General features: G+C 45.8%; 3 protein-coding genes, 2 long non-coding RNA genes and 4 pseudogenes across 7 annotated transcripts; 4 read left to right on the forward strand and 5 right to left on the reverse strand.

Annotated features, from left to right (window-relative positions):
- The first annotated feature begins 28,185 nt into the window (after positions 1 to 28,185).
- Positions 28,186 to 203,813, forward strand: LOC125525393 (polyubiquitin-like; annotated as a pseudogene).
- On the forward strand, positions 39,945 to 45,513 carry LOC125525391 (glycine-rich domain-containing protein 2). 3 transcript variants are annotated; one of them, XM_087535372.1, is made up of 9 exons: positions 39,945 to 40,095; positions 40,627 to 40,818; positions 41,359 to 41,476; positions 41,676 to 41,927; positions 42,237 to 42,692; positions 42,929 to 43,473; positions 43,851 to 44,046; positions 44,192 to 44,347; positions 44,540 to 45,513. In XM_087535372.1, the coding sequence occupies exons 2-9, from the start codon at positions 40,661 to 40,663 to the stop codon at positions 45,281 to 45,283; spliced, it is 2,625 nt and encodes an 874-aa protein (XP_087391498.1). In that variant the 5' UTR covers positions 39,945 to 40,095; positions 40,627 to 40,660; the 3' UTR covers positions 45,284 to 45,513. The 3 variants fall into 3 exon arrangements, with proteins under 3 accessions (XP_087391498.1, XP_087391499.1, XP_087391497.1); XM_087535373.1 differs by having other exon boundaries at positions 39,964 to 40,095; positions 40,611 to 40,818; XM_087535371.1 differs by lacking the exon at positions 39,945 to 40,095 and adding an exon at positions 40,115 to 40,227.
- LOC147961187 (uncharacterized) lies at positions 57,689 to 62,996 on the forward strand (annotated as a pseudogene).
- Positions 63,266 to 63,890, reverse strand: LOC147961188 (uncharacterized). The gene is made up of 2 exons (XR_015610745.1): positions 63,770 to 63,890; positions 63,266 to 63,510 (listed from the first exon to the last, which is right to left on the reverse strand). It is a non-coding gene; the product is annotated as an uncharacterized LOC147961188 (long non-coding RNA).
- LOC147961189 (uncharacterized) lies at positions 64,227 to 65,442 on the reverse strand. Its single transcript, XR_015610744.1, has 3 exons — positions 65,297 to 65,442; positions 64,391 to 64,490; positions 64,227 to 64,266 (listed from the first exon to the last, which is right to left on the reverse strand). It is a non-coding gene; the product is annotated as an uncharacterized LOC147961189 (long non-coding RNA).
- LOC147961190 (uncharacterized) lies at positions 176,414 to 177,498 on the forward strand (annotated as a pseudogene).
- A 3,165-nt stretch (positions 203,814 to 206,978) lies between the features above and the next one.
- On the reverse strand, positions 206,979 to 207,451 carry LOC147961191 (uncharacterized). Its single transcript, XM_087537798.1, has one exon. The coding sequence runs from the start codon at positions 207,396 to 207,398 to the stop codon at positions 207,129 to 207,131; it is 270 nt and encodes an 89-aa protein (XP_087393924.1). The 5' UTR covers positions 207,399 to 207,451; the 3' UTR covers positions 206,979 to 207,128.
- A 33,935-nt stretch (positions 207,452 to 241,386) lies between these two features.
- Positions 241,387 to 241,695, reverse strand: LOC147961192 (uncharacterized). The gene has a single exon (XM_087537842.1). It carries the CDS (start codon positions 241,648 to 241,650, stop codon positions 241,387 to 241,389), a length of 264 nt encoding a protein of 87 aa, XP_087393968.1. The 5' UTR covers positions 241,651 to 241,695.
- A 5,361-nt stretch (positions 241,696 to 247,056) lies between these two features.
- LOC125526569 (uncharacterized) lies at positions 247,057 to 247,986 on the reverse strand (annotated as a pseudogene).
- Between the last annotated feature and the right edge of the window lie 40,372 nt (positions 247,987 to 288,358).

Below are 288,358 nucleotides of genomic sequence, written 5' to 3' on the forward strand. Positions count from 1 at the left end.
TCCCAATCTTCAGAGTTGCATTTAATTCTTTCCAATAAATCTCATTTGAATTCAATAGTCTTCATCATAAAAGAACCAGTACAAGAAGTATCAAGCATGGAGCGATTATCGAGAGAAAGTCGAGCATAAAATTTTTGAATAATAATTTATCTTGAGAGCTCATGATTAGGGCATGAATATAACATTGACTTAAGACTACCCCAAGCTAGAGCGATGCTTTCTCCTTCACGAGGACAAAATTATATATATAATTACGATCATGATGAACAAGATGCATAAGATAAAACTTCTGATGAAATTCCAATTTCAATCGGTTGTAGTTCCATGATCCCAGATCATCATGATACGTCTCCAATGTATCTATATTTTTGATTGTTCCATGCTATTATATTATCAACCTTGGATGTTTATATGCATTTATATGTTATTTTATATGATTTTTGGGACTAACCTATTAACCTAGAGCCTAGTGCCAGTTTCTGTTTTTCCTTGTTTTAGGGTTTCGAAGAAAAGGAATATCAAACAGAGTCCAAACGGAATGAAACTTCATGGAACTTATTTTTGGAAGGAAAGCAACCCAGGAGACTTGGAGTCCACGTAAGGGAAGCAACGAGGAAGCCACGAGGTAGCGGGCGCGCCCACCCCCCCTGGCGCGCCCTCCACCCTCGTGGGCCCCTCGTGGCTCCCCTGACGTACTTATTCCGCCTATATATCTCCATATACCCTAAAACGATCGGAGATCACAATAGATTGGGAGTTCCGCCGCCAGAAGCCTCCGTAGCCACCGAAAGCCAATCTAGACCCGTTCCGGCACCCTGCCGGAGGGGGAATCCCTCTCCGGTGGCCATCTTCATCATCCCGGTGCTCTCCATGACGAGGAGGGAGTAGTTCTCCCTCGGGGCTGAGGGTATGTACCAGTAGCTATGTGTTTGATCTCTCTCTCTCTCTCTCTCGTGTTCTTGAGGTGATACGATCTTGATGTATCGCGAGCTTTTCTATTATAGTTGGATCTTATGATGTTTTCTCCCCCCTCTACTCTCTTGTAATGGATTGAGTTTCCCCTTTGAAGTTATCTTATCAGATTGAGTCTTTAAATATTTGAGAACACTTGAGGTATGTCTTGCCGTGCGTATCTGTGGTGACAATGGGATATCACGTGATTCATTTGATGTATGTTTTGGTGATCAACTTGCGGGTTCCGACCAAGAACCTATGCATAGGGGTTGGCACACGTTTTCGTCGTGATTCTCTGGTAGAAACTTTGGGGCACTCTTTGAGGTTCTATGTGTTGGTTGAATAGATGAATCTGAGATTGTGTGATGCATGTCGTATAATCATACCTACGGATACTTGAGGTGACATTGGAGTATCTAGGTGACATTAGGGTTTTGGTTTATTTGTGTCTTAAGGTGTTATTCTAGTATGAACTCTAGGGCTGTTTGTGACACTTATAGGAATAGCCCAACGGATTGATTGGAAAGATTAACTTTGAGGTGGTTTCGTACCCTACCATAATCTCTTCGTTTGTTCTCTGCTATTAGTTACTTTGGAGTGACTCTTTGTTGCATGTTGAGGGATAGTTATGTGATCCAATTATGTTATTATTGTTGAGGGAAATTGCACTAGCGAAAGTATGAACCCTAGGCCATGTTTCAATGCATTGCAATACCGTTTGTGCTTGCTTTTATCATTAGTTACCTTCCTGTTTTTATATTTTCAAATTACAAAAACCTTTATCTAGCATCCATATACCACTTGTATCACCATCTCTTTGCCGAACTAGTGCACCTATACAATTTAGCATTGTATTGGGTGTGTTGGGGACACAAGAGACTCTTTGTTATTTGGTTGCAGGGTTGCTTGAGAGAGACCATCTTCATCCTACGCCTCCTACGGATTGATAAACCTTAGGTCATCCACTTGAGGGAAATTTGCTACTGTCCTACAAACCTCTGCACTTGGAGGCCCAACAACGTCTACAAGTAGAAGGTTGTGTAGTAGACATCACATCACATAGCCTAAACCATGTCAATGCCTTTCCCTTCAAAGATAAAGGGAAGACCTTCTTCTTGATAACATCCTCAGGCATATCCTGCAAGCTTAAATAATCCACAAACTTCATCCACATAGATTAGGTGCAAATCAGGATGCAATGTTCCATCTCCTGTAAAAGTATTAGCTAGCAGTTTCTCTATCATACCCGAAGGAATTTCAAAGTAAACATTTTCAGTAGGTTGAGGAGCAACTCTTTGCTCTACTGGTCGGGGTGAAGATACCCCGAACAAGCCCCTCAAAGGATTATGTTCCATAGTAACAAGTGACAGTAAATTTCAGCACACTATATAAATTTTTCCTTACCAAAAGCGCTTCACTCCCCAGCAACGGCGCCAGAAAAGAGTCTTGATGACCAACAAGTATAGGGGATCTATCGTAGTCCTTTCAATAATTAAGAGTGTCGAACCCAACGAGGAGCAGAAGGAAATGATAAGCAGTTTTCAATAAGGTATTCTCTGCAAGCACTGAAATTATCGGTAACAGATAGTTTTGTGATAAGGTAATTTGTAACGGGTAGCAAATAATAAAAGTAAATAAGGTGCAGCAAGATGGCTCAATCCTTTTTGTAGCAAAGGACAAGCCTGGACAAACTCTTATATAAAGAAAAGCGCTCCCGAGGACACATGGGAATTATCGTCAAACTAGTTTTCATCACGTTCATATGATTCGCGTTCGGTACTTTGATAATTTGATATGTCGGTGGACCGGTGCTTGGGTACTGCCCTTCCTTGGACAAGCATACCACTTATGATTAACCCCTCTTGCAAGCATCCGCAACTACAAAAGAAGTATTAAGGTAAACCTAACCATAGCATGAAACATATGGATCTAAATCAGCCCCTTACGAAGCAACTCATAAACTAGGGTTTAAGCTTTTGTCACTCTAGCAACCCATCATCTACTTATTACTTCCCAATGCCTCCCTCTAGGCCCAAACAATGGTGTAGTGTCATGTAGTCGACGTTCACATGACACCATTAGAGGAAAGACAACATACATCTCATTGAAATAAACAAATACCAAATTCACATGACTACTCATAGCAAGACTTCTCCCATGTCCTCAGGAACAATCGTAACTACTCACAAATCATATTCATGTTCATAATCAGAGCGGTATTAATATGCATAAAGGATCTGAACATATGATGTTCCACCGAATAAACCAACTAGCATCAACTACAAGGAGTAATCAACACTACTAGCAACCCACATGTACCAATTTGAGGCTTTGGGACAAAGATTGGATACAAGAGATGAACCAGGGTTTGAGATGAGATGGTGCTGGTGAAGAAGTTGATGGAGATTGACCCCCTCCCGCTGAGAGGATCGATGGTGATGATGATGATGATGATTTCGCCCTCTCGGAGGGGTGTTTCCTCGGCAGAACAGCTCCGCCGGGGCTCTAGATTGGTTCCGCCAAGGTTCCGCCTCGTGGCGGCGGAGTTTCGTCCCGTGAGCTTGCTTATGATTTTTTTCCAGACGGAAGACCTCATATAGCAGAAGATGGGCACCAGAGGGTTGCCAGGGGGCCCACGAGGCAAGGGGCGTGATACGTCTCCAACGTATCTATAATTTTTTATTGTTCCATGCTAGTATATTATCTGTTTTGGATGTTTAATGGGCTTTACTATACACTTTTATATTATTTTTGGGACTAACCTACTAACCCAAGGCCCAGTCCAAATTGTTGTTTCTTTGCCTATTTCAGTGTTTCGCAGAAAAGGTATATCAAACGGAATCCAAACGGAACGAAACCTTCGGGAGAGTTATTTTTGGAACAAACGTGATCCAGGGGACTTGGAGTAGACATCAAGAAAGGAGCGAGGAGGCCACGAGGCAGGGAGGTGCGCCTGGCCCCCCTGGGCACGCCCCCACCCTCGTGGGCCCCTCGCAGCTCCACCGACCTACTTCTTCCTCCTATATATATCCATATATCCCAAAAACATCTAGGAGCACCACAAAACCCTATTTCCACCGCCGCAACCTTCTGTACCCAAGAGATCCCATCTTGGGGCCTTTTCCGGAGCTCTGCCGGAGGGGGAATCGATCATGCAGGGGTTCTACATCAACACCATAGCCTCTCCGATGATGTGTGAGTAGTTTACCACAGACCTTCAGGTCCATAGTTATTAGCTAGATGGCTTCTTCTCTCTCTTTGGATCTCAATACAAAGTTCTCCTCGATCTTCTTGGAGATCTATTCAATGTAATTCTTTTTGCAATGTGTTTGTCGAGATCCAATGAATTGTGGGTTTATGATCAAGATTATCAATGAACAATATTTGAATCTTCTCCGAATTCTTTTACGTATGATTTGTTATCTTTGCAAGTCTCTTCGAATTATCAGTTTGGGTTGGCCTACTAGATTGATATTTCTTGCAATGGGAGAAGTGCTTAGCTTTGGGTTCAATCTTGCGGTGTCCTTTCCCAGTGACAGCAGGGGCAGCAAGGCACGTATTGTATTGTTGTCATCGAGGATAAAAAGATGGGGTTTATATCATATTGCTTGAGTTTACCCCTCTACATCATGTCATCTTGCCTAATGCATTACCCTGTTCTTATGAACTTAATACTCTAGATGCATGCTGGATAGCCATCGATGTGTGGAGTAATAGTAGTAGATGCGGAATTGTTTCGGTCTACTTGTCGTGGACATGATGCCTATATACATGATCATGCCTAGAAATTCTCATAATTATGCACTTTTCTATCAATTGCTCGACAGTAATTTGTTTACCCACCATAATACTTATGCTATCTTGAGAGAAGCCACTAGTGAAACCTATGGCCCCCGGGTCTATCTTCTATCATATAAGTTTCCAATCTGTTTTATTTTGCAATCTTTACTTTCAATCTATATCATAAAAATACCAAAAATATTTATCTTATTATCTCTATCAGATCTCACTCTCGTAAGTGACTGTGAAGGGATTGACAACCCCTTTATCGCATTAGTTGCGAGGTGATACGTCTCCAATGTATCTATAATTTTTTATTGCTCCATGCTATATTATCTACTGTTTTGGATGTTTATGGGCTTTATTGTACACTTTTATATCATTTTGGGGACTAACCTATTAACCCAAAGCCCAATGCTAGTTTCTGTTTTTACCTTGTTTTAGAATATTGCAGAAAAGGAAAACCAAACGGAGTCCAATTGACCTGAAACTTTACGGAACTTATTTTTGGATCAGAAGAAGCCCAGCAGACTTGGAGTGCACATCAGGGGATCTACGAGGAGGCCACGAGGCAGGGGGCGCGCCCTCCACCCTCGTGGCCCCCTGACATACTTCTTCCACCTATATATCTCCATATACCCTAAAAACATCCGGGAGCACAATAGATCGGGAGTTCCGCTGCCAGAAGCCTCCGTAGCCACCGAAAGCCAATCTAGACCCGTTCCAGCACCCTGCCGGAGGGGGAATCCCTCTCCGGTGGCCATCTTCATCGTCCCGGTGCTCTCCATGACGAGGAGGGAGTAGTTCTCCCTCGGGGCTGAGGGTATGTACCAGTAGCTATGTGTTTGATCTCTCTCTCTCTCGTGTTCTTGAGGTGATATGATCTTGATGTATTGCGAGCTTTGCTATTATATTTGGATCCTATGATGTTTTCTCCCCCCTCTAATCTCTTGTAATGGATTGAGTTTTCCCTTTGAAGTTATCTTATCGGATTGAGTCTTTAAAGATTTGAGAACACTTGATGTATGTCTTGCCGTGTGTATCTGTGGTGACAATGGGATACCACATGATTCACTTGATGTATGTTTTGGTGATCAACTTCAGGGTTCTGCCCATGAACCTATGCATAGGGTTTGGCACATGTTTTCATCGTGATTCTCTGGTAGAAACTTTGGGGCACTCTTTGAGGTTCTATGTGTTGGTTGAATAGATGAATATGAGATTGTGTGATGCATATCGTATAATCATACCCATGGATACTTGAGGTGACATTGGAGTATCTAGGTGACATTAGGGTTTTGGTTGATTTGTGTCTTAAGGTGTTATTCTAGTACGAACTCTAGGGCTGTTTGTGACACTTATAGGAATAGCCCAACGGATTGATTGGAAAGAATAACTTTGAGGTGGTTTCGTACCCTACCATAATCTCTTTGTTCTTTTCCGCTATTAGTGACTTTGGAGTGACTCTTTGTTGCATGTTGAGGGATAGTTATGTGATCCAATTATGTTATTATTGTTGAGGGAACTTGCACTAGTGAAAGTCTGAACCCTAGGTGTCGTGGAATTGTCACGACAGATGTCCTTAGTGTCAGGACTTAGTCGCGAGGCCAACGCATCTATGTGGTAGCTTGAGAGGGGTTGAGCAGGATGAGAGACGCGATGTTTTTACCCAGGTTCGGCCCCTCACGGTGGAGGTAAAAGCCTACATCCTGCTTCATTGATATTGATGATGATGATCCCGGTTACAAGAGTGCTCATACTCGAGAGCTATTGTCTAAACCTAACTTGTCCAACTTGTGAATCTTGTGAATCTTGTCCTTTGGGGAGCCCTGCCCCTCCTTATATATGTTGGAGGGGTGGGTTACATGTAGAGTCCTATTAAGATTAGGACTAGTCTATCTCTAATACAAACCGGATACAAGTCCAGGTATTAACTCCTTGTAAGATAAATGTTCCTCATGCCTTTCCTCTTAAACCGGCCCACCATTAACATAAACCGGCATGCTGGGCCTTGGGCCTTGTCATCCATCTGGAACACGCGCCAGGTCACCAATGAGTCTTCAGGCTCGTGAATCGTCATACCAGTAAACCGCCAGACACGTGAACCGCCAGACATGTAAACCGCCAATCACGTAAACCGCCAATCCTCTGGCGGTTTACCAATGAAACGCCTAGTCCGGCCGGGTTATACTTCCGGCCAGTTTATGCCGCGGGGTATATCCCCGACATTAGCCCCCAAGTTTAGCTTGGATTTATCCATGGTAAACTTATGCTGCAAAATAAACACAAGAACAAATTTGACAGGTTATGCTCCGGGTTAAGAATTCTTGTAAACCGGTACCTGATCACCCTTAAGTCCTTGTTATTTCCTCCTTCTGGGAAGTCTGGGTCAACAAACCAGCTTCATAATCAATTTGCCGACATTGGTTTGTCACAAGAAATATTGTGAAGAATAACTCCTTTGACTCAGCTCCCAAAGCGCCGATTTTAAGAAATATGGGTCTTGAAATACTTATCTGATATTCAGCCGGTTTGAAGATGTAAAACTTGTCGGTTTAATATTACCAAAATGGTCGGTTTATAAATATTGATGGCACCGGGTCATAATTGTTGTCAACACCGGGTTATGTAATTGATCTTCCTGATTTGCTCAAAACTAATAAAATGAAGATGTTCCTCCTTTATATGCATAATACCTGTAGCCCCCAAGTCTTAAGAGGAGAACATAGTGATAACTTAAGACTTGCTCCAATAAGTATTTCAACCTTGAAGAAATCCGGTTTGTTCATCTCAATCATATAAACTGAATACTCCATATATGTAGCCCCCAAGTGCCGGGTTGTCATGCTTGCAGCAACCTGGGACTTGTAATTGCTTATAAGAACTTCAATCAGTGTAACCCCCAAGGGCCGGGTCATTATGCAATAATGAGCAGGGACTTTGTAAATATAAGCATGTAGATTTTAGCAGTCATGTGTAGCCCCCAAGGGCCGGTTTAGTAAGATAATACTGAACCGGGACTTGATATATACTTTACTGAAAATAACATCTTATAATGTAGCGTCCATCGTAGGGCTTGAACCCACGTCCACAAGGTTAAGAGCTTTGTGCTTTACCAACTAAGCAATGGATCCTTCAATATTATGGACGAAAACTTGTGTACCTTGAATTGTTGACAGGAGCAATTGGTAGCCCCCAAGGGCCAGCTCATTATAATATGATGAGTCGGGTCTTCAATAAGACTAATAAAAATGACTTTGCATTAGCCCCCAAGTGTCATGATGCATGCTTGCAGCGACATGAGACTTGCATGTAATCTTAATTTGAATAATGTAGCCCCCAAGTGTCGGGTTGTAAGCCTGCAGCGACTCGGGACTATTCCTTCCATGGCAAAATAAATCATATTCATCGACAAAATAATATCCATTGCGCTAAAGCGACTTTAAAAAACCTCAATCATAATATTAATAACCATAAAAATCCAGCCATGTTGGCTATTCAAGATAATATAATCCGGTATGAAAATCTTATTCATCCAATATCATAATGAAAATTCAGCCAAGTTTGGCTATTTGAATAATATAACCCAATCATTTATAATCGCATGATTCCAAATGGCGCAATCCAAATATATACTGGTGACTTATAGTCCAAAGCCATGCCGGTTTAATAAACACCGGATAATTTCTCATTATAAACTGGCGATTTATCGTCTTAAAGCCAGGCCGGTTTAATAAACACCGGATAATTTATCATCATACTGGCGACTTATAGTCGAAAGCCAGGTCGGGTTAGTAAATGTCGGTGATTTATAATCATGCTTTATTCAACCTGTTTCTGCATACAACAAGTTTAAAGTGTCCAGGCGGTTTACCGTCGGACGGGTCATAATTCCCAACATATAACCCAGGTTTATAACCAAGGCTGCACTTAAGAATAATCAAATATGAAATATATCATACCTATGACATTGAATCACATCGTTGGTTTACCAACTTTTTGGAATAGGGGTAATAACCCAGATTTTGAGTACTGGTAACTCCTTCCATATTGTGTCGGTTTATGATAAAAGCGTACCAGGTTGTGATAAATACCGGTTTAACCACATATAATACTGGCGACTCGTAGTCAAACTAGACCGGGCTGATAGTCTCCGGATTATAATTTGATCATGTACTGACAACTTGTAGTTGAAAGCCGAGCCAGGTTGATAAACACCGGTTTACTCCATAATAGGATGGTAACAGAAAATCAAACCGGGCAGATAGTCTCCGGATTAAGATTTGACCGTGTTCAGTCAATTTGTAATTTGATAGTCGAACCGGTTTAAGAATTGTCGGTTTAAAAACGCAACAAAAGAAATATTTATCAAAACAAAATTTCAAGCAAAGGCAATGATAAAACCATTTGCAAAAAGAGGCTATTGAGCCAATCAAATGGCGTTACTATGGTCGGACACGACCAAGCCCCCGATAGGCGTAGCTATGGTTCAAGTCAGCCAGGTCCCCAAATGAAACAGTGGCATTATGCCGATCAAAAGGCGTGGCAATGGTTCGGGTTCGACCAAGCCCCCAAGTGATTCTGTGGCCTTAGGCCGATCAAGAGGCGTGACTATGGTTCAGACGTGACCACAAGTCCCCAAGTGATGCATTGGCATTACGCCGATCAAGAGATGTAGCGATGGTTCGGGTTCGACCAAAGCCCCCAAGTGATGCTGTGGTACTAGGCCGATCAAGAGGCGTGACTATGGTTCAGACGTGACCACAAGTCCCCAAGCGATGTTGTGGCTTTCCGCCTACCAAATGGCGTTGCTATGGTTCGGACGCGACCAAGCCCCCAAGTGATATTGTGGCATTGCGCCGATCAAGAGGTGTGACTATGGTTCGGATACGACCAAAGCCCCCAAGTGATCAAGAATATGATAAGCCAATTAAGGCATGATACCCATGTTTGAACCGCGCATCATGGCAGCAGGTCCTCTTTGGCACCCTTTAACTTTTTGCAAGAGATAAATCCTTCTTGAACCGGATGTTAAACCGGATATTGAGAGCTTCAGAGCTTCATGGAAGACATCTTTCCCTTGAACCAGATTGTAAACCAGAATACTTTCTGATGACCCGGAAATTTTCTGACGGCCTCTTAAACTCGAACTTGCGAGAAGTTAATTCCTTTTTGAACCGGAAATTCTTAAACCGGATTTGAGAGCTTCAGAGCTTTGTAATTTAATTTGTCCTACATTGAAGAACTTGCAAGACAAAGTAATGGCTCCTCTTTTTTTAAAAGAAAGCAATATATAATATAAAAATATACTGGATGGATTTCACCTGATGCGTCAGGTCAGAGATTATAACCGCAGAGTTGATGATCACCGGGTGAAGCTGAAATTACTCACAGGTGAATCGGCCGCGGGAGCTAAGCAGATGAGCCAGCCCGGTGTTGTAAACCGGCGCGGATGAGCAAATTGTCCTCCACGTTGTAGACCGGCCGCGAGGGTGGATGGGCGAGTTGTCCACGGTGTTGTAAACCGGCGCGGGAGTTTGCCGAGTAACGACGATCACCCGTACCAAAAGATGTTGGCGTGCCTCCATCTCCGAGGTATAATATCATTTTTTTGTTATAAATAATTGCCCTGCATAAACAATATTGCACACCAAGGCAAAAATAAACTTGTTCTTTGACAAAAACAACATGTGCTAATAAATCAAATTTGGATGGATATCACCTGATGTATTCTGCGGCTGAAGAGGCCTGCGGCGATCCGAAGCCTGCTCCTGCGGCTCGGAGACAGTGTGAGTCTGTGCCCTATAACCAACTCTCCCTCCGGGTCGTGGCTGGTTCGACCATTTTTTTTAAACGCGCTAGCAATCCGGCTTAGATCGGTGTACTCTGCTATGTAGCAACTTTTTGCAACTAGTGATATGCCTCGGCGGCCGTGACATCTTGTTTTTGGTCTTCCTGAGAGGAGTCAATGACCGGTCAAATATATTTTTTTTGAAGCTAATGACCGGTCAAATATGGAGTTGTTTGTTTGGCCTCCTGAGTTGATGCCTCCGTACGTTGTTGTTTTACCGCAGCATGACGAGGCCGCAGCGGCAAAGGCGGGCCGGCTCGTGGCAGCGGCAGGCGATGACACTCGCGACCCGTGGCGGGAACCGAGTCGGTTTAATAGCGGCCACAAGAACGGCCCGGCCCAAGACAGCAGCTGAAGCAGTGCGAGGTGGCGGCTCTGTCGAGGCCAGCGGAGATGACGCCGGCTCAGGCTGCATCGGCGAGCGCGACGAAACCAAAACAAAAAACTTGCGAGATGTCTCTGTTTCCTACCATGACACACCAAAAAGATCGATCCGACTTCCCATTGATGATCGTCCGGCTGTCTGAATCGGAATAATTTGTTGATTTGCTCAATATAGTAAGCTGAGAAAAGTCCGATCCGTATCATACTAGTAGCTTCATATGGTAGATTCACTAAACCTGCTCAAAATCCGTGCCAAGGTAAATAATTCCCTTGTGGTTGGCTGCCATTGATCCCACAGTTCTGTACATGGACAGATCCCATTGACTTTGTTTTGGCTATTCTTTCCGTCACGTCTGTCTTTCATTGACACGATGATCAGGCCTGGATCCAACCTTCAGTTTTGCTGCAAATCGGATTGAACCGATGACTTGTATTTTCCTTCAACAGATACGCATCTGGTCTCGTGTGCTGGCGCATAAACGCTACCCTAATTTTATTATCTGAAATCTTGTATATCTCGCTTTGACTGATCGTTGATGATGTTATCTTCTGCGCCGGCTCTTTTTCATCCGGCTTATCGCGAGCTTCTCGATCCCATGAAGAAATCCCTCCAAGAACTCAACACCATCGTGCGCAGGCCCCATGGTGGGCGCCAACTGTCGTGGAATTGTCACGGCAGATGTCCTTAGTGTCAGGACTTAGTCGCGAGGCCAACGCATCTATGTGGTAGCTTGAGAGGGGTTGAGCGGGACGAGAGACGTGATGTTTTTACCCAGGTTTGGCCCCTCGCGGTGGAGGTAAAAGCCTACATCCTGCTTCATTGATATTGATGATGATGATCACGGTTACAAGAGTGCTCATACTCGAGAGCTATTGTCTAAACCTAACTTGTCCAACTTGTGAATCTTGTGAATCTTGTCTTTTGGGGAGCCCTGCCCCTCCTTATATATGTTGGAGGGGCGGGTTACATGTAGAGTCCTATTAGGATTAGGACTAGTCTATCTCTAATACAAACCGGATACAAGTCCAGGTATTAACTCCTTGTAAGATAAATGTTCCTCATGCCTTTCCTCTTAAACCGGCCCACCATTAACATAAACTGGCATGCTGGGCCTTGGGCCTTGTCATTCATCTGGAACACGCGCCGGGTCACCAATGAGTCTTCAGGCTCGTGAATCGTCATACCAGTGAACCGCCAGACACGTGAACCGCCAGACATGTAAACCGCCAATCACGTAAACCGCCAATCCTCTGGCGGTTTACCAATGAAACGCCTAGTCCGGCCGGGTTATATTTCCGGCCGGTTTACGCCGCGGGGTATATCCCCGACACTAGGCCTTGTTTCAACGCATTGCAATACCGTTTACGCTCACTTTTATCATTCATTACCTTGCTGTTTTTATATTTTCAGATTACAAAAACCATTATCTACTATCCATATTGCACTTGTATCACCATCTCTTCGCCGAACTAGTGCACCTATACAATTTACCATTGTATTGGGTGTGTTGGGGACACAAGAGACTCTTTGTTATTTGGTTGCAGGGTTTCTTGAGAGAGACCATCTTCATCCTACGCCTCCTATGGATTGATAAACCTTAGGTCATCCACTTGAGGGAAATTTGCTACTGTCCTACAAACCTCCGCACTTGGAGGCCCAACAATGTCTACAAGAAGAAGGTTGTGTAGTAGACATCAAGCTCTTTTCTGGTGCCGTTGCCAGGGAGGTTAGCGCTTGAAGGTATATCTTTAGATCTTGCAATCGAGTATTTTAGTTTCTTGTTTTATCACTAGTTTATTTTATAAAAGAAAATTACAAAAAATGGAATTAAGGTTACCTCATATGCTTCATCTTTTTAATATCTATCATGAAAATAAGGATTCTGATAATTGTGCTCAAGTGCTAGAAGAAGAATGCATTAGAATGTTTGGCACTAAATATTGGAATAATGAGCATGATTTCAATGTTGTTAGTATGAATTCCTTGAATATCCATGATGCTAATTATATGCAAAGCCACAAGTTTGGGCAAGCTATGTTTGATGAAGATGATATTTTTTGTCCCCCAAGTTTTGATGAGCAAATTTATTATGATGAAAGCATGCCTGCTATCTATGATGATTATTGTGATGACACGTATGCTTTAAAGAATAATGATAACCATGAAATTTGTCATCTTGATCTTAATTTTCAATCACATGATAATTATTTTGTTGAGTTTGCTCCCACTACTATTCATGAGAAGAAATTTGCTTATGTGGAGAGTAATAAAAATTCTATGCTTGTAGATCATGAAAAGAATGCTTTAGGTGCTGGTTATATTGTTGAATTCATTCATGATGCTACTGAAAATTATTATCAGGGAGGAATATATGCTTGTAGGAATTGCAATAATATCAAGTTTCCTCTCTATGCGCTTAAAGTTTTGAAGTTATGCTTGTTTTACCTTCCTATGCAAGTTGATTCTTGTTCCCATAAGTTGTTTGCTCACAAAATCCCTATGCACAGGAAGTGGGTTAGACTTAAATGTGCTAGTCATATTCTTCATGATGCTCTCTTTATGTTTCGATTCTTATCCTTTATGTGAGCATCATTGAAATCATCATGCCTAGCTAGGGGCATTAAGCGATAGCGCTTGTTGGGAGGCAACCCAATTTTATTTTTGTTCCTTGATTTTTGCTCCTGTTTAGCAATAAATAATTTAGATAGCCTCGTTTAGATGTGGTTTTATGCTTTTAATTAGTGTTTGTGCCAAGTAGAACCTTTGGGAAGACTTGGGTGAAGTCTTTATGATCATGCTGAAAAAACAGAAACTTTAGCGCTCACGAGAATTGCTGCCATTTTTATTTGGAAAGTGATATTTAGTTAATTACTTTTGAAGATGATTAATAGATAAATTCCTCATGCCCAGCAATTTATTTGAGAATTTTATGAGTTCCAGAAGTATACGTTTGATCCAGATTACTACAGACTGTTCTATTTTTGACAGATTCTGTTTTTCGTGTGTTGTTTGCTTATTTTGATGAATCTATGGCTAGTAAAATAATTTATAAACCATAGAGAAGTTGGAATACAGTAGGTTTAACACCAATATAAATAAAGAATGAGTTCATTAGAGTACCTTGAAGTGGTGATTTATTTTCTTATACTAACGGAGCTTACGAGTTTTCTGTTAAGTTTTGTGTTGTGAAGTTTTCAAGTTTTGGGTAAGGATTCGATGGACTATGGAATAAGGAGTGGAAAGAGCCTAAGCTTGGGGATGCCCAAGGAACCCCAAGGTAATATTCAAGGATAACCAAGATCCTAAGCTTGGGGATGCCCCGGATGGCATCCCCTCTTTCATCTTCGTTCATCCGTAACTTTACTTGGAGCTATATTTTTATTCGCCACATGATATGTGTTTTGCTTGGAGCGTCATTTTATTTTATTTTGTTTTGCTTTCTGTTTGAATAAAATACCAAGATCTGAAGTTATTAAATGTTAGAGAGTCTTCACATAGTTGCATAATTGTTCGACTACTCATTGATCTTCACTTATATCTTTCGAAGTAGTTTGTCATTTGCTCTAGTGCTTCACTTATATCTTTTTAGAGCACGGTGGTGGTTTTATTTTGAAGAAATAGATGAATTCTCGTGCTTCACTTATATTATTTTGAGAGTCTTAAATAGCATGGTAATTTTCTTAAATAATCCTAATATGCTAGGCATCTAAGAATAGTAAAAACTTTCATATAGAGTATTGAATACTAAGAGAAGTTTGATGCTTGATGATTGTTTTGAGATATGGAGGTAATAATATCAAAGTCGTGCTAGTTGAGTAGTTGTGAATTTGAGAAATGCTTGTGTTGAAGTTTGCAAGTCCCGTAGCATGCACGTATGGTAAACGTTGTGTAACAAATTTGAAACATGAGGTGTTATTTGATTGTCCTCCTTATGAGTGGCGGTCGGGGACGAGCGATGGTCTTTTCCTACCAATCTATCCCCCTAGGATCATGCGTGTAGTGTCGAGGTTTTTGATGACTTGTAGATTTTTGCAATAAGTATGTGATTTCTTTATGACTAATGTTGAGTCCATGGATTATACGCACTCTCACCCTTCCATCATTGCTTGCCTCTTTGGTACCGTGCATTGCCCTTTCTCACATTGAGAGTTGGTGCAAACTTCGCCGGTGCATCCAAACCCAGTGATATGATACGCTCTTTCACACATAAACCTCCTTATATCTTACTCAAAACAGCCACCATACCTACCTATTATGGCATTTCCGTAGCCATTCCGAGATATATTGCCTTGCAACTTTCCACCGTTCTGTTTATTATGACACACATCATCATTGTCATATTGCTTTGCATGATCATGTAGTTGACATCGTATTTGTGGCAAAGCCACCCTTCATAATTTTTCATACATGTCGCTCTTGATTCATCGCAATCCCGTTACACCGTCGGAGGCATTCATATAGAGTCATATCTTGTTCTAGTATCGAGTTGTAATCTTTGAGTTGTAAATAAATAGAAGTGTGATGATCATCATTAATAGAGCATTGTGCCAAAAAAAGAAAAAATTCCAAATAAAAAAGGCCAAAAAAGAGAGAAAATAAAAAGGGGCAATGCTACTATCCTTTTACCACACTTGTGCTTTAAAGTAGCACAATGATCTTCATGATAGACAGTCTCTTATGTTGTCACTTTCATATACTAGTGGGAATTTTTCATTATAGAACTTGGCTTGTATATTCCAACAATGGGCTTCCTCAAATGCCCTAGGTCTTCGTGAGAAAGCAAGTTGGATGCACACCCACTTAGTTTATTTTGTTGAGCTTTCATGCATTTATAGCTCTAGTGCATCCGTTGCATGGCAATCCCTACTCCTTGCATTAACATCAATCGATGGGCATCTCCATAGCCCATTGATTAGCCTCGTTGATGTGAGACTTTCTCCTTTTTTGTCTTCTCCACATAACCCCCATCATCATCATATTCTATTCCGCCCATAGTGTTATGTCCATGGCTAGCGCTCATATATTGCGTGAAAGTTTATAGGTTTGAGATTACTAAAGTATGTAACAATTGCTTGGCTTGTCATCGGGGTTGTGCATGATTAGAGCATTCTTGTGTGAGAAAAATGGAGCATGACTAAACTATATGATTTTGTAGGGAAGAACTTTCTTTGGCCATGTTATTTTGAGAAGACATAATTGCTTAGTTAGTATGCTTGAAGTATTATTATTTTTATGGCAATATGAACTTTTATCTTGAATCTTATGGATCTGAATATTCATGCCACAATTAAGAAGAATTACATTGAAATTATGCCACGTAGCACTCCGCATCAAAAATTCTATTTTTATCATTTACCTACTCGAGGACGAGCTGGAATTAAGCTTGGGGATGCTGATACGTCTCCAACGTATCTATAATTTTTGATTGCTCCATGCTATATTATCTACTGTTTTGGATGTTTATGGGCTTTATTATACACTTTTATATCATTTTTGGGACTAACCTATTAACCCAGAGCCCAGTGCCAGTTTCTGTTTTTACCTTGTTTTAGAATATCGCAGAAAAGGAAAACCAAACGGAGTCCAATTGACCTGAAACTTCACGGAACTTATTTTTGGATCAGAAGAAGCCCAAAAGACTTGGAGTGCACATCAGGGGATCTACGAGGAGGCCATGAGGCAGGGGGCGCGCCCACCCCCCTGGGCGCGCCTGTTGGGGATCGTAGCAGAAATTTAAAATTTTCTACGCATCACCAAGATCAATCTATGGAGTAATCTAGCAACGAGGGGAAGGAGAGTGCATCTACATACCCTTGTAGATCGCTAAGCAGAAGCGTTCAAGTGAACGGGGTTGATGGAGTCGTACTTGTTGTGATTCAAATCACCGATGATCCTAGCGCCGAACGGACGGCACCTCCGCGTTCAACACACGTACGGAACGGAGACGTCTCCCACGCCTTGATCCAGCAAGGAGGAGGGAGAGGTTGAGGAAGAGAGTCCAACAGCAGCACGACGGCGTGGTGGTGATGGAGTGGCAGTTCTCCGGCAGGGCTTCGCCAAGCTCACGCGGAGGAGGAGAGGTATTGGAGGGGAGGGGCTGCGCCAGGTTCAAGGGTGTGGCTGCCCTCCCACCCCTCCACTATTTATAGGTGGGGAGAGAGGGGGCCGGCCCCCCTTAGATCCCATCTAGGGTTGGGGGCGGCGGCCAAGGGGGGAGGAGTGCCTCCCAAGTCAAGTGGAGGCCCTCCCCCTTAGGGTTTCCCCTCTCCCATGCGCATGGGCCTTGGGGGGGCTGGTGCCCTTGGCCCATTAAGGTTAGGGCGCACCCTACAGCCCATGCTTCTATATTGGACGTGGTGGAACATTTTCCGGACCTTCGGACCCCTCTGGAATCCTCCGTAACCTTCCGGAAGCTTCCCGGTACAATACCGGAAAAAACCGAACTTTTCCCGAAACCTGAACAACAACTTTCCATATATAAATCTTTACCTCCAAACCAGTCCGGAACTCCTCGTGACATTCGGGATCTCATCCGGGACTCTGAACAACATTTGGTAATCACATACAAGTCTTCCTAATAACCCTAGCGTCATCGAACCTTAAGTGTGTAGACCCTACGGGTTCGGGAACCATGCAGACATGACCGAGACAACTCTCCGGCCAATAACCAACAGCGGGATCTGGATACCCATGTTGGCTCCCACATGTTCCATGATGATCTCATCGGATGAACCACGATGTCGAGGATTCAATCAATCCCGTATTCAATTCCCTTTGTTCAGCGATATTGTACTTGCCCGAGATTCGATCGTCGGTATCCCGATACCTTGTTCAATCTCATTACCGACAAGTCTCTTTACTCGTTCCGTAACACATCATCCCGTGATCAACTCCTTGGTCACATTGTGCAAATTATGATGATGTCCTACCGAGTGGGCCCAGAGATACCTCTCCGTTTACACGGAGTGACAAATCCCAGTCTCGATTCGTGCCAACCCAACAGACACTTTCGGAGATACCTGTAGTGAACCTTTATAGCCACCCAGTTACGGTGTGACGTTTGGCACACCCAAAGCACTCCTACGGTATCCGGGAGTTGCACAATCTCATGGTCTAAGGAAATGATACTTGACATTAGAAAAGCTTTAGCATACGAACTACACGATCTTTGTCCTAGGCTTAGGATTGGGTCTTGTCCATTACATCATTCTCCTAATGATGTGATCCCGTTATCAACGACATCCAATGTCCATGGTCAGGAAACTGTAACCATCTATTGATCAACGAGCTAGTCAACTAGAGGCTTACTAGGGACATGGTGTTGTCTATGTATCCACACATGTATCTGAGTTTCCTATCAATACAATTCTAGCATGGATAATAAACAATTATCATGAACAAGGAAATATAATAATAACCAATTTATTATTGCCTCTAGGGCATATTTCCAACAGCGCCCTCCACCCTCGTGGCCCCCCTGACGTACTTCTTTCTCCTATATATCTCCATATACCCTAAAAACATCCGGGAGCACAATAGATCAGGAGTTCCACCGCGAGAAGCCTCCGTAGCCACCGAAAGCCAATCTAGACCCGTTCCGGCACCCTACCGGAGGGGTAATCCCTCTCCGGTGGCCATCTTCATCATCCCGGTGCTCTCCATGACGAGGAGGGAGTAGTTCTCCCTCGAGGCTGAGGGTATGTACCAGTAGCTATGTGTTTGATCTCTCTCTCTCTCGTGTTCTTGAGGTGATACGATCTTGATGTATCGCGAGCTTTGCTATTATATTTGGATCCTATGATGTTTTCTCCCCCCTCTACTCTCTTGTAATGGATTGAGTTTTCCCTTTGAAGTTATCTTATCGGACTGAGTCTTTAAAGATTTGAGAACACTTGATGTATGTCTTGTCGTGCATATCTGTGGTGACAATGGGATACCACGTGATTCACTTGATGTATGTTTTGGTGATCAACTTGTGGGTTCCGCCCATGAACCTATGCATAGGGGTTGGCACATGTTTTTGTCGTGATTCTCCGGTAGAAACTTTAGGGCACTCTTTGAGGTTCTATGTGTTGGTTGAATAGATGAATCTGAGATTGTGTGATGCATATCGTATAATCATACCCATGGATACTTGAGGTGACATTGGAGTATCTAGGTGACATTAGGGTTTTGGTTGATTTGTGTCTTAAGGTGTTATTCTAGTACGAACTCTAGGGTTGTTTGTGACACTTATAGGAATAGCCCAACGGATTGATTGGAAAGAATAACTTTGAGGTGGTTTCGTACCCTACCATAATCTCTTCGTTCGTTCTCCGCTATTAGTGACTTTGGAGTGACTCTTTGTTGCATGTTGAGGGATAGTTATGTGATCCAATTATGTTATTATTGTTGAGGGAAATTGCACTAGTGAAAGTATGAACCCTAGGCCTTGTTTCAATGCATTGCAATACCATTCACGCTCACTTTTATCATTTGTTACCTTGCTATTTTTATATTTTTAGATTACAAAAACCATTATCTACTATCCATATTGCACTTGTATCACCATCTCTTCGCTGAACTAGTGCACCTATACAATTTACCATTGTATTGGGTGTGTTAGGGACACAAGAGACTCTTTGTTATTTGGTTGCAGGGTTGCTTGAGAGAGACCATCTTCATCCTACGCCTCCTACGGATTGATAAACCTTAGGTCATCCACTTGAGGGAAATTTGCTACTGTCCTACAAACCTCTGCACTTGGAGGCCCAACAACGTCTACAAGAAAGAAGGTTGTGTAGTAGACATCACGAGGTTCTTATTTGTTTGTATAGGTGCGAGGTGACTTGCGTGTAGTCTCCTACTGGATTGATACCTTGGTTCTAAAAAACTGAGGGAAATACTTATGCTACTTTGCTGTTTACCCTTTCCTCTTCAAGGGAAAACCAACGCAGTTCTCAAGAGGTAGCAAGAAGGATTTCTGGTGCCGTTGCCGGGGAGATCTACGCACAAGTCAAGACATACCAAGTACCCATCACAAACTCTTATCCCTCGCATTACATTATTTGCCATTTGCCTCTCGTTTTCCTCTCCCCCACTTCACCCTTGCTGTTTTATTCGCCCTCTTTTTCCGTTCGCCTCTTTTTCGCTTGCTTCTTGTGTCGCCGTGTGTTGTCATGGCTAATCCTTCTATCATTGTTAGTACTACCGATCATGAATTTCTTAATTTTAAACAAAGGGAGGGGGAAATCTAAAAGATGCTTGGAACAGATATATTAGGAAGGGGGAAAATTTGCAATGCTCAGAATAGATCTACTAGGAAGCAATCCACTTCCGTTCTTCTTTGCAATTTTTATGTAGGCATCACTCCTTGGAACAGATATATTCTTGATACCATTACCGGAGGGAATTTCTTGGGTATCCATACTTTTGATTCTTATAATGTTATGATAGATTTGTTTGGCCCCACCTCTTTTGGTTAATGGAACTATTTTAACTTTAGAACATGTGATGAAAAGGCTTGAAATTATTGAAAATAAAGTTGCCTCTGTGGAGTTGATTGAAAGTTTGGATAAAAAGATCCACAACCAAATCACCCAATTTGGATCTAAGGTAGGGGTTACTCTGAATTTTTTTAAAGAAAAAGAACCTATAGTTAATGAAAGAATAGATCAAGATTCCACAAGAATTGGTAAACTTGAGGATATTATTACTAATTTAGGGTCTGCCTTTTCATCCGTTAAAAATACTCCAAATCCTCCTACTACCAAGATTGCCAAATTAATGTATGTTCCTAAAAATAAGGGTGAATCTTCTAGTAAGGAAAATGGGGATCTCAAATCAATAAGTGTTCACCCCAACTTCTTCAATATCATTAAGGAACCTTTTGCTACAAATGAATTTCTTAATTTCTTGCCTAGGAGTTTGATCATTAATAAAAAGAAGGAAACTTCCAAGGGTTATAAGTGTTCTATTGAAGAATTACATACCAAAGATGATAATACCTAGATCTATTCTTGTTTTTATGCCTAGCTAGGGGCGTTAAACGATAGCGCTTGTTGGGAGGCAACACAATTTTATTTTTGTTTCTTGCTTTTTGGTTCTATTTAGTAATAAATAATTCATCTAATCTCTGCTTAGATGTGGTTTTATGCTTTTAATTAGTGTTTGTGCCAACTAGAACCTTTGGGAAGACTTGGGGGAAGTTTTTGCGATCTTGCTGTAAAAAACAGAAACTTTAGCGCTCACGAGTTTTGCTGCTATTTTTTACAGAGGAGTGCGATTAGGTTGATTATTTTTGAAGATGATTAATAGAAAAATATATCACGTCCACCAATTTATTTCAGAATTTTTGGGGTTACAGAAGTATTCTAAACCTAAAGATTACTACAGACTGTTCTGTTTTTGACAGATTCTGTTTTTCGTGTGTTGTTTGCTTATTTTGATGAATCTATGGCTAGTATCGGAGGGTATGAACCATAGAGAAGTTGGAATACAGTAGGTTTAACACCAATATAAACAAAGAATGATTTCATTACAGTACCTTAAGTGGTGGTTTGTTTTCTTATACTAACGGAGCCCATGAGATTTTCTGTTGAGTTTTCTGTTGTGAAGTTTTCAAGTTTTGGGTAAAGATTTGATGGGTTATGGAATAAGGAGTGGCAAGAGCCTAAGCTTGGGGATTCCCAAGGGACTCCAAGGTAAATTTCAAGGACAACCAAAAGCCTAAGCTTGGGGATGCCCCGGAAGGCATCCCCTCTTTCGTCTTCGTCCATCGGTAACTTTACTTGAGGCTATATTTTTATTCACCACATGATATGTGTTTTGCTTGGAGCGTCTTGTATGATTTGAGTCTTTGATTTTTAGTTTACCACAATCATCCTTGATGTACACACCTTTTGGGAGAGACACACATGAATCGGAATTTATTAGAATACTCTATGTGCTTCACTTATATCTTTTGAGCTAGATAATTTTGCTCTAGTGCTTCACTTATATCTTTTAGAGCACGGTGGTGGTTTTATTTTATATAATTTATTGATCTATCATGCTTCACTTATATTATTTTGAGAGTAGTTTAAGAACAACATGGTAATTTGCTTTGGCTATAAAATTGGTCCTAATATGATAGGCATCCAAGATTGGTATAATAAAACTTTCATAAAAAGGTGCATTGAATACTATGAGCAGTTTGATACGTGATAATTGTTTTGAGATATAAAGATGGTGATGTTAGAGTTTTGCTAGCTTAGTAGTTGTGAATTTGAGAAATACTTGTGTTGAATATTGCAAGTCCCGTAGCATGCACGTATGGTAACCGTTGTGTAACAAATTTGAAACATGAGGTGTTCTTTCATTGTCTTCCTTATGAGTGGCGGTCGGGAACGAGCGATGGTCTTTTCCTACCAATCTATCCCCCTAGGAGCATGCGCATAATGCTTGGTTTTTGATGACTTGTAGATTTTTGCAATAAGTATGTGAGTTCTTTATGACTAATGTTGAGTCCATGGATTACACGCACTCTCACCTTTCCATCATTGCTGGCATCTTTGGTACCATGCATTGCCATTTCTCACCTTGAGAGTTGGTGCAAACTTCACCGGTGCATCCAAACCCTGTGATATGATACGCTCTATCACACATAAACCTCCTTATATCTTCCCCAAAATAGCCACCATACCTACCTATTATGGCATTTCCATAGCCATTCCGAGATATATTGCCATGCAACTTTCCACCATTTTATTTATGACATGCTTCATCATTGTCATATTGCCTTGCATGCATGATCATGTAGTTGACATCGTATTTGTGGCAAAGCCACCATGCATAATTTATCATACATGTCACTCTTGATTCATTGCCCTACCCGGTACACCGCCGGAGGCATTCATATAGAGTCATATTTTGTTCTAGTATCGAGTTGTAATCATTGAGTTGTAAATAAATAGAAGTGTGATGATCATCATTAATAGAGCATTGTCCCAAATAAAAAAAGGGGGAAAAGGCCAAATAAAAAAGAAAGGCCCAAAAAAAGGAATAAAAAGGGATAATGCTACAATCCTTTTTTTCACACTCGTGCTTCAAAGTAGCACCATGATCTTTATGATAGAGAGTCTCTTGTTTTGTCACTTTCATATACTACTGGGAATTTTTCATTATAGAACTTGGCTTGTATATTCCAACAATGGGCTTCCTCAAATGCCCTAGGTCTTCGTGAGCAAGCAAGTTGGATGCACATCCACTTAGTTTCTTTTGTTGAGCTTTCATACATTTATAGCTCTAGTGCATCTGTTGCATGGCAATCCCTACTCCTTGCATTGACATCAATTGATGGGCATCTCCCTAGCCCGTTGATTACCCGCGTCGATGTGAGACTTTATCCTTTTTTGTCTTCTCCACATAACCCCCATCATTATATTCTATTCCATCCATAGTGCTATATCCATGGCTCACGCTCATGTATTGCGTGAAAATTGAAAAAAAGTTTGAGAATACTAAAGTATGAAACAATTGCTTGGCTTGTCATCGGGGTTGTGCATGATGAGAGCATTCTTGTGTGACGAAAATGGAGCATGACCAAACTATATGATTTTGTAGGGATGAACTTTCTTTGGCCATGTTATTTCGAGAAGACATGATTGCTTAGTTAGTATGCTTGAAGTATTATTATTTTTATGTCAATATTAAACTTTTTTCTTGAATCTCTCAGATCTGAATATTCATGCCACAATAAAGAAAATTACATTGAGAATTATGCTAGGTAGCATTCCACATCAAAAATTATGTTTTTATCATTTACCTACTCAAGGATGAGCAGGAATTAAGCTTGGGGATGCTTGATACATCTCCAACGTATCTATAATTTTTTATTGTTCCATGATATTATATTATCTGGTTTGGATGTTTAATGGGCTTTATTATACACTTTTATATTATTTTTGGGACTAACCTACTGACCCAAGGCCCAGTGCAAATTGCTGTTTTTTGCCTATTTCAGTGTTTCGTAGAAAAGGAATATCAAACGGAATCCAAACGGAATGAAACCTTTGGGAGAGTTATTTTTGGAACAAACGTGATCTAGGGGACTTGGAGTAGACGTGAAGAAAGGAGCGAGGAGGCCATGAGGCAGGGAGGCACGCCCCCCACCCTCGTGGGCCCCTCGCAGCTCCACCGACCTACTTATTCCACCTATATATATCCATATACCCCAAAAACATCCAGGAGCACCACGAAACCCTATTTCCATCGCCGCAACCTTCTATACCCAAGAGATCCCATCTTGGGGCCTTTTTGGAGCTCCGCCGAAGGGGGAATTGATCACAGAGGGCTTCTACATCAACACCATGGCCTCTCCGATGATGTGTGAGTAGTTTACCACAGACCTTCGGGTCCATAGTTATTAGCTAGATGGCTTCTTCTCTCTCTTTGGATCTCAATACAAAGTTCTCCTCGATCTTCTTGGAGATCTATTCGATATAATTCTTTTTGCGGTGTGTTTGTCGAGATTCGATGAATTGTGGGTTTATGATCAAGATTATCTATGAACAATATTTGATTCTTCTCTGAAATCTTTTATGTATGATTTGTTATCTTTGCAAGTCTCTTTGAATTATCAGTTTGGTTTGGCCTACTAGATTGATCTTTCTTGCAATGGGAGAAGTGCTTAGCTTTGGGTTCAATCTTGCGGTGTCCTTTCCCAGTGACAACTGGGGCAGCAAGGCACGTATTGTATTGTTGCCATCGAGGATAAAAATATGGGGTTTATATCATATTGCTTGAGTTTGTCCCTCTACATCATGTCATCTTGCCTAATGTGTTACTCTGTTCTTATGAACTTAATACTCTAGATGCATGCTGGATAGCAGTCGATGTGTGGAGTAATAGTAGTCGATGCAGAATCGTTTCGGTCTACTTGTCGCGGATGTGATGCCTATATACATGATCATGCCTAGACATTCTCATAATTATGCACTTTTCTAGCAATTGCTCGACAGTAATTTGTTTACCCACCGTAATACTTATGCTATCTTGAGAGAAGCCACTAGTGAAACCTATGGCCCCCGGGTCTATCTTCTATCATATACGTTTCCAATCTATTTTACTTTGCAATCTTTACTTTCAATCTATATCATAAAAATACCAAAAATATTTATCTTATTATCTCTATCAGATCTCACTCTCGTAAGCGACCATGAAGGGATTGACAACCCCTTTATCGCGTTGGTTCCGAGGTTCTTATTTGTTTGTGTAGGTGCGAGGTGACTTGCGTGTAGTCTCCTACTGGATTGATACCTTGGTTCTCAAAAACTGAGGGAAATATGCATGCTACTTTGCTGCATCACCCTTTCCTCTTCAAGGGAAAACCAACACATTGCTCAAGAGGTAGCAGGGCGCGCCCAGGGGGGTAGGGCGCGCCCCCCACCCTCGTGGATGGTGGGTGGCCCCCTCTGGTATTTCCTTCGCCCAATATTTTTTATATATTTTGAAACATGCTCCCGTGAAGTTTCAGGACTTTTGGAGTTGTGCAGAATAGGTCTCTAATATTTGCTCCTTTTCCAGCCCAGAATTCTAGCTGCCGGCATTTTCCCTCTTCATGTAAACCTTGTAAAATAAGAGAGAATAGGCATAAGTATTGTGACATAATGTGTAATAATAGCCCATAATGCAATAAATATTGATATAAAAACATGATGCAAAATGGACGTATCACCAAGCTGGCCTCGTTCCAATCTATAAGGGCATGTACAATGGTTGATAAGATAGTGTTATCTTAAGTATTGCATGCAATTTAGAGATGACAAAAAAAGATGTCTATAATGGATCATCTCTTAGCCTTATCTTCAATAACTAGTCATTCCTAGAAACGTGATGAGACATATTGTGCTAAGAGATCATCTCTTGTCTTCTCTTAAATAAGAGAAGGCATGCCTTTTCTTAACAGTTCTCTCTCCTCCACCTCATCATTTATCATACGTGGCATTCCTAAGATAGCACCATTGTACATGCCCTAAATACGCGCACCCAATCGACTCGCTTCCACCAATCCACCAGACCCCCTTGTGCCGATCGAAAACATCGCCGCACTCCTCCGTCAAGGTATGCGTCCTCTTGACCCTCCTTCGGCGCTCACCTGTTCGATTCTCGGTTGGCTTCATGTTAAATTTTGTAGACCTAAATCGATCTAGCATCCTATCCTTGTGATTAAACCATCGATCAGCTATCAAGATCTCTAGATCCATTAGCATTGAACTATGAGTAGTAGATCAGTCGATAGTAATGTGGATCCATGTAGATTGCACTCGGATGCTGCTCTTTGTACATTGATTGAACCAACTTGTTGGGAAGGGTTGATTAGTGTTGCGACATCATCACATGTCGTTTGTGGATTGCAACTTATACTCCCTCTGGTCCTAAATATAAGTCTTTTTAAACATTTCAAATGGAATACAACATATGGATGTATGTAAACGTATCTTAGAGTGTAGATTCACTCATTTTGCTTCGTATGTAGTCACTTGTTGGAATCTCTAGAAAGATTTATATTTGGGAATGGAGGGAGTATATGCACATGTCTTTTACGTCGACCCCAAAAATATCTCTCCTGCTAAATGTTTCTGGTTCGCCTCATCTGTGCGTTGCTCTTTGGCTCTTCCAATCACTAGTAGAAAACAGAGCTTTGGTCACAGCTCGATATACATACTAGTCCCAGTTGCATTACGAACCGGGACTAATGTGAGCATTAGTCCCGGTTCGAGCGGTTAAAGGCATTAGTCCCGGTTCAAATGAGACCTTTAGTCCCGGTTTAAGACATGAACCAGGACTAAAGGGTGAGATGCCCTTTAGTCCCGGTTCGTGTCTCAAACCGGGACTAAAGGGGATCGTGTCTCAAACTCTACCCCTCGCCCCCCCCCCCCCCGGTGTATCGTCATTTCAGTTGTGAAAAAAAACAAAAGAAAATGATAAAAACTTCAAAAAATAAAATCCTTCGAGATGTAGTTATATTACTACATCTACTAGTTAGGAAAATTAAAAGAACTTAAGTTTGGACATGTTTTGCAAAGAAGTGTTATGTAAAAGTAAAACGGCTATAACTTTTGCATATGATGTCGAAAAAAAATGTATAATATATCAAAATATTTAGCACGAAAATCCGCATCCGATTTTGACCGCCATAGGCCATTTTGCAAATTTTTAGAATCCTCAAATTCTAAAAGGAAAAAAAGTTATGCTCAAATTCCATTTTTTGAATTTTGGTTAAATATGGTCAAGCTATGGTCAAACTACTTATTCAAGAAGTATTAGTGTTACTAAATAATTATTCAAGAATATTAGTGTTACTAAATAATTATTTCATTTTTTGAATTTTGGTCAAATCTGGTCAAACCGTGGTCAAACTATGGTCAAACAATGGTCAAACTACTTATTCAAGAAATATTAGTGTTACTAAATAATTATTGTTTTTTAGAATAATAGTTTCAAACTCAAAAAGTGAAACGTGTGACTTCATGCTCAAGCTAAACTCCTGAGGGTTAATAGGATTGACATCTTACTATTGTTAGGAAAACAACAAGTGCAGACTTGGAAACGAGGGGGAATAGAACCTGGAAGTTAAGCGTGCTCAGGCTGGAGTAGTGAGAGGACGGGCGACCGGCCGGGAAGTTAAACGATTTGGAATGATGAGGGGTGATTAGAGGTTAGAGGTTAAATTGAGCAGTGATGAGGGGTGATTAGAGATTAAATTGTAAAATAATTCAGAAATTTAAAAATTGGGAAAAAATAAAAAACATATTTCGTAAAATTTCCTTTAGTCCCGGTTGGTAATACCAACTGGGACTAAAGGTGGAGCTCCAGACAGCGGCCACGTGGAGGGACTAAAGGCCCTCTAGAACCGGGACAAATGTGCATTTTTCTACCAGTGAATGGTCAACGCACATATGTTAGCACAATCTGCTTAGTCAATATTCTTTCACGATGATGTGATTACTATTTATTGGTTTTTATTTAAAACATTGGAGATAAACCTCAAGAGTTGTATCATCAACCTTACTATTCCATGATTATGTGGTTGCTATTGGTAGCTGTCGATTGTTTACTGCGGATTTACTCTTTTGTCATGAAAAGATTTAAACTGCATCCTTACGATTTCTGACTTTTCTTAAGCACTTGACTGGATTATTCTGTACCTACTTGGTGAATTAACCTTGCCGGTTTGCAAATTCCCACGATGCAGATGCAGATCTTCGCGAAGACCCTCACTGGCAAGACTATCACCCTCGAGGTGGAGTCCTCCGACACCATCGACAATGTTAAGGCGAAGATTCAAGACAAGGAGGGCATCCCGCCGGACCAGTAGCGTCTGATATTCACAGGCAAGCAGCTCGAGGACGAACGTACTCTTGCTGATTACAACATTCAAAAGGAGTCCACCCTTCACCTGGTGCTCCGCCTTCGTGGTGGCCAGTGATTTCTTTGGAAAATTGTTTCATGGGTCCTGGTAGTTGTCTCTATGGTTATGTGTGAGTCGTGTCATCATGTGTTACTATTGTCAGTGTCTTAGTTCTGTATTTTGTGTGCGAACATCTGTTGCTGTTGTGTAGCAGTGTGGTCTCTGTTATGTGTTTTAAGTGGGAGTGTGGAACTTAATCTTCTTACTCTGTGATTGTGGTTTCTCAAATTCGTCAAATGATCGGAGGTTCAGATGGTAACATGATTCATCCTTGCTGAAGGAGGTTCATGCGGCCAGAGGTCAGCAGGCTTCAGTTAGTTCCTTGGAATGTTGACGGAGGGACTCCGCCGTCATTAGTTTCCTTCCACTTTAGATAATAATATGTCGTCATTTTGTGTAAATGCATGATTGCACAGTTCCAAAATCGTGATGCCAGACACAACACCACACTTACTGAATGATTAATAAGACCTATCAAGATTCATAGAAGAAAAAACATCACTGAAGTACTCAACCCAAGTTTACATTGAAAAAATTGTTGAAAATCATCTTGTTCTTCTTACACACAACACCACACTTTTCTCGGTGTTGTTGGGAGTCCGACGTGGTAGACGTCAGCTCATTTCAAATGTCCGGAATAGTCTGGATAAATTTGGTGACCATCACCAAAAGTGTGTCCGATTCAGGCATTTGTGGATGATTGGTGATCCCGTTGAAGTTGTCTTTAGTTTCCTTGTGGTGAAACCTACCCAAACTAACCCACTCGAATTCAAGTGGTACTCGCATTTTTCTGAATTTGTTTCAACTTCTTCGATGCTATTTTTTCAGTGGTATGGCGTGTCCGTCAACTACGAGCAATGACCGTGCCATGAATGGCTCATGTCCCAGCCACCTTGTTTGCTACCGTTGTGAATCTCACCAGTAAAACTGTAGCTACACTCAAGCAATGATTATTTTGTCAAGCCTCATGCCAAGGTCCCCTAGTTGCCTAAGGCCTACCACTGCCATTGATTATGAGGTGTTTACATCAAAACTAAATCAATATTAAAATTTCTCGACTCAGTCTCTCAAAAATGCTCATGTCATTAAAACATCTCCAATTGATAATGTAAAATACATCATCATCAAAAAGTGGTTAGAGTAAAATTTACGTCACCAAAAAAGTGGGTTTTTACATCACCAAAACATCCAACTACAACAAATAGTTTAAAATAGGGCAGACATGAAAGCCGCTCCAATAGATGATGTAAAATATCTTGTGCAAATTTGGTCGAACACCTTGTGTGTGAGGTGGAACAAACCAGGCAGCTGCATGTCGGAGCATAGATGGTAGTTGCGGCGGTGACAAGCAGCTGGCGAAAGCGTCTCCTATGCCTCCTTGATGCTTGTCGGCTGGTGGCTGGCCCTAATTTCGACGACACACCACCGGCGATTCAACACCGACGATGCCGACCAAAGCAGTGGTCGGCCGGCTTGGTTATGGTGGTCGCGCAACTGCTTGCAGTGGCTCCGGCAGCCAGTAGCCATACTCTGACGACGACCACGAGCTACGGGAGCCATCGGGGTGCCAGCACTCTAGCCAACAGCCAAATCTATCGAAACACGGCGCGCCGTCACTTGGTGCCATGTTTTAAATCACGAGCAAATCTTGAGTAATTTCTTTTACATTTAAATCATATGTTGGAGTCTGTACCTTGGTGATGTAAAAATCAGCTGCTTTCATATCTGCATCATCTATTGGAGATGCTCTTAGGAACCCAAAAAAGAGAGGAGATACTCTTAGGAAGGGTTGTGTTTTTTTACAGAGTAGAGATTTCATTTCTCAGATAATAACAATGTTAGTTACAATAAAAGACAAAATGAAATCAGCTGAGTCATCTTCCCAAACAGAAGAATTCTTCATCATATACGCTTGTTTAGCCAAAGCATTTGTTGCGATGTTTTTGCTTCTTGGTTGCATGGAGAAAATTTCACCTCTCCAAAGTCATAAGGGAGTTGAGCGCATTCAACAATCATTGCTGCTTGCGAACCATTGAATCTATATGGATCTTTGTTTGCATCAATTACAAGTTCATAATCTGACTCAATGTTAGGACCCCGATTCCAAGTCACATCGATCTAGCCGGTAACACCTCATATCACTTTGCGGCCTCACACATGGTATTCCCACGGGTGTCGCCTTACCATGGCCCGGGACCGTTTGCTCCTTTTGGCTCACGTATATGATAGTGTCACTAGCATCCATATGACAGAGAACCCGGGCCGACATGACTAGTCGTGAACCCAAAGTGGCACTAACTTACGGAGACAGGCATACATGAATCAACATCGAGCATGTCGGTCAGCAGCGTGCGAATCCGGGCTGTAGCACTGGGCTAACAGGACTCCGGGAACCCGGGCTGTAGCAGGCTAGGCAGGACTCCGGATGTCACCGCGTGACATTTCCCCGAAGGGACAGACACATGAACGAAGTGAATCACATGCCAGCCAGTCAAGTGTTCCAGAGCAGTAGTGCTGGGCTAGCAGGACTCTGGTGAACCGGGCTGTAGCGGACTACTATGGCTCATGGAAGCACAAGACTACATTTCCCCATAAGAGAGGCTACCAAGGATAAACAACTAGGTTGTCGGATCCCACGCATACCAAGCATTCCAATCATACACACAATATGCTCGATATGTGCGAATACAACATGGCATCACAACATAACTCTACGACTCAAGTATTTATTCATTAGGCTCCGAGGAGCGAGATATTACAAACATGGGTCTCATGACCCAACATTCAGAGCATACAGGTCAAAGCACATGCGAAAGCTTAACATGTCTGGGTACAGACATCTACAAATGAAAAAGGCTGAGAAGCCTGACTATCTACCAGATCCTGTCGAGGGCACAAGATCGTAGCTGAGGTATCAAGCTAAACTTCAAAGTCCACACGGAACTACTAGCGGGACTGACGTCTCTCTGCAAAACATAAAATAGGCAAACGTGAGTACAAATGTACGCAGCAAGACTTACATCAGAACTAACTATATATGCATCGGTATCAACAAGGGGGTGGTGGAGTTTTAACTGCAGCAAGCCAGCTTTGACTCGGTGGCTATCTTAAACTATGACTGCAAGTAAATCTTTTGAGGTGGTGCACACGAGTCCACATATTCACCATATCAATACACCACTATGGATCCGCTCCCGTCTCCCTACGAGAAGGCCATCCATAGCACTCACGCTTATCTTGCGAGTTTTAGAGTATCCACTTCAAGTTATCTATGAACTGTTATAGGCAACCCAGAAGTCCTTTACCACGTACACGGCTATTCGAATAGATCATTTATAACCCTGCAAGGGTGTACTTCTTCACACACGCTCTCGCCACTTACCACCATGTACACGTTGTGTATCTCGGCAACCTTCAAGCGGAAGCCTGGCGAGGGAGTCGGCCACGACCTGACTAACCACACAAGTCTCTAGTCCAGGTTTATCGCCTATTCAGGTTCTATCCGCGAGGAGATCCGGCCGGAGTTTCGCTCACAGCCCCAAACGATGTGTGCAGGGTTCCCGAGACACCAAACGGGCGCCCAGTACACCGTGCCACGGTGTAGCTACCGCATCATAGCCCACCCCTAGGGTCAGCGCTATGCACGGCCGCCAACACATATCCTATAAACACCAGAAACTAGCTGCAACTCCTGGACAGAGGACTAGGGCAGTTAATAAGTCGAGAGGGTCAATTAAGGATCCCAATGAGTGGTAGTAGCTGTTCATGGATCACAAACACAGAACTCGGTTCCTGAGAACGGTTTCAATGAGACAACCCACCACGTACTCCTACATGGCCTCTCACCGCTACCTTTACCAAATCGTGTTCACACACTTAGCTCACACACAGTAGGACATGTTCATCACCATTCCAATTCATCCCCGATGAATCAGACCTGACTCAACTCTAAGCAGTAGCAGGCATGACAAACAAGCATGAATGAGTAGGCACATCAGGGCTCAAACAAATCCTACTCATGCTAGTGGGTTTCATCTATTTACTGTGGCAATGACAGGTCATGCAGAGGAAAAGGGGTTCAACTACCGCAGCATGTAACAGTTGAATCGTTGTTGTCCTAATGCAGTAAAAGAGAGCAGTAGCGAGAGAGTGGGATTGTATCGGAATGAAGAAGGGGGTTTTGCTTGCCTGGCACTTTTGAAGATAGTATAGCTCTTCATCAGTGTCATCGAACTCATCATCGGAATACGTCTATCGAGAGGGGACAAATGCCGGCAACAGAGAAGGAGAGCACAATCAATGCAACACACAATATGGTGCATGATCATGACATGCCAATATGCTATGTTTTGAGCTAATGCAACTAGCAACATGTTAAATGGAGTTGGTTTGAACCCTAGGTTCAAATTCAAACTCCATATGTGAGGGTTTAAATGCCATTTATATGATTTGGCCTAAACAACAGCCATAAGTTGTTTTAACATGCATGAAAATGGTACAGATGGATAGATTGGATTTTTCTGATCATTTTTCATATATAATTTATTTCATTCTGAGCTACGGTTGATTTTATATGATTTTTAGAAGTTTAAAACATTTTCTGGAATTTCCCGTGAAAGAATAAATCCAGAAAAAGAGTTATTGCGTCAGCATGACGTCGGGGTGACATCAGCAGGTCAAAGGCGCCAGCCCAGGTCAAACCTGACGGCTGGGACCCACATGTCAGTGAAACAACTAACTAACAGAGTTAGTTAGTGTTAGGTTAGCACTAACCTAGGTTAATTAGGGCCTGGGCCCACATGCCAGTGGCTCATCTAATTAAATAGGTTAATTTAACACTAATTAAACCTACACTAATTAAGTAGGGGCCTGGGCCCACCTTTCGTTGACCCAGGGGAGTCAAACCCTAGGTCAAACGAGGTCAACTCGCCGGCGGCTCGACGCCGGCGACGATAGACGCGGCGGAGGGACTCGGAAATGGGCCACAGGGCACCATTTTGGCCGCGGTCTGTTGCGTTCGAACGCACGCAGTGGCGCGCATCGAGTGGTGGCAGCGGTAGGTGCTGGGGTGGCCGGAAGAGTGGCCGGCGACGAGGTTCAGCGGCGGCAGCAGCTCAAGCATCCTCGCGGTGGCGCTACAGAGCACAGGAGGAGGCGCTGCGGGTGTCTACGGGCTCATGTGATCGTGCTGAGCACGATGGTGTGCTCGGGCACGAGCTGTGGTGGCTGTGGCCACGACGGCGACGTGCGGGGGCGGCGGCGAGCTTCGGCCGTGGTGGAAGACGGAGCTAGCGGACGGGAACGGAGGGGGCAAGCACAGGGGGAGAATCAGGAGCTCACAAAGAGTGCAGAGGTGGCCTCAGCGTGCTCAGGGAAGCATCGGAGCGGGCGGGGCAGCGAGAGGGATCTCCGGTGGCCGACGACGAAGATGATGAAGATGGCGTCGATGCAGAGCCTTCGGCGGGGCGTGGCTGGAAGGAGAGGATGAGGGAGGCGTGGCGATGCTCGTGGACACGTCGGGGAGGCGAGGGGAGCACGGAGGCTGCGGCGTTACGGCGGCGCGGCTGCGGCTGCGCTCGGGCACGAGAGGGAGAGAGAGCAGGGAAGAGGTCGGGAGAGAGTGAGAGGGTTCCAGGGGGTGCGTGGCGCTGCAAGAGACGTCCAGGGGAAGGAGGAGGCAGCCAGGCAGGGAGGAGGTGGCCGGCGTGTGGCTGCGCGTGCCGGGCACGCGCCCCTGCCTACTGGCGCGAGGAGGAAGGCAACAGAGGGCTGCGGTGGTGGGCTGGGCCGGCCACTTGGGCCGCCAGGTAAGCCCAGGTGAGGTTCCTTCTCTCTCTCTCTTTCTGTTTCAGTTTTCTATTTTTCTGTAATCTTTGTGGCTTTTCTAAAAATACCTAGACCCTTTCAAAAATCACCAAACTGCACATTCCCACTGTATAGAATATATCCAACATGGAACATTTCAGTTTAGGATTACTTGGGCATTTAAAATATTTACTAACATTTAAATGCCCAAATTCAAATAACATATGATTTAATCCAGTGACCTTTGGATGACCTAGAAATTTGTGCACCATTTTTGTCAGAGGTTCTAGACCACGACAAAGATCATGAACATTTTAGAAGGGCATTTTGGGTTCATTGAAAATGATTTTAGTAACCCTAGTTGGTTTAAGGGGGGTGCTGGGGGTTCTGACATCCCCATTTCAAGTTTCTGAGGAATTTAAAAATGATGCAACACCAGATGCTAGCACTAAGCAGTACCAGAAGCTAGGGATGTGACACTCAACCTCTACCCTCGAGAATCCCACATGAGCTGACAAATTAATACCATTCCTGAGAGCAATTGTTTCAGCAGAAGCCACATCCGAAAGATGTGGAACGAACCATGTTGCATCTGCTACAAAACATCATTCATCTCTGATGACTGTTCGAGTAGCTCCTGATCGATCTTCTATGTGGAATGAGACATCTACATTAACTTTCAAAAAGTCATGCAACGGTTTGCACCACTTTTTCGGTCCCTTCTTCCTTTCATTCTTCTTTTTAGTCACTCTCCGGAATTTTGTGGCAATTGCTCTGATGGATGTTGTTGTTCTACCTACTGGCAGTACTGATACACCCATTGTTAGCTGTCAGCGTTGCCACCATAGGTACCAAGATGCCACAACCACAAGCTCAGACCTCCAATACTCTTCCCTGAGTTCCGATGTCTACTACACAACCTTCTTCTTGTAGACGTTGTTGGGCCTCCAAGTGCAGAGGTTTGTAGGACAGTAGCAAATTTCCCTCAAGTGGATGACCTAAGATTTATCAATCCGTGGGAGGCGTAGGATGAATATGGTCTCTCTCAAACAACCCTGCAACCAAATAACAAAGAGTCTCTTGTGTCCCCAACACACCCAATACAATGGTAAATTGTATAGGTGCACTAGTTTGGCGAAGAGATGGTGATACAAGTGCAATATGGATGGTAGATATAGGTTTTTGTAATCTGAAAATATAAAAACAGCAAGGTAACTAATGATAACAGTGAGCGTAAACGGTATTGCAATGTGTTGAAACAAGGCCTAGGGTTAATACTTTCACTAGTGCAAGTTCTCTCAACAATAATAACATAATTGGATCATATAACTATCCCTCATCATGCAACAAAGAGTCACTCCAAAGTCACTAATAGCGGAGAACAAACGAAGAGATTATTATAGGGTACGAAACCACCTCAAAGTTATCCTTTCTGATCGATCTATTCAAGAGTCTGTAGTAAAATAACATGAAGCTATTCTTTCCGTTCAATCTATCATAGAGTTCATACTAGAATAACACCTTAAGACACAAATCAACCAAAACCCTAATGTCACCTAGATACTCCAATGTCACCTCAAGTATTCATGGGTATGATTATACGATATGCATCACACAATCTCAGATTCATCTATTCAACCAACACAAAGAACTTCAAAGAGTGCCCCAAAGATTCTACCGGAGAGTCAAGACGAAAACGTGTGCCAACCCCTATGCATAAGTTCACAAGGTCACGGAACTCACAAGTTGATCACCAAAACATACATCAAGTGGATCACATGATATCCCATTGTCACCACAAATAAGCACGTGCAAGACATACATCAAGTGTTCTCAAATCCTTAAAGACTCAATCCGATAAGATAACTTTAAAGGGAAAACTCAATTCATCACAAGAGAGTAGAGGGGGAGAAACATCATAAGATCCAAATATAATAGCAAAGCTCACGATACATCAAGATCGTGCCGACTCAAGAACACGAGAGAGAGAGAGAGAGATCAAACACATAGCTACTGGTACATACCCTCAGCCCTGAGGGAGAACTACTCCATCCTCGTCATGGAGAGCACCGGGATGATGAAGATGGCCACCGAAGAGGGATTCCCCCTCCGGCAATGTGCCGAAATGGGTCTAGATTGGTTTTCGGTGGCTACGGAGGCTTCTGGCGGTGGAACTCCCGATCTAGGTTTCTTTCTGGAAGTTTTGGGTTATATATGAGGTGTTGGAGTTGGGGACAAGTCAGGGGGGTTCCCGAGGCAGCCACGAGGCAGGGGGCGCACCCCCACCCTCGTGGTGGCCTCGGGACTCTTCTGGCCCACCTCCGGTACTCCGTGGGCTTCTTCTGGTCCAAAAATAATCTCCATGAAGTTTCAGGTCAATTGGACTCCGTTTGATTTTCCTTTTCCGCGATAGTTAAAAACAAGGAAAAAACAGAAACTGGCACTGGGCTCTAGGTTAATAGGTTAGTCCCAAAAAAACATATAAAATAGCATATTAATGCATATAAAACATCCAAGGTTGATAATATAATAGCATGGAACAATCAAAAATTATAGATACGTTGGAGACGTATCAAGTTCTCATCTATAATTTGGTTCAAGTTAACAAAAACCGACATGTCTCGGCATATGGCCTTCCTGTTCGCCTTTGTTAGATCCAACTCTTCCTAAATTTTTCTAACCCTCTTAGAGTTGAAAAGATAGTGTTGAATATCCTTGGCCCCCCTCAAGCAGATTGGACATTGTGCTTGTGTTAAAACATGTCTTTTTCTCAGTACGCCCTTACAGGGAAGGATGTAATACTTTCTAGAGGAAATTTTTATAACCTTAGTCGTCGCCTTAAGTTTCCAGATGTCAGCCCAAATGGGGTTTGGATTTGCTCAACCATGGCCATCCTTCGCATGCATACGCTGTCCACACTTATGATCCCATTCCCTATGATAAGCAGATTGAACAGAGAATGTACCTGACTTAGTATAATGCCATGCAACAAAGTGTCATTCCCTAAACATTCAAAGGGATTTGTAATATGTGATGCACATCAACAGGGTAGAATGTATCATGGATTAAATCTTCATCCCAGTTTCCAGTATGTGGGTCAATAAGGGCGTGTTTTGTTACCTGCACCATTTTTTGCCACTTTGCACGTGTGTCTCAAATGGGCCTGGCTGAGGTAAAACAGGCCAAAAACTAGCATCCACACATACTTTGGTTGCCCGCATCTAGGCTTTCTGCATAAGGGAACCAATATTGACCCGCAATTTGGTTGCCTGCATTACACTGGGCGCACAAAACTACACGGTGTTTGGTTGCAAACTGCATAAAGTGTTATCACCACTTCTCACTAGTGGTGACCTTACCACACACGACCTGAACGTAGTTTTAGTCCTAGTTAGGAAACATATCATAATTCATCCTAGCTACTAACAAATATCAGTACAAATATAATAGTCAAATGGCTCAATAGGGTAAAGTTCATCAATGCCAAACTAGTTGGAAGTCCATCCTTGTCTTCTTTTTATTCTGCTGATGTTGTCCCTTCTTCTTCTTCTTCTTCAGATCCTTGTCTGGCCTCTGTTTTCCAACATTGCCTATGCCCACCCCATCCCTTTTTTCTTCCAGGCTTCACTGTCAAATGCCTCCACACCATGGCCAAAGCTGACAACATCATCAAGCGTCACCTCTTCCTCCTCCGGCACCAGTTCATCACAACCACATTACAAGATCCAGTTACGCAGAATGCAACAAGCAAGAATAAGCTTAAACTGGGCGGGGAAAGTGTGGAATGGCTTTTGATCCAGGGTCATAAACCTATTCTTCAAAGCTCTGAATGCCCTCTCAATTGTAACTCTAAGGCTGGAGTGTCAGTTCATGTGGAGTCCTGAGCTAGTTCCTACCAGCAAACTCGTTCAGATGGTACCTGATTTTCCTGAAGGGTGGAAGAGCACCTGGTCGACATGCATTGCTAACATCTCCTAGGTATAACTTGCCATGAGTATGTTGATGCCATTAGGTCGACTCATGCTATCACTTAGAGTGTTAGCATCATGTCTTGATCCTTTCCAGCCAGCCAACACGATGGTACCTATTTTTTCTGAAGGGTGGAAGAGCACCCGGTCGACATGCATAGCCAGGATCTCCTAGGTAGAACTTGCCATGAGTATATTGATGCCATTAGGTCAACTCATGTTATCACTTAGAGTGTTAGCATCATGTCTTGATCCTTTCCAGCCAGCACATATGTGAACTTCAGATCGAAGTCAACAACAACAAGAACATTCTTGCTTTGTGTAATGCTTTCTACCCTTGTATGTTGCAGATTGTGACATTGGCACTCTGGCAGTGATATGTCTATTGCCCCAATGCAATCCTGAAATGGCATTACAAGATGGTGTTATGGCTATAGCAGAACAATACAAGCATATCATGACATGAACTACATACTGTCAGTGCTCACCTTGAAGTATGGACACCATCTTGGACTAGTGTGAATCTTGTTACAAGTCCGGCCCGTTGGTGACCTGATCATTTCTCCATTGAGTTCCCCAACATCATACATCACTTGCCTGAAGTACCTGGAAATGGTCTCCATTGACCTCCTGAACGTGTTGTGCATAATCCTGAATCTCTGGTTATGACCAAAAACATGAAGGAACGTGGCTACTTGCTCTTCCACACGGGTGTGGATGCTATCTTGTAGTAGCCCCTGCTCCCGAAGGTCTGCACATGCCTGGCGAAAGGTGCTCTTTTCATTTGATGCATCCACATAGCCTCTATGTCATTGCAGTTGTAGATGTAGTTCAGATTCAATATCCTCTCCTGATCCCAGATTAACATTGGACCATAACATATGACAGGCTTATCACCATGACGAATAGCTCCCTTGTGAGCCATGCCTGAATCACAACTATCAGTGTTGCTGCCTAAACTACCAGCTTCGTTCGTTCGACCATAACCTAGGCGACATCGAGGGTGCGGTGAACAATGGAGAAATCGATCCTACACCCTTCCTAACAGCCTAGCAACCAACCTAACATAGGGGGGGGTTCTATGTTGCTTACCCGCTTTGGAGATAACGACGAGGAAGGAGGGCCCCTGGCTGAGTCGAGGAGGACCAGACAGTGGCCAAGAGGAAGGGGATAAGCAGCTCCTCCTGCTGGAGAGTGCTACTATTGCGTCCGTGGCGCGCCGCTTGCACATATTTGAGTCGACGCCGCCGTCGGTGCTAAGAATAGAGGAAGTGCTTGTCCTAGAGCTAGTGGTGACCGAGTAAATGGGGCGATGAGGCTAGATTGCACGCCATCTCGCCTCGACCGATTTCCATCTCCCGCCATCTCCACTCAATTTCCCCTTGCGCCGTCGCAAGTGGCGCTGCCTCCCTTTTGCGCCACACTCAGCCTGGCTCAATGAAAACTGCCGATTCAAGGGTTTCCAGTGAGTCAGGCTCTGTGCTACTTTAAGGTTCGTGCCGATGCGAGTTAGGCCTCTTGTTTGCAACCAAACACATTTTTATTGGCCCAACTAGGCTTGGTTAGAGGTAATGCAGGCAACCGAACATGTCCTAAGGTCTTCTACTTTGGATAACAGATTTTGCCCTCTCGGAGTGATAATCTTCCTGTTGTTACTTGTTGGAAATCATGAATCTCTCCATATATTGAAAGGGCTGTGTTTGTTCATAAGGTAAAAAATTGCATTGTGAGTTTTAGAAGGAAAAAAAAAAATCCGCAGCCTCCTGAACTACCCGCTCGGCTCGCGTGCCGGCTGAGCCGTGTTGTAATCGAGCCGGTCCCCTTTCCCTTACCCACCCGCATCAACTCGCCCCCGCTGATTCCAACCGGAAAAATCCAAGCGATCGATCTTCAGCTCCCGCGAACCTCCCTCGCCATCAAGGTATGCGCACGCCACCGATTCCCTCTTCCCCCAAGCTATCTATCTCTTCTTCTTCTTGCGGGGTTCGTCTACGGTCGTCGATTCAGTCAACGCTGCGAGATAGATGAGCGTAGAGACAGCATGCCGATTTCCGTCCGTGTAGATCGTGCTATTCATGTTCTATATACGATTCGTTTATGTGCTGGTAGATCCAATGCTTTTTTTTTTCTAGTTGTTGAGGACGAGTGGTGTATGCGCTCTCGTTCAGTTTTATTGCTGTAGATTTCAGTCGACTATTGTTGCTGTCCGCGGTAGTTAATCTAGAGTTTTTGCTTGGGTTTGAACTGATTAATGTTGGACCTGCCGTTGTAGATTCTTGTTTATGTCTGCATCATCAGATTATTTGTCGTCCAACGCACAGTTTCTTGATTTAATTATGCCAAACTCTGTTTCTACCTTTTTCACACACAAAAAAACTCTGTTTCTACCTTTCTGCTCATCTGGGTCATAGCTTGCAAAAACCTCTTACATTACAGGTTATCCGAACTGCAGGTGGGTGGGGTCGATCGGAGGAAGGGGGGAGAAGATGGACGCAGAGCAGGAGTCGCAGTGGGCGGCGGCGCAGGGGATCGGCATCGGCGAGGACCTCGTCCCAGCCGCGCTGCGGCACCTGGAGTTCCTCGCCGCGGTCGACCGCCGCCGGTGGCTCTACGAGGGCCCGCTGCTCCACAGGGCTATACGCAGGTATCGCCATCACATTGGCTTTTCAACAACACAACTTACACAAGAGACCTTTGAGTCTGAAAACCAGTATATTTTCTGAGGTGTTCCATTCTTTTTCTGTCGGGGTGTTATTGATGAACAGCCTCTACTCTCTAGGGTGTGTCGGGAATAAAATTTCTCAGTATCGTTGCCATATTTCGATAAATTCTTGGTGAATTTCAGGATAACTCTTGGCGCAATCACTATTTGGAACATTGTCCATGTCTCCTGACGAACACCTGCTTGAGGAAAATTAGACAAAAACCACTAGTTTAGTTTACATTAATATAAGTTGGTGGAAGAGTTTCTGAAACCATCATTCGATCTGTGTTTTCAGTTCCAATTTGTTGCTACAAGTCTGGCCTTATCTGGAAATTTTGGCATGAAAATCTGGCTTCTTATTTAAGTTCAAAGTCCCTATCATGCTGAAATAAGTGATACTATGAAAAAAATCACTCATACTAAATTAATTTATGTTCTGTGTCGAATAGACTTTGAATTATTAATTTGTTGTGGTGCTAGGTACAAAGCTTGCTGGCTTCCTCTTCTTGCCAAGTACACTGAGGCTTCTGTTGCAGATGAGCCTTTGGTTGTTCCGCTCGATTGTGAATGGATATGGCACTGCCATCGGCTTAATCCGGTATGAGTATCTAAGTTATTATTAACTCACAGATGCTTGTGTGTCGTTCAAAATCTGTGAACACCACATTTGAGAACTAGTATTTGGCTATTTGCATCTCTTGCATAAAAAAAAATACTAGTGAACATGGTTGGAAATGTCTAAATCAAAATCATCTTGTTATTTCTGGTTTTGCTGTGCTGACAACAATATCTTTCAGACTCAGTACATAAAGGACTGCAAGAGATTATATGGCAGAATACTGGGCACTAACAATGTCAAGTCCTCCATTCAAGCAAAGTCCAAGGATCAGGCTGAGAAAGTTTGGACTGAGTTATATCCTGGGGAGCCTTTTGAGTTGGAGTACACAAGTCCTTCTGACGATTTTGTTGACGTGGGTGATGGAACTGCAGGAGGCATTTCCTATGATTTGATCTCAGCTGTTAGGAGACAGTCTTCTTTCGTCTACCAGGTAGTTACATTACTAACCTTTGCTCTGATATACTACATATAAGACAAGTCAATGTGGTAGATTACCCATGATTGAACGACTGATATCTAAAAATTAGCTATTCTAAATTTCACAAGCAGATTGATACCTGATTTTATTGGCCCAGCAAATGTTGGTGATAGTTCAAAAGTTGTGTCACTGTTGATCCATACATGTGGAAGAAAGCAATAGAAAAGCAGTGCTACTGCCTTTTTGTAAAAGGAAAAATATGCAAGAACAATAAATAAAAAATGTGTACAGAAAGTCAGTGAGCTCCTTTGTTTCTGGCAGGTTGGAACACCAAACATGCATGATCATCGTTTTCTTGAAGAAGCTCTAGCTCGATACAAAGGTTTTTTGTATTTGATCAAGCTGAATCAGGAGAAAGGAATGAACCTCTTTCGTGTGCCAACCTACGACGTGGATCTAATGTGGCACACCCACCAACTGAATTCTGTTACCTACTACAGTGACATGCTGAATCTTCTTGGGAGAGTTCTGGAGCATGATGACACAGATGATGACCGAGCTGAAGGAAACAAGCTCGACACTGGATTTTCAGGGACCACTGAGCAGTTCGAGAATAACTTTGGTCTGAGATACTGGAAGGTTGGCGCTATGTACCGTGGAAGCCTGCCATCTCCTGTGACATCCGTTCCTCAGATATTTAATAGTGAGGATGATAGTGTTTTTGGTGTCGATAAAGCAGAGAAGCATCTTACTATTCTTGAAACAACAGTTGTGGAGGTATGATGCTCTTTGTACATCTTATTGTTGTCCATGAATGAAGAAATAGTTACACAAGTACAATAATTTCGGTTTTAAAGATGTTTCTTATCTAGTAAATAACCCAAAACATGGTACGTTGTACTATTAATATTATTATTGATTTGGAAGCACGCCTGATATTTGATATTGAGCACTTCTAATGCCAACAGACATTTACTGAATTTATGAACTCAAAATATTTTCATTCTTTGCAGTTATATTTACAGATTGTGGACATCAAGAATTTACCATCTGCAATTCCAGAGAAAAGTGTGTACGTGTGGTTCACCAAGACTCAACCAGATGTATTTATCAGTGATGGCGGCAGGTTAGATATTTCAACGAAAACAGGGAAGAGTATCGGAGCTGGTTTCCAATGTGAACCGACTGGCGAACTCATTCTTACAGCAATGGTTGATCAGGCCTATTTTGGGGCCTCGTCATCGAAGAAATCAGAACCATTGGGGAAGGTTTCGATCTCTCTTCAAGAGCTTACACAGCCTGATTCCAAGCTTTCCTTTGAGAGGTGGTTTGAACTGAAAAGTCGTGGTGCATATGCTGGTTCCCCTCCTGTCAGTCTTCGTGTTGCTGCATCTTGTACTGTGCCAAGGCAGGCTCCACAGGTTCTTAGCATGGTCAATGTGAAGCCTTTCTCTCTGAAGGCCTGTCTATTGCCACATTACATCAAGGATCAAAATATGAGCTCCTGGACTCGCTTCGTGTATGACTGTGGTACTGAACTCATTCGTCTTCAGATAAGGTATTTTTGTTTTTACCGTGGTATCAATCATACGTATCAGTGAAGAACTGTACATTGAGTCTAGAAACGCATTTGTATGCTGATTAGTAAGTCCTGCATGATACTTACTGGTAGTTTTTTCTAGAAACAAATAAAATCTTACTATATGATACATTGATTGCTAATAACATATGGTGTTATTGCATCTTCCTTTCAAACTACAAATTGATGCTTTCTGCAGGAATCGATATTCAACTTATATAGAAGTATTTGTACATTACCTTCAAAACAGATCCAAATTTATTCCAGTGGACACTGAAAAGTTTTATTTGCCTATGTTTAAGAAAGAAATATCAATTTCTTCTGATCTAATGAGAATTTCCTCCTCTTTACTTCAGGGAGCACAAGGCCAAGAGTGGCATGGCTCTCATTCGAGAATTGGTTGGAGTAACAAAGTCATCAAAGCAACCATTTCAGCTTGCAGAATTCACGAAAAACAAATGGTCTTTTAACAACTCCAACTTATCCATCACTCATGACCTGAAACCAAGCAAGGATGGCTGCATACATGAGCTCAAATACGGCAACAAACTGGTAAGGACAACTGCAGTCTACAGCTCATTTCATACAGGCAGTCTGTTCGCTCAAAAGATAGTTATTACATCAAGTTATATGTAAATGAAAAAACGTTTATGCATGTAACATACTTACAGTTCTGGTACTTCTTTGAACAAAGCAGATCAAACTATACAGGGGAAGGAGACTAGCATATGAACTCAAATGCTGCAGTCAGCATGCTGAAGATACTACAGCAGTTACTGCTGTGAAGTTCTCAGCTGAACACCCCTATGGCAAAGCAGTGGCACTACTTGACACTGAATCAGAATTTATCACGGTACAATGCTCAGCTCTGATGTCATATCCTTCTAAGTACTCCCTCTGTCCCATAATAGTATAATTTTTTTATTACAACCAATGTACTCATATGTCGATTGTAATAACATCTTATATTATGGGACAGATGGAGCAGTAAAGATTAATTTCCTTGCATCTCAGATATACTCATGGTGTTCTTACTTAAATTTAGGTTGATGAGGATTGGTTTCTGCTTCCCTGGGTCGCAATATCATTCTTGTTCCTGAATTCCATTGGCAAAGATGGTGTGAAGCTCATCGAAGGTGCCATGGTACATAAAGCTGGAACCGTTGAGCCTGGTACTACAGTGACTTCTGAAATGGCGAAAGGTGGAGCAGCAGGCGCCACTGCTGCGCAATGTGGCCCTTGTGGCACGGCTGGTGGCAGTGACATGGTCATGGCAAGTGACGAGGCTGGTCATGCTAGCTGTGACGGGTCAGTCACTTCAAGCGGCAAGGTGGCTGATTCTAAGTGCGGTGGTTGTGGATCAGACTCTGGTGGTGGAAGCGGTGTCTCTGTGGTCACCATGAGCAACAAGAAAGGTCATGCGAGCTGTGGTGTCGTTGCAGGTGGCGAGAATGGCCATATTGAGTCTGCTGGGTGTGGATCGGGATGCAGCAGTTCCTGCGGTGGCAGCATGGTTATTGAAAGCTCCCAGGAGGGGAACACCAAGTCAGGTGGCTGCGGTTCAGGTTGTGGTGGTGGAGGCTGTGGCGGCATGGTCATGGAAAGCGCCAAGACTGGCTTCGTCAAGCCAGGCGTTTGTGGTTCGGGCTGTGGTGGTGGTTGTGGCAGCATGGTCATGGAAAGCTCCAAGACTGACTTCGCCAAGTCAGGCGGTTGCGGTTCAGGCTGTGGTGGTGGTTGTGGTTCGGGCTGTGGCGGTGGTTGCGGCAGCATGGTCATTTCACAGTAGTTATTGCCTTCCAGTTCCATGTCCTTTGACCTACTCATAGAGCTGTGGCCTGTGCTTGTAAATAATATTGAGGTTGGGTGTTGATTGGTTCAGTTGGTGGCGTGGGAAGGCCTGGGTTGTTCCAGTCCGGTAACTGGGCAGTGCCTATAATAATTCTATAAAAGAAAAAATTGACATGTTTGTACATGGTTTCTCTGCAGTTTTTATTATGAAGTACAGATTTCATGACTTGTTGATCTGTTCATGTAAAGATGGTGAACTGCCTTGTTTTGTTTGCAATTTCCAACTACACCCATCTGTCGCAAGATTTAGATGACCACTGTCAGTCTCTGACTTTGTTTTTCTGTTCATATATGCCTTGTTGACTTACCCTTTCTTTGCAATTTCCAAGTATGCTGATGCAGATCTTTGTGAAGGCACTCACCGGCATGACCATCATCCTTGAGGCTGAGTCCTCTGACACAAGGCAAATATACAGGACAAGGAGGGCATCCTGCCGGACCAGCCGAGGCTTATCTTTGCTGGGAAACAGCTCGAGGATGGGGGGATGCTTGCTGATTACAATAACCAGAAGTTGTCCACCCTCCACCTGGTGCTTAGGCTCGAGGATGCAGATCTTGGTGAAGACACTCACCGGTAAGACCATCACCCTCGGTTGAGTCTTCCGACATGATTGACAATGTCAAAGCAAAGAGGAGAGCAACCCCCCCCCCCCCCCCCCCCCCCCCCCCAGACCAGCAGCGGCTGATCTTCGCCAGCAAGCAGCTTGAGGATGGGCGGCATTCGAACATCTAGGAGGAGTCCACCCCCCACCTGGTTCTCCGTCTCCGTGGTGGTATGCTGATCTTCGTCAAGACCATTATTATACCCTAGAGGTCGAGTCCTCTGACACACGAGAAGGCCAAAGTCCAAGACAAGGAGGGCATCCCAGCAGACCAGCAGTGCCTGATCTTCGCCAGTGAGTTCTTTGTGCTCTGGAAGTTTGATTAGTCAGTATGTCTGTTGCGCCTGGTGGCCTCTTCCCCTGTCGTTTCTCTGCTTGCATCAAGTGTGTGTGATGTGCGTTTTTCACTCAGAACTCCAGTCCTGCGCTGTTAGTGAGAACGTGTTTAGCAGCTTTTTATCTGTCATAAGTAATTTCTTATAACCTTGATCTTCTTATCCTGTGATTATGGTTGCTTTGTGCTGGTCATGTGAGATCCTTTCTGCTCATCATAGATGGTAACATGTTACTATTACAATGAAATATATATGTTCATGTTCATGAGTCTCTTGTTTGTTTGCTGACCAGTCTTGGTTTTTTGTAGCGATTGTCTTGTCGGTTCCGCTGTTATAGTCTATAGTTCCAAACATCTGCTACCGGCGTTATTACTATATGATGTTAATAGTTTGTTTTTGTTACTTGTAATGCATAGCATCTTCGTTTATTATTTGTGTCACGCGAGTGACATTTTGGTCAGAATGGACGATCGGTACAGTGAAGAGTGCAGATTTCCATCAGACGTATATTCGTATAAGCATGTTTGTCCTTCGTGCTGAGAGCCTGAGAGACACGGGAGTGTTTGCAATGATCCTACATCTACGAAAGGTCCTATGTAGGTTTACTTAATATTTCCTACTTATAAAGATTGAAACTGATGATGAGTGCACACGTGGGACCAACAACTTTCATCAATAAACAAATGCATCCCTACCTACATGTGGACCAATAAACCAGGACCAAGGTAGTAGCAACCTTTCAAGAGACATAATAAATGAAGAAATATACTTTTACTCATGTGCGGGACCTATCACAAATAAAGAAGTACACTACTACTTTCATGTGAGACCAACATATATAGAAGGCACAAATAATATATGCAGAAATGCGACTCCAACTCAAAATCATGCTCTTGTTTTTTAGTTTCTCTTCCCAACCAAGTTCTTTCAGTTCTATATCATAGAACCTGATAAGAAAATAGGCAGTTTTTCAATTAAGTTAATCCATGAATAAATCATGAGCATGACATGGACAACATTGATAACACACTAATTACGATCTAACAGAGCATGTACTACGCATATAGTAGAAACATCTACGCATATCGCTAGTACTGCTACAACAGAAAGAAACACGAGAAGGATAAACGATGTATACCCTCCAATCGGCCACAGAGCGGTGGTGGCGGCAGCAGCAGCCGCGACATCTTCGGCGGCCTTCTTGTCGGCTTCGGCCTTTTCAGCGGCGGCACGGTCGGCGTCGGTCGACATGGTGATGACGAAGGTGATGTGGACGTAGATGAACAGAAGCGAGCAGTCGCGTGGTCGCTACCAAAAAACCTAATCGCCCCTCTCCCGTATAGGATCCGGAGAGGCGGGGTTTCGGAGGCCTGTTCTCCCGTCAACCGTGTACGCGATGAACGGGACGGAGTCACCGCGGCAGCAGCAGCAGAGGGACGACGTGGGCGTGGAGGCGGAGATGCGTTCTGTTTCGTGGCGGCTAGGGTTGGCAGCGCCCCACATATATATGTGCGGCTGAACCCACGTCCAAGTCGGTAGCCCACGATCCGACGTCTCAGATCGTGGCCCCACCTGTCAAAGACTCTCCGTTCCTGACCGGCAAAAAGAAGCGCATAGGAGTGAGCTCGGCTCGGCTCAGTCCCGCAACCCGCGACGCGTCGTGACGAGGCGTGGCGTGGCGAGGCGAGCGGAGGAGGAGGAGTGCGTGAGGGCCTCATCTCTTCTCAAGCTCCAATAGCATGATGGAGAGGATCCCTTATAAACCACTCCAACTCTCCTTCCACTTCTGGGGTGGGACTAAACTTCCCACCACCTTGTCATGCCACCTACATGGGCCCTTAGAGATCAAATATGAAATTGTCATATGGGCTCTAGGCCCATCTCATATTTCAACAATCGCCCACCAGATCTCAGGGCCCACTTTGTCCTTTGTTCCAAATGCTGTTTTGATATACCAGCATCTCAGTGAAGACCGATTAAGGTTGAGCTCCACCTAGACCAAGTAGTTGCACTCCTTCACAACTGAACAATGGACTATGCCTTGAATTGTCAGTTTGGCGTCAAGAAGTTTCACCACAAGTCTCACTGATACGAGGCTGCCGAAGGCCGACCCCTCGGGTGGAGCATATTAGTCACACTCCTGGCCTGTTCATGAGCTTGCTAGAGATCACCCCAATCTCATAGACTGTGACTAGCAGTCGGGCTCATATAGGTGTGTTCCTCCAAAGATCGCTCTGTAGGATAGCATCTTGCTTATGCATATAAGCCTTGGAACACATTAAGAGAGTAGTCATCCTTCCATACGGTTTCCGAGAGTATTGCATCACCAACGGAGTGGGTAATTAAAGTTACTCTCCTCAGTTCACCACTGGCTTGTTTTCCCAGGTCCTACTTCACGGGATCTCCGATCACATAGGTTGGGTTACTACCAAGGCAACTCATGTGGGTCTCATACCCATCTCCCTTGATGCGCTATCTATCACAACACGTGATAGCCCTTTAGTAAAGGGATCTGCCAGATTCTTAGCCGTTTGAATATAATCCAATGCTATCACTCCGGAGTTCCTCAATTTTCTGACAGCTTTCAATCTCATTCTTATGTGTTTGTTGGACTTCATGTTGTCCTTTGAACTCTTCACCTTGACAATAACTGTTTGATTGTCACAGTTCATAAGGACGGCCGGAACCGGCTTCTCAACCACTGGCAAGTCCATCAACAGATCTTGAAGCCATTCTGCTTCGCCACCCGATGTGTCTAATGCTGTTAATTCTGCTTCCATTGTCGATCTTGTTAAGATCGTTTGCTTGCAAGACTTCCAGGAAACAGCACCACCTCCAAGAGTAAACATATACCCAGTTGTGGCCTTCATCTCATTAGCATCAGAGATCCAATTCGCATCACTATACCCTTCAAGTACCGACGGGTATCCGGTATAGTGAAGTCCATAGTTCATAGTACCTTTCAGATAGCGCATAACTCTCTCAAGAGCACGCCAATGTACATCACCCAGTTTGGAAACAAACCGGCTCAGTTTGCTAATAGCAAATGCAATGTCAGGCCTCGTTGCGCTCGCTAGATACTGGAGTGAACCAACAATCTGAGAGTATCTCAATTGATCTATAGTTGTGCCTTTAGACTTTCGAATCAGCACACTAGAATCATATGGTGTTTGAGATGGTTTGCAGTCCGAATATCCAAAACGACTCAACACCTTCTCAACATAATGGGATTGCAGAAGTGTAATCCCACCTTCATCATCTCTCAATAGCTTGATGTTCAAGATAACATCAGCCACTCCAAGGTCCTTCATCTCAAAGTTCTGAGATAGGAAAGACTTAACTTCCTCGATCAACTTGAGATTAGTCCCAAATATCAGTATGTCATCAACATACAAATACAGTATAACTCCTTCGCCCCCACCATAGCGATAGTATACACATTTGTCGGCCTCATTAACAACAAAGCCAACAGATGTCAACGTTTCATTAAACTTGTCATGCCATTGCTTAGGCGCTTGTCTCAGGCCATACAAAGATTTCACCAACTTACACACCTTTCCTTCCTGACCATCCATCACAAAGCCATCAGACTGTTGCATATAGATTTCCTCCTTTAGCTCTCCGTTCAGGAAAGCCGTCTTAACATCCATCTGATGAATGAGAAGACCATGTGAGGCCGCAAACGAGAGTAATACTCGAATGGTGGTCAGTCTGGCCACAGGTGAATAGGTGTCGAAGAAATCTTCTTCTTCTTTCTGGGCGTAGCCCTTGGCCACAAGCCTAGCCTTGTACTTTTCTATCGTACCGTCGGGCCTAAGCTTCTTCTTGAACACCCACTTGCATCCCAATGGTTTGCAACCATAAGGACGTTCAGTAAGCTCCCAAGTCCCGTTAGCCATGATGGAATCCATCTCGCTACGGACCGCATCCTTCCAGTAGTCAGCTTCTGGAGATGCATACGCTTCTGAAATAGAAGTGGGATTATCCTCCACGAGGTATATGAAGAAATCATCACCAAAGGTCTTTACAGTCCTTTGTCTCTTGCCCCTAACAAGGGATTCCTCATTATCCTCCTCAGGATTTTCATCATGTGTTTGATTATAATATTCCATCGGAATGGCAGGTTCAGGAGTCTCCTCAGATTCCTGTCTAGAAGTGCTTTGTACATCTCTCATGGGGAAAATGTCCTCAAAGAATGTAGCATCTTTAGACTCCATAATTGTACCGACCTTCATGTCAGGTACCTCAGATTTCACTACTAGAAATCTATAGCCAACACTATTCATAGCGTAGCCCAAATTAACACATTCCATAGTCTTTGGTCCAAGCTTACGCTTTTTGGGATCGACACATTAACTTTCGCCAAGCATCCCCAGGTACACGTAAGTACGAGAGTGTTGTCCTTCTCTTGGTCCACTTCTCATAAGGAGTGATCTCGTTATCCTTTGTCGGAACTTTATTCAGGACATGACAGGATGTCATTATAGCCTCCCCCACCATGCCTTGGATAAACCCAACGTATCTAACATGGCGTTAACCAAATCAGTTAGAGTACGGTTTTTCCGCTTGGCAACCCCGTTTGACTGGGGTGAGTAGGGAGGCGTCCTCTCGTGAATAATGCCGTGTTCCGCACAAAAGGCATCAAACTCTTTCGAGAAGTACTCTCCACCACGATCTGACCGGACTCGTTTAATTTTCTTTTCAAGTTGATTCTCAACTTCTGCCTTATAGATTTTGAAGTAGTGTAGAGCCTCATCTTTAGTATTTAACAGATACACATAGCAATATCTAGTGGAATCATCTATCAAAGTCATGAAATATTTCTTTCCACCTTTAGTCAACACACCACTCATCTCACAAAGATCAGAATGTATGAGTTCTAGTGGCGCCAAGTGTCTCTCCTCTGCTGCCTTGTGAGGCTTGCGAGGTTGCTTAGATTGCACACATGAATGGCACTTAGAACCTTTGGCTAAAGTGAAACTCGGGATTAAATTCGATTTTGCTAGCCGCGTCATAACACCGAAACTAATGTGACAAAGACGTGAATGCCAGACTTCAGATTCATTAACACTCAAATGAATATTGTTCACGACTTTATTACATAGATCTGCAAGAGAAAGGCAGAACATGCCTCCGCATTCATAACCTTTTCCAACAAATAGTCCATATTTCGTAACAACTAATTTATTAGACTCGAATACCAACTTAAACCCTTCTCTACATAGAAGGGAGCCACTAACGAGGTTCTTCTTGATGGCGGGGACATGCTGCACGTTCTTCAGCTGCACGATCCTTCCCGAAGTAAACTTCAGATCGACTGTGCCAACACCAAGAACAGAAGCACTCGCGCCATTCCCCATCAGTACGGACCCGTGACCCGTGGCCTGGTAAGAAGAAAACAATGAAATGTCAGCACACACATGAACACCTGCACCTGTGTCGACCCACCAATCAGTGCACGGCCAAACTGAAAATACAGCAAATAAATTACCATACCCAAATGCACCACTCTCATTGTTGCTCACAATCATATTGACAGACTTGGAGTCCTGCCCTTGCTTTTTATACTTGTTTGGGCACTTGTTGGCCCAATGTTCAAGCGAACCACAAGTAAAGCAGCCCTCATCCTTCTTGTTCTTCTTGAAGGTCTTCTTACCCTTCTTCTTAAAGTCGGCACTCTGTTGGACACCATTCTTTCCCTTGGGCTTGTGGGAATTGGAGTTCTTCTGATGCACCATGTTGGCCACAGAAGTTCCTTCGACCCCTTTTCCGTGCGAGTACTTTGCCCTTGAATTCTTCTCAACACTCAGATGGCCAATGACATCCTCCACAGAGAATTCACGCCTCTGATGTTTCAGAGTGGTGGCAAAGTTCCTCCAGGAATTGGGAAGCTTAGCGATTATGCAGCCCGCGACAAACTTGCCCGATAACTCGCACTTAAGAAGCTCAAGCTCCTTAACAATGCATATTATCTAGTGAGCCTACTCCAATACAGGACGGTTTTCAACCATCTTGTAATCATGGAACTGCTCTATAATATACATCTCGCTCCCTGCATCGGCAGCCCCGAACTTCGATTCGAGCGCCTCCCACAAGTCCTTGGCAGACCGCACATGCAAATATGCGTCAACCAGCTTATCTCCAATCACGCTCAGAACTGCCCCAAGGAACACGACAGTGGCCTCCTTAAACGCCTTCTCCTGTTCAGGAGCAATCGTTCCTGTGGGAGTCACACCGGCGACCCAGAACACGTTCATGGCCGTGAGCCATAAGGTGGTTTTAGTCTGCCAACGCTTAAAGTACGTCCCCGTAAACGGGGACGGTTTCAGTGCAGCAGCAAAACCAGAATTCGAAAAACTCCTACACACATTAGGTTTTTGGATTGATAAGAAAATAGGCAGTTTTTTGATTAAGTTAATCCATGGATAAATCATGAGCATGACATGGACAACATTGATAACACACTGATTACGATCTAACAGAGCATGTACTATGCATATAGTAGAAAGAAACACGAGAAGGATAAACGATGTATACCCTCCAATCGGCCACGCAGCGGTGGTGGCGGCGGCAGCAGCCGCGGCATCCTCGGCAGCCTTCTTGTCGGCTTCGGTCTTCTCAGCGGCGGCACGGTCGGCGTCGGTCGACATGGTGATGACAAAGGTGATGTGGACGTAGATGAACAGAAGCGAGCAGTCGCGTAGTCGCTACCCAAAAACCTAATCGCCCCTCTCCCGTACAGGATCCGGAGAGGCGAGGTTTCGGAGGCCTGCTCTCCCGTCAACCGTGTACGCGGTGAACGGGACGGAGTCGCCGGCGGCAGCAGCAGCAGCAGAGGGACGACGTGGGCGTGGAGGCGCAGATGCGTTCTGTTTCGTGGCGGCTAGGGTTCGGCTCGCCTCAATCCCGCAACCCGCGGCGCGTCGTGGCGAGGCGTGGCGTGGCGAGGCGAGCGGAGGAGGAGGAGTGCGCGAGGGCCTCATCTCTTCTCAAGCTCCAATAGCATGATGGAGAGGATCCCTTATAAACCACTCCAACTCTCCTTCCACTTCCGGGGTGGGACTAAACTTCCCACCACCTTGTCATGCCACCTACATGGGCCCTTAGAGATCAAATCTGAAATTGTCATATGGACTCTAGGCTCATCTCATATTTCAACAGAACCAAGAGAGCGAACAAATTGTAAGTCCCAAACGATGATAGGCCTTGTCCTCCTATCCAATCCACGACCTTGTGCCTATTCTCGTATGTTTCAACATTTGAAATGTTGTGTATTGCAAAGGACCTATTATGATCGATTAAGATTCTGCAATTCATTTCATCATATTTTTGCTCTTTTTAATCCTGAACCGCATAGAAAGGCCGAGGACACCGGTGTATTTTGACGACTTCTTGAGCTAGTGACTTAACTCGTATTGTATAGTTTCGCAGCAACACACAGGCATTGTGCTAGTCTTCCATAAATTCTCTCCTCATACTGAATTTAATCAGGATGGGCCCCATACGCTAATCCTGGCCCAATTAATCACCTCCACAAGCTTCTGAGTTTCAAAAGTTTGCTCCGCCGAGGTGGCATCGAGCTATTCTCATGGCGCACCGCCGGTGAATACAGAAGAAAGAAGACTTCGCCAGTCTGAAGATTTTGAATGTTTTTCTATTTTTATATAAGGATGTGTTTGTAAGAATCTGTGTTACTTAATATATGGCCTTCGGCCTTTACGCAAAAGGAACCTGGAGAGCTTCATCTACTTGTTCTGCACCTGCCCGCTTTCTATGGATAATTCGGCCAAATTATCAACATGGGCAGGTTGTGCTGCTCTGGATCCGACTGCTTGGCCGAGAGGAGCAAGCATGACGACCCTTTAATTTGGTCGTCGACCATCGCCAACATGACGCCAGAGCACGAAAGAGGACGGATCAACATGATGGTGTTGATGATAGCTTGGGAAATGATATGAACTTCAAAGGCAAGAGCTCCTCCATACAAGGTGTGTTAGAGCACCGCGATGGGCAAATCCGGCCCTCAAACGTCCGCGGACGCATCAGCGGGTATTGACCGGGCACGCCTCCTATTTATCACTCTGCATCTGCGTATCTCATATCCGACGTCTTATACCCATACTACACATGCAACGTTGATTTATTCTACATGATCAAATGACGGGTATCAAAAATCAGCTGGAAACGGACATTAACAAACTTCGCCACACCCAAAAGATCATAGTTCATCACCGGACAAGTTCTTAACCGTCTACAACTAAAAACGATATAAACATTGAGGGGTGGGGGGGCGGGGAGGAGAATCACCACTTCCTCGCTAGGCCTTTGCCCTTCCGGTCGTCGGCGCAGGTGAATGGTCTTAGTCGTCCGAGGAGGAGGTGCAGCTGTCTCCATCGTCAGAGTGGAGAGGATGATGATCCCCTTCATCCGACGGACCGCCATGTCCTGCTCCCGCTTCAACCTGGCGACCTGAGCCTTCTCCGCCGTTGCCTCCTTCGCCTCGCGCTTCAATTGCTCAATAGCAAGCCGGGGCGCCTTGGTGTTCTTCCGTCTGAGGCGGCGAGCGTCTGTCTCCGCTGTCGTGAGGGACCGGCATAGCCCCACGCGAGGAGACGCGCGTCCTCGTCGGGGGGCGCCTCCATCCCGCGACGGCAGCGCGCGAACTGCTTCGCCGCGTCCCTCTCCCGTGCATGCTGCTTCTCGCGGCACGTGGCGCGCACCTCCGATTCTGGAGTGCGCGTGCGGGTCGGCGGCGTGGGCACTAGCACCCACCGCTGCCCGTGTGAAGGAGCGGCCAGAGGGGAAAGGAGACGGCGTTGGGGCGGTGTGGATTGCGCTGTCCTGGCGTTGCTGCACGCGGGCACTAGCACCCATCGCTGCCCGCATGGAGGAGCGGCCGTCGGGGGAAGGAGACGGCACGGGGACGGTGCCGTCTGCGCTGTCCTGGCGTTGCTGCGCGCGGGGCGGGAGGGTCCAGCTTCGGTGTCCGCACTATGCGCCAGCGCGGGAGCTGCCGCGACACTCCAGATCCGGAGCTGCCGCCGGTCTCCACCTTGGACCGCTCCAACGCAATGCAGAGGGCCATCTTCTCCTCGTAATCGAGTTCAGAGCCTGAGTCGCTGCCTGAGCTGGTCATCGTAGAGGATGGGATCAGAATCGGATAGGGAGAGGAGAGGACGGAGCGAGAGAGAGAAAGTGAGCTAGGGTTCAGAGTGAGGCGCTCGGATTGGGTTTTTTGTGGGACAGCTATGCGGTCGGTGGTGGGCCGGGCCTATCATGTGGACGCGTTCGGGCATGCCCGGGCCATCCTGTATCCGCCTTATGTTTGGGTTGGATATGATGGGTGCCGGTCAGTCCGGGCGTTTGTACACGGTTTGAAAGGTCCAGTTGGGTTGATTTTTTTAACCGGTCAGTGACTGGATGGCATACCCGAGCGTTTGAGATGGGTACGAGAGGCCCGGCTGTAGATGCTCTTATCTCGCATTTTTTATGCTCTCAGGCAATGGCATTGGGCCCCTTTTGGGGATATCACGTGAGAGACCTACTTTGAGGTTTTTTTTGTTTTCCTCTTCTTCCATTCTTCTCCTTTTTATCCTCAACCGTGGTGGCTACCTTTACTTTGCTTTCTGCTTGCTTATCAACATAAAGCCAGTGATTGTTGGCTCCTTAAAAAATTACAAGTTTATACCCGCAAAAGAAAAAAATAGCAATAGAAGAGATTAACGACTAATTAAGCCGAGCTACTTTCTTGCTGACATCAAGCAGCAATAATTGCTCCTCCTAGAACCAATCGTCGGCAGGGACTACAAGTTTGTTTAATGTCAGTCCTGATGGTTTATTTAATCTGATGAGTATATGCAGTTGACTAGAACCATCTTTATACTATAGCACTAGCGGTTGGGGCGCCACCTGGTGGCGCCTCCTGAGGCGGGCTTGTGCACACTTATGTTGTCTTAGCACATTCAGCAGCCATATTTCATCCTCAATCTCAGATCAAATACATTAATATGAGTGTATGCTATAGCATTATGATCTCTTGATATCTTGAATGTAGCCATATAAAATATTCATTACAACCATTCCTTCATGGATCAATACGAAAAACTGTGAATAAGCTTACAGTAGAATTAATTTCAATGTGTGTCGCCATCTACAAAACAGAGAGATGGAAAAGGGAGAGAGAGCTGCCATTAGATGGAAACCTATATAAGAAAGAGAGGGAGGAAGAGGAGTGGGAGCAACAAAGCTGAGTACACTCGGCTGCTGCTCGCGGTAGACTGAGGGGGGGGGGAGGGGGGTGTTGAAGACCTAGGAGCGCGCCAGCTGTTGCTTCCTGGATCGAGCTGCTACTGCTTCCTTCCGTCGCCCTCATTCATCTCTACATCGCCTCCATCCACACCAACTAATAAGACATTTTAAGAAAAGAAATGTACATCAAAGTAAGCAAACCTTCCAGCAAAAACATCATACAGGAGACATGATGATTACTATATCAAGAAGATATCTTATCTGGAAAATTAAGCAACAAGAAGATCACACTTGAATTGTTATAATTACTTAGGAATATAGATTCTTACTTTTCTTTTAGAGGCCCAATATCCTTAATCAATTTGAGAAAATTTTGCTTAAACAAAATATCTAAGAGTAAGCTCTGGTTGGTGTACTTTACAGAAGTTCAGTCTAGCGAAAGCACGGAAGCAACGCAAAGGTCTGAAGCTTTTAGCATTCTAAACGCTTGAATGGTACCTGACCTAAACGGTGAGACCGTCGAACTAGACTACAGATTTCAGCAACCACATAGTCCCGAGTAAACACGACAATTCAACCGCTTAGTACAGTACATCTCCCATCACCTAGTTTATGTGCAATATGAAATAACCAAGAGATTGAAATGGTACCTATAACACGTGGTTTGCAACATAGATGCCAAAATCAAACAGCAAGAACCAGAATATATCATTGACTTCGCAAGCTCCAACCTGGGCACCAAATCTCTGTATCGTTCCAATTTTATCGGATGTCCCCGAAGGGACACCTGGGCACCAAATCTGATAACATGCGCAAAGAAAAGAAAAATCACTTGCAGAACAATTCACACTACTGCAGTATGCTTACGTCTTAGGGGTAAGAAAGAATATGGCGGCTCACCTGAGCACCATATTCCGCAGCGGAGCAGGCCACGACAGGTGGCGACGATTACCACGACTGTTAGGCGTGTGGCGGAGACGGATCTGGGTATCTGACTAACAACCTACATCTACAAGTACTCCTTCCGTCCGGAAATAAAATAGATATATCTAGAACTAAAATACGTCTAGATACATCCATTCCTCCGACAAGTATTTCTGGACGGAGGGAGTATTTAAATTGCAAGCTTTTCAAGTGTATAGCCCGACATCACAAGCAATGTCAAGTTCAGGAATAACTGACCCACCTGGGTTCTATGATAATGGATTTGTCACGCGTGTAGTTCAGGGCGAGTCGCCTGAACTTGCAGCGGACAGCGAGTGCACGAATGGTGCAACTACAGGTCAAGTTGGGCCGTAGCCTGAGAGTCCTCTAGGCCAAGCCCATGTAATGCGAGTGAGCCCGTGTGGGGTGCGTGTGTGTGTAAACTACTTAAACCAGTCGTTGCCGCTGTGAGGGCTCATTTTAATAAGAAAGTGAATTGAACCTCTCCCCTCTGCTGTCTCCTCTCACCTACCCTCTTCTTCCTCATCCTGATCTCCTTTCCTGATCTACCTTAGCCGGGCATTACAGTTGGTAATCAGAGCCAGTTTTTCTCCCCACCTTCACGGTGCCGCCGCCACACACCCTCCCGCCCGGATCAGAAAAATTCCACCGGGTCAGGTGCGATTCACCCTGGTGACTTCGCGCAAAATCCTGCCTGGGGTTCGATCCGTTTTGGAGCGAGACGACGGCGCCATCCACCAAACCCTCGATCTAGACCCAGTACATTCTTGCAGCGATGACAGAGACCACCGATAAACTCCAGAACCTGCTCGAGTCCGTCATACGCCGACTCGATGCGAGCCAGACCACCGCCGACGAGCGTTTCCAGGCCCAACTCACCTTCAATGAGCAAGTGTCTCATGAGCTCAAAAATTTGTCCAAGCAAATTGACCTTACCCAGGTGGATGTGGATGAGGCTCGCAAGTCAACACCGGTCGCCGATCCGGCCGCGGCGGCCGCCGCGAGCGTGCTCTCTGCCTCTGGGGTCATGGCGACCATGGGCTCCTCCAACCATGTTCCACCCCCGCCACCAGCCACCAATCCGCCCCAAGCGCCACTCCCTCTGCCGGTTCGCCCGACGTCGCCACCGCTGCTCTACATCGAGGGCGCGGCCCAGCTTCCCTTCGCCCGTCTGGTCAACCACGGCCCGCCTCTGCTTCCCCCGCATATGCCAACAACGCCAGAACACTGCCGCACCAGTGAGTACATCTTCAAACCTCCCAAGGATGATTTTCAGTGGTTTGATGGTGATGCACCGCAGATTTGGCTGGAACGCTGCACTTCCTACTTTGACCTGTACCAAGTGCCGCAACACACCTGGGTCACTACAGCCTCGCTATACATGGAGGGGCTTGCAGCAATGTGGCTGCAGGCATTTCGTCAGACACATCCCGGGCTTACTTGGCCAACCTTCCGAGCTGCAGTTGACGAAGAATTTGGGTCTGAGGAGTTTGAGGTCCAAATGCATCGTTTCGTGCAGTTGCGGTAGACTGGGACAGTGCAAGAGTATCGCCAACAGTTCGAGACATCCATGTACCATCTAATGGCACTCGACCCATCGCTGAGCTCCAAATTTTTTGTCTCGCAATTTCTGCTTGGGTTGAAGGACGAACTCCGGTTGGGCGTCAGGCTGCAGTCACCGAACATCATTACTCGTGCAGCGGTGTTCGCCCGGATTCAAGAAGAGGAACTGGAGAAACAAAGAGTACCGCGCCACCTCACAGCCCCAGGGGGCTGACCACCACCAGCCTTGCCAGCTCCCATCCCAGTTCGCGCCGATCCCCCACCACGACCCGGTGGTGATGACTACGGCCGCGAGCGACAGCTGCGCGATTTCAGGCGCGCCAATGGCCTCTGTTTCCGTTGCGGCGACAAATACAGCCGGGAACATCAGTGCAAGCGCACAGGCCAGGTGCTCATGATCGAGGTCAGCGACTACGAGGAAATCCTCTCACACGACACGGTGCACGCCCTTCAGTCGCTCGTTACCCCAGCCGCCCAGGAGCCAGAATGCTGCACACTCTCCCAGCATGCCCTATCTGATGAAGAGGCCCCATCCACAATGCGTCTGCATACCCAAGTTGGCGATCAAGTCATGCTCTTACTGGTGGACTCGGGGAGCACCCACAGTTTTGTCAGTCAGTCGTTTTCTACTCGCCTGTCTATTTCCACGGAGCCACCGCCGCCTGTATCAGTGTGCGTGGCCAACGGCCAGCGTTTGCGCTGCGACTCCATGGCGAGGCAACTAGCTTGGCAAGTTCCTGGACACTTTTTCCACACTGATTTGCGCGTGCTGGAGCTCAGTGCATATGATGGGGTTTTAGGCATGGATTGGCTATCGGCGCATAGCCCCATGACCTGCCATTGGCTTGAGAAAACAATCTCTTTTCAGATGCAGGGAAATGGGTGCACTTGCGGGGAATCAAATCTTCCAATCTCCCTCGCATATCTGAACTGGATGCTTACGAGCTGCATCAGATGGAAGTTGTCAACGATATTTGGACAGCGGCGCTTGTCACCGTAACTTCAGTGGAAAAAGAAGAAGCTGCAACACCAGTACCACCACAAATTCAGAAAGTGCTAAGTGAATTTGAGGACGTGTTTGCGGAGCCGACGGCCCTCCCCCCACACCGGCAGTACGATCACAGCCTCAACCTTGAGCCTGGAGCAGCTCCCATTAACACAAGACCTTACCGGTACTCCCCTGCACAGAAAGATGAGATTGAACTGCAAGTGCGCGACATGCTCGATGCCGGCGTTATTGTGCATAGCATGAGCCCCTATGCCGCGCCGGTCCTGCTAGTGAAGAAGAAGGACGGCAGCTGCCGGTTTTGCATCGATTTTCGTCGCCTGAACAAAGTCATGGTGAAGAACAAATTTCCTTTACCCATCGTGGACGATCTCCTCGACGAGCTCGCGGGCGCCGCATACTTCTCCAAGATTGAGCTTCGCTCCGGCTATCACCAAATTCGCATGCACGAAGAAGACGAGGAAAAAACTGCATTCAAGACCCATCACGGGCATTTTCACTTCCGTGTCATGCCGTTTGGGCTCTACAACGCGCTTGCCACCTTTCAATGCCTCATGAACTCCATTTTCTCTAAGTACATTCGTAAATTTGTGATCATCTTTCTCGACGACATCTTTGTCTTTAGTGTTGACCTGCAGGAACATGAAGAACATTTGCGACTAGTGCTCTGAACACTGCGCCAACATGAGCTATACGCCAAGGCCTCCAAGTGCACTTTTGCTCAGCCAAGCATCGAGTACTTGGGCCACATCATGTCCAAGGAGGGAGTTGCCACGGATGCGAGCAGTACCACTGGCCCTTGCCCAGCAATGCCACCAAACTGCGCGGGTTCCTCGGGCTCACCGGCTATTACCGCAAGTTCGTCGCCAACTATGGGATTCTCGCCAAGCCGCTCACCCAGCTCTTGACCAAGAAAGGGTTCCATTGGGACGACCGCACTCAAGCCGCGTTCGAGCTTCTCAAGCAAGCAATGGTGCAAACACCGGTCCTCGCTCTACCCAACTTTGAGTGCCCGTTCGCCATTGAGACAGACGCGCGTGACACCGGAGTGGGCGAGGTGCTCGTCCAAGAGGGCCATCCCGTGGCATATATGAGCAAGGCGTTGGGTGTCAAGAACGAGAAGCTATCTACCTATGAGAAGGAATTTCTCGCGGTGATGATGGCTGTCGACAAGTGGCGACCATACCTGCAGCGGGGACCATTTGAGATCATCACAGATCACAAGAGCTTATGCACACTCGGAGAGCAACAGTTGGACACGGAGCTGCAACGCAAGCCCATGTCCAAGTTGGTGGGCCTATAGTTCACCTTCAAGTACAAGAAAGGGGCGAACAACGGAGCAGCGCACGCGCTCGCTCGTGTCGGGCACCGGCACACTCTTGACGCGCTCTATGTGTGTCAACCCCAGTGGCTTCAAGAGGTGGCCAACTCCTACGAGACGGATGCCACCACTCAAGAGCTCCTGCAACAATTGGCGGTCCACAGCCCGGACGATCAAGGCCGCACGCTCCAGCAGGGCAACATTCGGCAAGGTGATCGGCTTTGGATTGGTGCCAATACTGCCCTCCAAACCAAGCTCATCGCTGCCCTCCATGACAGTGCTCTCGGAGGGCACTCCGGCATCACTGCGACCTACCAGCGAGTGCGGAAGCTGTTCGCATGGCCTGGGCTCAAGCGCGCCGTCGAGGACTTCGTGCATGAGTGCCTCGCCTGCCAGCAAGCCAAGCATGAACACCGCCACCCCGCCGGCAAGCTTCAGCCTCTCCCTGTTCCATCGGAACCGTGGCACAACTTGATGATGGATTTCTTCGAGGGGCTCCCCAACTCCGGGGGCCATGACTCGATCATGGTGGTGGTGGATCGCCTCACCAAATTTGCACATTTTGTGCCACTCCGGCATCCCTTCACCGCAGTGCAGGTAGCTCGCGCATTCTGGGATTCCATCATCAAGCTTCATGGGGTGCCACACTCCATCATCTCCGACCGCGACAAGATCTTCACAAGTGCGATGTGGCGGGAATTCCTTGCCGCAGCCGGTACCAAGCTCCTCTACTCCGCCGCCTACCACCCACGAACGGACGGACAAAGAGAGCGCGTCAATCAATGCCTCGAGATGTATCTACGTTGTGCTGTCCAAGATCGTCCAAAGCAAGGCAGAAGTGGCTACCTGCTACAAAATTTTGGTACAACTCCACTCATCACAGCTCTCTCCTGTGTTCTCCATTCAAGGCACTCTACGGCCACGAGCCAAATCTGGGAGGATTGCCAGTTTTCCTTGACAAGATCTCATCAGACACGGCCACCAGCGACTTCGACTGGGCAGCACATACAGAAATGCTGCAGGGCCACCTCACCCGAGCACAAGACCGCTTCAAGAAACAAGCAGACAAGCAGCGCACGGAGTGCGCCTTCACCGTCGGCGACCAAGTCCTCCTCAAGCTCCAACCATATGTGCAGGTATCCGTCGCCAGCCGCCCCTGTCGGAAGCTTGCTTACAAATACTTCGGCCCGTTCACCATCCTGGAGCGTTTCGGTGCCGTGGCGTACCGCTTGGAGCCGCCGCCGGATAGCCGCGTCCATCCGGTCTTCCATGTCTCCCAGTTGAAGCCCTTCATCCCCAACTACTCGCCTGTCTACTCCGAGCTGCCCAAGATCCCGGACTTGACAACAACACCTCTGGTCCCGGTGGCCATCCAAGAAAGACGCATGGTCAAGAAAGGTTCGACTGCGCTCAGCCAAGTCCGAGTTCAGTGGTCTTCACTTCCTGCGAACGCCACCACCTGGGAAGACTACGACGTCTTGCGCTCGCCCTTTTCATCAGCCAACATCTGGGAAGACGCCGCATCTCAAGGAGGGGCGCCTGTCACGCCTGTAGTTCAGGGCGAGTCGCCTGAACCTGCAGCGGACAGCGAGTGCACGAATGGTGCAGCTACAGGTCAAGTTGGGCCGTAGCCCGAGAGCCCTCTGGGCCAAGCCCATGTAATGCGAGTGAGCCCGTGTGGGGCGCGCATGTGTGTAAACTACTTAAGCCAGTCGTTGCCACTGTGAGGGCTCATGGAAATAAGAAAGTGAATTGAACCTCTCCCCTCTGCTGTCTCCTCTCACCTACCCTCTTCTTCCTCATCCTGACCCCCTTTCCTAATCTACCTTAGCCGGGCATTACAGGATTCTCCACAACAAGATCAGGAACACCGTCTTCATTCTTGGCGAACAGTAGCAGATATCTTTATTTTTGTCAGTAGACATATCTAGCTTATTCAATTGAATCATTAAATCTGCTGACTATGAAAGCTCGTGGAGAAGATACATTGCTCAACACAGTAGGACAAGTTCATATGTACCAGCTGTACTTCAGATTTAACATACATTGGCGTCGCAAAGAAAACTCAGTATCCCTACTCGAAAGTCTCATTCCTTTGATCTCCCAGCAGAATTATTTTGAGCTAATATCATCATTGTGGTTTACCTGATTTGGCAAAGTATCAAAATGATTATAACTGAATGTATTCACTAAAGATGTCGAATTTTTTTGAACAAGTAGCATGAAAACCTAATCACCAATATTACAAGGATGTCCATTGGAACAATGTGAATTGATTTGGAGCCTTTTGGATAACTAACATCAGACTATGTAGGCATGTTTGAAGACAAAATAAAAAGGTTTACCACCATTTTTCATCAGAAAAAGGAAGAACTGAATATGCAAATAAGTAATCAGAACATACCATGTTGCATGTCCTTGCAAGCCAGTTCCTCCATGTTTCTCCAATAGAAGGTTAACGACACCTACTTGTACAGTCACGCGTTCTGCAACCTATGCATAGTATAGCATATTAAACTCACTTGTATTTGAAATTTTGTAAGGGTATATTGCTTCAATGAATTTCGATGTAATGAAACAGTTGTATAATTATAAAAATTACTATTACTAAAATAAAAGGTGCAGACAAAGTAGAAACACAAACCCAAGAAAGATTAAATTTAGCTATGCTGAAAAACATGTACTATCTTGATGAATTTAAAGTATAATCACCATTTCAATAGAGGCAGCTCTGACTGACGGCCTTGAGATAATTTTTTCCAATATGTACGTAAATTAATGAACAACAAGTGCAATGAAGACAACCTTATCAACATATCCATATCCAGTGCTTGTAGTTGTGTGACGATGCGAGCGACGGCGGCGGCCTTGCCCGAGTAATGGGTCCGCAAACAGTTGTAACTATTCACAGCCAGATATGAAATGGTTATGAATTCGGAACTTCAAGGCTACAAGCCTACAACCCACGGAGAGCTAGCTATTCAAGCAGCAAAGAAAAACATTAGAGAAGATCAAAGGAGTGGACCTGATATATTTTTTTAATGCGTCCTCCAGATATTACCAATGCTGGGTGGCGTCGTCTTCCCCTCCAAGACTCTAAAATTCTTTAGGTAGTCCTCAAGAACCTGCGAAGGAATAAACTATGTGCGTCATCCAGATATACCCAAATGATCTCAGCATGCCATCAATGCGTAACATCAACTTAAAAGTCTTAGGACACAGGATTAAATACACTCACGGTCAGAACAATACAAAATGGTTGCCATAAAAAAAGCCAAATATTTCAGAACTTTCATGCTCACTTGTCCAGTCCTTCAAGAGCAGTAAGAGCAACTCAACATTAGGCACATATAAGTACCATTTCAGTCTATTTCACAATTTAACTCACATGAAATGTTAATCACAAACCAAACACCAGCACATCATATCACCTCAGAACCATATTAGTAACCCAGTTAGCACCACTGGACTAAATCATCAACATGACATACAAGATGCGGGTGAGCATTTTATGTGCTAACATAGATAAACCTAAACCTTCTGGAGGAGAATGGCGAATTGATCAAAGGATCTCGGTGTCGCTGCAGAGCACAAAAGTAGGAACTCTGCACTCTTGCATATTACCCAATGATCTCTTTCTTGCCAGATCTAGCACCATCCAGCCCATCCTCCTTTAGCATTCGAAGCAATCCCATCACCCGAAACTGCCGTAGAAGAGCAGCCTATTTCTAACTACAGTGCTATGTGTACAATTATTTTCTCATACATAAAGAACAAGCCCACAAAAACTATAATATCAGTCAATGGGTTGTGTTTGGAGAACCATAATGATCAGATCTAGAAAAACATTTTCACACCGGTATTTGGATACAACGTGTGCAACAGACGTAGCCGGATGTTGAGAACGAAGATCTAATACCAAACAACATACCTCACAGGTCGGCCACCGCGGCAGGCTCCCGCTCGAGGTGGTCCATGGCTACGGCCAGGAGCCCGCTGCAACCGAGGCTGAGCACATCGACATCGGTGGGGATGGCGTGGTCAAGCGGCACTGAGCGCGCCACCTTCCCCGTGTCCGCCTCCTTTCCCAACGACCTCGCCCAACCATCGAACCAAACCGCGCCGCCACAATCGAGCCATGCCGTGACGCCATCCACGAGACTGATGTACTCATGCCAGAAGTGATGTGATCAGCTATTCAGGTAATGCAAGAGGTTTCACCATTTCAAAAATGCATCACTTCAGGAGAAGTTCATCAATCATTTTGCCGCAGTACAAGGGAGCAATGGTTGCTCAGTTGACCTAATTCAGATTCTGTCCAGCTGCCCTAATCAGATAAAATCTCCTATGGTGATAGTTCCATAGAGATCATTTTTACGCTGCCGGTTTGCTTTACCCTAAAATGGAAATAACTTCTCATTAGTAAGATTACAAAATCATTTCTTAGGAAATAGTCTAAATCTAGGAAACTGGTGAAAAATTATAGATCGACATAATATGGTTTGGGTGTCTTGTAATTACGGCCATACCAAAATACATATATCAATTATCATCCGTGTGTTAGAATCACTATAGTGACACAAAACATTAGTAACACAGAGATACACGGACATCATCATGTATACAATAGAAAAACAATTGACCAGTTTGAAATACAAAGCCTCGTCAAAATTTACCTATGAATCTGCAGTGTTCTCTACTGTATCAGTACAAGGAAATCCTGCATTTAGAAGAAGATATATGACCTCATATTTGAGGTAGGTACCAATTCAACAACTGACTTTGTAGCTAAAACAATGAAATAGGAGTCAGTGACCAACAAGAAGTAACTCATGTTTCTATGAAGAGCAGTTTTAACATGGTCCCTCTTACCCCCTCTTTTCACATGAGAGGTAAGAGTATAAAATAGATCTTAGCCGTTGATCTCATCAATGAATGGCTTGATTGACTCTTACCTTCTTACCTCACATGTAAAAAAAGGAGGTAAGAGGGACCATGTTAAAATTTGCCTTCTATGAAACTACCAAGAAACTGCAAAACAACCTCATCGACCCTCTCAACCGGCCAAAGACAACTTCTTTCTCCCACCCGATGTCTCATCTCCCTGTAGCGTTAGGCACAAGCCTGTGACACACAAGGGTATGGCCTGCTTGATAGGAGGAGTGCTGCCACCGCCATTAGGGCTTCACAACGTGAAGTGAGGCCATGTTTGGGAGAGAGTATCAAAGGAAACAAATAGATTGATCTGCTACCTGATACATACTTGATATCTGAATCCGTAATGTAGTTATGGATATAAGACATGCTACGGTGATTGTATAGGTATGCCTAGTTTACATCTTTACTCTTCAAGGCATTTAACTAAACAAAAAAACTGGAGTCGTGTGTACCTGATTTCCAGATTCAACACCTACTTGATCCACCAAAAGTAATTTTTTTGGGGTAATATACCAGCAATGCAATTTGCCTGCTACAACGAAACAACAAAATCACTATAACAAAATGCATTAGCAATCTTCCATGTGTATGTGTGGCTGGTGATCTGAGTGAAGAAATAGAGAAAAAAATCACATTGAAATAGTCAGACTTGACATGTCAACTGGAGACAACTTGAATTATCAGATGTTATGGCACCAGGGTAAATTTTCCTTAATAGGCAAATGGCACTGGATAGCACCAAACTTTACTTTACACATGTATCAATGTCATAAGTAGCACAACTAAAACAATCAAGTAATGACACCGCAAATTTGTCTGCTACAAATGCATATCACATCCAACTATATAGAGCCATACGCACAGATCCCATTAGGATTGTACATGGATTAGAAATTGAAACCCTATGGGTAAGGAGTGTCAGGAGGGGGTCAACTGAAACCCCACAGGTATCAATTCCACTTGGTACATCAAACCCCAAGATAAGAACATGGCCGTAAGTTCTAAAGTTTGTGATAACATAAGAGCTAAGCACCCATTGATAGTACCCCCCTAATCAGGTGTCACGGCCCCTTCACTAATTAATAGCATGTCATGAGAAGCAAGTCGAGTTGGTGAACAACAGAAATTGATTGAGGACAGTAGTAATGACAAAACCATTAGCAGCAGCAGCAATCAACAATAGGAACGACCGGCAGTACAGGGAGTAGGGAGGGAGTACCTTGCTGCATTTAGCTACCTTTCTGCCTGACGGAAGAAGAGCAGCAGTAACAACGACCTGTAGAGACGCTGGTCATGGCAAACACGGTGGTGGAGTGGTGGAGCGGGGCCATGGGGAGCTGCAACGATGACCAAGGCCAGGTGCTCCAGGCGGCAGCCAGGGGGCGGGGCTGTGGGAAGGAGGCAAAGATGACCTAGGACAAGCACTCGGGGCGACAGCGAGTGCACCTGCGGCTCGTCTTCCTTCCATCCCGCGACGCAAACTCCGATCCACCGCTCCGTCCTCAACTCCTCCGCTGAATCGCCCCAGTTGCGTCCTCTCCTCCTCTTTGAGGAAGATGGGAGAAACGAGGTAAGAGAGGGGAGAGGGGGTGGCGTGCCCGCCTAGGATCCTGGGAGAGGGAAGGGGAGATGGGACTGCAGCGGCCGGCGAACCAGTGGCACCTCCGACGGCGGCAGCCCTAGCCGCCTGGAAAGAGCGAGGGAGAGGGGAACTTTCGTGGGATGAGAAGCAAGCGCTCTTTTCTCTATCTCTCTTAATTCCACGCGTTTTCACTGCGACAGTAAAATCTTTGACGTGGCATAGGCTAGCGTCCGACCCTTCCGCGACTCTTAAAGGGCTTAATTGCAGAAGGCTACATATATGGAGTGTGCTTGCCAATTGCGCTTGCGACGCCTCTCCTCCCCCTATTAAGAGGAAATTGCTGCAAGGTGCACATACAAGACGCCTCGATAGGCGACCCGAACATGCCTTACGAAGCTCAGTTGGTACTTGGCGGCGGCGACCTTGAACACATGAAGCAGTTCTTTCTAGACGTCAGGCGCGTCTCCGTGTTGGGCGGCTGGGTGGTCGTCACCTATGTTAGATAATAACGAGATAAAAGAGACACGAGAGCACACAGATTTTTACGTGGAAACTCTTGCGGGAGAAAACCACGGACGCACGAAGGCGCAATCACTATGAGGAGGAGTATTACAAGCACGAGACGATAGGCCGTCTGAGGTGCGACTACATGGGGTATATATGAGGGGCAACACATAGGAGTCCTTGTATGACAAGTAAACGAGTTGTACTTGTACGCGTCGGTACCAACGCAAAAGGCCCACACCGTATGTACTACGTCTAGTCCAATACGGTACTAGAATTTGGATCACAATTTAACAATCTCCACCTTGAGCCAAATTCCCTCTAGTAGTCGAAGAAAGTGAATAACTCCATCCAAATTAGCTTAAACACCTTGTGCGTCAAAGTCCATAGGACTAGTGAGAAATACCAACTAAGTCTGAGCAAAGCTCAAACTTATTGGTCAGAACTGGCTTTGTCATCATATCAGCTGGATTATCATGAGTACTTTTCTTGCATACCTTCAAATCGCCTTCAGCAACAACATCTCGAATATAATGAAATCTGACATCAATGTGCTTTGTCCTCTCATGATACATTGGATTCTTTGTAAGATATATAGCACTTTGATTGTCACTAAATACAGTAGGGTAAGATGAGTCTCCACAAAGCTCAGTGTACAAACCTCTCAACCAGATAGCTTCTTTGCATGCCTCAGAAATAGCCATATACTCGGCATCAGTAGTGGAACAAGCCACAATAGACTGCAAAGTTGCTCTCCAACTCACAGCACAACCACCAATGGTGAAAACATAACCTGTGAGTGATCTTCTCTTATCGAAATCACCAGCAAAATCAGAATCAACAAAACCAACAAGTCCATCTCTAGTTTTCCCAAACTTTAAATAAGCATTAGAAGTACCTTGCAGGTATCTGAAAATCCACTGAAATGCTTTCCAATGTTCCTTTCCAGGATTAGCCATGTATCTACTGACAACACTCAATGCATATGATAAATCCGGACGAGAACAAACCATGGCATACATAAGTGAACCAACTGCACTTGAATAGGGAACTCTAGACATGTACTCAATATCGGCATCTGACTTAGGACATAAAGCTGATGATAATTTGAAGTGTGCAGCTAACGGAGTACTTACTGGCTTGGCATTATGTATATTAAAATGACGAAGAACTTTATCAATATATCCCTTCTGACTTAGATATACTTTTCCAGACGGTCTATCTCTGGATATTTCCATGCCAAGTATTTTCTTTGCTGCACCCAAATCCTTCATCTCAAATTCATTACTCAATTGCTTCTTTAGTTCATTAATATCTAACATACTCTTTGCAGCAATAAGCATATCATCAACATAAAGGAGCAAATAAATAGTTGAACCTTTGATAGTTTTCAAATAAATACAACTATCATAATTAGACCTTTTGAAACCTTCAGAGAGCATAAAGGTGTCAAATCTCTTGTACCACCGTCTAGGGGATTGCTTCAATCCATAAAGAGATTTCTTTAACTTACAGACAAGCTTTTCTTTTCCAGGAATAACAAAACCTTCAGGTTGTTCCATATAAATATCCTCTTCTAATTCTCCATGTAAAAATGCAGTTTTAACATCCAATTGTTCAAGCTCAAGATCATGCATGGCAACAATACTAAGTAAAGTGCGAATAGAGCTATGCTTCACAACAGGAGAAAAGACTTCATTATAGTCAATACCTGGAATCTGACTGTAACCTTTAGCAACTAACCTTGCTTTATATCTTGTCTCATCATTAGGAGAAACACCTTCTTTCCTCTTGAAAACCCACTTGCAACGAATAGGTTTCTTCTCTCTAGGCAATTTTACTAAATCCCAAGTGCCATTCTTTCAAGTGATTCCATCTCATCATGCATAGCGGTCATCCACTTATTACTATCACTAGAAATAATAGCCTCGGAATATGAAGAAGGCTCAACATTACCTTCAATTTCTTCTGCAACAGATAAAGCAAAAGAAACAATATTGCACTCTTCAATTAACCTGTCAGGTTTATTACTACCCCGTCTAACTCTGTCACGAGCAAGATTCCAACTGGGTGGAACAATAGGCTGATTTGGAGTGGGAGTGACATGATCATCATTAACGACGGGTTCATCATGTGCATCAACAATTTCATTACGAGATGTATCACCTGAATCAATAACATGCTCCACCTGAACAGTAGGCTGCTGAATAGGAGGCTGCTGTTCACTCTCAACAGGAACATTAGTAGATGAAACATCATGTAACATAGCAGATTCATTAAAGATAACATTTCTGCTAATAACAACCTTCTGGGTTTCAGGATTCCATAATTTAAAACCTTTAACACCAGACTTATAACCAAGAAAGATGCACTTAATAGCCCTAGGCTCCAATTTTCCATTATCAACATGAGCATAAGCAGTGCAACCAAAAACTCTCAACTGTGAATAATCAGCAGGTGAACCAGACCATACCTCAATTGGAGTTTTCTTATTAAGAGCAATAGATGGTGAACGGTTAATGAGATAACAAGAAGTGGAAGCGGCCTCAGCCCAAAAACGCCTATGCAAACCTGCATTGGACAACATGCAACGGGCTCTGGAAATAATGGTCCTGTTCATGCGCTCAGCAACACCGTTTTGTTGAGGAGTATAAGGAATGGTGTAATGTCTGACAATGCCTTCAGACTTGCAATAATTCTTAAATTGCTTAGAACAGAATTCCATACCATTATCAGTGCGAAGTATTTTTACCTTCTTTTCAGTTTGTCTCTCAATCATAATCTTCCACTCCTTAAAAGCTGAGAATGCTTCATATTTATGCTTCGAGAAATAAGGCCATACTTTTCTCGAATAATCATCAATTATAGTCAGCATGTAACTAGCACCACCTAGTGACTTTCTGCGAGATGGTCCCCATAAATCAGAATGAACATAATCAAGAATACCTTCAGTTGTATGAACCGAAGTGTTGAACTTCACCCTCTTGTGTTTGCCGAAGATACAATGCTCACAAAATTTCAATTTACCAAGTTCATATCCATCAAGAAGACCTCTCTTATTTAACTCTACTAAACCAAGTTCACTCATATGTCCAAGACGCATATGCCAAAGGTTAGCAGCGTCACAATCAGAATCCTTTGAAACAACTAGAGTAGCATTACCTGAAACTGTAGAACCTCGAAGGTAATAAAGACCATTGGTCGAACTTAAGTCACCTTTCATCACAACAAGGGAACCTTTGGTGACTTTCAAAACACTATCTCCACCTGAATACTTGTATCCCTTTGCATCAAGGGCACTCATAGAAATAAGATTTCTCTTCATCTTCGGAATATACCGAACATCTGTCAAAGTTCTGATTATGCCATCAAACATCTTGATTCGAATAGAACCTATGCCTTCAATCTTGCATGGTGAATTATCAAAACCCAAAACGGAACCAACAGAAGTAGTGGAATCAAAAGTATTAAACCAATCTCTATGTGGACACATATGAAAAGTACATGCAGTATCAAGTACCCACTCATCATTGGTCTCAGCACATCCAGCAATAACGACAAGAGCATCATCGGAACTATCATCACGAGCAACGTTAGCAGAATTTTCACCTGGTTTGTTACCTTTCCTCTTTTCTTTATTCTGCAACTTGAAACACTCTGAGATGTCATGTCCGCCCCTCTTGCAATATCTGCAATATTTCTTGTCTCTGGATTGTAACCGCCCCCTATAGCCATTTTTACTTTTGCCTCTGTTTCCATTATTTGAGTTCTTCTCCTTTGTCCTGCCACGAATAGATAATCCCTCGGCTTGGGATGAACTCGAACCATCATGAGGCACCATTAATTTCATCTTCTCCTTAGAGTTCAAAGCTTCATAAACTTCATTAAGTGTGAGAGTATCACAACTGTATAATATGGTGTCTCTAAAATTGGTATAAGAACTTGGCAGTGAACAGAGTAACATTAAAGCAGTATCTTCCTCTTCATACTTAACCTCCATTGCAGCTAGATCGGAAATGATCTCTTTAAATTCAGAAATATGATTCAAAACATTACCTCCTTCGGGTAACCTGTGCAGGAATAATTTTTGCTTCAGATGCATCTTGCTGGTGAGATCTTTAGTCATGCAAATCCCTTCCAGCTTTAACCATAGAGCGGCAGCAGTTTTCTCGCTCAAAACTTCCTGCAAAATATTATTATGCAAATGGAGTTGAATTTGTGACAAAGCCTTACAATCAATTGTTTTTTCCTCAGCAGTACAATCCTCAATTCGGTTCTTCCCAAAACTATCCAGTGCTACATCATAGTCGGCCTGTGCCAACAACGCCCGCATCTTGACTTGCCATAGGGTAAACCTTGTGTCACGGTCCAGCAGCGGAAAATCGTACTTCATGGATGCCATGAGTAGATTGAATCTATGTTCACAAAGTAGTACAAGTCGGTAGAAAAAGTTCTGGATAGAATTAATTTGCGGTAAAAAAAGAGTAAATAGCACCTGTTAGCATGTGCATGTAGAAATCGGGAACAAAATCTGATCTTGGCTTCACGTGATGAACAGGAGTAGCACTACTAGTAAAAGTAATAATAGTAGTAGCAATTGATTTGCTTGATTCGGCCTTCACGTGGAGTGGCAGTGACTCAGTGGATAGGCCTCGGGACTTGATCCTGTACGTAGACGTGGAGTAGCAGCAACTATGTTGCGCGGCTGTCGTGGACGGGAAACAGCAGAGGAACTCCGCGGATCGGACAAGGACGACTGCAACTTGGATGATATTAGCGTGTACGGACGGAGCTTCTGTCGGTCTCGACTTCGTAGGCGATGCCGCAGCGGAATTCAACTTGCTGTCGGATTTGAATCGGCAGATACGCGTGCAGCGGCGCACACGTCGGAATCCTAATCTTCCAGTCTCAATCTCGTATCTGTAACTTGGCTCTGTATACCACTAGTTAGATAATAACGAGATAAAAGAGACACGAGAGCACACAAATTTTTACGTGGAAACCCTTGCGGGAGAAAACCACAGACGCACGAAGGCGCAATCACTATGAGAAGGAGTGACGGTGTCCTGGACTAGGGGGTACTCACCACGTCGTCTCCCGATCTATTAGATTGGGCCGAGGACCCCCGTGGCCGTATACTCATGGGCCAGTTCGGACGGCTACCGCATACAAGGAAGATTCCACAAGACTTGGCGATCAAGACAAGGACTTCTCCCCACCGGCGTATTCGGCTAGGACTCTTGTTATCCTAGGCCTCCGGTGCATTATATAAACCAAGGTCAGGCTAGTCGATAGAGGGACAACATACAATATATACAACAATCATACCATAGGCTAGCTTCTAGGGTTTAGCCTCCTTGATCTCGTGTTAGATCTACTCTTGTACTACCCACATCATCAATATTAATCAAGCAGGAGTAGGGTATTACCTCCATCGAGAGGGACCGAACCTGGGTAAAAATATCGTGTCCCTTGTCTCCTGTTACCATCGATCCTAGACGCACAGTTCGGGATCCCCTACCCGAGATCCGCCAGTTTTGACACCGACATTGGTGCTTTCATTGAGAGTTCCGCTGTGTGATCGACAAAAGGATCGATGGCTCGCCTGCAGATCAACTGCGACTTCGGCATCTTCGTCACCAGCTCGACTGGTCACCTTGGTTCGACCAAGAATTGCGCCCCGTGTTCGGATCACCATGTCCGGACGAGGGCCTTCATCAAACATCAACTCCGATCTCTATCAAGATCACGGAGGAATCATCTATGGAGCTCGGGGGCTCAACGTCAACATTGCCCTCAAGCGACCGTGCTGTTTTTCTGGACAGCGAACTCGTATCTTCCACCACCACCTCCTCGAGTATCTCTTTGACGACCGCTTTGGTGAAATTGTGCGGAATTGAGTCTACAACAACCCTAGAAAATTTCGTCGAGTTCAGATGGAGGAATCTCTGGCAATCCACGATATACCGGAGCCCTGTCAAATCTGGACAGGAATTTGGATGAGTTTAGGGCGTGGTGTCCAGCTTCTAGCTCGGACGTCCTTTGGAAGATCCAACCGTTGATCCGCTGCGGAATTCCTATATCTACCACCTCTCAAAATTTCGGCTCGATCCGACCGTCCAAACTCCGGGAACCTTCCGATTAGTGCATCACTTTTCGGATCTGTTTTTTGCGCGAAAACGAATCCGACCCGAGTTCATCTTTTTTATGAACAGGATTTCGGACATTCATTTTGAAGAAAGTTTTGTATGGGGTATTGTGTTTTGTTCCCGAACACATCCCACTAACTGTAAGATCTTTTAAACATGATCTTCAACATCATGCTGGTGTCAAACCAGTCCGGCGATATTACTCCACGGCTGCCGACCTGTGCTAGACACGTCGTCACTTTAGCCGAGCTCAACTTCTTCGGATCATCATCTCGGCAAGTCGAACAAGAGTCCGGCATCGCGAAGGATAAATCATCATCAACATCGCCGCCCCACGGGTTACACGGAGCGGGCACATCGGCATCGCCGCACGGTCACTTCATCAAGCCGGCATTGACCACGTCACGACCGGCATCGGCAGGGCCGCACTATTGCTCCTCCGAACCGGTGTCCATCACGCCGACCTACTTCGACATCTCGGCTGGAGCGGGGGCTTCATCATCTCTTCATCAACCTACTCCGGTAAACAGGTGTGCGGATCGAGTCCCAATTTTGGGAATCACCTTCCTTCGGATTGCTACAACAAATAAACCAGGTGCTATTAATCCTAGTAATTTTTTTTGCCTATTTGGGTTCAATTTTTCCCAAGGAATTATTACTCTAGTTTGTCCATCATATGTACACAGGTCTATCAAATGGTGGCCGCATTAACGACGGTCGCATGGTGGTCCGGTCAGTCTCCGTACATAGTCCGGCAAATGCCGCATCCGGAACTAGGACCGACCTGTGAATTCAGGCTTTGCCACACCCTTACCGCATCACGCCAACGCCCTGCATCGACATTGACTTCGGCGCCAGGCCATATTTCTTTTATTACTCACTTTGCATAAATTATTTATTATGCAACGATTTTTTTTAATTATCATTATTACTATTATCTCCGGTTTGCACTATTTTTTGTGCACAGGAAAATGATCTGGGGACTTCGGCGTCACTCTGCCGGTCTGCATTGATCGTGCTATGTCACCACTTCGGCGTGTCAAGCTCTCCGCTCCGCCACCTCGCGACCGGCTTGAGGGATGGAACCTTGCCCCGCATCAAGCTCGGACCGCGTCATCAATACCGAACACATTAACCAGCTAAGTCGCTTTCATGCTCAAAGCTTTAATTTCTAACTTGCGTTCGGTTCGACCAAGCATTATACGTTTTTGAAAAAAAGTTGCTTGTATTTTTTTTCCTTGTCCAAACTTTGTTTGTGACACACAAATTCAAGGACCCAATTCACTTGGGGGCTTCCTTTATGAAGCTTTTCCTCTTGCATATGATTATACTTGTACGGCTTCGTTCCTTGTTCGTGTATTATGCCACAATATGCACCATATTGACTTAAGCGATTTGCAAGCTGGGTTGCCTCGCTCCTGTGTTTACCCCTACGTTCCCGATTGTTCGACTAGGGAGTAAAGGGAGCACCTCTGCGATTGTCACGATCGGGTCGCCCGAGCCGGACCTCAGACTGGGTGAAGCCGAAAGCTAGCGCTCTTATAGTTATTCAATGATGGTCGGCACACAACGGAACTCATGAGTACAAAAAATCTATTGCACAAGTCTCATAATAACAATGAGCACCGAAGAAAGGTATCGGTGGGGGTACTATTTTCTTCGAAGATGCTTCTTAGTCTTCGCAGTAATATAGCATAAGTTCCCTGAGCGCGCTTTGTCTGTTACAGCCTTATCGCCTGATTGCCTGGTTATTGGAAACACCGTTGATATTCTCGACCGATGGAGTACATAACACTTTTCGGTCCTTAACCGAAGAGGGAGAAGCCGACGGTCGGTTAAGACGCGTTTAAAGTTCGGTTGAACATAGATATGATATAAGTACTTCGGTACATGCAATCATTCTTCTACCCAAGTCACTTGGGGGCTCTTAAGTTTATTTGAGCCGTTTTATAATAAGTGTTCTTCTTCTTAGTCATTGCAAAGTTTTATTATTATTATTATTATTTATCACTCCTTTTTTGGACGCGAGTGTGCGGTCACTAGCCGGGGAGTTTAGTTTGCTAAACTGGCCTAATGAGAAGTACTCCTCCCTAGGGATAGGAGGTTGAAGCCGTAGGCTGACCCGCTCGAAGTCTTGAGATAGGATGTATCATGTTAAAGCACGACAGAAGCACTTCTTTTTTCTAAGACCAATTTTCGGATTGGCACCGAACACTTGATCTTGTTCGGACGTCATGTTTTTACTGACGTTTCTTGGTTTTCCAAGCTTTTTGGCACTTTTAAACTATTTGTGCTTTTCCAGCATTAGTCTCGCAGTGCAACGCCGGACACCTTTAGGGATTCGGCAAAAACATTCTCAGATATTGCTATATATGCATCGGTTTCGAATTGTGTCTTCGGTCAATAGTTGGGTTGCCTGGCTCCTGCACTTGCTTCCTATGTTCCGTTTTGTTCGGCTAGGCGTGCAAAGGGAGAACCACTGCGATTGTGCTTCCAGCTCACATGGTTAAGCACCTCAGTGGAGAAAGCCGAAAACTGACTGTCACAATAAGCGTAAACTGGTCAGCGATCCGATGACTATGACGGGCCGTTCATAACATTGGCCGAAGTGTTCACGACTTGACCTCGACTGTCGCCGAACACTACCGGGGGCTATTAACTGGCCTCCCAAACTAAATCCTCGATATTTTGCTCTTACATTAGAGCTGAGGTTTAATGATCATGCTTAGCATGACAACCCAAAGAAAGGAACCGATAGCGGGACTATTTTCTTTGGAAGACATTTCTTCTGTTAAAAAGTAATATAACATATCTCTCTGCGTACCTTTGTTTATAAAACCGTATGGCCAGATTGCCTTGTTTGTTGTAAATCTTTGCCCTCATAAAGGCTTTATAAAGTAGGACAAACACTCCTCGGCTACTGGCCGAGGAGGTGGAAGCCGATGGTCGGTCAACAAAGTTTTGTACAAATGCGGATCTGAGCATTAATGACGTAAAGTACTTGGATACATAGAGTCATTACACATAATTTGTGATTTTACTATGGATATTGATCCTTAATTCGGCCACCCGTGCCCGCATTAAGGCTCGGGGGCTACTGGGCTTTGGGCTTATTATTTACAAATATTAAAGGGGCACATCGATCCCCTGATCTGGTGTTGCCACCCGACCAGTGTCTCGGGGGCTACTGCATTGCTTGTCCAATGCAGAAAATTTTATGTGCAATATAGTTTCCGAGGAGATTTTGATCCTCAGGTTGGTCGGCCGCACCCAACCTGAGTCTCGAGGACTGAGCACGCCGCTTTTAGTGTCCCGAAGTATTCTGCCGAGCTTGGACTTGATCCTCAGGCCGATTTTGCAAATCAACCTGAGTCTCAGCGGCTACTGGGATCAGCGGTCTTATGTCATCCTTCATGTGCATCTCGGGTTTTAGACCGATACACACCTTGAGGGCTACTGGCTATATATCTCGGCAGAGAATAAATTGCACCAATAAAAAATATTGACAAAAAATCGGCCCATAGTCGGGGTGGTGCACCACCTCGGAAGCAGTCCGACATAAAGCTCGGGCGCTAGTGGCTGGCTCCATAGAGGGCATTTCCGGCATTAAGCTCGGCTAAACTCCTTCAACTTTTTTGAACCAAGGTGATATGACACCTCGGATATAGTCCAGCATTGGAGCCTGGACACAGTCCGGCGTTGGAGCTCGGATATATTTCGGCGTTGGAGCTCGGATATACAGTCCGCCGTTGGAGCTCGGATACATAGTCCGGCGTTGGAGCTCGGATACATTCCGGCGCTAGAGCTAGGAAGCGGTCCGGCGTTGGTGCTCGGCTGCAAAGGATACCTCGAATGCAGTCCGGCATTGGAGCTCGGACGCAAGAGGACGCTGCCGCCCGGGAACAATTTCAAACCCGAGGTGTGGCATAAAAATAACAAGGCATTGATAAAGGCCAGAAACTTAAAGGGGCTCCTCGGATACCTGACGTGTAAACTCGCCGAATGCATTTCGGCGATCCTCAAGATCGAAGATAAAGAAGATTTGTTGAACCAGTTTTCAAGACCGGCAACCAAAGATGAAGAACAGTTCAGAAGAATCGAGGAGCGTCCCTAACTTGAAGAACGGTTCAGGGGGCTATTGACGGTGTCCTGGACTAGGGGGTACTCACCACGTCGTCTCCCGATCTATTAGATTGGGCCGAGGACCCCCGTGGCCGTATACTCATGGGCTAGTTCGGACGGCTATCGCATACAAGGAAGATTCCACAAGACTTGGCGATCAAGACAAGGACTTCTCCCCATCGGCGTATCCGGCTAGGACTCTTGTTATCCTAGGCCTCCGGTGCATTATATAAACCGAGGCCAGGATAGTCGATAGAGGGACAACATACAATATATACAACAATCATACCATAGGCTAGCTTCTAGGGTTTAGCCTCCTTGATTTCGTGGTATATCTACTCTTGTACTACCCACATCATCAATATTAATCAAGCAGGAGTAGGGTATTACCTCCATCGAGAGGGCCCGAACCTGGGTAAAAACATCGTGTCCCTTGTCTCCTATTACCATCGATCCTAGACGCACAGTTCAGGACCCCCTACCCAAGATCCGCCGGTTTTGACACCGACAAGGAGTATTACAAGAACGAGACGACAGGCCGTCTGAGGTGCGACTACATGGGGTATATATGAGGGGCAACACATAGGAGTCCTTGTAGGACAAGTAAACGAGTTGTACTCGTACGCGTCGGTACCAGCGCAAAAGGCCCACACCGTATGTACTACGTCTAGTCCAATACGGTACTAGAATTTGGATCACAATTTAACAACCTACTCGTTCGTCCGTTCTATCCTGATGGGCCCACTCACGGTGAGCACGAAGATGCAGCCTATATACCATTACAAGGCCTAATGGGCCCACTCATGGCCTGCAAGCCAGTTTGGTAGTCACTGGTTTCTCGTGTGCCTTGCTTGCGTCTCCAGGTTTGGCCCACGTCATCTTGAAGAAATAAAGTGGCTTCTCCCACTTCATCAGTGGTAGATGTAGGAGAGACACTGCTGTGCCCCCCTTGATTTCTCGTGTGCCTTGCTTGCGCCTTCAGGTTTGGCCCACGTCGTCTTGAAGAATTGAAGTGGCTTCTCCCACTTCATCAGCGGTAGATGTGGGAGAGACACTGCACCCCCCACCCCCAAGCCGGCGCACGCGAGAACTTTTGGGTTAAGGAGTTCAAATCTTCCCAAGTAGCCGCTTCAGGACCATCGGTGCTCCACTCAATCAAGACTTGCGGAATCGTGTGATGTCCTTCTTGACGAACATGTCTCTATAATATGCGAGCAGGCACATGGAACAGACTATCAGGAGGAGGGTAATACCTGATGTTCAGGAGCAAAATCTTAGAGTTGTGTAACATGGAAAACGGGGTGAATTTTTCTTGAGTCAAGTAACTTGAACCAATAAGCTACATTCCCAATCTTTGCAGTAATACGATAAGGACCATAATATCAAAAGCCAACTTCTGATGTGCTCGATCAACCACCAAAGATTGCACATACGATTGTAACTTCAAGAACACCAAATCACCTTCTCTAAATCCTCCCTCGGGTTCTCTTCTTGTCATCCTATGCTTTCATATGGTCCCGAGTGCATAAAAGATGTTGGCGAACAGATTCAGTTACTGCAACTCTTTCGGTTAACCACTATTCAACATCAGCTATAGCCACTGTGTCAGAAGCAGAAATACCAATGTAACAGTGGCTACGACCATATAAAAGCTCAGGGGCTATAACCACTGTGGAACATCAGTTGTGGAGGATTTTATCGATGTCAACTTCTTTTGCCACACGAGAAATGGCGGTCTAGCATTTTATTCTTGTTGATCTTCTTGATCGTCATTTGCTTCAGGATCATCTTCCTCATCGATCGGCTTAGCTGCCTCCAACGACATTCTCTTCATTTTCTTTAGGATGAGTTCTTGTTCGACAAAGACAATCCGGAGGATTTTCTTCAACAGGTTTGATTTCCCTGATTCCCATCATATTTATAACTTCACTTGGTTCAGTTTCATCTAGCACAGGTGGTAATTGCTCCTTCTGAGAGTCATTAGCTTCATCAAACGACACATCTACTGTTACCATAACCTTATGGTAGTGGAGGTTAAAGACTTTGTAGGTATCCAAGTCCTAACCATAATCAATGAAAAGCCCTTCGTGTGTTTTGGGTGCACATTTAGAGTGTACAACACTATCTCTAATATAACATGGTGCACCAAAGAATCTAAGGTATGATACATTGGGCTATAAAATGTGGTGAGATCGTATGAAGTTTCCTTGAGGAAGTTGTGTAGATAAACCCGGTTGATAATATGTCACACAGTGTTGATGGGATCCACCCAAATTGAATTGGGGTATCGTATTCATTGAGAATTCCTCGGGTTTAATGAGATCTATTCTTGCGTTCCACTACTCCATTTTGGTGCGTAGTGTATGAGCAGAGAACTCATGAGTGACATCATATTCATCAAGAAATGCTTCAATGTATATGTTCTTGAATTATGTGCCATTGTCACTTCTCACAGGCTTGGTGAGGACACCATAGTCCGTTTGAGATCTTCATGCAAATTTATTGAACCAATCATGTGTTTCCCTTTTGTATACAAGAAAATATACCGAGGTGAACCATGAAAAATCATCAACACTATGAGACCATAGTGATTACCACTAAAGTTGGTGCAATGTTGCGGTCCAAGTAAGTCTGTGTGAAGAAATTCAAGTGGACGTTTTGTGGTCATGATAGTATTCACATGGGTGCTTGGCTTTCAATTGCTTCCCAGCTTCACAAGCAGCACACATAAGTGATCCTTCTCGAACTTTATGTTGTCAATGCCCACAATAGGCTTCTTTTAACCAACATTTCCAAGTTCCTCATACGTCATGTCCCAGCCTTCGATGCCATAGCCAACACTTAGTTGCTTTTGCAAGCAAGAAAAGTAGTAACTGATGGACAATTGGTGAAATCTACAAGATACAAATCACCTCTTCGAATACCTTCGAAGACAAATGAGTAATCATTTGCAGAGACGACTTTGCACCCAAGTTTGGTGAAAAGTACTAGCATGCCCATATGACACAATTTAGAGACAAACGCGAGATTGTAGTCTAGACCTTTGACATACATTACCTTGTCAATGTGTTTGTCTCCCGAGATAGCAACTTTACCTAAACCCATTACCTTTCATTTGTTGTTGTTTGCAAATGTGATGTTCCTCTTGGTAGAAGGACTAAGCTTGAAATCAGCAATCATGCTTCTGTCTCCAATAATATGATTAGTGCAGCCATTGTCCATGAACCACTTTGTTCCTCCGGACACATAGCTCTATAGAAGAATTAGTTATTCTTAACCACCCATATCTTTATGGGCGACTTAGAAGAAATTGCATTATGCTAGATATTTGAGGACATTACACAAGGAACAAGAGAGTTTTTTCTTCAAATTATAGTTAGAGCAATCAAATGAATACGAAAAGAATTTTTTTGAAGTTTTCTGAACATGATGGTTCGAAGAAATATGTTCATATTCATATGAGGCAAAATTAGCACTGGAACCCTCTGAGGACTTTGTAGCGAATCCATTAGCAAACTTATGACAATGCAAGGGATTTTTACCTGCAACCTGTGAGGAGTTAGTCCTGCAATGGAGCTTACTACCCTATGGTGTCAGAGAATATTCACATCAGTGTTATCAACAAGTGCCTTGGGTACCTAGATCTTCTTCACGGTAGGGCCATTCCCTCAAGTTACTTCCAATAAAGTGTGTGAATACTTTGCCTCTCTAATTCTTCAAGAGTTTATAGTTTAAGTCACATCACACATCCATTGCAGAGTGAGAACTACAATCATAACCAGATCAAAGTGAAGGATCAAGAGGTTTTCCTTTAAAAAGAACCCATTGTGTCTTGGGATACTACTTGGGAGTCTAGTAGGAACTATCGGGATTAATGTTCCTAATAAAACAAACCCCTTCGTTTCAAGGGTTCTTATTGACGATTTTCTTCTTGAGTACATCACAAAGGGTTTGGTGCCCTTTAAGACTTTTGGACATTAATTCATGTCCCAAGAAAATTCATCCTCACATTTGATAACCCACAAGTATAGGGGGTCGCAACAATTTTCGAGGGTAGAGTATTCAACCCAAATTTATTGTCGACACAAGGGGAGCCCAAGAATATTCACGAGTATTAGTAGTTGAGTTGTCAATTCAACCACACCTCAAAGACTTAATATCTGCAGCAAAGTATTTAGTAGCAAAGTAGTATGATAGTAATGGTAACAGCGGTAACAATAGCAATAACAATTTTGTAGTGATTGTGACAGTAGCAGCAACGAAAGTAACTTAGCAAAGATCAATATGTGAAAGGCTCATAGGCATTGGATCAATGATGGATAATTGTGTTGGATACTATTTATCATGTAGCAGTCATAACCTAGGGTGACAGAGAATTAGCTCCAATTCATCAATATAGCATAGGCATGTATTCCGTATATAGTCATACAGACTTATAGAAAAGAACTTGCATGACATCTTTTTTCCTACCCTCTTGTGGCAGTGGGGTCCATAAGGAAACTAAGGGTTATTAAGGCCTCCTTTTAATAGAGAACCGAAACAAAGCATTAGCACTTAGTGAATACATGAACTCCTCAAACTACGTTAATCACCAGAAAGAATCCGAATTATTGTCACCTTGGGGTATGCGGATCATAACACGTAGTAGGTGTCTACAACTTGCAAGATAGGATCTAGAACACAAATATATTCATGAAAACATAATAGGTTCAGATCCGAAATCATGGCACTCGGGCCCTAGTGACAAGCATTAAGCATAGCAAAGTCATAGCAACATCAATCTCAGAACATAGTGGATACTAGGGATCAAACCCTAACAAAACTAACTCGATTACATGATATATCTCGTCCAACTAGTCGCAGTCTAGCAAGCCTATGCTACTTCTTGAGCTCACTTTGGTTTTTAACTTGAAGAGGAAAGGGTGACGCATCACAATAGAGGTAAGTATTTCCCTCAGTTAAGAACCAAGGTATCAATCCAGTAGGAGAAGAACGCGCAAATCACCAATACCTGCACAAACAATCAAACACTTGCACCCAACGTGATAATGGGGTTGTCAATCCCTTCACGGTCACTTACAAAGGTGAGATCTGATAGAGATAGATAAATAAAACTAAAGGAAAGATAAAATATTTTTTGGGTTTTTTGGTTTATAGATCTGAAAATAAAAGATTGCAAAATAGTAGATCAGAAATTAATATGATGGAAAATAGACCCAAGGGCCATAGGTTTCACTAGAGGCTTCTCTCTTGAAGGCAAATAATATGGTGGGTGAACAAATTACTGTCGAGCAATTGATAGAAAGCGCAAAGTTATGACGATATCTAAGGCAATGATTATGTAATATAGGCATCATGTCCGTGTCAAGTAGATTGACTCCTGCCTGCATCTACTACTATTACTCCCCACATCAACCGACTCCTGCCTGCATCTAGAGTATTAAGTTCATAGAGAACAAAGTAACGCTTTAAGTAAGATGACATGATGTAGAATAAACTCAAGCAATATGATGTAAACCCCATCTTTTTATACTCGATGGTAACAATACAATACGTGCCTCGCTACCCCTACTTTGTCACTGGGTGAGGACACTGCAAGATTGAACCCAAAGCTAAGCAATTCTCCCATTGCAAGAAAAACCAATCTAGTTGGCCAAACCAAACCGATAGTTCTAAGAGAATTACAAAGATATCAAATCATGCATATAAGAATTTAGAGAAGATTCGAATAATATTCATAGATAATCTTCTTATAAATCCACAATTCATCGGATCTCGACAAACACACCGCAAAATAAGATTACATCAGATAGATCTCCAAGAACATTGAGGAGAACATGGTATTGAGAATCAAAGAGAGAGAACACGCCATCTAGCTACTAGCTATGAACCCGTAGGTCTAAAGTAAACTACTGGCGCTTCATCGGAAGGGCAATAGAGTTGATGTAGACGCCCTCCGTGATCGAATCCCCCTCCAACGGGATGCCGGAAAAGGCCCCAAAATGAGATCTCACAGGAATAGAAGGATGCGGTGGTGGAAAAGTGTTTTCGTGGATTCTTCTGGAGGTTCTAGAATATATGTGCATATATAGGGCTAAGGGCTAGGTCAGAGGAGTCCCGAGGGGGTGGCAAGGTAGGGGGCCACCCCCTAGGGCGTACCCTCCACCCTTGCTGCCGCCTCGCAGCTCTCCTAACTTGGACTCCAAACCCCCTGGATGTCTTCTGGTCCAAGAGAAGTCATCGCGAAAGTTTTATTCCATTTGGACTTTGTTTGGTATTCCTTCTATGCGAAGCCAAAAAACGAGGAAAAACAGAAACTGGCACTGGTCTCTAGGTTAATAGGTTGGTCCCAAAAATAATATAAAATAGCATATTAATGCGTATAAAACATCCAAAACAGATAATATAATATCATGGAATAGTTCAAAAATTATAGATACGTTAGAGACGTATCAGCCTACGAAGGAATTACTCACTCCCAACGGCGAGCATCATGGAATAGGCGTTGGAGGAAGGTTGTTGATGATGATGGCGATGGATTCCACCCTCCGGAGCCCCAAACGGACTCCAGATCAGCCATCCCGATGAAGAACAGGAGGTGGCGGCGGGTCCGTATCGTAAAAAGCGATGAATCCTTCTCTCTAATTTTTTTCTCCGTGAATAGGTATATATGGAGTTGGATTTAGGGTCGAAGAGGTTCCGGGGGCCCACAAGCCTATGAGGCGCGCCCTAGGGGGGAGGGAGGCGCCCCCAGGGCTTGTGGCCTTTGGGTGGCCTCCTCTGGCATCTTTTTCCGCTAGTATTTTTTATTTATTCCAGAAGTATTCTCCATAAATTTTCAGGTCAATCCGAGAACTTCGATTTCTGCACAAAAATAGCACCATGGCAATTTTGCTGAAAACATCGTCCGTCTAGGTTAGTTCCATTCAAATTAGAGTCCAAAATAAGGGCAAAAGAGTTTGGAAAAGTAGATACAATGGAGACGTATCAACTCCCCAAGCTTAACCCATTGCTTGTCCTCAAGAAATTCAGTTGACAAACTGAAAGTGACAAAGAAAAACTTTTATGAATTCTGTTTGATCTTGTTGTTGCAAATATGTCTAGCCAATATTCAAGTTTTCAGTAAAGATTATGAACTAACCATATTCATAATAACACTTAGGTCTCATATTTACTCATATCAATGACATAATCAACTAGCGATCAATAATAAGATATCTCAGATGACAACACTTTTTCAAAACAATCATGATATAATATGACATAATGGTATCTCGCTAGCCCTTTCTGAGACCACAAAACATAAATGCAGAGCACCCCTGAAGATCAAGGACTGATTGGACATTGTAATTCATGGCAAAAGATATCCAGTCACAGTCATACTCAATATCGAATAAAAGCAAGGCATATAAATGACAATGGTCCTCTCCAGCTGGTGCTTTTATAAGAAGATGATGACTCGACAATAAAAGTAAATAGATAGGCCCTTCGCAGAAGGAAGCAGAGATTTGTAGAGGTGCCAGAGCTCAAAGCTTTTTAAAACAGATATGAATTTAATTTTGAGCGGTATGCTTTCATTGTCAACATAGTAACCAAGAGATCTCACTATCTTCCATGCTAGACACATTATAGGCAGGTCCCAAATAGAATGGTAAATTTTTACCCCCCCTCCACCAAAAAGCACACTCCATGGCTAGCCGAATCCATGGGTACCGTCCATACCAACAACAGTCCTGGGGGGGGGGTTGTTTCATTATTATATTTTGATTTTGATTTTGATCATGGAACTAGGCATCCCAATTACCAGCCACTTTCTCATGAATGACAAGTGAATAAACACTCATCATGAGAATAACCCACCTAGCATGGAAGATACTGACAGCCCCCAGTCGCTACATGAGCGATTCGGGCATACAAAACAGATTATTATTTGAAGGTTTAGAGTTTGGCACATGCAAATTTACTTGGAACGACGGGTAAATACTGGATAAAGGTAGGTATGGTGGACTCATATGGAACAACTTTGGGTTTAAGGAAGTGGATGCACATGCAGTATTCCCGCTTAGTACAAGTGAAGGCTAGCAAAAAGATTGAAGAGCGACCAACTAGAGAGCGACAACGGTCATAAACATGCATTGAGATTAATCAACATTGAATGCAAGCATGAGTAGGATAAAAATTAGCATGAACACATTTATCGTGGAGACTATGTTGTTTCTGATTGAACTACGTGCGAACATGTGCCAAGTCAAGCCACTTGAATCATTCAAAGGAGGATACCATCCTATCATACTACATCATAACCATTTTAAATGCATGTTGGCACACAAGGCAAACCATTATCCACTCCTAGCTAATTAAGCATGGCATGAGTAAATATAATCTTCAATTGTCATTGCAAACATGTTTCATTCATAATAGGCTGAAAGGAATGATGAGCTAATCATATTTACAAAAAGAAAATAGGTCGAGTTCATACCAGCTTTTATTTGTCTCAATCATTTCATCAAATATCGTCATTATTGCCTTTCACTTGCACGACTGAACGATGTGAATAATAACAATAGTGCACATGCATTGGACTAAGCTGGAATCTGCAAACATTTATTCAAAGGAGAAGACAACGTAATATGGGCTCTTCGTTGGATCAACAATAATGCATATGAGAGCCACTCAACATTTTCATCGTGGTCTTTGATGTCGCTTGAAGCTACGTCGGTATTTCCCCAAAGAGGAAGGGATGATGCAGCACACCGGTGGTAGGTATTTCCCTCAGATATGAAACCAAGGTTATCGAACCAGTAGGAGAACCAAGCAACACAACGTAAACAGCCCCTGCACACAGATAACAAATCCTCGCAACTCGACGTGTTAAAGGGGTTGTCAATCCCTTTTGGGTAACTGTGCCAGTACGTGATGGGAGAAAGTTGTAATAGATTAAACAAATAGATCGCAAATAAAATAAAGTGCAGCAAAGTATTTTTTGGGTTGTATGGATTAATAGATCTGAAAATAAATGCAAGAGAAAAGTAGATCGCAAAGGCAAATATATGAAAAAGAAGACCCGGGGGTCATAGGTTTCACTAGTGGCTTCTCTCGAGAAAAATAGCAAACGGTGGGGAAACAAATTACTGTTGGGCAATTGATAGAACCTCAAATAATTATGATGATATCTAGGCAATGATCATTATATGGGCATCACGTCCAAGATTAGTAGACCGACTCCTGCCTGACTACTATTACTCCACACATCGACCGCTATCCAGCATGCATCTAGTGTATTAAGTTCATGGAGAAACTGGGTAATGCAATAAGAACGTGACATGATGCAGACAAGATCTATCTATGTAAAGATAGACCCCATCGTTTTATCCTTAGTAGCAACGATACATACGTGCCGTTTCCCTTTCTATCACTGCACTACTGCAGGTTGCTGCTAACGCGACACTACGATCAGGGACCCTTCGATGAAACTGTGTGTGATGCCATAATCACAAATGGTGGTGTAAAAAACCATCAAAAAAGGTGCAAAACGTTTGCAATGGAGGATGCATCAAACACGGTTCAGACTTTAGTTGCGTGTGCGATGCAGGGCATACGGTTCAGCTCAATTAACTATTTATGATGAGGAGGAACAAAAGAAACAGGCATCCAGACGAAGGTGTGTGCGATGTACAACATACGGTTCACTCGGATGAACTGTTTGTGATTAGGCAACACAAAAGAAATGGTCAGCCAGATCAAAGGTGTGTGCGATATACGACATGCGGTTCACTCGGATGAACTATTTGCGTTGAGACATGAGAGCAGAAAAGGAACAAGATGTGTGTGATACGAGGCAAATATGTCTGTAATCGGAAACGTGTGCAAAGACCGATAACAACACAGATGATTACTGCTAACAAGCCGTGTGTGTTGTGAGCAAACAATTGCCGGTATACAGTTGTGAGTGATTGATGAAAACATCACCGACGGGTTCCATTGTTTAGTCCATGTGCGATGTGATTTTCTTTGTCTGCACAACATCTATGCTCGGTCTACAGAGCATCAACATATATACTTAAAAGAGAGCATTGCATAACCAAATTAAGCATATAATTACACAAGTGTTTACACACATAACATTTCCAGACACCAAAGTAAGCAATTACGTGCATACTAAAGTAGGAGAAACGATGATTTAATCATCTATTTATTGTTGCGACAATGATGCTTACCATTGCTTTGCTTCTGGCTGGATCCCTGGCCGTTTTGGGGAAGGAGGCACTTCCTCATGTCAATGATCCACCTGTACATGTCATAACTCGTGTACGCCTCCTTGGTCGCGTACACGACGTGAGCTTTGTCGAGTTTCTCCATCCAGGCCGAGTGCGAGGCACGCTTGTCCTTGTTGCACGAATCCTTCATGTCTCTGTAGTAGGGGTCAATGATGGTCTCGGCGAGGTGAACCAGTGAGTCCTTCTCATGCTCCTTGTTGCCCCAGATCTTGTATTGGCCCCGGATGTCGACAAGATTCTGGCAGGCGATGCCCGAATTCTCGAGTGCCTTTACATCGTTGGTGATGTCCATGATACGTCTCCAACATATCTATAGTTTTTGATTGTTTCATGCTATTATATTATTTGTTTTAGATGTTTAATGGGCTTTATTATGCACTTTTATATTATTTTTGGGACTAACCTATTAACCGAAGGCCCAGTGCAAATTGCTGGTTTTTTTGCTTATTTCAATGTTTCGAAAAGGAATATCAAACGGAATGAAACCTTCGTGAGGATCTTTTTTGGAACAAACGCAATCCAGGAGACTTGGAGTGGAGGTCAAGGAAGCAATGAGGCGGCCATGAGGTAGGGCGGCGCGCCCCCCACCCTCGTGGGCCCCTCGTAGCTCCACCGACCTACTTCTTTCGCCTATATATATATATATACTCTTATACCCTGAAAACATCCAGGGGAGCCACGAAACCACTTTTCCACCGCCACAACCTTCTGTACCCGTGAGATCCCATCTAGGGACCTTTTCTGGCGATCTGCCGGAGGGGGATTCGGTCACAGAGGGCTTCTACATCAACACCATAGCCTCTCCGATGATGTGTGAGTAGTTTACCACAGACCTTCGGGTCCATAGTTATTAGCTAGATGGCTTCTTCTCTCTCTTTGGATCTCAATACAATGTTCTCCTCGATGTTCTTGGAGATCTATTCGATGTAATTCTTTTTGCGGTGTGTTTGTTGAGATCCAATGAATTGTGGGTTTATGATTAAGATTATCTATGAACAATATTTGATTCTTCTTTGAATTCTTATATGCATGATTTGATATCTTTGCAAGTCTCTTCGAATTATCAGTTTGGTTTAGCCTACTAGATTGATCTTTCTTGCAATGGGAGAAGTGCTTAGCTTTGGGTTCAATCTTGCGGTGCTCGATCCCAGTGACAGAAAGGGAACCGACACGTATTTTATTGTTGCCATCGAGGATAAAAAGATGGGGTTTATATCATATTGCTTGAGTTTATCCCTCTACATCATGTCATCTTGCCTAATGCGTTACTCCGTTCTTATGAACTTAATACTCTAGATACATGCTGGATAGCGGTTGATGTGTGGAGTAATAGTAGTAGTTGCAGAATCGTTTCGGTCTACTTGACACGGACGTGATGCCTATTGAGGGAGTCCTGGATTAGGGGGTCTCCGAATAGCCGGACTATATCCTTTGGTAGGACTATTGGACTATGAAGATACAAGATTCAAGACTTCGTTCCGTGTCCGGATGGGACTCTACTTGGCGTGGAATGCAAGCTAGGCAATACAGATAGGTATATCTCCTCCCTTGTAACCGACCTTGTGTAACCCTAGCCCCCTCTGGTGTCTGTATAAACCGGAGGGTTTAGTCCGTAGGACAAGAGACAATCATACCATAGGCTAGCTTCTAGGGTTTAGCCTCTCTGATCTTGTGGTAGATCAATTCTTGTAATACTCATATCATCAAGAAAAATCAAGCAGGACGTAGGGTATTACCTCCATCAAGAGGGCCCGAACCTAGGTAAACATCGTGTCCCCTGCCTCCTGTTACCATCCGCCTTAGACGCACAGTTCAGGACCCCTACCCGAGATCCGCCGGTTTTGACACCGACATTGGTGCTTTCATTGAGAGTTCCACTATGCCGTCACCATAAGGCTCGATGGCTCCTTCGATCATCGGTAACGATGCGGTCTAGGGTGAGGTTTTCCTTCCCAGACAGATGTTCGTATTCGGCGGCTTCGCACTGCGGGCCAATTCGCTTGGCCATCTGGAGCAGATTGAGAGCTACGCCCCTAGCCATCAGGTCAGATTTGGAAACTTGAATTACATGGCCGACATTCGCGGAGACTTGATTTTCGACGGATTCGAGCCCAAGTCGGACACGCCGCACAGTCGCAACGAGCTTAACATAACTCTGCCATCGGACAATGTTCGGGAGATCGCATTTGCAACTACTCTGGCCATTAATCCGGAGCAAGTCGCGCCATCCGAGGGCGGAGGGATGGACCCCGCCATGGAGGCCGCACTCTCAGTGGCGATAGAGCCGGATACTGACTTCACCCCTTACGAGAGCCGTGTTGCCGAACCGCTGGATTCATCTCCGGCCATGGACTCCGAGCCGCTTACATCCGTACCTGTCGAATCCGACTGGGCGCCGATCATGGAGTTCACCTCCGTGGATATTTTCTAGCACTCGCCCTTCGGCGATGTGCTAAATTCATTAAGGTCTCTCTCCCTATCAGGAGAACCTTGGCCGAACTATGTCCGACTAGAATGGGATGCGGAAGATGAAGAAATTCGCTGCCCACCCACCACCCACTTAGTAGCCACTATCGACGACTTAACAGACATGCTCCACTTTGACTCCAAGGACTTCGACGGTATGGACGACGACGCCAGAGACGAACAAGAACCACCGCCCACAGGGCGCTGGACCGCCACCTCAGCATATGATATATACATGGTGGACACCCCCAAAGAAGGCAATGGCGACGAGACAACAGAGGATGACCCCTCCAAGAAGCAACCCAAACACCGACGTCAGCGGCGCCGCTCTAAGTCCCGCCACAACAAGAGCAGTGATACCGGCACAGGAGATAATAACACCCCGGATAGTGCCGAAGACAACAACAATCCCCTCCAGCACGATGTAGAGCCGGAGGACGAACAAGCTAGCCCCCAGAGCGGGCAGTAGATGGAGAACCGGAGGAGGACAATTACATGCCTCTCTCCGAAGATGAGGCAAGCCTCGGCGACGAAGAGTTTATCATACCTGAGGACCCCGTCGAGCAAGAGCGCTTCAAGCGTCGGCTTATGGCCACGGCAAATAGCCTGAAGAAAAAGCAGCAACAGCTTCAAGCTGACCAAGACTTGCTAGCAGACAGGTGGACCGAAGTCCTTGCGGCCGAGGAGTATGAACTCGAGTGTCCCTCCAAGAGTTACCCAAAATGTAGGTTGCTACCTCACCTCGAGGAGGAAGCATTGAAACCTCAATCACCAGTGTACGATGCGGCTGACCGGCCACCGCGTGGCCGAGCTAGAGAGGCGTTTCAGCATGAAGTTCAGCCTGCACCCCACCGCCACTCAATCAAAAATACTAAGGCCCGGGACAACACAAGGGACCTGCGAGACGTATTGGACAATAAGGCAAAAATCGCAAGGTCAATATATGGTTCACAGACACGCGCGCCAACACGGGACGATGATCGTCGCGTTGGATACACCAAGTGTAAATCCGGCCGGGCCGAATACAGCAGACATGATTCGTATGAACTGCGTCGGGATATAGCTCGGCATAGAGCCGCCGCACACCCCCTATGATTCACTGATGAAGTTATGAATCACGAATTCCCGGAGGGTTTCAAACCCGTAAATATCGAATCATACGATGGCACAACAGATCCCGCTGTATGGATTGAGGATTTCCTCCTTCACATCCACATGGCTCCTGGTGATGATCTACACGCCATGAAGTACGTCCCACTAAAACTCAAAGGACCAGCTCGGCATTGGCTGAACAGCTTGCCAGCAGATTCTGTCGACAGTTGGGAGGATCTGGAAGACACATTTCTTGACAACTTCCAGGGCACTTATGTACGGCCACCGGATGCTGGTGACTTGAGCCATATAACCCAACAGCCAGGAGAATCGGCCAGAGAATTCTGGACTCGGTTCCTAACTAAGAAAAACCAAATTGTAGACTGTCCGGACGCAGAGGCCCTAGCGGCATTCAAGCATAACATCCATGACGAGTGGCTCACCCGCCACCTCGGCCAGGAGAAGCCAAAATCTATGGCAGCCCTCACAACATTCATGACCCGCTTTTGTGCGGGCGAGGATATCTGGCTGGCTCGCAGCAACAACACATTGAGGAATCCGGACACCTCGGATACCAAAGATGTTAACGGTAGGCAACGTTGTAACATACCAAAGCGCCACAATAACGGTGATAACACCGAAGATACGGTAGTCAATGCCGGATTCAAAGGCTCTAGATCCGGTCAGCGAAAAAAGCCATTTAAAAGAAATACTCCGGCTCAGTCCAGTTTGGATCGTATACTGAATCGCTCGTGTCAAATCCACGGCACCCCCGACAAGCCAGCCAATCACACCAACAGAGAATGGTGGGTGTTCAAGCAGGCCGGCAATTTAAAGGCCGAAAATAAGGACAAGGGGCTGCATAGTGATGACGAGGAAGAGCCTCGGCCGTCGAACACAGGAGGACAGAAGGGGTTTCCCCCACAAGCGAAGACGGTGAACATGATATACGCAACCCACATTCCCAAGAGGGAGAGGAAGCGTGCACTAAGGGACGTCTATGCGATGGAGCCCCTCGCCCCAAAGTTCAACCCATGGTCTGCTTGCCCGATCACTTTCGATCGCAAGGACCACCCCACCAGCATCCGTCATGGCGGATCCGCCGCACTGGTCCTAGACCCCATCACTGACAGATTTCACATCAGTCGAGTCCTTATGGACGGCGGCAGCAGCCTGAACCTGCTCTATCAGGATACAATGCGAAAAATGGGCATCGATCCCTCGAGGATCAAACCCAGCAAAACCACCTTTAAAGGCGTTATCCCAGGTGTAGAGGCCCATTGCACAGGCTCAATCACACTTGAAGTGGTCTTCGGATCACCGGACAACTTCCGAAGCAAAGAGTTAATCTTCGATATCGTCCCGTTTCGCAGTGGCTATCATGCACTGCTCGGACGGACAGCATTCGCAAAATTTAATGTAGTGTTGCATTACGCATACCTCAAGCTCAGATGCCAGGACCCAGGGGGGTCATAACAGTAAATGGAAACACAGAACGCTCGCTCCGCACGGAAGAGCACACTGCGGCCCTTGCAGCAGAAGCACAAAGCAGCCTTTTAAGGCAGACCACTCATTTGGCATCGCAGCCCCCGGACACCTTCAAGCGAGTCCGGAACAAGCTGCAACAGGATCGCCTGGCACGATTAGAGCTCGCCTAGCAATTTGGCCCCCGTCCCAGTCCTAGTCAAGTGACGAAATCCGTGCCGCGCATACATAACTATGCATTGAAAATACCATGGATATAGGCGGGGGCACGATCAGGACACGCCCCGCGATGTTGCTTAAACCGCCCTAGGGGCTGTATACCTTTATCATTCCTTTTCTCTTTCAGGGCCTAACTCTCCGGAAGCCCTTTCCGGCAACATGATTGCCGGACACATTCCAGAAGCAACAACCAAGGCGGCAAGGAGCCAATATGAACATGGGAACCCCCAGGTGGCCTCTAATAATAATTGATATACCCGTTTTTTACTAATCTATGCGCAGCTCGCCCTGGGATAGGACATTTCAAATTGTCCTGCTTTCTGCTTATTGCACTACTTGTACCGGTACGCTTCGACGTATTATTTAAATAACAATGCATATCGATAGTCTATCATTGCATTATTTAAGTTTTTCTTCTTTTCTCTCTTATATGTCCATTTACGACAATCCACACCCGTACATTCGGGTACGGTAAGTACGCCAGGGGCTCTCGTTTACCCCATAATATGGTGTAAGAAGTCCGAACACTTTCGACAGTGCAGCACCCCGAACTTATAGCATTATATGCATCAGCTCCGAATCATGTCTTTGGTCAAATGTTGGGTTTGCCCGGCTCCCATGCTTTGGTACCTTACGTTCCGTTATATCGGCTAAGGTAGTGATGGGAACTACTGCGATTGTGTCCCAGTTCTTCCAGATGAGCACCTCAGTAGAGAAAGCCGGAAACTGACTGTCATGATAAGGCGAGAGACTGGTCGCTGTTCGAGAGGTCTCAAGTCCTTTAAGACTTTTTCCGCTTCGGGCGAGGAGTCGGCCTTGTCCGACTTAGGCGTGTATAGCGCCCCAAATTTGGCCTTCCGAATACCAGGGGCTTCGCCAAAATTTTAAATTGTAGACTTCTATGGCTAAGTGAGAGTGATAAAGCATTATAGTCCGATTGCCTGGTTCGTTGTGCTGAACACCTCCCTCGAAGGGCCCAAAATTGGGGTAAAGAGTGCTCATTTTTATCCCGAACACCCCGGTACTAGTTACATGGGGGCAGAAGCTGACGACTGGCCAACTCTCAGATTTTATAAACGGCCGCACAGAAGGTAATATTTTAAATTAAGAAAGCGTCCCATGGCGCAAATGAACTCGTTTCACATTACAGGATCACATGAGCATGTTCATTCAAAAATTACATCCTTGGCACACTCATCCGCCACTAGGCGGGAGCCCTTCAGGACACTCTCTAATAGTTCTCGGGGCAGCGATGCTGCTTGCCCTCTGGCGGCCCCTCCTTCACAAGCTTCACGGCGTCCAGCTTCACCCAGTGCACCTTCGCCCAGGCAAAAGCCCTGTGTGCACCTTCGATGCAGACGGACCGCTTTATGACTTCAAGCCGTGGGAAGGCTTCCACAAGCCGCCTCACCAGACCGAAGTAGCTGTCGGACAGGGGCTCGCCAGGTCACATCCGGACTATAATGCCCCTCATGGCCTGTTCCGCCGCCTTGTGAAGCTCGACCAACTGCTTCAGCTGGTCGCTCAAGGGCACGGGGTGTTCGGCCCCAGTATACTGAGACCAGAACAACTTCTCCGTCGAGCTCCCCTCCTCAGCTCGGTAAAACTCCGCGGCATCCAGTATACTGCGGGGAAGATCTGCAAACGCTCCTGGAGAGCTCCGAACTCGGGTAAGAAAAAGGAAAGTCTCCTTCACATGCTTGCTTTGCATAATGAATGCCTTACCCGCTGCTATTTTCTTCACCACGTCAATCTCCTAAAGGGTCTTGTGGGCTTCGTCCTTGGCGCTCCGGACGCTTTCAAGCGCCTGCGCGAGCTCGGACTCTCGCGTCTTAGAGTCAAGCTCCAAGGACTCGTGCTTTTTGGAAGAGCCTCGAGCTCTTGCTGCACCTCGCCTACTCGGGCTTCTTGCTTCTCCCGTTCAATGCGCTCCTTGGCCGCTTTGTCTTCGGCCTTGGCCAACGCCTTCCTCAGGGTCGCCACTTCGGTCGTGGCCCCTGACAAATCCATGATGATCCTATTACCTTACACCAGAACTCCTTTTTAATATATAGACAAAGGTATTGCTTACCTTTGTTCTCCTCGAGCTGTCTCTTGGTAAGGCCGAGCTCGGTCTCGGACCGCTCTAGGTCCTGCTTCAGTGCAGAGACCTCCGCAGTACGTGCGGCAGCGGCCAGCAGCGAAGCCTGCACATACACATAGATACATTCTGATTAGACTCCTGAGTCATCATTTGATCCCATATTCGGCTTTTCTTCTTGAACGCTGAACAGAGCATCGGGGGCTACTATCTATGCGGTACCATTTTCTTATATTTTGATTGCTTACCTCAAAGCCTATTAGGAGGCTGGCGCAAGGCTTCAGTCAGTCCGTTTTTGGCGGACTGAACCTTTTCGACCACCGCGCTCATGATAGTGCGGTGCTCTTCGTCGATGGAAGCGCTGCGAAGCGCTTCCAGCAAGTTGTCCGGTGCCTCTGGATGGACAGAGGAAACCGACACGGATGGTTGGCCCCCCTTAACAAGGGACCGCCTGCCAGAGTCCGGAACCATCGGAGGTTCCAGCGCAGTGTCCGGCTGGGGCCCGAACTCGGAGCCCGTAGGAGCCTCGCTCCCTTGGTACCCAGGGTCTAGGAAGTCGCCGCGAGGCGCCCCAAGGACCACCTCCCCTGTGCCTTTTGAGACAACACCTCAGCATTGTCCGTAGGGCGAGGGGTGGAAGCGGTCGGAGGAGAACCGCTGTTCATATCCGACGAGTCCAAAGAGCCACTCGACGAGGGTACGTCGAGATGAGCTCGGGACGGACTGCATAATCATGTTCGGCATGAGGAGAGGCAGTGCAATATAACATACCATGAAGTACTATGGTGTCCGGACACTTACGACTTCGCCAGGGGCTTGTCCCTGGGTAGCCACTCGTCGCCGCTGTCGGCGGCCGTCGTGGCGCAGTCCAAAGGGAGGGTCCTTCCCTTCTTGGACCCTTCGGCTTCCCCGGATGGGTCGGCCTTCCTTTTCTTGTCTCCCCCGGCCAGGGGGGAGAACTTTTCTCCTCCTCCTCCACCTCGTTTCCGTGGGAGGAGTGCGCGTCAATGTCATCGGACGATGAGTCCGATACAACCTTGCGCCGAAGACCCTTTCGGGTCCCCGTGGCCTTCTTCTTGGCCTTCTTTGCCGGCACCTCGTAAGGTGCCGGAGTCAGCATCTTCGTTAGAAGAGAGTCTGCAGGATCCTCGGGCAAGGGGGCTGGGCAATCAAGCTGCTCCGCTGTCTCTATTGAGTCCTGTTAATGACATGGAAGCTTAGATCCTGCACATAACTAAACCGGGGTAAATAAATACCCTGGGAGATATAAAAAGCCTACCGGATGGGCGCGGCGCTTTGCGCTGAGTCCGCGGTCCTCGGTGAGTGAGGGAGGAATCTCGGCACTCTTAAACAGCACCCTCCAGACGTCCTCGTGCGTTGTATCCTAGAGCTCTCGCAGCGTTTGGTGTTTGGCCGAGTCGAACTCCCACAAAACAAATGCCCGTCGTTGACACGGAAGGATCCGGTGGAAGAGCATAACCTGGACCACGTTGACAAGCTTGATTTTCTTGTTCTTCATGTTCTGGATGCAGGTTTGGAGTCCGGTCAGCTCTACCAAGAACCCCGGGACAGGCCCTTCTCTTTCCAGGAGGTGAGCCGCGTGGGTACTCCAGATCAAAATTTGGGGGCCGCCGCCCAGTTGGAGTCGCGTGGCTCGGTGATGTAGAACGACCCCGATTGCCACCCCTTTATGGTCTCCACATAGGAGCCTTAGAGCCAGGTGACGTTAGGCATCTTGCCCACCATGGCGCCTCCGCACTCTACCTTCTGGCCGACTACCACCTTCGGTTTGACATTAAAAGTCTTCAGCCACAGGCCGAAATGGGGCTTGATGCGGAGGAAGGCCTCACACACGACGATAAACGCCGAGATGTTGAGGATGAAATTGGGGGGCAGATCGTGAAAATCCAGCCCGTAGTAGAACATGAGTCCGCGGACGAACGGGTGGAGAGGAAATCTCAGTCCGCAGACGAAGTGGGTAAGAAAAACTACCCTCTCACGGGGTTCGGGCGTAGGGATGATCTGCCCTGCATCTGGCAGCCGGTGCGCGATGTTCGCGGCCAGATATCCGGCTTCCCGTAAATTTTTGATGTTCTCCTCCGTGACGAGGAGACCATCCACTTGCCTCCTGCTTCGGACATGCTTGGAGTGGTTTGAGAGGAAGAATGCGAGCTTGGGCGCTAGAGCTCGAGTGTGCGGGAATGGGTAAGCAAGGAAGAAGGCGTGGGTGAAAAGAGTAAATCCTTGTCCCTTTAGAAGGGCAGAAGAGGCGATGTGTCTTGATACGTCTCCAATGTATCTACTTTTCCAAACACTTTTGCCCTTGTTTTGGACTCTAACTTGCATGATTTGAATGGAACAAACCCGGACTGACGCTGTTTTCAGTAGAATTACCATGGTGTTATTTATGTGCAGGAGCAAACATTCTTGGAATGACCTGAAACTTCACGGAGCGACTTTTTAGAAAATAAGAAAAATACCTGCAAAAGATGGAAGCCAGGGGGCCCACCACCTTGCCACGAGGGTGGGGGAACCCCCCCTACCTCGTGGGCCCCCTGTTGCCTCTTCGACTCCAACTCCACCTCCATATATTGAGTTTTGATGAGAATAAAATCAAGGAGAAGAAATCATCGCATTTTACGATACGGAGCCGCCGCCAAGCCCTAAAACCTCTCGGGAGGGCTGATCTAGAGTCCGTTCGGGGCTCCGGAGGGGGGAATCCATCGCCATCGTCATCATCAACCATCCTCCATCACCAATTTCATGATGCTCACCGCCGTGCGTGAGTAATTCCATCGTAGGCTTGCTGGACAGTGATGGGTTGGATGGGATCTATCATGTAATTGAGTTAGTTTTGTTAGGGTTTGATCCCTAGTGTCCACTATGTTCTAAGATTAATGTTGCTATGACTTTGCTATGCTTAATGCTTGTCACTAGGGCCCGAGTGCCATGATTTCAGATCTGAACCTATTATGTTTTCATCAATATACGAGTGTTCTTGATCCTATCTTGCAAGTCTATAGTCACCTATTATGTGTTATGATCCGTTAACCCCAAAGTTACAATAATCGGGATACTTATTGGTGATGACCGTAGTTTGAGGAGTCCATGTATTCACTATGTGTTAATGTTTTGTTCCGGTTCTCTATTAAAAGGAGGCCTTAATATCCCATAGTTTCCGTAGGGACCCCGCTGCCACGGGAGGGTAGGACAAAAGATGTCATGTAAGTTCTTTTCCATAAGCACGTATGACTATGTTTGGAATACATGCCTACATTATATCAATGAACTGGGGCTAGTTCTGTGTCACCCTAGGTTATGACTGTTACATGATGAACCGCATCCGGCATAATTCCCCATCACTGATCCATTGCCTACAAGCTTTCCATATATTGTTCTTCGCCTATTTACTTTTCCGTTGCTATTGCTATCATCACTATAAAATACCAAAGACATTACTCTTACTACTGTTACCTTTTGCCACCGTTATCACTACTATCATATTACTTTGCTACTAAACACTTTGCTGCAGATATTAAGTTTCCAGGTGTGGTTGAATTGACAACTCAGCTGCTAATACTTGAGAGTATTCTTTGGCTCCCCTTGTGTCAAATCAATAAATTTGGGTTGAATACTTTACCCTCGAAAACTGTTGAGATCCCCTATACTTGCGGGTTATCAAGACTATTTTCTGGCGCCGTTGCCGGGTAGCATAGCTCTATTCTTTGAGTCACTTGGGATATATATCTGCTTATCATTATGAAGAACTTGAGAGATCCAAAAACCAAGATCTATCCATCAACTACGAGGGGAGGTAAGGAACTACCATCTAGCTCTGCACTTGATTCACCTTTTGTTATGAGTAAATTTGCGACACGTACACCTGCTTCTGCTATTCGTTCTGATATGTTGCATGTTATTGATGATGCCATTTCTGCTATGCATGATACTTATGATGAAACTATTTCTATGCCTGATACTACTGTGCCACTTAGTGATTTCCTTTATGAACAAATTTCTAGGGCTAGAGAAATTGAAAATATGGAATCTGATGATACTGATGAAAGTGATGATGAAGAACCACTTGTTATTCCTGAGGGTTACGTTTTTGATCAAGAAGCTTCTTTCGCTATTTTAGCTTGTGAAAATAGAAATGAACTTAAAAGGTTATTAGCTAAATGGAGTAAGCAATCTCTAAGTGCTATAATGAAACCCGATCCTGCTTTTGCTAATTCACCTATCTGTGTTACTGATAAGGATTATGAATTCTCTGTTGATCCTAATATAATTACTTTGGTTGAATCTGATCCTTTTCATGGTTATGAATCTGAAACTGTTGTGGCACATCTTACTAAATTAAATGATATAGCCACCCTGTTCACTAAAGATGAGAGAACTCGCTACTTTTATATCCTTAAAATATTTCCGTTCTCATTAAAGGGTGATGCTAAGATATGGTTTAATTCTCTTGAACCTGCTTGTGTGCGTAGTCCCCAGGATATGATTTATTACTTATCAGCTAAGTATCTCCCCGCTCATAAGAAACAAGCTGCTTTAAGGGATATATATAATTTTGTGCAAATTGAAGAAGAGAGTCTCCCACAAGCTTGGGGGAGGCTTCTCCAATGACTTAATGCTTTGCCTGATCATCTTTTATAATGGACTAGCCGATGCCTCCAGAGATTACCTAGATAGTTGTGCTGGTTCTGTTTTCAGGGAAAGAACAGCGGATGAAGCTTAAATTCTATTGAATAATATGTTGAAAAATGAAAATAATTGGACACCTCCGGAACCAAGTCCTAAGCCTATTCCTAAACCAACTCCGAAGAAGAGGGGTATTCTATTTCTCAGTCCTGAAGATATGCAAGAGGCAAAGAAATCTATGAAAGAAAAAGGTATTAAAGCTGAAGATGTTAAGAATTTACCTCCTATTGAAGAAATACATGGTCTTAATTTACCGCCTGTTGAAGAAACATATAATCTTAATCCATTACCTATTGAAGATACTCATGGTCTTGATAACTCGACACAAGTAGTAAAGGTAAATTCTCTCTATAGATATGATAAAGCTGAAATCCCATTTACTAAATTTGCTAGCCCATGCTTACATGAGTTTGATAAATTTATGGCTAAGCAAGAAGATTTTAATGCTTATTTTGGTAGACAATTGGAAACTAATTCAAATATGCTTGAACACTTGGGTGATTATATGGCTAATGTCAAAGGTGAACTTAAACTTATTAGTAAACATGCTTCTATGGTTACCACTCAAGTAGAACAAGTACTTAAAGCTCGAAATGATTTGCTCAATGAATTAAATAGTAAAAATAATGATTATGCTGTTAGAGTGGCTACTAGAACTGGTAGAATGACTCGGGAACCTTTGTATCCTGAAGGCCACCCTAAGAGAATTGAGCAAGATTCTCAGAGAAATAATATAGATGCACCTAGTTCTTCTAAAAAGAAGAAAAAGAAAAATGATAGGACTTTACATGCTTCTAGTGATCCTATTGTTGAAACACCTGAGAATCCAAATGATATTTCTATTTCTGATGCTGAAACACAATCTGGTAATGAACCTGAAACTAGTGATAATGTTAATGATAATGTTCATGATGATGCTCAACCTAGTAATGATAATGATATAGAAATTGAACCTGTTGTTGATCTTGATAACCCACAATCAAAGAATCAACGTTATGATAAGAAAGACTTTGTTGCTAGGAAACATGGTAAAGAAAGAGAGACTTGGGTTCAGAAACCCATGCCTTTTCCTCCCAAACCATCTAAGAAAAAGGATGATGAGGATTTTGAGCGCTTTGCTGAAATGATTAGACCTATCTTTTTGCGTATGCGATTAATTGATATGCTTAAAACCAATCCTTATGCTAAGTACATTAAAGATATTATTACAAATAAAAGAAAGATACCGGAAGCTGAAATTTCCACCATGCTTGCTAATTATACTTTTAAGGGTGGAATACCAAAGAAACTCGAAGATCCCAGTGTACCAACTATACCATGCTCTATTAAAAGAAACTATGTTAAAACTGCTTTATGTGATCTTAGAGCCGGTTGTTATGCCTCTCTCTTTATATCGTAGACTTGGTTTGAATAAGTTGACACCTAATGAAATATCTTTGCAAATAGCTAATAAATCAACTGCTATACCTCTCGGTATTTGTGAGGATGTGCCTATTGTAGTTGCAAACGTTACTATTTTAACGGACTTTGTTATTCTTGATATTTCCGAGGACGATAGTATGTCTATTATTCTTGCAAGACCCTTTTTGAATACTGCAAGGGCTGTTATTGATTGAACTAAAGGCAATGTCACTTTTCATGTTAATGGTAATGAGCATACGGTACAATTTCCGAGGAAACAACCTCAAGTTCAAAGTATCAACTCTATTGGAAAAATTCCATCGATTATATTTGGAGGTTTTGAATTTCCTCTTCCTACTGCCGAGAAGAAATATGATATTCTTATTATTGGGGTTGTGCATATCCCCGTTGAGGTAACATAGTGTTATTCGAAATTTCTCCGGTTCCATGTTATTCGGAATGAGTTCGTTAACAAGACTTGATCAACCTTGTTAGAGGATTCCTTTTGATGATCATGAGATAGATGAAACTAGAAGGCACAACCTTCTGTACCCCACTTTTACTTTCTGTTATTTATATGAAATGAAATAAAAATAAATATTTTTCTGTCTGTTATCTAATTATCCGTGCAATATAAAAATACCTCAAAAATGAAAGTTCTCCAAATGCCCTGAAATTTAAATATGATTTTTTCTAGAACATTTGAGGATTTATGGAACTGAGAACACACTAGGGGGGTCAACCACCTGCCCACGAGGGTGGAGGGCGCGCCTCCCTGCCTCGTGGGCCCGCGGTGGCCCTCCTCCACTTATTCCTGCTCCCACACACTTCATCTTCCTCCCACAAACATGAATATCCAGCTCAAGCACGAGTTTTAGCTCATCTTGCTGCCGTTTTCGATCTCCTTGCTCAAAGCACCTCTCACAAAACTGCTTTGGGAGATTGTTCCTTGGTATGTGACTCCTCCATTGGTCCAATTAGTTTTTGTTCTAGTGCTTTATTCATTGCAAATTTTTGCTGCTTAGGTGACCCTGTTCTTGAGCTTGCATGTCAAATTTATATGGTCAAAAGTAGTTTTGATGCATGATATAGGCCCTAGGCACTTGTAGGAGTAGTTGCTATCAATATTATTGAGTTTGGTTTACTTTTATTTTGAATTTACTAAAAAAATCAGAATTTTTCAAAGGAAGAAAAATGCTTAGGAAAATGTTCCAAGGTGGTTCCTCAAGGAAGCAAGGACCCAGGCTTGCAATGCGTGATGCTGACGAAGAGCCACCAAGGAACGCTCCAGTGCGTCCTTGTGAATGGCCTTCTAAGAACTTTATGGGTCGAGCAGGAATTAAAGAAGAATTTAACGTGTATTTGTGTAACGCTAATCTTGTGAGCTTCGAGGAAGAGAAGTGCAGCCAGTATCACAATCTCACTAGTTCCTTTGTGAGGAGGTTTGAATTTTCAACTTCACGTAATTCTCCAACTGCCCTGTTTGATCTTTATGATAAATCTTACACTATGGACTTAGAGGATTTTACCACTGCATGCAAACTTCCACAATGGGGTAGTATAAGGGATCCTCGCAAATCTGAATTTAGAGATTTTCTTGCTAGCATAACTGTGGGAGAATCTAGAGATATTACACAAGCCACCATAGGGAGCATTCACTTTCCTGCTATACATTATTTTGCTCTCTTCATAGGTAGATGCATCAATGGTAAAGATGAGGCATGTCACATGTGTGTCCCTGGCCTCAATATTCTTAGGAGTGCTGTGTTAGGAGACCAATCATATAATTTGGGAGCCATTGTTGCACGTAGGTTGCACCTTAATAGATATAATGGAGATTTCTTTGGAGGAATTTATGCAACCCGCATAGCTAATTTTCTTGGTATAGACATACACGAAGATGATATTGAATTACCACCTGCTTATTTAGATTTTAATGCTATGGTTCACCACCAGTTTGTTGAGAGGAACGAATCACCTCTCCAGTATCGACTAATCTTTGACAGACGCCGTGCTGTCCGTATTACTCTCCCTGCTCCTGCCTTCTTTGATTATCAGGCAAGAGGAAGAAATACTATTACCAGAGAGGTGGCAGATGAGTACGAGAGGAGAGAGGAGGCCGCTCGTCGCCATGCCGCAGCTCAGCAGGCGATAGCCGCTGCATCGCAGTACGACCCCAACTACTATTATGGATATCCTCCAGGCCAGCCGTGGCCATAGACCAACTTAGGCCAAAAGCCTAAGCTTGGGGGAGTACGTATTTCCCACCGACATTACATTTATGTTCACACACTCATTGCTAGATGTCGGTGCTCATACTTTTTCATTGTATTATCCATGCTAGTTTATTTTCCTTTTTATGCTTTCTTCTTGTGTGTTTAATAAACCTTAAGAAAAACCAAAAAAAATAGTTTTAGCTTTTAGCTAGTTTTAATTTCCGTGCTTGTAGTAGTAATTAAAAAGAAAACCCAAAAATATTTCGTGTTCTTCTTTTGCTTGTTGGGAGCTTTCCCGTGTAAATAGTTTTATCTCTTTTCTTTTCTTTGGGGGTCGATAGGAGAAGACCATAATTAAATTGTTGAAGTGGATCTTATATGCATTATTGTTGATCTAACAAAAGAACCCATATAGCCTTGTCTTCTCCTGTTTATTGAATGCTTGCGGATTCCAGCTTAGTCCAATGCACGTGCACTATTATTATTATTCACACTATTCGGTCATGCAAGTGAAAGACAATTATGATGATATATGATGGACTGGCTGAGACGAGAAAAGCTGGTATGATCTCGACCTCTTTTGTTTTTGTAAATATGATTAGTTCATCGTTCCTGATTCGGCCTATTATGAATAAACATGCTTGCAATGACAACTAGAGATCATAGTTTCTTGTGCCATGCTTGATCAGCTATAAGTTATAATGGTTTACCTTGCATGCCAACATGCTATTGAAATGGTTATGATGTGGTATGATAGGGTGGTATCCTCCTCTGAATGATTTAAGTGACTTGACTTGGCACATGTTCACGCATGTAGTTGAAACAAAATCAACATAGACTTCACGATATTTATGTTCATGGTGGATTATATCCTACTCATGCTTGCATTCGGTGTTGATTAATTTTAATGCATGTTCATGACTGTTGTCGCTCTCTAGCTGGTCGCTTCCCAGTCTTTTGCTAGCCTTCACTTGTACTAAGCGGGAATACTGCTTGTGCATCCAATCCCTTAAACCCCAAAGTTATTCCACATGAGTCCACTATACCTACTTATATACGGTATCTACCTGCCGTTCCAAGTAAATTTGTATGTGCCAACCTCTAAACCTTCAAATAAATATCATGTTTTGTATGCTCGAATAGCTCATGTATCAACTAGGGCTGTATGTATCTTCCATGATAGGTGGGTTATTCTCAAGAGGAGTGGACTCCGCTCCTCACTCGCAAGATAAATGGCTGGTCACCGGGATGCTCAGTCCCATGCTTTATGCAAACTAAATCAAAATAATTGCAAACAAAACTCCCCCTGGGACTCTTGTTAGTCGGAGGCACTCGTTGTTTCGAGCAAGCCATGGATTGATGCTTGTTGGTGGAAGGGGGAGTATAAACTTTACCATTCTGTTTGGGAACCGCCTATAATGTGTGTAGCATGGAAGATATCGCCATCTCTTGGTTGTTATGTTGACAATGAAAGTATACCGCTCAAAATATTATTCACCTCTATTTCAAAACCGAGCTCTGGCACCTCTACAAATCTCTGCTTCCCTCTGCGAAGGGCCTATCTATTTACTTTTATGCTGAGTCATCATCCTCTTATTAAAAAGCACCCGTTGGAGAGCACCAATGTCATTTGCACTCATTATTGTTAGTTTACATTGATTATGACTTGACTGGATCTCTTTTACCATGAAATTACAATGTCTAGTCAGTCCTTGGTCTTTAAAGGTGCTCTGCATTTATGTTTTGCGGTCTCAGAAAGGGCTAGCGAGATACCATCCTGTTATATCATATTATGATTGTTTTGAGAAAGTGTTGTCATCCGAGATTTATTATTATGACTCACTAGTTGATTATGTTATTGATATGAGTAAACTTGAGACCTATGCGTTATTGTGAATGTGGTTAGTTATAATCTTTGCTGAAAACTTGAATGTTGGCTTTACATATTTACAACAACAAGAGCAAACAGAGTTTGTAAAAGTTTTTCTTTATCACTTTCAGTTTGTCAACTGAATTGCTTGAGGACAAGCAAAGGTTTAATCTTGGGGGAGTTGATACGTCTCCAACATATCTACTTTTCCAAACACTTTTGCCCTTGTTTTGGACTCTAACTTGCATGATTTGAATCGAACTAACACGGACTAACGCTGTTTTTAGCAGAATTACCATGGTGTTATTTATGTGCAGGAGCAAACATTCTCGGAATGACCTGAAACTTCACGGAGCGACTTTTCAGAAAATAAGAAAAATACCTGCAAAAGATGGAGGCCAGGGGGCCCACCACCTTGCCACGAGGGTGGGGGGCGCGCCGGCCCCCCTAGGGCGCGCCCCCAACCTCGTGGGCCCCCTGTTGCCTCTCCGACTCCAACTCCACCTCCATATATTGAGTTTCGATGAGAAAAAAATCAAGGAGAAGAAAATCATCGCATTTTACGATACGGACCCGCCGCCAAGCCCTAAAACCTCTCGGGAGGGCTGATCTGGAGTCCGTTCGGGTCTCCGGAGAGGGGAATCCGTCGCCATCGTCATCATCAACCATCCTCCATCACCAATTTCATGATGCTCACCGCCGTGCGTGAGTAATTCCATCATAGGCTTGCTGGACGGTGATGGGTTGGATGGGATCTATCATGTAATCAAGTTAGTTTTGTTAGGGTTTGATCCCTAGTGTCCACTATGTTCTAAGATTGATGTTGCTATGACTTTGCTATGCTTAATGCTTGTCACTAGGGCCCGAGTGCCATGATTTCAGATCTGAACCTATTATGTTTTCATCAATATATGAGTGTTCTTGATCCTATCTTGCAAGTCTATAGTCACCTATTATGTGTTATGATCCGTTAACCCCAAAGTGACAATAATCGGGATACTTACCGGTGATGACCGTAGTTTGAGGAGTCCATGTATTCACTATGTGTTAATTCTTTGTTCCGGTTCTCTATTAAAAGGAGGCCTTAATATCCCTTCGTTTCCGTAGGGACCCTGCTGCCACGGGAGGGTAGGACAAAAGATGTCATGCAAGTTCTTTTCCATAAGCACGTATGACTATGTTTGGAATGCATGCCTACATTATATCAATGAACTGGAGCTAGTTCTGTGTCACCCTAGGTTATGACTGTTACATGATGAACCGAATCCGGCATAATTCTGTATCACTGATCCATTGCCTACGAGCTTTCCATATATTGTTCTTCGCATATTTACTTTTCTGTTGCTATTGCTATCATCACTACAAAATACCAAAAACATTACTTTTACTACTATTACCTTTTGCCACCGTTATCACTACTATCATATTACTTTGCTACTAAACAATTTGCTGCAGATATTAAGTTTCCAGGTGTGGTTGAATTGACAACTCAGCTGCTAATACTTGAGAGTATTCTTTGGCTCCCCTTGTGTCGAATCAATAAATTTGGGTTGAATACTTCACACTCGAAAACTGTTGCGATCCCCTATACTTGCGGGTTATCATGTCTCCCCACTTACCTAGTAAAACCGCTTATTCCCCAGGCGCCATAATTGATGGCGCGGTTGGGTTACCCACGTCCGTATTGATGAGAATCCCATGATAAGGGGAACACGATCTCTGCGTTGACAATACGTGTCAAGAAAACCGCCTCGCGATATGTGCGGTGCTGGTTGAGAAAAATGGTTTGAATAATGACCGGGCCGTGGCATGATGTCATGCCGTCAACACGTGTCAGCAGATTAGATTTGGGGAAATATTATTCTCTCTACGGTGGTATGTGGAACTTGTTTTGCAGGGCCGGACACTATTCTTGTGTTTAAACTCTTCCATGGAGTATTCGGAGGAGGAACCCGCCTTGCAATGCCGAAGACAATACTGCGCGCCGGACTCATCGTCATTAAAGCCTGCTTCAGGGGCTACTGAGGGAGTCCTGGATTAGGGGGTCTCCAGACAGCCGGACTATATCCTTTGGCCGGACTGTTGGACTATGAAGATACAAGATTGAAGACTTCGTCCCATGTCCGGATGGCACTCTACTTGGCGTGGAAAGCAAGATAGGCAATACGGATATGTATATCTCCTCCCTTGTAACCGACCTTGTGTAACCCTAGCCTCCTCCGGTGTCTATATAAACCGGAGGGTTTAGTCCGTAGGACAAGAGACAATCATACCATAGGCTAGCTTCTAGGGTTTAGCCTCTCTGATCTCGTGGTAGATCAACTCTTGTAATACTCATATCATCAAGAACAATCAAGCAGGACGTAGGGTATTACCTCCATCAAGAGGGCCCGAACCTGGGTAAACATCGTGTCCCCTACCTCATGTTACCATCCGCCTTAGACGCACAGTTCGGGACCCCCTACCCGAGATCCGCCGGTTTTGACACCGACACCTATGTTCACGATCATGCCTACATATTATCATAACTATGCGCTTTTCTATCAATTGCTCGACAGTAATTTGTTCACCCACCATAATATATGCTATCTTGAGAGAAGCCACTAGTGAAACCTATGGCCCCCGGGTCTACTTTACATCATATAAGTTTCCAATCTACAATTCTAGTTTACTATTTATTTTGCAATCTTTACTTTCCAATCTATACAACAAAAATACCAAAAATATTTATCTTATTATCTTTATCAGATCTCACTTTTGCAAGTGGCCGTGAAGGGATTGAAAACCCCTTTATCGCGTTGGTTGCAAGGTTCTTATTTGTTGGTGCAGGTACTAGGCGACTTGTGTGTAGTCTCCTACTGGATTGATACATTGGTTCTCAAAAACCGAGGGAAATACTTATGCTACTTTGTTGCATCACCCTTTCCTCTTCAAGGGAAAACCAACGCATGCTGAAGAGGTAGCAAGAAGGAATTTTGGCGCTGTTGCCGGGGAGATCTATGCTCAAGTCAAGACATACCAAGTACCCATCACAAACTCTTATCCCTCGCATTACATTATTTGGCATTTGCCTCTCGTTTTCCTCTCCCCCACTTCACCCTTGCCGTTTTATTTGCCTCTTTCCCGTTTGCCTTTCTTTCATCATGGCCGAATCGAAAAGGGGTAAGGATTCTCTCCCAAGTTCTAGTACTTGGATAGTCCCTCTGTCCTTTCTAAGCTCATAAATAATGATGCTATGGAAAGACCTACCGGAGTTATCAATGAGAATTTGGATAATTTCGATGAAGATGATCCCGGAATTTTTCGTTATTTGCTTGATGAGTCTTTGAAAGACGCTTGGGATAGGCTATTAAGGATCCGAGCTTGCTATGTGCCCAAATATCAAATCGAGATATACCTAAAAAGCTTTTATGTTGGCTTACCCTCTTCGCTCAAGCAAGTTTTAGACTCTATTTTTGAAGAAGATTTTCTTGAGGGGGGTGCCATAGATACCTATGAAAAGATGAAAACTATATTTGGGCACCCCATGAGTGAGAGGGTTGAATCCACCTCTGTTTTGTGCTTTTATCAAAATGAAATTATCGAAGAGATGAAGGCTAGCTTAGATGCAAATTTTCATAGCGTGTTTAATCTTTCTTCCACCATTAATGGCCACGTGCTTTCTCAAAATAGAAAGATAAATGCTATAGATAAGAAATGTTCTCTTTTCTTTCCTAGCACCAAAGATGGCAATACCTAGATCTATTCTTGCCTTTATGCCTAGCTAGGGGCGTTAAACGATAGCGCTTGTTGGGAGGCTACCCAATTTTATTTTTGTTCCTTTTTAGTAATAAATAAATCATCTATCCTCTGTTATGATTGTGTTTTTATGTTTTAATTAGTTTTTGTGCCAAGTAAAGCCTTTAGGATCTTCTTGGATGATTATTATTTGATCTTGCTGAAAAAAAGAAAGTTTGCCCTCACGAGAATAATTTTCATTTTTTTACCAGAGAGAGATAAAATACCAATTCCAACTGAAGTAGATCAACAAACAAATTATTTAGGACGTCCTAATTTTGCAGGATTTTTGGAGTTACAGAAGTATTCGAAACTTCCAGATTGCTATAGACTGTTCTGTTTTTGACAGATTCTGTTTTTCGTGTGTTGTTTGCTTATTTTGATGAGTCCATGGCTAGTATCGGGGGGTATGAACCATAGAGAAGTTGGAATACAGTAGGTTTAACACCAATATAAATAAATAATGAGTTCATTACAGTACATTAAAGTGGTGGTTTGTTTTCTTATACTAACGGAGCTCATGAGATTTTCTATTGAGTTTTGTGTTGTGAAGTTTTCAAGTTTTTGGGTAAAGATTTGATGGATTTTGGAGCAAGGAGTGGCAAGAGCCTAAGCTTGGGGATGCCCAAGGCACCCCAAGGTAAAATTCAAGAACAACCAAAAGCCTAAGCTTGGGGATGCCCTGGAAGGCATCCCCTCTTTCGTCTTCATCTATCGGTAACTTTACTTGAGGCTATATTTTAATTCACCACATGATATGTGTTTTGCTTGGAGCGTCTTGTATGATTTGAGTCTTTGCTTTTTAGTTTACCACAATCATACTTGTTGTACACACCTTTGGGAGAGACACACATGAATCATAATTTATTAGAATACTCTATGTGCTTCACTTATATCTTTTGAGCTAGATAATTTTGCTCTAGTGCTTCACTTATACCTTTTAAAGCACAGTGGTGGTTTTATTTTATAGAAATTATTGATCTCTCATGCTTCACTTATATTATTTTGAGAGTCTTTTAGAACAGCATGGTAATTTGCTTTGGCTATAAAATTAGTCCTAATATGATTGGCATCCAGGATGGGTAAAATAAAAACTTTCATATAGAGTGCATTAAATATTATGAGAAGTTTGATACTTGATAGTTGTTTTGAGATATAAAGGTGGTAATATTAGAGTTGTGCTAGTTCAGTAATTGTGGAATTGAGAAATACTTGTGTTGAAGTTGGCAAGTCCCGTAGCATGCACGTATGGTAAACGTTGTGTGACAAATTTGAAGCATGAGGTGTTCTTTGATTGCTTTCCTTATGAGTGGCGGTCGGGGACGAGCGCTGGTCTTTTCCTACCGATCTATCCCCCTAGGAGCATGCACGTATTTCTTGGTTTTGATGACTTGTAGATTTTTGCAATAAGTATGTGAGTTCTTTATGACTAATGTTGAGTCCATGGATTATACGCACTCTCACCCTTTCATCATTGCTAGCCTCTTCGGTAACGTGCATTGCCCTTTCTCACCTCAAGAGTTGGTGCAAACTTTGCTGGTGCATCCAAAGCCCGTGATATGATACGCTCTATCACACATCAGCCTCCTTATATCTTCCTCAAAGCAGCCACCATACCTACCTATTATGGTATTTCCATAGCCATTCCGAGATATATTGCCATGCAACTTTCCACCGTTTTGTTTATTATGACACGGTCCATCATTGTCATATTGCTTTGCATGATCATGTAGTTTACATCGTATTTGTGGCAAAGCCACCTTCAGAATTCTTTCATACATGTCACTCTTGATTCATTACACATCCCGGTACACCGCCGGAGGCATTCACATAGAGTCATATTTTGTTCTAAGTATCAAGTTGTAATTCTTGAGTGTAAGTAAATAAAAGTGTGATGATTTTCATTATTAGAGCATTGTCCCATGTGAGGAAAGGATGATGGAGACTATGATTCCCCCACAACTCGGCATGAGATTCCGGACGAAAAACAGAAAAAAAGAGGCCATAAAAAAAGAGAAAAAAGCCCAAATAAAAAAATATGGGAGAAAAAGAGAGAAGGGGCAATGTTACTATCCTTTTTCCACACTTGTGCTTCAAAGTAGCACCATGATCTTCATGATAGAGAGTCTCTTATGTTGTCACTTTCATATACTAGTGGGAATTTTTCATTATAAAACTTGGCTTGATATTCCAATGATGGGTTTCCTCAAAATTCCCTAGGTCTTCATGAGAAAGCAAGTTGGATGCACAACCACTTAGTTTCTTTTGTTGAGCTTTCATTTATAGCTCTAGTGCATCCGTTGCATGGCAATCCCTACTCCTTGCATTGACATCAATTGATAGGCATCTCCATAGCCCATTGATTAGCCGTGTCAATGTGAGACTTTCTCCCTTTTTGTCTTCTCACACAACCTCCATCATCATATTCTATTCCACCCATAGTGCTATGTCCATGGCTCGCGCTCATATATTGCGTGAAAGTTGAAAGAGTTTGAAAAGGCTAATTATGAAACAATTGCTTGGCTTGTCATCGGGGTTGTGCATGATGGGAGCATTTTGTGTGACGAAAATGAAGCATGGCCAAACTATATGATTTTGTAGGGATAAGCTTTCTTTGGCTATGTTATTTTGATAAGACGTAATTGCTTGGTTAGCATGCTTGAAGTATTATTACTTTTATGTCAATATTAAAATTTTGTCTAGAATCTTTTGGATCTAAACACTCATGCCGCAATAAAGAGAATTACATTGAAAATTATTGTTAGGTAGCATTCCACATAAACAAATTCTATTTTTATCATTTACCTACTCGAGGACGAGCAGGAATTAAGCTTGGGGATGCTTGATACGTCTCCAATGTATCTATAATTTTTGATTGTTCCATGCTATTATATTATCTATTTTGGATGTTTAATGGGCTTTATTATGCACTTTTATATTATTTTTGGGACTAACCTATTAACTGAAGGCAAATCGCAAATTGCTTTTTTTTGCCTATTTCAGTGTTTCGCAAAAAAAGAATATCAAACAGAATCCAAATGGAGTGAAACATTCGTGAGGATCTTTTTTGGAACAAACGCAATAGAGGAAACTTGGAGTTGAGGTAAAGGAAGCAACGAGGCGGCCATGAGCTAGGGCGGCGTGCCCAGGGGGCAGGCGCGCCCCCACCCTCGTGGGGCCCTCGTAGCTCCACCGACCTACTTCTTTCGCCTATATATACTCTTAGACCCTAAAAACATCCATGGAGCCACGAAACCACTTTTCCACCACAGCAACCTTCTGTACCCATGAGATCCCATCTGGGGACCTTTTGCGGCGATCTGCCGGAGGCGGATTCGATCACGGAGGGCTTGTACATCAACACCATAGCCTCTCCGATGATGTGTGAGTAGTTTACCACAGACCTTCGTGTCCATAGTTATTAGCTAGATGGCTTATTCTATCTCTTTGGATCTCAATACAAAGTTCTCCTTGATGTTCTTGGAGATCTATTCGATGTAATTCTTTTTGCGGTGTGTTTGTCAAGATCCGATGAATTGTGGGTTTATGATTAAGATTATCTATGAACAATATTTGATTCTTCTCTGAATTCTTATATGCATGAATTGATATCTTTGCAAGTCTCTTTGAATTATCAATTTGGTTTGGCCTACTAGATTGATCTTTCTTGCAATGGGAGAAGTGCTTAGCTTTGGGTTCAATCTTGCGATGCTCGATCCCAGTGATAGAAAGGGAACTGACACGTATTGTATTGTTGCCATCGAGGATAAAAAGATGGGGTTTATATCATATTGCTTGAGTTTATCCCTCTACATCATGTCATCTTGCCTAATGCGTTACTCCGTTCTTATGAACTTAATACTCTAGATACATGCTGGATAGCGGTCGATGTGTGGAGTAATAGTAGTAGATGCAAAATCATTTCGATCTACTTGACATGGACGTGATGCCTATGTTCATGATCATGCCTAGATATTCTCATACCTATGCGCTTTTCTTTCAATTGCTCGACAGTAATTTGTTCACCCATCGTAATATATGCTATCTTGAGAGAAGCCATTAGTGAAACCTATGGCCCATGGGTCTACTTTACATCATATAAGTTTCTAATCTACAATTCTAGTTTACTATTTATTTTGCAATCTTTAGTTTCTAATCTATACAACAAAAATACCAAAAATATTTATCTTATTATCTTTATCAGATCTCACTTTTTCAAGTGGCCGTCAAGGGATTGACAAGCCCTTTATCGCGTTGATTGCAAGGTTCTTATTTTTTTGTGCAGGTACTAGGCGACTTGCGTGTAGTCTCCTACTGGATTGATACCTTGGTTCTCAAAAACTGAGGAAAATACTTACGCTACTTTGCTGCATCACCCTTTCCTCTTCAAGGGAAAACCAACGCATGCTCAAGAGGTAGCAGTCCACCGTATGAACATGTAGTGGGGGTTGTTGACAAACCTGGCGAAACGCTCGGAAGGCCTTGTGGCCAGGCAGTAGTGGTAGACGAGGATGTGGTGGCGCACGCACATCTGGGCGACGACGACCTTGGGACGAGACCCAGCACGAGTGCGGGTGTACTCGAGGTCGAACCCGACCACCTTGTACTTCTCCGCGGCAAGCAACAGCTCCATGATGTGAATGGAGTGCTCCACCCAGACCGGGTCGTTGGTGTACACCATCGATAGGTCCATGAACCTTCTGTGGGTGTCCACCACGGCACACATGGTGAACTGCTGCACGTCGTCGGTAGCTGCTCGAAGCGCCATTGGAGCCGCGCAGGATACCCTCTAAGAATTTCTCATGGTGGGTGTGCTTCTTGCAATGGTGGGGCGCGATCGAAAGGTTGAAGAGACACAAGGGTTAAATGGCCGCTGTAATAAATCGGGGCCGGCCAGCCTGTAATTGTCACGTCTTATCACAGTGTTCATAGCGGAGGATTCCAGTGCACGCGTGACAACACCGCACCGCACGCGTGGGCTCGAAGAGGCGCCAAATGTATCATCACGCGGTGAGCCTGTTCCCGCGCTACTGCGCTGTTTACCGCGCAAGCTTCCTGCCCGGCTAGTTTGGCCACGCGTCGGCTAGAAGAGGGACAAATCATGGGCGTTTATTGGCAAAAAGCTTTGTAAAAACAAAGTGTGTGGAATGACTTCGATCATAAGTTTACCCGCGGGTGATGAGGTCAAGGTTACATAGAAGGGTTATGATGGACACTCGAGTGCGATAATTAATTATGTGCTCTATAGTGCACACGGTGGAAGAAACCAACTATGTGCAATAATGTCGAAGATCACAGTCGAGTTAGCTATACAGATCATGTGCTGTGAGATCAACAAGGTAAACTGATTCAAGAATGGATAATAAAATCTAAGACCATTGCATATTAAGGTCAAAATAGTGTTAGCAATATACGAGTCTCATACGATGCCATTTCAACGATTGTACCACAAAAGCTCGAAATGTTACAAGGTTCAAATTCAAGAGTTATATGGTTCAAATTCGAAGATTACAAGGTTCAAACTGACATTAGAAATGAAATTCAGCTCATCAGTGATAACCCACAAGTATAGGGAATCGCAACAGTTTTCGAGGGTAGAGTATTCAACCCAAATTTATTGATTCGACACAAGGGGAGCCAAAGAATATTCTTAAGTATTAGCAGATGAGTTGTTAATTCAACCACACCTGGAAACTTAATATCTACAGCAAGGTATTTAGTAGCAAAGTAATATGATAGTAGTGGTAACGGTAGCAAAAGTAATATTTTTGGTTTTATAGTGATTGTAACAGTAGCAACGGAAAAGTAAATAACCGAAGAACAATATAGGAAAAGCTCATAGGCAATGGATCGATGATGGATAATTATGTCGGATGCGATCAATCATGCAAATGTTATAACATAGGGTGACACAGAACTAGCGCCAGTTCATCAATGTAATGTAGGGATGTATTCCGAATATAGTCATACGTGCTTATGGAAAAGAACTTGCATGACATCTTTTGTCCTACCCTCCCATGGCAGCGGGGTGCTATTGGAAACTAATGGATATTAAGGCCTCCTTTTAATAGAGTATCGGACCAAAGCATTAACACATAGTGAATACATGAACTCCTCAAACTACGGTCATCACCGGTAAGTATCCCGATTATTGTCACTTTGGGGTTAACAAATCATAACACATAATAGGTGACTATAGACTTGCAAGATAGGATCAAGAACTCACATATATTCATGAAAACATAATAGGTTCAGATCTGAAATCATGGCACTCGGGCCCTAGTGACAAGCATTAAGCATAGCAACGTAATAGCAACATCAATCTCAGAACATAGTGGATACTAGGGATCAAACCCTAACAAAACTAACTCGATTACATGATAAATCTCATCCAACCCATCACCGTCCAGCAAGCCTACGATGGAATGACTCACGCAGGGCGGTGAACATCATGAAATTGGTTATGCAGGAAGGTTGATGATGACGATGGCGACGGATTCCCCTCGCCGGAGCCCCAAATGGACTCCAGATCAGCCCTCTCGAGAGATTTTAGGGCTTGGCGGCGGCTCCGTATTGTAAAACGCGATGAATCCTTCTCTCTGATTTTTTCTCCCCGAACACGACTATATGGAGTTGGACTTGAGGTCGGTGGAGCGTCAGGGGGCCCACAGGCAGGGGGCGCGCGCAGGGGGGTAGGCGTACCCCCCACCCTTGTGGACAGGGTGTGGGCCCCCTGACGTGGATCTTTTCGCCAGTATTTTTTATATATTCCAAAAATAATCTCCGTTGATTTTCATGTCATTCCAAGAACTTTTATTTCTGCACAAAAATAACACCATGGCAGTTCTGCTGAAAACAGTGTCAGTCAGGGTTAGTTCCATTCAAATCATGCAAGTTAGAGTCCAAAACAAGGGCAAAAGTGTTTGGAAAAGTAGATACGGCGGAGCTGTATCAACTCCCCCAAGCTTAAACATTTGCTTGTCCTCAAGCAATTCAGTTGATAAATTGAAAGTGATAAAGAAAAACTTTTACAAACTCTGTTTGCTCTTGTTGTTGCAAATATGTAAAGCCAACATTCAAGTTTTCAGCAAAGATTATGAACTAACCATATTCACAATAACACTTAGGCCTCATGTTTACTCATATCAATGGCATAATCAACTAGCGAGCAATAATAATAAATCTCGGATGACAACACTTTCTCAAAACAATCATAATATGATATAACAAGATGGTATCTCGCTAGCCCTTTCTGAGACTGCAAAATATAAATGCAGAGCACCTTTAAAGATCAAGGACTGACTAGACATTGTAATTCATGGTAAAAGAGATCCAGTCAAGTCATACTCAATGTAAACCAACAATAATACATGCAAATGACAATGGTGCTCTCCAACTGGTGCTTTTTAATGAGGGGATGATGACTCAACATAAAAGTAAATAGATAGGCCCTTCGCAGAGGGAAGCAAGGATTTGTAGAGGTGCCAGAGCTCGATCTTGAAATAGAGATGAATAATATTTTGAGAAGTATACTTTCATTGTCAACATAACAACCAAGAGATCTCAATATCTTCCATGCTACACACATTATAGGTGATTCCCAACCATAATGTTAAAGTTTATACTCCCCCACCACCAACAAGCATCAATCCATGGCTTGACCAAAACAACAGGTGCCTCCAACTAACAACAATCCTGGGGGAGTTTTGTTTACAATTATTTTGATTTGATTTGAGCATGGGACTGGGCATCCCGGTGACCAGCCATTTTCTCGTGAGTGAGGAGCGGAGTCCACTCCTCTTGAGAATAACCCGCCTAGCATGGAGGATACAGACAGCCCTAGTTGATACATTAGCTATTCGATCATACAAAACAGAATGTTTATTTGAAGTTTTAGAGTTTGGCACATACACATTTACTTGGAACGGCAGGTAGATACCGTATATAGGAAGGTATGGTGGACTTATATGGAATAACTTTAGGGTTTATGGAGTTGGATGCACAAGAAGTATTCCCGCTTAGTACAAGTGAAGGCTAGAAAGAGACTGTGTTACGGCATATCTCTCTCCAGGTAGTTTTGGTGATTGATGACAACATGTTTACGGACTAATCTTGTGCTTTGAATAATTCACAGATTCTCCCCTGGCACGAGACGCTTTCTTCCCCTCGGAGTGTATTTCAAGACGGTGTAGCTCTTTCGTTTCTTTCTCGGTGGACTAGTTGCGTAGAGGGCACCGTACTATCAAGAGGGGGTCTGCTGGGGTATTGCATGGGTGGAATCATCACGTACACATCAGCTTCTCACCCTCCGAGCGTCTCCATTCCATTGAAGAGATCTCTCCTCTCTTCCTTGTCCTATCTGGGTCCAAGCGGTAGTACCGCGCAACCCAGCGGTAGTACCGCTGAGGAGCCACAGGCGGCAGCACCACTCCACAGCGGTAGTACCGCCCGTGGCTCCACAGCAGTAGTACCGCTGGGGTGCCTGGCACCTCCGCCTCGTCCTCAGCATCTTTGAGAGATTCTCTCTCTCTCTTTTGCGCCCCAGCGGTAGTACCGCACTGCCAGCGGTAGTACGGCCGAAGGGTCACAAGCGGCAGTACCGCTCCACAGCGGTAGTACCGCCGTGACCCCGCTGCCGTAGTACCGCTGGGCAGTCTGGCTCCTACCGCCTCGATTCGAGAGGTCTTTTTCTCGTGTCGGGTTTGGGTCCTTTCCTACTAGTCGCGGTTGTAGAGGCGGTAGTACCGTTCTAGGAGCGGTAGTACCGTCCCTACCACCGCGGTAGTACCGCGTTTGGGTCCTTTCCTACTAGTCTCCTCTGCGCGGTAGTGCCGCTGGCTGGCGCGGCAGTATCGCTGTCCTGGCGGTAGTACCGCCCCCTCTCAGCGGTAGTACCACCCTGAGCGGGGCTGGTTGGTGGGGGGCAACGGTTGGATTGTTGCCCCCACTATAAAAGGGAGTCCCCATCTTCTCTTTGACCTACCTCTTCCTCCCCCAAGCTCCATTTATTGCTCAAGCTCCATTAAATGCTCCAAGCTCCATTTTCGTCCGATCTATCTCTCTAGCCAATCAAACTTGTTGACTTGCTCGGGAGTGGTTGAGAAGGCCCCGATCTACACTTCCACCAAGCGATTTTCGATTCCCCCACTCATCTGTAGCGGATCTTGTTACTCTTGGGTGTTTGAGCACCCTAGACGGTTGAGGTCACCACGGAGCCATAGTCCATTGTGGTGAAGCTTCGTGGTCTTGTTGGGAGCCTCCGATTAAGTTGTGGAGATTGCCCCAACCTTGTTTGTAAAGGTTCGGTCGCCGCCTTCAAGGGCACCAATAGTGGAATCACGGCATCTCGCATTGTGTGAGGGCGTGAGGAGAATACGGTGGCCCTAGTGGCTTCTTGGGGAGCATTGTGCCTCCACACCGCTCTAACGGAGACGTACTTCCCCTCAAAAGGAAGGAACTTCGGTAACACATCCTCGTCTTCACCGGATTCACTCTTGGTTATCTCTTACCTTTACTTGTGCAAGCTCTTTAGTGTTTCTTCCCTTGCTTGCTTGTATGCTTGTTGTTATTGCATCATATAGGTTGCTCACCTAGTTGCACATCTAGACAACCTACTTTGATGCAAAGTTTAATTTGGTAAAGAAAAGTAAAAATTGGTAGTTGCCTATTCACCCCCCCTCTAGTCAACCATATCGATCCTTTCAATTGGTATTAGAGCCAGGTTTCTTTATTAAGGACTTTACCGTCCAAAGAGTTTGGTTGATACCGTAGACGGTGTGGAGGAACACTACGGTGTGAATCCGATCTCATCTACGGGAGGAGGGGGAACCTCGGTCTCTCGTGAGGAGTTCAATGTGGCCTTGGAGACATTGAAAACCTCCATGACGACCGAAGTTGAAAGCATGTTTACTAAATTTCTTGAGGGGCTTAAACTATCCACCGCATCGTTGAAAGTGGGTAACCCCGCCAACAAGGTGACGGATGCTATCCCCGATAAGGGGGAAGCTAGTAGTGAAAAGGCTCCTTCTTCTAGTGGTAAGAATGGCACCGGCATCTTTGCCCATGTGGAACCACCACTTGTTTATGGTGGACTGGTTCCTTCTACTCATTTGAATCATGCCGGTCCTCCCCCTAAGATTGTGAAAAATGAGGATTTTGATTCTTGGGTTTACCGCTTTAAACGTCATTTAAATCATGTGAACACTAACCTTTGGAGAATCATTAAAGAAGGTTTCTATCCACATGATCCAAGCAACTTCACTCCTCGGGAAGCCGCGGACAATCAATTCAATGAGAATGCTCTTTTCATCATTCAAGATGCAATTCCACCCAAAGACCTACCTCATCTTCGTCCCTTCGCCTTGGCCAAAGATGCATGGCATTGTGTTGTCTCTCTCTACCAGGGAAGCGCAAGCATTCAACGCTCCAATTATGAAGTGGTACAAGATGAGGCCAATGAGTTTGCAATGAAAGAAGATGAAGAACCTCGTGAGCTTTATCGGAGAGTAACCAAACTCGCGGTCTCACTACGAGATCACGGGAGCAAGGACACGGATGACAATTGGATCAAGCGCAAATTCCTCAAGGCAATGATGCCCTATCAGAAGGCCATGTCCTCCGTCATTCGTCAGAGACCGGACTTCCACACTTTGACCTCAAGAAAAGTGTTGGATGAGTTTGTGGCCATGAACATTTTGGACAAGACCGCTGACAATGCGGTGCTCCGTTCCCAACGGGCAAAGAAGCCTAACCTTGCATTGAAGGCCAAGCTCACCGTGGAAGAAGAAGAAGAAGAAGAGGAAGAAGAGGAGAGCAACGCCGAAGATACGAAGTATGCATATCATGAACACATGGCACTTGCTTCAAGGCAATTTTGGAGCAAGAAAACCTCAAGGCCAAACTTTAGCAAAAACAACTCGAGTGGCACAAGGGGCAAGCAACGTGTAAGGACTTGCTACAATTGCGGCAACGTGAGTCATTTTGTTGCGGAGTGCCCGTATGAGAAGAGGGAAGACAATGGTGGCAAGCTCATCCGAAAGGACAAGGCCAAGTCGTTCCCCAACAAGAACAACTTCACCAAGAAGACTCCTCCCAAGGCTTTGGTTGTGCAAGAAGAGTAAAATGAGGATGATGACGATGATGAAGATGATGAGTCAGTTGCCATGGCCTCCGTTGCCATTGCAACAATGTCACGGGTGTCTCTCTTCGACTCACCCAATGAGAGCATCACCGCCAAGTGCCTCATGGCTAAAGCCACCAACAAGGTAACCTCCAACATCAAAACTACCATCATTAATCATCCTTCCCCGACGGATAGCATTAATGAACTTGAGGGAGATAATGTGGAGGCTAACGAGTTTGAGGCCTTTATGGGCAAACTCAAGGGAAAATCCAAGAAGCACTTTGTTGCTCTCTTGGAACAACTTGGTGAAGCCAATGACATGATCGAGGCTAACGAAGACACCATCTCTAAGATGGAAGGGCATAGTCGTGACTATGCCGATGAGATTTCAGATCTTTCCAATGCTCTTGAGGAAGAGTATGGTCTTCGTTTGGCTCTTGAGGAGTCACACAACGTTAATCATGCTAAGTTAAAGAAATATTATGATCATGTCCTCATTGTTTCTCGTGTGCTAAATTCCGAGAAGGCCAAACTCGGGGTTGATCTTGCTAGACTCAAAGAGGAGTTTGATATACTTGAGAAGGCCCACAAGGCCTTGAAGGGTATTCACGCTAGTCTCAAGGAGTCTCATGATCAACTCCAAGTGAAGATAACTAAGGAGAAAGCAACTTTTCCTCATATGGTTTTAATTGATAATGCAAATGCTACTAACCTGTGTTGTGAGCATATACATCTTGTTGAGGAAAATGCTAAGTTGAAGGAGCAACTTGAGAGAGGACTTGCGACTTGCATACAAGGCAAGAAGAACCTCAACGATCTCTTGATCAACCAAAAGGGAAGTATGGTCAAGGAAGGGGTTGGATACGTGCCCGACTCCAAGAACAAGAAGAAGAATGACAAGACCAAACGACCTCCTCCCCTCATGCAAACCTTTGTGAGGGAGGGAGAGAGTGCCCCCGAGGAGAAGAAGAAGAACAATGTCAAGAAGGGCAATGTCACGCCTCTCAACAAAGCCGGCGATTTTAACCCTTCTTATGTGTTATGCCGTGCTAGTGATGGGCATGTTTATGCCAAATTTGTTGGTTCTCTTCATGAGTACATTGAATGGTCTATTTGGGTTCCTAAGACCCTTGTTACTAACATCAAAGGACCCATTACAAAATGGGTACCTAAAACCAAACATTGATTTCTTGTAGGTGTTTGCTTCCGGTGGTGGATCATGGTTGCTCGATAGCGGAGCTACAAATCATATGACCGGAAGCAAGGACTTGGTGCTGGACGTGCACAAAGTTCCATCTATGCCCACCAATGTCGAGTGGGGTGACGCCTCATATTCTAAGGTATTGGGACTTGGCAAGGTGGTCATCTCTCATGATCTCACGATCGAGAAGGTCATGCTTGTTGAGTCCCTTGCATACAATTTACTTTCCGTTTGTCAACTTGCAATCATGGGCTTTTCCACGTTCTTTGATATCGATACCGTGGCCCTCTTTTGGAGCAAGACTCTTAAAGTAGCTTTTGTTGGGCATGTCGAGAACGGTCTATATGTGATTAACTTTTCGGAGCGACCCACTAAGACCGCGACATGCCTAATGGCTAAATTTGATCTGGGATGGCTTTGGCATCGCCATTTAGCCCATGTCAATATGAGATCTTTGCAAAGTCTCCTCAAGGGGGACCATGTCCGTGGACTAACGAATGTTAGTTTTGCTAAAGATCGTGCTTGCAGTGCCTGTATCGAAGGAAAGCTACATGAGAAGGCTCACCCTCCCACGACTATCATTTATTCAAAGAGGCCTTTGGAGCTCCTTCACATGGATCTCTTTGGGCCTCCATCCTTCGATAGTCTTGGAGGTAGGAAGTATTGCTTGGTGATTGTGGATGACTACTCAAGGTACACGTGGGTGTATTTCTTCAAGAGGAAGAGCGAGAACCAACAAACTGTCATTGACTTTGCAAATGAAGCACAACGTCAACACAATGCAAAGATCTTGACAATAAGAAGTGACAACGGCACCGAGTTCAAGAACTACACCTTGGATGAGTTTCTTAGTGATGAGGGAATCAAGCATCAATATTCCGCACCCTACACCCCTCAACAAAACGGTGTTGCGGAGAGGAAGAACCCGACGTTGATGGATGCGGCAAGGACCATGATGGCAGAGTTCAAGTCTCCGTACAACTTTTGGGCCAAAGCCATCAACACCGCGTGTCATGCATCCAATCGGCTCTACCTCCGCAAGGGCTTGAACAAGACTCAATATGAGATACTCACCGATAACAAGCCCAACCTCAAGTACTTCCGGGTATTCGGGTGTAAGTGTTCCATTCTCAAGAAAGGTGTTCGGTTGTCTAAATTTGAGGCTAGAGCTTATGAGGGCATATTTGTTGGTTATGCTACAAACTCTCATGCTTACCGTGTCCTCAATAAATCCACGGGACTTATTGAGGAGACGTGTAACATGGAGTTTGATGAGAATAACGGCTCCCAAGTGGAGCAAAGTGGCACTTGTGATGTAGGTGATGAAATTCCTCCTCAAGCCATAAGAAGAATGGGTGTTGGTTTTATCCTACCCATTGAGGAACCCCTTGTGGCCGAAGGAGAAGGACAATGCTCCACTCAAGTGGAGCCATCACCAACCCAAGGCCCACACGCTTCCGAAGAACAAAGTGAAGGCCCTCAACCTCATGAACAAGACCAAGGGCATGATCATACTCAAGACGGTGTCGACACACCAAGTGATGCCCAAGGTCAAGTTCTCTCCCCCGAGCAAGTTCAAGATCAAGAACAAGTTCATGACGGCGCTCAAGATGATCAAGTAACCGCTCCTCAACTCACCACCGAGGAGGAATTAGAGCGTCGTGCCGCCAAGATTGCATCCAAGCTCTCCACCAAGGATCATCTCATGACGAATGTGCTTGGAAGCTTAAGAAAGGGGGTAAGCACTCGTAGACAATTAGCAAATTATTGTGAGCATCACGTGTTTGTCTCTTGTGTGGAACCCCACAAGGTATATGAAGCGCTAGAAGATCCGGATTTGCTCAATGCCATGCATGAAGAACTCAACAACTTCGAGCGCAACAAAGTGTGGAGATTGGTGCCAAGACCGACTGGGAATCACAATGTCATAGGAACCAAGTGGATATTTAAGAACAAGCAAGATGCACATGGGATTATCATTCGCAACAAGGCTCGTTTGGTAGCACAAGGCTACTCCCAAGTCGAGGGTACCGACTATGGTGAAACCTTTGCTCCTGTTGCTCGTCTTGAATCCATTCGCATGTTGATTGCATATGCTTCTCATCATAACTTTAAGTTACAACAAATGGATGTGAAGAGTGCTTTTCTTAATGGTTCTATTAATGAATTGGTTTACGTCAAGCAACCCCCCGGGTTCGAGGATCCCTACTTTCCCGATCATGTGTATCAACTCGATAAGGCACTCTATGGCCTTAAACAAGCCCCACGTGCGTGGTATGACCACCTTACCGAGTTTCTACAAGACCATGGCTTTGAAGTTGGGCTAATCGAACCCACTCTTTTTACTAAGAAGGTCAAAGGGGAGTTGTTTGTGTGCCAATTATACGTTGATGATATTATATTTGGTTCCCCTAACAAAGCTTTCAATGAGGAATTTGCCGCTCTCATGACCTCAAAGTTCGAGATGTCCTCCATGGGAGAGTTGAAGTTCTTTCTAGGGTTCGAAGTGAAGCAAAGAAGAGAAGGAACCTTCATCAATCAATCCAAATACACTCAAGACATGCTCAAGAGATTCAAGCTAAGTGACTTCAAGCCGGCCTCCACTCCAATGCCCACCAAGTGCCAACTTGACTTAGATCCCAATGGTAAAGTGGTGGATCAAAAGGTATATCGCTCCATGATTGGATCCTTGCTTTACCTTTGTGCATCTAGACCAGATATCATGTTGAGTGTGGGAATTTGTGCATGATTTCAAGCCGCACCTAAGGAAAGTCACTATGTGGCGGTCAAACGAATCTTTCGATATTTGGCTCATACCCCAAACTTTGGCTTATGGTACCCAAGAGGATCAAACTTCAAGCTTGTAGGGTACTCGGATTCCGATTGGGCGGGAGACAAAGTGGATAGGAAGTCCACTTCCGGAGTGTGCCAATTCCTTGGTTGCTCTTTGGTAAGTTGGTCTTCCAAAAAGCAAAGTTGTGTGTCTCTCTCGTCCACTGAGGCGGAGTATGTTGCCGCCGGTAGTTGTTGTGCACAACTCCTATGGATGAGGCAAACTTTAAAGGATTATGGTGTCAGTTGTGACAAAGTGCCTCTTTGGTGTGACAATGAAAGTGCCATCAAGATTTCTCTCAACCTAGTGCAACATTTCAAGACGAAGCATATTGAGATTCGGTATCACTTCATCCGGGATCACATTAGGCGAGGAGAGATCGAGCTCAACTATGTCAACACTCATGACAACCTTGCAGATATTTTCACGAAGCCCTTGGATGAAGCAAGATTTCGCGAGTTAAGGCATGAGCTAAATATCATTGATTCGAGCAATGTGGCTTGAACCCTTGCACACCCTACCATGCTCAATTTGTTGTCTAGTTTAGGTGTAGGCATGGACATAGGGGGAGTGTTGTTCTCTCAATGAACTCTCCCTCCCCCCATTATGCATAAATTGATCAAGTCTTTCACTTTAGCCATTGTTGATGGTACTTGTGCTTCAAAGACGAGTTTTGGTCATGGGCCCAAGGTTAGAATCTTCGCGGCGCCATACCTTTTGACTCAAACATAGGTGGCCTCAGCCACCGCCCTCGTTTGAAGAGGTGTGTCTTGGTCTTTTTGCTGGCTCTTTTTTCTCTTGCCGTTTTTGTCGTTCCTTCGAGCAAAAGCCTTGTTGGTTTGGTTGCCATGGCGTGCTGGGCGGTACTAATGCTGGGGTGCGCGGTACTACCGCTCATGAGCGGTACTACCGCCCCCTAGCACAGTACTACCGCTGAGGGATGGGACCAGGGGTTAAGTCGGGGCTGGGGGAGGTTTCTTCTCCCCCGTACCCATTCACTTCGCCCCTCTTTCCTCTTCCTCTCTCCAGCCTCCACTCGCCGCGGGAGGGCTCCGGCAAATCTCCGTCTCTGGGGCGTCCCTCTCCATTTCCTTTGGTGGAGTCGATCCCCACCTCGTTCTCTTGCCATGGATGCCGGTATTGCCCCCGTTCCTTCTTTCATTTTGTCTCGTTTCTAGATCTTGTTTCTTAGGGGCAATGGTGGTTGCATCTCTAGATTTTTGGCTAAATCTAGGCTTGAGTTGGTTGGGGAAGGCAACTAGAGTATCTCGATTAGAGTTTGGTAAGATTATTTTTGAATTTGGTAGGCCGGTAGTGCTGGATCTGACCACGGTAGTAGGAAACCGCTGTTTCACCGCCTCCTGCTGTAGGAAACTGCTGTTTCTCCGCCTCGAGCAGTACTACCGCTCTCTTTGGAGCGGTACTACCACTTGACCTAGAGCGGTACTACCGCTCCATTTGGGGCGGTACTACCGCTTGGGGCGGTACTACCGCGGGCATGTCACGGTACTACCGCTGCATGCCAAATCCCATCATTTTCCTGCCTTACCTTGATCTTTTTTGTTGAGTTCGTTGGCTTATGCTCGTTCTTTCTGGTTGTTTTGCGTGTTCTTGTGTTTGGCTCCAGGTGATGACCATTCCGAGCAGCAAGGTTGCCGTATCAACCCTGGGCGTGCTACATCAAAACGCTACCGCACCTCAGAGCCAGCCGGTGGTTCCTCGAGCACCCAACCGCCTCCAGCAAGTGCATCTGCAAGTGTTCCTCCACCTCCTCGGCAATCGAAGCGATCCGCCAACAAGCCAAAGGGGAAGACTGTGACTGAGATGACCAACAAGGAGTTTTGGGAGAAGCATCGCCGCAACCCCTATGCGGTGGACCAAGAACCCACTTTGGTCAACTGCCCGTTCTGGAACCATTTTCAGTTTGCCATCTACTTTGATGTGATCAAGGCCAAGAAGAATCTTTTTGTTGATGTTCGCTCCATTGACACTGATGCTATGGAGAAGGACCCGGAGTACTTTGGCGAAGCCCTTCAGATGTGCACTCAGCTGAACATTCTCAGGATCATGCAATTCAACAAGGATTTCGATGCAGATTTAGTGGCTCAATTCTATGCCACCGTCCATCTTGGGACGGATGTCGAGAGGACTCTGACATGGATGACCAATTGCAAGCTGCTTTCGGTCAAGTGGAAGGCCTTCATGGAGTTACTTGATGTGGTGGATCACGGGCTTGAGACTCCTGTCGGTTTCCGCCCTCACCGCAACACTATGTCCACCCACAAGCAAGCCCTTTGGCCCTACTGCACTATGAAAGTTCACCCAGTAACTGAGAAGAAGACCTATGAGCTGTCTCCGTATCTGGACATTCTTCATCGCATCTTCCGTGAGACTCTCTTCCCTCGGATCGGGAATCTGGATATGGTCCACTCTTACCTCGTGGACATGCTCCTTTTCTGTCAGCATGAGAAGGAAGCAAGCACTGGAGAGAGCCTGGATATTTCTCATGTCATGTGGTCTGAACTTCTCTCTGCCGTGTCTGAGCGCAAGTGCCCTATATATGGTCCATTCATCATGAGGCTCATTGAGAGGGCCTAGGCACAGACTTATCCCAGAGTGTTGCTAGAAACTGGAGACTTGGTTTCTCATGAGATCAAGCGTCTGAGGAAGAAGGACAATTGGACAGCGCCTCACACAGGGGGTCCATCTGCTACTGCTGCCACAGGGGGTCCGTCTGCTGCTACTGCTGCCATGGGGACCGAGGGTGGGGCTGCTACTGATGATCATGAGGAGGACTTTGGCCCCTCTAGTACACAACCGTCGTGGGCACAGAAGCTTAAGCGCAAGATGAAGAAGCTTTTCTGCATGGAGTCTCATGGTCAGTACATGACTCATGTGGCGGAGAAGCATGCCAGGACGCGCCACAAGGAGCTCATGCGTCAGATGGGAGCAACAGTTGCCAGTGGGTCTGAGGGTCAGATCACTGAAGAGGAGGACTGGATTCATCAGAACTGCCATTGGACCAACTCCGATGCCGAGTAGTTTTCGACCCACGATGAAGATGCAGAGATGTGATGTTCGAGATCTTCATCTTCCCATCACCTGGAGTCGTAGCGTCACTCTTTGCCCTTTTTGGTGTCTCGCTGCCAAAGGGGGAGAGAGTGTAGGGATTTGTGTTTGTTGCCGTGCTTTGAGTCGTCTTGTGGGTTCTTGTGTGTTTTCTCGGTGTCTTTATTTGGTTTGGTTTGGTGTGAGACCTAAGTTCTAGACATATGGTGTGAGACATATGCTCCCTATCGCTACCTTATTACTTATGTCTATTCAGAGTACTGTAGTTTATTATGAGGTGCATGCTTGTCCTGTTTATTCTCTTCTCTCATATATCTTGTGCTTAGTATTGTTGGACTATAAAATATAGGGGGAGTGTTGATCCGAATGTGTGTGTCTTGCCATATCTAGGTGCACACATTCTGGGGGAGCCCGTCTATATTTTTTAGTTCTTAGTTTTCTTCGTTTTATTTCTTTTCCTTGCGCAAATCCCTAGTTGTCATCAATCCACCAAAAAGGGGGAAATTGTTACGGCATATCTCTCTCAAGGTAGTTTTGGTGATTGATGACAACATGTTTGCGGACTAATCTTGTGCTTTGAATAATTCACAGATTCTCCCCTGGCATGAGACGCTTTCTTCCCATCGGAGTGTATTTCAAGATGGTGTAGCTCTTTCGTTTCTTTCTCGGTGGACTAGTTGCGTAGAGGGCACCATACTATCAAGAGGGGGTCCGCTGGGGTATTGCATGGGTGGAATCATCACGTACACATCAGCTTCTCACCCTCCGAGCGTCTCCATTCCATTGAAGAGATCTCTCCTCTCTTCCTTGTCCTGTCTGGGTCCAAGCGGTAGTACCGCGCAACCCAGCGGTAGTACCGCTGAGGAGCCACAAGCGGCAGTACCGCTCCACAGCGGTAGTACCGCCAGTGGCTCCACAACAGTAGTACCGGGGTGCCTGGCACCTCCGCCTCGTCCTCAGCATCTTTGAGAGATTCTCTCTCTCTTTTGCGCCCCAGCGGTAGTACCGCACTACCAGCGGTAGTACGGCCGAAGGGTCACAAGCGGCAGTACCGCTCCACAGCGGTAGTACCGCCCGTGACCCCGCTGCCGTAGTACCGCTGGGCAGTCTGGCTCCTACCGCCTCGATTCGAGAGGTATTTTTCTCGTGTCGGGTTTTGCGGCACTAGTCGCGGTTGTAGAGGCGGTAGTACCGTTCTAGGAGCGGTAGTACCGTCCCTACCACCGCGGTAGTACCGCGTTTGGGTCCTTTCCTAGTAGTCTCCTCTGTGCGGCAGTGCCGCTGGCTGGTGCGGCAGTATCGCTGTCCTGGCGGTAGTACCGCCCCCTCTCAGCGGTAGTACCGCCCTGAGCGAGGCTGGTTGGTGGGAGCAACGGTTGGATTGTTGCCCCCACTATAAAAGGGAGTCCCCTTCTTCTCTTTGACCTACCTCTTCCTCCCCCAAGCTCCATTTATTGCTCAAGCTCCATTAAATGCTCCAAGCTCCATTTTCGCCCATTCTATCTCTCTAGCCAATCAAACTTGTTGACTTGCTCGGGACTGGTTGAGAAGGCCCCGATCTACACTTCCACCAAGGGATTTTCGATTCCCCCACTCATCCGTAGCGGATCTTGTTACTCTTGGGTGTTTGAGCACCCTAGACGGTTGAGGTCACCACGGAGCCATAGTCCATTGTGGTGAAGCTTCGTGGTCTTGTTGGGAGCCTCCGATTAAGTTGTGGAGATTGCCCCAACCTTGTTTGTAAAGGTTCGATCGCCGCCTTCAAGGGCACCAATAGTGGAATCACGGCATCTCGCATTGTGTGAGGGCGTGAGGAGAATACGGTGGCCCTAGTGGCTTCTTGGGGAGCATTGTGCCTCCACACCGCTATAACGGAGACGTACTTCCCATCAAAAGGAAGGAACTTCGGTAACACATCCTCGTCTTCACCGGATTCACTCTTGGTTATCTCTTACCTTTACTTGTGCAAGCTCTTTAGTGTTTCTTCCCTTGCTTGCTTGTATGCTTGTTGTTATTGCATCATATAGGTTGCTCACCTAGTTGCACATCTAGACAACCTACTTTGATGCAAAGTTTAATTTGGTAAAGAAAAGTAAAAATTGGTAGTTGCCTATTCACCCCCCCTCTAGTCGACCATATCGATCCTTTCAGACTGGGAAGCAACCAGCTAGAGAGCGACAACAGTCATCAACATGCATTAAAATTAATCAACACTGAATGCAAGCATGACTAGGATATAATTCACCATGAACATAAATATCATGGAGGCTATGTTGATTTTGTTTCAACTACATGCGTGAACATGTGCCAAGTCAAGACACTCGAATCGTTCAAATGAGGATACCACCCTATCATACCACATCACAACCGTTTTAATAGCATGTTGGCACGCAAGGTAAACCATTATAAACTCCTAGCAAATTAAGTATGGCATAAGCAAATATAATCTATAATTGTCATTGCAAACGTGTTTCATTCATAATAGGCTAAATCAGGAACGATGAACTAATCATATTTACAAAAACAAGAGAGGTCGAGTTCATACCAGCTTTTCTCATCTCAATCAGTTCATCGTATATCGTCATTATTGCCTTTCACTTGCACGACCAAATAGTGTGGATAATAATAATAGTGCACGTGCATTGGACTAAGCTGGAATCTGCAAGCATTCAATTCAAGAGAGAAGACAAGGTAATATGGGCTCTTTGTTAGATCAACAATAATGCATATGAGAGCCACTCAACATTTTCATTATGGTCTTCTCCTCTCGGCCCCCAAAGAAAAGAAAAGAAACAAAACTATTTACACGGGAAAGCTCCCAACAAGCAAAAGAAGAATGAGAAATCTTTTTGGGTTTTATTTTTAATTACTACTACTATAGGCATGGAAAGTAAACTAGCTAAAGGCTACACCTAATTTTTTTATTGGTTTTTCTTAAGGTTTTTCAAACACACAAGAAGAAAGCTTAAAAAGAAAATAATCTAGCATGGATGATACAATGAAAAGGTATGAGCACCGACAACTGGCATGAGTGTGTGAACATAGATGTAATGTCGGTGAGAAATACGTACTCCCCCAAGCTTAGGATTTTGGCCTAAGGTCTATGCCCATGGATGGCCTGGTGGATATCCGAAGTTGAAGCCGGGGTCGTACTGAGATGCATCAGCTTCTTCCTGAAGGGCTGCAGCTTGGAGGCGGGCTACCTCCGTCCTCCTCTCGTACTCGTTCGCCTCCTCCCTGGTTATAACATATCTCCCTTTTGCCTGAAAGTCAAAGAAAGTAGGAGCAGGGAGAGCGACATGATAGGTACGTCGTCTGTCAAAGATTAGTCCGTACTGGAGGGACTGGTCGTTCCTCTCAATAAACTGATGATGAACCATAGCATTATAATCTATATAAGCAGGAGGCAACTCAATATCTTATCCACGTATGGGTACCTCAAGAAAATTAGCTAAACGGGTTGCGTAAATTCCACCGAACAAATCTCCATTAATACTGTTATTATGCAACCTACGTGCAACAATGGCCCCCAAGTTATATTGTCTATCTCCTAATACAACACTCTTGAGAACACTAAGATCCGGAACACACATATGACATGCCTCATCCTTACCATTTATGCATCTACCTATAAAGAGAGCAAAATAATGTATGGCAGGAAAATGAATGCTCCCTATGGTAGCTTGTGTTATTTCTCTAGATTCCCCCACAGTGATACTAGCAAGGAAATCTTTAAATTCATATTTGCGAGGTTCACTAGCACTACGCCATTGCGGGAGTTTACAAGCAGTATTAAAATCTTCTAAGTCCATGGTATAAGATTTATCATAAAAATCAAATAGGACATTGTGAGAGTTGCGCGATGATGTAAATTTAAACCTTCTCATAAAGGAATCAGTTAGGTGATAATATTGGAGGCACTTATCTGCCTCTGAGCTCTCAAGATCAGCGTTACACACATATGCATCAAATTCTTCCTTGATGCCTGCCTGGACCATGAAATCTTTGGATGGCCATTCACAGGGCCACACTTGAGCATCTCTTGGTAGTTCATTGTCTGGCTCACGTATCGCGGGCCTGGGTCCTTGCTTCATTGAGGAGCCACCTTGGTACATTTTCCTAAACATATTTCTTCCTCTCAACGGGGATATGCATGTCCCCAACAATAAGAATATCATATTTCTTCTTGACAGTAGGGAGAGGAAATTCAAAACCTCCAATAGTAATCATTGAAATTTTTCCCATAGAATTGATACTGTGGACTTGAGGTTGTTTCCTTGGAAAGTGTATCGTATGCTCATTACCATTAACATGAAAAGTGACATTGCCTTTGTTGCAATCAATAACAGCCCCTGCAGTATTCAAAAAGGGTCTACCAAGGATAATCGACATACTATCATCCTCGGGAATATCAAGAATAACAAAGTCCGTTAGAATAGTAATGTTTGCAACCACAACAGGCACATCCTCACAAATACTGACAGGTATAGTAGTTGATTTATCGGCCATTTGCAAATATATTTCAGTAGGTGTCAACTTATTCAAATCAAGTCTACAATATAAAGAGAGAGGCATAACACTAACACCGGCTCCAAGATCACATAAAGCAGTTTTAACATAGTTTCTTTTAATGGAGCATGGTATAGTTGGTACTCCGGGATCTCCTAGTTTCTTTGGTATTCCACCCTTAAAAGTATAATTAGCAAGCATGGTAGAAATTTCAGCTTCTAGTATCTTTCTTTTATTAGTAACAATATCCTTCATGTACTTAGCATAAGGATTCAATTTAAGCATATCAGTCAAACGCATACACAAAAAGATAGGTCTAATCATTTCAGCAAAGCGCTCAAAATCCTCATCATCCTTTTTCTTGGATGGTTTAGGAGGAAAAGGCATGGGTTTCTGAACCCATGGTTCTCTTTCTTTACAGGGCTTACTAGCAACAAAGTCTCTCTTATCATAACGTTGATTCTTTGATTGTGGGTTATCAAGATCAACAGCAGGTTCAATCTCTACATCATTGTCATTGCTAGGTTGAGCATCAACATGAACATCATCATTAACATTATCACTAGGTTCATGTTCATCACCAGATTGTGTTTCATCATCAGAAATAGAAATATCATTGGGATTCTCAGGTGTGTCTACAACAGGTTCACTAGAAGCATGCAAAGTCTTATCATTTTTCCTTTTCTTCTTCTTCGAAGAACTAGGTGCATCAACATTAGTTCTCTGAGAATCTTGCTCAATTATCTTAGGGTGGCCCTCAGGATACAAAGGTTCCCGAGTCATTTTAACCCCTCTAGTCATAACTCTAACAACATTATCATTTTTCTTATTATTTAATTCATTCAACAAATCATTATGAGCTTTAAGCACTTGTTCTACTTGAGTGGTAACCATAGAAGCATGTTTACTAATAAGTTTAAGTTCACCTTTAACTCTAGACATATAATCACTCAAGTGTTCAAGCATATCAGCATTGTGTTTCAATTGTCTACCAACATAAGCATTGAAGTTTTCTTGTTTAACAATAAAATCATCAAACTCATCCAAGCATTGGCTAGTGAACTTAGTGAATGGGATTTCACGTTTATCAAATCTATAGAGAGAATTTACCTTTACTACCTGTATCAGGATATCAAGACCATGTATTTCTTCAATAGGTGGTTAATTCTTAACATCTTCAGCTTTAATACCTTTTTCTTTCATAGATTTATTTGCCTCTTGCATATCTTCAGGACTGAGAAATAGAATACCCCTTTTCTTCGTAGTTGGCTTAGGAGTTGGTTCAGGAAGTGTCCAATCATTTTCATTACTCGACATATTATTCAATAGCAATTCAGCTTGATCAACAGTTCTTTTCCTGAAAACACAACCAACACAACTATCCAGGTAGTCTCTAGAAGCATCAGTTAGTCCATTATAAAAGATATCAAGTATTTCATTTTTCTTGAGATGATGATCATGCAATGCATTAAGTAATCGGAGAAGCCTCCCCCAAGCTTGTGGGAGACTCTCTTCTTTAATTTGCACAAAATTATATATTTCCCTTAAAGCAGCTTGTTTCTTATGAGCGGGGAAATATTTAGCAGAGAAGTAATAAATCATGTCCTGCGGACTACGCACACAACCAGGATCAAGAGAATTAAAGCATCTTTTAGCATCACCCTTTAATGAGAACGAAAACAACTTAAGGATAAAGTAATATCGAGTTTTCTCATCATGAGTAAACAAGGTGGCTATATCATTTAATTTAGTAAGATGTGCCACAACAGTTTCAGATTCATAGCCACAAAAAGGATCAGATTCAACCAAAGTAATTAACTCAGGATCGACAGAGAAATCATAATCCTTATCAGTAATAAAGATAGGTGAAGTAGCAAAAGCAGGGTCATATTTCATTCTAGCATTCAAAGACTTTTCTTTAAGCTTAGCTAATAATTTCTTAAGATCAGATCTATCATTGCAAGCAAGAAAGTCTCTAGCAGTTTCTTCATCCATAACATAACCCTTAGGCACAACAGGCAATTCATATCTAGGGGGAGAGTCTTCATCATCACTTTCATCAATAGTATCGGTTTCAATAATTTCATTCTCTCTAGCCCTAGCCAGTTGTTTATCAAGAAATTCACCTAGTGACACAGTATTATGAAGCATAGAAGTAGTTTCATCATAAGTATCATGTGAAGCAAAAGTGGCATCATCAATAACGTGCGACATATCAGAATGAATAGCAGGTGTAGGTGTCGCAAGTTTACTCAAAACAGAAGGTGAATCAAGTGCAGAGCTAGATGGCAGTTCCTTACCTCCCCTCGTAGTTGAGGGAAAATCTTGGTACTTTGATCTTTCAAGTTCTTCATAGTGACCAGCAGATATAAATCCCAAGTGACTCAAAGAATAGAGCTATGCTCCCCGGCAACGGCGCCGGAAAATAGTCTTGATAACCCACAAGTATAGGGGATCACAACAGTTTTCGAGGGTAGAGTATTCAACCCAAATTTATTGATTCAACACAATGGGAGCCAAAGAATATTCTTAAGTATTAGCAGCTGAGTTGTCAATTCAACCACACCTGGAAACTTAATATCTGCAGCAAGGTATTTAGCAGCAAAGTAATATGATAGTAGTGGTAACGGTAGCAAAAGTAATAATTTTGGTTTTATAGTGATTGTAACAGTAGCAACGGAAAAGTAAATAAGCGAAGAACAATATAGGAAAAGCTCGTAGGTAATGGATCAATGATGGATAATTATGTCGGATGCGATCAATCATGCAACAGTTATAACATAGGGTGACACAGAACTAGCGCCAGTTCATCAATGTAATGTAGGCATGTATTCCGAATATAGTCATGCGTGCTTATGGAAAAGAACTTGCATGACATCTTTTGTCCTACCCTCCCGTGGCAGCGGGGTCCTATTGGAAACTAAGGGATATTAAGGCCTCCTTTTAATAGAGTATCGGACCAAAGCATTAACACATAGTGAATACATGAATTCCTCAAACTACGGTCATCACCGGTAAGTATCCCGATTATTGTCACTTCGGGGTTAACGGATCATAACACATAATAGGTGACTATAGACTTGCAAGATAGGATCAAGAACTCACATATATTCATGAAAACATAATAGGTTCAGATCTGAAATCATGGCACTCGGGCCCTAGTGACAAGCATTAAGCATAGCAAAGTCATAGCAACATCAATCTCAGAACATAGTGGATACTAGGGATCAAACCCTAACAAAACTAACTCGATTACATGATAAATCACATCCAGCCCATCACCGTCCAGCAAGCCTACGATGGAATGACTCACGCACGGCGGTGAACATCATGAAATTGGTGATGCAGGAAGGTTGATGATGACGATGGCAACAGATTCCCCTTGCCGAAGCCCCGAACGGACTCCAGATCAGCCCTCCCGAGAGAGTTTAGGGCTTGACGGCGGCTCCGTATCGTAAAACGTGATGAATCCTTCTCTCTGATTTTTTTCTCCCCGAACACGAATATATGGAGTTGAACTTGAGGTCGGTGGAGCGTCAGGGGGCCCACGAGGCAGGGGGCGCGCTCAGGGGGGTAGGCGTACCCCCCACCCTTGTGGACAGGGTGTGGGCCCCCTGACGTGGATCTTTTCGCCAGTATTTTTTATATATTCCAAAAATAATCTCTGTTGATTTTCAAGTCATTCCAAGAACTTTTATTTCTGCACAAAAATAACACCATGACAGTTCTGCTGAAAACAGCGTCAGTCCGGGTTAGTTCCATTCAAATCATGCAAGTTAGAGTCCAAAAACAAGGGCAAAAGTGTTTGGAAAAGTAGATACGACGGAGACGTATCAATTAGCAGCAAACGCTCGCGCTGATCCGCTGAACTTGGACATCAAAGAGGTTCAAACTAATATCACCGCTTCTATGTCTGGTTTTGAAACCTCACAATTTTTGCAAAGGGGTCAGCCACTGAGAAGTCATGTATGGGGTTGACACGATGACTTCCGATTACTCTGTCACCTGAAGTTCCAAAATGAAATTCAGCATTTTTGGAGCCTACTCTATTCTGCCGCAGGCGCCGGCGCTGATCGACAAACCATTCGTTTTTGCAAAATAAATGTAGGGCAAACCTCATTTCCTTCAGCACCCTTGCTCCGAGAACAAAGAACCTAGCGAATATAATCTCCAGTAAGGTCCCTCAGTAGGAGTTCAAAGTAATTTCTGAGAGATGCAGATCTAGGCACTCAACGTGATTGTTATATTGTATCACATTATCCACCACTGGGCCTAATCTTATCTGCAAAAGAAGAAAACGTGTTAGTGCCTACATGCAGTTTTGAACATTACTACATGCCTATTTGGTTTGCAGGATTTGTAAAATGCACTAATATGCCATCTTCGATTTGACATGATTAACATGGGCATTTGTTTACATTCTAGAAAAATGTAGCCTTCTTCACAAGAGGTTGGAGTGGATGAAAAGTTCCATAAGAAAATTTGAACTCCCATATGGTTATCATTTAACTGGAAAGGAACATCACCTCGATATATAGCTTCTCCAGGTACGGAAAGCATCTCAGGAAACTGACAACTTGCTCCAGGTTGGGGCCGATAGATTTTAGTGCCAAGACCTTCACTGTGCGTAGTTTCGGGATCAAGCTTGTCGGAATCATTTTTTGAATGACAGATGAACAAACATCTTCAAAATTAGGAATAATGTTAATTTCTAGAAGGAGAGGTAGAAGGCGGCTGTTGTACCTGAACCGGTATGGATCCAATAACAAGTTCGGAGTATTTGTGAGACGAGTAGCCCACCACGGTTAATTTTGGCGCAGAAATGACATTGGTTCTTGTTGGACCTTCTTGATCAACTACAAGTAATTTCTCAAGTGTAGGTGTATCCACAATGACCATACCGTGGTACACATCTTGTGATGTCTTCCTGCTGCGCCAGCAACACAAATAAATAGTCCGGAGAGTCATGGAGGTGATGTGGAAGGTACTCAACCCATTGATCGCCTGAAGACGAAGGTACTCGAGTGTAATACGGCCACGGAGCAGGCGCTCCATGTCACCGTTTGAGAGGCAGAAGGCGACGAGCTCAAGGTGCTTCAATCGTGGTAGAATAAGAGTGGGCGCGTCATTAAGGGGGGATGGCAGTTCCTGAACTTGGCGACGTGCGGCATGGGCGTGAGGCGGAGTGCGGACGTTGGCAGCGACCGCATATGCCCATCATCAAAAGTGAGCTCCTCGAGCTGATCTAGGGCGGGGGATCGGAACCAGTTGTCAAGCTTGGCTCGGTCCTTGCCATTGGAACGGAACTTGCCCATTCTAAGGCCTTTGGTTGGGCCAAGGTGACTGCCGAGGATCTTGGAGAACGCACCCAAGCTTTTGCGATAGCCATGGCAGAGCTCGTGGGTGTCGATGAGGTCGAGAGGGCTGCAGTTCCATAGGGGGCGCCACCATCGGGAAAGGACGGTTGTTCGCGTCCCATATTTGATTGGGAGGAGGGAGATGATGACTCTCAACCAAGGTTAGAAAAAGCGGTAGGTGTCGTGGAATTGTCACGGCAGATGTCCTTAGTGTCGGGACTTAGTCGCGAGGCTAACGCATCTATGTGGTAGCTTGAGAGGGGTTGAGCGGGACGAGAGACGCGATGTTTTACCCAGGTTCGGCCCCTCACGGTGGAGGTAAAAGCCTACATCCTGCTTCATTGATATTGATGATGATGATCACGGTTATAAGAGTGCTCTATCTCGAGAGCTATTGTCTAAACCTAACTTGTCCAACTTGTGGAACTTGTCAATCTTGTCCCTCTTGGGGTGCCCTGCCCCTCCTTATATATGTTGAAGGGGAGGGTTACATGTGGAGTCCTATTAGGATTAGGACTAGTCTATCTTCTAATACAAACCGGATACAAGTCCGGGTCTTGACTCCTTGTAAGGGAAATACACCTTTTCTCTTAAACCGGCCCACCATTAGCATAAACCGGCCTTCTAGGCCTTGGGCCTTGTCATCCGTCTGTCCCGCCCGCCGGGTTACCAGTGAGTCATAATGTTCAGGCGGGTTGCTTGTAAACCGCCAAGTTAGGGCGGGTCGCCAGTGAATCGCCAAGTGTCAGTCGGGTCTCAAGTAAACCGCCAAGTCCGGCCGGTTTATACTTCCGGCCGGTTTACGCTGCGGGGTATATCCCCGACATTAGCCCCCAGTTTAGCTTGGATTTATCCATGGTAAACTGATCCTGTAAACAAACACAAGAACAACTTTGACAAGTTGTACTCCAGGTTAAAAATTCTTGTAAACCGGCACCTGATCATCCTTAAATCCTTGTTATTTCCTCCTTCTAGAAAATCTGAGTCAATAGACCAACTTCATAATCAATTTGCTTGCAGAAGATATTTTGTAAATAAAGAATCCATTCGAATCGGCCTTCAGTGTTCTGATTTGACAAAAATATTGGTCTTCAAATATTCAACTGATATTCAGCCGGCTTGAAGATGTAGAACTTGCCGGTTTATGATTACCACCATTGTTGGGTTATAAAAACTGATAATTCCGGGTCATGATTGTTGCCAACGCCGGTTCATGATTATTGATGACGCCGGGTTGCAGCCATAGGGTCATAATGATTGGTGACGCCGGGTCAATCTGGTTTGCTCAAATAGAGAATTTGAAAATATTTCTTCGATAATAATATAATACCTGTAGCCCCCAAGTCTTGAGGAGAACAAAGTGATGGCTTAAGACTTGCTTCAATATAAATACTACAAATTTTGAAGAAATCCATGTTGTTCATCCCAGTCACTAGTAAAAACTGAATACTCCATATTATGTAGCCCCCAAGTACCGGGTTGTCATGCTTGCAGCAACCTGGGACTTATAATTGCTTATAAAAACTTCAATCACTGTATCCCCCAAGGGTCGGGTCATTATGCAATAATGAGCAGGGACTTTGTAAATATAATCATGTAGACTTGAGCAGTAATGTATAGCCCCCAAGGGCCGGCTTAGTAAGATAATACTGAACCGGGACTTGATATATACTTCAATGAAAATAACATCTTATAATGTAGCTTCCATCGTAGGGCTTGAACCCACGTCCACAAGGTTAAGAGCTTTGTGCTTTACCAACTGAGCAATGGATCCTTCAATATTATGGACGAAAACTTGTGTACCTTGAATTGTTGACAGGAGCAATTGGTAGCCCCCAAGGGCCGGCTCATTATAATATGATGAGTCGGATCTTCAATAAGACTAGTAAAAATGACTTTGCATTAGCCCCCAAGTGTCATGGTGCATGCTTGCAGCGACATGAGATTTGCATGTAATCTCAATTTGAATAATGTAGCCCCCAAGTGTCGGGTTGTAAGCCTGCAGCGACTCGGGACTATTCCTTCCATTGTAGAATAAATCATATCCTTTGATAAAATAATAGCCATTGCGCTAAAGCGACTTTGAAAACTCAATAATACCGGTTATTAATAACCATAAAAATCCAGCCATGTTGGCTATTCAAGATAATATAATCCGGTATGAAAACCTTATTCATTCAATATCATAATGAAAATTCAGCCAAGTTTGGCTATTTGAATAATATAACCCAATGATTTATAAGTGCATAATTCCAATGGCGCAATCCAAATATAAATACTGGCGACTTATAGTCCAAAGCCGGGCCGGTTTAACAAACCTGTTTCTGTGACATTGAATCACATTGTTGGTTTTACCAACTTTTTGTAGTAAAGGTGATAACCCAAATCTTGAGTACTGATAACTCCTTCCATATTGTGTCGGTTTATGATAAAACCGTACCGGGTTGTGATAAACACCGGTTTATCCATATTCAATTCTGGCGACTTATAGTCGAAACCAGACCGGGCTGATAGTCTCCGGATTATGATTTGATAGTGTACTGACAACTTGCTCCACTTATGGAATTCATGTATGCATAATCCTTTATGTTCCTGCATATGAAAACTAAAAAGCATCCTCGTTGGCTGACCAACTGATTGTATGGTAGAGGTAAAAACATCAATCCGGAGTGCTGATAACTCCTGGCCCTCTTGCCGGTTCATGTAGAAATCATATTGGGCTAAAAAGCCGTTGATTTGTTCGTATAAGGTTGGTGACATCTAGTCAAGACCATTCCGGAGCAATGCCTACCAGTTTAGAACCTGATCATGTACTAACAACGAAGCGCTGAAAGTCATGCCGGTTTATAATGAACACCGGTTTATCAGAAAAATGTTTATAAATCCCTTATCATGAAAACAACAAAAACAACAGAAATATGCAAGGCTTTTCATGGGCTGCCAGGCCGCTGAGTTAAACCATTTTGCAAAGCCTTTTTAAGATGGACCTCAATCTTTAACCAATCACCGATTTAACTTTAACAAGTTCAGGGTCCATGGGATTGACTTGTGAAACGTTCGATGGGTCATACCAGGTTTACCTGGACGGAGTGACTTACTTAAAGAGGCAGGATAACCCGGGGTTTTAGGTGCATACACCAGGCTTCCAAGCCATGGCTTGATAGCCCATTACAAGTGTAGATTCTAAGTTCATTTCGATAGCAAAGAATCCCCAAGTAACGTTTTGAGCTTTGCTCAGTGGGTGCCTGTGTTTGAGTTGTTGTTTTACAACACTCTCTTTGGCCCCGGATTGATTTGGCTTTGAACCGATCAAGAGGTGTGACTATGGTTCGGATACGACCAAGCCCCAAAGTGATGTTGTGGCATTACGCCGATCAAGAGGTGTAGCTATGGTTCGGATACGACCAAGCCCCCAAGTGATGCTGTGGCATTGCGCCGATCAAGAGGTGTAGCTATGGTTCGGATACGACCAAGCCCCCAAGTGATCAATAATATGATTAGCCAATAAGGCAGGATACCCATGTTTGAACCGCGCATCATGGCAGCAGGTCCTCTTCGGCCACCTTTAACTTTTTGCAAGAGGTAAATTCTTCTTGAACCGGATTGTAAACCGGAATCTTCATTTTCAGCCGGAAATTTTCTGACGGCCTTTCAACTCGAACTTGCGAGAAGTTAATTCCTTTTGAACCGGAAATTCTTAAACCGGATTTGAGAGCTTCAGAGCTTCGTAGGAGAACATATTTCCCTTGAACCGGATTTTAAACCGGCACTCTTCATTTTGAACCGGAAATTTTCTGATGACCATTAAATTTTCATCCATATGGTAGTAGCCTTCGGGACCGGGTTATCTTTCCCTCCAGCATCCTGGAGTTCTTGACTTCACTGAAAAGCCGGCAACCTTTGCTGAGTCATATCATTGTAGCCTCCGAGTCTCAAGGCGACTTGAGGAGTTGGCTTGAGATTCTTCATATTAACCGTGATATAGACCGGTTTGAATCCTGCATGGGACAACTTGCAAACCGGAGTAATTGCTCTTTTAAGAAAGCAATATATAATATATAAAAATATGCTGGATGGATTTCACCTGAAGCGTCAGGTCAGCAATTATCACCGCGGAGTTGATGATCACCGTGGTGAAACTGAAAACAATCGCGGCCGAGTCGGCCGCGGTGCTGACAGATTTTTCGGCCGCGGCGTTTTAAACCGGTGTGGACGGGAGAGTCAGCAGTGGCGTTGTAAACCGGTGCGGTCGCGAGAGACGGCCACGACACTGTAAGCCGGTGCGGTTGTTCGTTGAATAACGACGACCACCTAGGCCGAAAGATGTTGGCGTGCCTTCATCTCCGCGGTATAATATCACTTTTTGTCGCCCTGCATAAACAATATTGCAGACCAAGGAAAAGATAAACTTGTTTTTTGACAAAAACAACATGTGCTAATAAATCAAATTTGGATGGATATCACCCGATTTGTTTGGACGACGGATGATCCGTTTATCGCGACAGAGGTGGCTCAGGCAGACCAGTGGCTCAATATAGCTCCGGCGGCTCATGCAGACCGGCGACTTAATATAACCCCAGCGGCTCAAAACGGCAAGGGCGGCTCAACGCGGCTTTGACGGGTTGATGTAGATTAAGCTGCACAGGCGACGACTTGCGCACACTTGTTCCATCAGTAAGCGGGCGTAGACGCCGGTGCGTGATGGTGCTGACGTACACTTCATGGGCACAACATGGCACCACCTTTGCTGCACATTAAAATATACATACCAAAGTAATTGTTCTTTGATGAAAATAATATGTTTAATAAAATAAACTTAGATGGATATCACCTGATATGTTCCGAGAAAATTTTCTTTGAACTAGCAAGCTCCATAAGCCAGTCATATTCCCGCGAAGAGCATGGACAGATCCAAGTGTTGACTTTTGCTACTTGCTATAGCATCTGATTTCCCATTGCTTGACTGCATCTAAACTTTGTTTTGGCAAACAACACCATCAATTGTGTTTCCACAAGCAGGCTACTTGTACGACGCCCCTTTTTCTTGCATCTCTTTTGAAAATCAGCTCATTTTACTTTATTGCGACACCCGCCAGAGCCAGTGCTTCTGCTGCTTTCCCTTATGCACCTATGCAAAATTTGTGTGTTCAACAGTTGATTGTGCTCATAACAGGCGAGGCGCTCCTAGAAGAAAATCGGAGAGCAGAGCCATGGCCATGCAGTATCCAGCGGAGGTGCAGCAGAAACGGGCGGCGACTCAGTAGAGGCTCCGGTAGGACAAGGCGGCCCGCATCGGGCCAGGCGGAACTGGCTGGGCGGCCAAGGCGGGGCGCGGTGACCCGGCGGAGGGACCCGGCAATTTGTGGCAGAAGCGAGGTGATGAGACACGGCAAAGTCCAGCGACTTAGCGTGGGGCGGCTCAGAGGCACAGGAGCGGAGGCGACCACGGCAGTCAGCAGAGGCGAATTAAGCGACGGCGGCTTGATGCGGAGCCCCGGCCACAGCAGCAGAGGTGAAAGCTCAAGGTACAGCGGAAGAAACGACCGGCAGCTCGTCGGTGGCGGCTTGACACCTTAACACTGAGGGGCCCCAAGGCGGGCGGGTCATAGCAGTGGAATGAGGCGGCTCAGGCGAGGCCGTAGACGTGACGGTGGCGATCTGATGTGGCGGTCGCAGTAGAAGTGATAGATTGAGGCGACGACTAGCTGTGGTGTCGGCGGCGCGCTGGCCGCGGTTGCTTGCGGCAGTTCGGAGGCAAGGCGAGGTGATGGCGAGATGGGACACGGCTACAGAAGGTCGAGACCGTGACCTCCTCTCCCTCGTTGACTCCTTTTTTTACAAATCTGGCCTCATGCCGACTGGCTTCACCTGCATGTACTATGTAGCAATACTGGTTGATGTCCAGATCGGTTAGACCTGGGTCGTTGTGCGAATACTAGTAGCGCTCTGGGATTTCACGTGCAGTAATCTTCAACTAGCATTATGGAGTGCTAGTGAATTATTCCAAAAAGCAATCAGATTGCGTAAATTGTGTTGCAGCTTGTCGTAGTACTGAAACTCCGACTTGATGCTTTCCACGAGTAGTACCAGCCATGCCTGCCTCGGGAATTGTTGATGCATACGACCAGCGTGCGTACAACGGTTGGAGCAGAACTCCTGTCGAACTCGGCGACACGCGACAGCAGCAGTAAAAATCGATCTCCTATCCGTATTAGACGGCTAGTGTAGCGTCGGCGGCACACAAAGCACCAAACCCTAATCCCTTGTTACGTCTCGTATATGTCGTTCCGACTGTTAGTCAATGATGTAGATCCTTCCATGCCAGCGGCAGAAAACTTTACAGCGAACATGTGAATCTGTTGTTGATGTGAAGCTTTCAACGCCGGCTCTTCATCATCCGCATGATCGCGAACTTTCTCAATCCCTGAAAAGGTCCCTTCAAGAACTCATCACCATCGTGCGCAGGCCCTACGGTGGGCGTCAACTGTCGTGGAATTGTCACGCCAGATGTCCTTAGTGTCGGGACTTAGTCGCGAGGCCAACGCCTTTATGTGGTAACTTGAGAGGGGTTGAGCGGGACGAGAGACGCGATGTTTTACCCAAGTTCGGCCCCTCACGGTGGAGATAAAAGCCTACATCCTGCTTTATTGATATTGATGATGATGATCACGGTTACAAGAGTGCTCTATCTCTAGAGCTATTGTCTAAACCTAACTTGTCCAACTTGTGAAACTTGTCAATCTTGTCCCTCTTGGGGTGCCCTGCCCCTCCTTATATATGTTGAAGGGGCGGGTTACATGTGGAGTCCTATTAGGATTAGGACTAGTCTATCTTCTAATACAAACCGGATACAAGTCCGGGTCTTGACTCCTTGTAAGGGAAATACACCTTTTCTCTTAAACCGGCCCACCATTAGCATAAACCGGCCTTCTGGGCCTTGGGCCTTGTCATCCGTCTGTCCCGCCCGCCGGGTTACCAGTGAGTCATAATGTTCAGGCGGGTTGCTTGTAAACCGCCAAGTTAGGGTGGGTCGCCAGTGAATCGCCAAGTGTTAGCCGGGTCTCAAGTAAACCGCTAAGTCCGGCCGGTTTATACCTCCGGTCGGTTTACGCTGCGGGGTATATCCCCGACAGTAGGCGTAAGCGAGGCAGTTGGCCTTCGCCTAGTGCCTAGGCGGTGCTTAAGAGTCCTAGGCGCGGCCTAGGAGGTAATATAACTTCTACTATCAGGGTTATTTGGCTTATTATATGCGCATTGATGTTAATTTAGGCCAGATAAATAAGTTAACGACCAGCTACTACCATTTGAACGTGTCATGTTTGGTATTTTAGTGCAATATGGCATGATTTCTCGCTTGGGTAAACAATTTGTTGCTTACCCTGCCTAGACCTCCATTTATGCCATAGGCGAGGCGTTTGGCCATCGCCTAGCGCATAGGCGTGCCTAAGCGCCTCCTAGGCACTTCCTTTTCCAACAGAGCTCTCAACATATCATCGGGGAGGCTGCTGATGGAGTCTAGGCCTGCTGAAGTCGCTTGCGGATCTAGCTCGCCCCGCCTCCGGTTGTTGGCAGCCCCGTTCTCCACCTCCGGAGTCTCCTTGTCAGCGGCCCTTTTTGATAGAAATGGGAGTACAGGGAATATTTAGTTAAAACAGGGAAATATAAAAGTGTATTGGTAATTAGAAGTTATTAGGTAGGAACATAGTAAGAAAAGGGAATAACAATTTCTTGCTTAAATACTACACAATTCATTTGACATTGCTGGGTAAGTCAACATGCAGATAGTTGAAAAGAAAACTTAATTTGAACAAAGTCTGGACGGATGATTTTGTCGGGAAAGTTAGCATATATCTCATGACAAGGCCCTTTTATGTGCAGTGCAATTTTAGTGGCAGCTTTCAGTACATAAAACTTTGCAATTTCTTTCCAAAAGCCAGTGCCAAAATAGGAGTCACCACGTTCATGAAGTCTTACAGTAGCAATGATTGTAAATCCATGGTTTATGTGCAGTATGACATCTGTGGAGTCTTCATCTATGTAAAGGGAAAAATTATGCACTACATAATCTGTTGCATAGCAAGGGATGTTCTGCAGAAAATGGTAGAATTGTTGAAGAAAATATGGTAACATGCAAATATGGGCCCAAATTGAAAGAACTGTACAACAGTCGAAATCGAAGGATAAAAATCTATAATTAAACAGATAGGGTAAACATGATGTCATGGAAATATGAGAGTAATCGAAAGAACAATACATCATTAATTTTCCTAATATAGAAAGAAGAGGGGGAAATCCCCTTTGATGTATATGGTGCATGTGGCACCTTTTATCCAAATGTAGCAATATTTAGAATATGTTCATGAAAGTAGGCCATTCCAACCGATTTAGGGTGAGATTGAACATACCGCGCGCGTCCTCAAGTTATCTGGTACGGTGAGATGGAATCTCTGGCGGCGGTCGCAAAGTCCTAAAGTGTTGGTGCACTGTACATTCTATGAATGAAAGAAAACCCTCAAATCAGCTCCAATAAAAATGATTTCACGGTGATTTCCATCGGGTGATTAAAGAAGGCAGATGAACTGGGATAAGAGATGAGATAATATCTCGTTAAATTAGTTACCTTGTCGTTCATGAGAAATGAACCCTCAGTATGGCAGATTCCCCAGCCGAGCGGAGCTGGGTCGACCACGAGCAGCGTCGAGAAAGTTGATGGCGATAGGCGGCGGCAAGCGGAAGTGGCGAAATGCGGCGGGCTTTGCCAGCAGCCTGGCGGCGGCGACAGGCATCGAGCTAAGTGTTTACCACCGCGATAGGCGGTGCCATGGCATAGACGCGGAGGAGCTTGTGCAGGTATGAACGGCGAACGTACCGGAGGGGCCAAGGGGGTGGTGGCCGGAATAAATAATCTGTTTGGGATATTGGTTCCCAATTATTAATAATCTCCCGTCTGTAATTAGATAAAGATTACATCAAAACTGGTCTGAAATTTGACAAAAAAAATACAATACCACTTTGTATTGGTGTCCATATGACAACACGATAAGTTTCATGAACTTCAAATAAGTTTTGGATGTATTAGAATTTTAAAAGATTCTCAACGTTTGAAATTTGTTGCACGGGGAGTAAACATGCACCAAGTGACACACATGTGTTTTTGCAATCCATTTAGGTGCACTGTCATGTGTGCATGTAGCTCAAATTTGATTTTTGCACATGATACCGGTAAATCAATCAATCAATGCACTAAAACGTCTTAATTATCTCTTTGATTTTTTTGAAATTAAAATGTCCCTCCTTTGGTAACATATATGTTTACCGCGGGATAATTAATTTAACATGCATTGTAGTTGCGGTGGATTCGCGGTGTGTGTGTGGGTGTGTGCGTCTGGGGGTGGCGGGTGGCTCGCAATACACTACGAGTTGTGAGCCACTGTGTGGGTTGGCCGTTTTGTTAGGCAGGCCGGTGCCACATCAAAGTCGTGAAATCGTTATTTAAAACATTACACAACACTTTCATACATAAATGTTTTGGCCACATGCAGTCGATGGTTATCCTACATGACACTCGATACTCGCGTGTGACGCCTTCTGTGGGCCCGCGAGGTCGTCGTCCATCACTTTGACGAACAGCCGGCAGTGAGGTTAATTTGACCAGCAAGGTAGAATCTTTTTTGTTTGTGTTATGGTGGTATATAGTACGCGTCAAAGAGGTGGGAGGGGACTAGCATATATGTACTATACGTACGCGTCCATGAACAAGTACACCTCACTCAGTGTCGGGACTTTTTGGTTTCCGAGGCACGTGCCACATCAAAATTGTGAAATTAGCTATTCAAACATCACACAACACCTTTTGGGCCACATGCATATCCTAGCTAGGACACTCACGTGTGACGCTTCCATCTGTGGGCCCACGAGGCCATCATCGATGCATGCATGCATCACTTTGACCTACATCAGGAGAGGTTAGTTAATTTCACCATCGATGAGGATTCTTTTTGGTTGTACATATATTACGGCAGGAGCATATAGTATGCGGTGAAGAGAGGGGAAGGGGACCATCATATGTAGTACGCTTCATGAACCTCGCTCTCTGTGGGTGCATGGTTTACGGTTTTTGAGGCATGTGGCACATCAAAGTTGTGCATTTTGGGTATTCAACATATATATGTTTGGCCCACATGCAAAGCGGTGGTGGTTGTCCTCTCGCACCCACTTAAGCGGTTATCAGCAATATCGATGCTTTCCATCTGTGGGCCCGCTTGGTCCATCACTACTTTTTGCCTGACAACAAGAGAGGTTAATTTGACTTAGGAGGGGATTATTATTTTTGCTCTCGAATGACATGCATGATACAGTTTGAGCGCACACACATGCATGTGTACGCATGAATCCCTCCCATCGAGTCGAAGTGGCTAGTACAACGACACATCATGAACCGATCTCGCTCTGTGTGGGGAGCTAGTGTACGATTTTTGACACGCGCCACATCAATGTTGTGCATTCAAACATGCATGCACGCATCACCTCCATACATATGCATGTAGTGGTTTCCTTCGAACGGTACACTCCCTCACGTGGTTATCGGTGACAAGCCTATATATTTGTGGGCTCGCGTGGACATCCATGATCACCTTGACCAACAACAAGATAGGTTACCATGGCAGATTCTTCATTTTTTCATGTTATTGTAGTATAGGTCATGGTGAGATTCAGACCTTAAGTTTGAGTGGATATACTATGCATGCATGAATCCCGTCGTTGGCTTGAGGTGTGGTGTAACATACATATGCATCGTCAACCTAACCCTCACTCAGTGTGGGGATTTCTAGTTCGAAATCACGGTGCCACATCAAAGTTGTTCCATTGTTACTAAAAACAAACCTCTCCATACATATATTTGGGCCATACGCATGCAGTGGTTGTTTTCGGGGACTAGCTACTTGCGTGATTATTGACGAGCTAGCCCATCTCTCGGGTCGCATGGACAGCCATCACTTTTACCAACAACAAGAGAGAGGTTGTATGACCAAGGTGGATTATTCTTGGTCCGTTTACGATCCATCTTGGTGAGATATGCCTCTCAGGCCTGCCGATTGAAAGTGTGTGTGTGGGGGGGTGCTACTTCACACTTTTCTAGGTAAACCTCGGTTGGGGGGCATGCATTCATAGCTTAGGATTCCCTTCGTGGCGACACGAGGGGTGGGGGTGGGGGGCTGCTAGCTACCTTGCACTTTTCTAGGTGAAACTCGGTTGGGGGGAGGGGGCATGCAGTCATAGCTTAGGATTCCCTTCGTGCCGACACGAGGGGGAGGGCTACTAGCTACTTCACACTTTTCTAGGTGAACCTCAGTTGGGGGGCATGCATTCGTAGCTTAGGATTCCCTTCGTGCCGACATGAGGGAGGGAGGGCTGCTAGCTACTTCGCACTTTGGTAGGTGAACCTCGGTTTTGGGGGGGCATGCATTCATAGCTTCGGATCCCCTTCGTGCCGACATGAGGGGGGGATTGCTAGCTACTTCGCACTTTCCTAGGGTGAACCTCGGTTTAGGGGAGGCATGCATTCATATCTTAGGATTCCCTTCATGCCGACACGAGGGAGGGGGGCTGCTAACTACTTCGCACTTTGCTAGGGTGAACCTCGGTTCAGGGGAGGCATGCATTCATAGCTTAGAGTTCCCTTCATGCTGACACGAGGGAGGGGGGCTGCTAGGTACTTCGCACTTTGCTAGATGAATGAACCTTAGTTGGGGGGCATGCATTCATAGCTTAGGATTCCCTTCGTGCCGACACGAGGGAGGAGGGGGCTGCTACCTACTTTGCACTTTGCTAGGTGAACCTCGGTTGGGGGGAAGGGGGCATTCATCCATAGCTTAGGATTCCCAATTCGGGCCAACACGAGGGGGGTGGGGCAGGAAATACCGTGCGCTTTGTGAGAGAGGTGCCACAACAAAGTTGCATTTGGTATTTGAAAATCATACTACCCTTTTGATAAATTAATTTTCTCCACATGCAAGTGTGTTCGTGTTCTGACCCTCTCCCGCGTCATTTTTCGCCAAATTTATGAACATTAGACAAGTCAGGTGACGCAACAGACACAATTCACTCAAACTAACAGTGTGCCATGCCGGTGCCCCTATCATGCACACATCCGCATGGTACATTGGGCTCCACGAGGTTCCCCCTCTCAAAAATATCTGCCCGCCTCGAGGGTTTTTCTGTTTCATAACACACGGTTGTTATCTCCGGACCGTGTACAATGTTTCTTGTTTCCAATCCCGCCTGCATCCCTAGAAAATATCTACCCGCCTCGAGGGTTTTTCTGTTTCATAACACACGGTTGTTATCTCTGGACCGTGTGCGATGTTTCTTGTTCCCAATCCCGCCTGCATCCCTAGAAACTATATGCCCGCCTCGAGGGTTTTTCTGTTTTATAACACACGGTTGTTATCTCCGGACCGTGTGCGATGCACTATCATGAAAATTTTCAATAGCCCGGCATTTCACTCCCGCATTTGACTCCCGCGTAGTAAAATTTTCAGTACCCGCGCCATTTCCTCAAACACCCCACGCCCCCCTCCACACACACACACACACCAAAACCTCCTTGGGCATGCGCGCACGCGCACACACACACACACACTCTCTCTCCCTCGCTCGAAACCCTAGCAAGGTCCCCGCCGCCGCCGCAAGGCCTCCATTGTCAACATCTGCCGGTTTGCCCGTGTAGCTTACCCACCGATCTCCATACCCAGGCCGCCCTGAGTTTCTTAGATGACGCCTGCCAAACGCCCCTTTCCCATAGATCCCCATCCCCCACTCCAGAGCGTCGGAGCCTAAGCCCGGCTACACTTTCCTTGGAGCTCGAGGAGCGACTGGCCCAAAAGAGGTGTATAGCGGTCTCTTCGCCCGATGTTGCCGAGGAAGCTGACGACCATTACTGGTGGCAGGCACTCAAGCAGCGGGCTAGAGTATGCGGGCATGTTTCGGCTGCCGGCTACAACATCGAGGTCATCGACAGTGACGTCCTGAGGCGGGCTATGTCACAGGTTAAGTGGCCCACCCCAACCCCTCGGGTTCAACCGCCATTGATCTCATCCATGGCCCCGCCGCTGATCTCCTTTGGCTCGCTGTCAACAATTTGCCATTCTACATCGCCATCGAGCCTCTTTTGTCATTTCTGAAGGACACGTTCTGCGACGCTGGCTTGGGATCCAAAACTTCCAAGTCAGACCTCATCGACGGCGACCACGCGGAGGGCACCCTCTCCGGCTCTTCCAAGGGGAAAGAGCCCATCTGCTCTTCCAAGGGGAATGCCCTGTCTGCGACATCATGGAGGACACCCTACAGCCGTGCTCTTCCAAGGGGAAGGAGCCCATCTGTGACAACATGGAGCGCATCCAGGGTTCGTGCTCTTCCCACGGGAATGATCCCATCTGTGACAAGTGAGGAAACCCATGATTTGTTTTGTCGTGCCTCTTCACAGGGGGAAACCTATGATTTGTTTTGTCGAGTCCCTTTTGTAGTGTAGTGAGAATATGTCCAGTTTTAATTGCTATATCTGGTTGTTTGCAGTATGCCTTGTTTATTTCAGTTGTTCACAATGTGATGCTCTATATGTGCAATTATTTACTATGCAGTACATTTCATCAATCCAGTTTTGAACATACTGATAGGAATGCATATATTTGCTTGCTGTTAAGCCTGTTAGCATATGCCTCTTTTAAAGTTTTTTGATTGTTCGGTTGTTTGTAGTTAGCATATGTCCAGTTTCAAATACTATCTTTGGTTGTTCGTAGTATGCCTTATTTATTCCAGTTATTCACAACGTGATGTTCTATATGTGCAAGTATGAACTGTTGTGCTTAACATGCTTCTCGATGTACCTACACAGGACAAATTTGGGAACAACTGTTGTTTTCCATCAAGGTTAGTTTCATCCCATGGCTTATATCTGCTCACCGTTCAGGATATCGGTAGCTGGTACCATATAGGTCGGCGGCTGATAAGGGACTAATTGGTGAATCGGACTTTTAACTGAATATATCTGCAACCCATTTATTGTTTGGTTAACTAGGGGCATATGTAATATATCTGAGGCTACATAGCAACATGCACTGTACTTAATGTCTAAATATGCAATCCTAGGCTACATAGCAACAAGGAAGAGTGTTACATTAATGCTCTAATGATTTCTAGATATACGTAGAAGAGCAGCAGCAGCAACAACAACAACAACAACAACACAACCCTGTTTGGATACTCAACTTAGCTAGAGGTTAGAGTTAGTTTCTAGCTCATTACTAACCCTGAACTAACTGCATCCAAAGAGTTGTTTGGATGGCAGGGTTAGATTGACAATAAATGCACTAGGAGAACTAGCTCCAATTATCACCTCTTGGGTTGGATAGTTTTTTTTGGTGGGTTATAGATGCAACTAGCTCAAACTAGCCCTCATGTTTAGATATACTTTATGGCTATTTGAGCCCGAACTAGCTCAAAATAATTGTAACTCCTGGATACAACAGCAGTTAATCAGCCGATAATTTGTAAGAATGCACTAAACTCCTTCCGGCCCATAATATAAAATGTTAATTCATCTAATATGTGAGTATATTGGATGTTATAAGATACTCCCTCCGTTCCTAAATATTTGTCTTTTTAGAGATTTCAAATGGACAACCACATACGGATGTATATAGACATATTATAAAAGAGTGTTGTACTACATCAATGTGCAATTGTTGTTTAGCTTCTATAATATTTACTTGGTGCTTTTAGGTACATATGTCATTCGTAAAGATCCGTGCTCTGACCCTTTCTGCTATGGGGCAATGAGATATCGATGAACCAGCATCAAGTGAGGAAGCTGATAAAGATTGTTAGTAAAATGGATCCAAAGATGGCAATTAAATTATTTGTTTACACTTTATCCAAGACAATAGTGAACTGCGGGATGGTAAGTAAGAACTCTGCAGCCTTTTTTGTACTGCCCATAATGAGTTGTGTTAGATGGCAATGTCTGAATCTTTTTCCTCTGCAGTGGTTGCCAAAGCAGTTTACTCAAGATTACCTCTCAAACTACATGATTGGTGGGCATGCAAATATTAAAGTATTTCTACCAGAACACGATGATTATCTAGATGTTTTCATGAAGACCTGAAGGATGGGCGGTCGGCCATCACAAGGGGTTGACTAGAGTCGTGCGTGCCTTCTGCATGGAGGAGGGCACAATATGGGCATTCCGCTTCACCTTGTTCAGCAACCAGAATATATTTTGCCTCTTTCTTTATCGTATTTAATAGTACAAGTATACAACTGTGGTTCGTCATTCTCTATTTGGTTCTTATGTAATTCTTGAACATAAGTACCTATGAATCAAATAATGCATTGGTTGTTTGAACCTGATGGATATGAATAAAGCTGTAGCATACATTCAAATTCAAGTTCAAATCCGGTACAATTTGAAATAGAAGCAATTAAATTACGGTGAAATTACGCTCTCCAGGTTGTTACAGCACACACGGTTGGTAAAACACAAACGTTTGAGATATACACCATAATCCGAGACGGTGGGCACAACCCACCAGGGCACGCCTGCCCCCCAGGCGTGCTCAGGTGGGTTGTCCCCACCTGGTGGCCCCGCGGACCCTGAAACCGACGCTATAAAATCCTATTTTTCCAAAAAAACCAAGGAGAAAGAATTACTGCGATCCACGAGACAGAGCCGCCGTCACCTCGTGTTCTTCATCGAGAGGCCAGATCTGGAGTCCGTTTGGGGCTCCGAAGAGGGGGATATTCGTTCTTTGTCATCACCAACCCTTCTCCATCGCCAATTCCATGATGCTCCCCACCAGGAGTGAGTAATTCCTTCGTAGGCTCGCTGGTCGGTGAGGAGTCGGATGAGATTCATCATGGAATCTAGTTAGTTTTGTTAGGGCTTGATCCCTAGTATCCACTATGTTCTGAGATTGATGTTGCTATGACTTTTCCATGCTTAATGCTTGTCACTTTGGGCCCGGGTGCCATGATTTCAGATCTGAACCGTTTATGCTATCACCATTATATCCATGTTCTAGATCCGATCTTGCAAGTTATAGTCACCTACTACGTGTTATGATTGTTGGGGAACACGGTATTTCAAAAAAATTCCTACGATCACGCAAGATCTATCTAGGAGATGCATAGCAACGAGAGGGAAGAGTGTGTCTACGTACCCTCGTCGACCGAAAGCGGAAGCGTTTTGTAACACGGTTGATGTAGTCGAACGTCTTCGTGATCCAACCGATCAAGTACCGAACGCACGACACCTCCACGATCTGCACACTTTCAGCTCGGTGACGTCCCTCGTACTCTTGATCCAGCTGAGGCCAAGGGTGAGTTCCGTCAGCACGACGGCGTGTTGACGGTGATGATGAAGTTACCGATGCAGGGCTTCGCCTAAGCACTATGACAATATGACCGAGGTGTAAAACTGTGGAGGGGGGCATCGCTAAAGATCAACTTGTGTGTCTATGGGGTGCCCCCTCCCCCGTATATAAAGGAGGGGAGGAGGAGGACGACCGGCCACAAGGGGCGCGCCCAAGGGGTGGAATCCTACTCCAAGTAGGAATCGCCCCCCCCCCTTTCCTAGTCCAAGTAGGAGAAGAAGGAAGGAGAGGGAGAGGGAGAGGGAAAGAGGGCCGCGCCCCCGTCCCCTAGTCCTACTCGGACTCCCCTTGGGGGGGAGGTGCCACCTCTTGGTTGCTTCCCTCTCTCTCCCCTAAGGCCCACTAAGGCCCATTACTTCCCCAGGGGCTTCCGGTAACCCCTCCGGCACTCCGGTTTTATCTGGAACACTTCCGGTGTCTGAATAACATGGTCCAATATATCAATCTTTATGTCTCAGCCATATCGAGACTCCTCGTCATGTCTGTGATCTCATCCGGGACTCCGAACAACCTTCGGTACATCAAATCACATAACTCATAATACAAATCGTCATCGAATGTTAAGCGTGCGGACCGTACGGGTTCGAGAACTATCTAGACATGAACGAGAAACATCTCCGGTCAATAACCAATAGCAGAACCTAGATGCTCATACTGGTTCCTACATATTCTATGAAGATCTTTATCGGTCAAACCGCATAACAACATACGTTGTTCCCTTTGTCATCGGTATGTTACTTGCCCGAGATTCGATCGTCGGTATCATCATACCTAGTTCAATCTCGTCACCGGAAAGTCTCTTTACTCGTTCCGTAATGCATCGTCCTACGGCTAACTCATTAGACACATTGTTTGCAAGGCTCATAGTGATGTGCATTATCGAGAGGGCCCAGAGATACCTCTTCGGCAATCGAGTGTCAAATCCTAATCTCGATCTATGCCAACGCAACAAACACCATCGAAGACACCTGTAGAGCATCTTTATAATCACCTAGTTACGTTGTGACGTTTGATAGCACACTAAGTGTTCCTCCGGTATTCGGGAGTTGCATAATCTCATAGTCATAGGAACATGTATAAGTCATGAAGAAAGCAATAGCAATAAACTAAACGATCATAGTGCTAAGCTAACGGATGGTCTAGTCCATCACATCATTCTCTAATGATGTGATCCCGTTCATCAAATGACAACAAATGTCCATGGCTAGGAAACTTAACCATCTTTGATTAACCAGCTAGTCAAGTAGAGGCATACTAGGGACACTCTGTTTGTCTATGTATTCACTCATGTACTAAGTTTCCGGTTAATATAATTCTAGCATGAATAATAAACATTTAACATGATATAAGGAAATATAAATAACAACTTTATTATTGCCTCTAGGGCATATTTCCTTCAATGATCCGGCAACCCCGGAGTGACAATAGTCGGGACCACTCCCGGTGATGACCGTAGTTTGAGGAGTTCACGTATTCATCGTGTGTTAATGCTTTGTTCCGGTTCTCTATTAAAAGAATGCCTTAATATCCCTTAGTTTCCAATTGGACCCTGCTGCCACGGGAGGGTAGGACAAAAGAATTCATGCAAGTTCTTTCCATAAGCACGATGACTGTTTACGGAATACATGCCTACATTATATTTATGAACTGGAGCTAGTGTCGTATCGCCCTATGTTATGACTGTCACATGATGACTATCATCTAAAAAATTACCGATCCAATGCCTACGAATTTATCTTATATTGTTCTTGCTAAGTTACTACTGCTATCATTACTGTTACACTTGCTACAAAACTACTACTATCACTATTACCGTTATCGTTGCTGCTACCACTATTATTAAAACAATCATATTATTGTGCTACTGATCATTTTGCTGCAGATAATTAATCTCCAGGTGTGGTTGAATTAACAACCTAGCTGCTAATACTTGCAAATATTCTTTGGTTCCCCTTGTGTAGAATCTATAAATTTGGGTTGAATAGTCTACCCTTGAAAACTGTTGCGATCCCCTATACTTGTGGGTTATCAGTGGAGTGTAGGGAGCGGGGTGGTGGTGCTCTGTCAGCGTGTTCTTGGCTAAGCCATGCTCAAGAGTAGGTCTGATTTTTCATCCGAAGACAGGTTAGCAAGGGCATTATTCTCCCCCTCTTTGGATTACCTCATTCCCGTATGACGCCTCTATCTCCATGGGGTGTTATCGGGTGGCGACTAGACAGCCAACGTTCAAGACTCTTCTCATTGCTTGGTCAGATGAATATGGAAGCTGAAGTCCTCCTCTTGCTGGTTGTGCTGATGAGATTTGTTATGGTGGTTGGTGGTCGTGTTGTGTCCGGCTTCCGCTCGCCGGTGGTTGAGCTTTCAAGTCCGGGCAACGACACCGCTTGATGTTGTCGAGCATCCTGTTTCTCCCTGAGGGCTTTTCTGCGGTAGATTTAGCTGTATGTGTGCATGTGTTTTCAGTTGCGTCTCTTCTCTATTGTCTTCCCTCTGTACTCTGGTTCGCTTGAACCCATCTTGTGTGGAGCCGCAAGGCTTCTAGGTAAATTCAATTGAATATATCCAGGTGGGGATGCACTCCCTTGGTGAACATTAAAAAAAGAAATATTTTACGGTACATCATACTACTCAATATAACGTGTAGTATTAAGTTAATCCAACGGTTAACATGAGTCAATCAGATTTTGGCTCAAGGACATGTTGGTAATTTTATGTTTCCGCTAATTAATAACAGCCGATGCACCTGCATGCCACCGTCCCAATCTCCGTCATCCCGACGATAGCAAACTAGCAGAAGCTGCACGTCGCCGGCCCAGGATCTCGGCTGTCCCGACGTTGCCTGCAGGCCGCTGCCCTCAGGAGCTCCGCCACCCCGACGCCGCTTGCACTCCTCCCAGCAGACCGCCATCTTGTTGCTGCCAAAAAATCGCAGCTGCCGCAGCCTCGCCGCCAGCGGCGGCAGGAACTGGCACTGTAGCATATAGCAACTTAATTGGATAGCTGCTTGGGAAAAGAATGCACATGGCAGAATGTAAGACGAGAGTTCAATGGAGTGCTTGCCATGATATGGCGTCCCGTTCAAGTGTCTACGAGTCATGCGGACGGGCTGAACAAGGTCGGCGTCATGGGCATGGTCAGCTCAGCTTTCAACTGATGTCATGATCTCGACGCTCTTTTTGCAGTGCTAGTAAAGCTTTTTCACTAGGGTGGAGCGGGCACGTATTTTTGACGAACTCGTTAGGTCGACAGCGACGATATGCGGCTGGAGCGACAGCTCGCCTTCGTCGTCTCCGTTGGTTACCAGCTCCAGATCGCCCACACTAGAGGGGAACAAGAAATGCGGGGCATTTCGGCGCCGGCGACGGCCGGTTAGGCCTGGGCCAGGACCGGGGCTCCTGCGCAGGGCGGCCTGGATGTGAGACCACGGGAAATTACTATGTGAAATTTCAGCTCTATCATCGATTTGTTCTGCAGGTGAATATGTCATCTGCGTGATGAATAATCATGAACTACCCAAAACGCCCCTGATTACTAAATATATTACCGGAAATCAGTAGTAGTATAGGTTCATCTGGACCGTTGAATCCCAGAAATAAACGGTCGAAATTGAGTTGATGTACTGTAAAATGTCTCAAAAAAACAGACATTGAACTAATGAACCAACTGTCCGATCGATGAAAACATGGACCGACAACCTCACCAGTTTGGTCACCGGTCCGCTTTTTTAAATATAATTTGATCTTCCTGATGTTAAATTGTTTGGTGATCAAGAAGTAAACGGTTGATTCAACTAAAACGGAAAATGAAGTCAATCGGGATTGCTTCCCTCGCAAAAAAATCTAGATTGCTAATGGCAAAATATATGTTGTCCAAGATTAGAGCATCTCCAGCCACGCCCCTAACATGCCCTCCCCAGGCAATTTTTTCGCGCCGGCGCACAAAAATCGGCCCAGCCGCGACCCCAGAAGCCAAATTTTTGCCGGCTCGGGCCGAATTTAGCACCGGCGGACCCAAGCCAAACCCGGCGTGCCGGGCGAAACGGTTTTGGCGCGAAAGAGCCGCGGGCCCGCCGAGTCAGAGACACTCGCATCGTCATCCTCAGAACGCCTCGGTTTCCCACGGGGAATCAATGCCAAGGCTGCCGCTGGTCAGCCTTCCATTGATTCCTCACCACGGGGCGGCTCTTCACGGGCGGCGCGGCGACGCCTCACTCCCCGCGACGCGTACACACGTCTCCACGGCGATTATAAAAGCGTTCCCTCCCCCCCGCCACTGGCCACAGACGCCGTGCTCTCTGCCTCTCTCTCTCTGCCGCCGATGAACCTCTACTCTCTCCTAGCCCCAGCCGCGACGATGTGCGAGCGGTTCCCCGGCGACGGAGCGGCGGCCAACGGCTTCGTCCGCTGCTCACTGCAAGCGTGGGAGGCGCACCTGCTTCTCGAGGCCAACATCCCGGCGCCTCCAGACATGCGTGCTGGGCTGACAGGATGGAGGCTCAGCGCCAAAGGCGTCCTCATTCCCCCCTGCCAGACATCGGCGCGCGCCCCGACTACTTCACCAGGGAGGTCGACTGCGTTCGGTCGTCGCTGACCGAGGAGCAGCGCGCCTCCCCGCAGTACGCCGCCGACAACCACGAGGTGTGGGCGGCATGCTTCCAGTACCGTCAGGAGCAACGCCTCGCCTCCACCAACGGGGTGCCGGCGGTGGGGGGCCGGTGGAACAGCGAGGGGCGACGCCTCTGGTGGTCCGCCCCCGGCCGGACGCTTCGCGAGGTTCTCGCGCACCTCGAGGATGGCAACAACCCGCCGCTCACATACTCGACCGCCGCCCCGGTCCCCCGCCGCGGCACCGAGCAATGGATGCCTAGGAGGTTTGTCTCCGGCTCGTTGTCCTCGTCCTGCTCCTCCTCCCACTCCTCCAACTCTCCGGCGGTGTTCGACGTCAAGACCAAGCCCGCAGCGGAGACCCCGCTCGGCCGACGCACCCGCTCGGCCGGCATCGTCATCAACGAAGGCGGCGGGTGCGCCTCATCCTCGGCTCCTCCCCGACTCGTCAAGCCAAAGACGAAGCCGGGTCTCACCGCCGTGAAGGAGCATGGGCTCGCTCCTATGAAGACGGAGCCCGGGATCGTTGGCGGCGAGAAGGAGGCGCTCGATGACGCGGCGGTCTTGAAGTGGGCGCGGACGGAGATGGAGCGCCAGCGCCGCGCCTATGAAGAGCTCGCCGCATGGCATCGGCGAGCCCGCGACGAGGGGGTCATCGTCCTCGACGACGATAGCGACGACGGCGCACCACCCGCACCGGTCCGTCAGGGCGACGCCGGCCAGGGGTCCAGCAGGGGCGGCGTCCGCGTCATGGAGGAGAAAGGCCGGCGACGACGACGGCGACTTCGCCAAGCTCACCGCGTTCTTCGCGCCGTAGAATGGCATTAAATTTGTTTATGTAATTTAAACTATGCTATAAAATGTCGTTTTTGCCGAAGTTTAGCTGAATTCCTATTTTGTATAAAAAAGTCACCTTCTGGGGACGACCCTGGGGCCGGCGACTGGGCCGATTTTAGCGCCGGTACGCTCCCAGGCGGCGATTTTTAACACCTACTGGGGAGCCAACGGCTGGAGATGCTCTTACAAAATAGAACTTGCACATTTCAAAAAAAAATGGCACCGACAAACACTAGTTGGAAAATACATAGCGGGAAACACTAAGAAAAGTTTTTTTTTGGCACAAAACACTAAGAAAAGTTCAAACTGCTAACACAATTTACTATGTAGTTTTTAGTCATTTTCATCTATAATGCGTCGGCAGCTCGTTCTGGCGGTGGCAATGGTCGTTCGGCGGTTCATGGACCTCGATTTAATTTTTATTATGTTCGGTATGCTTTGTACTTCTCGTAAACTTTTTTTACAGGTCTAGTGCTTTTTGCAAAAGAAATGTAAAAATGATGAATAAGTCATGAACATCACACTATTTCAATAAAAAAGTTGCTTAAACAAATTAAGAAGCATTCTGAAGTATCCGAGCTAGAATTCATTCAGATTTTTTACATTATAAAAATCTTATATTACTGTGAACCAATCTATGTTTGGATATTTAGGAGAACAGTGATATCCCAGTCCATCAGAGTTCAAGTTCTTGACTTACATTGGTGCTCGCATTTTTCTGGATTTATTCTAGACCTTTCGGTGATATGCGTTCAGTAGGAGGAGATGTTTGTGTCGACTACAAAGGCGTCTGTGGTGATTTCATCATTCACAAAATGATGTGCCAGCTCAGTCTCTCGGAGGTGCTCATAACAGTAGGGAATGAGTGTATGTATGAGCGTCTGTGTATGTACTATGTTAAAAAAAATCTGATGTTACTACATAAAAAATACTACATGCTAAATTATATAATTTGTCACCTCTAATTATCTTAACATGTGCCTACCCAACCATGTTATGCTTAATGTAAACTGCCCAAAAATAAATTTATCGTTATCTACATCTCTCAGATGACAGGCATCTCGGCCACCCCAGGGGACAGAACCGCTTACGTCATCCATGAGCGAGGCGGCATATCTGACCGTCCACTGTCTGATCATCGTTCCGATGCACGGCACATGTCGGGTCATCCTCCGGTCAACCAGCCGCGCGCCTTCTTGCTAAGTGCCAACTTGCACGTGCGTGACGTACCTAGGTTCTCTCAGCGGCTCTGCCAGTCGAACGGGCCCCAGTCCAGTGCGTGACGTACCTAGGTTCTCTCAGCGGCTCTGCCAGTCGAACGGGCCCCAGTCCGCTCCTCGCGTCTCCTGCGACGTCAATGTGTCTATATATAGTGGCCGGAACGGCATGTGTATATAATGGCGAACTAGTAGCCTCATTCTACCAGCTTAGGCCTATTTTGGTTCATAGGATAGGATTATTATAGGAATAGAAATCTTATAGAAAATGAGATGACATGTATCTCAAATCCTACGAGTAGGAATAGGAAACAAGATGTCATTTGGTTGACATCAAAAGAATTTTTCCATTGAGTCTAGACTCTTTTTTATTTTCCTATGAAATGTGAAGAATAGGAACCAATCCTATGTAGGAATAGGAATCCATTCCTATGAACCAAAGGGCTCTAAAGGAAAAAATCCTATATGAATCCTATCCTCTAGAATTTCTATGAAATTCCTCTAAACCAAAGGAGGCCTTAATTTTTTTCGTGCTTATAGCCCCTGCACCGATACGCTACGGTAGGCGACCCAGCAAGATGCCTCACCCGTTGATTGTCGCCGGCCTTGATCACATGCAGCAGCTCTTCCTCGACGCCGGCCGAGTCTCCGTGCTGGGCGGCTGGCTCGTCGTCACCTACTCGTTCGGCAACCCGGCTGCCGACGCCACGCATGTCTTCCTCGGCTTCGCGCTCCTGCTCCTTGGCGTCCTCTTGCTGGCATTCTCACCCGCTGCGCACCAGTTCCCCTGGGTTCCTCGGGTCGGCGCCTTCGTGGCAAAAGCCGTCCTGGACCACCTCTTCGATCGCGCCGGCGAGGTAGCCTGGTAGCTATTTCTCTAGTGTCGTTGCCACTTGTCAATGATGACTGACGAACAGCAATAAGAGGACCTACTGTCTGTGACTGTGAGTGTGATTGTGAATGCGTCGCTACTTGTTGCATCCGCCATGTTGATTGTGCTGTACTCTTACTTTTGTTCAGTGTATTTGCTTCAGTGCTGCACTCCGTACGTTGTGAGCATGACATATTGTTCGTGTTGTCTTTTGAAATTTCAACCCGGTTACCGTATGTAGCCGCTGTTTAGATAACAGATCTTTCCTTTTTGGAATTTAGACAACAGATCTTCTGACGATGATTCACATGCTCTGTCCGTGTTCCTCCTACCGTGCGATGAGGGCACGTATCATGGTTGGTAAGATAGTCTTATTTTAAATTTTGCATGTAATTTAGAGATGATAAAAAGATATATATCTATAATGGGTCATCTCTTAGTCTTATCTTCAATAACTAGACATTCCTAAAAACGTGGTGACACATATTTTGCTAAGAGATCATCTCTTGTCTTCTCTTAAAGCCTTTTCTTACGAGTTCTCTTTTCTCCACCTCATCATTTATCCTATGTGACACTTCTAAGATAGCAACATTGTACATGCCGTGATGAAGATGCAGACGCGCATCTGCTTTTAGGTTTTTTTTATTTATAGATGAACCTGCTTTTAGGTTGGGCTGCCCCATTGCGCATCAGAACGTGCCAAATGGGCTTCATATGCGGGCCTAGTGGGCCATCAATAAAGTTTACTTCTCAGCTGAAAAATTCTCGTTGGAGAGCAGCCCGTCTAGACGCCTCGAGAGATCTTGTAAATCATATGCTCCGGTGCTTAGGGATATACAGTTTAGTACATTGTTATCTTCTAAGGTTGTTTTTGGATGCCGAAGGGGAGCGAGAGAGGCGAGAGAGGCGATTCTTCACCTACCAACAGTAATGGTGCCGCGGCCGCCATTAATGCTACCACGACCTTATCCCCCCCCCCCCTTTTCCCATCCCCCACCCCCACATCTCAGAGCGAGACGCAGCCCCCCACATACCACGGCCAGATCGGGCGAACGCGATGGTGGGAGGGGCGAGGGCGCGACGACTGTGACCCGCGCATCTGGTGGCGGCACCGCCTCAGCCCCCATCGCCGGTGGCGACGCTCCCAGAGATCGATGTGTCGTCGCCGGAAGTGATTGCGGAGATGGAACGGGTGGTGATGGAGAGATTCCCGATCCGCTCCAAGTGGCCCGAAATTTTCATGGAGATCCTGCGTCGTGTGACGTTCGAGGAGCGTGCTCACTGTGCAAGCGACGACAGCGGGATGGACTACGAGTTCATCTTCTGAGCGATTCAGGAGGCGGAATCGTCGGATCCAAGGCAGGCGGCGAGATGGGCGCGATTCAAGTCAAGCTCTCCGTCAAGGCTCAACATCAGGCCTCCTCCGGTGCTGCAGATCTCCCGCATCCCCCCGGAGGCGCTGCCGCTGGGGGGCGTGCTCCCCAGAGCTCCTTGAAGCTTCATTGACACGACGCATAGGCCCTGCAGGGTGTCCCGCTCTGCAAACAGGGCACAGGAGGATCAGGGGTTCCACCCTAGAGCCTTCACCATGGTCGGGTGACCGCGGGGAGAAACCTCATACCAAGGTACGGAAAAATCGATCCAATTCCTATTCTGATGTTTTTAGTACTCGATTTGAACTTCATTCAATTGGGCTTTCCCAGATTGTTCTGGATGGGAGATTTAGTAAGACTTGTGGGTTTGATGCAATTGAAAGGGATGTCCCTTCGTGTAGCGAGTGCGAAACCTCCCCTACCCCGAGAGCTCCACGAATCCTACCTGACGCGCCGATTCTGGTGACATGTTCTAACTCCGACGAACTCGCTTGTGCGAGGGAGACGGGATTGCGTTCAAACCAACCAGTCATTGCGTTTGGGCCAAAACCCACCCCATCGTCGTTGATCAGGGGATGTGTGGTGGAGAAGAAAGCGGGTTCTTGTAAGTCGTTTTCTGCTTCGGCAAACGGATTTGGAGAGGATGTGGCGAATTTTTTCGGTCAGCTCTGGGTTATCGCCTCCCCAACCCGCAGTCGCCGCCTACATAAACCTAGGCAGCTACCTCCAAACCCTAAATACGCCATCCCCAAATTGTTTTGGGTGAGGAAAGATCTGTTCCACTCAAAGAAGTTTTTGGTCCAAGATTGCTTCCCAATTTCGTCTGTTGGTCCATTTGATCCTACCCCTACTATCTTCAAAATCTCCACCGAGGATCCTAGTTTTCCTAGATCGTTCATTGAAGCTATTGTAGGATTGAAAGTATGTGTAGAGGGGGGGTGATTAGACTACTTGACCAAATAAAAACTTATCATTTTCCCAATTTTAGTTCTTGGCAGATTTTAACAACTTTGGACAAGTCAAGCAATCTTAACACAATTCAAGCAAGCATGCAAAGAGTATATGAGCAGCGGAAAGTAAAGCATGCAACTTGTAAGAATGTAAAGGGAAGGGTTTGGAGGATTCAAACGCAATAGGAGACACAGATGTTTTTTTGTGGTTCCGATAGGTGGTGCTATCGTACATCCATGATGATGGAGACTTCAACCCACGAAGGGTAACGGTTGCGCGAGTCCATGGAGGGCTCCACCCACGAAGGGTCCATGAAGAAGCAACCTTGTCTATCCCACCATGGCCGTCGCCCACGAAGGACTTGCCTCACTAGTGGTAGATCTTCACGAAGTAGGCGATCTCCTTGCACTTACAAACTCCTTGGTTCAACTCCACAATCTTGTCGGAGGCTCCCAAGTGACACCTAGCCAATCTAGGAGACACCCCTCTTCAAGAAGTAACAAATGGTGTGTTGATGATGAACTCCTTACTCTTGTGCTTCAAATGATAGTCTCCCCAACACTCAACTCTCTCTCACTGGATATGGATTTGGTGGAAAGAAGATTTGAGTGGAAAGCAACTTGGGAAAGGCTAGAGATCAAGATTCATATGGTAAGAATGGAATATCTTGGCCTCAACACAAGTGTAGGTGGTTCTCTCTCTCAGAAAAAGTAAGTTGGAAGTGTAGGTTTGTTCTGATGGCTCTCTCCACGAATGAAGAGGTGGTGGAGGGGTATATATAGCCTCCACACAAAATCTAACCGTTACACAACTTGCCAATCTCGGTGGGACCGAATTGTTAAACTCGGTCAGACCGATTCAGCAAAGCTAGTGACCATTAGGGTTTTTCGGTGGGACCGACATGCAACTCGGTAGGACCGATATGATTAGAGTTAGGGCATAACGTAATCTCGGTGAGACCGATTACACAAACTCGGTGAGACCGATTTTGGTAATAAGCTAACCAGAGAGTTGGTCAGGTAAACTCAGTGGGATCGATCGCTCATTTTCGGTGAGACCGAAACGTTACGAAGGGAAAACAGAGAGTTTACATTGCAATCTCGGTGGGACCGATCGCTCATCTCGGTGGGACCGAACGTTACAAGGGAAATAGAGAGATAACAATCCCATCTCGGTGAGACCGAGATCCCTATCGGTGAGACCGATTTGCCTAGGGTTTGTGGCAGTGGCTATGACATTTGAAACTCGGTGGCGCCGGATAGAAAGAATCGGTGGGGCCGAGTTTGACTTTTGGTTTAGGTCATATGTGAATGTGAGAAAGTAGTTGAGGGTTTTGGAGCATATTACTAAAAATTTTGAGCAAGAGCCTCATTAAGAAACACCTCATCCCTCCTTGATAGTATTGGCTTTTCCTATAGACTCAATGTGATCTTGGATCACTAAAATAGAAAATGTAGAGTCTTGAGCTTTGAGCTTGAGCCAATCCTTTGTCCTTAGCATTTTGAGGGGTCCACTTTTCTCATCCATGCCATGGAAATCATTGAGCTTTCCTGAGATATTAATCTTGAAATAGCATTAGCTCAATGAGCTATATGTTGTTAGGAATTACCAAAACCACATAGGGATAGTTGCGCTTTCAATCTCCCCATTTTTGGTAATTGATGACAACATATATATCAAAGCTTCGACAAATGATAATAAGAGTGAATTTCACTACGGGAAACAACTAATTTGCCGCCAGGAGGCGTCTTTGCCGTCAGCTTTTTGTCGGGCAGACAGCAAAGAAAAGGTTTGCTGTCATCAACAGATGGCAAAGAAAAACTAACGGCAAAATAGACTTTGCCGTCTGTGAATAAAAATACAGACGGCAAAGAGCTCACTTTGCCGTCTGCCAAAGAAAATACTCACGGCAAAAATTCTTTGTCGTCTGTGTTTGTTTTGATAGACGGCAAAAAATCTTTGCCGTCTGTGTTTTTATTCGTAGACGGCAAAGTGAGCTCTTTGCCGTCTGTACTTTGTTTCACAGACGGCAACCGGAGAAAGCACAGCACATGGATCAAACACTCGGATCGATGACGTGGCAGCCATCCACCACCACATGCTGCTCGATCCTACCCTCCCCCATCTCCCTTCCTACCCACGTGACCCACTCCACCACTCAACTAAAAAGTAACCCCTGGCCCACCCCACCTGCCCACGCCGCACACACAGACGCCCACCCGCGACGGGGAAGGCGAGCAGGGAAGCCGGGGCGTGCGACGGCCTGGATGGCGTGCAGGAAGGCAGCCACGGGCGAGGGCGGCGGCTGGCACGGGTGAAGGCCAGCGCGTGCGAGGGCGGCGGCTGGCACGGGCGGCCACCGGCGCATGCGAGGGCGGCGGCTGGCCCGCCCGTGCGTGAGATGGCGGTGGCCGGCGTGTGAGATGGCGGCAGCCGGCGTGTGCGAGGGCAGGCGGCAGGGCGGGCGTCGCAGGCGAGGGCGGGCGATGCGTCGCGCGACGGGCCACCCGTTGCTCTCCTCATCTTCGCCTGAGGCAGCCTCTTCTCTCCACAGCGGGTGCCCGCCTCCTCCCCCAACCACGTCGAACGGAACGCGTACATCGCGGTGCGTCTCACCGTCTACTTCACCGCCATGGCCCACCTCATTGTGTACTGCCAGTTCGTCCGCAGCACCACCCAAGCCCAGCCGGCCTCGCCTTTCCTCCTTCCTCGATGGGCCTCTGTAATCTACACCGGTCGTCCCTGTTCTAGCCTCCTCGTTGCCGCTCTGTTCCAGCCTCGAGCAGAGGAGGCTGCCGCCTGGGTGACCGCCGCGGTGGCCCAACCCCGGCATTAGAGTTCTTTGTCCGATGTCGAAGCAAGGAAGAACATGTACCAGATCGCGTTTTCCATCTCGCGTTTTGGGTCTTTCCTGTAAAGTTCCCATATTGTGTTGTAATTTCACTTTCTTTGGGGGTCCATGTGGCAGTTGTACAGTCTTGTGGCAGTTATCAACGAAGTAGCTTCTGGGTCCTTCGCGGCCGTCTCCCCTTCAAAAAACTAAAAGTAAAATAATAGGAACACGAACTACCAGCCATTGTTTTTTTATATAAAAATAATTGTTTGCCGTCTATGGGTTTGAGGGTAGACGGCAAAGAAGAAGCATTGTTGACGGCAAAGAGCTTGAAATTTGTCGTCTGTTGTTTAATCGGCTGACGGCAAGACATGACATCGGCTGACGGCAAAGACTTTGCCGTCTGTTCCATAAAAAGCTGACGGCAAAGTACTCGTTGCCGACTAATCTTTGCCGTCTGAGTTTGCCGTCTGCTTCCTGACGGCAAACTCTTTGCCGTCTGGATTTAGGTCTTTGCCGTCTGCGATCCACAGACGGCAAATTATCAGTTTCCTGTAGTGTTTGAGAAGTATGTGAAAAGAAAGGGCTCCCCCTAAATTTGTGCATAGTTTAAGATTTTCTTTGGACTGCAAATGCACAATGAGTTAGGAACATGGGTTACTCTTCCACGTCACATACATCTTGGTGGAGCGCTCAAACTGATAATAATGAAATACATGCACTCATCACCAAGCAAAGTGAATGATCATATATGGGGATATAAAAGGATAATGTCATCCCACAAGCATTAAGGTAGAATATGATCAAACACATAATCATCCAAGTATCACACACAAGCATAAAGTATCACAAACAAGCAAATAAACAAAGTTTAACCACCAAACAAAAAGAGAGAATAAAAAGTAACACTCCCTCTCGAAGCCTATGATTTATACATTTTCTCTCCTTTGGCAACAAGTTACCAAAAAGTTCATAAAAATACATAGTGCTAGATCGACTCTCGGGCTTGGTCTTCAGATGGTGGTGTAGATAACACGCCAAGGACGAAGGCATCAGTTGATGTAGATGGAGCTGGTGGAGTGGGTGCTGGAGCTGGTGGCACTGAAGCTGTAGCTGGTGCAGATGAAGTTGCTCTGGTGTCTGTGACAGGCACTGCAGCAGATCTCTGTCCTCTGGGCACTCTAGCAAAAGTATCAGTGGTAGACTTGCCCTTCTTCTCATGCACTTCATCCTGAAGTTGCTCAACAACTGACTAGATCTCAGTGACCTTCACATCTGAGTCATAGAACTTCTGCTCCATGATCCTCTCTAAGCTCTCCTGGTTTTGAGTCAGGGTAGCCAATCCCTTCTGAATCCTCAGAGTGAAGGCAATCAAGTAGCCAAGCTGATCTTGCTTGCTCTTCAGAAGATACTGAGATGCCTCTTCAGTGGTTGGCATCTTTGTAGCCTTTTCAGCCCTTGCCTTCTCCCTCTTGGCTTGTGCTTGCACAGAAGATGGTTCATTTTCATCCATCACCACAGTGTTGTCCTCAAAGTATGGGTAGATGGGCATGTGTTCCTTGTCCAGGAGATATGTGCCAGTGCCCATCTTGGAGTTGATTAGCTCCTGAATCTGTGGGGCATACCCACAACTTCTCTTCTGATCTGTAGTTGTTCTCTTAATGGTTTCCACAATTAGGCTCATGACCTTGAACTTTTGAGGTACATCAAATATGTGAAGCAAGTTAATTGCATGGCCTCTGATCATCTTGTGATCACCTGACGTTGGCAACAGAGTGTGCCTGAGGATCCAGTTGATTGTTGGCAAGCCTGACAGAAGGTAATGTACTGATCCAAACTTGTGTGTCTCAAGAGCAGCATCTGGGATCTCTTTGTACATATGTGCCATGGTGTTGTGATCCTCCTTCTTCTTGGCATAGACATCCAAGTCATCTTCACTCTCCTCAGGAGCATTGATCAATTTTGCCCATTCTGCCACCGTTGACTGTTTCCTAGTACCTTCAGACATCCAGACAATCCTTTCATCTGGGTAGAAATGAGCTGTGGAGTAGAACTGCATAATGAGCTCATCATTCCACTTTGTGAGCTTCTAAGCCACAAAATCATCGACTCCACATGCCTTGAAGCTTTCATATACACCAGGGAAGTGATCTTCATTTTCCTCAATGAATTTCCAATCAACCCATCTCATGTCACACACTATGGGCTTCTTGTCAAGTAAGATGGTCTTATAGAAGTCCTGTTGTTCCTTTGGATGGAACCTGTAGTCCACAGTAGTCCTTCTCCTGGTGGGATATGGATCAGACTCTCTCCATAGCCTTAAACCTGAATCCTTCCTGATTTTCTTGTTCTCTACAACTGGGTGAGCATCATTGTGATCTGGAATTTTGGGCTTCAACTTTCTCAACAGGATAGAATCATCATCTTCTTCAGCAGCTTGAGGCACTGGGGCCTTGTTCTTCTCCTCAGCAAGGATGTTCCTGGTGCTCCTCTTGGATTTTGGCTTTGGAGCTGGAGCAGCAGTCTTAGGCTTAGATGGAGTAGCCCCTACCCTTATAGCATCTCCCATAATCTTCTGAGCTTTGGGTGCTGGTGCTGCATCCTCTTCCTCTTCTTTAGAATCTTTCATTATTGAAGATCTCCCAAGCACTCTGGCAGTGGTATTCTTGACCCTTTCCTTCCTTTTCTTTTCTTCCACAATCTGTTCTTTGGGTGCAGATCCCAAAGTCTCTTGAGTGGATGTTCTGGCTTTTAACATGGGAACTCTCTTGGCAGGAACCTTTTGCTTCATTCATGGCTTAGTGGCAGCAGTTGTGCCATATTCCTTTTTCAGGACTTTCCTCTTTGAGGTGGCCTCTTCCTCAACAGCCACATAGTCCTCATCCTCAGAATCTGAGGTTTTCTTCTTTCTGGTCCTGGTGGCTGCCTTAGGCAAGTTGCTGGGTGTACTCCTGCTTCCTTCATCAAAGCTGCTAGAGGGACTAGTGCCCTCACTCATGTTCACTTTCTCCTCGGACTTGTTCTAACTGTCACTCTGATCTGACATGATCCAAACACTGATAGCCGACCCTGTGAATAGATTATAGATGAGGTAGATTTGATAAGCATCACAAAGTACAGAGGTTTTTGCAAAAGAATGAGTTAAAAACTTAGTTTTAGTTTTCCACAGAAAGCATTTTGGATCTACCGATTCGCAAACTTGGTGATACCGAAGCAGCTTTTGGAACCTAAACTAGTGAACTCGGTCAGACCGAGTCACAGTTCGGTGGCACCGATACTGCTAGGGTTTCACAAAGTATTGAATTCGGTCACACCGATTTGCAATTCTCGGTCAGACCGAGAATCACATGTGCAATGGCCTTAGCCAAATCGGTGGAACCGATTTCAACAACTCGGTCGGTCCGAGATGGTTTCGGCGGAAACCTAACCCTAAATTTTCAATCCACGACTAAACTACTGAGTGATTTCGCTAGATAGAGTGATCTCAATCGTGGCAAGATACATGTCAAAACAATGTGCTAAGAATCGGAGGGGGAATAGCACAAGGATCAAGTCCATACCCTAGTGCGGCGATGGACTTGCTATGGCGGCAACGGCCGAGATGATCCCCGTTGACGACGGCGGAGACCAGCGGCGGGAGGCAGCTGGCGAGGAGGAGGACGATCCGGAGACCCAGGGAGGCAGAGCAGGCTGAGCACGGGCGAAGAGGTTCGGAAATTTTTCCAAATTTTGGGCCGCGGATATATATAGCCTGACTCTGTCGGTGTGAGCAAATGGAACAACTCGGTGGCACCGAGATTCATAATTGCAAGCAGTTACTGAAACTCGGTGTGACTGAAAAGTTCAAATCGGTTGCACCGAGATTGAAAACCTAGACCGACTTAATGATCTCGGTATGACCGAAATGGATGAATCGGTCAGACCGAAACGCACAAACAAGTTTTGGATTTTTAAGTCTATGACGAATCGGGGACTGCGAGTGCTCCTCACACAGAGTGGTTCGAATCTGACTTGATCAAACTTTGTGATGTAGCATGAATAGAGTTTGAGACGAGAAAAGCATGGATAGCTAGAGAAGGTTCTTAGGCATTCTTGTCCATCCACTTGGCAAAAGAAAAAGGAACCAAACAATCAAAACAACAAGTGGATATCCTCAAATGAGTAAATTATGCAACCAACATGCTCACACAATAAAATGGCAAATGAAATATGTGGCAAAGCATGCACAACCAATTCTAGCATCTATCAAGCAATTGGCGATGACTAGGTCATCTATATATGAGTATATTGACTTAGGAGTCAAATGAGAACATTTGATCATAGGTCATACTCATCTTTTAAGCACAAATGGGGTTACCATTTTTACATAAAGCGTTGTTGTGTTCACACCTTTAGAGTTGCTTTAGCTCAATTTTAGAGCAAAGCTTCCCCTAGATGTGAGATCCCCCCTAAGAGGGATGAACTAACCTTGGGTTTTGTCGATGATGACTTCATGTAGGTGTTGAAGATGTGGATGCTCGATGTGGATGTAGATCCTTTGGAGCAATCCTTTGGAGTGAGTTGCACTTTCAATACCTACGCGGGTTAGTCCCACAAGGAACAAACAAGGATATCCATAGACATAGAGTGATGCACACACAAGATGATGTCTATGAAAGCATTAGGTTACCTTGTCCCTTGTCTTACCAACAATAGGATTTGTGACTCCTTGAACTAGTGCAAGATGTGGAAGTTGATTGCACTTGTTCTTGCCAAAGTGATAAGAGTGAGGTATGTTGGCGGAGTCACCCTCAAGAACTCTCTAGTTCTTCTTCTTCGGGATCCACATCATCTTGATGGGAATCCTTGGACTTGTAGTCGTACTTGATGAACTAGAACTTGATGTAGTCTTGGGAACCCACTTGACCAAGGCCTTGGGTGCTTCTTCAAATGCATCAATTTCCTCTTGAAGCTTATCCTTGCCTTTTTGCTTATGGTCTTGTGGTGGAAGATCATCTTGAGCTTGTGTCCCTTTGAAGGAAGTAGGATCATACTTCTCTTGTTGAGGAACAAACTTCGTCTTGGGGTATTGATCTTCTTCCCACTCAACTCCATTGGCATTGAACTTTCATTCAAAACCAACACCTTGGTTCTTCCGGTGCCTTCCTTGCTTGCGTACAATTTCCTCGAATTGCTTACTCCCGGCAAGGCTCTTGTAAAAACCTTTCTCTATAATTTCCTTCAATAAGCTATTTTCTTGCTCAAGTGTAACTTGGCTAAGAGAATCATTAGTGGAATCAAGAGAACTACTAGAAGCAACAACATTAGATTTAGCATGATTATTGTTACTACTAGAGGAAGAATCTTTCTTGTTCTTGTTACTAGACTTGACTTGAGGCATGTAAGTGGATAAGAGTAAACGCTTGGCAATGTAAGAAGAACTTTTCTTGCAAAGATCATCATTGATGTCCTTTAAGAACTCATGCTCTTGCTCAAGGTTGAGCTTTTCAAAACGTAATTTCTCATGAGTCCTTAAAAGTTCTTGATTATCTCCTAAGATAGTTTCATGAGCTAACTTAAGAGTGTTTAGTTCTTTAGCTAGAAACTCAATCTTCTCCTTATCATTGGCATTCGTTTTATCTTGATTAGCATGATTAATTGATGTTTCATCATAGTATTCATCACTAGAGTTGTCAACAAGTAAATCATCATCACCTAACAAGTCATCTTCATCACTATTGAAATCAACATACTTGGGGTGTGATACCTTTGGGCCTTTAGCCATGAAGCATCTTCCAAGTCCTTCATTTGGTGAATCAAATATGTCGTAGGAGTTGGTTGACACAAGTGCTAGACCGGCAACACCTTCATCTTGAGTATATTCGGAGTCGGAGTGATAGCTTCTCTCGGAGTGATTGTCGGAGTCAGAGCCGGATACCCATTCACCAACATGAGCTTGATGTCTTCGTTTTGTGTAGCTCCTTGATGACTTGTCCTTCCTTTCCGAATCTTTGCTTCTTCGGGATGTTCTTCGTTCATAACGATCATCTCTACTCCTTCTGTCTCTTGATGGTGATTCTTCTCTTCTACTTCTTCTTTTTGGAGAATCTTCTCTTCTCTTGTAGGGTGTCGTACACTCATTGGAATAGTGTCCGGGTCTTCCACAATTGTAGCAATTTCGCTCTCGACTAGAAGATCTTTTGTCATTGTAGGACCTTGACTTGGAACTTCTCTCTTTGCTTCTACTCTTGTAGAACTTGTTGAAGTTCTTCACCATTAGGCTCAATTCTTCATTGAAGGTTTGTTTCTCACTTGATGATGTGGGAGCTTCACATGAGGCTTTGTAAGCACCACTTGACTTGTTATGGAGCTCCTCCTTATCCTTGAGTGACATCTCATGAGCAACAATTCTTCCAATGACTTTCGTTGGCTTGAGATCTTTGTAATTGGGCATCATTTGGATCAATGTGCAAATGGTTTTCCGTCCAAAGCTCTTAGGATCTTCTTGATGATGAATTTGTCGGTCATCTCTTCACTTCCTAAGCCGGCGATCTCATTTGTGATAAGAGCAAGCCTAGAGTACATTTCAGTGACACCTTCACCATCCTTCATTTTGAACTTGTCAAGCTGACTTTGAAGCATATCCAACTTGGATTCCTTGATGGAGTCGATACCTTCGTGCATATCAATCAAAGTATCCCAAATTTCCTTTGCATTCTCAAGACGGCTGATTTTGTTGAATTCTTCGGGGCACAATCCGTTGAAGAGGATATCACAAGCTTGAGCATTGTATTGCAGCATCTTCAACTCTTTCGCGGTAGCTTCATGATTCGGTTCTCTGCCATAAATGAATTCACCTTGCAAGCCAACACACAATAGCCCATACGGCAGGGTTATGTCCAAGAATATGCATTTTCATCTTATGCTTCCAACTAGCAAAATTAGTACCATCAAAGTAAGGACCTCTACGGTGGTAGTGTCCCTCGCTAGACGCCATACTCTCCTAGGTTGTGAAACCAAGGCTATGACTTCCAAAAGCTATGAAAATCAAGGCAAATGGAGACCAAAGCTCTGATACCACTTGTAGGAACGAAAGTATGTCTAGAGGGGGGGGGGTGATTAGACTACTTGACCAAATAAAAACTTATCATTTACCCAATTTTAGTTCTTGGCAGATTTTAGCAACTTTGGACAAGTCAAGCAATCTTAACCAATTCAAGCAAGCATGCAAAGAGTATATGAGCAGCGAAAAGTAAAGCATGCAACTTGCAAGAATGTAAAGGGAAGGGTTTGGAGGATTCAAACGCAAATAGGAGACACAGATGTTTTTGTCGTGGTTCCGATAGGTGGTGCTATCGTACATCCACGTTGATAGAGACTTCAACCCATGAAGGGTAACGGTTGCGCGAGTCCACGGAGGGCTCCACCCACGAAGGGTCCACGAAGAAGCAACCTTGTCTATCCCACCATGGCCGTCGCCCACGAAGGACTTGCCTCACTAGCGGTAGATCTTCATGAAGTAGGTGATCTCCTTGCCCTTACAAACTCCTTGGTTCAACTCCACTATCTTGTCGGAGGCTCCCAAGTGACACCTAGCCAATCTAGGAGACACCACTCTCCAAGAAGTAACAAATGGTGTGTTGATGATGAACTCCTTACTCTTGTGCTTCAAATGATAGTCTCCCCAACACTCAACTCTCTCTCACGGGATATGGATTTGGTGGAAAGAATATTTGAGTGGAAAGCAACTTGGGAAAGGCTAGAGATCAAGATTCATATGGTAAGAATGGAATATCTTGGCCTCAACACAAGTGTAGGTGGTTCTCTCTCTCAGAAAAAGTAAGTTGGAAGTGTAGGTTTGTTCTGATGGCTCTCTCCATGAATGAAGAGGTGGTGGAGGGGTATATATAGCCTCCACACAAAATCTAACCATTACACAACTTGCCAATCTTGGTGGGACCGAATTGTTAAACTCGGTCGGACCGATTCAACAAAGCTAGTGACCGTTAGGGTTTTTCGGTGGGACCGACATGCAACTCGGTAGGACCGATATGATTAGGGTTAGGGCATAATGTAATCTAGGTGAGACCGATTACACAAACTCGGTGAGATCGATTTTGGTAATAAGCTAACCAAAGAGTTGGTCAGGTAAACTCGGTGGGACCGATCGCTCATTCCGGTGAGACCAAAATGTTACGAAGGGAAAACAGAGAGTTTACATTGCAATCTCGGTGGGACCGATCGCTCATCTCGGTGGGACCGAAACATTACAAGGGAAACAGAGAGATTACAATCCCATCTCGGTGAGACCGAGATCCCTATCGGTGAGACCGATTTGCCTAGGGTTTGTGGCAGTGGCTATGACATTTGAAACTCGGTGGCGCCTGATAGAAAGAATCGGTGGGGCTGAGTTTGACTTTTGATTTAGGTCATATGTGCATGTGAGAAAGTAGTTGAGGGTTTTGGAGCATATTACTAAGCATTTTGAGCAAGAGCCTCATTAAGAAACACCTCATCCCTCCTTGATAGTATTGGCTTTTCCTATAGACTCAATGTGATATTGGATCACTAAAATAGAAAATATAGTCTCTTGAGCTTTGAGCTTGAGCCAATCCTTTGTACTTAACATTTTGAGGGGTCCACTTTTCTCATCCATGCCATGCCAATCATTGAGCTTTCCTGAGATATTAATCTTGAAATAGCATTAGCTCAATGAGCTATATGTTGTTAGGAATTACCAAAACCACCTAGGGATAGTTGCACTTTCAGCCGTTAAGAGTGGGATGGAGAATCATGGTCAGATGCCGTAGAGAAATCGCCGGCCACCACCGGGGAAGAAACCCATCCTCAGGAGGGGACCGCTTCTGTGGGCGCCGCCGGGAAACCAGGTCAGCAGGGGGTGATCAAGCCAAATCAGGGGACCCAAGCCCAAGTTGTCCCTGCGGTTGCCGTTGCCCCACCACCTCCCCCACCTCCCCCAATGGTACAACCTCTTGATCCTAAATACAAAGAGATGATCTATTTCAATTGCAGTTGGCCTGGACACTATGTGGGGAACTGTGTGGAGCCAAAAAGTGTTTTATTTGCTCTGGGAACCATAATGTTAACAACTGTGCTGCTTGGGTAAAACCACAGCCTGTTGCCACTTATTTTGGTAGTGCTGCTTCTGGACTAGGGTTTTATCACATTGAAGTTCCTCTGGCAGCCGAGTCTAGTTGGCTAAATTACAAAAACTGTGATGTTCTTAAGGTGGTCAAAGGAGAGGTTTCTACCTCTGAGCTACTAACACAACTGAATGGAATCTTCTGTAAGAACAAAGAATGGCCATGGCAAATCAAAGAGCTGGAAAATAAGAAATTCCTCTTAAGGTTTCCACCTTGGAAGTATGTGGATGACCTTATTGAATTCCCTCCTTTTGAGTTGCCTATTACTGGAGTATCTGTTAAGATCTGTGAATGGGAAGGTATGCTAGATGAGTTTGGGGCACTTACTGAAGCCTGGGTGCAGATTGATGGTATCCCACCTAAGTGGTGTGCATGGAAAGTATTTGCCCAGATTACTGCTTGCTTTGTTATCCTTGTGGATGTGGACTGGAATGGTATTTTCAAGAGCTTTTATGAAGAAAATCGAGTTAAAGTTGCCTGCAGAGATCCAAGGAAAATCCCTTTTGAGAGATTGGTGGAGATGAAAAAGAAACTTTACCTCCTGTTTTTTACAGTAGAAGGATTTGAACAGATTGATGAGGACAATGATGGAGGTGATGATGATCCAGATCTGGACAATCTTGCAGGAAATGATGAGAATAACAGTAAGGATGCTGAGGATAAAGAGGACATGGAAGAAGAAGATGATGAGGCCATTGATGAACTGGACAAGGCCAATTTTCCTACCAAGACTGATAACCCAACTAGCTCGAACAAATCCATATCTCATGTGACTTCTTCTGCAATGGAATTCCATCCAGCTAACGCAATTAATGCAATGCAAGCAATGATCTCTGGTGACTCTAAAACCTTGACACCAGTTAAAGTTAATGGAGATGAAATTGAACCAAGCTCGAGGTGAAAAAACTGATGCTCTGTCAGTCCATCTGGACTACTGTTCCGAACAACTTAGCAAGTTTGAGATGGAAGAATCTGATGTGGAGGAAGATAACATTAATATGGAAATGGAATGTTTACCAGAAGATCTGATTCTGGCAATGAATTCAGTCAAAAGATCACTACTTGATTCTCTGGAAAGGGCAGACACTGTGGTCAAGAAAAAATCAACATCAAAAACTCACCTACCTGGGGCCCAGTGCTTGCTGACAAACCAAAGTCCAGAACTCATGGAAATATTAAGATCATGGACAAGGCAGCTGCATACATGATGAAGAAGAATTTGGAAATACCAGCCACATTCAAAGGTAAATCATTTGCCACACTTGATCCTAATGAACTTGCTTCTCATGCTTCTAAAGTTGATTTATGCATTGGTAACAATGAGGAAGAGCAAAAGAATATTATTCTTGACCTTATTAACAATGAGAAACTTAGATGCTTGCAATTTGCTGATGAAAATCACGAGATTGTTCTCCCTGATAACTTAGATTTGGTAGAAGTGAATGACTATAACTCTGTTTCTGGACAAAAGGATACACCAGATACTGGACCAGTTGGCACTGTTGGCTCAGTTGTGGAATGTCCTGCCTTGAACACCAAGAAAAAGCCTTGTGGCTTATCCCATCCTTTTAAATTTAAATTATAGGAGCTTTCTGGAACATTCGTGGTTTAGGTCAACCTGGTAAAATTCAGTGCCTGGGGGATTTTATTTGTAGTAATCAAGTAGATTTCCTGTGTTTCTCTGAGACCAAGAAAGAGATCATTGATGCTCATATCCTCAATAGTATTTATGGTAGAATAGCATTTGACTGGCATTATCTCCCTCCTATCAACACAGCTGGTGGGATCCTTGTGGGTCTCAAAAGTGATTTGTTCGAAGTGGTTGGGTTTGTCAATAAGAAGTTTTGCTTTGTTGCAAATCTGAAAAATAAATCAGATGGTTTTGTTTGGCATCTTGTTGTTGTATATGGTACTTGTTATAATGAGATCAAGCTTGAATTCTTTGTTGAACTACATGATGTCATGGATGGGCTCAATTATCCAGTTTTACTTGGGGGGGGGGATTTTAATCTTGTTAGGTCCATGACTGACAAGAACAATGGTATTATTAACAACCAGTTTACGTACCTCTTCAATGACTGGATTAATAAATGGTGTCTTATGGAAATTAATGTTGCTAAAATTTACTTGGAGTAATAATCAAGATAATCCCATTTTTGCAACTATAGATAGGATTTTTGTTTCTCTGAACTGGGATGCCCACTTCCCTTTATCAGTGGTTACTGCGCTCCCTCGGGTGGGGAGTGATCATACACCATTACTTTTGGACACAGGGGCTCGGAGGGTTACCTCCCCGAGGATTTTTTGCTTTGAAAAATGGTGGCTTGACCACCCTGATTTTAAAAAATGGTGATTGATACGTGGAACACCTCGGTCCCTGGTAAAACAGTTATGGATATTTGGATGAATAAAAGTAAACTTTTTAGGAGGAAATCTAGGGGCTGGAGTATTAACATTGAGGCGGGTACTAAGAAAAAGAAGACAGAGCTTTTGCTCGAATTCGATATTCTTGACGTATTCTCTGAGAGGAACCAGATTGATGATAGAGAAAAAATTAGGATGGAAGAAATTAGGACAGAACTTGCTCTGATATGGAGCAAGGAGGAAACTGCCTTATGGCAGCGCTCCAGAGACCGTCGAATTATTGACGGGGATAAGAATAATGCATATTTTCATGCAATGGCCAACCACAGGCATAGAAAAAACCATTTATCCGAGCTGGTTGGGGATAATGGCCCAGTTTATACTACTCAGGAAATGCTGGGGGTGGCTACCTCTTATTATAAAATTTGTTCTGTTTTGAGAACAAACATAATATCTGTCTTGGCCTTTCCTTTTGGGAGGAAGATGAATTAGTTACTCAGGAAGAAAATGACCACTTACAAAAAAGCTTTTCCGAGGAGGAAATTAAGGAGGCAATCTTTGGCTCTTATGCCCATGGTGCCCCTGGCCCTGATGAGTTATCCTTCTTGTTCTACCAAACTTTTTGGGAAGTTACTAAAACAGATTTCATGGCCCTAGTTAGAGACTTTAAAGAGGGGAAGCTGGACTTACTGCGTTTAAATTTTACTCTGATTGTTCTCATCCCTAAAGAGGCAGATGCCAGAGAGATGAAGAAATTCCGTCCTATTAGTTTGAGTAATTGTGGGATAAAAACTTCTCCAAAGCCATGACAAATAGGGTCTTCCCTGTGGGACGTAGGTTGATCTCATCTAACCAAACTGCTTTCATTAAAGGGAGGTATATATTAGAGAGCGTGGTTATGGCCCATGAAGTGATTCATGGGATTAAAAAATCAAGCTCTTAAGGTCTGGTTCTCATATTAGATTACGAGAAGGCGTATGATAGGGTTAGCTGGGAATTCTTGTTTGATATGCTTCACTCAAGAGGGTTCGGCCCTAAATGGGTTGATTGGATTAAGAGCACGCTTGTTAATAGGACTATTAGTGTGAGGATTAATGACACCACTTGCCCCTACTTTGTAGGTGGGAAAGGTCTCAAACAGGGGGACCCACACTCTCCCCTGCTGTTTAACCTTGTTGCTGATGTTTTTACAAAGATGCTCAAGAAAGCTACTTCTCATAATCTAATTTCTGGGCTTCTACCCCATGTCAACCCTGGAGGTGTGGTTAGTCTGCAATATGCAGACGACACCATACTCTTCTTGGAAAAATCTACTCAAAAAGCAAGGAATTTTAAATGGCTTTTGTCAAGTTTTGAAAACTTATCTGACATGAAAATCAACTTCCACAAAAGTGACCTCATGAGTATAAATGTAGATGATACAGTTGCTAGTGAATTTGCTCAAATTTTCTGTTGTAAAAAAGGATCTTTTCCTATTAAGTATTTGGGAGTGCCTCTGCACTATGATAAATTGAAAAGAGAGGATCTCCAACCTATCATTGATAGAATCATTAAAGGGGTTTCTGGCTGGCTGGGGAGATATCTTACTTATAAAGGAAAAATTATCTTGTTGTGTGCTTGTATTATTAGCATTCCTGCTTACTTGATGTCTGTGATCAAATTTCCTAAGTGGGGAATCAATGCTATTAACTCACAAATGGCTCACTTCTTTTGGGGAAATGTGGGTGATCAGCACAAATACCACCTGGATAATTGAGGCTTAATTACTAGGAGGAAAGAGTTTGGAGGTTTGGGGGTACCCAATATTAAGGAATATAATATGGCACTATTAGCTTCTTGGGGTAAAAGATTTTTTAATAACCCTGACTCTGATTGGTCTAAACTTCTCCTTTATAAATATAGAGTTAATTCTCCAAACCTCCTCTGGGCTAAAAGTGAAGGGGGTTCTACCTTTTGGAAGAGCATCACTTGGGCAATGGCAGCTGCAAAGACATTTTATAGATGGAAGCTAGGTGATGGAAAACTCATTAGTTTTTGGCATGATGTGTGGGTGGGGGATTGTTCCCTTAAAGTGCAGTTCTGGGACTTGTTTTGTATTTGCAACCAGGTTGATAGTACTGTAGCCCAAGTATGGGATGTGAATGATCTGAAATTAACATTTAGGAGATGTGTTGACATGCGTGGGATGAATCATTGGGATCAACTTGTCTGTTTGATCAAACAGTGCCCTCCATCAGATGAAGTGGACACCCCCATTTGGGGGCTAGAACCTAGTGGGTCTTTCTCAGTTAAATCTTTTTACAAACAGATCAATTTTGGTGGGGTAGCTCCTAGTGTTAGTACAAAAATGTGGAAAATCCTATGTCCACGGAACATTCATATCTTCCTATGGCTCTGTATTCACAACAAAATACTTACTAGAGATAATCTTGCAAAGAGAAGGGAGGTGGAAGATCCTTCCTGTCTATTTTGCTCTGAACCTGAAACTGTTCAACATCTGATGTTTGACTGTGTGGTGGCCCAGCAAATTTGGAACTTTGTTGCAGAAATTTTTAATATTGATAGCATATCTTGTTTTGAAAAAGTTATGGCCTTCTGGCATATGCATAAAGAAAACGCTGTTTTGAATCTGACAACAACTGCTACCTTGTGGAGCTTGTGGAGACTGAGAAACGAATTTTGTTTTTAGGGGCGCAAATGGAAAAGTGTGAAATGCATTCTTGCAAAAACTAAGATGTTATTTGCACCAGTGGAAAGTTCTCTGCGATGATGGCAAGCAACTCTGCTGCAACGATGCATCCTACTGCTAGACAATCGGCGTGGGGAACTCCTCCGGATCGCTTGGAAATGAGGCTGAGGGAGACCAACTGAGCATTCAGGACACTGGAGAGGACGAAGCACTGAAGATTACCCCGCTCTTCCTTGTTTTTCTGTTTTCTTGTTGGTTCTCTGGGTCTTTCATTATGGACAAGTTTGCGTCCTGGTCATGGTTTAGTCTGTTGGCTGTAGCCTTTATCTTTTGAGCTAGATGCTCTGTATGGTCATCGAAGCTTAAACTTTGTAGTCTGTGAACTGGTTGTGTTCTGCTTCAATAAAATGGGGCGGGGGGGGGGGGGCAACCCCCTTTCATTCAAAAAAATCTAAGGTTGTTTTTTGCTTTTTAAGGTAAATCATAGCTTTATAACTTAGCGGTGAGCAGGCACATCGCCCGCAACACAAGCAACCTCTTGGGTTGGTACATCGGCCCCCCATTCATAAAGTTTTTTGCTTTGAGCATAGAGATAATAATTTTGAAGCCCACTCATTAGCCAAAGGAGCTGCGTCTTTTGGAGTGGGCTCCCATATGTGGCTAGGGGTTTTACTGGATGTTGCTTGTATCCCTCTTGATTTGAACTTAAATCCCTAGTTACCCTAAAAAAGACGCTTCGAGAGACTCCGTGGTGGGGACGGACTCCGCAACTGACTGTCCTATGGTCCTACCTGCACGGCAGCCGAGCCGGTCTCCTTCCCCACGACCCCACCGATAAATTCCTCACACCATCGACGCCCTCTCCCCCATCCACTCGCCGGCTGATTCCGATCGCGAAAATCCTCCACCGCAACACAGAGATCGATATTAGCTCTCGCGACCCTTTCCCTCCGTAAAGGTATGCGCATGCGGCCGATTCCCTGTTCCCCAAGCTATTTGTTCATGTTGTGGGGTTGATCTAGATATATGTCCGATTCTTGATTGGTGATGCGCTCGTATAATAATTTGACAGGGCGATTTACATAGATCCATGTAGGTCGTGTTCTATGATTTGGTCTCTACGCCGGTAGATTTAAAAAGTAACCGAGCTATTGTTTGACGACGAGTTGCGGTGCTGTCCTGCGATGGTTATCTATAGCTGTGAATAGATTTTGACCGATATAGTGCTGGTACTGCTGTTGTAGATTCTTGTTTATTGCTGCATCAGATTATTCCTCGTCTGGCCCATGGTCTCATGCTGAATCCTATGATTATTATTGATCCATTGTGCCTTATGGTTGTGTCAGTCTCTGTTTTAGTCTTCTGCTAAGTTGATTGTCGTCATACTGCATCCGTATAACGTATCTTCTGCACTTCAGTCGACCTGTTGCACAAATCTGCTTAATTTAAACTGGAAATATATCTTAATGGTTACATTATTTATTGTCTTTCAGTTCCATTCTTCATTGTCGCTCTGCGGTTATTATTTGTAAATTCTGAACTGCAGATAGGGCTGGAATTCGAGCCGAGTTGAGCCAGCTCAGCTCGACTAGCTAGCTCGACTCAACTCGTTACTATAACAAGCTTAAACCCAAGATTGGCTTGACTCGTATAACTCGCGAGCTGGCTCGTTTAGCTTGTTAAAGATATGAACATAAAACCCTCAAAATGATAAAAATGATTATGTATATATTAAACATATATATCACTAAACAATGTTAATTTCCTTGTAACGCATGAGTCTCCTAGGCGGCTGGGCCTTCAACAACTGGGCCTTGTGTTGTGGGCCTGGAACGTAGGGTGCTGAGTGGCTTATCTTTTTTTGTATTGGGAGTGGCTGATCTTTTGTACCGAGCCTAACGAGTTACACGAGTACTCGTGAGATTGGCTCGTTTAACTTGGTCTATAAATGATCTTAAACTAAAGCTTGGCTCGACTCGTTATTCTTCGAGTCCGAGTCGATTCGAGCCGAGTCACGAGCTACTCGTTTAGCTCATGAGCTTCGAGCTTTTTTTCCAGCCCTATTCAGAATGCATGCAGTATATAGTGAAAGAAACAAGTGTACTTGTTGCTTTTTGAACTGAGGTGTACTTGTTGCTTTCTGTGTCATAATCTCATCTCAGTTCTCAACTGACCCTTTGTTGCTTTCTGAACTGAGGTGCACTTGTTGATATCCTGTGCATTTCAAAAGATGTTCTTGCTTAAAACTGTAGACATGTTTCTGTTGAAGGAAAAGGTTGACCTTCAGATATCTGTAGAAATTCTGAAATATATTCTGGATAGGTGCATGAAGTCAAGAAATTGACGCCTGTGGCCAGCCGTTTCAAGACAAAGTTGAAAAGAGACTACTAGAACTGAAACTTTTTTTGTCCCAAATGTTAGCTGGTAGCGAAATTTCACCACTTCATTTGATCCCAAACACAGTTTCACGTCCATGTCCCCTCGCCTGCTTTAGAAAGTTAAGAAGCAATCGCTTTTGGCTGTGCCATCTATGTAGTCTAGAATAGTCCCTGCTGACAAGTGCATATCTGTACTTGGGCCCTTAGCCTCCTCTGTCTGCAGACGAGACCGGAATTGTTTGCACCAAGCTATCATTTGCGGGACATCGGTTTGTTGTTATCATAGAGAATCAATTCATCACGTGATGAAACAAGGGACATCATGACAGTCTCGATTGTTTAGAGCTACTCCCTTCGTCCCAAAATGTAACTCCATTTTTGACACTATCATATAGTTTTTGAAAGAAGTGATATCACAACAGTATCGGTTGTTTAGAGTACCAATTAAGCAACAAAAGCTCAACAGTTGTTTAGAGCTAGGAGTACCAATTAAGCAACGAAGCTTAACGATTAGAGTATTGAGAGGGTGCTTGGATTCGAGGGACTTATTTTAGTCTGACTAAAAATAGTCTCTTTAAGAGGCTAAGTTTCAAGTACCCCTGACTAAAGAGGGGCTAAAACTAGTCTTGAGACTAAAAGTTTTTAGTCAGGGGTACCCCTACTAAAATGTGGATTAGTCCTCTCTCTTCTCATTTAACTCCTCTCCTTTAACACAGGCGAGTTCTGGATTGGATGGTTTGGAGGATAATAAATGCTCATTAAGTTGATTTTAGTCTCTTTAGTATTTGGATCCAAGCACGGGTGAGGCTAGCAAGTTTTAGTCCTACTACTTTTAGTCATAAGACTAAAACGTATCCGAGCACCCTCTGATTCAGCAGTGCTAAATGAGACGAGACACATACCCCACATTGACCGGGGCGACTATGGTATCAACCACTTCAGGCTTAACCTACTGCAAAGCTCTTAATCAATGCACATAAGGACCCCATAAAAAAGACATGTCTAGCGGGTAAACAAATGCCCGTTAGCATTCTGTGGTGGCCGGCCATTTTAGGAAATTTCTTGCCCCCTCCTAATTAGAAAAGCTTTCTCACCTACTCCCTTTTCCCATGATCGTATTAAATGTCAAATGGCTCATACTCTACTGCTTTCACCTATCTTGCGCAATTTGAGGGCGTTGTCATCACGCGCATGAAGCCCACAGTATGGGATAATTGGGCGCCACCCAAGTGCAAGTTCTTTGCTTGGCTTGTCATCAAGAATAGGATCTGGACCGCGAATCGATTACAGAAGAGGGATTGCCCTAACTATGGCCTTTGTCAACTGTGTCGTAGGGAGGCGGAGTCCGCGGCGCACCTTCTCTTCAAGTGTAGATACTCCTTGCAGGTGTGGGAGGCCGTGAAGGAGTGGCTCAACGCCTCAGAGTTGCGCCTTGACCAATGGGGTGGTTTTCCTTTGGTGCATGCTTGGTGGAATGCCATGGTGCTCACTCCAGCACATGAGGAAAGCTATTACCACCACACTGATGTTTGTGGCATGGGCACTGTGGAACGAGAGGAGCGTGCTGGTTTTTCGCAACAAGTCTACGCTACCTTCCATCGTCTTTGCACATGTTAGGGCTGAAGCGGGTTTGTGGGTGACCGCCGGTGCCAAGTAAGTGGGTTATATTATGCTGCGAGAGTAGGCTTTTGTCTCATTTGTTGAGGAGTGACCACCTTGCCTTAAAAACTGTTGTCATCCTTCTTCTTTATTAATTAGATGTGGAAAATCTTTTGTCTCTGTTTCAAGTAAGTGTAGCTCAACTGTCAGGGATAGCTCTTGCCAGAAATCTCAATTCCTTCCAGCTTGCATAGGCAGAAATGTCAAAGTGTTAAACATCAGCAACACATAACTATATAGATATGTCCTGATAACTTGAGAGTGCGCCTATGGGTCATCAAGGAGAGAAGCCAATAGGTAACCACCTGGCTAATAATAAATGATGGCAACTAGGCACCTAGATAGATGAACTATTATCATAATCTGGAAAATTTGAATTAAGAAGAGGAGACTGGTGTATCGAATTGAATTTAAATCCAACCGACCGATGCAGTGCATTGAGGTGCAGCCCCCTGACGGCGAGCACACACGCGTGTCCCTATTTAAGCGTGGGCAACGCGCGAGCTGACACAGACACGCACAGACTAGGATACGGCAATTTCTCCCCTTATTGCAAGCGAGAACCAGTTTCTCGAAGCCAGAAAATAATTGCAAGCGAGAAGCATATAGATAGGCGACCCGGGGATGGCTTACTAACCTCGGCAGGTAACGGGCGGCGACGCCGGCCTGGACCACCTGCAGCGGCTCTTCCTGGACGCTGGCCGGGTCTCCGTGCTAGCCGGCTGCCTCGTGGTGACCTTGTAACATCCCAAATTTTCAATTTGGAATGTTATGCATTAGATCATCATTGCATATCATATTTTATTGCATTTTGGTTGATCCTAGAAATTCTACGCAACTCAAGGACCCACGGAGAGAGTTGGGGATTTCGTTGTTTTCATATTTGAATTTTTCTCGAATTTTGAAAAGAGAATCGTTTGACTTTAATTATTTTTCTCTGAAATATTTATTTTATTAAAAATAAAAGAGAGAGGATAAAATGACTTCCTCAAAATAAAGAAGTATCAGAGATTTAATTTTAAAATCAAATAAGATTTTTATGCTGATTTTTATCGCTATTTTATTTGAATTAGAAAAATATGTATTTTTCAAAATTGCATTTTAGACCCAACTAAATGTTCACCTTGTTCGGCTTACTTTTAGAGGATGGGGAAAATTTCTGGAGTCTATTTAATATTTATTTTATTTCTTTATATGTGCGTCGAAATTATTAAAAAAAAGGTCAAACCGACTTAGGGCCGTTTCCCGCCAGGACTCTTCGGGCCGGCCCCCTTTATAAGCCGCACCCCCACAGCCCACCAGCCCCGCCACCCAAACCCTAACCCTAAGCCGCGCCGCCGCCGTCCCACGCCACACGCCGCCGCGCCGTCCCGCCGCCGACCCGCCGCCCGCGCCGCCTCGCCGGAGCCGCCCGCCGCCCTCGCCGGACTTGCCGGAGGTAGCCGCCGCCGCCGCCGGTTTTCTTCAGAAAATCGTACGGTTTATTTTTTTAGATCCGCGGTTTTATTTATTTATTTAGATCGGTTTTTCAGCTTATTTATTTAGGGGACGTTTGTCCGTACGTTCGTTTTTACGAACGGTTTTCACCGTTTAGCCGCAGACAGTGAACGTTCGTTCGTTAGACTGTTCGTCAGTTTTTCTTTTTCTCGGATTTTCCGCGATTATTTTCGATCGCGATTTCTGATCCGATTTTCGTTCTAGTATAATTTTCGGTCGTTTATTGGAATCAGGCGATTCAAGCGCCTAGAGTTTCTTCTCGAAACCCTCTTTATGTTTAACCAACTTAAACAAGTTTTTGCTACTATAAAATTTGACTTTAGTCCATATTAGTAAATGAAGCTTGTTTCCCTCGCCGTTTGAGTTTTGTTGCTTCGTTTGATTTGATTCTTTTTGCAAACCGGAGTTCTTAAGTTGAACTTTCTGGTTAGATCTCCTATTTGAGTTTTACCCGTGCTTTTGCTTGATTGCTTATTGTATGCATGTTTGATTGCGATAGAGTATCCGGAGTGAGAAGCGTGCTACAGCGAGTCTCTAGGTTTCGCGGATCATCAGCAAGGCAAGTAACACATTGATCATACTCCTTCCATACCCAGTTTTTATGCATTAGTTCCAATCCTCAAACATTGCATGATTAGGATGTGATTAACATGTGGGACGGGAAGTAGTTGATGAGGTAGAACCTATTGCCCTGTTATATTCAAACCTCGGGAGTTACTTCTACGTTGCTTATATTGCTATGCTATGCTCATAAACGTGGATTGGGTTTGAGTGTATTCATGACAGATGTGAGATTGTTAAATTAATGTTTAACTTAAGGTGGCAACTTTAATACACATCTGGGTGGATTGAGGCACCTGGGGAACCCAGTGATTGTCTATATTTTTGGAAATCCCAGGGTACCGTGTGATTCTCCTATGGACCGCCATCTAGGCTCAAAGGGATCATAAGATTTTTCATACTGGAAACTTCCGTGTGCAGCCACCTGCCATTATGGGCTCTGGCATAGTTGAGTAAGTTGTGGGAAACCTTTCCATGATGGGCTAGCAAATGTAGGGGATTGTAGGTGTACCGACCTATCTATCAGTTAAGGGGACCTCTTCGGAAATATTGTGTCTTGGTCATCCGTTTCTCAAACATTGGGTGAACCTTCTCAATGTTTAACAACCACCATGATAGTTAAATAAAATTTATTCCTTTGTAGTAGGGAAAAATTGGCTTTTCGCAAAACATTTAACCTTACAGCCTCCACCAGCCATATATGCATGTAGTGATAGCATTATTCTGTTTGTTACTCTCTTGTGTTACATTACCAACATATACCATGTGCTGACCCGTTTTCGGGATGCAATGTATCATGCTGCAGACTTTTCAGACGACGAGTAAGGAGCCTTAGGTCATGGTCTTTCACTCAGTGATGCCGTTGGAGTTGATGGACTCACTTTATCTTCCAAGCCTTCCGCTGTTATCGTATTAGATGGCCTTAAGCCATATTTATTGTAATAAGTTCTCTTTTGAGACATTCGATGTAATAAGTGTGTGATTGCTACTCTGTTATAAATCCTTCGAGTACTATGTGTGTCAGCATTACCGATCCAGGGATGACACTTGTGCACAGAGATCAGACTGTTTGAGGTCTGGTCGCTACAAAGATGGTATCAGAGCACACGCTGACTATAGGACACGATCACTAAGCTAAAGCCCTAGATCACTACTCTCTTGTCATTTTTAACTCCTCTCCCTTTTCTACTCTTTAGGATGGCAGATGCAAGGATAAAGTTCATGCAACCGGATGAAGACACCCCTTTTGGACGCCACTTGAAGGAAGTCACTAGGTACCTGAACATTGTAGTACCAAGCTTCACCGGGACCTACAATGCCACTTTACCAGAAGAGGAGCGCTGGATGATTCAAGTTCAAGTTCCAGGAAGGACATTCACGCCAGTCACTGAGCCCATAGAGTTTTCTTTCGATGCACCAACCTGGAATCTAGGAAAGAGTATGGCAGCTCACATCACCATGGGACGCATTGGAGAAGTTTACCACAAGAATCTCAAGATACTATCTACCAGATTTGTGGGTGCCGAGATGAGCAATGGGAAATGATCAGTACCAGGAAGGATAGGTCAATTACAGCTTTCATCCAGAAGTTAAACCAGCACATTCGTCGCCAGGAGAACCATATGTGCGCAAGAATGATAGATCTGAAGAAGGAGACGACCAGGATCACAGAGCTTGAGGAAGAACTCAAGGCAACTCGCGAAGATTATGAGGAGGAAATCGTCGTACTAGTGGAGAAGAATGATGATCTGGAAAGTAAGCTAGGAGTATTCATGGGAGACCCCGCACCAGGAGGAGAAGACGATGAACCCAAGGAGATCCATCCTGAGGACTACATCATCATCGACGACACCGACTCGGACCCCGACGATAGTGATGATGATTATGAAGACGAAGCTGGAGCAGATATCATGGAGTCTTCGACCGATCAATATTTGTAGTTGACCACCAAAACAGTAGTAGTCTACCATGTAAATAGTATAGTCCAAGCACTTTGTAATGATAGTTCTAGACCGATTGTATGCCCTTGCTTGATTGATTGAGTGATATGATTGTGTTTGTCTCATGTGCATATGCGTAGTGTTTTCTCACTAGACCTCATTCTATTCTATTCTCTTCCCTCTAAACCCTCAGATGCCTCCGAGACGTGACCCCAGATTTACCTTTCCACCGGAGCTCACTCAGTTGATCCAGTAGCACAATACCCCGATGCAGTTGTTAGTTCAGAACCAAGGCAACAACAACAACAACAACAACCCACCACCACCACCACTAGTTGACAACTTAGCCCATTTTCTGAGGTTGCAGCCGCCGGTGTTTTCCAGTAGCACCGAGCCGATAGTGGTAGATGATTGTCTCCGCAAGATTGGAAGGGAGTTAACCACTGCAGGATGCGCAGATGCTGAGAGGGTGCCTTTTGCCGCACACCAATTGGATGGACCAGCAGCCTCATGGTGGGAGAATTACACTATCACCTATCCTATAGCCACTATCACATGGGATCAGTTCCAGCAAGATTTCCGTACTGCCCATGTATCAGCAGGAGCTATGGCCATGAAGAAGCGTGATTTTTGCAACTTACGCCAAGGAGGACGCACTGTTGGCCAGTATGTGGATGAATTCAGTAAGCTAGCACGTTATGCCCCAGATGACGTTGCTACAGATGCTGCTAAGAAGGAGAAGTTTCTGGAAGGGTTGAATGATGAGCTGAGCATGCAGTTGATGGTAGCAAATTTCAATAATTACCAGGAGTTGGTGGATAGAGCTCTCATGCTTGAAGGGAAGCAGCAGCAGATTGACAGCCGCAAGAGAAAGTATGGAAAGGGGAAGTATAATTCTGGAGCTCAGTAGAGACCCCGTTTCACCCCGAACTCAGGAGGACTTGTTCATAACCATGGAGGCCACAATCATAATGGAGGAAGTTCGCATAATCACAGTGACCCCAAGAACGGAAATGGTAATGGAGGAAGTAGCGGACAGAACCGTTCCAACCCGGCAACACCCGCCAAGAAGGATCTAAGCCACGTTACTTGCTACAAGTGCCAGAAGACCGGACATTACGCCAATGAATGTCCTGAAGCTAAGAATGGAAATGACAATGGAAGCTCTGGGAAGAAGCCCAACCCTTTCAACAGGGGACAAGTGAACCACGTTAACATGGAGGAGATTGAAGCCCAACCAGATGCAGTAACTGGTAAGTTTTTGGTTAATTCATTTATTGCAGTCGTTCTTTTTGATGCTGGTGCATATCATTCATATATATCAAGGGGATTTGTGGATAAGTATAACCTACCCACTAGAGTTCTTAAGACACCTATGTTAGTAAGCTCACCCGGAGCAGAGTATATGGCAAACCATGGATGTTTTCAGATGCCATTGGCCATAGGTAGGCATGTTTTCCCCTCTGATCTGATAATTTTGGAATCGCAAGGTTTGGATGTGATTCTGGGTATGGATTGGCTATCGATGTATGGAGCAACATCGATTGCGCCAGTAAGACCATTTTACTCACCACCCCAGAGGGAAGAAGGATCAAGTATGTATCCCGGCATGTGCCGAATAGGACTCAAGTAAATTCCTTATCATGAGTTGTACAGGTGGAAGTACCAGTGGTAAAGGATTTTCTAGATGTATTTCTAGAAGAGTTGCCAGGCATGCCACCGGATAGAGACATAGAGTTTTTGATAGAGTTTTTGCCAGGCATTGGGTCAATATCAAAGAGACCGTACAGGATGCCCACACAGGATTTAGAGGAAATTAAGAAACAGATTAAGGAGTTACTGGATAAGGGATACATTCTCCCAAGTTTGTCACCTTGGGGATCACCAGTACTTCTAGTGGAGAAGAAGGATGGATCGTTAAGAATGGTTGTTGATTATCATGGATTGAATGAAGTAACGAGCAAGAACAAGTACCCACTGCCGATGATCAATGATTTGTTTGACCAGTTGCAAGGAGCTAAAGTGCTTTCCAAGATCGATTTCCGATCAGGGTATCACCAGTTGAAAATTCGAGAGCAGGAAATACCTAAGACAGCTTTTACCACAAGGTACGGGCTATATGAGTATACCGTTATGTCATTTGGCTTGACTAACGCACCTGCTTATTTTATGAACATGATGAACAAGGTGTTTATGGAGTTTTTGGATAAGTTCATTGTAGTGTCCATTGATGATATTCTGGTCTACTCGAAGAATGAAGAAGAACATAAAGAACATTTGCGTTTGGTACTTGGCAAGCTCAGGGAACATCAGTTATATGCCAAGTTCAGCAAGTGTGAGTTTTGGCTGAAGGAAGTTGGATTTCTTGGACATGTTATATCCGGAGAAGGAATAGCAGTAGACCCCACTAAGGTTGTCACCGTGACAAATTGGGAATCACCCACGACAGTTGGAGAGATCCGGAGTTTTCTTGGACTCGCAGGATACTACCGGAGGTTCATTGAGAATTTCTCAAAGATTGCAAAGCCCATGACAGAGTTGTTAAAGAAGGACACCAAGTTCAATTGGACTGAGAAATGTGAGGCCAGTTTTCAGGAGTTGAAGAGACGCTTGGTTACATCACCAGTGTTGATTCTACCAGATCAACGCAAAGATTATGAAGTGTATTGCGACGCTTCTCATCGGGGACTTGGAGCCGTACTTATGCAGGAGGGAAGAGTTGTTTCATATGCCTCACGACAGCTTAAACCCCATGAGTTAAACTATGCTATGCACGATTTGGAGTTAGCAGCCGTAGTGCATGCGTTGAAGACATGGAGACATTTTCTCATCGAAACCATTGTGAGGTATACACGGATCACAAGAGTTTGAAGTATATCTTCACGCAGAAGGAGTTAAATCTCAGGCAGAGGAGATGGTTAGAACTCATTAAGGATTATAATATGAGATTGCATTATCATCCAGGAAAGGCTAACATAGTAGCCGATGCGTTGAGCCGTAAGAGTCATGTAAATACCCTCATGACCGAAGAATTACCCAAGGAGTTAGCAGAAGACCTTCGCAAGCTATGTTTGGAGATAGTTCTGAGAGGCTATGTAGCAGCATTGGAGATTCAGTCTACCTTGATGGATAAGATCAGAGAAGCTCAGAAGACGGAGAAGGAGATTCTCGCGATAAAGGAAAGGATGAGCAAAGGAAAAGCCAAGGGATTTTGTGAGGATGAGCACGACACTTTATGGTTTGAGGACCGCGTATATGTGCCAAATGATCAGGAGATCAGGAAGTTGATTCTGCAAGAAGCCCATGATTCGCCATATTCGATTCACCCAGGAAATACCAAGATGTATCTGGATTTGAAGGACAGTTTCTGGTGGACTGGTATGAAGAAGGATATTGTGGAGTACGTAGCAGTTTGTGATGTATGTCAGAGAGTGAAGGCAGAGCATCAGAAGCCAGCATGTTTGCTACAGCCATTGCCTATACCCGAATGGAAGTGGGATAAACTAGGCATGGATTTTATCACGGGATTGCCCAGGACTCGTTCAGGCTATGACTCGATATGGGTTGTAGTCGATCGATTGACGAAAGTAGCTCATTTCATACCAGTAAAGACCACTTACACCAGTGCTAAGTTGGCAAAGATATATATGACCAGGATCATCTGTCTGCATGGAGTTCCGAGGAACATTGTATCAGATAGAGGAACCCAGTTTACTTCAAAGTTTTGGAATCAGTTGCATGAAACTTTGGAAACTAGACTAGAGTTCAGTACAGCTTTTCACCCGCAAACAGATGGACAGACTGAAAGAGTAAATCAGAGTCTGGAGGACATGTTGAGAGCTTGTGCGCTAGACTATGGATCTAGTTGGGACGATAATTTGCCTTATGCAGAGTTCTCTTATAACAACAATTATCAAGCCAGTTTGAAGATGGCCCCTTTCGAAGCACGATACGGAAGGGGGTGCAGAACACCATTATTATGGGACGAAGTTGGAGACCGACAGTTGTTTGGACCAGATTTGATTAAAGAGTCTGAAGAGAAGGTTAAGCTGATTCGTGATAGACTCAAGGTAGCCCAATCCAGGCAGAAGAGTTATGCGGATTCGAAACGCAAGGAGACAGTCTACGAAGTCAGAGACAGAGTGTATCTTCGAGTATCACCACTCCGAGGAGTGAAGCACTTTGGAGTTAAGGGAAAGTTAGCACCACGTTTTGTGGGACCATACAGAGTTTTGGAACGTATGGGAGAAGTTGCTTACAAGTTTGAATTACCCGAAGGATTGTTTGGAGTTCACGATGTGTTCCACGTTTCTCAGTTGAAGAAGTGCCACGCGGAGATGGCTGAAATTCCTCTGAGAGATACAGTGCCGCTAGAATCGATACGGTTGGATAGTGATTTGACATATGAGGAGAAACCAGTTGAGATACTCGACTTTGCCAGCCGAGTTACGCGCAACAAGGTTATCAAGTTTTGCAAGGTTCAGTGGAGTCACCATACCGAGGTTGAAGCCACTTGGGAACGAGAGGAAGACTTACGGAAGGATCACTCTCACCTATTTTTTAGCCAACCCGAATCTCGAGGGCGAGATTCATCTTAAGGGGGTAGGTTTGTAACATCCCAAATTTTCAATTTGGAATGTCATGCATTAGATCATCATTGTATATCATATTTTATTGCATTTTGGTTGATCCTAGAAATTCTACGCAACTCAACGACCCACGGAGAGAGTTGGGGATTTCGTTGTTTTCATATTTGAGTTTTTCTTGAATTTTGAAAAGAGTATCGTTTGATTTTAATTATTTTTCTCTAAAATATTTCTTTTATTAAAAATAAAAGAGAGAGAGTATAAAATGACTTCCTCAAAATAAAGAAATATCAGAGATTTAATTTTAAAATCAAATAAGATTTTTATGCTGAGTTTTATCGTTATTTTATTTGAATTAGGAAAAATATGTGTTTTTCAAAATTGCATTTTAGGCCAAAATAAATGTTCACCTTGTCCGGCTTACGTTTAGAGGACGAGGAAAATTTATTTCGGGATTTTTTGAGTATGTTTAGTATTTATTTTCTTTCTTTTTCTGTGCGTCAAAATTATTTAAAAAAAGGTCAAACCGACTTAGGGCCGTTTCGGCCAGGACTCTTGGGACCGGCCCCCTTTATAAGCCGCACCCCCGCAGCCCACCAGCCCCGCCACCCAAACCCTAACCCTAAGCCGCGCCGCCGCCGCCCGCGCCACACGCCGCCGCGCCGTCCCGCTGTCGACCCGCCGCCCTCGCCGGACGTGCCGGAGGTAGCCGCCGCCGGTTTTCTTTGGAAAACCGTACGGTTTATTTTTTTAGATCCGCGGTTTATTTATTTATTTAGATCGGTTTTTTTGGCTTATTTATTTAGCGGATGTTCGTCCGTACGTTCGTTTTTACGAACGGTTTTCACCGTTTAGCCGCAGACAGCGAACGTTTGTTCATTAGACTGTTCGTCAGTTTTTCTTTTTCTCGGATTTTCCGCGATTATTTTCGATCGCGATTTCTGATCCGATTTCGTTCTAGTATAACTTTTCGCTCGTTTATCGGAATCAGGCAATTCAAGCGCCTAGAGTTTTATCTCGAAACCCTCTTTCCGTTTAACCAACTTAAACAAGTTTTTGCTATTGTAAAATTTGACTTTAGTCCAGATTAGTAAACGAAGCTTGTTTCCCTCGCCGTTTAAGTTTTGTTGCTTCGTTTGATTTGATTCTTTTTACAAACCAGAGTTCTTAAGTTGAACTTTCTGGTTAGATCTCCTATTTGAGTTTATCTGTGCTTTTGCTTGATTGCTTATTGTATGCTTGTTTGATTGCGATAGAGTACCCGGAGTGCGAAGCGTGCTACATCGAGTCTCTAGGTTTCGCGGATCATCAGCAAGGCAAGTAACACATTGATCATACTCCTTCCATACCCAGTTTTTATGCATTAGTTCCAATCCTCAAACATTGCATGATTAGGATGTGATTAACATGTGGGACGGGAAGTAGTTGATGAGGTAGAACCTATTGCCCTGTTATATTCAAATCTTGGGAGTTACTTCTACGTTGCTTATATTGCTATGCTATGCTCATAGACGTGGATTAGGTTTGAGTGTATTCATGACAGATGTGAGATTGTTAAATTAATGGTTAACTTAAGGTGGCAACTTTAATACACATCTGGGTGGATTGAGGCACCTGGGGAACCCAGTGATTGCCTGTACTTTTGGAAATCCCAGGGTACCGTGTGATTCTCCTATGGACCGCCACCCAGACTCAAAGGGATCATAAGATTTTCCATATTGGAAACTTCCGTGTGCAGCCACATGCCATTATGGACTCTGGCATAGTTGAGTAAGTTGTGGGAAACCTTTCCATGGTGGGCTAGAAGATGTAGGGGATTGTAGGTGTACTGGCCTATCTATCGGTTAAGGGGGCCTCTTCGGAAATACTGTGTCTCGGTCATCCGTTTGTCAAACATTATGTAGTGCGAGAATTCCAACGGAGGAGATCGAGTCTTGTGGGAAAAAGTGCACAAACCTCTCCAGAGTGTACAAACTAATCATGGTTAGTCGTGTCCCCGGTTATGGACATCTTGAGTATCTGGTTCTTGGATTATCATGTGGATCTTATCAATCTTAATATAATTTGATTGGGTTTAATGATGATTACTTTTAATTGGGATTGAGTTGGGTGAACCTTCTCAATGTTTACTAACCACCATGATAGTTAAATAAAATTTATTTCTTTGCAGTAGGGAAAATTGGTTTTTCGCAAAACATTTAACCTTATAGCCTCCACCAGCCATATATGCATGCAGTGATAGCATTATTCTGTTCGTTACTCTCTTGTGTTACATTGCCAGCATATACCATGTGCTGACCCGTTTTCGGGCTGCAACATATCATGTTGCAGACTTTTCAGACGACGAGTAAGGAGCCCTAGGTCGTGGTCTTTCACTCAGTGATGCCGCAACGTATCATGTTGCAGACTTTTCAGACGACGAGTAAGGAGCCCTAGGTCGTGGTCTTTCACTCAGTGATGCCGTTGGAGTTGATGAACTCACTTTATCTTCCAAGCCTTCCGCTGTTATCGTATTAGATGGCCTTAAGCCATATTTATTGTAATAAGTTCTCTTTTGAGACATTCGATGTAATAAGTGTGTGATTGCTACTCTGTTATAAATCTTTCGAGTAATGTGTGTATCAGCATTACCGATCCAGGGATGACACTATGCATAGAGATCAGACTGTTTGAGGTCTAGTCGCTATAGCCTGCTCCTTCGTCAACCCGGCCGCGAACCCCATACACGTCTTCCTCGGCTTCACGCTGCTGCTCCTCGGCGTCTTCCTGCTCACGTTCTCGCCCGCCGCCCCGCCGCCTAGCAGTTCCTTTGGGTTCCCTAGGTTGGCGCCTTCCTTGCAAAAGCCGTGGTGAGCCACCGGCTCCTGTCCTCCCTGCGTGAGAATGTAAATCTGCGACTTCCCGTCTGTAGTGTGGCCGTCGTTCACTTTCAGTGTGCCTGTATTGGGATGTGATGTTACACATTGTCAGCATCACGTACTGTTCATGTTTTTTTTCAAAATTTATATTTTTTATAAATAAATAAATTGTCGCTGATGCACTTGACAGACTATCGGAAAAACAATGAACTTTCTTTGCCTCCGTGGTCCGGGTCTGTCATGATGATCAACGGTTCAGTGTACTGGTCACGTGGCTTGGGCTGCCTTATGACGTAGTAGACCGGCACATTATACAGCCAGATGGAAACAAGCGTGTCTGTCTGCCACGGTCACGGTCACTGTTCGGCTGGCGCGTGAGCTGAGCCGTGACCGTGACGTAACCGAGCCGGTCTCCTTTCCCATACAGTGTGTTTGTTTGGGGTAATTAGAGCCAGAGAATGGAATTGAAGGGGTATGAGATTTAAAATCTATTATTTGATTGGAGGGATTGGGAATTCACAAGGGAAGAGGCATGAGACTTAAGACTTCAACTCCCACCATTTTATTAACAGGGGAGAGGGTGGGAGTTGGAAGGGAATTGTTTAAGTGAGTCAATCTTAACCGTTCATCCTAACTTTTCTTGTCTAGTCCCATGTCAATTCTCATGAACCAAACAAGGAAGTATAATTTCTTCTCAAATTCCCACACATAACTCCTATCACGCATCAAACAGAGGATTGAAAATAAAATGACTTATCCCATGTCTAATCTCGACCCAACTCTGAGGTTGTTATTTATCAGATTTACTTTCTATCTAAAATTTATAAGATTGCAGTGTTTTGTTGCTTTGTTCATCTTGTTTCACACTTTTAACTTGGTGATTTAGCATGCTTGGTTTCAAGTTGCTCAATATGCATATCTATTACCAAATTTAGATTATTAGAGTCTTTGTTTCATCAATTTGTTTATCTGTTCATATACATCTCTAACTAGGCTACTTATTTCCTCTTTTGTTTGCAGATGCAGATCTTTATGAAGATCCTCACTGGCAAGACCATCACACTTGAGGTTGAGTCATCTGACACGATCGACAATGTCAAGGAAAAGATACAAGATAAGGAGGGAATCCCACCAGATCAGCAGCGGCTCATCTTTGCTGGCAAGCAGCTCGAGGACGGGCGAACACTTGCTGATTACAATATCCAGAAGGAATCCACCCTCCATTTGGTGCTCAGGCTCAGGGGTGGCATGCAAATCTTTGTGAAGACCCTCACCGACAAGACCATCACCCTCGAGGTTGAGTCTTCCGATACGATTGACAATGTCAAAGTGAAGATCCAAGACAAGGAGGGCATCCCCCCAGACCAGCAGCGGTTGATATTTGCCGGCAAGCAACTTGAGGATGGACACACTCTTGCTGATTACAACATTCAGAAAGAGTCCACCCTCCACTTGGTTCTCCGTCTCCGTGGTGGTATGCAGATCTTTGTCAAGACCTTGACTAGCAAGACCATCACCCTGGAGGTGGAATCTTCAGACACCATCGACAACGTGAAGGCAAAGATCCAGGACAAGGAGGGCATCTCCCCGACCAGCAGCGCCTGATCTTTGCTGGTAAGCAGCTCAAGGATGGTCGCACTCTGGCGGATTACAACATTCAGAAGGAGTCTACTCTCCACCTGGTGCTTCGCCTTCGTGGTGGCCAGTGAGTTCTTCGCACTCCTGGAAGTTTGATTTGAGTTCGCCTGGTGCCGTCTTGCTGGTATCCGAGTCATTATGTGTGCTTTTACTTAAAGCTTTGTAGTCCTGTGCCATTTGTGAGAACAATTGGTGCTTCCTTTAAGCAGCTTAATATCTGTTATGAAATATAAGTGATCCTGAATCTTCTTATTCCTTGATAAGCTGATTCTCGTTATCCTGTGATTACGGTTGCTTTGTGCTGGTTCTGTGATTCATAGATGTTCAGACCGTAACATTGAGGGGGATGAAAAATTTGGGACGGAGGTAGTACTTCAGAATATCTTAGTTTATACAGGTTACTTCCTCTATCAAAATAAAAAGATGCTTTTTGACAGTATGATAGTGTCAAAAAACGTATTATATTTTAATAGAGAGGGAGTATAATTATCTAAATTCGAGTGCTGTTGGTCTGAATCAACAATCGGTTGTTTTGAGGGATATTCAGAAGAGTGCAGATTTCCCCTGCAGTATATGCATGTTCAGAATGCAGATAACTTCATGCAGTACAGTGTATATCCAGACTTTTTACATGTCGTCCCTCGAATCAGTGGGTGTTCATCACCTATAGAAAAACCAAACCTTTGAATCAGTCAGCAGTATCCATCGAGTGCTGAGACGCCGCTCAGTCCAATCAGCCGCTGCGGGTCATCCCACCATCTAGTTCAAACCATGATGTACATTACACCGACCGAGCAACATGTACATACGCTACCTAACACAAATCTGCATGCATTAGTCCACACAAGATATATCTATTGAAAATCCGCTTCTGAGACCAGGCTCATCTGCACCCGCGGTGACGAAAAAAATCAAAACAAATACTGAAAAATTCAAAAAATTCCATTTTTTTGCATGATAGATAATTTGATGCGTGAGGTCTGCTCCAATTTTCAAAACATTTGGATATCTGAGCAGCTCTCGGCAAAAAAGACAAATTCGGGGTCTTCATGCAATGTTCTGACCCGATTTGTCTTTTTTGCGGAGAGCTGCTCAGATGTCCAAATGATTTGAAAATTGGAGCGTACGTAATGCACTAAATTTTCTATGATGCAAGTTTTTTTTTAATATTTTTATGATTTTTTTCAGACTAGATGCAGATGAGTCTGGGACGCTGCACTCCTATGCTAGGTAGGATTCATTCAGCATCCACGGCGATGCGTCGTTGTAACGTTAGACTTGTAAATGGCAGACAGATTCAAAGGTTATCCTGCAAATCAGGCAAATTCAAGCCACTTTTCTGGTTATCCTGTCAAACAGTAAAAATGGTGTTGAGATATGGTACATTTTAGAATGGTAAGATAACACAGGAGATTTCATTTTGTTGAAAAAATAACATGTGAGATTTCCAGACCTGAAGCAATAGGTTCCAATAGCATCCTTGATTCATCGGAGAAAACAGCACGCAGAGCTTGGATTTGTTGAGTTCAGTATAAGATGCCACTACCTGATGGTTGTTTAACAGGACATGCACTGGAAGAACCATCTGTTATACCCAATGCCACTCAAGGGAAAATACGAAAAATAAGAGGTGGTAGATAGATACTGTTTCCCGTGGGATTTGGAGAATGCATGAGACTTCTGCTAAGCTCATCATTAATCAGATGATCTTCATAGATCCTCATGGCAATAGTAATTTAATTCGTCATTCCAGGTTGCCCTACTAATCAGCCTATCTAGCCAACTAACAAAACTGAGGGGACTGACACAAGAAAACTCAGCAGGTTCAGTGGGCCACAAATTATCGAAGAAAAGAAACTGAGATCTTCTTTGAATTCAGATGAACAAGATCTTCCTTGACCCAAAGTACCATGTCGTCATATCGTATAGCCTCTCATCTCAGTTCTCCACTGATCCTTATTTGCTTTGGGTCTTTGTCAAGACCCTAAGAGCATCTCCAACAGGCGCGCTAAACAGGCGCCGCGCCACAAAATACCCCGTTTTAGCGCGCGCGCAATCTGGCGGATCGCTCCAGCGGGTGCGCAATAACCGTGCGCGCGTGGATGTGGTTCATCACGCGGTGTATTTGCGGCGCCCGCTTCCGCGCGCGGCACACTCGACGCTCGCGCTGCGCGCTCTTCTTCTCCCCCTCCAAAGCCCCGCGCGCGCCGGCGCCGGCGACCCACACCCATGGACGCACGCGCCGGCACCCCGCTCATCCCGTCCTATAGCCGCGACCCCCTCACCGCCGCCGCCGCCGCCACAAACCCTAACCCGGGTGGCGTTGGCCTCGCCGGAGCTCCTCCGATGAGCGGCCTCACGCGCGGCCTCTTCATGCCGCCGCGGATGACCTCGGCGGCGGGTGGCGTCGCGCCGGCGCCGGCCTGAGCCGCCGCCTCCTCCTCAAAGCTCCCCAATGCGGCGCGGCCAAAGAAGGGCAAGACATCGGCGAAGAAAAATAAGGCGGCGGACGGCTCCGGCACCTCCAAGGCGAAGAGGAAGAAGCTTGCGGGGCGTGCGACGGGCGCGGCCGCTGCCGAAGCGCCGGCAAGCTCACTCGTTGAGCCGGCGGCCGGCGCGCACAACATGCTCGAAGAAATTCCTCCAAGGTAAAAAAATTCAACTTTTCATTTTTTTTGTTATTTTTTGAATGCATTCGTCACATATAGATAGCTTATTTGCATTGTGCAAAAAAATTTGTAGTCTCAATGATGATGCATACATGTCAACGATGGGTGTTGGCTCCAACAATTCGCATTGGTCTCAAACCAATGACATGCATTTTGAAGACCATGAGTTCGAGGTGGACGAGGAGGGTGAGGGCATTGTCGACGCACCGAAAGGAAGAGCGGGCAATTACACCAACACCGATGACATCTTACTATGCAATACTTGGTTGCAAGTGTCGAGGGATCCATCCGTTGGAGGCGATCAAAGTAGAGATGCTTATTGGAACCGGATGAAGGAACACTTTGATGCTCGCAACGTGAGTGGAATTGACCGCTCCAACCGATCACTTAGGTCCCGGTGGTCGACAATCAACTCGGATTGTCAAAGGTGGGCGGCTTATCAAAAGGCGGTTGACAAGTTGAACCCAAGTGGCACAAATGAGGACGATAGAGTATGTGTCATTTCATCTTACATGTTGGTGCTAAACTTGCTTTGTTTTGCTTGTTGTTGGTGCTAACTTGCTTTATTTTCATGTAGTTCAACATTGCGCAAAACTTATTTAAAGAAGAGGAGAGGAAAACCAAGAAGGGGAAGATCAAGAAAGAAAGGGTGTTTACTTTGCCTCATTGCTATGATGTGTTGAAGAATGATGAGAAATGGAAGAAGCGTGAAGATTTGGATGATTTGCATTTGAGCGACAAACGGAAGCGAACAATTAAGTTGGATGATGATGATGATGAGAATGATGCATCAAGTGATGACGGCAAGAGAAGCCCTACACCCAACTCAGTTTCATACTCGAAGCCAAAGCGACCGGATGGGTGCAAGAAAGACCAAACCCAAAAGAAGAAGAGGAAAGGAGATGATGAGCTCAAAAATGCTATGGAAGCTATTGTGAAGGCAAGAAAAGAAGCCAACAGGGTGAGGAAAATGGCAAGGACCCAAAATGCCGCGGCCGAGGAGAGGAGGTTGGCGGCCGAGGAGAGGAGGGTGGCGGCTGAGGAGAGGAAGGTGGCTTTGGAGGAGAGGAAGGTGAGCAATGAGGAGCGAACTAGATTATTGGAATGGGAGAAGCACTTGTTCTTCTTGGACACAACTAACCTCAATGCGGCGCAAAAGGAGTATGTCAATCTTGCCCAACAAGAAGTCTTGATCCAAAAAAGAGCCATGGTTCGTGCAATGGGTGGCGGTGGCATCGGCGCCATGGGTGGCGGTGGCATCGGCGCCATGGGTGGCGGTGGCCTCGGCGCCATGGGTGGCTTCGGAGGTACCGTGGGCGGTTTAGGTGCAATGGGAGGCATGGCTGGCTTTGGAGCACCCCCCCCCCCCCCCCGACGCTATGGCCACGATGGGAGGCATGAGTTTTGCTTCTCTCATGGGAGGCATGGGTGCACCTCCGGCTGCCATGGGCGGAATGTCTTTTGATGAGCCTCCTCGCACACATTCCCATGAAGATGCCGTTGAAGATTTTGCCAACACCGTCGGAGCTTCACGTGATGCGGTGCACGATGAGGAGAGGGAGGAAGATTCATCTTCGGAGGCGGAAGAATCGTCTTCCGAAGATGAGGACGAGGACGAGGAACGATGTGTCTTTCCTTTGTGTATTGAACTTGATTTGCATTTTGAACTTGGTTGGATGAACTTGTGGGTATGATTTTAAACTTGTGGGCATGAACTTCATCAACTTGTTTGTGAAATTTTTATTGTGTTGAAAATATTCATCATTTTGTGTTGATAAATGCCATATGCAATGCACCGGCGGGTCGCACGCGTTGCTGGAACGACGCGCGCGCTGCATTTTAGCGTGGCCGCTGGAGCCAGCGCTGCGCGCCGCGCCAAACCAGCCGATGCGCGCACGGTATATGTGTTTTTTGCGCGCGGCGCGACCGGCGCCTGTTGGAGATGCTCTAGCTGGCAAGACCATCACCCTTGAGGTCGAGCCCTCTGACACGATCAACAATGTCAAGGCAAAGATACAGGACAAGCAGGGCATTCCCCAGATCAGCAGCGTCTCATCTTCGCGGGTAAGCAGCTGGAGGATGGGCGGACTGCCGGACTCTTGCTGATTATAACATCCAAAAGGAGTCGAGCCTCCGCCTTGTTCTTAGGCTGCATGGTGGCATGCAAATATTTGTGAAGACGTTGACCGGCAAGACCATCACTCTTGAGGTCAAGTCGTCCGACATGATTGACAATGTGAAGGAGGGCATCCCCGAAGACCAGCTGTTGATCTTTGCCGGCAAACAGCTTGAGGATGGGCGCACGTCTCTGGTGGATTACAACATTCAGAAAGAGTCTACTCTCCACCTTGTGCTCCGCCTTCGTGGTGGGCACTGAGTTCTTTGTGCTTTGGTAGTTTGATTTGCAAACATGTCGGTTCCTGCTGTGGCCTCTTCCCCGTCGTCTGCAATCCTGCCTTTTAGCAGTTCAGATCGTAAAGTTGGTTGCTTAGCGTGATTTCTGTTAACCATTACCTTTGTCCCAAAATTCTTGTCTACAAATCTAAGACACCCTTGAATCCGCAGAAGACGTGGTGCTGCAACCGAGGTGATGAGAAGCCTGTGTACGCTGCCCCGACAATCTCATCTGCAGCCCTCCCGGACGCGGACCAGGGGCTCAATTGCGCAGCCGCAACTATCAGACCAGCCATGGCTAGAGGCAGCCTGAGCCATGGCTAGAGGCAGCGACCGGTAGAGAGCCATGAAACTGAGGCCCAAGCATCCACCATCTCCAACTCATCGGCCAGCCCACCTTTGGCAACTGCTGCTCTTCGCTGCTTGCTGCCCCCGCCAGCGGCTACACAGCCAACCAACTAGAGAAGGTTGAAAAGGGAGAAACGGCCACATCTGATCCTCATAATTCAGAGGGGCTTCACCGGAAGTCGATCTGGCGAGCTCCGTGTCCGATAAACATTCAACAGTTTCTATGGCGCCTTGCACATGACAGCCTACCCCTGCGATGCAATCTGAAAAGATGAGGAGTGGAGTTGGATCAAATATGCCCTGTGTGTAACCGTTTTGATGAGGATGGTGGACACTTGTTCTTCAAATGCAAGCCGGTGCGGAAGATTTGGCAAGAGTTGGGCATTGAGGAGGTCCGGCAACAGTGCTAGGATTTGTCCGATTCAAAGATTATTGTGCTAGGATTTGTCTGATTTGAGCTCTTCTGGACTGTGTTTTGATTTTCGGCCGAAAAAAGTGGATTTCGGCTGAATTTCGGCCATCTCGGCCTGGGGCGAAAAGTATATTTAGGCCGAAATTGCTCAAATTTGGCAAATTTTGGTCAAATTTAAGTCAAATTGCAGTTAAAATTTGGTCAAATTTCAGCCGAAAATTTTGAAAATGGCCGAAATTCGGCCATCTCGGCCTAGGGCGAAAAAAAAACTCAAACCGAAAATCAAAACACAGTCCAGAAGAGCTCAAATCAAAATGTATCGCCCTACTATGGAACTGGTGGAAGAGCAGAAATAAGGTAAGCCAGGAGAAGAAATCTCTGAACATTATCGTTGTAGTTCGTCAGGCTCGACGCGACGCTGCCGAGTTTCTCGATTTTTTGGGCAAGCAAAGCCAAGGTAAACCTCAAACCTGCTCAATGTTGGGAGCCCTCTCCACATGATGTCCTGAAGATTAACATTGATGGTAGCTTTGTGGCTGATCTGAAGAGAGCAGGCTGGGGCTTTGTGATAAGAGACGTACATGGAGAAGTAATGGGTTCAGGAGCGGGTAAGATAGACCATGTTCAAGACAGTTTACAAGCGGAGGCAGTGTCCTGTGTCAAGGCTATGAATCAGGCCATACAATGGGGGATGACCAATGTCATGGTCGAAACAGATGCAAAGCTGCTCGTCCAAGCCGTCAACAATTCAAAGAGTTTTGATCTTGCGCCCAATGGTGTCCTGTTTAGGGAGATTAAAGCCCTGGCTATGTTGCACTTTAATTCTATTTTTGTTGGTTATTGCCATCGGTCATGTAATAATGTTGTGGACGCATTAGCTACGCATGGTTTGAAGATGGTGTATGAGCCCCAAGCCGTTTGGCCGGGTGATGCACCTACCTTCATCCATGATTTGGTTGCCGGCGATCTGGCGCAACATAGTGGTTAATGGAATGAGATGTTCCAAGTTAAAAAAAAGTCATGGATCAGTTTTTCACCCCCCCCCCCCCCCCCTCTTATTATGTTTCATGAGTACTTCAATTCAGTTTAGAGAACAATGTTAGATGTCATACTTCTGTTTTTTTAATTTGCATACAAGATTACTAATTATAGTACTAAACTGGCATATGCATCAGTCTTGACTTTTCTTCTAGAAGCGTGCATGCCTTTTTGACATTATTTGTGCAACCTTCAATTACTTGCTTGTAACTATTTTTGATGTTGTACAAGCTGCAATTGTGCTATTTGGAGCTATCAGGCATCACCGCCTGAATTTTGAAAAAAAATGCTACTGAAGGGTTAACTAGAATGTGCTTTGTACACTTTCTACTGGGTTTAATTTTTAAAGTTGATTCTCGGCACGATGACGGGGCTAGCAGGCTGCTGGAGCACGATGGCTCATGGTAGCTGCGTCTACGACCGTGGGGAAAGTAACGTCCAGGTGTGGTGTGGTGTGGCCACCGGCGTCCCTGGGGTGGCAATGGCATGTAGGAGCGACATGGTGTGGGAAGTGCCAGTCCGTGGCAGCAGGTGGCCGTTGATGAGAACGCGTGTGATCTGATCGTGGACATCGGGATGGGTAACCGGGAAGGCGTTCTTTAGTCAAAATCGATCAAGTTGCACAATTGTGTTGCTACATGACTTTCATGTCTGTTTGTATAGCCTACTAAAGATGTTTAGATTTGAACTACATGTTCCATTTTCTTTTCTCCTTCGATGAAATTTGTGGAATAGATATGCTTTATTACTATGTGGACCTTCATCTGGAGATCATTGTATATTTTGTAAAATATATATACAATGCACTCCCACACACTTTTGTTAACTTTGACCATCACACTTTTCCTTCAAGAATTACAACTGCAACACTTTGAATTATATTACTGAACTAATTGTTAACTTTGACCATCACACTTTGCCTTCAAGAATTACAACTGAAACACTTTGAATTATATTACTGAATTAATTGAAGCAGGGAATTGGAGAAGCTGGAGAAGTCGGTTGCATAAGGCAGAAAAGAAAAGAGTTGGAGTTGGCTTATGTTTGCCACTCAATTACTCCCTCCATTTCAAAATAGATGACCCAACTTTGTACTAACTTTATACTAAATTTAGTATAAAGTTGAGTCATCTATTTTGAAACGGAGGGAGTAGATGAGAGGCAGTATATGGCTGAAGGGTGAAAAAAACAAGTATAACCCTGCTTGGCTTATATAGTTTGGCGCTGAATAACATGGAAATACATTGGATGAGAAAAGAGAGGGGAGGTGGAGATTTAACAGTCAAAAAGAAAAAATATGGTCCCGATGCAACGCACGGGCAATTAACTAGTATTATTCAAAAATTTAGAACGTAGATTCACAACTGTAAAACTTTTTTATGAAACAAATTAAAAAAATATGATATCTGCAGACTGATAATGCTGAAATTTGTCCAAGTGCTCAGAGAGAAACAAGACGCGACTAAATTACTAATAGGCCATCCAGATGACGATGATGATCTACTGCGACTCGACGGACGGAGGCGTGCTGCTGCTGGAGTCGCCCTTGGACCGGCCGAAGATGGGCTCGCCGATCATGGAGCTGACCTTGTTCTTGATGCACGCCCATTGCTCCTTCGCCTGCACCTCGGTGAACTGCTGGTACTGGCCCATGGCCAGCTCCACCAACCTCGCGCCCTCGTCCACCGTCTTCTTGAAGTACGACGACGCTGGCCCCTGCGCCGCCTCCTTGTCCGGCACCGCCGCCGCCGCTCCCTTGTTCTCCTCCATCAGGTCTCGAAAACTAAGATCGGTTTATCGAAAACTTGCGTACGTGAAGTCCGAAGTTGTTGCTGCCCGTGTTGCTATGGTGTCAGGGGCTTGCGGGGTCGTGGCTACTTATATGGGGTCGGTCATGAGGCGCTGGCTGTCTTGAGGAGGAAGCCGGGGCCGTCGCAGCCTTGGAGTAGGAGAAAAGAAAGAAACAGAAACCGAACCGAGGAAGAGAATTCTTGGGGTCCGGATTCTTGGGGTCCGGATTGGAAGTAAACACCGACTCTTTTCTTGGATTTCCAAAGTGCAAACTAGCGGGAACGGAAACTGTTCGTTCTCTCTGCTTCCCTCGTCCCGTTTCTTCCTTGTCCCCTGCTCCAAGCTGGAGCTTTCCTCTCAAGAAAACACCCTCTACACCGACCTCTGATCCTGCTCCGTCTACACCGACCTTTGCGACATCTTCACTCAAGCCTTCTATCGATGCTGTTGGGGAGGGGGTTTCTACACCAACTTCATCCCCTTCATCGACAGTTAGCACGTACGTGCGGCATGCGTCAGTGGAGATGACTCCGTCTCGTCGTAGTAACCGGCATACAGTTGCTGAGAATGGGCGGATGGATACGGATGAAGATTCCTTGGCCAAGGCAATGCGCCGTAAAGCGGTGCATAACCTCAACCACACAGGTATAATCTCGTCATCCAAGTAACCATATGCCGGCTACTACAATTGCTTCAAACCTAAATAATGTTGGTGTTAGTCTAGGTAGTAATGAAAAGGAAATTTATGTTTCGACTAATGCTTAGAGCCATATGAAGTATGACTGATTAAAGGTTACTTCATTGATTTCTAACAAACCCATTCCCTCTCATTTAGATGAGGAGGAGCGCTGCATGCCACAGTAGATGGTAAGCTCCTAACTCATGTAGTGGGAGAGGTTTCGGACGTGGGCTTGGATGAATCTAGGCTTAGTTCATTGCATGAACTTACAGCATTCAGACGTAAGTCCAAAGTCTCACGTTCGAAAAAGGGTCAGAAGTCATCTAAGAGGACCAAAACGCTAAATCTCCCAACAATGATGAATAGCATGTTCCACAATAGAATAGGTGACTTGGCTAAACATTTATTCATTATGGATTGTTTTTTTTCGAAGAAAAGGGGCTCACACCCCCGGTTCCATTCCATTGGAAGAAACCAGAAACAGCCAGTGTTCAAGTTACATTACAGGGACGATGGCGGGAGAGCATCTACTGTCATCCCCACCAAAAGCAAAGGAAAATTAAAAAAAACTTTCATTCAGTTTTACATCCCCACTTGGAGCAAGCGGCCACTCCCTTACAAAGACCAATCACATGCCTAAGAAGACCACCTGGATGGAGTCTGCCTCTTCAGGGTGTTTCATCTGGTAGGCCAGAGACGTACGTCCACCATGCATAGCGTTCCCAGTCGCCTCCTTCCACGATAGATGTCCCAGCCAGCTCTTGCAGTTGTTCAGTCCGGCTCCAGGGCAAACGGTGCCTTTAGACTCGCCCACAGCCATTCCTGAAAGGTTCTCACCGCGCCCGATTGCAGTTCTGGAAGTGGTTTTGTCCAATCCCTCAGATACCTGGACACCACCCCCATCACCTGCTTCATTGACAGCCAAGAGATCCTATTAAAAACAATAGCATTTCTAAAGTTCCACAATCCCCATAGGATAGCAGAGGTGACTACATTAAGGAGCATATGTTTTTTCTTGCACAACCACAGTTTTGCTAGCGACTCAAAGTCCACAATTCGAACATGAAACAGAATTTCAATATCGCTCCAAAACTTTCTGGCAACTATGCATTCAAAAAAGAGGTGGTAGACCGATTCAATCTCTTTGCAATGCAGACATTCCAAAGGTTTGGCCATCCCTCTTTTTCTCAAGTTATCGCAAGTCATAATTTTGTTCTGAGAAAAAAGCCACAAGAAACCTTGTACTTTTGGAGGGATTCTAACACTCCAAACAGCAGGGAGGAAGATGGGCTGCACCCCCCTGAAATTGACAATAGCATACAAGGATTTAGAGGAATAAACCCCCTTAGACTCATATTGCCAGATCAAGGAATCCTCCTCCCCACTAAAAGGAGTCAATCTAACAATGTTAACCAAGTCCAGCCACTGGACCATTAATTCCTCCGAAAAATTTCTTCTAAAAGTACACTTAAGTTCATTACCATCCCACAATTCAGCCACTGTCCTGTTTTTTTCCTGGACTATATAGTACAGGTCCCAAAACTGCGTAGCTAAAGGGGCATTCCCGTGCCAGATATCTTCCCAAAACCTCACTTTATTCCCATCTCCTATCTGCCATTTGTATCCCAACTTCACAGCCTGCAAAGCCCACATAAAGTTTTTCCAGAACTGGGAGGGGTGGGTATCTTGGCACCATAAGATATTTGGGTTCCTAGTATTGTATTTACTATCCACTACCTTCCTCCACAACGAGCCTTCCCCCACTAAATACCTTTTAACCCACGACCCTATTAAACACACATTCATATCTTGGAGGTTTAGGACCCCCAAGCCCCCATATTCTTTCCTCATACATATGGAGGGCCAATTGGCCAAATGAATCTTATGAGCTCCTTCGCTATCACTCCAAAGACACTTAGCCATATGTGAGTTAATCAAATTAATGGCCATATATCAGAAACGGGTACACGTGATTTCTTGGCAAGTCTTCTTAACTGTATTTCGAGCGGCATAAACTTCACTTGGATTTGACGTCGGCCTAGGGGTCGTTCTAGCGGCATATTACTCGTGAATACTGGGATGATGGATGTGTTGGCTAGTTCGGATGGGAGTATCATATTAAAAGCCATATCCACAACAAAGCCGGGAACTTCACATGGACTCTCGTTGCGGTGTATGGTGCAACTGAAGGAAATATGCCCTAGAGGCAATAATAAAGTTATTATTTATTTCCTTATATCATGATAAAAGTTTATTATTCATGCTAGAATTGTATTAACCGGAAACATAATACATGTGTGAATATATAGACAAACAGAGTGTCACTAGTATGCCTCTACTTGACTAGCTCGTTAATCAAAGATGGTTATGTTTCCTAACCATGGACAAAGAGTTGTTATTTGATTAACGGGATCACATCATTAGTTGAATGATCTGATTGACATGACCCATTCCATTAGCTTAGCACCCGATCGTTTAGTATGTTGCTATTGCTTTCTTCATGACTTATACATGTTCCTATGACTATGAGATTATGCAACTCCCGTTTGCCAGAGGAACACTTTGTGTGCTACCAAATGTCACAACGTAACTGGGTGATTATAAAGGAGCTCTACAGGTGTCTCCAAAGGTACATGTTGGGTTGGCGTATTTCGAGATTAGGATTTGTCACTCCGATTGTCGGAGAGGTATCTCTGGGCCCTCTCGGTAATGCACATCACTTAAGCCTTGCAAGCATTGCAACTAATGAGTTAGTTGCGGGATGATGTATTACAGAACGAGTAAAGAGACTTGCCGGTAACGAGATTGAACTAGGTATTGAGATACCGACGATCGAATCTCGGGCAAGTAACATACCGATGACAAAGGGAACGACGTATGTTGTTATGCGGCCTGACCGATAAAGATCTTCGTAGAATATGTAGGAGCCAATATGAGCATCCAGGTTCCGCTATTGGTTATTGACCAGAGACGTGTCTCGGTGATGTCTACATTGTTCTTGAACCCGTAGGGTCCGCACGCTTAAGGTTTCGATGACAGTTATATTATGAGTTTATGAGTTTTGATGTACCGAAGTTAGTTCGGAGTCCCGGATGTGATCACGGACATGACGAGGAGTCTCGAAATGGTCGAGACATAAAGATTGATATATTGGACGGCTATATTCGGACACCGGAAGTGTTCCGGGTGATTTCGGAGAAAACCGGAGAGCCGGAGGGTTACCGGAACCCCCCGGGAGAAGTAATGGGCCATATGGACCTTAGTGGAGAGAGAGAGGGGCAGCCAAAGGTGGGCCGCGCGCCTCCTCCCCCCCTGGTCCGAATTGGACTAGGAGAGGGGGGGCGGCGCCCCCCTTTCCCTCTCCCTCCCCACTTCTTTCCCCCTCCTAGTAGGAGTCCTACTCCTACTAGGAGGAGGACTTCTCCTTGGCGCGCCTATAGGGCCGGCCGGCCTCCTACCCTTGCTCCTTTATATACGGGGGCAGGGGGCACCCCTAGAGACACAAGTTGATCCACGTGATCATATTCTTAGCCGTGTGCGGTGCCCCCTTCCACCATAGTCCTCGATAATATTGTAGCGGTGCTTAGGCGAAGCCCTGCGACGGTAGTACATCAAGACCGTCACCACGCCGTCGTGCTGACGGAACTCTTCCCTGACACTTTGCTGGATCGGAGTCTGGGGATCGTCATCGAGCTGAACGTGTGCTAGAACTCGGAGGTGCCGTGGTTTCGGTGCTTGATCGGTCGGGCCGTGGAGACGTACGACTACATCAACCAAGTTAACGCTTCCGTTGTTGATCTACAAGGGTACGTAGATCACACTCTCCCCTCTCGTTGCTATGCATCACCATGATCTTGCGTGTGCGTAGGAATTTTTTTGAAATTACTACGTTCCCTAACAGTGGCATCCGAGCCTAGGTTTTATATGTTGATGTTATATGCACGAGTAGAACACAAGTGAGTTGTGGGCGATATAAGTCATACTGCTTACCAGCATGTCATACTTTGGTTCGGCGGTATTGTTGGACGAAGCGGCCCGGACCGACATTACGCGTACGCTTACGCGAGACCGGTTCTCCCGACGTGCTTTGCACATAGGTGGCTTGCGGGTGACAGTTTCTCCAACTTTAGTTGAACCAAGTGTGGCTACGCCCGGTCCTTGCGAAGTTAAAACATCACCAACTTGATAAACTATCATTGTGGTTTTGATGCATAGGTAAGATTGGTTCTTGCTTAAGCCCGTAGCAGCCACGTAAAACTTGCAACAACAAAGTAGAGGACGTCTAACTTGTTTTTGCAGGGCATGTTGTGATGTGATATGGTCAAGACATGATGCTAAATTTTATTGTATGAGATGATCATGTTTTGTAACCGAGTTATCGGCAACTGGCAGGAGCCATATGGTTGTCGCTTTATTGTATGCAATGCAATCGCGCTGTAATGCTTTACTTTATCACTAAGCGGTAGCGATAGTCGTGGAAGCATAAGATTGGTGAGACGACAACGATGCTACGATGGAGATCAAGGTGTCGCGCCGGTGACGATGGTGATCACGACGGTGCTTCGGAGATGGAGATCACAAGCACAAGATGATGATGGCCATATCATATCACTTATATTGATTGCATGTGATGTTTATCTTTTTATGCATCTTATCTTGCTTTGATTGACGGTAGCATTATAAGATGATCTCTCACTAAATTATCAAGAAGTGTTCTCCCTGAGTATGCACCGTTGCGAAAGTTCTTCGTGCTGAGACACCACGTGATGATCGGGTGTGATAGGCTCTACGTTCAAATACAACGGGTGCAAAACAGTTGCTCACCCGGAATACTCAGGTTATACTTGATGAGCCAAGCATATACAGATATGGCCTCGGAACACGGAGACCGAAAGGTCGAGCGTGAATCATATAGTAGATATGATCAACATAGTGATGTTCACCAATGAAACTACTCCATCTCACGTGATGATCGGACATGGTTTAGTTGATTTGGATCACGTAATCACTTAGAGGATTAGAGGGATGTCTATCTAAGTGGGAGTTCTTTAAGTAATATGATTAATTGAACCTAAATTTATCATGAACTTAGTACCTGATAGTATCTTGCTTGTTTATGTATGATTGTAGATAAATGGCCCGTGCTGTTGTTCCGTTGAATTTTAATGCGTTCCTTGAGAAAACAAAGTTGAAAGATGATGGTAGCAATTACACGGACTGGGTTCGTAACTTGAGGATTATCCTCATTGCTGCATAGAAGAATTACGTCCTGGAAGCACCGCTGGGTGCCAGGCCTGCTGCTGGAGCAACACCAGATGTTGTGAACATCTGGCAGAGCAAAGCTGATGACTACTCGATAGTTCAGTGTGCCATGCTTTACGGCTTAGAACCGGGACTTCAACGACGTTTTGAACGTCATGGAGCATATGAGATGTTCCAGGAGTTGAAGTTAATATTTCAAGCAAATGCCCGGATTGAGAGATATGAAGTCTCCAATAAGTTCTATAGCTGCAAGATGGAGGAGAACAGTTCTATTAGTGAGCATATACTCAAAATGTCTGGGTATAATAATCACTTGATTCAAATGGGAGTTAATCTTCCAGATGATTGTGTCATTGACAGAATTCTCCAATCACTGCCACCAAGCTACAAGAGCTTCGTGATGAACTATAATATGCAAGGGATGAATAAGACTATTCCCGAGCTCTTCGCAATGCTGAAAGCTGCGGAGGTAGAAATCAAAAAGGAGCATCAAGTGTTGATGGTCAACAAGACCACTAGTTTCAAGAAAAAGGGCAAAGGGAAGAAGAAGGGGAACTTCAAGAAGAACAACAAGCAAGTTGCTGCTCAAGAGAAGAAACCCAAGTCTGGACCTAAGCCTGAAACTGAGTGCTTCTACTGCAAGCAGACTAGTCACTGGAAGCGGAACTGCCCCATGTATTTGGCGGATAAGAAGGATGGCAAGGTGAACAAAGGTATATGTGATATACATGTTATTGATGTGTACCTTACTAATGCTCGCAGTAGCACCTAGGTATTTGATACTAGTTCTGTTGCTAATATTTGCAACTCGAAACAGGGACTACGAATTAAGCGAAGATTGGCTAAGGACGAGGTGACGATGCGCGTGGGAAACTGTTCCAAAGTCGATGTGATCGCGGTCGGCACGCTACCTCTACATCTACCTTCGGGATTAATATTAGACCTAAATAATTGTTATTTGGTGCCAGCGTTAAGCATGAACATTATATCTGGATCTTGTTTGATGCGAGACGGTTATTCATTTAAATCAAAGAATAATGGTTGTTCTATTTATATGAGTAATATCTTTTATGGTCATGCACCATTGAAGAGTGGTCTATTCTTATTGAATCTCAATAGTAGTAACACACATATTCATAATGTTGAAGCCAAAAGATGCAGAGTTGATAATGATAGTGCAACTTATTTGTGGCACTGCCGTTTAGGTCATATCGGTGTAAAGCGCATGAAGAAACTCCATACTGATGGACTTTTGGAACCACTTGATTATGAATCACTTGGTACTTGCGAACCGTGCCTCATGGGCAAGATGACTAAAACGCCGTTCTCTGGTACTATGGAGAGAGCAACAGATTTGTTGGAAATCATACATACAGATGTATGTGGTCCGATGAATATTGAGGCTCGTGGCGGTATCGTTATTTTCTCACCTTCACAGATGACTTAAGCAGATATGGGTATATCTACTTAATGAAACATAAGTCTGAAACGTTTGAAAAGTTCAAAGAATTTCAGAGTGAAGTTGAAAATCATCGTAACAAGAAAATAAAGTTTCTACGATCTGATCATGGAGGAGAATATTTGAGTTACGAGTTTGGTGTACATTTGAAACAATGCGGAATAGTTTCGCAACTCACTCCACCCGGAACACCATAGCGTAATGGTGTGTCCGAACGTTGTAATCGTACTTTACTAGATATGGTGCGATCTATGATGTCTCTTACTGATTTACCGCTATCGTTTTGGGGTTATGCTTTGGAGACAGCCGCATTCATGTTAAATAGGGCACCATCAAGACGACGCCTTATGAACTATGGTTTGGCAAGAAACCAAAGTTGTCGTTTCTGAAAGTTTGGGGCTGCGATGCTTATGTGAAAAAGCTTCAACCTGATAAGCTCGAACCCAAATCAGAGAAATGTGTCTTCATAGGATATCCAAAGGAGACTATTGGATACACCTTCTATCACAGATCCGAAGGCAAGACTTTTGTTGCTAAGTTCGGAAACTTTCTAGAGAAGGAGTTTCTCTCGAAAGAAGTGAGTAGGAGGAAAGTAGAACTTGACGAGGTAACTATACCTACTCCCTTATTGGAAAGTAGTGCATCACAGAAAACTGTTTCTGTGACACCTACACCAATTAGTGAGGAAGCTAATGACAATGATCATGAAACTTCAGAACAAGATACTACTGAACCTCGTAGATCAACCAGAGTGAGATCCGCGCCGGAGTGGTACGGTAATCCAGTTCTGGAAGTCATGCTACTAGATCATGATGAACCTACGAACTATGAAGAAGCGATGGTGAGCCCAGATTCCGCAAAATGGCTTGAAGCCATGAAATCTGAGATGGGATCCATGTATGAGAACAAAGTGTGGACTTTGGTTGACTTGCCCAATGATTGGCAAGCAATTGAGAATAAATGGATCTTCAAGAAGAAGACTGACGCCGACGGTAATATTACTGTCTACAAAGCTCGACTTGTCGCAAAAGGGTTTCGGCAAGTTCAAGGGGTTGACTACGATGAGACCTTCTCACCCGTAGCGATGCATAAGTCTGTCCGAATCATGTTAGCAATTGCCGCATTTTATGATTATGAAATTTGGCAGATGGATGTCAAAACTGCATTCCTGAATGGATTTCTGGAAGAAGAGTTGTATATGATACAACCGGAAGGTTTTGTCGATCCAAAGGGAGCTAACAAAGTGTGCAAGCTCCAGCGATCCATTTATGGACTGGTGCAAGCCTCTCGGAGTTGGAATAAACGCTTTGATAGTGTGATCAAAGCATTTGGTTTTATACAGACTTTTGGAGAAGCCTGTATTTACAAGAAAGTGAGTGGGAGCTCTGTAGCATTTCTGATATTATATGTGGATGACATATTACTGATCTGAAATGATATAGAATTTCTGGATAGCATAAAGGGATACTTGAATAAGAGTTTTTCAATGAAAGACCTCGGTGAAGCTGCTTACATATTAGGCATAAAGATCTATAGAGATAGATCAAGACGTTTAATTGGACTTTCACAAAGCACATACCTTGACAAGATTTTGAAGAAGTTCAAAATGGATCAAGCAAAGAAAGGGTTCTTGCCTGTGTTACAAGGTGTGAAGTTGAGTCAGACTCAATGCCCGACCACTGCAGAAGATAGAGAGAAAATGAAAGATGTTCCCTATGCTTCAGCCATAGGCTCTATCATGTATGCAATGTTGTGTACCAGACCTGATATGTGCCTTGCTATAAGTCTAGCAGGGAGGTACCAAAGTAATCCAGGAGTGGATCACTGGGCAGCGGTCAAGAACATCCTGAAGTATCTGAAAAGGACTAAGGATATGTTTCTCGTATATGGAGGTGACAAAGAGCTCATCGTAAACGGTTACGTTGATGCAAGCTTTGACACTGATCCGGATGATTCTAAATCGCAAACCGGATACGTGTTTACATTAAACGGTGGAGCTGTCAGTTGGTGCAGTTCTAAACAAAGCGTCGTGGCGGGATCTACGTGTGAAGCGGAATACATAGCTGCTTCGAAAGTAGCAAATGAAGGAGTCTGGATGAAGGAGTTCATATCCAATCTAGGTGTCATACCTAGTGCATCTGGTCCAATGAAAATCTTTTGTGACAATACTGGTGCAATTGCCTTGGCGAAGTTATCCAGATTTCACAAGAGAACCAAGCACATCAAGAGACGCTTCAATTCCATCCGGGATCTAGTCCAGGTGGGAGACATAGAGATTTGCAAGATACATACAGATCTGAATGTTGCAGACCCGTTGACTAAGCCTCTTCCACGAGCAAAACATGATCAGCACCAAGGCTCCATGGGTGTTAGAATCATTACTGTGTAATCTAGATTATTGACTCTAGTGCAAGTGGGAGACTGAAGGAAATATGCCCTAGAGGCAATAATAAAGTTATTATTTATTTCCTTATATCATGATAAAAGTTTATTATTCATGCTAGAATTGTATTAACCGGAAACATAATACATGTGTGAATACATAGACAAACAGAGTGTCACTAGTATGCCTCTACTTGACTAGCTCGTTAATCAAAGATGGTTATGTTTCCTAACCATGGACAAAGAGTTGTTATTTGATTAACGGGATCACATCATTAGTTGAATGATCTGATTGACATGACCCATTCCATTAGCTTAGCACCCGATCGTTTAGTATGTTGCTATTGCTTTCTTCATGACTTATACATGTTCCTATGACTATGAGATTATGCAACTCCCGTTTGCCAGAGGAACACTTTGTGTGCTACCAAACGTCACAACGTAACCGGGTGATTATAAAGGAGCTCTATAGGTGTCTCCAAAGGTACATGTTGGGTTGGCGTATTTCGAGATTAGGATTTGTCACTCCGATTGTCGGAGAGGTATCTCTGGGCCCTCTCGGTAATGCACATCACTTAAGCCTTGCAAGCATTGCAACTAATGAGTTAGTTGCGGGATGATGTATTACAGAACGAGTAAAGAGACTTGCCAGTAACGAGATTGAACTAGGTATTGAGATACCGACGATCGAATCTTGGGCAAGTAACATACCGATGACAAAGGGAACGACGTATGTTGTTATGCGGTCTGACCGATAAAGATCTTCGTAGAATATCTAGGAGCCAATATGAGCATCCAGGTTCCGCTATTGGTTATTGACCGGAGACGTGTCTCGGTCATGTCTACATTGTTCTCGAACCCGTAGGGTCCGCACGCTTAAGGTTTCGATGACAGTTATATTATGAGTTTATGAGTTTTGATGTACCGAAGTTAGTTCGGAGTCCCAGATGTGATCACGGACATGACGAGGAGTCTCGAAATGGTCGAGACATAAAGATTGATATATTGGACGGCTATATTCGGACACCGGAAGTGTTCCGGGTGATTTCGGAGAAAACCGGAGAGCCGGAGGGTTACGGGAACCCCCCTGGGAGAAGTAATGGGCCATATGGGCCTTAGTGGAGAGAGAGAGGGGCAGCCAAAGGTGGTCCGTGCGCCTCCTCCCCCCTGGTCCGAATTGGACTAGGAGAGGGGGGCGGCGCCCCCCCTTTCCCTCTCCCTCCCCACTTCCTTCCCCCTCCTAGTAGGAGTCCTACTCCTACTAGGAGGAGGACTCCTCCTTGGCGCGCCTATAGGGCCGGCCAGCCTCCTACCCTTGCTCCTTTATATACGGGGGCAGGGGGCACCCCTAGAGACACAAGTTGATCCACGTGATCATATTCTTAGCCGTGTGCGGTGCCCCCTTCCACCATAGTCCTCGATAATATTGTAGCGGTGCTTAGGCGAAGCCCTGCGACGGTAGTACATCAAGACCGTCACCACGCCGTCGTGCTGACGGAACTCTTCCCCGACACTTTGCTGGATCGGAGTCCGGGGATCGTCATCGAGCTGAACGTGTGCTAGAACTCGGAGGTGCCGTGGTTTCGGTGCTTGATCGGTCGGGCCGTGGAGACGTACGACTACATCAACCAAGTTAACGCTTCTGTTGTTGATCTACAAGGGTACGTAGATCACACTCTCCCCTCTCGTTGCTATGCATCACCATGATCTTGCGTGTGCGTAGGAATTTTTTTGAAATTACTACGTTCCCTAACAGCAGCCCAGGATGAGTTCAAGGCCGACTTGCTTCGTGAGCTGGTTAACCTGGCGAAAGATAATCCCTATCCTATTTTGATAGATGGTGCACTACCAGAAAAACTGGGGTTGCCGACGGCCAAATCTATGCCGACGGCCCCCGTCGGCATCTATGGACCTATGTCGACGGCCAAGGATAGGCCGTAGGCGTAGAATAGCCGTCGGCATACATCCATCTATGCCGACGGGGCCGTCGGCATAGACGAGGCCGTCAGGACCGCCCGAGCTACGCCTACGGGGCCCGTCGGCATAGGACAGACCGTCGGCATAGCCCGGGCCCACCTGCCCGGTCAGCGCTGACCATTTGACGGCGTTGATCCTACGCCGACGGGCTGTAATGGCGGCCGTCGGCATATCTGTGGCAGAGGTATGCCTACGGCATAGCCGTCGGCATAGGCCCCTCTGCCACGTCAACGATCCGTGTGCCACGCCACGTCATCGATCCGTGTGTGCACAGATATGCCGACGGCCTTGCCATCGGCATATGTTTACTTTACTTAATTTATTATTTTTACTTTGGTTATCTATGGCAGAGGTATGCCTACGGCACAGCCATCGGCATAAGACCCTTCGCCACGTCATCGATCCGTGTGCCACGCCACATCATCGATCCGTGGGACAACCTCCGTCATCGATCCGTGTATTTTACTTTATTTTTTATTTTTACTTTGTTTTGTTATTTTTACTTTATTTTAGTTTTTGCTTTTACATAAGATAATTATGCCTTATCTAAAAAAACATACCCGATGGTATATCGATTGCCCCCCGTTACGAATGTCGCTATCGCCGTGTCACGGAGGGGGGAAACGGTCGACATGGAAGGAATTCTGGTTGGTGGGGGGATTCGGGGTGTAGCTATGTCACCGAATCATCACACGGGTCCCGATGCATATGTGAAAGCGTTCATGCATGCGTAGACGCCTGTCTTGGGGCTCCGGGGTGTGCCCCCCCTCACGGACGGCGCTGCCGCCGGCACTTGGAGGGGGGAAACAGACGCGTGGGGTCTACACGGAGGGGATCTTGCTGTGGGTCTAGCCCGGATATTGCTCCAAAATGTTCCTATGGGCTGACCTAACACAACCGGGTGGGGAGGTCCACTGGTCAAAGCCCGTCCGTGCAAAGTCAAAGGGCTAGATCCCGTGGTCAAACGCTATAGGGTTAGGCGGGACGGGGGCACTGGGGGGGGGGGGGGTAGCAATGCCACAGGAGCATCGCACCGGGCCCTCATACATGCGTGGTGGTGTGGTGGCATGTCCGAAGAGGCGGGACGCGTCTCCGGTGCGTGGCCCCCCTCACGTACGGCGATGACACGGTAGTAGACGTTCTGCGGTAACGATGCGGCGTCAATATTACTAAATACTCGGAGCGCGATAAAATCATGAGTTTTTTTGCACGACGTGGGCACATGTGCTATAGGAACGATGGTATTTTTTCATAATTTTTGGTGATGGAGAAGTATCCGAAAAATTCCCTCTACGCGGATTGCCCTTCGCGCGTCTACGGCTGTGGCCGGCGGCCTTCGGGGGCTAGCATGCCGCCAAATCTTGCGTAGGCGGCCTCTCACAAGTCTGGAAGTGTTGTGGCGGTTGCAAACGCCCGGCACGCGTGTCCGGGGTGTGCCCCCCCTCATGGACGGCGCTGCCACCGGCACCTAGAGGGGGGAAACGGACGCGTGGGGTCTACACGGAGGGGATCTTGCTGTGGGTCTGGCCCGGATGTTGCTCCAAAGTGTTCCTATGGCTAACCTAACACAACCGGGTGGGGAGGTCCACTGGTCAAAGCCCATCCGTGCAAAGTCAAAGGGCTAGATCCCGTGGCCAAACGCTACAGGGTTAGGCGGGACGGGGGCACTGGGGGTAGCAATGCCACCGGAGCATCGCACCAGGCCCTCATACATGCGGGGTGGTGTGGTGGCATGTCCGAAGAGGCGGGACGCATCTCCGGTGCGTGGCCCCCCCTCACGGATGGTGATGACACGGTAGTAGACGTTCTGCGGTAACGATGCGGCATAAATATTAATAAATACTCGGAGCGCGATAAAATCAAGAGTTTTTTTGCACGACGTGGGCACATGTGCTATAGGAATGATGGTATTTTTCATAATTTTTGGTGATGGAGAAGTATCCGAAAAATTCCCTCTACACGGTCGTGCGTCTACGGCTGTGGCCGGCGGCCTCCGGGGGCTAGCATGCTGCCAAATCTTGCGTAGGCAGCCTCTCACAAGTCTGGAAGTGTTGTGGCGGTTGCAAACGCCCGGCACGCGTGTCCGGGGTGCCCCCCCCCTCATGGACGGCGCTGCCGCCGGCACCTGGAGGGGGGAAACGGACGCGTGGGGTCTACACGGAGGGGATCTTGCTGTGGGTCTGGCCCGGATGTTGCTCCAAAGTGTTCCTATGGGCTGACCTAACACAACTGGGTGGGGAGGTCCGCTGGACAAAGCCCGTCCGTCCAAAGTCAAAGGGCTAGATCCCGTGGTCAAACGCTATAGGGTTAGGCGGGATGGGGCACTGGGGGTAGCAATGCCACCGGAGAATCGCACCGGGCCCTCATACATGCGGGGTGGTGTGGTGGCATGTCCGAAGAGGCGGGACGCGTCTCCGGTGCGTGGCCTCCCCTCACGGACGGCGATGACACGGTAGTAGACGTTCTGCGGTAACGATGCGGCATCAATATTACTAAATACTCGGAGCGCGATAAAATCAAGAGTTTTTTTGCACGACGTGGGCACATGTGCTATAGGAACGATGGTATTTTTTCATAATTTTTGGTGATGGAGAAGTATCCGAAAAATTCCCTCTATGCGGATTGCCCTTCGCGCGTCTACGGATGTGGCCGGCGGCCTTCGGGGGCTAGCATGCCGCCAAATCTTGCGTAGGCGGCCTCTCACAAGTCTAGAAGTGTTGTGGCGGTTGCAAACGCCCGGGACGCGTGTCTGGGGTGTGCCCCCTCATGGACGGCGCCGCCGCCAGCACCTGGAGGGGGGAAACGGACGCGTGGGGTCTAGACGGAGGGGATCTTGCTGTGGGTCTGTCCCGGATGTTGCTCCAAAGTGTTCCTATGGGCTGACCTAACACAACTGGGTGGGGAGGTCCACTGGTCAAAGCCCGTCCATGCAAAGTCAAAGGGCTAGATCCCGTGGTCAAACGCTACAGGGTTAGGCGGGACGGGGGCACTGGGGGTAGCAATGCCACCGGAGCGTCGCACCGGGCCCTCATACATGCGGGGAAGTGTGGTGGCATGTCCGAAGAGGCGGGATGCGTCTCCGGTGTGTGGCCCCCCCTCACAGACGGCGATGACACGGCAGTAGACGTTCTGCGGGAACGATGCGGCGTCAATATTACTAAATACTCGGAGCGCGATAAAATCAAGAGTTTTTTTGCACGACGTGGGCACATGTGCTATAGGAACGATGGTATTTTTTCATAATTTTTGGTGATGGAGAAGTATCTGAAAAATTCCATCTACGTGGATTGCCCTTCGCGCGTCTACGGCTGTGGCCGGCGGCCTCCGGGGGCTAGCATGCCGCCAAATCTTGCGTAGGCGGCCTCTCACAAGTCTGGAAGTGTTGTGGCGGTTGCAAACGCCTGGCACGCGTGTCCGGGGTGTGCCCCCCCTCACGGACGGCGCTGCCGCCGACACCTGGAGGGGGGAAACGGACGCGTGGGGTCTACACGGAGGGGATCTTGCTGTGGGTCTGGCCCAGATGTGGCTCCAAAGTGTTCCTATGGCTGACCTAGCACAACCGGGTGGGGAGGTCCACTAGTCAAAGCCTGTCCGTGCAAAGTCAAAGGGCTAGATCCCGTGGTCAAACGCTACAGGATTTGGCGGGACGGGGGCACTGGGGGGAGCAATGCCACCGGAGCATCACACCGGGCCCTCATACATGCGGGGTGGTGTGGTGGCATGTCCGAAGAGGCGGGACGCGTCTCCGGTGCGTGGACCCCCCTCATGGACGGCGATGACAAGGTAGTAGACGTTCTGCGGTAACGATGCGGCGTCAATATTACTAAATTCTCAGAGCGCGATAAAATCAAGAGTTTTTTTGCATGACGTGGGCACATGTGCTATAGGAACGATGGTATTTTTTCATAATTTCTGGTGATGGAGAATTATTCGAAAAATTCCCTCTACGCGTATTTCCCTTCGCGCGTCTACGGCTGTGGCCGGCGGCCTCCGGGTGCTAGCATGCCGCCAAATCTTGCGTAGGCGGCCTCTCACAAGTCTGGAAGTGTTGTGGCGGTTGCAAACGCCCGGCACGCGTGTCCGGGGTGTGCCCCCCCTCACGGACGGCGCTGCCGCCGGCACCTGGAGGGGGGAAACGGACGCGTGGGGTCTACACGGAGGGGATCTTGCCGTGGGTCTGGCCCGGATGTTGCTCCAAAGTGTTCCTATGGGCTGACCTAACACAACCGGGTGGGGAGGTCCACTGGTCAAAGCCCGTCCGTGCAAAGTCAAAGGGCTAGATCCCGTGGTCAAATGCTACAGGGTTAGGCGGGACGGGGCACTGGGGGGGGGGGGGGTAGCAATGTCACCGGAGCGTCGCACCGGGCCCTCATACATGCGGGGTGGTGTGGTGGCATGTACGAAGAAGCGGGACGCGTCTCCGGTGCGTGCCCCCCCTCACGGACGGCGATGACACGGTAGCAGACGTTCTGCGGTAACGATGCGGCGTCAATATTACTAAATACTCGGAGCGCGATAAAATCAAGAGTTTTTTTGCACGACGTGGGCACATGTGCTATAGGAACGATGGTATTTTTTCATAATTTTTGGTGATGGAGAAGTATCCGAAAAATTCCCTCTACGCGGATTGCCCTTCGCGCGTCTACGGCTGTGGCCGGTGGCCTCCGTGGGTTAGCATGCCGCCAAATCTTGCGTAGGCGGCCTCTCACAAGTCTAGAAGTGTTGTGGTGGTTGCAAACGCCCGGCACGCGTGTCCGGGGTGTGCCCCCCCTCACGGACGGCGCCGCCGCCGGCACCTGGAGGGGGGAAACGGACGCGTGGGGTCTACACGGAGGGGATCTTGCTGTGGGTCTGTCCCGGATGTTGCTCCAAAGTGTTCCTATGGGCTGACCTAACACAACCGGGTGGGGAGGTCCACTGGTCAAAGCCCGTCCATGCAAAGTCAAAGGGCTAGATCCCGTGGTCAAACGCTACAGGGTTAGGCGGGATGGGGGCACTGGGGGTAGCAATGCCACCGGAGCGTCGCACCGGGCCCTCATACATGCGGGGAAGTGTGGTGGCATGTCCGAAGAGGCGGGATGCGTCTCCGGTGCGTGGCCCCCCCCTCACAGACGGCGATGACACGGCAGTAGACGTTCTGCGGGAACGATGCGGCGTCAATATTACTAAATACTCGGAGCGCGATAAAATCAAGAGTTTTTTTGCACGACGTGGGCACATGTGCTATAGGAACGATGGTATTTTTTCATAATTTTTGGTGATGGAGAAGTATCTGAAAAATTCCATCTACGTGGATTGCCCTTCGCGCGTCTACGGCTGTGGCCGGCGGCCTCCGGGGGCTAGCATGCCGCCAAATCTTGCGTAGGCGGCCTCTCACAAGTCTGGAAGTGTTGTGGCGGTTGCAAACGCCTGGCACGCGTGTCCGGGGTGTGCCCCCCCTCACGGACGGCGCTGCCGCCGACACCTGGAGGGGGGAAACGGACGCGTGGGGTCTACACGGAGGGGATCTTGCTGTGGGTCTGGCCCAGATGTGGCTCCAAAGTGTTCCTATGGCTGACCTAGCACAACCGGGTGGGGAGGTCCACTAGTCAAAGCCTGTCCATGCAAAGTCAAAGGGCTAGATCCCGTGGTCAAACGCTACAGGATTTGGCGGGACGGGGGCACTGGGGGGAGCAATGCCACCGGAGCATCACACCGGGCCCTCATACATGCGGGGTGGTGTGGTGGCATGTCCGAAGAGGCGGGACGCGTCTCCGGTGCGTGGACCCCCCTCATGGACGGCGATGACAAGGTAGTAGACGTTCTGCGGTAACGATGCGGCGTCAATATTACTAAATTCTCAGAGCGCGATAAAATCAAGAGTTTTTTTGCATGACGTGGGCACATGTGCTATAGGAACGATGGTATTTTTTCATAATTTCTGGTGATGGAGAATTATTCGAAAAATTCCCTCTACGCGGATTTCCCTTCGCGCGTCTACGGCTGTGGCCGGCGGCCTCCGGGTGCTAGCATGCCGCCAAATCTTGCGTAGGCGGCCTCTCACAAGTCTGGAAGTGTTGTGGCGGTTGCAAACGCCCGGCACGCGTGTCCGGGGTGTGCCCCCCCTCACGGACGGCGCTGCCGCCGGCACCTGGAGGGGGGAAACGGACGCGTGGGGTCTACACGGAGGGGATCTTGCCGTGGGTCTGGCCCGGATGTTGCTCCAAAGTGTTCCTATGGGCTGACCTAACACAACCGGGTGGGGAGGTCCACTGGTCAAAGCCCGTCCGTGCAAAGTCAAAGGGCTAGATCCCGTGGTCAAATGCTACAGGGTTAGGCGGGACGGGGCACTGGGGGGGGGGGGGGGGTAGCAATGTCACCGGAGCGTCGCACCGGGCCCTCATACATGCGGGGTGGTGTGGTGGCATGTACGAAGAAGCGGGACGCGTCTCCGGTGCGTGCCCCCCCTCACGGACGGCGATGACACGGTAGCAGACGTTCTGCGGTAACGATGCGGCGTCAATATTACTAAATACTCGGAGCGCGATAAAATCAAGAGTTTTTTTGCACGACGTGGGCACATGTGCTATAGGAACGATGGTATTTTTTCATAATTTTTGGTGATGGAGAAGTATCCGAAAAATTCCCTCTACGCGGATTGCCCTTCGCGCGTCTACGGCTGTGGCCGGTGGCCTCCGTGGGTTAGCATGCCGCCAAATCTTGCGTAGGCGGCCTCTCACAAGTCTAGAAGTGTTGTGGTGGTTGCAAACGCCCGGCACGCGTGTCCGGGGTGTGCCCCCCCTCACGGACGGCGCCGCCGCCGGCACCTGGAGGGGGGAAACGGACGCGTGGGGTCTACACGGAGGGGATCTTGCTGTGGGTCTGTCCCGGATGTTGCTCCAAAGTGTTCCTATGGGCTGACCTAACACAACCGGGTGGGGAGCTCCACTGGTCAAAGCCCGTCCATGCAAAGTCAAAGGGCTAGATCCCGTGGTCAAACGCTACAGGGTTAGGCGGGATGGGGGCACTGGGGGTAGCAATGCCACCGGAGCGTCGCACCGGGCCCTCATACATGCGGGGAAGTGTGGTGGCATGTCCGAAGAGGCGGGATGCGTCTCCGGTGCGTGGCCCCCCCCTCACAGACGGCGATGACACGGCAGTAGACGTTCTGCGGGAACGATGCGGCGTCAATATTACTAAATACTCGGAGCGCGATAAAATCAAGAGTTTTTTTGCACGACGTGGGCACATGTGCTATAGGAACGATGGTATTTTTTCATAATTTTTGGTGATGGAGAAGTATCTGAAAAATTCCCTCTACGTGGATTGCCCTTCGCGCGTCTACGGCTGTGGCCAGCGGCCTCCGTGGGTTAGCATGCCGCCAAATCTTGCGTAGGCGGCCTCTCACAAGTCTGGAAGTGTTGTGGCGGTTGCAAACGCCTGGCACGCGTGTCCGGGGTGTGCCCCCCCTCACGGACGGCGCTGCCGCCGGCACCTGGAGGGGGGAAACGGACGCGTGGGGTCTACACGGAGGGGATCTTGCTGTGGGTCTAGCCCAGATGTTGCTCCAAAGTGTTCCTATGGCTGACCTAGCACAACCGGGTGGGGAGGTCCACTAGTCAAAGCCTGTCCGTGCAAAGTCAAAGGGCTAGATCCCGTGGTCAAACGCTACAGGATTAGGCGGGACGGGGGCACTGGGGGTAGCAATGCCACCGGAGCGTCACCGGGCCCTCATACATCCGGGGTGGTGTGGTGGCATGTCCGAAGAGGCGGGACGCGTCTCCGGTGCGTGGCCCCCCCTCATGGACGGCGATGACACGGTAGTAGACGTTCTGCGGTAACGATGCGGCGTCAATATTACTAAATTCTCAGAGCGCGATAAAATCAGGAGTTTTTTTGCACGACGTGGGCACATGTGCTATAGGAACGATGGTACTTTTTCATAATTTCTGGTGATGGAGAATTATTCGAAAAATTCTCTCTACGCGGATTGCCCTAATCGCGTCTACGGCTGTGGCCAGCGGCGTCCGGGTGCTAGCATGCCGCCAAATCTTGCGTAGGCGGCCTCTCACAAGTCTGGAAGTGTTGTGGCGGTTGCAAACGCCCGGCACGCGTGTCCGGGGTGTGCCCCCCCTCACAGACGGCGCTGCCGCCGGCACCTAGAGGAGGGAAACGGACGCGTGGGGTCTACACAGAGGGGATCTTGCCGTGGGTCTGGCCCGGATGTTGCTCCAAAGTGTTCCTATGGGCTGACCTAACACAACCGGGTGGCGAGGTCCACTGGTCAAAGCTCGTCCGTGCAAAGTCAAAGGGCTAGATCCCGTGGTCAAACGCTACAGGGTTAGGCGGGACGGGGCACTGGGGGGGGGGAGCAATGCCACCGGAGCGTCGCACCGGGCCCTCATACATGCGGGGTGGTGTGGTGGCATGTCCAAAGAGGCGGGACGCGTCTCCGGTGCGTGCCCCCCCCTCACGGACGGCGATGACACGGTAGTAGACGTTCTGCGGTAACGATGCGGCGTCAATATTACTAAATACTCGGAGCGCGATAAAATCAAGAGTTTTTTTGCACGACGTGGGCACATGTGCTATAGGAACGATGGTATTTTTTCATAATTTTTGGTGATGGAGAAGTATCCGAAAAATTCCCTCTACGCGGATTGCCCTTCGCACGTCTACGGCTGTCGCCGGCGGCCTCCGGGGGCTAGCATGCCGCCAAATCTTGCGTAGGCGGCCTCTCACAAGTATGGAAGTGTTGTGGCGGTTGCAAACGCTCGGCACGCGTGTCCGGGGTGTGCCCCCCCTCACGGACGGCGCTGCCGCCGGCACCTGGAGGGGGGAAACGGACGCGTGGGGTCTACACGGAGGGGATCTTGCTGTGGGTATGGCCCGGATGTTGCTCCAAAGTGTTCCTATGGGCTGACCTAACACAACCGGGTGGGGAGGTCCGCTGGACAAAGCCCGTCCGTGCAAAGTCAAAGGGCTAGATCCCGTGGTCAAATGCTACAGGGTTAGGCGGGACGGGGTACTGGGGGGTAGCAATGCCACCGGAGCGTCGCACCGGGCCCTCATACATGCGGGGTGGTGTGGTGGCATGTCCGAAGAGGCGGGACGCGTCTCCGGTGCGTGGCCCCCCCTCACGGACGGCGATGACACGGTAGTAGACGTTCTGCGGTAACGATGCGGCGTCAATATTACTAAATACTCGGAGCGCGATAAAATCAAGAGTTTTTTTGCACGACGTGGGCACATGTGCTATAGGAACGATGGTATTTTTTCATAATTTTTGGTGATGGAGAAGTATCCGAAAAATTCCCTCTACGCGGATTGCCCTTCGCGCGTCTACGGCTGTGGCCGGCGGCCTCCGTGGGTTAGCATGCCGCCAAATCTTGCGTAGGCGGCCTCTCACAAGTCTACAAGTGTTGTGGTGGTTGAAAACGCCTGGCACGCGTGTCCGGGGTGTGCCCCCCCTCACGGACGGCGCCGCCGCCGGCACCTGGAGGGGGGAAACGGACGCGTGGGGTCTACACGGAGGGGATCTTGCTGTGGGTCTGTCCCGGATGTTGCTCCAAAGTGTTCCTATGGGCTGACCTAACACAACCGGGTGGGGAGGTCCACTGGTCAAAGCTCGTCCATGCAAAGTCAAAGGGCTAGATCCCGTGGTCAAACGCTACAGGGTTAGGCGGGATGGGGGCACTGGGGGTAGCAATGCCACCGGAGCGTCGCACCAGGCCGTCATACATGCGGGGAAGTGTGGTGGCATGTCCGAAGAGGCGGGATGCGTCTCCGGTGCGTGGCCCCCCCTCACAGACGGCGATGACACAGCAGTAGACGTTCTGCGGGAACGATGCGGCGTCAATATTACTAAATACTCGGAGCGCAATAAAATCAAGAGTTTTTTTGCACGACGTGGGCACATGTGCTATAGGAACGATGGTATTTTTTCATAATTTTTGGTGATGGAGAAGTATCTGAAAAATTCCCTCTACGTGGATTGCCCTTCGCGCGTCTACGGCTGTGGCCAGCGGCCTCCGTGGGTTAGCATGCCGCCAAATCTTGCGTAGGCGGCCTCTCACAAGTCTGGAAGTGTTGTGGCGGTTGCAAACGCCTGGCACGCGTGTCCGGGGTGTGCCCCCCCTCACGGACGGCGCTGCCGCCGGCACCTGGAGGGGGGAAACGGACGCGTGGGGTCTACACGGAGGGGATCTTGCTGTGGGTCTAGCCCAGATGTTGCTCCAAAGTGTTCCTATGGCTGACCTAGCACAACCGGGTGGGGAGGTCCACTAGTCAAAGCCTGTCCGTGCAAAGTCAAAGGGCTAGATCCCGTGGTCAAACGCTACAGGATTAGGCGGGACGGGGGCACTGGGGGGTAGCAATGCCACCGGAGCGTCACACCGGGCCCTCATACATCCGGGGTGGTGTGGTGGCATGTCCGAAGAGGCGGGACGCGTCTCCGGTGCGTGGCCCCCCCTCATGGACGGCGATGACACGGTAGTAGACGTTCTGCGGTAACGATGCGGCGTCAATATTACTAAATACTCGGAGCGTGATAAAATCAGGAGTTTTTTTGCACGACGTGGGCACATGTGCTATAGGAACGATGGTATTTTTTCATAATTTCTGGTGATGGAGAATTATTCGAGAAATTCTCTCTACGCGGATTGCCCTTCGCGCGTCTACGGCTGTGGCCAGCGGCGTCCGGGTGCTAGCATGCCGCCAAATCTTGCGTAGGCGGCCTCTCACAAGTCTGGAAGTGTTGTGGCGGTTGCAAACGCCCGGCACGCGTGTCCGGGGTGTGCCCCCCCTCACGGACGGCGCTGCCGCCGGCACCTGGAGGGGGGAAACGTACGCGTGGGGTGTACACGGAGGGGATCTTGCCGTGGGTCTGGCCCGGATGTTTCTCCAAAGTGTTCCTATGGGCTGACCTAACACAACCGGGTGGCGAGGTCCACTGGTCAAAGCCCGTCCGTGCAAAGTCAAAGGGCTAGATCCCGTGGTCAAACGCTACAGGGTTAGGCGGGACGGGGCACTGGGGTGGGGGGTAGCAATGCCACCGGAGCATCGCACCGGGCCCTCATACATGCGGGGTGGTGTGGTGGCATGTCTGAAGAGGCGGGACGCGTCTCCGGTGCGTGCCCCCCCCCTCACGGACGGCGATGACACGGTAGTAGACGTTCTGCGGTAACGATGCGGCGTCAATATTACTAAATACTCGGAGCGCGATAAAATCAAGAGTTTTTTTGCACGACGTGGGCACATGTGCTATAGGAACGATGGTATTTTTTCATAATTTTTGGTGATGGAGAAGTATCCGAAAAATTCCCTCTACGCGGATTGCCCTTCGCACGTCTACGGCTGTCGCCGGCGGCCTCCGGGGGCTAGCATGCCGCCAAATCTTGCGTAGGCGGCCTCTCACAAGTATGGAAGTGTTGTGGCGGTTGCAAACACTCGGCACGCGTGTCCGGGGTGTGCCCCCCCTCACGGACGGCGCTGCCGCCGGCACCTGGAGGGGGGAAACGGACGCGTGGGGTCTACACGGAGGGGATCTTGCTGTGGGTCTGGCCCGGATGTTGCTCCAAAGTGTTCCTATGGGCTGACCTAACACAACCGGGTAGGGAGGTCCGCTGGACAAAGCCCGTCCGTGCAAAGTCAAAGGGCTAGATCCCGTGGTCAAACGCTACAGGGTTAGGCGGGACGGGGTACTGGGGGGTAGCAATGCCACCGGAGCGTCGCACCAGGCCCTCATACATGCGGGGTGGTGTGGTGGCATGTCCGAAGAGGCGGGACGCGTCTCCGGTGCGTGGCCCCCCCTCACGGACGGCGATGACACGGTAGTAGACGTTCTGCGGTAACGATGCGGCGTCAATATTACTAAATACTCGGAGCACGATAAAATCAAGAGTTTTTTTGCACGACGTGGGCACATGTGCTATAGGAACGATGGTATTTTTTCATAATTTTTGGTGATGGAGAAGTATCCGAAAAATTCCCTCTACGCGGATTGCCCTTCGCGCGTCTACGGCTGTGGCCGGCGGCCTTCGGGGGCTAGCATGCCTATCCAAATCTTGCGTAGGCGGCCTCTCAATACTTGTGCCTACGCAAGATTTGGCGGCATGCTAGCCCCCGGAGGCCGCCGGCCACAGCCGTAGACGCGCAAAGGGCAATCCGCGTAGAGGGAATTTTTCGGATACTTCTCCATCACCAAAAATTATGAAAAAATACCATCGTTCCTATAGCACATGTGCCCACGTCGTGCAAAAAAACTCATGATTTTATCGCGCTCTGAGTATTTAGTAATATTGACGCCGCATCGTTACCGCAGAACATCTACTACCGTGTCATCGCCGTCCGTGAGGGGGGCCATTCCCCGGAGACGCGTCCCGCCTCTTCGGACATGCCACCACACCACCCCGCATGTATGAGGGCCCGGTGTGACGCTACGGTGGCATTGCTACCCCCCAAGTGCCCCCGTCCCGCCTAACCCTGTAGCGTTTGACCACGCGATCTAGCCCTTTGACTTTGCACGGACGGGCTTTGACCAGTGGACCTCCCCACCCGGTTGTGTTAGGTCAGCCCATAGGAACACTCTGGAGCAACATCCGGGCCAGACCCACAGCAAGATCCCCTCCGTGTAGACCCCACGCGTCTGTTTCCCCCCTCCAAGTGCCGGCGGCGGCGCCGTCCGTGAGGGGGGGCACACCCCGGAGACGCGTGCCACCTCTTCGGACATGCCACCACACCACCCCGCATGTATGAGGGCCCGGTGCGACGCTCCGGTGGCATTACTACTCCCCCACGGCCCCCATCCTGCCGTGTAGACCTCACGGGCGTGGCTGCCGCCGTGTCCCAGAGGGGGGAAACGGCCACGTCGGGCCGACACGGAGGGTATCTTTGTGTGGTTTGGGACGGAATGGTGTTGGGGGGTGCAGCACATGCCGTAACAAAAAAATAAAAAATAAAAAAATGCCGTAACAAAAATATAAAAAATGCAAAGTATCTATGCTGACGGCTTAGCCGTCGGCATAACAGCGCACATGTCCACGGATCGATGACGTGGCAAAGGGGCGGGCCTATGCCGACGGCTAGGCCGTCGGCATAGGGTCGACTTTATCCCCTTGCGGTTCGCCCCCACCACCCATTCGCCATCCATCTCCCCCTTCCTCCCTGACCCACACCCGCGCCACCGCCCACCACCTCCGCCGCCCGCCCTGAGCACGCCACCGCCGGCCCCGAGCCCGCCGCCCCGCGCCGCACCAACCCCGGGCCGCCCCGCCCCGCCCCGAACCCGCCATCGCCCGCGCCTCCCCGTCTCCCCCACCCACCCGCGGTGCACCGCCGTCCTCCCCGCCCCGCGCCGCACCGCCGTCCTCCCCGCCCCGCGCCGCGCCATCGCCTGGATTCGCCCACGCCGCCGTTGTCTCCGCGCGGATCAGCCCACACCGCCACTGTATTCGCCCGTCCCGGCCTCCCTCGACACACCCCCGCACGGCCGACCCTCCCTCCCCTGACCTCCGTCCCCGCCCCGACCTCCATCGACCCCGCCCCAGCGGCCACTTCGTCCGTGCCTGCCCCTCCGCCGCCTGCTCTGGCCCGTCGTCCGTGCCTGCCCCTCCCCCCGAGCCGGCCCTCCCCCATGGTGAGCTCCCTCCCTCCCTCTCTGTAGATTTTTTTTGATAATTTTGTTGTTGTTCATAGTTATGTAACTAGATGGATGGATGCATAGTTAGTTGACAGATGATTTGATGATAGTTACAAATGTGAGAAATGCAAGAAAAGCAATTTTTTTAACAAGGGGCATGGCGTTAGATGATAGATTTTTTGATAATAGTTGCAAATGTATGATGATTGTTACATGATAGATGATGATGTTAATGATGATAGATGATGATGTTGATGATAGATAATGATTTTTTTTGCGGAAGAGATGATATAGGATGTTGATTTTTATGATTCGATGATTGTTAGATGATGATGATGAATATATTGTGATGTACTTAATTATTGTCACGGTGCAGGTTCTGTGGTGTTCCATCTCGGTGGAGTGATCGTCGTAGGAGCTGTTGGTCCCCGGTTGTCCCTCCGGTGTTCGACTACTTCCTCTACAGCCGAGGGTGAGCTACAAAACATGTGACTAGATTTCATTCTCAAGTCAACTGACCTAACCTAGGCGTCTCCCGTCCGAAAGGGTTGCATCGATAAATATGCATTCAATTGCATATTTATCACCGCAGCTCTTTCGGATTGTCCAGCGTTTTCCATGGACAGCCCGAGGATGTGTAGATTGGGTATGTTCTCCATGTTCTACCCCGTTTCGAGACAGGATTTCGGCGGCGCCTCCCCATTGTTCTCCGGAGCACATTCTCTCGGCTATTTGCCGAGACATGTATCTGGAGAACAGCGGGGAGGTGCTGCCAAAATTTTGTCTCGGAACGGGGTAGAATGGAGAACATACTCAATCTACACATCCTCGGGTGGGATTAGGACCCATCTTTACCTATTAGAGATGTAGGTGGATTAAACGCGGTAGAAACTGAAAATTTGATGTGATTAATTTAAGTGAATCCTTAATTATGTTGTGTGGGTTGCAAAAAAGCAGAGGATGGCAGATAATCAGTGGATGTACAGTGGTTTTATCCGTCGGAATCGAGTAACATCAGAGTGGATCACGAAAACCGATGTGTATTTGAAGGAGATATTCCTTCGTCCAATGAGAATTATCCCACCATGCCCCTGTGCGAGATGTGCCAGACGTCACCGTAGAAATCAGACGGACATGAGTGAGCACCTTCGCACGCACGGATATATGCCAAACTTTGACATGCCGCCGATAAACATAGCCGAGCTGGACCGTGGTAGAGAGGAGGTGATGCGACAACGCATCGATGGATATGAGGACGACGGGGTCAGGGACATGCTAGATGATGTCATTGTTGCAGAAATGGCAAATGCGACACCTTCAGAGAATGAACCGGAGGAGCCGGAGGCAACCGCAAAGGCCTTCTTGGAGGTCTTGGCCTCGTCGAAGAAACCTCTTTATGCGGGTGCGAAAATATCTCAGCTGGATGCCATCTCGCAACTGATTGCAGTCAAGGCTGAGTACGGCTGTAGCCAGAAATGCTTCGAAGCATTCCTGGGAGTATGGGCTAACAGCCTCCCTGAGGGTCATGAACTGCCGAAAAGCATGTACGATACAAAGAAAATCATGAAGGAACTCTCTATGGATTATGAGAAAATAGATGTTTGCCTGAAGAATTGCCTTTTGTTTAGGCACGAGTATGCGGATGACAAGTACTGTAGGAAGTGCGGTTCGTCTCGGTACATTGAGGTGGTCGGTGAGGATGGTGAGAAAAAGCAGCTAACCATCCCCGTTAAGGTTCTTCGGTATCTTGATTTTATAAAAAGACTGCAGCGCCTTTTCATCACGAAGGAGTCTGCCAAAATGATGAAGTGGCACAAGGAAGGTATAAGGTACAATCCAAAAAAAATCGTACATCCATCGGGAGGGGAAGCATGGAAGTCATTCGATGAAGAATACCCCGAGGAAGCAGCCGAGGCTGGGAATGTCAGAATAGCCATATCAGGTGATGGGTTGAATCCATATGGTATGTCGTCCAATCCATACAGCTGCTGGCCTGTGTTTGTAATTCCGCTCAATCTTCCTCCCGGTGCCATAATGCAACGGAAGACCATGTTCTTGTCGCTCATCATTCCGGGGCCTGACTACCCGGGGAAGCAATTGGGTGTGTTTATGCAGCCGCTTGTGGATGCTTTGCATCATTCTTGGTACTTTCTGAGGTTGACATACGACCGGGATCTGTAGAGAAATTTCTTGATGAAAGTTTGGTTGCACTATTGCATGCATGACTTTCCCGGCTATGCTCTATTCTGCGGATGGTGTACAAGTGGTAAGATATCATGCCCAGTGTGCATGCAGGCTCTGCGAATGATTTGGCTGAGTAAGGGTGGCAAGTATGTAGCCTTTGACCTGCATCAACAGTTCCTCCCTCCAGACCATCCAGACAGGGAAGACAAGAAGAACTTCACGAAAGGCCGGGTTGTTCATGAAGTAACCGAGATTCCAACATTTTCGGGGGCAGATGTTCTTGCTCAGCTAAAAGCTCTCAAGCCTAAAGTCAAAGGCAAAGGCAAAGGCAAAGGCAAAGGCTTCGAGGGATATGGTGAGACGCACAACTGGACCCACATTACCCCCTTCTCGCAGCTTCCGTATTTCAAGGACCTCAAACTTCCTTACAATATTGATGTGATGCACACCGAAAAGAATGTGGCAGAGTCCCTTTTCCACACGATCCTCAACATTCCTGATAAGACGAAGGATAACGTAAAAGCTAGAGCCGATCAACAGAGAATTTGTGATAGACCACGCCTGAACATGAAGCCTCCCACAGGCAGTCAAAAATACTGGTTCAAGCCAGATGCTGACTTTGTCCTTAAACCGCAAAAAAAAGAAGTACTTATCTGGCTGAAACAAATTTCGAAGTTCACCGATGGTTATGCATCGAATATAAGTAAGGGAGTCAATCTTTCAACGGGCAAAGTGACCGGCCTGAAGAGTTATGACTACCATGTATGGATTGAGCGGATAATGCCGGTGATGGTTCGAGGCTATGTCCCCGAGCATGTCTGGCGAGTGCTTGCCGAGCTTAGCCATTTCTTCCGCACGCTCTGTGCTAAAGAAGTAAGTAAAGAGGTGATTGAAAAATTGCATAAGAAGGCACCGGAGTTGATAGTCAAGCTAGAGAAGATCTTTCCGCCAGGCTTCTTTACTCCGATGACACATCTCATTCTGCACCTCGCGAACAAGGTATTGTTTGGGGGCCCTGTGCAAAATCGCTGGCAGTACGGCCCTGAGAGGCAGAACAACCATCTCCGACGGAAATGTGGAAACAAAGCTAAGATTGAAGCTTCCATAGCTGAGGCAGTTATCCTAGAGGAGGTGTGAGACCTCAGGACATCATACTATCCAGACCACGTTCCCCATCTGCATAACAAGGTGCCTCGATACAATATAGAAGAGCCCAAGTATCAACCCAGGCTCGATTTATTCAACGCGCAAGGTGGGAGGGCTGGAGCCTCGAAATCTTATAACATGCCACGACAAGAGTGGGAGGACCTCATGTTCTATATCTTGCACAACATCAAGGAAGTTGAGGAAGTGTGGATGAGGTAATACCACTACACCATTCCTTTATGTCTTCCACATCATCATGTTTCATGTTCACTTAGTCCCGGTCTAAGACCGCTTATCTTTTTTTAGTGATTTCGTTCAAGAGGAATGGACGAGAGTGAATCCTCCTACTGAGGCGGAGGCACTTACTCTTCTCCGTCATGGAAACCTTGGACGTAAAAATTTTGTTGCTTGGTTCATGGAGAATGTAATTTTCCACACTCCCCTATTAAATACCTACTTCAACATTTATTAGTTAGCCGAACTAATGCACCCAACAATTTCCATTATACTTGTAGGGAAAAGATCCGAACATATCTATGGATGATGAATTGAGATGGGTTTCCATGGGTTTTGACCCTGCCGTCATGACATGTAAAAAGTATGATGTGAATGGGTATCGCTTCCATACAGAGGAGCACCAAAACAGCCGCCCCGATCCCAAAACTATAAATACTGGAGTGTACACCCCCGGTCAAAATTCAGTAGACTACTACGGAAGGGTACAAAATATATACGAGGTTAAATTCCGCCAGGGGCGTGAGACCCTAAGTCTGCCTGTGTTCAAATGCCGATGGTTCGATCCGCGGGAGGGGGTAAAACATACGCCTTCCATTGGTTTGGTCGAAGTTAAACCATCGACCATCTATGCCGGAGCCGATCTCTTCATTGCGGCTACCCAAGCTACACAAGTATATTATCTGCCTTACCCATGCCAGAAAGTGTATCTGAAGGGTTGGGAAGTGTGTTCAAGGTGTCGCCACATGGTAAGCTACCAGACCCGAATGAAGACGATTACTACAACATTAACCCCATGACATATGAGGGAGTGTTCTATCAAGAGCAACCTGATGATGATGATGATGATGTGGTTAGAAATGATGATGCTAGACCATTGGGTGATGATGATATGGACCCAAAAGTCGATGATGCACGGCATGATGGTGAGACCATTGTCAATGAAAATGACATACTTATGCTAGAAAAGTTAAACGAAAACGCTGACGACGAGGAAGAGCCTCCACCTTCGTCGGACAACGAAGATGATATGATTGATAGTGATGATGAGACGGACCGAGAAAGAGGTTACAACAGTGATGATTCATATGGGTTCTAGCAGATGTACGTTTCAAGTATTTTTTTCTATAGTTTAGGAATATGCCTTTTTATGCATTTTTATTAATGTGTTTATTATCATGCCTTTTCCTTCATTTCATTAATTTACTAATTGCTTTTTCTCTTTTCAATGCAGGTTCGTGGAACATGGGCAAGGGGAAGGCCGACGGCATGGGTTTCCTACGCAAGGTCGTCAGCCTGCCTAGTTGGAGTGGTCGAGCACGTAATCCTCCCCCTCGGCTACTTGACGATGAATCCTCACAGGGAGGTCGAGGGAGAGGTGCCCCTAGAGGAGGAGGGGCGGGGGGAGAGCCTCTAGAGGACGAGGTGCTGGGGGGAGAGCCACTACAGGGGGTCGCGGCCAGAAAGAGCGCACCCTCACCGACTTAGGGGTGTTGTCTTCGAGGCCCTCCTCTAGTGAGGTACCCTCCTCTATTGAGGTACACTCTAGGGAGGAGGAGGAGGTGGTGGTGGTGGTGGAGGAGGAGGAGGAGGTGGAGGAGGAGGCAGGCGAGGAGGAGGAGGAGGAGGAGGAGGAGGTTGGGGAGGAGGTTGGGGAGGGGGAGGCAGGCGAGAAGGAGGGTGGTGGCGGGGATGATGGTGGTGACGGGAAGGGGGTTGACAAGAAGGGGTGGCTGCGTGGTATCGCAAAGCTACCAAAGCAGGTTCCGGCTACTGAGGAGCAGAAGTGGCTCATTGAGCCCACGGGAAAAGAGTAAGTGGTTCATTATTTTGCTTGTCACATGCTTATTCCGGTTGTTATTTATTTTGCTTGTCACATGCTAATAGTTCATTCTTTTGCAGCAACTGGATATATTCTAAAGGGGTCCGTATTCCCAACGGCCTCATCACCGTCTTGCTGAAGTTATACTGGCCGGGGTTGTACTGTCCGGATCCAGTCAGGCAGCCGGCTCGTCGGGTTTTGGCCACGAGCTGGGACCACTGGGAAGCGGCCCGCCACGCGGACCATGAGACCCATGCCAAGGCTGTGATCACTACTTTCTGGGTGAGTTCTCTTCAAAAGAACAAGTCCATTCTAGTTTCATGAAAATGATTTAACTCATGGCTTCTTCCATTCTTGTTTCATGCATAATTGTAGAAATTCTATCGAGTTCTTCCGGAGCACAGGGCTAGAGCGGACCAGATCGTGCTGCGCCAATGCAAGAAGAAGGCCCGCCAGATGCAGTACGAGGTGCGCTATGTGGCCATCTCCACATACTACCACGACTATCTTGGTGTGAAGATGACCAAGGAAGAAGCGCGGAGGATGGGCATTACCTTGGAGAGGCCCGAGTTCTTGGCGGTAAGTATAAAAGATTTTTCACTATGCTTTCATATATTATGCTTTCATTACCTTGTGGTACATTATGCTTTATGCTTTATGCTTCCATAACACCAATTTGGACACACCTACATGCCATTATGCTTTTATTATGTAGGTGTGTCCAAATTGGTGTTATGGAAAAGACGAGTCCTGGGCGGCATTGGTGGATATTTGGTGTGATGAGGCTGGAGCCTGGGCGGCTATGAGAACCAAAAATAAGGCTAACCGAGGGACGGAGGGAGTACATGCTCAGGGAAACCGAAACCACTATCTCCACAAGGCAGTTAATGTATGACTAACCCCATTAAACATTCTTCTTCTTCTTCTATTTACCATCACTTTCTTATGTATGACTAACCTCTGTTTGGTGGTGCAGGAGGAGAAACTGAAGCGACCGCTCTCACACATTCAGGCGTGGGAGATCGCCCATACACGGAAGGACCCCAAGCCTGGCGAGCCCAAGTACTACGGCAAGAAGACCGCAGGGAGGCGAAGCGTATCTGAAGTTACATCCTGACACACCTGACCCCATTGCGGCGCCTCTGGACGACACGGCGGTGGTGAGGATGGGGCCCAAGGAGCACGGTCGGGAGGCGGTTCTCGATGCTGTGATCACTCCTAGTATCTCCTACACACAGCTTCGTCGGATCGAACCGAGCCTGAGCCAGCGCATGAGCCAGCCAGTGACCAGTACACAGTCCCTCTTTCAGGAGCAACAGTCTGTAAGTATTTTCCCTCTTATCTTCATTGCTCACTTTATTTTCCGCATTTAGTAGTTTTATGAGTTCCATCATGTCATACCGTAGGCCTACCTGGAGTACACACGCCAGGAGACCATGGCGTGGCATCAGAGGCTTTATGAACACCAAGTGCAGAGGGATAGCCAGATGCAGCAGGCTTTTCAGGATATGGCGGCCGGCAGGTGTCCTCAGTTCCCTCCAGCACAATGCCCTCCAGCACAACCAGTGCTGATGAGCTTTGAGGAGTTTGTGGCACAGAACGCTGGCCCCTCGCCGGTTAGTTCATCCCCAATCTATTCACCCAAAGCATGTCATGCCTTTCAACACAGTCATATATCCCGTGCATATGTCTTTTCAACATCCAGGGAACAGGTGGATCTACCGTTGGCGGTGGTCTTCGCAGCACTCCGGAGACACGGAGCCCGACCACTCCGATCCACGGAGGCGGAGGCGGAGGTGGAGGCGGAAGAGGTCTTGGCGGTAGCGCTGCCGCTAGCAGTGACGACCTGGGCTTCGGCCGTCTTGGCAGTGACGACCTCCGTGGTGCTCGATGATCCTTGTGTGTGGTGATGATGCTTGAGATGACTTGTGTGTGGTGATGATCATTTAGATGACTTGTGTGCTTCTCTATATGCTTATGCTTATGTTGGTTGTGATGATGTTCATTTAGAGACTTGTGTGTGATGATGCTTATGCATATATTGTTGTGATGGTGCCGGATGATATCCCTTTGTGTTTTATATGTCTATCCCATCATATATATCTGCTGATATGTGCTGTTATTTGAATTGAATTGATTTGAAAACAAACAGAAAAAAGAAAAAACAAAGCAAAAGCAAACTATGCCGACGGCTAGGCCGTCGGCATAGGGCTAGCGTGAGCTCCCATTAGCTGACACGTGGCACCTATGCCGACGGCCTAGCCGTCGGCTTAGTTTAAAAATTGTGCCGAAGGCTAGACCGTCGGCATAGGCGCCCACGTGTCAGCTACTGGGAGCTCTGTATGAAGGACTATGCCGACGGCCTGGCCGTCGGCTTAATTTCAAACTATGCCGACGGCCCAGCCGTCGGCATAGCCCTGGTCCACGAGCAGCGGCTGGTCGCCACGTGGCACACCTATGCCGACGGTCGAGCCATCGGCATAGTTTTTGACTAAGCCGACGGCTAGGCCGTCGGCATAGGGGTGCCACGTGATGACCAGTCGTTGGGCAGACTTGACGGCGGCCGCCGTTAGGCGTGATAGTTGCCGACGGCCGGGGCCGTCGGCATAGATGTACGGCCCCTGTCGGCGTATCATATATGCCGACGGCCTCCCTGGCTGTGCCGACGCATATGTTGTCGGCGGCCCTATGCCGACGGGGGCCGTCGACATAGGTCTATCCCGACGGGACTCGGGGGGGGGGGGGGGGGGGGCGATTCCGGTAGTGGTGCTTTTAATCTGCTAAGATTTCCAAACAAGAAAATTGCCATCGGCGAGAGGCAAGCTCATGAGGACGGACAACGAGCCGGCTGGTGTGTGACGAAAGCTGGGAATTTTTTTTCTGTGCGTACGATCTCAAGCGTGTGAGCAAATTGGCTGAGGATAGGGATCGAACGGCACGTGTATTCCTGTCCTACGGTGCTGAGTAGGACCGGTCCGACTTAACCCATCTAATGTATAATTTCGAATTTTGATTTACAACTTGAATCTGTTATGGTATTCAAAAGTGTAGAACGTAGATTCACACAGCTCTAAAACTTTTTTGTGAAACATCTGAAAAAAATATGATATCTGCAGACTGATAATGCTGAAATTTGTCCAAGTGCTCAGAGAGAAACAAGACGCGACTAAATTACTAATAGGGCATCTAGATGACGATGATGATCTACTGCGACTCGACGGACGGCGGCGTGCTGCTGCTGGAGTCGCCCTTGGACCCGCCGAAGATGGGCTCGCCGATCATGGAGCTGACCTTGTTCTTGATGCACGTCCATTGCTCCTTCGCCTGCACCTCGGTGAACTGCCGGTACTGGCCCTTGGCCAGCTCCACCAACCTCGCGCCCTCGTCCACCGTCTTCTTGAAGTACGCCGACGCTGGCCCCTGCACCGCCTCCTTCTCCGGCACCGCCGCTCCCTTGTTCTCCTCCATCAGGTCCCGAAAACCGAGATCGGTTGATCGAAAACTTGTGTACGTGAAAGTCGGAAGAAGATGTTGCTGGTTCTGTTGCTATGGTGGCCAGGGGCTGCGGGGTCGTGCCTACTTATATGGGGTCGGTCATGAGGCGCCGGCTGTCTTGAGAAGGAAGCCGGGGCGTCGCAGCCTTGGAGTAGGAGAAAAGAAAGAAACAGAAACCGAGCCGAGGAAGAGAAATAGAGCGTCCCGTTAACCTCTGGATGATAACTTCGGATCATGGAATTATATATGGAAGAAAAGAAACAAAAAAACAAATTCTTGGGTCCGGATTGGAAGTAAACCAATACATTATGCCCTCAATCTTCACTTTGTGACCAAATGTGATATTTTTATGAGATATAGACAAGAAAAAATTTATTAGTAACTTCTCATGCACATAAAACTCACAACTTTTTTATGACTGTGGAATTAGTTTTTCATGCATAAGTTATAAATTTCTCTATGATGTAAATAATACTAAAGAGTGATAGTACAAGCAAGGATTTGGATCCCAAGTGCATGTTTTTTCTCGCGGGGCACCGAAATTCTCGGTTACCGCGGTATCCATGAAATACTGAAAAAATTTCGGACGAAATTTGAATTTGAATTTTGAATTCAGTTTTCTTTCCTCTACTATACATTAGGCCCGGACTCCACTTTATTAGGAACCACCTTGTGGCGCATTGGTTAGGTGTTGTGGGTGTTTCTCTTGCCTTGAGGTTGTCGGATCGAATCACTCTGTTCAAATTTATTTTCACATGCATCTTCCTTTTTTCCTAAAAATTGTGCAAACAATGTGCACCTGATAGACTCGAACGCGAGACCACAGGGCGCACAGTTAGGACGGCCACGGTTACTAGTACGCCACCGCTACGTAGCTGTTCTTTTTGAGTTCCTAGACTATCTAACTTTAACAGTCGGAGTTTAAATTCAAAAATTTCGAAAAATTTCAAACTTTTTCGTTCGGTATCCGAATATTCCGCCCGGTACCCAAAACCATGAGTACAAGTATAATTGGGTATAAAGCATAGAGTATTCCTATTGTTCTCATTGTTAGGTATGAACTTTTCAATTTGCTTCCTTAGGCACTTGATCACTTACTTTTGACAAAATGGCTTGGCCTATTAGAACAAAAGTAACCACTATAAGCAATAATTGTCATTACAACAACTGAGAGCTTACCTAAGTGTAGCCATAAGGATTTATGAGAAAAGGCCGATGCAACATGCAACATTGGTGTTGTACCACTACCACTAGCCATCTGAAAGCATATAAATGAACTTTATTTAAAGACTTGACATAGTTACAATGCCATGTGTTTGGTTAAATAAAAGAAAAGAAAAGCTTGCTCAGACAGGTTGAAACTAAAGGATAAGTAAATATACAACTTGAGATTTTCCCTAGCTTTCGACATGTGAAAAAAACTGCGATGCACACTTCATGTCTCAGGCATTAACTTGATCACCCAATAGGAACCCAAACATGCTCAAATGAGTAGGACGTACGTATGCAACATGAACTAAACTATAGTGGCATGAAGAAAGATGGGAGAGGGAGAGGAGAGGGTGGCGTTGATTTTCTTGCCGAGTCTGGCATTGCTTCATGTGCGACAAAGGCGACACCCCAATGGAGAAACCCAACAACCATTGATCAATATCAACCCACTTGAAAACCCAAAAGCAACCCGAGGAAGACACACATAAGTACATCTATACACAAGCAGGCTATAAACACAAGGCGAAGAGGAATCAAACAAAACCTAGCCATGATTCTCCATGGGAGAGGGGAATTAGGAAGTAGCTTGCTTCTACTCAATGAGCAGGGGAGGGCCACCACCTTGCGGACAACAGGTACCCACTTCTTGAGAAGCAAATACCCTTATTTTCATACAACCAAATGTTGATACCTTATCAATCATCACCAACACATAAAATTTACAAATCCATAGATCAATTATTGCCAACACACAAATCCATAGATCAATGATCAATAACACACAAATCCATAGATCAATTATCACCAACACACAAGAATATAAAAGCAGGGTCTGAGTGAGTATCGGTTCAGGTCGTAAAGGAGGAGAAATCTAGGTTAGAGCGATGGAAGAATTGCGAGGCTGATAAGGAAAGAGAGACTCAACTCAGGTTCAAGGAAGAACACCACACTTTTTTGCATGGAGGAGTTGCACCGATGAGTGGTCATTGGGGAGTAGCACAGTTATACCTTGCCGCAAGGAGCAGCAGCATCGAGCCTTGTCATGAAGTGGAGAAGCCTAGGGAAGAAGCAGGTCTCACGAGGGGGGATTTCTCCGATGACCAACGTTAGAGGAGCCGGCATGAGGCGCCGAGAACGGTAACCGTGGGAACCCTAGCTGCCACTTTGGGGACGAAAAGTCGAGAATATGGAGGAGGATGTGTGTGAGAATAAGAAAGGATACATTCCTCTCTCTCTCTCTCTCTCTCTCTCGCCAATGTCGGAAGGCTGTACGACTCATGGGCCAACCATGATAGATATCAAGCGTTCATTCCTTTCCCTACCTCACCCAATTGGCTAGACACTGTCACAGTCCGATGTGGTTAGCGCGAGAGGGCGCACAACAGGTCCCTCTTATTGGGTGTAAGGGCATCTCCAGCGCTGACTCCCAAATTGGACACTGTATCCGTCCATGGACAAGTGAGGACCAGCTCGGAGACACTGATATAGGAGACAACCATCCAAAGCTATCAACAAATGACCAAAGACATTTGGAACAAAATTAATGGAAATAAGAAATGATGCAAATTTAAACAAACCAGACAATTTTCATTCAAACTGGTAAATTTTACATAAAAGCAAACGGTATTTTGTTCAGTGAACTAAAACCTAAAAAACAACTAAACTACCGAATACTCGTACGCCGTGCCGGACTGGCCGGTGGCACCTCTATCACTATCGTCACAATCGGAGTCGAACTCGTTGTCGTTGGGCTTTGGGCGACGGTAGTGCGTGGCGTCGCGCCAGTGCTTCCTGGCGCTGACTGGCACTCCCGGATGATATTCTCCCATTGATCCTGCGCCACACACAGTGCGTCCGTGGCTACCACAGACGTGGGCAGGAGGAGAGAGGTGGCGCCAGTGCCTGGAGGCGGCTGCGGCAGTGGTCTCGCGGAGAGACCACTCCTGACCATAGTCGTCCATCTCGTTGAGGTGGCGGAGATGGCGCTTGCTCATCTCCGTCGTGGTCTTCGACCGGCCGAAGGCCCAGACCATTGCGTGCTCAAGGTCTGCGACGATTTGTGGCAACGGGACGTCAGAGTCCACGGACTCCGTCCGGCGAGTAGTGTTGCACCTCTCCTAGCGCCGCCTCTCTCCCTGTCGGCATACTCTTGCACCTCTCCTAGTTGCCACTGCTACTGTCTCCGCGACCACCATGAAGTTAGTGCAGTATGCGACCGCGCGCATTCACGGCGATCGCGTGGGGCAAGCTGCCATTGGCACGGTGGGCAGGCGGCAAGAGCCGCTCCTCCTTGACACGCCTGGGAGACAGCGGCAACCGCTCCTGCTTGCCGTGGTGGGGAGGAGGCGGCCACAGCCGCTCCTCCTTGACCTCTCGACTTCTGATTTGGACACCGCGGTTGTATGAGGAAGAGCAGGGAGGGAAAGGAGGCTCCGTTTTGACAGCATGGAGAAGTGTGCCTGGTGGCGTTGTCGGACCGGTGTTGTGGAGGAGCGAGCGATGGAGCATCAGCTCTATTTACTCCTCGTACCCGCCATCCGTCACTGCATACACCGTGTCCTGCGAGATGACAGGCGTTTGCAGAGGTGGCTGGTCCTCCTCGTCGGAGGAGGAGATGGCAATCTCCTCCTTCGCGGACGAGCCGACCGCTGAGGAGCAAGAGGGCCACGAAGTGCAAGTGCACCGCGCCACGATCTGGAGCCAGGGCCTCCTGCCAGCACTGAGGCCCATGACCCATCGCCGGTGAAGAGGGGAGTGGCGGAGGTGCGTGGAGATGTGAAATATGGAGTGTAATGTGGACGGGCGTGGGCGTCGTGCTTAAATAGCCGTGTCCAAGCCAAGCAAACGGAAGCTCGGCCCGCTTCAATGTGGCATAGCAGCCGGAGTTGGTTTATCGGGGCGACGCGTCCGCATTGAAGCTAAGTCGCCCGAGAGGTCGCGTGGATCAGGGTCCGTCGGGTCAAATCCCGCGGCATCAATGCCGACTATTGCGGTTTTAGGCCGGCATGAATGCGGCGCCGGAAGCAGTGCATCAGTTGGAGAGAAAGCGCGGAGGAGGCGGGAGAGGGTTTTGGGTGGGGTAAGATTGTCGGAGGCGTGTACGGCAGCGGTCCGGACGCCCGTAAAGTCCCCTGGTTTGCTTCCGGTTTGTGGAAAAAGGACATCTGAACCTGTCCGCGGACCGATATGGGATTGCGTTGGATGGCAAAACACATGCGGACCGTGCGGTCCAGACGGATGCGGACGATTTAAGGATCCATATTAGAGATGCACTCGCGGTACCATATGGTGGGCTTTTTTTGTCTTCTCTAAATATCCACGAGAGAATATCATACGGAAACCAACGTTCGGTGGAAACCGGTGAAAACCACGAGACAAAGATGTTTTGATGTTTTGAAAAAATCTGAAAAAAAGGATGTTAAGAGGATGATGTTTTATTGCCATGCAAAATTTCAAGTTGAAATACATTACGAGATGTGAGATATGAAAAAAACAAAATCAATGTTGAATAGTGCCAAACAGTAACGTCACTATTCAGGGCTGAATTTATCTTTTTCATAGCTCACATCTCGTAATGTATTTCAACTTGAAACTCTGCATGGCAATACAACATCACCCTCTTAACATCAATATTTTTTTCAGTTTTTTTGAAACTTTACAATATGGTTTCCACGAAGTTTTCATTGAGTATTTGTTTCTGTATGATATTCTCCCGCCACAACAGAGATAAATGTATTTTTAGTGCATAGGATCCAGTGTCCACGGTAGTCAAGCCACTCGTTTGCTACACAGGTAATTCACCTTCAATAATTCAATTCGCAGAGGAAAAATATGTTCCAGTGATGTCATTTTTTTTGTTCACAATGATCGTGTTTTGGGCGCTGCTGTTAAACAATATGTTTGAAGTTCATTCCATTCACAGTTCTATTGTATTCGTTCTGTTTTTTTCTCAGCAAATAATAACCATGAGTACAACAGGTAAAGATATGGCAACACCAGTTGTGTATTGAAAGGAAATTACTCTAAAATAAGTGGCAATATATAGTACCACCAGATCATACAATAACATTACACGATGGCAACAAAACAGAACAGTACTAATTAGGACAACTGCCGACAGCTTAACAACGATATGTAGCTGGTACAAGTAAAACTTAATTTGGGACAATAATATTAGCTATTGCCACTGATTATTTCTCATCACTGCAACCACTGGCGGAGCTAGGAAGAAAGTCTAGGGGGGGCAAATGGTAAAACTGGCAGACCTGAGGGGGCCAAATACTAAATTTATATTCATCTAAACCATCTAAAAAAAATTCCTTCACACTTTTTGCTTAGGCTGGGGGGCCACAGCACCCCCAGGAGCACACATAGCTCCGCCACTGACTGCAACACTCATACTTCCATGGCGACAATTCAAGGTACACACTTGAGTATGTTAGCCAGGATTGAATCATTGTAGCATGCACCGCTCTGGCAGTTGGTACCACAATAATCCTTGCCAAGCCCACAAGATCCATACTGGCTGCAACAATAGTTGTTGGTGCATCGTGCACCATTAGCCTGGTTGCCACACGGCTTGTCCGTGCTACAAGCACCGTTTTGGCAGCCAGCCCCGCAGAACTCCGGTCCTAAGCCACAGTAACCATATTTGCTGCAGCAAAGGTTATTGGGGCATTGTTTACCATTGGCCAGGTGGCCACACTTGAGGTCAGCCCAGCAAGGACCGCTCTGGCAGCCGCGGCTGCCACTGCAATATTCACTGCCATAGCCACAACGACCACCCTAGCTACAACAATGGTTGTTAGCGCACAATGCACCACCGGCCTGTGTGCCGCAGATCTTGTTGTTGTAGCAGGCGCCGCTTTGGCAGCCGGCGGCAGCGCTGCAGTAGTTGAAGCCCAGGCCGCAGTACCCATCCTTGCTGCAGCAGAGGTTGTTGGGGCACTCCATGCCGTCGGCCTGCTTGCCGCAGCGCTTCTCACAGTACTGCAGCTGGGCGTGGGTGGTCACCACCGCAAAGGCAAGTGCAAGGGCGCACAACAAGAGGCCCTTCATCGCTAAGTTTCTTCTTGGATGTGTGCTTTACTGGATGTGCTCCCCAGGTGTTGATAAAAATGCCAAATGCAAGGTTCCATTTATATAAGAAGTCCAAGTCGTTCGGTGATACCTCGCCATGTGCCTGGGAAGATCTATGCATGTGTTACCAACGGAAATATGATCTGATAATTAAGGCGCGCATGTGAAGTGACCTGCTTAAAAAGATCATATATGATACGATCTGTTTTCGGGAGCTGGGATGAGATCTTATCTTTCCCAGCAAACGATGCTTTGACCTCATAAGCTCTAAAATTGAAAACTTACAAAGTACTCCCTCCTTTCCGGTTTATAAGACTCAAATCTCAAATCTCATCAACCAAGGCATTTTGTGAGTGGAGGCATATATCTCGTACGTTATAAAACTACCCCAATTAAACTAATGCATTAATTTAGATTAATTGCAGTGCATGCATGCTTGGCCACTAGATGAGTAGGAATATTACATGCATTGGTGTGTTCCTCTTTAATTCTTGCATGCAAAGATTTAATGCACATTGAAAACTAAAAATGAGATGGAGATGAGCCCTCTAAATTGGAAAAATAAAAAAGTTGAAATAAGCCTCATATACCGAAAAGAAGGGAGTACATTTTCATTAAGATTATATTTGCATTAGTTTATCAGCATCTGATACTCACTGTGTCGATGAGGCAGGTTACTGCAGCAATGAACCGAGAAACGGGTCACCAAATCTCTCTACATGCTCGTTTCATTCTCCATATAAATTAAAGATTGATTCATGCAATTTATGAAGGTTGTGTCTTATGTGCAGTCCAATTTATTTCAACCGAGGAAAGCAGTACTATCTCAAGAAAGTATTTCACTTTGCCTGCTTGTGAATCCCAATGTCTATTTGAATTGTAAAAACTTTAAAGGCTTTGAGAATTTCTAATTGCGCTTAACTATATAGTTTCTTAAAATCCAGCAACAGTACAACATCGACCCGCGAAAAAACCAAGGCCGCATGCCTCGCGACAGTATCTCCACCAGACAACCATTATTAGTATGATAAAAGATAAAAAGAAAAAGAAAAATATACACAATTCCTAAGCTAAGCCTTCAAGAAGAAATAGTCGCACATACACTGATGATGATGAGTCCAACCCAAGGCCGATCTCGGGATTTTCATCCCCAAAGTCAAGTTTCAATCCACCATCTTCAAGGGAGGACACAAGCACGAGATGACAATAGTCTTATCAAAGATCTAGTGTTTCCACCATAGTGCGCATGCTCATTGTTGAAGCCACCTCTACCATCGACACTTGTCCGGCTACTAACACCTTGCTAGGCAGATACCGCACAAAGAGATGCCGAAAGACAAAGACATCCCACACCGTCTTGCCTCCGGCCAGTGTTGCACCACCCTCAGTCCAGCAGCAACATGCAAAACATGACATCTCCATCAGAGCCACCATGCAGCACATGTCGATAGCAGGCATGACTTGACGTTTCTGCATGAGATGTCATGTGTATCACCCGCTGGCGACAAGCATGTCTGGACTCCTTCGAAATATATGCATGTGTCACCCACCGAGCCGCACTAAACTCAAGACCTAGTCTCTGCATCATCTACACAAATATGGAGGCTGCCACCACCGAAGATCCAGGGTCGCCGCCGCAAGAACCAAACTCATGTGCCATCAACGCATGACATTGCAGCGAGCAGATCTCGCACTGGAGCCAACGGCATCCATCCCAGGCTGTCGTGCGACTGCTAGGCGAATGGTGCCAGCAAGGCCACCGGCCAGCACATCCATGTTGGTGCCGCCTATCGCACGTCTCCCGTGCCACGTGTACCGTAGATCCGTGCTGGAGCGACACCCAAGCACCACGTACACATGCGCCCCAGATCTACCGGCCTCCACATCGCCGCAGCCTTGCACGCGCCAGGCCGCGCCTCGCCGTGATGCCCATCCACCTCTCCTCGGCCGAGCGCCCCGCAGCAGCCCAAGCCTCATTAGAGGGGAAACGAGGTGCCCTACCGTCGCCAATGCCACGTGGGCTTTACCCGGCGTCGCCTGCCAACGATGGCGAGGGGAGGGAGGGTAGTTTCCCCCGGCGGTTAGGGTTCCGTCTGGCTCGCCCATGGGGAGGATGACACGGATGCCCGTGCGTTGCAACGGGAGAGCAAACTGATATGTACTTAAATTTAAGGAATATTGGATGTGCAAGCACAACATATCAACTCATTAAGTAGTTTTAACTGACATTGTCAATTGCCCTAAGGGCACTCCTGACTATATTTGAACTTATAATCATATGTATTAACCCTAAATCTAGGTTGTGAATGTGCAGTCGATGGACATACAACACGGCCAATTTAAACATTGTCGGATTGCAATTTTATATTAAGTTATATCATAATCCCATAGTCTCATAATATACTGTCTATCTCATGTTCATCGACAATCCCACGTAGAAAGCATCTAGAATATTGGGACTTAATTTCTTCTTTTTGAGAAACATGAGTTAAATCCTTCCTGCTCATTTGTAACTAAACAATTATGTGTTCGTTTCTCCAGGGATAACTGGGACCCACTCCTCACCCTCCATCAATTCATGAAGCAGTTTACTGATTTTTCATACAACTTGCAAACATATATAAACTCATGAGATTTAGTGTAAGAAAATGAGAAGCTAGTATTTAATTTGGTAAGTAAACAAACCCTCTCACCTGGATTTAAAGCGCTCGAGGGCCAAAACTTTACGGCCAAGAGACAACCTCGCGTGAAGATTAAATGCATCTAATTGTAGCCAGTGACCGCGTGAAGAAGCAATTTTCACGTAAATATTACATTTTGGCTGCCACATGGGATAATTGGGCATACATTGGTTGGTGCTCTATAACGATCAGCTGGAGAGAATAAATCAAGCATTTTTATCGACTGACCCAAAAATAATGGACGCACTTATTGCACCTGGCTTAATAATGATTGATGAAGGGTAATAGAGAGAAGTACGAGCTAGCCCAATTTAATCACTCAAGGTTTCTTTTTCTTTTCTCAACAAATGTTCAGAATTTTAAAAAATGTTTACATTTTTCAAAATTAGTTTATTATTTTTTTCAAATATTAATTTTGTTTTCAATTTTTTCCAGAAATTAAAAAATAGTTTAGTATTTCAAAATTTGTTCACTTCTTTTCAAAAAATGTTTGAAAACTTAAAAAAGTTTAAATCTTTCGCTGCAAATTTTAGACAAAAAAATCGAAGAACTACAGTGGCTAGGGACATTGTTAACTCACGGGAGGTCATGTGATTGGTCCCACTCACGCACAACTTTTTGCTAGCTGTTTTTATTTTTTGCCACTGTTGTTCTTTTCTTTAAGGGCCACGCTGCCAATTTTGCATTAAAGTTAGCCCGGCGTACTGGCAGGTACTGGTGCAAATAATTGATAGTGATGTTTCTATGTTCTAAATATTCCGAGTTATGGAATAGCTACGTATAAAACCATCAATGTTTTTTTGTTCATTTGGTCTCTTTTTTTCCTGACTGTAATGTATGATAGGGATATACTATTTCCCTGGTTTGCCAAACCTGACGCCTATATAACCCCGTAAGGCCAAACCCGTCAGGGAAATGTGAAAACTCGACAGGAATATATAGTCCATGTTGGCCAACCGACATGCATAGTTTATTTTCCCCGACAAGCTATTCCTGACGGGTGGCCAACAGGAAGTATTTTCCCTGTCGGTACACCCTATTTTCTTGTCGGTTTTGGGCTCACAGAAATATTTCAGTTTCTGGTAGTGATTCATGCCGCTGTAGAGCGCGCTGCTCCGCATTGAAGGCGACTCAGGGCGGATGTGATCTTTCACTGCCTCCACCATTGAAGCGGCTCACCGCCCGAGGGCGCCGCCTGCTGCATGCCCGGGTGAACATGCCTCCTCATGCATTCATACGCCTGCATTAAACCCGCGTGGAAGCCGATAGACCTACTCCGGCCACATGTCCGTTCATGAGCAGGCCAACATTCAACGCAACGCTGACCGAGCTCCTCCTGTCCGCCCTCTATTTAAATGAGGATAGATACTGGAAAAAATCGCATCTCTCCGCCGCTCCCCCATCTCCTCCTTGACCACTCTTCTGATGGCTTCCGAAGAGTAGTTCTCTAGCATACAAGCAGGATGGGTAGCCCGCCGATCTGGCCGGATACGAGCGAGGCAGCTCACTGCTCCACCTCTCACGCCCGACTCGATGGAGCAAGTTGCCACCCCAAGCCGGTGCATGGTTCAACAACTCGGCGCTCGAGGCCCACTCGATGAGGAGTGCCGAGTTGCTCCACGCCGAAACGGCGGGGAGCACGGCAACACGTGCGTCCTCGTTGCCGTTGACGACGCCGCGACTGATGGAAATATGCCCTAGAGGTAATAATAAAATTTTTATTATTATATTTCTTTAATCATGATAAAGGTTTATTATTCATGCTAGAATTGTATTGACCGGAAACTTAAATACATGTGTGAATACGTAAACAAATACCGTATCCCTAGTGTGCCTCTACTAGAGTAGCTCATTGATCAAAGATGGTTAAGGTTTCCTAACCATAGACATGAGTTGTCATTTGATAATGGGGTCACATCATTAGGAGAATGATGTGATGGACAAGACCCGTCCGTTAGCTTAGCATATGATCGTTCAGTTTGTTGCTACTGCTTTCTTAATGTCAAATACATATTCCTTCGACCATAAGATCATGCAACTCCCGGATAACGGAGGAATACCTTGTGTGCTATCAAACGTGACAATGTAACTGGGTGATCATATAGATGCTCTATAGGTATCTCTAAAGGTGTCTGTTGAGTTGGCATGGATCAAGATTGGGATTTGTCACTCTGTATATCGGAGAGGTATCTCTGGGCTCTCTCGATAATACAGCATGACAAGAAGCTTGCAAGCAAAGTGACTAAGGAGTTAGTTATAAGATGATGTATTACGGAACGAGTAAAGAGACTTGCCGGTAATGATACTGAACTAGGTATATATCGACGATTGAATCTCGGGAAAGTAACATACCGACAGACAAAAGGGAATTACGTATGTTGTCATAAAGGTTCAACCGATAAAAAATCTTCATGGAATATGTAGGGGTCAATATGGGCATCCAGGTCCTGCTATTGGTTATTGACCGGAGAGGTGTCTCGGTCATGACTACATAATTCCCAAACCTGCATGGTCGCACGCTTAACGTTCGTCGACGCCAAGTAGTATTGGGATATTTGATGAGTGGTAACCAAACATTGTTCGGAGTCTCGGATGAGATCCCGGACATAACAAGGAGTCTCAGAATGGTTGAGAGGTAAAGATTTATATATGGGAAGTCATATGTTGGGTTCTGAAAAAAGGTGCAGTTTTTTCGGTGTTGTACCAGAAAGCTTCCAGAAGGTTCCAGAGGATTCCGGAGGGGGCCAGAAGTCCACAAGTGGGTCCACCACGACCCAAGGGCTAGCATGGGATGTGGGGAGGTGCCCTGGCCTTATTGGGCTAGGCGCACAAAATCCTCAAAAGCCCATGTGGCTAGGGAAGGCAAAAAGGAAGGAGCACTAGTAGGAATAGGATTGGACTTGGAGTCCAAGTCCTCTCCCCCTTAGTTGTGCCCTTGGACTTGGAGGGGTTGTTTCCCATGCCCCTCCACCTATATATAGAGGCGAGGTGGCGCCCCAAGAGTACACACAAAGCCCTTGGCACCCCTCTCTCTCTCTCGTTACTCCGTAGTTGCACCGTCTCGTCCCGCGACACTTAGCGAAGCGCTGTCGGTGCTCCACCACCACTATCACCACCATGCCAACGTGCTGGTTGTGATCCCATCTACTTATCCTCTCGCGTTTGCTGGAACAAGAATGAGGAGACGTCATCGAGCGTCATGTGTGTTAAACTCGGAGATGCCGTCCGTTCGGCACTAGATCGGTTGGATCGTGATCAGATCACGAAGAGTACGACTACATCAACCGCATTGATAAACGCTTCCTCTTAGCGATCTACAAGGGTATGTAGATGCTCTCCCCCTCTCTTAGCTATGCATCTCCATGGAATGATCTTTTTTTGCGTAGAATTTTTTTGTTTTTTTTGACCAGTGAAAACAGCAGGAGAGCCTCCTACAATTGTTTTTTCCTTTATTACTTTAAGATGTTAACCATTGGTTAACATTACAGATAGGTCTTGATTTACATGGCTTTAATAAGAATTCAGAAGGTGTGAAACTAGCCTATGTAAACTAGGTGTCACAGAGACAAAGAGTTTGCAAATATTTCCAAAAAAGTTAAACTTTGAGGGTTGATCCTATAGCCCAGGATCACAAAATCTTCCTTGAGCTTCCTCAGCCACTCAGCATGCGTGGCTACCTCTCCATCAAAGATCTCTCTATTGTGTTGCTTCCAAATATTCCAGGAGGTTAATATAGTTATCTCTTTGAACAAAGGTCCTCGCCACCTCTCTCTAGCTCTCTCATACTTGTGTTGTATGTCTTGATCATTTTCCCAATCAATGCCCACGACATCCCAACACTTGGCGGCAAAAGAACACTCATAAAATAGATGATCATTTTTTGTTTTACATGTAACATTCGCCAACAGTGGCATCCGAGCCAGGTCTATGTGTAGATGATATGCACGAGTAGAACACAAACGAGTTGTGGGCGGTGATGGTCATACTGCTTACCACCAATGTCTTATTTTGATTCGGCGGTATTGTGGGATGAAGCGGCCCGGACCAACCTTACATGTCCACGCACATGAGACCGGTTCCACCGACTGACATGCAACTTGTTTTGCATAAAGGTGGTTGTCGGGTGTGTGTTTCTCCTACTTTAGTTGAATCAAATTTGACTATGGACGTTCCTTGAAGAAGGTTAAAACAGCAAACTTGATAATCACCATTGTGGTTTGCGTAGGTAAGAACGGTTCTTGCTAGTTGCCCGTAGCAGCCACGTAGAACTTGCAACAACAAAGTAGAGGACGTCTAACTTGTTTTTGCAGGGCATGTTGTGATGTGATATGGTCAAGATATGATGTGATATATGTTGATGTATGAGATGATCATGTTTTGTAATAAGTTCACGACTTGCATGTCGATGAGTACAACAACCGGCACAAGCCTTAGGGTTGTCTTTAATTATTGTATGACCTTTGTGTCAATCACTAAGTGCCAGGTAATTGCTTGACTTTATCTCTATGTGTTAGCAATAGTTGGCGAGACGACCCCGACGCTATGATGGAGATCAAGGTGTTGAGCTAGTGACGATGGAGATCGTTGCTACCTTTTGAGCACTGCGTTGGATTTCCCCGAAGAGGAGAGGATGATGCAGCAAAGTAGCGTAAGTACTTCCCTCAGTTTTGGAGAACCAAGGTATCAATCCAGTAGGAGGCTACGCGCGAGTCCCTCGTACCTACACAAAAACAATAGCTCAACGCAACCAACGCGCTTAGGGGTTGTAAATCCCTTCACGGTCACTTACGAAAGTGAGATCTGATAGAGATGATAAATAATATTTTTGGTATTTTTGGTATAGAGATGCAAAGTAAAAAAGTAAACGCAAAGTAAAAGCAAAGCAATAATAAAGTGATGGAGATTGATATGATGAGAAAGAGACCCGGGGGCCATAGGTTTCACTAGTGGCTTCTCTCAAGAGCATAAGTATTCTACGGTGGGTGAACAAATTACTGTTGAGCAATTGACAGAATTGAGCATAGTTATGAGAATATCTAGGTATGATCATGTATATAGGCATCACGTCTGAGACAAGTAGACCGACTCCTGCCTGCATCTACTACTATTACTCCACTCATCGACCGCTATCCAGCATGCATCTAGAGTATTAAGTTAAAAACAGAGTAACGCCTTAAGCAAGATGACATGATGTAGAGAGATAGTTTCATGCAATATGATAAAAACCCCATCTTGTTATCCTCGATGACAACAATATAATACGTGCCTTGCTGCCCCTTCTGTCACTGGGAAAGGACACCGCAAGATCGAACCCAAAGCTAAGCACTTCTCCCATGGCAAGAACAACCAATCTAGTAGGCCAAACCAAACTGATAATTCGAAGAGACTTGCAAAGATAACCAATCATACAAAAAAGAATTCAGAGAAGATTGAAATATTATTCATAGATAGACTTGATCATAAACCCACAATTCATCGGTCTCAAAAAACACGCCGCAAAAAGAAGATTACATCGAATAGATCTCCACAAGAGAGGGGGAGAATATTGTATTGAGATCCAAAAAGAGAGAAGAAGCCATCTAGCTACTAACTATGGACCGGTAGGTCTAAAGTAAACTACTCACACTTCATCAGAGGGGCTTGGATGATGATGAAGAAGCCCTCGGTGATCGATGCCCCCTCCGGCGGAGCTCCGGAACAGGCCCCAAGATAGGATCTCGTGGATACAGAAAGTTGCGGTGGTGGAATTAGGTTTTTGGCTCTGTCCCCGATCGTTTGGGGGTACGTAGGTATATATAGGAGGAATAAGTACGTCGGTGGAGCTTCGAGGGGCCCACGAGGCAGGGGGCGCGCCCTAGGGGGGGCGCCTCCACCCTCGTGACCGCCTCTTGGCTTTCTTGACGGAGGGTCCAAGTCTCCTGGATCTTATCTGATGAGAAAATCATGTTTCCGAAGGTTTCATTCCATTTGGACTCCATTTGATATTCTGTTTCTCCGAAACATTGAAATAGGCAAAAACAACAATTCTGGGCTGGGCCTCTGGTTAATAGGTTAGTCCCAAAAATAATATAAAAGTGGAAAATAAAGCCCAATATAGTCCAAAACAGTAGATAATATAGCATGGAGCAATCAAAAATTATAGATACGTTGGAGACATATCAATCATGCCGATGCTTTGGAGATGGAGACCAAAAGCACAAGATGATGATGGCCATATCATGTCACATATTTTGATTGCATGTCATGTTTATACTTTATGCATCTTATTTTTCTTAGAACGACGTTTGCATTATAAGATGATCCCTTCACTTGATTTCAAGATAAAAAGGTGTTCTCCCTAAGTATGCACTGTTGCCAAAGTTCGTCGTTTCGAAGCACCTCGTGATGATCTGGTGTGATAGACTCTACGCTCACATACAACGGGTGTAAGATAGTTTTGCACATGCAGAATACTTGGGTTGAACTGGACGAGCCTAGCATGTACATGCATGGTCTTGGAACACTAGAGACCGAAAGGTCAAACGTGAGTCATATAGTAGATATGATCAACATAGAGATATTCACCATTGAAGACTACCCCATCTCATGTAATGATCAGACATGGGTTAGTTAATTTGGATCATGTATCACTTAGAAAACTTGAGGGATGTTGATTTAAGTGGGTGTTCATTAGTAATTTGATTATTTGAACTAAAATTTATCATGAACTTAGTCTTAATAGTTTTTGTGTAACTATGTTGTAGATCAATGGCCCGTGCTATCGTTCCCTTGAATTTTAATGCGTTCCTAGAGAAAGCTAAGTTGAAATATGATGGTAGCAACTATACGGACTGTGTCCGTAACTTGAGGATTATGCTCATTGCTGCATAGAAGAATTATGTCCTTGATGCACTCCTAGGTGACAAACCTGCTGCAGGAGCTACTACAGATGTTATGCATGTCTGGCAGGCTCGATCTGATGACTACTCAATAGTTTAGTGTGCCATGCTTTACGGCCTAGAACCGAGACTTCAAAGACGTTTTGAATGCGAGTGAGCATATGAGATGTTCCAAGAACTGAAGTTATTTTTTCAAACAAATGCCCGGGTTGGGAGATATGAAGTCTCCAACAAGTTCTATAGTTGTAAGCTGGAGGAGAACAGTTCTGTTAGTGAACACATACTCAAAATGTCTGGGTATCATAACCACTTGACTCAGCTGGGAATTGAACTTCCAGTTGAGGGTGTTATTGACAGAGTTCTTCAGTCGCTGCCACCAAGCTACAAAGGCTTCGGGATGAACTATAATATGCAAGCGGTGACAAAAACGATTCCCGAGTTCTTTGCGATGCTGAAACTGGTGGAGGTAGAAATCAAGAAACTAAGTGCTTCTACTGCAAGGAAAATGGTCAGTGGAAGCGGAACTTCAAGAAGAATGGCAATCAAGTTGCCGCTCCCGTGAAAAATCCAAAGCTGGACCCAAGCCTGAAACTGAGTGCTTCTTCTGCAAGGCAAATGGTCAGTGGAAGCGGAATTACCCCAAATACTTGGCAGATAAGAAGGATGGCAAAGTGAAAAAAGGTATATTTGATATACATGTTATTGATGTGTACCTTACTAATGCTCATAGTAGAGCCTGGGTATTTTTTATACTGGTTCCGTTGCTCATATTTGCAACTCGAAACAGGAGCTACTGAGTAAACGAAAATTAGCTAAGGACGAGGTGATGATGCACGTCGAGAACGGTTCCAAGGTTGATGTGATCGTCGTTGGCACGCTACCTCTACATCTACCTTCGGGATTAGTATTAGACCTCAATTATTGTTATTTGGTGCCAACGTTGAGCATGAACATTATATCTAGATCTTGTTTATTGCGAGACGATTATTCATTTAAATCATAGAATAATGGTTGTTCTATTTATATGAGTAATATCTTTTATGGTCATGCACCTTTGATGAATGGTCTATTCTTGTTGGATCTCGATTGAAGTGATACACATATTCATAATATTGATTCCAAAAAGATGCAAAGTTGATAATGATAGTGCAACATACTTGTGGCACTGTTGTTTAAGTCATATTGGTGTAAATCGCATGTAGAAACTCCATGCGGATGGACTTTTGGAATCACTTGATTATGAATCATTTGATACTTTAGAACTGTGCCTCATGGGTAAGATGACTAAAACTCAGTTCTCTGGAACAATGGAGCGAGCTAATGACTAATTGGAAATAATACATACCGGTGTATGCGGAGTGTTGAGGCACGTGATATGTTGACACATCTCCAACGTATCTATTTTTTTGATTGTTCTATGTTGTTATATTATCATTCATGGATGTTTTACAATCATTTTATTGTCATTTTATATCATTTTTTTGGTAATAACCTATTGACATAGTGCCCACTGCCAGTTGCTGTTTTTTGCATGTTTTTTACATCGCAGGAAATCAATACCAAACTGAGTCCAAACGTAGCGAAACTTTTTATGGATTTTTTATGGACCAGAAGACACCCAATGGGCCGGGGAAGCGCCTGGGGGTGCCCCGAGGGGGGCACAACCCACCAGGCGTGCCTGGGCCCCCAGGCGCGCCCAGGTGGGTTGTGCCCATCACGGTGGCCTCCCAAACCGCCTCTTTGCTATATAAATAAATACCCCAATATTCCAGAAACCCTAGGGGAGTCGACGAAAATCAATTCCAGCTACCGCAAGTTCCAGAAACACCAGATCCAATCTGGACACCATCACGGAGGGGTTCATCATGTCCAGTGGTGCCTCTCCGATGATGCGTGAGTAGTTCTTTGTAGACCTCTGGGTTTGTAGTTAGTAGCTAGATGGCTTCCTCTCTCCCTTTTGATTCTTAATACAATGGTCTCTTGGAGATCCATATGATGTAACTCTTTTTGCGGTGTGTTTATCAGATCTATCTTTTTTATCCATGAAATTTATTTGAGTCTCCTTTGATTTCTTATATGCATTATTTCTTATAGCCTCGTATTTCTTCTCCGACATTTGGGTTTTGTTTGGCCAATTTGATCTATTTATCTTGCAATGGGAAGAGGTGCTTTGTGATGGGTTCGATCTTACGGTGCTTGATCCCGGTGATAGAAGGGGAACCGACACGTATGTATCGTTGCCATTAAGGATAACAAGATGGGGTCTATTTCTACATAAATAGATCTTTTCTACATCATGTCATTGTTCCTATTGCATTACTCCATTTGTCGATGAACTTAATACACTAGATGCATGCTAGATAGCGGTCGATGTGTGGAGTAATAGTAGTAGATGCAGGCAGGAGTCAGTCTACTAATCTTAGACGTGATGCCTATATAATGATCATTGCCTGGATATCATCATGATTATTTGAAGTTCTATCAATTGCCCAATAGTAATTCGTTTACCCACCATTTGCTATTTTTCTTGAGAGAAGCCACTAGTAAAACCTACGGCCACAGGTCTCTTCTTTATCATATTTGCCTTCGCGATCTATTTTTATTTCCTTTATTTTCAGATCCATTAAAACAAAAATACAAAATACCTTGCTGCAATTTATTCTTATTTATTTTATCTCACGTTCCCGCGCGACATATCTATCAATTTATTACAACTTTCTCATGTCCATTTGTCAATTTCTGGCGGCGTTACCCGAAAGGAATTGACAACGCCTTTAATACATCGGGTTGCGAGTATTTGTTATTTGTGTGCATGTAACATTCACGTAGTTTTGGTTGGTTCTCCTACTGGTTCTATAACCTTTGGTCTCATCACTGAGGGAAATACCTACCGTTGTTGTGCTGCATCATCCCTTCCTCTTTGGGGAAATACCGACGTAGTTCAAGCAAACATGATACGTCTCCATCGTATCTACTTTTCCAAACTCTTTTGCCCTTGTTTGGACTCTAATTTGCATGATTTGAATGGAACTAACCCGGACTGACGTTGTTTTCAGCAGAATTGCCATGGTCTTATTTTTGTGCTGAAATAAAAGTTCTCGGAATGACCTAAAACTTCACGGTAATTATTTTTGGAATGAATAAAAAATATTGACAAAAGAATCAACTAGAGGGGACTCACACCCTTTCTAGAAGGGATTGGGCGCCCTCCGGTCTTGTCGGTCCCATGAGGCTCCACCGACCTCGACTCTAATTCCATATATTCACGTCCGGGGAGAAAAAAATCATAGAGAAGGATTCATCACGTTTTATGATATGGAGCCACCATTACCCCCTGTTCTTCATCGGGAGGCTAGATCTCGAGTCCATTCGGGGCTCCGGAGAGGAGAAATCGTCACCATCATCATCGCCAACCTTCCTCCATCACCAATTTCATGATGCTCACCGCCATGCATGAGTAATCCCATTGTAGGCTTGCTAGACGGTGATGGGTTGGATGAGATTTACCATGTAATCGAGTTAGTTTTGTTAGGGTTTGATCCCTAGTATCCACTATGTTCTAAGATTGATGTTGCTATGACTTTGCTATGCCTAATGCTTGTCACTAGGGCCCGAGTGTCATGATTTCAGATCTGAACCTATTATGTTTTCATGAATATATTTGTGTTCTTGATCCTATCTTGCAAGTTATAGTCACCTACTACATGTTATGATCCGGCAACCCCGGAGTGACAATAGTCAGGACACTTCCCAGTGATGACCGTAGTTTGAGGAGTTCATGTATTCACTAAGTGCTAATGCTTTGGTCCGGTATTCTATTAAAAGGAGGCCTTAATATCCCTTAGTTACCAATAGGACCCCGCTGCCACAGGAGGGTAGGACAAAAGATGGCATGCACGTTCTTTTCCATAAGCATGTATGACTATATTCGAAATACATGCCTACATTATATTGATGAATTGTGATGGGAACTTGGTGCACTCGGGTACCCGCGCACCCTATATGCGCAAAAAAATTTAGTAATTCAAAAAAAGTTCAAAAAATTCCAAATCTTGTTTGGAATCAAAGATGATCAGGTATTGTACTCGTATAAAAAGTTTGGACAAGAAATGATTCATATTGACTTCAGGGAAAAAAGACAAGTTTATGGCGACAATATAGCGTGTATAGTGCTTGTATATAACGTTTTTTTGCCAAATCTTCGACCCAGGATGCAATAAAAGTCATTCTCCGACGAATCTTTTTGTACGACTACAATAATTGATCATGTTTGATACCAAAAAAGATTTGGAATTTTTTGAACTTTCTTTGAATTACTAATTATTATTTTTGCATATAGGGTGCGTTGGAACCCAGGTTCTCCTTTGTATTTTCCGATGAATTGGAGCTAGTTCTGTGTCACCCTATGTTGGGGATATTACTATCAGTTGAGACCCGCCCAGGAGGGGCCGGGTCAGCTTCAATGGCGGGTTACGCAAGAAGTTTAGTAAACATCCAAGTTTGTAATTTATTAAGTCTTATAGAAGGCCCAAAGGCCTAGGGCCGGTTTGAGGCCCGATATTGTAAACCGCCACATGTAAGGAAATGCTTGTACAGAAAGACATGTAAAGAAAGTCACCGAGCCGGACACGATTATGAGCCGGTCGGGACTCTGTAGGCCACCTGGCGTCAACCCATGTATAGAAGGAGACGACCCGGTGGCGGTATAGGGCAAGAAACAACCAAGTCGATAACCAAGCCGGCGAATTGAGCCTCTTGGAAGTCGAAACCTCAGCAATACCAATCCCAACTAGACGTAGGCTTTTACCTTCATCATAAGGGGCCGAACTAGTATAAAACTCTCTCGTGTCCTTTGTCCCGATTAACCCCTTTAAGCTTCCTAGTGCGATGGCCCTACGACTAAGTCCTTGCTCTAGAACATCTGCCGTGTAAACTCCACGACAATTGGCGCCCACCGTGGGGCCAGTGCACGGTGGATTTGAGTTCTTGAAGGGCAACTTCGAAGGGCTCAAGGGATACGCTGTGGGCCGGATGACCAAGAGTCATCGCGGCAAGATCTACATCGACGACGAAGGCTGGGGCCCCGAGGCCGGCTCAATCGAGTATGGGTACCGGGTCCCCTTCGGCGGAATTCACGTCTTCATCGGCCGGATCGGCGGGTCAGAGCCTGAGCTGGATGTCCACACCGACCTCATCGAAACGGCTTAGCGCACCTGGTCCACCCGTGTTCAATCTGTCATGAAGCATGCCTCCGTAGGCTGCATCCATGGCGGTGAATACTCTGAAGAATCAATGGAAGGCGGGGAGACGGCCATCTGCTCTGATACGGCATCATCAACAGGGGAGACGGACTCATTGTACCAACTGCAAGACGGCTTGCTCGGGGGTTGTTCCGATGGTAGCAGTATTCCGGACCCCCTTGAGCCGCCAAATTGGGCTGGAGTCTTCATGGCAGGGATGCAGCCCGGGCAGAACTCCACCGCAGCGAGAGCAGCAGCCACCGGGTCGGCAGCTACCGGGTCAGGAGACCCCGCGCGCCCCTCGGCTCAAGTTCTCATGGACCTCATGGATAAACTGACGACTCTGTTAACCGCTGCGGTAGAGCCGGCAGATAAAGCCCAGCATGACGCAGAAGTGGCACGCGTGCGGGAGGAGATGGTGCAAGCTAAGGAAAATTTGGCCACGGAGGAAACCCGGATGGCAGCAGAACGAGCAGCTTTGGATGCTCGTGCTCAGCAGCTTCAAGCAGAAACCTTCCGGCTCTCCGTGGATCTTAATGCATCAAACGAAGTCATGAGGAGGAGGCGTCAGAAAACTCAGTTGCGTCTGCCTCTAACACTGGATCCGAGGAATCTGTTCCATACACCTAGAGCTAGAGGGGTCAACCCGCCGGAGGCAAACCGGGTCGAGACGCCCGGTGCACCAGTTCAGCCACGCACCATGGAGCCGCCGCGCATGAATACATCTCCTCCTCGTTATATATCAACACCCCCGGGTCACTTTTCCAACCCCATGGAGAACCTCATTGCGGCATCGGCTCGATTGACAGCTCTCCCGATGGAAGGCGACTCGCCAGCAGCAATTGAAACCCGAAGGGTAAGAGAACTACTTCAGACAGCTTTGGCCCAGCAGGATGCATACTCCTACAGTCGAGACAGGATTCACTCAACTCCTCGCCCAAGCCGAAGCCCGAGTTACAGTAGGCACATGGAATCTGCAGAAATGTCAAGTAATGCTCAACGTCGCAACCGGCCATATAGGTATGAGCCGGTGCGGGCTGGAGCTCTTAACTTGGCGGATCAGGAGAGGATTCGTCAAGAGGCGGAACGGGCGGCTTAGATAGCAGCAGAGCAGGCGGCTCACCAAGCCTTTCCGGCTTATCCAGCAACCTCGGTTGAGGCAGGAGTGGCTACAAGAACCAGAGTCGTACCTTGCCTGGTCCCAGCCATACGCAATGAGCGGTTTCCCAAGGATTTCAAGGGACCTCGTAAGGTGCCTAACTACACGGCTGACTTCCAAAATAGGGGCTTGGATTAAGAGTTATGAGATGGCTATGGAGCTGTTGGAGGTTAGTGATGCTGCAATGGCCAAATATTTTACCATGATGTTGGATGGAACGGCTCGGACCTGGTTGAAAGGATTACCACCCAATTCCATCAGCTCATGGGCAGAGTTGAAGGCACGGTTCATCCAGAACTTTAAAGACACATGTAAGCAGCCAATGTCGATTGTGGATCTAACCAATTGCAAGTAAGAGGATGGAGAATCTACAACCCAGTGGGTGCGCCGGGTCAAGGAAATAATACATTCATCTGATAAGATGGATGCCGGCTCAGCAGTTTTGATGTTGGAGAAGAATTTCCATTTTGAACCTCCAAAGAAGAAGTTGGGGCGGCTTAAACGAGACTGTAATGACATGGGAACGTTGATGGCGGCTCTTGTCAAGTATGCCGATTCTGATACCACCAAAGACCCCGCGTCTGATGAATAAAAGGCAACAAAGGGAAAGAAGAACAACAATGGCAAGGGTCACCAGCTACCCCGACAAATCAAGGAGGTAATAAGCGTAAGGCTCATGAGTTTGTTGCTAATACTAATGTACAGGGTGGTAATGAACGACGCAAGGGCAGACAGCCCCCTCGATCGGGCGGGTCAGGCCCCACCCTTGCACAGCTATTGAATGAACCTTGTCCCAGACACGACACCAGGGAGAAGCCAGCTAGCCACTTGTGGAAGGATTGTACGATCATGAAGGCATTTAAAAATTCAAATGCGTTTGATGGGGGTCACGGTCCGGGTGGTGGCTCAGGCGGCTTTCAGGGCCCGGGCGCCGGTTCAAGCGGAGGAGGTTTTCATGGTCATCCTGGTCACCAGGGGGGATATAATCAGCAACACGGCCAAGGGAATCAACAACAGCAGCAATCCGGCTATCAGAGTAACCCGAAGCAGTTGAGTAGCGGACAGTATCATGTCTTTACTACCAGTTTATGTAAGAGAGACCAGAAGCTCCACAAGAGGGCTGTTAATGTTGTTGAGCCGGCAGTTCCACGTTACTTACGTTGGTCGGAGCAGCCCATTGTATGGAGTAGAGAGGACCACCCACCCCGGATTGATAATCCGGGTCACTTGGCGTTAGTAGTGGCACCTCAGGTTGGTGGATACAAATTTACTAAGGTACTCATGGATGGAGGCAGCAGCATCAACATCCTTTACTATGAGACGTTTCGCCGGATGGGATTGACGGATAAAAATCTTAAACAATCCAACACTGTTTTTCATGGTGTGGTGCCTGGTAAGTCAGCATACCCAGTTGGTAAGATCAAGCTGGAAGTAGCTTTTGGAGATGAGTATGACTCCAGAGCAGAAAAATTAACCTTTGAGGTGGTTAAAATCAAGAGCCCATATCATGCTCTGTTTGGGCGGCCGGCTTATGCCAAGTTCATGGCTCGGCCGTGTTACGTATATTTGCAGCTCAAGATGCCGGGTCACAAGGGCACCATTACAGTCCATGGGAGCCGGAAGATATCCTTGGAATGTGAAGAGGGGGATGTTGCTTATGCTGAATCTGTTTGTGCAACAGAGGAGTTGAAATTCTACAAGGATCATGTTGACCCGGCGGACATGACGTCATTAAAGAAACCAACAACAGAGCATGAGCCGGAGTTAAAGTTCAAATCGGCTGATGGCACTAAGATGGTTGACTTTGTGCCTGGCGATTCATCCAAAGAGTTCATCATCAATGCAAACTTGGATCTGAAATAGGAAAGCGCGCTCATCGAGTTCATCCGTGAGAACCGGGACATCTTTGCATGGAAACCTTCAGACATGCCGGGTGTCCCGAGGGAACTCGCTGAGAACACTCTTAATATCGATCCAAAGTTCAAACCTGTCAGACAGTTTCTTCGCCGGTTCAATGAAGAAAGGCGCAAGGCCATTGGAGAAGAGGTGGCCCGGCTCTTGGCGGCCGGGTTCATTGTGGAGGTCTTCCACCCAGAATGGTTAGCTAACCCGGTGCTCATGCTCAAAAAGAATGGCACCTGGCATATGTGTGTGGATTACACAGATTTAAACAAAGCCTGTCCGGCTGATCCTTTTGCTCTTCCCCGTATTGATCAGATCATTGATGCTATGGCGGGTTGTGCACGGTTGAGTTTCTTAGATGCTTACTCCGGGTATCATCAGATTAAGATGGCAGTCAAGGATCAAGATAAGACAACATTTATAACTCCTTTTGGGGCTTTCTGCTATGTGTCTATGCCGTTTGGGCTCAAGAGTGCTCAGGCGACTTACCAACGGTGTATGCAGAATTGTCTTCATGATCAAATTGGGCACAATGTTCATGCCTATGTGGATGATATAGTAGTGAAGTCCAGGGAAGAGGAAACCTTGGTCACAGACTTGAAAGAGACTTTTTTGATAATCTTCGGATTTACAAGATGATGCTTAACCCGGTCAAGTGTGTTTTTGGAGTGCCAGCCGGCAAGCTTTTGGGTTTTCTGGTGTCTAACCGAGGTATTGAAGCTAACCCGGAGAAGATCAAGGCAATTACATCCTTGGCCAAACCAACCTGCGTCAATGATGTTCAACGACTGGCGGGTCGTGTGGCTGCTTTGAGCCGGTTCATAAGCCGGTTAGGGGAAAAGGCTATGCCTCTATATCAGTTGATGAAGAAAACAGATGTGTTTGTTTGGAGCAATGCTGCGAATGCCGCTTTTGAGGATCTGAAGGCACAATTGGTTGAGCCGCCGGTCCTAGCTGCTCCAAATGAGAAAGAGTCGCTATTGTTATACATAGCTGCCAACTCACGGGCTGTTAGTGTGGCTATGGTGGTAGAGCGCAAGGAGGCTGGCAAAGAGCCCCCGGTTCAGCGGCCGGTTTATTATGTCAGTGAAGTGCTAATTGAGTCTAAGCAACGATATCCACATTGGCAGAAGCTTGTTTATGGGGTGTTCATGGCAAGCCGGAAGCTTAAGCATTACTTTCAGGGACATCCAATCACCGTGGTTAGCTCTGCTCCTTTGGGAGACATTATTGAAAACAGAGAAGCTACAGGGCGAGTGGCCAAGTGGGCAATTGAGCTTGGGTCTCATGTGCTGAAGCATGTTCCACACACTGCGATTAAGTCTCAAGCCCTGGTTGACTTCATCAATGATTGGACAGAGATGCAGATGCCAGAAGAAAAGCCGGACAACACATATTGGACTATTCATTTTGATGGGTCCAGGCAATTGGAGGGCTCAAGGGCTGGAGTTGTATTAACTTCCCCACGAGGTGATAAATTTTGTTATGTGTTACGATTGATGTTCGTGCACTAACAACGCAACAGAGTATGAAGCATTGCTCCATGGTCTTCGAGTGGCAAAGGAGATGAGCTTGAGCCGGGTCAGATGTCTTGGTGATTCAGATCTAGTGGCTCAGCAGGTGTCTGGCAAGTGGGATTCCAAAGACCCTCTCATGGCGGCTTATCGCCGAGAGGTCGATGCTATTGCAGGGTATTTTAAAGGTTATCAGGTGGAACACATTGACCGTCGAAAGAACGAAGCAGCTGATGCTTTGAGCCGGCTGGGGTCTCAACGTAAGCCGGTACCACCCAATACCTTTTTAGATGTTTTGCATAACCCCTTTGTCAAGTTACCCACAGAAGAATATTTAGCTGTTCCTGACCTGGAGGCGCAGTTGGTGGCGGCTCTTCATGTCATCCTAGATTGGACGGTGCCGTTCTTGGCTTACATGACCCGGGGAGAATTGCCAGCAGATGAGACTCTGGCTCGACACATAACCCGGCGGTCTAAGTCCATGACAATTTCAGATGGAGAGTTATTTCATCGCAGTGTTTCCGGAGCGTTTCAACGGTGTGTTTCCCCCGAAGAAGGTCAAGAAATCCTTCGTGAGATCCATGAAGGCGATTTTGGTCATCACGCCGGGTCAAAATCTTTAGTGGCCAAGCCGTTTCGTCACAATTTTTACTGGTTGATGGCTCACGCTGATGCACAAGATTTGGTCAGTAGATATGATGGGTGTCAGAAATTTGCACGGCGAGCGCATGTGCCGGCTCAAGAGCTCCGAATGATTCCAATCACTTGGCCGTTTGCAGTCTGGGGGCTTGACATGGTGGGACCTTTCAAAAGGTCTAAAGACAAGAAGACACATCTCCTGGTGGCTATTGATAAGTTCACTAAATGGGTTGAGGCGGAGCCTGTGAGTAAGTGTGATGCAGCCACGACGGTTCAGTTCATGAAGAAAACAATCTTCCATTTCGGTTTTCCACACAATATTATCACAGACAATGGCACTAATCTGTCCCAAGGGGCTATGGATGAGTTTTGTCAGCAAGAGCACATCCGGCTTGATGTTTCTTCTGTAGCTCATCCTCAATCCAATGGTCAAGCTGAGAGAGCCGATCAGGAAATTCTGAAAGGGGTAAAACCCCGGCTTATGGTTCCTTTACAACGAACGCCGGGTTGTTGGGTAGAGGAGTTGCCTTCAGTGTTATGGAGCATCAATAATACACCCAATAGGTCTACGGGTTACACACCCTTCTTCATGGTTTATGGGGCAGAAGCAGTATTGCCCAGTGACATCCGTCATGACTTGCCCCGCGTGGCGGCTTATGTTGAAGCTAACAATGAAAAAGCCAGACAAGATGCGCTTGACTTATTGGATGAAGAAAGAGACTTAGCAGTAGCACGGTCAGCAATCTATCAACATGACCTGCGTCGTTATCACAGCCACCGGGTTAAGACCAGGACTTTTCAGGAAGGCGACTTGGTGCTCCGGCTCATCCAAGATCTTTCACATGCACACAAGTTATCCCCACCTTGGGAAGGACCCTTTATGGTCATCAAAAATTTAAAGAATGGGTCTTACTACCTCATTGACGTTCGAGAGCACGCAGACTCTCGTAAGTCAGAAGAGGAGACCCACCGGCCGTGGAACAATGCTCAACTTCGGCCATATTATACCTGAGCCACCGGCTCTCATCATGTACATACGTTCACGTTGTATATACGATGATAAGCAATAAAGTAAGACCATCGGTCTCTTTTCTTTTCAAATATTATGCATTTTTATTATTTTTTCACAAATGACTATTAAGGAGCTGATCATATTTGAATCAAGTTTAACTTTTTCTAGTCCGGCTTATGATCGTATCCGAATCTAGCTGTAAATCTTATGGTCACTTGGGGGCTTCCTGTTCAAACATAGGTCGTATGCGAACCAAAGAGAATATAGCTGTCGTAACCCTCTTGATCGGCTCAAGGCCAAACTCACTTGGGGGCTTCTTGATCATATCTGAATCATAGCTTAACCCCTTTTGAGCTGACTTGGATCGTATTCGAATCTGGGTCGTTAAAAACCTCTCAAGGTCATTTGGGGGCTTCCTGTTCAAACATAGGTCGTATTCGAACCAAAGAGAACATAGCTGTCGGTACCCTCCTGATCGGCGCAACGCCAAAGCCACTGGGGGCTATATGGTCGTATTTGAACCTTAGCTTAACCCCTTTGGTCCGGTTTACTGATCGTATTCGAATCAGAAACCACCAATCTTTTGCATACAGAGTTAAAATTATGTTTGTTGCTTGCCTTTGAGTTTTTGTTGTTTCAATATTACAAATGAGTTAGCCTAGTTTTGTTCGCCGGCTCAATTATTAGACAGCACAGCCGCCCGAGTTGTTCAAACCGGTGGTCTAAGGATCTAAAGGTACGAGCAACTGCGATATGATTATTGAATATTCAAGGATTATTAACTTTCATACATATTGAATTATCAAGTTCGTCACCCGGGTTATTTGAGCCAGCGGCCTAAGAATCAACAAGGACAAGGTATAATTCTTAATTACACGCGCTTACCGGCTGCGTTAATTTAAGAGTTAGTATTAAACCTTATCCTTTATTTATATTTGTCTCTGTTCTTTGAGGTGGAGATATGAGTTGTAAAAGAGGTGTTTAAACCCAGTTGTTTCTAAACCGCCTTGCCAGGTCTTTCATTTTTCCTTGTGTTCACAGGAACAGAGTTTAAACATTGCAGAGACAAGCATTAAACGAGGCATAAGAAAAGCATTAAAACATTGGCACCCTGAAGCACAGATTCACATAGAAGTGTTTTATGCGCGATGGCATAAGCAAACATACGGTGTTTTTTAGTAGCTAAGCTATTACAAGGCTTTCTAAAGCCCATGAAGATGATCATTGTCCTTCCCTCACCATCTCAACATCTTGAATCAGCTGGAAGTTGGGTTTTGACCAGTCATAGCCGTTCATGGCGACAAATTCAGCTTCGTCATCAATCAGGCCAACCGGATCAACCTCCGGGGCAAATGTGTCTTCTCTCACCGGTGGGATCAAGTCGGTTACTTTATAGGAAGGAGGGGCCATCTTCTTATTCTCATTATCAAAACCCGGTTGATACTTGTCCACATTGGTATCATCTCCAAGGCTAGTCGCCTGAGGCCGGACTTCACGGACGCAGGCTATAAAGTCATCCTGATCAAAAGGAGACTTGTCCTCCTTCACGGTAGGATAACCCCTTGCCACGTCTGCCGGGTCTAGATCTGGTACCCAAGCCTTGGAGCGGCTTAGGGCAGTCAATGCTCCGGCTCGTGCGCAGGAGCGTTTCACCTCTTGGAATCTGGCAGGGAGAATGAACAGCTTCTTCAAGACGTCACTGATCCGGTTAGACCCTTGATTAGTAGGAGAGATTGCAACTAGAGCTCGTTGTGCGCTGATATACAATTGTATAGTTAAAGTGTACACGGCTTTCATCTTAATCAACGGGTCTTGGTTTAGATTCTTACTTCGCGGACCTACATGCATTTTTCACAGTCAGTTGACGGATCATATTCCGGTTTGACAAGAAACACATATGAAAGATCAAATCAGGAAGCTTACCAAAGATAGCAGCGACCATCTGAGACACCCGGCCTTTTAAACCGTTTAGTTCAGTTGAAATTTCCTTCAGAGCTGTTTCGGCTGTCTCAGCTCGCTGGGTCAGAAGTATCTTCTCATCTACCCATGTTTTCTCTTTGACAGCAAAGTCGGTCTTCAACTTCTCCGTTTCAGAAAGGCTTATTTGCAGTTTGGAGGTGGAAGACTTAATTTCTGATTCCTGGTTTGCTAGCCGAGTCTTTGTATCAATCAATTGGGAGTTCAGTTCAGACAATGCATTCTGTGAAAACATTCAGATAAATCAAGACTTGGTTTCAAATTCCAGTATCCAATTTCAAGACTCAAGTCTCAAGTACTTTATGAATAAACCACTTGACACTTGGGGGCTAATGTATGTCAAATCAAATTTTTATGACTCTACCAACATATTTGAAGTCCCAAGTCCTTTACAAAGTAACAGCACTTGGCACTTGGGGGCTAATGCACGCAGTTCGGCAAGTTTTTCAAGTTTAAACCAGAGTGTTAAGTATTTTGAAGTTGGTTTTCATTCTAAAAGTACCGATTCATTAATGCTCAAAATAAACCGGTCCTTGGGGACTATGAGTCAAGTTTTGTTTCTATCAGGCAATGATTTAGAGGTAAAGGTCTCGGCCTATATTTTAAGTCTACAGGTTATTCCGTTTCTCTCATAAAGCTGAAGACTTGGGGGCTGAAGGAATATTGGTAAACCGGAAGTAACATACCTCATACTTCAACTGAAGTTGCTTGACCATCTCGATCTCAGACTCACGACTGGAGTGGACATGGCTGAGATAGCTGGGTAAGATATCACTGGCATTGAGACGGTCATAGTTGGAGATATCAAAGCGAACCTTCTGCCGTTCCAATGCTTCTTGCTTTGCTGTGCACCGAGCCAACACTGTTGGATTCCCTGGCTCAACAAAGCGACTCCCAGTAATTTGAACATCTGGAGCATGTGGAGATGGCGGGTCGGTTGCGTTTGACGGTCCGGTTGTAGAAGGATTGATAGTGGTGTTATCAAGAGACGGCTCCGGAGGATTTGCTTCACTAATAATTGGCGGGTCTTCTAGGGCGTGAGTTAATGGAGAAGGCGGCCTAGCCGGGTCAGATGCTAGTACTGGCGGGTCTTCCACTGGTTTTGTTACCCTCGCTTTCTTGGACTTAGCCTGACTATATATATATATTACAGACAGTCAGCATCAAAGTTACAATTGATCAACCCGGAAGAAAAAAGGATCTCTGATTACCCAGGAGCAGTCTTGAAAGCTTGAAATTGTGTTTGTGATGAATCGCCCGAAGAGCGAGACACCTCCTGAGAAAGTAAAAGATAGGTGTTAAAAGGAATACAATGAGCAGGATTCATCAAAACTAGTTAAGGGCAGTAATAAGTAAACCTCATTCGGACGTTTCCGAGGGGTCTGTTCAGGGACGATAGCCGGCTCATCTTCAATCTCAACTTCACGACGGCTTTCATGCTGCTACTTTTTCAAATGAAAGTTGGGATCCAAGTAAGCTAAGGGGTTAGAAAACCTTACTTTATGGATCACTCGTCGAACTTTGTGTCTTGGTAAGAGCTCTGAGTCGGAGGAAATGATAGTTACCTCTGCTTCCCCGGCTTGGCTAGCCCCAGTGTCATCCTGGTAAGGATCAGTACCAATAAGATTGTTAAAAGGTTGGCCAAGGGAATCAAGGGCTACCTCCGAATCAGACGAGTCATCAAGCTTCATTAAATCCTCAGCAGTAGTTTTCTTCTTCTTCTTTGATTTCCGGGTTGTCTTTTTGGTGTTCATAGCAGCGGCTTTCGCCTTCTTGGCAGCTTCGTGGTCATATTTCGCCTTCCAGAAGTCAGAATTGGCCTGTAAAGATAGGAAGAAAGATCAGTATTAAGTATTAATAGCTGGGCAAAACACGAAGAAAAAGAGATCAGAATGTACTTACTTCTGGTGCCGGATTAATCTTGCAGAAGGGACTCAGCCCAACAATACTGCAATCCTCATACTTCCCATTTACCAAAAGGGTTGACATCGAAACAATATCTTCTTCAGTGAGATCAACTGAGCTGTGACGAAGAGAGTTGTCCGGGCTTCCGTCATGTTCATACATCAGTTTAGATCGACGACCTAATGGAATAACCCGCCATGAGATCCAGCAGCGGGTCAGATCTACTCCGGTTAAACCATTGCCCAACAAAGCATTGATTCTTCTGATGGAGGGAAGTAGCCTCTTGCGTTCAGCAACGGTAAGCTTATCTGGAAGGGTGAACTTGGAGTCAAGACGACCGGGGCGGTAACCCAACAGAGGTTTCTCGTTTGCTGGAGAAATATCCTGACAATAAAACCAAGTTTGGTTCCAGTCTTTTGGGTGACTTGGTGAGACGATAAGAGGGGAAACAGTACCCTGGCGGCGCTGAATTGAGATGCCTCCAAGTTCTAAGCTAGGACCATTGGTGGATTCGTTTTGCCGGTTTAGGTAAAAGCACTACAAAAAATAGACTTCCGTGATGATACGTGTTTGTCACAGTAGGTCGCTTTTTTGTCATGCATGTACATCCATGACAAATTTATGAAAGAATCAAGATAGTCATACCTGTGCTGTCGTAGAAGTGTTCCATGACATTACCAAAATTATCATCATGGAAGTGTCCACTTCCATGACAATAAATCGCGTGTCACAGAAGTGCTTTCGTCAAGGGTGACCAACACGTGGCATCCACCGTAACGGCATGCCGTTAAGCTATCGGGTCGGGTTTTGGATCCGATAACCCGTTAACAGCCCCGACCAATGGGAAATTTCCACGTGTAAAATTCTTATTTGCCGGACGAAACACATGTCAACTCGTCAGTGGGTCAGATAGGCGCCTATGATATGTCGACACGTGGCACGGCCCAACAAGTTTAAATGGGCCAGCCCAACTGAAGGCCCACAAGATTTTGTGGACCATAATGGGCCGGCCCAGCTAAAGGCCCACGAGATTTTGCGAACCGTAATGGGCTGGCCCAGCTAAAGGCCCACAAGATTTTGCGGACCATAATGGGCCGGCCCAGGTAAAGGCCCACAAGATTTTTGTGTGCCATAATGGGCTGGCCCAGGTAAAGCCCACAAGATTCTTGCGGGTCATAATGGGCCGGCCCAGCTAAAGGCCCACGAGATTTCGCCGACATTAATTGGCCGGCCCAGCTGTAGGCCCACAAGATTTTGAGGACCCTAGTAGGCCGGCCCATTAACTGGCTGCCATGTTTTGGGCCAAATGTCGGCCCATATTTGATCCGGTCCATTAATGGTCTGCCACGCTCTGGGCTTAATAGTGGCCCATATGAGATCCGACCCGTTAAAAGCCTACCACGTTATGGGCCAAATTACAGCCCAGATCAGGTCCGACCCTTTAAGAGGCTTTGGGCTCAATTATGGCCCATATCAGATTCGGCCCGTCAACTGGACACTATGCTTTTGGGCCCACTTTCTAAAGGCCCACTTAGTAATTCGGCCTGATATTAGTTTTGGCCTGTTAAGGGCCCGTTTAACATTTCAGCCTGTTAAAAGCCAGTCATATAGTTGGGCCTAACTACGGCCCTGTTTGCATCTGGCCTGCTCGCAGCCGATATCTGATTGGGCCAAACAAGGACCGAGACAATTTTGGCTTGTTAAAAGCCCGTGATTTGATTCGCACAATCATGGGCCGGGGTTCATTTCATGCTGCTGCGTAACTAGTATGAATTAAGAACAAATCTACTCTATACAATAAAGAAATTATGGCATAGTAACTTAGAATAAACCTACACTATACAATAAAGGGTTTAAGGCATATTACATCCACTGGGCATCGAAGTTCGCCACCAGTGATCATAAAGCGCAACGTAGAAGCAGATTACAAAAACTGGGCACCATTACAGCGTAACAAAATAATACTGAACCGAGACCACTTCCAAGACAGTTCAAGAAAGGTTAGCCTTGCGGGGGAACTACTGCGGAAACTGCTGAGCAAGGCTGTGAGACCGGCCTAGCATGTCGGTCATAGCTTCCAGGTGTAGCCGTTTAGCGATGAGGTTCTCATTGGTGTTCTCCGCAATCTTTCTTAGAGATAGGACTTCAAGTCGAAGTTGAGTTGCAGAATGCCTTTCTGCTAGAACTTGGGACTGAAGAAGTCGAACTGATTCAGACAACGAATTATGCGAGCTTGTCTGACTTTGGGGTTGTCTCGCTATCTTCAAGATGTTTTGCCTTCTTTGCTGCAATATATGTTGGGTTTGTCTCACAGCCTTCAGCAGACTTGTGCATGCCATCAGGCATATCACCCTGAAACAAAGTAGAGAGATGACATGTTTTCCACGTGTATAAACAAAGATGATAACTGTTCTATCAATTCTATCCAATTTCATATTAGAAAATAAAGAGTATGTTCAAAATATCAATAGCATAATTTGGCATTGTTCATAATGCGGGGAGCTTCACCACACTACTGGATTACCATGTCAACATAACAAGCATAGATGAAGGGTAAAGAAAATCATTGTATCTATTTTGGATAATGTGCATGGCATGTTGTTCATATCATCAGCCACATCAGTAAGATAAAACAGGAGATGACAAGGTGCAAACGTGGGCTGCTTCACCACACACTGGATTATAGATCCACAAAAACAAGCATACATATAGGGAGTATTAAGTAATGTGCATGGTATGAATAAGGAATTTGGTTTTACAAGTAAAACTTAGAACTTACGGTTCTTACGAACATGCATTTTGGTAGAAACAGCAAACTAAACAGCAGTAAACGATAGGGAGTATGAGCAAATTAAACAGCAGTTGAGGATAAAGGCTTTAGAAGGACTGACTTACATTAACAGTTAACACCGGCTTTATAGTGCCCTTCTCCATGTCAAGGGAAGGATAACTCAAGAATTTCAGCACAAAATCTTCTTCATAAGCATTGCCTGTACTCTACATTTTGTAGAGAGTAATTATAGATATGATAATACTGGAAGGGGTAGAGGATAATGAAGATAAGATGAAGATTGATGCTACATAATCAACTACCAATCCCTGGAAGTACAAGCGTTACAGGACAAAATGTACTGACAAGAGTAATGGGCTACACTTCTGCATTGGCATTGTCTGTGTATTCTACTTGTTGGTAAGATTAAATATAGATCTGATCTTTTTTAGTAAATGGTGGGCGAGGGAGATAAGATGCAGAATGCTACAAAATGAACCAATCCCTCTTCCCATAATACAATAGTGTTTTGAACACTGGTGTACTGTACAAAACGTTCTTATATTATGGGACGGAGGGAGTAGTTGTTAATGTAAGTACAGTGATAGACCAAGTTCAGTCCTTACAAGAGGACTGCAGAGCTAAACCTCTTCAAAAGCATTGGGTTGATTCTAAATTTATGTAAGAGTCCATACGGATCTTATAATGTCCACCAAATGGACGATTACGAGGCTAACATGTGCAGTGATGCTACAAAATCAAACAACTACGAAAGTAAATATGGTCATACAGGGCAAGAGGTACTCACAAGAGCAATGCAGTGTGCAGTATAGTTGCGAGATTCTGTGGTCCCTTGAGAACGAATGTTCTTCTGCTAACAGTTTTCGTACAAGTGAGACATTAAGACAAATGCAGAAATGTAGTTCAAATTGTGATGTGATATCATAGACAATACCTTACGCTGCAGCCGAGACCAATGAGTAACAAGATTATTCCAGTCACCGTCGGATAAATCTAGCACCGGAGACTTTACAGAAATTTCGTTCAGAGGCTTGCCATTGAAGTGCGCTTGCCTCAGGTAGGAACGATACTTCATCAACGAGTGCTTGAAAAGCGCAACCAACCCTTGCTCGTCATCACAATCCAGTTTGTGCCTCGCCTATTTAAAAGAATGAAATCTTGTGTCTTCTATCAGCAGAAACATATGCAGTAATGACCATGAATAACATTAGTACATTACTTACGCGTAAGTTGCGGAGGAAGACTGGAAATTGTTCTGTGTCTGCGGTATAATCTTTCCATGAAGGAAAGATGCGCAAAAATTTCCTGACAACAACATAAGCTTCGTCTTCTAAACTGGGAAGAAATGGAACAGGGGTCCTATTTGCTGCAATTGGGGCTCTCTCTGGTTCGAAAAGGGATTTGGCAACTGGATTTGGTGTACTCTTTGCTGGAATGGGGGGTTTTGCGTCGTACAGCTGGTGCTATGTCAACTGGCATAATCGTACTGTCTGCTGCAGTTGGGGTCTGCTGAGTTGGGGCATCAGAAATGACCAGTGTAGTAGGGCTAGAGTCTGCTAGAGTTGGGGTATTTTGTGGGTCAGGTGATATTGCAACTACACCTAATGGACTATTTGATTTATCAGGTGCCACTACCTTTTCCAAATACTTTGCTTGTGCTCCTCCACGATCAGCAATCGCCCTCTTCCTTTTGAACGTCTGATACACAAGAACATCATTTGAATGGATAAATATGGTATGATGACAGATGGAATATGTACTGAAAATGGATAGACATGGAGTATTCACATACACGATGCGTAAACTAAGCTAATGGCAGTTCAACAAAGTAGAAGCAATGCAAAGCATCAGTTGCAAGATATGTGCGAGCAATGTAACCTTGGAAAGTTAGAGCAAGTACCTTGATGGGTGAATAACATAGGGCATCTTCCTCTGACTCCTCCACTAGGGAGCTACATTGACTTAGGTCTCCCTCTAGCTCAGAATCACTGTTAGGATCATATTCTGAGCATGAATCTGTAGGTGGAGAGTGTTTGCATTGCATTGCTTCCAGACTTGATTTCAGTCCCTTAATGCCAAGTTTGACAGCCATGGCATTGTTCTGCTTTATTCTTTTCATGCGCGCAAGCTCATAATCATTATGATGCTGTTCAGAATCCGAGACTCATGAAAACATAAAAAGTAGTCAGATTATCTATGGAATGCATTGCGGTTTCAACTCAGAGAGTGTCTCCCTATAAACCCCTGCATATGCAAAGTTCACCTCCCCAACCGTGCTGACCAGACCACACACAGAGATACAAACCCGAGCGGCGAACATGCATTTTCGAAACTAATTTAGGAACATTTAGCTGACCAATTAAACAACTCTGGTTTAATAATATCAGATTCATATTTGAACAACTAAGCTTGTTTAGCTTGATGGGTGGAGCAGTGTTATTATGAAACGAAGCACGTATTTTGATCGTATGGTGATCATAAAAGGGGGAAACTCTAAGCATATATTTTTTTTAGCAAAAGAGGGTTTCCCCTCTGATTTCTATTAAAGAAACCACCATGGAACCAACATGATCAATTAAACCCTAAGAATGATCAATTAAACCGTATTATGGCTGTGCCATGGCAGATTTGAAGCTGCAAACCGGAGAAATGATATTTAGCATCCATTGTTTGCTTCGAACTAAGAACTAAATTCTAAGAGCTAAAAAGAAAGTAGAGTAACCAAGTTAAGATCTATTTTCTGGTTGAGATCAAAAAGTTGAGGAGATATGAAGTACTACCTCTCTTGCGGCGCCGTATAGGCATCGGGGGTGCGATGGCTGTCGGTGGCGTTGAAGCAGATCTGCAACGATAGACGGGTGCATCGGGGTATAAGTCCCGTTGCGGTGGAAGAGAAGGTCGTGTGAGCGGCCCCGGCAAAGATGACGACGGCGCCGATGAAGCGAGAGGACACGATGCAAGGCTATTGGTCTGTCGCCGTGGATGAGAAACGTCCATCTCTAGCAGTGGACGATGCAGTCTTGGTAGGCGCTCCGGCATGGTGGAGGACGGTGGCGATGGATGTGGTGGAGGACGGCGGCGATGGATGGGGTGGCGGACGGAGACTGGTGTGGGAATGGGGTGTTCTAGCGCGGACGGTGTATGAATGGGAAAATGGAGGTAGAGGTACGGGGAACCATGTTTTTGGGACGTGCCTGTCTGAAATATGGGAAAGTTACGAACTTATCCTCCGTTTCAAATTTGGACGTCTCGTCGGTTGGGGATAGGACGGTAATCTCGCATCTCCCAAATATTTGCAGGTAACTATTTCGGGCGAGGAGAGGGTGTTTTGCCGCCCACGGTTGGCACCCACGGTGTATGAACGGGGCTGACAGGTAGGGCGGTTGTGTCACGTCTGATGGAAGTTACACATCTGCCCCTATTTAAAATATTAGCCTACATCTATTTCGGACGAGGAGAGTTTGTTTTGCCACCCACCGTGTATGAATGGGGAATGGAGGGAGAAACAGAGGTCTTTCGGATGAGCTTGAATCACATGAGTTTTGCCGCCCATGTTTGACGCCCACCGTGTTGGAATGGGCTCAGAGGCGGTCGTGTCACGTCTAATTGAAGTTACTAACCTACCCCTATTTAGAGCAGTGGAAATCGAGCTGATGGATTGTCCGTGTAATGGGTAGACAGTAATTTCCATCTCCCAAACACTTGGCTTCGGGCAGCCGATGTGGGAGTGGTCATTTTGCTCTTTCTTTCGAATTTTGGGATAATAAGCATCCACGTTTACCCTGACAACTAAATTCGAATCCATTTTGTATTCCTATATGAATCTTTATAAATCATTCTATGTGTTTTTATATATCTTCAAAAGGACGACAAAGATGTATTCCACTGTCATATATGAATATGGTTTACAAATGCCGATACTCAAATTCAGAAACTAGAATCCAGTTTAAGGTGAATTCGAATATTTGGAACACTTCATGTCCAACTCAAATGTCACACAAGCATAATGTGTACTCCCATTTAGATATGTACACAAGCGATGTATCAAGATTCAAATACCGAGTCAATCAACCAAGAATGTACGGAACTAACAGACATAAGCCAGGCCGCTGTACTTTTTTTTGGCTACAACAACATCCTTTTTTTAGCCAGCATCTTGGCCCTTTCCGATGCGTGCCACTTATGGTCCATCTATACTAGTATTGCTGAATGCACATTCAGCCCGATTGGCATATTTGTAGGTCTGGCACAGCAATCCAAATGAAATGTCTCCGAGTATTATCAATTAATACAGACTTGTGCTCAAATAAAATTACAAACAAAAAAACAAAAAAACAATTATTACATGATCTCTAAAACAAATGGTTTGATTGATTACATGAACAGACAACACAAAGGTTATTCAACTATGGAAAGAACATTTCACCTATGATTTACCAAGTAGGAATTGAATTTCGTTTTTTCCTTCAGGACCTTAACAATCTGGTCAGTCTCAGCTTGCTTCGTTTTGAAATCCACCAAATATTTAATGGTTGTCTTGAGTACTGCTTGTGATTGTGCAGTTTGCTTCCTCAACATGTCAACTTCATCTCTAAGTGCAGAAGCAGAATCTCTTTCTACCACTAGTTTAGCCTCTAGAGCATCAGCAGTTGGCAATTCATAATGCACAATTGGGCCGGTGCCACTGCTGTGGGATGATGCAACGTCCATGGGGACCTCGCTCTTTGATCTTGGGCTAACCTGTTTTGCCATTAAAGTTTCGATTGGATTCAGAAAAGTTGAAGTTAGCAAAACATCTCAATTGGGAGTTATAACAGCAAACCAGTTAAACAAACAAGGAATTAAAGAGTTTCAATTGGATGCTGAAAAGTAGTTATTAACATCATTGTAACCCGCTGTTGCAGCAGCAAAGCAGTTAAACAAACAAGTAGATATTTAAGTTAAGGCAAACAGGTAATTCTTAACAGTAAGTATCAAACACATAGATAGGCGCAGTCTACAATATGATTAACAGGCTGTGCCATTATGTAATAAGTAGCAAACTAAATTAAGCCAGGCAACGTAATTGAACAATTTTGCAATAAGTGGCTAACTAAAATTCCGAGAAGCGGGTAACTGAACATACGCTAGTTCTTTGTACAGGCACACTTCAACTTCTTTTTCGCTTACATGGTTGTACAAAGGAGTCCATGGCATCAATTGCTTGGATACGCAGTCCCAATACTTCTTTCTTCCCACACTGCATGGGTAAGTCGAATGGTTAATCTGGTAAGATGGTGCGTCCTTGATATGTTATATGAGGACGTGTAGTCAGACTAGTTGTAGCCAAACACATCACACTGGCTTTTACTGTATATTTCATGCGATTACTTTTGGCATATCGAGATCTAAGAAATCTACAATAGGATGAAAAGACTGGCATCCTTCACATTATTGGCGAACTTAGTTCATAGAAACAAGCAATTCAACCATTCTGTGGGTAAATCAAAAGCGCCACTGGAATATTTTTCACTATCCAATCATACACGCAAAAAGGGGCGACACCACCATAGGGGTTGGTATGGGCGGCCGCCTCAGGTGGCTGGAAAGTGTGCACCTAGTTTGAGTCGTCCAGGTTGGCCCACGCTAGTTTTGTTCGTCCTAATGCACGAGCAGGCAATGTAAAAAATGAAGAAAAATGTTTAAATTTGGATGGGCCAATAACATAAGTGCAAGGCAGGCCCTATAGCAGGCTCGCAACCCAAACGAGCGCCTCCCATATCGATCGACAACAGGAAAAGTCCCAATTCATTCGCTCCAGCCTCCAGTCTGGTTCGCTCCTAACCTAGCCGCCACTGGACAGACCAACATAGCACTTCCTCGCGCCCTCGTTGGAGGGCGATCGCCGGGCTTCAAGCAAAGGGAAGGACAAGAAGATGAAGATCCAACCCTGGGTGTAGCCTGCGTGGGAGGCAGCGGCGGCAGCAAGGGCATGGCATCGAGCTTGCACAAACGGACAGTCGCTAATTGCAAGAGTAGCATGCGCAACGAGCAGGTACATCACATCCCTGATTATATCTAATTCAACTCTTCAATTTCTGGCCAATAGTTAAACCTGACGGTGTTGTAAAACTGATTGTATGTAGGGAATCTATGAGAAAATGAAACCAATTTCTACTTATTTTATAACTCCCCCAATCAATACTGAACTGACAGAATTTGATGTATCTAATCAAGTTTCCGGTGCAAACATACAAGCTCATGTCTTCTTGAGCCTGAAGTGTCTAATGAACAGACTGCTAATGAAGGATTTGATGCAAACATTTTACATGCTCCTGGTGATGAACATATAGTGTCTAATGAGGGATCTAATGCAAACATTTTGCAGGCTCATTGAAGGATTTAGTGTCTAATGATGATCTACTATGTTGAGAGAGACAGAAATTTGCAGGCATTGATGACAAGAAAATTATAGTGCATTTTCATAGCTTGAGGAAACATTGAGGCCATCTACCAGAAAGTCCCCGTATCATGACAACATAGCATAAATACTTTTCTAATCTGTTATTTGAAACTATTGGCATACTTGTGCAGGATAGATATATTGATATGAAGTTTGCGCACTAGTTATACATGCAATTACACTTCGATATTTTCAGCCAGAGAACGAATAATTCAAGCAGGTACAGACCATGTTTGTAGTCCTTGTACACCATGTTGCATTTTGTGTTTTTTGGTGCTTGCATCATTTAGTGTTTATAATCTGAACTACTTTGGATCATTTGCTGGTTTTCAAAGTGCATGTAGCCTCACATTTCTCAAGTTATGTTGATTTCCGGAGTGCAAGTGCCTTCATATTTTTTAAGTTAAATGTTCGCCCCTGGTAACTTGAATTCGTGGATCAGCCACTTCACACAAATCATACACGAATGCTAGTACGAATTAAATGAAATGAAGGGACTTACGCTAGCTCATTATACAGGCTCACTGCAGCTCTGCTTGCGCTTGGGATGTTCCATGTACAAGCCCATGTTACCACTTGCTTGGATGTGCAGGCCTTGTGCTCCTTGCATCCCCCTCTGCATTTTGACATGGTGAATGGTTGATCAAATAAGAGGAATCGACCTTGATGTTGTACCGGTGGACAGATACTTACAAGGTTATACCGGTGTGCAAGATGTGTACCAGATCCCGTAGCGCCGTCATGCTTCGCTAAAATATGGATTTGCTTGTTTCATATGATATCTCTAGAAGAAATAGGAGTTAAGGTCAGAGTTGCATAGGCGTGTAAGCTAAGAGAGCAGTGAAAGGATATCCAAACATCGTCAGAACAGTGCACAAGGGAGTGGTGTGTGGATACCTAGTTCGGGCCGGCGTTTGGGCATGCTCTCCTAGCTAGAGTGCGTGTCACTTCAGAGCCGTTGAGGGTGATGCGCTGGCGTTGGCTGGCCGCACACGGATGCAGATCTTGAGTGGCAGCGGAGCGCTACGATGCGGTGGATGAGACCATTGGTGAAGCCCCAACGGCCTCGGGGGCGGAGGTGCGACGATGTGCTCGGTGAGGTAGCCCACGTGAGCTAGGAGATGGCGTCGGTGAAGCGCACCTGATGCGGTGGAACTCGGTGTCCGTGAGGCACGTCGGTTGCGGCAGCCGACATTGTCGGTGGACCACCCGGTGCGGTGGACGAGGGCGTAGATGAGGTAGCTCCGGTGCGGTGGTGAAGCGCGACCGTCGTCTTCATCGTCGTCGTCCGACACAGAGGTGGGGAATGGTGGGGAAAGAGATGAGACGAGGGGCGATTCGAGGGTTGGCGGCGAATTAGGGATTTGAGCAATCTGGGCGCGGAAGGGGACGGTGGAGAAGAGAGATTTTGTAGGGTTGGAATTAGGGCCGCCAGATATTTCAATCCGAAACGTGGAAGCGCGAACTTATATTATCGTCGTCCTTTTTTTGGGGGGGAGGGGGGTGGGTGGCTGGGTGCTACGCGTCCATCCGACACACGCGACCACTCTGACAGGACTATGCTTCGGTGCCTTAAGGCACCTGCCTTTGTGCCCATGACATATGGGCCCAACAGGTGGCTGGCCCACATGTCAGTGACGCAAAGGCAGTTGCCTTTAAGGCACCGAAGTAGCGTCCACAACGACATGACCCTGGTTTGCCTGGTGCGCCTACATTTGAGAATGCAAACGAATCTTCTTTCATTTGCAAACGAATCTGTATGTATTACCATGCCCGTGTTTTCCTTGCAATAATTAGTCATTCGAAACGAGATACTCCATCCGTTCACTTTTGTAAGTCGTTTCAAACAACTTAAAATGAACTGTTTGCACATTGTCTGAAATGTCTTCAAGGTCTTATAAAAGTGAACAGAGGGAGTACTATAAATTAATTAATGAGGAGTTATTTGAAAAAAAAATCAAAACGGTACCCACGCTAACGTGGATTAGAGTGTGTCTCACATAATTAGTTATTTGAATTGGAGTGTGTGTCACGTAGTTAGTTATTTGAATTAGAGTGTGTGTCACGTAGCGATCTCCAATTCTAACGTGGATTTCGCATTTCACTGTATCCATGCTACTTTTTTAATACAAATGCACATGTATATGATGAACACCATGGTAGTGAGAAATTTTTTGGATGGATTCAAACATATGACCTACAAAATAGCACAACAAACTGAGTCAATGTCAACATTCCGAAACTTAGTATGGCACGAATTCGAAATAATTACCCGTATGCCTGCTCCTCGATTCAAATCTTACAATGTACACTGAATTGAAACATCGATATTAGGTCTCGTACTATGTACATTCAAATGTTGTTTTTAGCCCCCCCCCCCGCATAAACGCTACATACTTCCTGTATCGGTAAATATTCCTCTCCTAACCACCTTAGGAAGCTATCGGTTTCCAACACACATTCATTCTTTCTCTCCATGTTTCGATCTCTATGTCTCTCAACTACACAACCCCCTTTCCCACTCTGTTACCAAATGTATTTACCTCACACACCCGCCATTGCACCCCATGCCGAGATCTCTCTCCCCCCTCTCCCTCTCACCCTCTCGCGCTAAATACATGCATTGCCTATCTAGCCCCCCAACCTCTCGTGCATGCGCACGCACGCACGTTGTATATCTAGGTCACTCCCTCGAGACTGTCTCACTCTTTCTTCCGCACGGCGGGCCACACTCGCTCGATCTCGCTCTCTTTATCCAAGTCTCGTTCAACCTCGTTTTCTTTCACACACAAATGATATATCTCCCTGTTCGGGCCTCGATCGACACACTCTATACTCTCTCACGCAAATTGTCTATCTAGGTCAGTCCATCCAAGCCGCCACCACTCTTTCGACCTCATGGTGGGCCACGCTCACTCAATCTCTCTCTCTCTCTCCGTATGTCTCGATTGACCTCGCTCTTTCTCGAACAAAAACGATATATCACCATGTTTGAGCCCAATTCGACTTATTCACATTGTATACTCTCTCACGCACATCGTCTATCTAGGTTACTCTCTCCAACCCATCTCACTCTTTCGATCGCACGGCGACCCTATGTGATCGGTTGACCTTGCTTCCTCCCACGCACAAAATATATCTACACGTCCTCACTTACTGGTGGGTTCCATGTGTGCTCTCTCTCTCCTCCCCTTCTGCGTTTAGACGCACGGGCAAACAGGAAGAACTCGCGGGCGATGTTGCCGTTGACCATATCTCGACGCGTTCACAAGTCATGGAACCAGTTTCACGTACTAGCAGCACTAGTCAGTGTGTACGTGCAATGCACGTTAATTTGGATGTATATTAAGTGCATGTAGATATTAACTACTAGGATATTATTTGTGTGTTGTGATGTGAATAGCACTATTTTTGGCATGAAATTAACTGCACGCTAAACGTGTTGAGCGCTCGACATTGAAGCAATCTAGGTCGTTGGATGACAAGGAATACATGTGGCTTGACGTTTTATATTTAATTTGATACGGCTCTAGCAGAACATTCAGTCGATCAAACCATACATTTCGTTCAGTCTAACTCCGACTTTAAATTATACGACGATCGATATAAAATAAACGGAAATGATAAACATTCGGATTTTAAGCATGGCAATCCGAACGTTTTTCATGGCAAATTTAGATTACGCGGCGGCGGCGGGGGCGTCTCGCGGTGGGAAGCGGCTCCTCTGCTGTGCTCTGTGTGTCGTCGGGCCACTGACCGACGGCGACGGCGGCATCTTGCGCCGTTGTTGGCGTACTCCTGGACGTTGGCCTAGCTTCAAGGAAGGCCAAAATGTCCTGGACTTCGGAGCGACTCGACTAGCGGGAGGAGGCGACTGGCGTTGGTGCAAGAAAGCGGTCGACGGCGGCCATCCATGCCGCTAAGGGGGGCATTGGCACCCGCGCGGGGACAGGCGCTGTCAATGACGTGGCGGAGACATTCGTGTGCACGGGCACCGGCACGGGCGCACACGTCAGTGCACACGCAGGCGCAGGCGCTGGCAGGTGCACGGGCACCGGCACGGCCGTGCGCGTCAGTGCATGCACAGGCGCATGCACTGGCAGGTGCACGGGCGCGTGAAAGTCGGCGGGCACCTCGTGGAACCCCGAGGGATCAAGCTCGGCGACAATGTGCGGCTCCCAGCCCATCAATGCCACGGGGATGGGCGCTGGCGCAGTCGGGGCGACGGGAGCCGGAACAGGAGCGGGGACAGGCGCGGCGTCTTCCCGCAAGGCCAGTTCAAGCTCGTCCCAAAGCGCCTTATGTTCTTGAGACTCCGGCTGGGTGTCTTCCTCAGGAAACTGCAACACTAAGGGCAGACCATCGTGATGCGGCATGGCGTACGTTTAGGTCAGGCTAGTTGGAGGTAGACGACAAGAGAATCGGAGAGGAAGAGAGAGGATTGTAGCGATACTCCCTCCTTTCCGGTTTATAAGGTTCAATTCAAAAATCTCACCAACCAAGGTAGATGGTGAGTGGTGGAATACTTTTTGTAGTTTGCAAAAGCGCCCAATTAATGCTCTTGTTTTTCTCAAAAAATATGTTTACCAATGCATTAATTGCAATGCATGCATGCATATGCATTGGTCAATTTTCTCTTAATACTTGCATGCAATGATTTAATTTACCTTGGAATCTGAACATGTGATGGGAAACAACAAAATTGAGCCTTATAAAATGGAAAAACTAATATTTTGAGATAAGCCCTATAAACCGGAAAGGAGGGAGTACCGGGTAGTGCGGGGTTGATTTTAAACTGCGGCGCCGGCGACATTAAAAGTGGGAGCAGTTGGGACGGCAGTGGGCGGTGGAGCCTGGTCAAAGGGCTCGCCTCCCGGTGAGCCTGCACAGCGGTCTGCTCGCACGCCTCCCTGACAGCCGGCACAGCGGTCTGCTCGCACGCCTCCCGTCGACTCACACGCTTGCTCGGACGGCACCTGCCGATTGCCGATGAGAAGCGGGGACTCGTGGCGGCACGTAAACGCCCACGGTTTCAATAGTGAAAGCGTTCGCCTTAACATCACATGTCTTTTTTCCAAAATACCTTGGCTCTTCATTTGTGCAACTTGTCATAAGCAGCTTGTCTCAAATTGAAGAAAAAACTTATGAAGTAATATTTGTGCCATATCACGTGACCATGCTTAGTTTCAAGAATTTATGCTCACTTTTGGATTTTCAGAAATTTAAGATCCAGGATTCGAAACAACATCATAACCTGCATCATGCAATAAATTTTCAAGCCGTACATCTGTCCTGTTGTATTTCTTAAGAAAGGAATTGGTCAAACATTTTGCTTAGTTAGACTTCAGACAAGTTATATATGCAGAGTAAAAGGATAATCCCTCCGTACCAGTGCATTTCCTGATATATTAACTCAAGTACTAGGCATGAACAAACGGGCTCAATTCTGTGCTCATCCTGGTGTAGTAGTAGTAGTACTAGGCAATGCAGTTGACGGGTGACCTTGACGAGCGGCGACCAAGGGAATTGAACCGTGCTCGGCACGATAGGTAATGTTTTCTAGTTACTAAAGCATCCCTCCGTTGTTCATCGGTAGTCATTATGGACTGGGGAGATGAGGGGAATTTCCTAGGGTTGGAATTCTGGCCGCCTGATATTTCGACTTGAAACGCTAAGGCTCGACTGGTTGGGGTAATGGGGTTGCCTAATGTGCGTACCACACACGCCACCGAAGGACACGAGCCCGCTTTTTTTAGGATCAACACGAGCCAAGGTCTGGTTGGTACGCCATTGGGTCCTACCATTCGAGAATACGAAAGGAACCTTTTAAATTGCCGAACGAATCTATGTGTATTACAATACTCGTATTTTCCTTGCAAATACTAATCTCAACATGGTAATTGATTTATGGCGAATTGTTGAATTAGAGTGAGTTTGTGATATAGTGATCTCAACATGGATTTCACATTTCATGGTATCCCTAGTAAGTTTTCCAATGCAAATTCAAATTTAAAATATGAACAACATGGATGTGAGAAAATTTTGTATGTATCAAGCATATGACCACACACACACACAAACACACGCACACACACACACACAGACACACACGCACGAACACAACAACAATCCAATAAGTATAGTGCATCTATTTTTCCAAACCATGCATGTATGACACAAATTCATAAATACTCCTTCTATTCCTAAATATTAGTCTTTTAGAGAGTTCAACAAGTGACTACTTACGGAG

Source organism: Triticum urartu, chromosome 7A (genome assembly GCF_056163025.1).
Source record: "Triticum urartu cultivar PI428250 chromosome 7A, HENAU_Tu73, whole genome shotgun sequence".
NCBI lineage: Eukaryota > Viridiplantae > Streptophyta > Magnoliopsida > Poales > Poaceae > Triticum > Triticum urartu.

What these genes read in the sequence shown, in the direction of transcription:
- LOC125525391 (XM_087535371.1), top strand. Translation starts at nt 40,199, where the DNA reads ATGAGCGTAGAGACAGCATGCCGATTTCC. An exon ending in AGTCTTCTTTCGTCTACCAG is followed by an intron (nt 41,928 to 42,236) that starts GTAGTTACATTA and finishes TGTTTCTGGCAG; the next exon opens with GTTGGAACACCAAACATGCA. An exon ending in CTGAATCAGAATTTATCACG is followed by an intron (nt 44,348 to 44,539) that starts GTACAATGCTCA and finishes ACTTAAATTTAG; the next exon opens with GTTGATGAGGATTGGTTTCT.
- LOC147961191 (XM_087537798.1), bottom strand. Translation starts at nt 207,398, where the DNA reads ATGGAGGAGAACAAGGGAGCGGCGGCGGCGGTGCCGGACAAGGAGGCG.
- LOC147961192 (XM_087537842.1), bottom strand. Translation starts at nt 241,650, where the DNA reads ATGGAGGAGAACAAGGGAGCGGCGGTGCCGGAGAAGGAGGCGGTGCAG.